This window comes from Nycticebus coucang, chromosome 9, assembly GCF_027406575.1.
Source record: "Nycticebus coucang isolate mNycCou1 chromosome 9, mNycCou1.pri, whole genome shotgun sequence".
In the NCBI taxonomy this organism is placed as follows: Eukaryota; Metazoa; Chordata; class Mammalia; order Primates; family Lorisidae; genus Nycticebus; species Nycticebus coucang.
In genome coordinates this window covers 74669564-74957921 of record NC_069788.1, presented here as the reverse complement: position 1 = coordinate 74957921, position 288358 = coordinate 74669564, and the positions used below count along the sequence as shown (strand labels likewise).

The 288358-nt window shown below is 40.1% G+C and overlaps 2 protein-coding genes and 1 pseudogene across 3 annotated transcripts; 1 reads left to right on the top strand and 2 right to left on the bottom strand.

Moving 5' to 3' along the window:
- Positions 1-28733: 28733 nt before the first annotated feature.
- LOC128594318 (60S ribosomal protein L21-like) lies at positions 28734-29343 on the bottom strand. The gene has a single exon (XM_053603004.1). The coding sequence runs from the start codon at positions 29332-29334 to the stop codon at positions 28852-28854; it is 483 nt and encodes a 160-aa protein (XP_053458979.1). The 5' UTR covers positions 29335-29343; the 3' UTR covers positions 28734-28851.
- A 25100-nt stretch (positions 29344-54443) lies between these two features.
- CDYL (chromodomain Y like) lies at positions 54444-265791 on the top strand. Of its 2 annotated transcripts, none has more exons than XM_053602681.1 (7): positions 54444-54858; positions 180597-181263; positions 246621-246811; positions 248141-248313; positions 254071-254281; positions 263151-263294; positions 264160-265791. In XM_053602681.1, exons 1-7 carry the CDS (start codon positions 54835-54837, stop codon positions 264316-264318), a joined length of 1569 nt encoding a protein of 522 aa, XP_053458656.1. In that variant the 5' UTR covers positions 54444-54834; the 3' UTR covers positions 264319-265791. The 2 variants fall into 2 exon arrangements, with proteins under 2 accessions (XP_053458656.1, XP_053458655.1); XM_053602680.1 differs by having other exon boundaries at positions 246555-246811.
- On the bottom strand, positions 121213-129301 carry LOC128594139 (dnaJ homolog subfamily B member 6-like; annotated as a pseudogene).
- Positions 265792-288358: the final 22567 nt, after the last annotated feature.

Sequence of the window (288358 nt, the reverse complement as noted above, 5' to 3'; positions counted from 1 at the left end):
GAAAACTATAATAATTAGTTTGATGTAACCATTCCAAATTGTATAAAAAATATCAGCACATCATACCCTACAAAAGCATAAATGTATTCATTATCTATGTGTATATGACTTAATAAAAGGAAAAAAATAAATAACCCCCCCCCAAAAAAATAAAAATAAATAAAATGAACTACACTTAATACATTTAATACATTTGGGTCAACATCTTACATATATTCTTCATAGTAGCTTATATTTGGAAAATAATATTAACAACAGCCATTTCCATGAATAACATTGTCTTAGTCCATGGAAAATGTGAAGATAATACCAAAGGGTATATCTTGAGGTACCCGAGGTGAATAATTAAATTCTAACTTAGCCACAACCAACACTATCAATTTGTTTTAAATAACTTGTCCAACTCTTAGAAGAGAAAATAATTTGTCTAACAGAAGTAGATCAAGAAAGTTGATATTAAATGGCAGAAGTAAAGAGATAAACATTTGAAATTATTGCTTCCTGGAGTGGATAGTTAAAAGCTCTCCCACTGGAAGATAATATCTTGAATTGAAAAGCATTCAGATCATGATAGATTTCCAACCTAATTAAATTCCCTTCTCCTAGATTGCCTATTTACTAAAGCAGTATGACATCTGTCAATATTGTCATTTAGAGTCAGATGCAGTGGTTCACATCTGAAATCCTAGCACTTTGGGAGGCCAAAGTCGGAGAATCATTTGAGGCCAGGAGTTTGAGACCAGCCTGAGCAAGAGAAAGACCCCATCTCTACTAAAAAAGAAGAGAAATTAGCTGGGTGTTGTGGTGTCTGCCGGTAATCCTAGCAGGTGAGGTAGGAGGATGGCTTGAGCCTCGTAGTTTGAGGATGCAGTCAGCTAGGATGACACCACTGCATTCTAGGTGGGGCAACAGAGTGAGACTCGGTCTCGAAAAATAAAAATAAAAAATACTGTCATTTAATAAAATTAAAAATATTGTCAAATAAAAATAAAAAGTATTGTCATTTAATAAACATATTTCTAATAAAAATAAACTTTATTCCAACTATTACCCCAATGTAAACAGAGATTTCTCCTCAAAATGTTAGCTTTGTTTGGGATTGCTGCTTTTCCTTTCCAATAGATCTGCCTCTTAGGAATTAAAATACATGTACTCACAAATGGAGTTAGTAACACAAGCCGGTGAAGTATACTCTTCATAATATGTAAATATCTTCTGGTGTTGTCAGGATAACAGTATGCAGGAAGAACAGGAAGACTAGAAACTATCATTTCAAATTCCTAAAAGCACCTTTTCAATTAGGAACCATATTCAAGCAGCCCCATTTTTCCCTGAGATGCACTTTGCCACTCCTGTCATTCAAAACTTCCCAATAAGCACTTAAACATCACTGCTTGCTGTCTTGCTTGTTCCTTGGGTGACTTTTAAACAGCCACAACACAGCAATGCATGCTCTGCCTTCTTTACAGCAATTTACCTTCAGAGTTTCAGACCCAGATTTTATCAGAAGTGGGAAATATTCTATTATTGTTTAATAAAACAACTTTAGCTTAAGTGCGATCATAGAAATCTTTTGGAAGGGAAAGTTATCTTCTTCAAGCGCTAATTAACAATTTAAAAAGAGAATACATGCTACAGTGACCAATTCATTATGGTTTATCCAGGATTGTCACAATTTTAAAACTAAAGTCCAGGGGCCAGGGAGCCCCTAGCTCCCACAGACCCAAACTGAGAGAACTGGTCACCCTTGCATAAGCAATCTAGTTTTTTGGGGGGGGGGGTTGTTTTGTTTTTTTTAGATAGAGTCTCATTATGTCACCCTGGGTAGAGTACCGTAGCATCACAACAACCTCACAACAACCTCCAACTTCTTGGGCTTAAGTGATTCTCTTGCCTCAGCCTCCCAAGTAGCTGGGACTACAGGCACCCGCCACAACGCCCGGCTACTTTTTGGTTGCAGTTGTCATTGTTATTTTAGCTGTCCCAGGCTAGGTTCAAACCCACCAGCCTCAGTGTATGTGGCTGGCACCATAACCACTGTGTTACAGGCGCTAAGCCACATAAACAATCCTCGAATGAAAATGTCAGAACAATCACACCACTCCATTTAATTGACTTAAACAAGCCTTTACTGAATGCCTACTGTAAGGTCAGTCCTTTGTATCCACAGGTTTCATCTGCATTGATTCAACCAACTGGGGATCTAAAACATTTTGGGGGAAAAGAACAATAAAAGCCTGGCCCAAGTGCAAGAGATGTTTATAACTAGTTGATCATGACCAGTTACAGAGGCCTTTGTACCTTCTCCATTTCCACTGCTTCACCTGAATAGCCTGGAAACACACACACACACACACACACACACACACACAATAAAAATAACAATACAACAATAAAAATAATACAAATTTTAAAACAGTACAATATAATGACTATTTACATATCATTTGCATTGTATCAAGTATTATAAGTAATCCAGAGAAGATTAAAGTACTCAGGAGGATGTAGTTATATACAAATACTACTCCATTTTACAACTAGGAATTAAACATTCACAGAGGTATGAACACTGGGGCAATTTAAGGAGAGTTTTTATTTATTTATTTATTTTTATTTTTTGGAGACGGAGTCTACACCCTTGGTACAGTGTCATGGCGTCATAGCTCACAGCAACCTCAAACTCTTGGGCTCAAGCTCTTCTCTTGCCTCAGCCTCCTGAGTAGCTGGGACTACAGGCGCCTGCCACAGTGCCCAGCTATTTTTAGAGATGAGGTCTCACTCTGGTCAGGCTGCTCTAAAACCTGTGAGCTCAGGCAATCCACCCACTTTGGCCTCCCAAGTGTTAGGATTATAGGCATGAGCCACCCTGCCCTGACAGAGGAGAGTTTTTAAAAGAGGCTATTTATGGGTGTATGAGCATAGATAGGAAAACCAGAGTGGAGAAGTACCCTGGCCTCCCAGCAGTGGGGAGCTCTAGTACCTGAGGAGCCAGGGGAGGCTGCCTGACCCAATTCACACAATCCATCAGGAGGGAAGCCACTCCCATTCACACCGTGCAGACCTGCGCTGGTGTTTCCTGGTCCAGTGCAAGGGGAAGGCAGAGGAAGGAAGCCCTCATCTATAAGCACCCCATGCCACAGAGCAGGTCAGACAGTAGGTATGGAGGTACCCCAAGAAGGTGTAAATCTGGCCCCTGCTCTTAGCAACTTAAAATCCAAGGGAAGCCAGGCTTTCTGTCTCACACCTGTAATCCCAGCACTTTGGAAGCCTAAGGCAGGAGGATCACTTGGGGCTAGGAGTTTGACACTGTCCAGAGCAGAAGGATCAGCTGAGCCCAGGAGTTTGAGGTTGCAGTGAACTATGATGACATCACTGCAATCTGGCCCAGGCAACAGAGAGAGACCTTGTCTCAAAAAAAAAAAAAAATTATTTTGAATCCATTACTCTGAGATTCCATTCCTTACAAAATAAAGGAAATAAATGGACAGCTCATTGATTGTTATAAGGCTTAAATAATAACAATTTCAAAAAACTACCTGACACTAAGTGGGCTGTAAAGTCACCCTCTCTGCGCTTTCAAACTCTTTACCTTACCCTAAATGTATATATTCATTTAGATACATAGTTTTACTCATTTCGTGTTTATTAACTTTATATTTCAGTAACTTAAGCAAGGTATGATACATTCCATCAAATGTCCTAGAACCTCCAAATGTGTCCACTCATCTCTACTTCCTTGACATGGAGGAGCCATTTGCAAACACGTGGGATGAAATGAGACAAATACAGCGTTCCTTTAAACCAGGGTTTCCAGACAATGAATTTTCTGTTTCAATCCATCGATGTAATCCAAATCATTAAGTAATGAGGTTCATCCATAAGAGACATGCATTCAGGTGAGGGAGAAGGGTTGGAATCCTGCGTATTTGCAGAGCGGAAACTACAGGCCCCTCTTCTACACTATAAAAAGAACATCTTGTCCATACGTGGAGCAGACTTGCAATCCACAGTCCTCCATAGGCTCAAGCCCATCTGTCTGTCATAAGAAATATGCATTAGCACAGAACAAGGAAGAAAACTACCAGATCGTCCCTTTTTTGCACAATCCTAACCAAGCATTATTTGCTTTTTTAAAGCCTCATGCTTCTTTTCTCCCTCCTCTCCCCAATCCAGTTTTACTCCCTGCCTGCTTATTCACTCCCTCCCCTCAAAAAAATAAATTTCACAAGTGCCTCCATCTGATACTGTGTCTAACATAAGCCCTGAATAGAGGCAGATTCTCTTACTTGAATTTTCGCTGGCAAACTGCTTCCAGCTGCCCTCTAGGGTGGGATGCCACCACAATAAAATACCGTACAGTGTTTATGGAGGGTTCCAGCTGCCACCTGGGGGCTCAGTATACTCAAGGAATGGTATTTAGCCAGGCTGGTGGTGAAACAGTGACAAATGGCATGTTGACTTTTTTCATGTGCCTGTGGTTTAGGACCAGTGGGTTTTTAGTCTTGCTGGCTCTTTTTTTTGTTTGTTTTTGGGCATTACTGGCCCTTTTACACATTTAAAGTCTGTGACTGCCTCTCCTCTGAGGGGTTATGGCAGTAAGCGTCCAGCTAGTGACAGAAGTCACTTGTTAGTTAGATGGTTCACACTTGATATTTCATACTTACTCCATGCTTCAGAATTTGCTTTTTTTTTTTCTTAAAGGACTCTTTCTTCAACTAATTAACAGTTTTTCTTCTTTAGAGAGTTATCACTCCATTCACATGAAATGACCCTGACTGTTACTTCTTTTATCTCTGGTCACACCCAGTAAAATTTGGCTTGTTTGCCTATGATTAGCCACAGACTGATTCCCGTCTGAGCCAAATATCCCTGCTGGCTTTTCTGGTCAGGTGGACTTTGCCTTGGGTTCAGCCCCTGGGGCCACTGCCTGTCACCTTCACATTCTCGGAGTCTCCCCTTCCCTGGTCTTGCATGTGTCTCTGAGCCTCAGCTTCCTCCTCTTCACTTCCCTCTTCTTGCACAGACTTCCTCCTCCATCGTGTTTGGTTCTAGAACATTTCCTATTATTACTGCTTCAAGGTCCTAAGCAGACTATTGGATCAACTGAGAATTGGAAAAGATGATGAGAACTGGAGCTGAGAAGCCAATTAATTAAACTGTTCAAAGGTACCCAGAAGGACATTTCCTTTCCACTCCTGATGGGGAGTTTTGGACTCTAGCTTATTAAAGGGAAAGGATCCCAGCTACTTGGGAGGCTGAGGCAGGCCAATCTCTTGAGCCCAGGCATTCGAGACCAGCCTGTGCAACATAGTGTGAACCCCCATCTCCAAAAATAATAATAATAATAATGTGGGAGAGAGGAAGTCAGTTTTACCAATGACTTGTCAAGGACGTCTAACAAGCCTATGGACAGAAGGCTTCAGTGACCAGGGTAGCTTCCTGCTTCTGGCTGTAGAGCCATCTGAGAGTATTGTCCCTCCAAAAGATATCATGGGTTCAGGACCCCTTCTGTATGCATCTCTATCATGCCCACTCAAGGACTGAAGGTCAGGTGGTCATTTGAAGTGGAACAGTGATTTTTTTCCATCTAAAGCAAATGCTTGGGGCACATCTTTAGCCAACTCAACAGTTTGCACAGTTTCATATTATTCTCCTAATTTTATACAAACTCATTAGTACCCAGTCACAGCCTGCTCTCAGCTCTGGTTCCCGAGTGCAGTAACAGTGGCCCATGTTCCCAAAGCTCTTCCTTCCTCCCAGGCCAGAGTCTCCCACTTAGGGTCAAACCAATTCCAATTAACTTTATTTAATGTACCTACTCAGTCCAGGATGGTATCATGCTCATAAACTCATAAATTACAACACGGAGTTAGCAGGACAACAGCAGAGTGGTAGAAAATTTCCTCTTCTTTAAACACACAAACCCACAAACCCACCTCTGTAGCTTTTCTGTCTCTACCTCTAAAATTCCCAAAGCCAGACTCTCTCACCCTGGCACATAGCCTAGATCACAGGTCCAAAAGAGGTCCTATTAGCCTGCTTTGCTTTTGCTCAGGCTTTCTTCAAGCCTTGTTGGAATCTACTTTCTCTGAAACCTCACTTTGTGTCACACACACACACAAGAATCAAGTCTGCTGGGGGTATAAAACTCACACCCATATTTCTAGGCCCCGTTATCTTTTCAGACCTCTGGCACATCTAAACACCAGCCTGACTAAGATCATGCCCAGGTTATTCAGTTTCAGAAGAGGGACTATTGTCACATCTAGACATGGATCTAACGAGTCTTCTCACATGTCCACATGTAGAAGGCCAATTCCTTAATTAGAAATCCATCATCTCCAAAAAAAAAAAAAAATGACCATTAAGATTAAAAGGTAGGGAGAGCAGTGCATGTAACCTGAAACATCCCCAAATGCAAATGCTTTTCTATTCTGAAAGCATCAGGTGATTTTTCTACCAGCAAATATATTTTTCTGATGATGCTTTGATTGAGATATTACTAGAACAAGTGTCTACAACCACTGTTCATCTGGGAAATGACAAAGGTGAATTCCAGGCCACACAGTGAAACCAGCCAGAGCTTAAAAACCATTGCGGAAGGTAACAGAACTGATTGTGGAGACTTCATGCTGCGTTTTTCTAAGATTATGTAACTAAATACTAGAATTTACATGCGTCCAAATGAGGGAAGGAAAGGCTTCGGGAGACAAAGCTTAATGACTCCAGTGCTGCACCAAATGTCTTCTTGCTTAGCAAGTCCATTTTAAAGTCTTGTTCATGAGCTGACCTAGATTCCACTACAGAGGCAAAGAGTGAAGAAAGAAAACATGTATGGATGACATGTCCCCATAGGCACTCTGCTGTGATTGGCAGTCACATCAGCCAATCTGGATTTTCAGTGGGTCTGTCTGCTCTGTGTTCAGGGATGGGGGAGGAAACAGGAAATGGCACAGGCCTCTGACCTCAAGGAGTCTAAAGTCCAAACAGAGCTGGAACTCTCAACACCTTCATCCATAGCAGCCTGCTGGGAGAGTACAGAGGAAAAGTGATCAGCCGAGCCAGACTATAGGCAGTCTCCAGGTTGCAAGCAAGATAGGTTCTGTATTTCTGTTCTTAAGTTGAATGTGTATGTAAAATTTGTATGTAAATCGGTACATTTACCTATTACCTATTATAGCCTCTGTTCATAAGTATGAGGAGTACGTGGGGGGATGTGTGTAACTCAGAGACTGCCTATACTCTCAGAAGCATGGCTCCACAGAGGCAGGGACATTTGAATTCTATGCTGAACAATAAAAAAATACAATAGACTAAGAATGCAAGGAAAGTTAGTCTAGCCACAGAGCATGTAAGAACAAAGAGCTGCAGCACGTACACTCGGCAGAGCAGAGCAGAGGGAAGGCTTTGCAGCTGGGCCTTGAGGACAAGTCAAGGACATGTCACTGGAGTTGAGGCTAGAAATACAATTCAATGCCAGGTCATCCAGGACTGTGAATGTCCGGAGTTTAGTCGTTATCCTGAAGATGGTGAAACTGCTGACTGTTTTTCAGGAGAATGACCTTCTGAAGATGGGTGGGGTTTTGTCTGGGCTCCCAGTGACTTCAGTATCATAGAAGGATAGGAATAGAAAAGAGCTGAAAGTGAGACCAGTTAGGAAACCCGCCCCAGGCAAAATCAATTAAGAACTTAGCTCCTCCTCTCTGCATCCCCTCTACAGGGCCCTCCTTCCCCCTCCAGTTCTTGAAACTACACAGATGTGTTGGATTCCCTCCCTAACCTGACATAGATTTTTTTGCTGGTAAAGCCAAACATCCCGTTCCCACCCCATTCTGGTTGTCTTCCGCTGTCCACACTCTGCCTCACCATTCCTCTTAAATTTTATTATTATTTTTATTATTTTTTCTTTTTTGAAATGGAGTCTCACTCTTGCCCCAGGCTAAAGCAGCCTGGCATCATAAGTCACATCAACCTCAAACGCTTGGACTCAAGCCATCCTCTTGTCTCAGCCTCCCAAGTAGCTGGGACTACTGGCGCCCACCAGAAAGCCTGGCTAGTTTTCTTTTTTTCTAGAGACAGGGTCTCACTTTTCCTCAGGCTGGTTTTGAATGCTTGAGCTCAAGCAATCCACCCACCTCAGCCTCCCAGAGTGCTAGGATTACAGGCGTGAGCCACCGTGCCTGGCTCCCCTCTTAATTTTTAGCTCCTACTTGGCAAATCTATGGGAAGGATATTTCCCAAAAAGCTTAAATGTGGTTATTTGGATTAATGAGATTGCCAATATCATTGTTATTTTCTTCTTCATTGTTTATTTTCAATGTTTAAGCATGAAACAAGTACAGGTTTGCTCATTTCATAAGGATGTTCACCGTTCTGGGTGCTGTTCTGGCTGGAGTGTGAATAGCATTCTGTTGCTGGTATCTTCTTTGTCTTTTTCAAAACCACTTAACACTTTCAGCTTATATAAATCTTGCAGTTAACTAAAGCCTCCAGGTCTTTTTCACATGAAGTGTTCACATAAGTCATGGATCTGCCATCCTATTTTCATCTTTATGTGTAGTTAAGAGATAAATCCTTCTTACAGTAACAAAGGGCGGCAGTGTATTAAAGCACCTAAGTAATTATCATGCCTTCTAAAGGGGATTGTCTGCTCTGATTCAAATGTTGAGAATTCCAGGGACTGAGTCAGGTGCCCTGCTCCCTCTCCCTACCATCCTTCCATCATGAACCCACAAAATATTTTTTGTAATATTATCTCCTGCAAAATTTAAGGAAAATTCAAGGTAGTAGTAACCTATAGAAGAAGGGAGAAGATGGGTGGGGTTTTGTCTTGCTATATTGCCCAGGCTGGTCTCGAACTCCTGGCCTCAAGCAATCCTCCCATCTCAGCCTCCCAAAGTGCTGGGATTATAGGTGTGAGCCACTGTACCCAGCCTGATGATAATGTTTCATTGCATTCGGGTGTCAATTACATATGATTGTTCTATTCTATTCTATTTCATTTCATTATTTTTGATACGGAGTCTTGCTCTGTTGCCCTGGCTAGAGTATCATAGCTCACTGCAACCTCAAACTCCTGGGCTCAAGGGATCTTCTTGCCTCAGCCTCCTGAGTAGCTGGGACTATAGGCGTACACCGCAACACCAGCTAATTTTCTACTTTTTTTGGAAATGGGATATTGCTTTTGTTCAGGCTGGTCTCAAACTCCTGACCTTAAGAAACTCTCTCCTCAGCCTCCCAGAGTGCTAGGATTACAGGCATAGCCACTGAGACCAGGTAGAGGTAATGGACATTAAATATGCAAAATAAAAGAAAGGAAAAAGAGATTTATGAAAGAAAAGGAAAATGAAAACAAAAAAGAACGAAAGAAAAAAGATAGAGGTCAGGAAGACGGCAGAAACACTAGAGCTGGAAGGAGGCTTGGGAGGTGGTGGAGAGTACCCATAGCACTCAGAGCGAAGGGGAGACAGGTGGACATGATGGAAAGCTGCCTTGGGTTCTCTAAGAAACATCAGCAGATCCATCCTACCCCGTCGGCAATCAGCCCCAGTCACTAAGGAAGTAAGTCGGTCTCCTACTGTTGCTCAGACTGTGTGCCCCAAGGCCCAGAGACCAAATCTGATATTAAGGTCCTGCTAATGCCTTTCCACCAGGCTTTCTCTCCCACTTCTCGGTACAGATCCTCTCTACCCTTCAGTGTCCCCAGGTGACTGTTCTTTCTCCTCCTTCCCAGGGCCTGAGCAGTAGCCAGCCTAACGATGATCAAGCAGAGCTGGGAAAGCTTCAAGAAAAATGGCAAAATTTTTACACCAAAATCTTCCAGGTAGGCACGGAGAGACAACCCAGGGCTTTCCTGGCCGCATTGGCAATCCTAACTGCAGGGTAAAAACGATGGCCTCTCCTCCCCCACAGTATATCAAAATCATTCTAGTTGGATTAAAAAGTTACATATTTTTTTTAAAATGAAACCATAAAATTATGCGATTCAGACAAGTGAAAAAGTGAATCATATATTTTTTTTTTAGAGACAGAGTCTCACTTTGTCACCCTCAGTAGAGTGCCATGGCATCACAGCTCACAGCAACCTCCAGCTTTTGGGCTTAGGCTATTCTCTTGCCTCAGCCTCCCGAGTAGCTGGGACTACAGGTGCCTGCCACAACCCCTGGCTATTTTTTTGTTGCAGTTTGGCTGGGGCTGGGTTTGAACCCACCACCCTCGGTATATGGGGCCAGCGCCCTACTCACTGAGCCACAGCACTGCCCTGAATAGTATTTTTTTTTAAAAGACAGAAAATAAATGGATAAACAATGCAGGAAACCAATAGAATTGTTTGCTATAAACCATAAAATGGCTTTACATTTTTTTCAGCTCTGGGTACCAAAATCTCCAAGTTTTGGTTTCCTTCTTTACTTCTTGGGCCGAACAGATGGCTCTTTAGTCAGTCAGTTTTAAGAACAGCTTCATTCTAGTCATTAAGATTTCATCTCAGGGATTAAAATGTTCAGTAAGCTAAGGTGAAGATTAATCTCATATCCATTCAAAATTTCCCCCTTCCTCCATCTCAGGCCCAAGAGACCCCTATTTTGAAAGAAAGGCTATTGGTTCCTATTGCATTTTGTCTCTCCCCTCTCTGGACTTGAGGGGAAGGAGAGTTGGGATTAGGGAAAAGGCACTTTTACTTAAGTCATGCAGCTGCAGTACCACCCTGGCAGCTAAACCCTCTGAGGGTGTCCACCTGTGCAGGTTCTTTAGGAGAGCTTTGAGGGTCTCCCCACTGCACTGCTGTCTGATGCGCTCTGGGACATCTCATTTCAGAGTTCCACTCTCAGGTTCTCACCCAGCTATGTCCATCACAGCCTAGGGGTGCAGGGCAGGGAGCTCCACACCAACGAGCTACCTTGGGTGGGGCACCAGCAGCACAGCCTCCGCCACCTTCTGCTCACTCAGTTGGCTCACAGCCCATCCTACGTGCCTGCTCTCTCTTCATCCAGCTGGGATGAGCTGCTCCAACAAGACTCTTGCATTCCGAATTCTCTAGATGAAAAGTGGAGACCAATTTCTATGTTGATGCAAACCCCAAAGTTCTTGGGGAGGCCGGGGAGAACAGGTCTAGCTCTCTCAGGAACTTTCTCTCTGTTCTGTGCCAGTGGCAGCAAGATGGACCTACAGACTCCTACTCCTTAGCAGGCAGTGAGCAAAAGGAAGCTCAGCAACCTCCCCATTTAAAGGTAGGTCATTGTTTCCGCTAGTGACAAGTGTAGAGTCCCTCATTTGGTGCGAAAGGTCAATAGGAGAAACACCCACACCACGTTCTACCTCAAGATCTTTCCTGTGCTGGGATCCCTTTGACGGTCTGGTGAAGCTTATGGACCCCTTCTTAGTTGTAATAATGTTTTCAAAGTTTATAAAATAAAAAATTGAGGATTACAAAAGAAACTAATTATATTGAAACATAGTTATGAAAATCAATTTTAAAATCTACACTGTAATAATAATGTTTTTACAAATCTCTTTATCGGGATATAATTGACATACAAAAAGCTGTACACATGTAATGTATACAACTTAATGACCTTGGAGATAAGTGCACCCCCTTGAAACCATTGGGACAATCATTGTCATTAACACATCTATCAATGCCTCCCGAAGTTTCCTCCCACCCTTTTTAATTTTTATTTATTTTTAATGTTGGGTACATATGATTAGGTTATATTATTTGTTGTAAAGTCAAGTCCAAAGTCTACATTATAGTTGAATCCCTCACCCAGGATGTGTGCCATATACTCCTACATTATACCAGATAAGAGAGAACTTAATCAAGCCCCTTCTTAAATTTTACTGTGTTTTTCTCTCATGTGGACTTGTAGTTGTTGATCTACTACTTTCAGATCAGTACTAAGTACATTGGATACTTGCTCTTCCATTCTTGAGACACTTTGCTTAGGAGAATGTTCTCCAAATCCATCTAAATAAATTATTCATATAGACAAAGTTTCAATAGAGACTTCGAGGGGTCCATAAGCTTCATTGCACTGTCAACCATCATTGTTCACAGCAACCTCAAACTCCTGAACTCAAGCCATCCTCCTGCCTCAGCCTCCCAAGTAGCTGGGACTACAGGGGCCCACCACAACGCCCCTATTTTTAGTAGAGACCAGGTCTTGCTCTTATTCAGACTGCTCTTGAATTCCTGAGCTCAAGTGACGTTCCCAGAATGCTAGAATTACAGGCATGAGCCCCTGTACTCAGGCACCACCTTCCTTATTTGTATGTTTATCTATTTATTTTATTTGTGTACATAATGAGAGCACTTAACATTTAAGCTCTACCCTCTTAGCAAGTTTTTTTTATTCATTATAGCATAACTTTTATATTTCAAATGGGCAAAAAATTAGTATCCTTTACAGCATCTTATATTGCCTTCGAGTGGCAGCTTCCTTTCCAGTACTTGGGGGTCTACAACTCTTATCAAGAAAATTTACTGCTGTGGAAAGTGAAGACTACTTAAATTGAATCAGGGGGAGGGGAAATGGAAGGGCCTGTGGTTTTTCATTTTGATTCATTGCTGTAATCCTGTCCTTTAGGCAGCGGAGGGAGTTTCATATTTTCTTTAGGCATCATTAAGTCACTGAAGCTCTCACAGGACAATTTTGATACTATATGAATTCTGCCATTTTGCTAGCACTGATATGACTCTTGGGTTCACCACTCCATTAGAACTGTTAACTCCATTCATATTAATTTTTGTCACAAATCTTACAAAGGGGGGTGCTGCTGGGTAGTTAGGTACACATTCTATTTTAAGGTCATAATTTGTTTTTCATAAATTGTTCTTGGAGGCCCCATTATCATCTCTGTCTATCTTGTAAGTGTCATATCTTTATGATCTGCTAGACTCCAATTCTGTTCTTTGTCATCTGTTAGATCCCAGCTCACTATGCCATCTCCTACTCCTTTTCTTTTCTTTTCTTTTTCTTTTTTTTTTTTTTTTGACAGAGTAGAGAAGTGCTGTGGTATCATAGCTCACAGCAACCTCCAACTCCTGGGCTCAAGCCATCCTTTTGCCTCACTTTTTCTGTTTTTAGCAGAGATGAGGGGTCTAATTTCTGCTCAGGCTAGTCTCAAATTCATGAGCTCAAGCAATCCACCTGCCTCAGCCTCCCAGAGTGCTAGGATTACAGGTATGAGCCACCATGCCTGGGCCATCTCCTACTCCTTTCTAGCCTTTTCAAGTGCTTCCAAAAGTCAGAAATTTTGAGATACTTTAACCCTCAAGCCTATGGTGGCTGCCATTTTGTATTGCTGCTGTTCAAAGGTTGGCCCCTTCTTCACCTCCCACCCACTCCTGGCCCTCTAAATAATTCAGTTTTTTTTTTGTTTTGGGGTTTTTTTTGAGAAAGAGTCTCACTATGTCACCCTCAGTAGAGTGCTGGGGCATCACAGCACACAGCAACCTCAAACTCTTGGGCTCAAGTGATTCTCTTGCCTCAGCCTCCTAAGTAGCTGGGACTACAGGCACCTGCCACAACGCCCAGCTATTTTTTGGTTGTAGTTGTCATTGTTGTTTAGTAGGCCCGGGCCAGGTTTGAACCTGCCAGTCCCATTGTATGTGGCTGGTGCTCTAGCCGCTTGAGCTACAGGGGCTGAGCCTAAATAATTCTGTGTTTTTGTATTTTTATTTTTTTAGAGATGGGTTTTTCTATGTTTCTTAGGCTATTCTTGAACTCCTGGCCTCAATTGATCCTTATGCCTCAACCTCCTGAAGTGCTGGGATTACAGGTGTGAGCCACCATGCCGAGCCTCAGCAAATTTTTAAGCATGCAGTAGAGTATTTGTAACCATAGGCACTGTGGTCTATGGTAGATCTCTAGAACTTACTCATCTTGTCTAAGTGAAACTTAGTAGCCTTTGATCAACACCTCCTGGTTTCCCATTCCTCCAGCCACTAACAACCACCATTCCGCTCTCCACTTCTATGTGTTTGACTATTTCAGATTCCTCATATATGTGAGATTTCACTTAGATGATGCTTTATTAACACAATATATAATGGAGGATAATGAAAACAAGGATGGAATATTTTTCCCATCCATATTCATGAAAACCCTCTGAATTCTATCCACAACCATCAGGCAAGCCACTGAGGACAGATTAAGAACAACACCTGCCCTGGACTAAATCCTCCCACAGCCTTTCTGGCCTCTACTTATATAGGTCAGAAGGGTGCAGAAGAAATGGCTGTAGGGCCAGTATGGTAGCCTGTTGGTGAAGTTGCTAGCAACTCCCTTAGAAGTAGAGAGAAATTAAAGCTAATAGTTCTCAGCTTTGGGACAAGCAGCTCTGAGACAAGAGAACAAGTCCACTAAATGACCTGATGTTTTGAATTCTATTCATGTGTGAAGTTCATAACAATATTCTGAAATTGATGCCCAAGAAACTGTTAACAGCGGTTACCTCTGGAGAGTAGAAATGGAGGTTGGGAAGAAGGGAGGAGAATGTATTTTCATGTTAAATTCTTGTACTATCTAAAAACACTTTTAATAAAAAAATTCTTGGGCGGCGCCTGTGGCTCAGCTGGTAGGGCGCCAGTCCCATATGCCAGAGGTGGCGGGTTCAAACCCAGCCCCGGCCAAAAAAAAAACACACACACACAAAAAAAAAAATTCTTGCTTATATTACGAAAAGCAACTTTCCAAGAAAACTTTCTGAAGGTAATTATATGTGATTTTAACTGATCTGAAGCAAGTAAAGGCATTTTAAGCATAAAAATAATAGAAAAAAATAATCGGAGAAATTGATAGGTTTGATTACATGTACACATGAAAGTCAAAGCATAATAATGTCACAGATAAAACTAAGAGAAAAATAACAAACTTGAAGAAATATTTGTAACAAAAATTACAGAAAAGGAGCCAATAGCCTTATTTTTTTTATATCAGAATTCTTTTTTTTTATTTTTTATTTTTTATTTTTTTATTTTTTTATTATTAAATCATAGCTGTGTACATTAATGCGATCATGGGGCACCATACACTGGTTTTATAGACCTTTTGACACATTTTCATCACACTGGTTAACATAGCCTTCCTGGCATTTTCTTAGTTATTGTGTAAAGACATTTATATTCTACATTTACTAAGTTTCACATGTACCCTTGTAAGATGCACCGCAGGTGTAATCCCACCAATCACCCAATAGCCTTATTTTATGAAGCAATCTTGTAAATCAATAAGAAAAGAAGTTACATGCTACAAATAGCTATTTTAGACTCTTCAGTACCCTTCTTTCTGCCCTAATTTCAACATATTCACCTCCAGGGAAAAACTAAGCAGCAAACAAAAAAGAAAGGGGACCCTAAATATACAAGGTGGCCATAAAGTTCGTGAACAATTTTAAATTGCACACTATTTAAAATTGCACAGGAACTTTATGGCCGCCCTGTATATTGATCGGATCCCCAGAATCAGTAATGGCTATACTTCCTCCCTTCTGTGGTACAAGTTCAGTTTTTGGATACTGGCCACTGACGCTTCAAGCCAGGTGTGGCTTGGAAGATTCTTGACCAAAGTGAACCTGAACTTCTACACTGGAATGAAAGAAAATGAGTTAACCTCAGATTCTCCATTCTAGAATGCACCTAGAGATAGGTGATACCTTCACAAAAAGAAGCAAAAAAAATTTCTTGAGAAGTAAACTATGTGCATGTTTGTACCTGGTCTTCTGGAATAGCATTGTGCTATATGGGAAACAGCATGGGCTTTGGATACCAAACAAACTTGGATTTAAGTCTTAGCTCTGCTGCTTATCTGTAAATAATACTTAGTGTTGCTCTAGGTATTTAAGCATATTTACATTAATGGTGTCATACTGTATGAAACTATTCACAGCAATTTTTAACTCAACCTTATTTTTTTTAATAATTCTTTGATGTTGCTATATATGTCTGGCTAATTGGTTTTAACTTGTATATATTGTTCTATTGTAATTTATTAATCCTTCTATAGACATTTGAGTTGGTTCTAGTTAATCACTAGTATAAATCAACACTACAGTAAACTGTCTCTTTGCACATATATACAAGGGTTTCTTCAGAAGTAGAATTGTTGGATTAGAGGTTGTGCCTGCTTTTTATTTTACTGGATAATGCCAAATTGTTCTCCAAAGTGACCGAATGATTGATTGAATTGAACTAGTAGTGTGTGAGAATCCTTGTTCCCCATAATCCTCTGCAATAGACTATAGGGTTATTTCAGAATTTTTAAGTTTTTCTAATCTTATGGGAGTGAAATGTTGTATGGGAGTAAAATGTGGATGTACTTTCATTTCCATGTTTCTGGTGAAGTTATACATCTTTTGTATTTGTTGACAAGTAGTTTTTTCTGTGAATTATTATACAGTCTAACCCTGGCTATTTCCAAAGCTAAAGGAAGCACAACCTAGGTATTTCTCTTCAACCTCCCAGGAATTAGTTCAGCGGGCCTGTGGACCACACCTCAAATGCATACCATTAAATCACTTGCTACGTATTCTTGAAGTTCGATTGGCCAAATCATGTACACAGAGAGTATCAATCATGATAACATTCAGAAAAATCCAAAATATAGTGGCTTATATAAGATTAAACTTTCTCATTTAAAAGAAACACAGAGATAGGCAATCCAGGGGTTGATAGTTCCACCACACCATCATGCTTCTTTGCATTCTCTGTGGCCCTCATTCTCATAGTCCAAGATGGCAGCCAAAGTTCCACCAGAACATCCACATTTCCATATTCAAGTCAGCAGGGCAGAGAAGGGAGAAGGACAAGCCTATTCCTTTTTAAAGATACCTCCAACAAAGTCCTTTCAACACTACTGCTTTTATCTCATTGGCCAGAAATGAATTATCTGGTCAAATGGAAAAGAAAGCAGGGAAATAATAAATTTCTAGCTGGATAGCAATAACACTGGCTGAAAATCAGGATTTCTTTATTAAAAGAGAAGAGTGGATTTTGGAAGGCAGCTAGTAGTTTCCACTATAATCTGTTCCTATGGCTCCCCAAATACCCATGAATACTATTCTTCCCCTATACAGACCTATGTATTTTCCTCTGCAAAGGAGACAACCCCAAAGACTCATGCAGTTAGGACATCCGCTCAAAGTCCAGGGTCTCTAAGGGATGTGCAGTCTTCACTATCACATCCAGATGTGGTTCCTAATCATCTGGTATTTGTAAACCAAACATTGCTATCTGCATTTACATGTAATATAACTGCTGGAGAAGGAGCAGAATAACCATAACAAAAACTCACATTACAAAAGGGGCAAAGAAATTATGGCAGGTATTGATCCATACCAGTGATCAAATCCTGCCAGATCCAATTGGCAAAGGTACCCTTTACTGACAGTGGAAGGCATTCCCTGGTTGGCCTTTCTGAGAGCTGCTGCCTTGGAGGAACTCTCTTGCCCGTTGTCCCCCAAACTCTAGCTTTGCCCTCTGAGAAGTTCTTCCTTATCCATTTCCCTCCATGGCGACATCAGAACCATGGGCATCGGAAGATATGATCATCTTGGAACTACATGGTTTCCACAGCCAATTTTCTGCTTATGCAGATGCAGATTCCCAGGGTTTCTTTTGAAAGATGCAGAATCAGAAGTTTCTGCAGGCCAAGCTTGAGGCTTCTGTCCAGGAGTAGTAATCTTTCATCCAAACTCTTTACTTCCAGTCAGTTCCAAGTGTGAGTTACTATAGCCTAACTCTGCTCAGGAACACTCCTTAAGCATGAAAGCATTGTTCTTTTATTTACAACACTTAAAAGTTCTCCCCATTCCTTGGCCTGGCTGCCTTGGAGCTGGGTTGAAACAAAGAAAGAAAAAAAATGTGTGGGATGAAAACATCCTTAATTTGATCTTTGCAGCTGAATTTTTTTCCATCGTGTGGCAGTGGATACCTAGAAGGGACCTGGGGCAGCATTCTTGTCACCTGCCAAGGTTGAATGGACTTCATCCCTGCGAGACTCCCAATTACAGGATTCATAGTTGGTTTAGATCGCAGACAGAGGCTATCCTTTACAAAGCTGTTTCTTTACATCTATGTTGGCAGGTGGGCCAGCTCCAGATGAGTTCATGTCTTTATCATGGTACTTAGCTAAAAGCCACAGATGCAACCAATACAAACCAAAACTTTATATCTCCAACCTTTTTCCATAGCTAAGCCCTCTGTTTGCATGTTGTTTGCTTTATATGACACAGGAAGTGATAATTTGATCAAATGTTTTGCTACAGCATAACAAGCATCAGTAATTTTTCAACCAATGATATCCACCCCATCACTGCTCCACACCTGACCTTCCCCACTAAGCCAATGACACAATTGGATTTTATTACTTACATTGTTCAACTGCTGGATGTCAAATTTCATATTGATTAGCATAAGGTTTAATCTGCATAAAACAGAAAAATGCAAAATAATAGTTGTTTAAACATAGAACAAGATGACTTGTCACAGACGTGACTTGTCGATGTGTAGCGTAACATGACACGAATCACATATTTACTGTAACAGCTCCTACTAATCACTTGTACCTGATAGTTTATGACTTAGATAAAATGTCCCATAAGTGAGTGCGATATTAGCTCTTTTTTCCTATATAGCTTAACAGACTTTTCTCACATTGGAACAGAGTTTAAGATAATATTTCTCATAAGGATAGATCCAAATATTTTAGGATAATGTTGACTAATTTCTGACCTAGAAGTCCACACAGACTTGTGACAGAAGGGTGGGGAGCTTAATCACTGTCAAGCAGGACAAAGGTCAGATGAGAGTCAGAAATGACAGCCTTGAGGGAATCCACCTGTTTGGACCCATCAGTACAAAATCTGACAATAAAATTGCTAAGTCATGAGAGACAAAGAGAAAGAAACATATATATTGAAATAAAAAAGGAGTCTACAGTCCTATTACCATTAATTATATAAAAACCATCATTTTTTATGGTCATTATATGTCAGGAAATGTACTAAATTCTTTACGTACCTTAACTAATCTCCAAAAATGTAATGAGGTAGATTCTACTATGACTATTTTACAGACAAAGAAAATGAGGCTTAAAGTGGTTAAACAATTTACTCAAGGTCACTCAAGGTAAAAATGGCAGAGCCAAGACTTGAACTTGAGTCTCTCAGAACCAGAGCTAATCTCTAAACCACCTACATTGTTCATAATGGCCAATTGGGGGGTGGGGGGGGTTGCCCTTTTTTTCAGCACTAGACAACCATCCATTACTTGTATCATCAGTCTGGTTTCATGATAAGGAAACTTTCCCCAACTATACATTTATAATTGGTATTTTTAAGAAGCTATATACTATGGTTTTTATAAGCAGAAAGCAGGGGAAAGGAAGAAGTTAGCACTTAGGAAAATGGGAAATTAGACTTTCATTCTTCTCTGAGAAAATCCCTTCTTCCCTTCCTCCTTCTTTCTTTTATCAAATACCGAATGTCTGCTGGATGCCAGGGATAGAAAATGGACTGGAAATGTCACCAAGGTCAAAGCCCAGCTCAGCACTCACAGGACAAGGCACGCAGTGCTAGTGAGACTCAGTCAGCTCAGATGCTGTGTCCACCTTTATGAGGCTTGTCGCACCCAGTCTCATGGGGAAATTGTCAGCGATGCCCAAGCAGAGACTTAGAAGGATAAATAGAAGCTGGCCAAGCATGGGAGAGCAGAAAGGCAATCCCAGCAAAGGAGGCAGCGTGTGCAAAAACCTAGAGCAAGAGAAAGTGTGTTCTCAGGGAACTGTTGGGTATAAGTAGAATTTGGGAGCCACTGGTAGGGATGTGACAAAAGTCAGCCTGAAGGCCCTTGCAAGCCGCTCTAACTAATATGGACTCAATCTTAAGGAGAAGGAATGCTAGACACAAGTGTAATGCATTAAATTTGCACCTTAGAAAGTTCATTCCAGCTGCAGGGTGGAGGATGATTTGAAGGCAAGGCAGTCTTGAAGTGGTGATGGCCAGAACGAAGACACAAGAACAAGAGATTAGAATGCTACCAAGGAGGTGAAGCCACTAGAGCTTGGTGTGTGAGCTTAAGCATGATGGGAGAAAGGCAGAGGGGGTAGAGTCAAGTCCAGCCCCAACTTTCTGGCTTGGGAAATCAGGTGGGTGAGTGGGACCAGAAATGGGGAGGAGAGGAGCAGGTTTGGGAACAGGTAAATATCAAATAGAGGTCATAAGAGTCCAGAGTTCATGGGAGAGATCTGGCCCCATGAAGAAGGTGTGTTGGCATACAGAATCCTTGGAGCCAGAGGGAAGATAAGATTTTCCCAGAAGAGTGTGGTTGTCCTCCTTTCCTACCCTGCACACGGTATGCACTGGCCAGGTCTTCCCACAGGGCTGGCCCCTCACCCTGTCTACTCCTTGGGTTCTTGCCCCATGCTTAGGAGAGTCTAACCCAAATTAGTTACAGGGTCTTTCTCTCAGCTACACTGGTAAATGATTTAATGTGAAAATTAGCAGGCATTAATGGATTATTACCCACAAAATTTCTGTATTTTAATTGAGGAGAATCTATAGGATTTGACTCCGCAGAGACCCCAGAGGTTCTACCCTCCTTTGTGTATTTATTTATTTATGTTGACCAGGTTGTTATTACTGGGGTGACCACCCTTGTGTGATAAATTTTATTTCTTCAACCATGTATTTTTCCCAAAATCAAGTACTTATTTTTTGTTTTCTTTTGAATACATAGGCATAAATTGCCTTCCCACATCCTAATTCTTTTTATTTTAGAGAATGTGTGCAAACATTTAGTACATGTATTTATCTACAGGAATGGACAGCTCAGATTGTGGCTACTTTAGCACAGGACACAGACAAAAGAGTATTAAAATATGTGTTTCTTTCTCATCAAGGCCCCTGAGTCAGGGACACCTGGCAGTGGGTGGCAGAGAGGAAACAACTGTGAGGTCAAATGCCAACACTCGGGGAAGCTTTCCTACGGGAATGGTTAGGGGGCTCCATCGTGTTCCCACAGCAGCATGGAATTGTCATACAGCATTGTAATCCTTTTGCTTAAAAGTCTGTCTGTCCTTCTGTACTGTAAGTTCCAAGAAGAGAAATGTCATATTTTATCCATCTTGTCACTCCCTGCCCCTATGCCTTAACACAGCACTGTATACAGCAGGTGCTTGAGAAACATCTATTGAGCAAACGAATGAATGAATGAATCTGCAGAGACAGAGGCCATTCACAGGACATGTCAGCTTCTTACTACCCTGAGTCACACAGGCAGATTTTGCAGGGGATACAAGGTTCCTACCATACCATCTTCCACCTGGAAAAAAAGCATAAAGAATATGTATTAATAACACAAGCCATGTGGCAAGTGTCTAATTGGCGGAGCAAGTGAAAGAATTCCGAGGGAACAAAAATAGAAATTGATCACAAGAACTGGAATGGGAGCACAATGGGAGTATGCTGGCACTGGGGGATGCCAGGAAGTCAGGGAAGCCAAAGCATGGACAGACATGGCGCAGGTGGGTGGGGCTGGGGGTGTGACCAGGAAAGGAAGAAGGATGTGGTTGAGTGGAGAGACTGATGGCAAAGACATGAAAAACAAATTTTAATAAAGAAGAGAAGAAACCTTGGCAAACTAAAACTGAAGATGGAAGACAGGAAAGGTAAAAAAGGAAAATGTGCAAAAAGCCAAGAAGTCTCTTGGCTTATGATTACCCATTCCTGAAGGCTTCTACAATTTTGTTCCCTCTGCTATTCAAAGATTTCCTAAAATTATTCTCTTCCTAGAAGTCTTTAGCAGCAGAGGAGAAAACATCTTTAGTCCTATAATAGGACTATGAGACTAGGAATCGTAGCTATCATCCAGCTCCTTCATTTTACGCATGAGGAAACTGAGGGGCCAGAGGATGGAAGTAACTTCCCAGCACGCACACTGTTAGATCATTTTGGAGCCTGAGCCAAAATCACAGTGTATTTCCAGAACAGTGTTCATTCCGATAGATTTTTGTTTCCTGTTCCCATTTCCCCAAACAGATGACAGTCTCAGAAACTAAAAAAAAAAAGAAAGAAAAAGCAAAAAGGCTATTTTTTTAAAGTAAGTCAATAAACATTTTTACATGAAGGAATAAGCAATAAGCCTGGGAGGCAGGGGCTATCCTTTGAGTGCTTCCTAACTTCTAGGACCCATCCCAGAGCTGGGCCCAAACTCTTTTTCAATCGTTTGGATGGATGGATAGACGTGCTCTTCTAGGGCTGCCACGAATACTCAGTTATTGAGTAGATTTACATTTTCTGGCTTTAAGAGGTATCTGGACCCAACTCGTATCAGCATATGGGCAATGATCCCAAGTTGTTTTAAAGAATGCTCTGTAAATATTCACCTAATGAGTAAATGAGATTAGTGATGATCTCAAATAAATTATAATCTCACTAGAAATCTGAGACACAGAGTTAAATAGAAGTAATTATCAATACAGGAAACAACGTGTTAAATGCCAGATGACTACACACCTAGTCATAGTCAGGCCATAAACAGAATGATTTTATAACTTGTTTTCTAATTGGGTTCCCTTTGAGAGTTAATGGAGCTCTTATTAATACATCAAGACAATAGAAATCAAGTGGGCCAAATGGTCAAGATAGTGAGTTCAAATGAGTGGGCAGATTTTTCCATGTGCAAGGATACCTCTGACCCAGGCTCCGTGGCTCATGCCTCTAATCTCAGCACTTTGAGAGGCCAAGGCAGGAGGGTTATCTGAGGCCAGGAGTTTAAGACCAGACAGAGCAACATAGCAAGAACCTATCTCTACAACAATTGAAAGAAAAAAAAAATTACACAAGTGTGGTGGCACCTGCCTGTAGTTCCAGTTATTCAGAAGGCTGAGGCAGGAAGATCACTTGAGCCCAAGAATGTGAGGTTGCCCTGAGCTATGGTGACAACACTGCATGCCAGCCTGGGGAACAGATAGACCCTATCTCTAGAGTAAAAAAATAATAATAACCAAATAAGGATGAAAAGTGTGAGTAAATGATAAAGGCTAGAAAAAGAATTAAAGGGAGATTCTGTACATGCTGTAAGTTTGTAGACAGGGGTTATCTCATAAAAAAAATAATCAGGGGCGGCGCCTGTGGCTCAGTTGGTAGGGCGCCGGCCCCATATACCGAGGGTGGCGGGTTCAAACCCCGCCCCGGTCAAACTGCAACCAAAAGATAGCTGGGCATTGTGGCGGGCACCTGTAGTCCCAGCTAATCGGGAGGCTGAGGCAAGAGAATCGCTTAAGCCCAGGAGTTGGAGGTTGCTGTGAGCTGTGTGAGGCCACGGCACTCTACCGAGGGCCATAAAGTGAGACTCTGTCTCTACAAAAAAAAAAAAAAAAATTAAAAAAAATAATAATCAGACATGTCTTTCTAGAGTTTTCAATTCCAGATATTTGGCTTTGAGTAAAATGCCCTTTTTCATGGTTTAATTCAGGTAGCCCATAACTTATTTTTAAACACTAGAAATGATGCTAACAAGGGTGGGTTTACAGACTTGCTACACAAAGTGTAGTCCATGGGCCAGCAGAGTCAGCATCGCCTGGGTATGTGTTGAGAACATAGATTGTCAGGCTCCACCCAACACATGGAGTCTCACATGAAAGTTGGAGAAGCATTGGTCTATACCACATTAATTCTTTCAAAAGTACAAAATGTATTTAAACATATAAATACACTTTTCCTATGTTGCTTCTGTCCCCCTTAATAAAATGTATTCTGGCTGGGTGCCGTGGCTCAAGCCCATAATCCTAGCACTCTGGGAGGCAGAGGTGGGTGGATTGCCTGAGCTCACAGGTTGGAGACCAGCCTGAGCCAGAGCAAGACCCCATCTCTAAAAATAGCTGGGCAGTGTGGCGGGCACCTGTAGTCCCAGCTACTCAGGAGGCTGAGGCAAGAGAATCGCTTGAGCCCAAGAGTCTGAGGTTGCTGCGAGCTATGGCGCCACCGCACTCTACCAAGGGTGACAAAGTGAGACTCTGTCTCAAAAAAAGGAAAGATGTATTCAGAATATTCTTCCTTTTGCTTTTAATCCATTTAAGTGTCTAGAACTTTAATGATGATAATGAGGAGGACTGCTATTTACAAAGAGAACAGTAAAAATGGAATGAATACCCTATATTCCCACAAATGTGCTTTCCATTCAAAGATAACATGGGAAACAAACTCGGATTCACATAAGAAGCTGCTCCATTCTGGCATAGACCAGCTTTTAACTCTTGCCAACCAATTTTGTGTTGAAAACTTCTCCCAGGAGGAGAAGAGAGAGAGAAAGAGAAGGAGAAACCATATTTAGCAACACAAACTACTCCAGGAAATCTTCACTTTCATCCATTGTTTACAAGGGATCAAAAGGCTTTATCTTTCACAAGTTGAAGGAATATTAACATGCACTGGGGTCCTTGTGCATCTTCCCTGCCACTGCTTTGCTGGCTTAGGGCCCGGCGTGGATTTGGTAGTATTGGGCAAGGCCACAGCTGCACGTCTGCCTGCATTGCATCTCTATTTTTGCAGGCATTAAATAGCTTCTCCAGTCTCCAACATGTGTTGCTACACATGTGACCCAATGGATCAATCCCCGAAGTGACCCAATGAAGCAGCAATAATGAGTCTGGGGCAATTAGCACGGGCACAGCAGGTCTTCCTGGAAGATTCTTGCCCACTTTAATATTTGCAGCCTATGGGGGTTGAGCGCTCCAGAGAATCTCCAAAAAGGATAGAAAGCGGGATCGGCTTCTGGGCAGCTCTTCTCCTTCCTTCCCAAGATGAATGCTGTGAAGGGCAATGAGATTGTTGTCAGTGCCTCCAAATAAAAGTCTTCATGGCTCTTTAAAGCTCTAAGTCATTGTCATAGTCTCTTTTGCCTGCTGCCTTGACAACTTTAAAAATTTACATTTCTGAACCTATACTTTTAACAGGGTTCATCGCAACTTCAGGAAAGGAGAATTAAAATGAGGGAAGATTTAAGCACAGGGTCTGGGCGTAAATAAGTATAATATTTATGAAGCACCTCCCTGGGGCTCCCCCAAAATAAAAACCCTGCCTCCTAGGGTTTTATATTCTAAAAAAGGACAGGTGAGCACTAAAACAATCAAGTTCATTATCCTGAGAGGCCAGGCTGGGAAAATAGTTCCTAATGAAAATTGTGGACCTTAGCCCTCAAAGAGATTTTAGAAACCCACGCTTCCTTTTTTAGCCACGGTCTATAAAATGAGGTTTTTACCTGCCCTCTCTCATCACCTGGCAGGAAGGACCAAGTCAGGCAAAATGAGAGTCTGTATTGGAAAACTCTTTCGCAGCTACAAACAAAAAATATATATATGTAAAATGATCTTCATTATTATTTTAAATTGAGAAAATAGGCTCAAAGGAATCAAGTGGTGACTAGACAGGAGCTCCCTGTGAGGTGCTTGCCCCCTGGCATGCTGAACTGGAGTAGGCAGTTTTCCTAAAAGAACTTTGTCCCTCTGCTTGGGCTGTGTCCCCACCCTGACAGAATACCTGTACTCTCAAGGGCTCTCATTAGACAATATAAGTTTGAACTCCCTGCTATACAATCCCTTAGCAAAATACTGACTCTTGAGAAATAATGTTTGTGGAGAGTTGCCTGAAGGTTATGCAAATTCTCCATTCTGCTGGATATCCTAAAATTTACCTTTGGATCAAACCTAATTGTCAGAGTATTGTGTAAATGGATCACAGGTATTTGCCTCCTTGTAGAACTGACTTGATTAAACAGTGCCTACATGAAGGGGTGCTATCAGACTCAATTATAAGAAATGTGTTACTATACTTAATACACGAATTTTATTGATAGCCCAATGTGATTGATTGCCAAATTCCTTTTTAGGAGGATCCACAGGAGAAATTTCCCTGGATTTGTAGCTTCAGGAGAACCTTGGCTTCTACTAAACAGCTTTTTACTTTAGGAATAATAGCTTTTTTTTTTTTTTTGAAACAGAGTCTCACTCTGTTGCCCCAGAGCAAGACTCTTGGCATCATAGCTTACAGCAACCTCAAACTCTTAGACTCAAGCAATCCTTCTTGCCTCAGCCTCCAAAGTAACTAGGACTACAGGCACCCACCATAATGCCTGGCTAGTTTTTCTAATTTTAGTAGCGACAGGGGTATTGCTCAGGCTGGTCTTGAACTCCTGAGCTCAAGCAATCTACCCACCTAGGCCTCCCAGAGGGTTAGGATTATAAACGGGAGCCACTGTGCCTGGCCTAGGAATAATAGCATTAACCTCATGACTGGGAGTCCTTATAAATTCTTTGCTCCAGCCACTAGGAAACAGAGCTGAATATGGTCAGCACATGAATTATTCAAACTCTTGAGCTCAAGGGATTCTCTTGCCTCAGCCTCCCAAGTAGCTGGGACTACAGGAGCCCCACACAACACCCAGCTATTTTTTATTGCTGTTGTTGTTGCTCGTTTGTTTCGCAGATCCAGGCCAGGGTTCGAATCCACCAGCCCTGGTGTATGTGGCTGGCACCCTAACCAATGAGCTATGAACACCAAGCCCTGTTTTATATTTTAATTGCTTATCTTTTGTAAGTCAACTTTAAAAAAAACGGGTTCAAACCCAGCCCCGGCCAAACTGCAACCAAAAAATAGCCGGGCGTTGTGGCGGGCGCCTGTAGTCCCAGCTGCTAGGGAGGCTGAGGCAGGAGAATCGCTGAAGCCCAAGAGCTAGAGGTTGCTGTGAGTCCTGTGACATCATGGCACTCTACTGAAGGCGGTAAAGTGAGACTCTGTCTCTACAAAAAAAAATAATAATAATAATTAATTGTGGTAACGTGATACATTTCAATTGAACTGAGTCCCTGACGTGATTTGCCAGTGAAACCTCAAATTAAAGTCTTTAAGCTGAGTACTTCTGGCATCTGGGCCTTGGGGATGATGCTCAGTTCTGCTAATGAATGTAAACCAATCACATTTCTAAGTATATGAGGTTGGCATGTTTTTATTTCAGAAGACATATTTAGCTCCATAAGACCTCTTAAACTTATGGCCAGACATTGAGGGCAGATAAGGTATTTGATCTTTGACATTTAGTTCTTAGAGTCATCAACATGCAAAAGAGTAAAATCTCAGTTTTACTGTATCATTGGATTTTGTGACAATTTGGGCAAACAATGGTTGAAGTTGACTTTTTGCTCTCTGAGTATATTAAACAAATGAGAAGTATAAATTGTAAGAGAAAATATTCTAATATTAAAGAGCTATTTCCCACCAAATGTTATTCCTATTTGCATATTATAATGCCATTAGAGGCGGTGCCCGTAGCTCAGTGGGTAGGGCATGAGTCACATACACCGAAGTTGGCGGGTTCAAGCCCAGCCCCGAGGCTGCTAAACAACAATGACAACTGTAACCAAAAAATAGCTGGGCGTTGTGGCGGGTGCCTGTAGTCCCAGCTCCTTGGGAGGCTGAGGCAAGAGAATCACTTAAGCCCAAGAGTTTGAGGTTGCTGTGAGCTGTGACGCCACAGCACTCTACCAAGGGCAACATAGTGAGATTCTGTCTCAAAAAAAAAAAAAAGAAAGTAAGAAATTTAAAATGCCATTAGATAATCTTCATAATCTAGTACTGCTCTGTCTGGTGCTTTAAAATGCCTATTACAAACCCTTCCTATGTGTTAAATTAAAATTTGATTACTCTAATATCTAAGGAAGTCTCTCTTTGAATGTGATAAATTTGTACACTTAGAAAATATCCTATAAGTTAAAGCATTTGCTAATATGTAGTAGGGTCTTGAGAAGCACTCCAAATTCTTGAAATCATTCTGAAATGTAAGTAATATATGGTCTTAAATATATTATATATTAATATCTATTAATATAAAGGGTCTTGAAAATCATTCCACATTCCTGAAATCATTCTGAAATGTAAGTAATATATGCCCTTTCTTCAATATTTGGAAATGTCTGCTTACTTCCTTCTTGAAATCACCACTCTTGAATTCCGTTAACATTGCATTCTCGTTCATTTCATTCCCTCTCTGATAAAACCTTCTTTTTCTTCCTCCTCCTCCTCTCTCACCCTCCTCCTTCATCTCTTCTTCCTCTTCCTCCTCCTTGCAAGGTAGCAACTTATTAAGCCTTTGTCTTGTAGAACATTTCCTCTTCTTCCTTACATCCCCTAACTGTGGGGATTCTCCAAGTTCAGCACTTCTTCCTTCTTGCTAGATAGGATAACTTTAATGCTTCTTTAAAAAAGCATCAACTATTACTCTTGACAGATGACTCTCCCGTCCCAAATATTCATGAGTTCCAACTTCTTATCTCAGATTGTCTAAGGAACATTTCTACTGATACCTCCAATTAATTGTGTCAGCTAGTAATAATTACTGTTTTAACTTTATTTCTTAGTGGTATCATTAGACTTAGTTATAACAAGAAAAATCTGTTTTATTGATTGTATGCTATGTGCTACAAAAGGCATTTTTTTTTTTAGGACACATTAAAATTTGCTTTAATACTTCTTTGGGGGGGGAACCCACACTTGTAGTGAATGAACAAGAAACATTTTTATGCTATTATTCGTATCTACCATGCCATGAATTCACAGGGGAAGAGGTTCCAGCAGCTCGGGGAGGCACCTTGCCATTTAATGTGACAAAGTGTTGATTGACTTTTGAATTCGTGGGAAATAGGTCCCAGCACCTTGTATCGCTGTTACATGGGGACTATTGGTTATCCTGTGTGCCCCTGCTGTACACATATTATGCCATGAGCTCATGGGGAATAAATAGGTTCTTGCTCCTAAAAACATGGGTCCACTAGTACTCCTGTGTGCTATGTTATATGCTTATTATGCCATGAATTCATAGGGAATGGGTTCCAGGAGCTCAGGCTCCTTTCCATTAGTTCTCACAAAGTGGGCTTCTCGGGGTGGCGCAGGCTGGCGCTTCAGTTGAACCCAGGTAACTTTCTCTTTGGCTTCCTTCTTTTTCTGATCATTTTCCTTCACACTTTTCAGGAAGCTATCTTGGCTCTTAGAGTGCTTAATATGCTCAATACCAACATTAATCCTCTTCGCGAGGATCTTGCCCTTAACTTGTTTGTTTACAACAATGCCAACAGCATGCTGGGTAACATTGTAAACTCTTCCAGTTTTGCCATGGTAACATTTGTGTGGCATGCCTTTTTGAACAGTACCCATTCCCTTGATGTCTACAATATCACCTTTCTTGTAGATTCGCATATATGTGGCCAAAGGAACAACTCCAGGTTTTCTGAAAGGCCTAGAGAACATGTATCGGGTGCCTCTCCTCTTTCCCTTTGTGTTTGTCATTCTGGTGAATTACTGGAAGATGGCGTCTCCAGCCAAAAAGCTACAAAAGGCATTTTTAAAACAAATTTCATTTAATCCTCCTAACCATCTTATAGGTGGGTTTTACCAACTTCACTTTACCTACTATGAAATTGTAATTAAGAGAGGTAAAGAAAATTGCCCTGGTCTCACAGTGAGTAGATGGCAAAAATAAAATTTGTACTCAAGTCTTTCATATTAAGCTGCCTCCCAAAAGTTATATCTAAAATTAAAGTATTTTTATTTTCTCCATAACAAACTCTTTCTTCGTGTATGTCTATTTTTGCCTATGGTGCCATAAATCTCCTTAATATAGAAGATTAAAATTTTGGATATTTCTTTAATTTTTCCCTTCTGCTCATTACCCTTACTATCAAATCTATTACCATGTCCTGTAACACTGCTTCTTCCTCGCTTTCCTTTCTTACTTCCACTAGTTCACATACTTACTCATTGATATCTGCAATAAACTTCCGTCCTCTCTTTCTGCCGTTAGCTCCTGTGCACACTCTGCTTCCTTGAACCTTCAGGAGCAGCAGTTGCCCTGACCAAAAGCCTATAGCTGATCACAGTGTTTTAAGGTCCTTGGCTTAACGGTCTCTGCTTTCCACAATTTGACCCCATTATTTATTTGTTTATTTATTTAACTTATTTTTCTGAGACAAGGTCTTACTCTGTCAACCAAGCTGGAGTGATGTGGCATCATCATAACTCACAGCAAATCCTGGGTTCCAGTGATCCTCCTGCCTCAGCCTCCTGAGTAGCTGAGACTACAGGCATGTACCACCACACCTGGCTGATTTTTCTACTTTTTTTGTAGAGATAAAATCACACTGTTACTCTGGCCTCAAGCAATCCTCTCGCTTCAGCCTTTCGGAATTCTAGGACTATAGATGTGAGCCACCATGTTAGGTAGCTCCCTGGATCTGAGCAGGGTGGATGATGGATGTGGGTAGGCTGCTTTGGACTGTTCTGGGTAAGGCTGACCCGAGCTATTATGGGTATGAGGTTGATTAAGACTTTGCGAGTGGGTTGTTATTAAGACTTTGCAAGTGGATTGTTTTCAAGACCACACATATGGGTTGTTTTGAGGAGAAAGTTAAGACCTTTGGAGACTTCTAAGAAGCAGCTGATACTCCAAGTTGTCCATAAAACCCAGAGGCTGCACTTTCCACAGTGCCTGCAGTCACCAGGATAAGGCCTGGCCTGCTGTGCAGGTTGTTAATAAGTACTGTCTTTTTCTTATGAAAACCTTACTTGTTTTCTTCAATTATTTTGGTGACTCCCTTGAGCCGCCCTACCACTCTAACAACCACACCCAACCCTGCTTATCTCTTTATGTGCCATATAGCCCAGCACATACTTAACTCTCATTTTCTGCTCTCATCACACTCCCTGGAATAGGCATTTTACTTTCTGCCTTTGAAACTTTTGCATAACAAGTCTTTCCTCTTTTGAAATAAATATCCTTTTCCTACCTTTCTCTGTTAAAATGTCCAACTCAAGTGTTTGATTGGCTCTGTGATTTTCACCTCCTTTTAAAGTTCACCTACTATATTTATTATTATCATTTACCACAGTTTACATTGCCTTGTTTGTAATTCAAATTCTGGTATCTGTGTGTGTGTGTGTGTGTGTGTGTATCTTGCTTCTTTAGTCAGATTTTAAATACCTGGAGGGTTAAGGATAGATTTCAAATATTTTCAACATCCATCAGATGTTTGGAATGAGTTTTCATGTAAATTATTCTATAAACAGTTTAATATTCAAAGAAAGCAAATTACTTTGATAGAGGCAACAGGGTATAATGAGAAGAACATGGGTTATGGAATTAAGAATATCTGAATTCCAGTGCAGTTAGCTGTGTGAATTCAATTTCAAATTTTTAATAACATGGGGGTACTTTTGTCACCTTAGAGCTTGTTGTGATGTTCACAGCTTATTGTGAGAGCATTTAGGCAATCTCTGGCATCCATGTGTACTGAAAAATAAAATCATTATGGTTATTTGATAACTGAAGAATGTCATTGTCTTTCTAAACTTTGTGCGGGCATAAATGATAATAGGCTTGAGCCACCATTGTATCCATAACTGATTAATGTGAATAAATGTGTAAAATATTTCTATTTTTAAAGAGTTTGTAGCATATGTCTATGTTTAGGAACATAAATTTAGTGTCTAAATGGTTCTCATCTAAATCAAGGATTCCCAAACACAGGTTCCATAAGAAAATAAGAAAAACAACATTATAATGATTTTTGGTGAAACTAAATAATAAAATTTAAAGGATTGTTATGTATTTTGCAATTATGATTCTCCTATTTTTTGTGGGGGTTAAAATTACTTTGCTTTATGAAGTAATGTTGATCATAGATGGTAGAGAATCATGGTTATGATTTTTGTTGTTGCTTTAGACTTTTTTAAATAAAACAAAGTTGGCCAACTGATGTTGATTTCCACAGTGATTTTGTGGTATGGGTCCATTGCCCCAAGGGCTTGGAAACCCTAATCTAACCCAAACTCTTTGTTTCAAAGTAGAGAATTATTTGATTTACAGAAGTTAAGTTATTGGGCAGCGCCTGTGGCTCAGTGAGAGTAGGGCTCTGGCCCCATATACCAAGGGTGGCAGGTTTAAACCCAGCCCTGGCTGAACTGCAACAACAACAACAACAAAAAAAAAAAACAGAAGTTAAGTTATTTGTCCAACATCACATAACTCACTACTGCAGACTCAAAGAATTCAACTCTATTAACTCTCAATACAGAATATGCCTCATTCTTTAAGTAAAAAACTATCTTTTCTATAAATGAAAAGAAGGATTTATTTTCTATATGAAGAAAAGGAATTGTACAAATTTTATTCATTAATAATAAAACCTATTAATATCCTCCCAAAGGATAGCTTATCACTAACTGGAAGAAATTAGATTATCAACTATACCTCTTTAAAGTATTTTTTTTTTTTTAATAAATTTTCTTTAGTCAGCTGGGCATGGTGGCTCACATCTGTAATTTTAGCACTCTGGGAGGCCAAGCAGGTAGATTGCTTTATCTCAGAAGTTCGAAACCAGCCTGAGCAAGAATAAAACCCCATCTCTACTAAAAATAGAAAAATTAGTCAGTCATGATGGCTGGTGCCTGTAGTCCCAGCTACTTGGGAGGCTGAGGCAAGAGGATTGCTTAAGCCCAGGAGTTTGAGTTTGTTGTGAGCTATGATGTCACTGCACTCTACTCAGGGCGTCAGAGTGAGACTCTGTTTCAAAACAAAACAAAAAAAGTTTAGTTTCATTTTTTTCTATTTATTTTCAAATAAAATAGAATTTTTTATTAAAACATGTCTTTGTGAGCATAAAAAACTCTGGAAAATAAAGAAATTAGAGAAGGAAGAAAAACTCTATAAATCCAGAGAATATCACTGTTGATACTTAAGTGTAGTTCCCGCTGGATATTTTTGTATAGTTGAAATTTTACTACATATGCCTTTGTATTTTCTGATTCTTCTTAAATATTTATTTTAATTTTTAAACATAAATAATGCCGGGCCGGGTGCAGGGGCTCACACCTATAATCATAGCACTCTGGGAGGCCAAGGTGGGTAGACTGCCTGAGTTCGGGAGTTCAAGACCATCCTGAGCAAGAGAGAGACCACTGTCTCTTAAAAATAACCGGGAGTTGTGATGGGCAATTGTAGTCCTAGTAGTCCCAGCTACTCAGGAGGCTGAGGCAAGAGAAGAGCTTGAGCCCAGGAGTTTGGGGTTGCTGTGAGCTATGACGTGACGGCACTCTACCCAGGGTGACAAAGTGAGACTCTGTCTCAATAAATAAATAAATAAAACATTCTCACATTTTATTTATTTATTTATTTTGACACAGAGTCTCAAGCTGTCGCCCTGAGTAGAGTGCATCACAGCTCACAGCAACCTCAAAGTCTTGGGCTTAAGCAATTCTCTTGCCTCAGCCTCCCAAGTAGCTGGGACTACAGGGAGTAGTCCAGTAGTCCCAGCCCTGGGGAAACTATAGCCAGTAGTTTACAGCCAGTAGCCAGTAGTCCCACAACGCCTGGCAATTTTTCTGTTGTACTTGCCATCGTTGTTTAGCAGGCCCAGGCTGGATTCAAACCTGCCAGCTCTGGTGTATGTGGCTGGCTCCCTAGCCACTGAGCTGCAGGTGCTGAGCCCATTCACACATTTTAAAGTCAGAAAGAACAAGCAGTTATCGAATGAAGAGGCTCCTTCTGATCTTATGCTTCAGCCACCTACTTTTCATCCGTTATCAAAATTAATATTTCTAGTTGTTAACGTTTCTCATATGTGTATCCTTCCAGAGATATTGTATACATTGTGTTCAGGTTCTTTAACTTAATATTTAAAAATATGCATTTCCTCCCATCTTATTTTAAATCTTAGAAACAGCATTTTTAAGAGCCAGATAATATTTTACTGTGTAGATACACCATAGTTTACTTAGTCATGTTTACATATTAGAAATTGAAGTTATTTCCAATTTTTGACTTTTAGCAACTTTGCAGAGCCTAGTGTTTAACCCCATGAACCCTGCCAACCCATACCAATTTAACCTCTCCCCGAATTCCCCAGTGATTTGTGCTTTACTTTGCTTACTCATCATTTGCTGTTAATCTAAGAATGTCTCTTTTCAACAATATTCAATATCAGCAACTGATAAGTGAACTATTTTACTGGACTCTCAGGATAAAGCTACCCTTAACGAATATGAAATATAGGAATATAGGAAAAGATGATTAAACTGGTTTTTTAGGTTCTCTGGCCCATTGATTATTTTATTTTAGAAATTGTAGGACTTTTACAATAACTTCCCTTGAAGACTTTAGTTTTTATTCCTATTCCCAAAGGCAAGACTATTGTTTCTTTCTTTATTTCTTTCTTTCTTCCTTTCCTTTCCTTTCCTTTCCTTTCCTTTCCTTTCCTTTCCTTTCCTTTCCTTTCCTTTCCTTTCCTTTCCTTTCCTTTCCTTTTCTTTCTTTCTTTCTTTTTCGAGACAGAGTCTCACTTTCTTGCCCTCCATAGAGAGCCAAGGCATCATAGCTCACAGCAACCTCAGACTCCTGGTCTCAAGCATTTCTCTTGTCTCAGCCTCCCGAGTAGCTGGGACTACTGGGGTCTGCTACAACACCTGGCTACTTTTAGAGACAGGGTTTCACTCTTGCTCAGGCTGGTCTCAAACTCCTGAGCTCAGGCCATCCACCTGCCTCAGCCTGCCAGAGTGCTACGTTTACAGGCATGAGCCACCATGCCAGCCTCTTTTGCTTTTCTTTCTTTTTTTATTTTTCATAATTTTTGTCCTGAGGATGTTCTATTGTTTCTCATGCTGAAGCTAGTCAGTCAACCTGGAGTTGAAACTTTCTTTTATCCCTTGAACTGAACTCAGCTGGATACAGTGACATCCTCATATACTTAAGAAAGAACATCCTTCTGCTCAGCGTTCCATTAAACATTTATTAAAGAAATACACCAGTCCAGAGGAGATGGCATTTTGACTTCATCATCATTGCTGACTGCTTATAGGGAGCTCATAGGTTCAAAGTACTATTGTCTAAAGACTCCCTTCAGAGCTCCCTCTACACCAGAGAGTAGTGATGCATTCAAACATTACACAAGGACAAAGACATAGAAAACAGCAAAGCAATACCAAAAAAAAAAAAAGAGATGATCCAAGTAGAAAACATGCCCAAGAATAAATGTTTATGCTACTTTCAGAGGACTGTGCAGTGTTGATGGGCTTAGAGCTAAATGCTAAAGACATTGGTTCTTTATGGATTGACCAGAAAAAAAAAAATTGCCTTGCTTAAAGGAATATTTGTGGAGTTGGCAATGAGTAGAGAAAGGCAAGAGTCTGAACAAAGTAGAGGAGTGGCTATGTATTTCTGGCCCAGAAGAAGGTATATGTGAAAATGAGAAAGTGAGTGAGAAATCTGGATCTGAGCTATAAGGAAATTGGTATAAAGGGCCCAAAAAGAAGGCTGACAAGAAAGGAAAATACTTAGTTGAAAGATTTATAGTAAAGAAAGAGAAATATGAGCTTAATGTAGATGAAGCTGTCAGAGATAAGCCTAACGTCCAAAAAAACAGATAAATCAGTAAGGCTCCACTTCATGTTTTTTTCTGGGAGTCTCTCCCAACCAACCCAGCTCCCAAACCCTATCCCAACCCCAATAAATAAAAGGTATCATTCTCGCCCTATTCCTTGATATGGAAATTTATCATGTTCTGGATTTAATGTAAAGTGTTATGTAACCACAGGATCCAACCCTCCCCTTCTGACCATATTTCCATTTATGTAATAATATTAAGCTAAGACTCTTTTATAGAAACGTTTAAGATAACTGTGGCAAAATTGCTTTTTGCTTTCAATCATTTTATACATTTCTTAAAAACTGTGTCTACAACCTGACCGCTAATTTGAAACAAGCTCAAGGGGCAAATGAAGACCTAGATTGAGCAGCTTCCAGATGTATTTAATTTAAATAGATCCTTTTAAAGCTGTATCTTGAGATAATTCAATGTAGAAATTTAAGGTACCATGAGAGGATCAATTGCAGAAATATTTTAGGTACAGATGTACTTTCCCCATGATTGTTAAAGGTGACTCCTTATGTGATGGCATTTGAGTGCCCTGAGACCACTTACTCTAGCTAGCAAAATAAATAATATTTGTAGTGTATGTGTGACCTTGGTCCCATTATTTAGTCATTCTCAGCCTATTTCTTCTCTGGAAAATGGAAATAATAGTGCCTGCTTTATAGAATTGTTATAAAGGTTAAATCGGGTTTTCAATAATAGCAGCCTAAATAAGTCAGACTAACCCTCCTGCTGCGTACAACTAAAACACCTGGGGAGAAAAAACATTTTTAAGACTCATGCCTGTAATCCTAGCATACTGGAAGGCTGAGGTAAGAGGATCTCTTGGGCTCAGGAATTGGAAACCAGACTGAGCAAGACTGAGACCCTGTCTATATTAAAAATTGAAAAATCAGGCAGGTGGTATGGCAGGTGCCTATATTCCCAGCTAGTCAGCAGACTGAGGCAGGAGAATTACAGTGACTGAGCTAGGCTGATGCCATGGTACTCCATCCTGGGACAAGAGAGTGAGACTCGGTCTCAAAAAAAAAAAAAAAAAAATCTGATTCAAGGTACTACAGTTAAATTTGGTTAAGGAAAATACTGAGCTGGGGTGGGGAAACTTCAAGGACCATGGAGATTTGACTGGAGTTTTCATACGCTTTTCCATTGAGAGCAAGACCAACAGGTTGAGAGACTGAAAGACTGAATTGTGGTTTTGAAAGCCACAAAGGACTAATGCGACAGGGATTAGTGTTCAGAGCCCTTAAAGGGATGGGAGTCTTGTTAATGAACTTGGCCTCACACTGGATTTAAATTTTTGACCTTAGGGAAAAGGATAATTCAAACGTACCTGCTTGTAGAGACTACAGATTTTGAATTATTTCGATCTATGAAATTGGTTTTTGGTGGTCTTTGAGTGTTTGAGCATGTAGGTGGCTGGCAGAAGCAAACATAAATCCTCTTTGGAGATGAATAACATCTTCTCAGACTTCAAACATTTCTACAATTTTGCAAATACAATACCTGGAAAATAATAAAAGTAACCAGATACACAATGAGTAAAATAACATTAGTTATAATCACTAGAAACAGCAGACAATAGAAATAGACCCACAGAGGCTATAGATATTAGAGTAAGAGACACTGATTTCAAAGCAACCATATTATTAAGGTCAAGGAAATAAAAAAGAAAAAGTCAAACAATATTGAGAGTTTCAACCAAGACAGCAACAGCAAAACTCTATGGCCATGTGGTGGCTTACACCTATAATCCTAGCACTCTAAGAGGCCGAGGCAGGTGCATTACCTGAACTCAAGACTTGAAGACCAACCTGACCAAGAACAGGGTCCCATCTCTACTAAAATCTCTACTAAAAATAGAAAAACTAGCCAGGCACTGTGGTGGGCACCTATAATCCCAGCTACTCAGGAGGCTGAGGCAAGAGGATTGCTTGAGCCCAAGAGTTAGAGGTTGTTGTGGGCTATAATACCACAGCCCTCTACCCAGGGTGACAGAGTGAGACTCTGTCTCAAAAACAAAACAAAACCTCCAAAACAAATCAAATGTATATTCTGGATTAAAGAGCACAATGAGAAAAAGGTCTAAGAGCAGATCAGACAGAATTGAAGAGAGAATTAGTTACTGAAAAATAGTTCAGAAGAAAGTACCCAGAATGAAGTGGAAAAACAAAAAGATAGAAAAATCAGAAAAGATGATGAAACATATAGGACATCAGCAAAAAGTTCTAATATATGTTTCTGGAGACTTCAGAAGACAAGAAAAGACTGCAGTATACTGTAGCAATAACAAGAGATAGTGGCTGATATAATTTCTCAAATTGGTAAAAGACTGCAATCCACAGACTCAATAAGTCCTATGAACTAAAGCAGGATAAAAACACAAACACCTAGACACCTGATACTACTGATAACCAAAGACAAAAAGAAAAGATTAAAAACAGGAAAAGAGGAAAGACAGATTACCTTCAAAGGAGCAAAAATATAGCATATTTTTCAGAAAATAGAAGACAATAAAATACAGAAGTACCAAAAAATGTATACACAATTTAAGAAAGGAAAAAGACCATATTAAAATTGTAACACTCAAGTCACATTTGTCTTCTGCAAACAAAAGAGATGCAAGATATGATATGTAAGCTAACAAATGTTATCAGTATTTGTTGATTACAACTTTATTTTATTGAATTTTTTTTTAGACAGGGTCTCACTCTGTCACCCTGGGTAGAGTGCCATGTCATCAAAGCTCACAGCAACCTCAAATTCTTGGGCTCAAGAGATCCTCTTGCCACAGACTCCCAAGTTGCTAGGACTACAGGCACCTTCCCCAATACCTGGCTAGTTTTTCTTTTTTTAAGAGCAATGGGGTGTCACTCTTGCTCAGGCTGGTCTTAAACTCCTAAGTTCAAGTAATCCACCTGCCTCAGCCTCCCAAAGTGGTAGGATTACATGTGTGAACCACCATGCCTGGAGAATATTATAATTTTAATACAGTTTTTCTTTCTTAAAATGTGTATACATTTTTTGTCACCCTTTGCATATTAAAAGTACCAAAAGAAAAAAAAAGTACCAAGAGAAAATAAGAAAATTGCCAACGTGCAATTCTATACCAAGAGGTATCACCTTCATAAAAAGGTGATACCTCTAAGACAAACAAAATGAGAGAATTCATCATCAACAACCTATACTACAGCAAATATTAGTTCTTCAAGCAGAAGGAAAATAATTCCAGATTTGAAGATACAGTAAAAAATAAAGAACAATATAATGGATTAAACATGTGTATGAATCTAAATAAATATTGTCTGCATAAACTAATAATTATAATCATTTTAGGCATTTAAATGGAGAATTGAAATATAAAAACAATAATAAGGATGGTATATGGAATACATGATGCTGGGAAATTGGTCAGTAGGTCCTGGAATAAATGGTGCAAACTGTTCTAAGATTCTCATGTTGTCCAGAAAAAAAAAGTATTGATATTACACTTAGTTAACAGAAAGTCATACTCAATTTCTAGTGTCACACTTATATATATTGTGAAAGAACATATGCCTTTCAAAGTAATAAGGAGAAAAAAATAGAATATATATATATATATTTTTTTTTTTTTTTTTTTGTAGAGACAGAGTCTCACTTTATGGCCCTCGGTAGAGAGCCGTGGCATCACACAGCTCACAGCAACCTCCAACTCCTGGGCTTAAGCAATTCTCTTGCCTCAGCTTCCCGAGCAGCTGGGACTACAGGCGCCCGCCACAACGCCCGGCTATTTTTTGGTTGCAGTTTGGCCGGGGCCGGGTTTGAACCCACCACCCTCGGTATATGGGGCCGGCGCCCTACCGACTGAGCCACAGGCGCCGCCCAATAGAATATATTTTTTAAAGTTCTTGACCAGGCCAGGCATAGTGACTCACACCTATAATCCTAGCACCCTGGGAGACTGAGGTAGGAGGCTCAATTGAGGATTAATAGGAGTTTGAGACCACTCTGAGCAGGAGTGAGACCTTGCCTCTATTAAAAAAGAAATAATTAATAAAAAATAGAAAAATTGGCTGGGCATGGTGATGCACACCTCTAGTCCTAGCTACTTGGGAGGCTCAGGTAGGAGGATTGCTTGATCCCAAGAGTCTGCGGTTGCTATGAGCTATGATGATGCCATGGCACTCTATCCAGGGCAACAGAGTGAGACTCTGTTTCCAAAAAGTAACAACAAAAAAGTTCTTGGCTGGGCACCTGTAGCTCAGTGGTTAGGGCACTGGCCACATACACCAGGGCTGGTACGTTCAAACCCTGCCGATGGCCTGCCAAACAACAATGACAACTGCAACAACAAAAAAAATAGCTGGGCATTGTGGTGGGCACCTGTAGTCCCAGCTACTTGGGAGGCTGCAGCAAGAGAATCACTTAAGCCCAAGAGTTTGAGGTTTCTGTGGGCTGTGATGCCACGGCACTCTACTGAGAATGACATAGTGAGACTCTATCTCAAATAAAAAAAAAGTTCTTGATCATCCATGTAAAGCTAGAGGCCAAAAAATAAAAAATAAGTAAAAGTTCTTGACCAATCTGAGACAAATCAAAGAAGGTAGGATAAATTGCAAACACTTAATAATATGGTAGAATAAAAAATACACATATCAGCAATTACCTAAAATATCAATGTACTAAATGCCCCAATTAAGAAGATAAAAAATATCATACTGAATTAAAAAATAAAATTGCTAATTGTAAGAGACATATATAAAACTTAAGGACCCAGAAGGGTTAAAAGTACACATTTGGAGAAAGATTTATCAATCACACAAACACAAATCAAAAGAAATTTGTAGTTATCTTAACATCAAAGTATATTTAAAGTAAAAATCATTACTGGTGTCTGTATAATGATGAAATGATTACTTCACCAGGTTTATATAACAGTTTCAAACTTGCATGTACTTAATAACATAGCTTAAAAATATATAAAGCAAAACCAAAATAAACTGAAAAAACATAGATAAATTCCCAATCATATTGAGAGATTTTAACATACCCGAACCAGTAACTGATAGAAGATTTAAACAACACAAACAGTAAAATTGAATGTGTGTGTGGGTATACGTGCATGTATGGAGAGAAAGGGAGAAAAAGAGAGAAAACAATGCACAGAACAACTGAAAAAAATACGTAGTCTTTTGAAGTACCATATAAAATATTTGTAAAACTTGAGGATATTTATGACATTGTCTTAACAAATTTCAAAGGCTTGAAATTCTACAAGATTATATTCTTTGACCATAATGTCAGTAAGCCAGAAAACAAAATGACTAGAAAATCCCTATATTTTGAAGTTAAGAGATAAACTTCTAGTAAATCATGGCTCAAAGAAGAATCCATAATGGAGCTAAGCACATTTTTTAACTGAACAGTAATGAAAATTAAAAAAAAAAAAAAAGATATGTGGGTTAAATGCATACATTTCAAAAGAAGAAAAAGTGAAGGTCAATGAACAAAGTCTTCTTAAGAAATTAGAAGGCCAGGTGCAGTAGCTCATGCCTGTAATCCCAGCACTCTGGGAGGCTGAGGTGGGATTGCTTGAGGTCAGGAGTTGAAGACCAGCCTGAGCAACAGTGAGACACTGTCTCAAAAAATTAAAAAATCAGCCAGGTGTTGTGGCAATCATCTGTAGTCCCAGCTACTTGGGAGGCTGAGGTGAAAGTATTGCTTGAGCCCAGAAGTTTGAGGTTGTTGTTAGCCAGATCAAGGCCATGACACTCTATCCCTGTTGCCATGGCACTTTAAAAAAAAAACAAAGAGGGCAGTGCCCGTAGTTCAGTGGGTATGGTGCCAGCTACAGACACTGAGCCTGGCGTGTTCAAACCCAGCCTAGGCCTGCTAAACAACAATGACAACTTCAACAAAAAAATAGCTGGGCATTGTGGTGGGTGCCTGTAGTCCCAGCTACTTAGGAGGGTGAGGCAAGAGAATTGCTTAAGCCCAAGAGTTTGAGGTTGCTGTGAGCTATGATGCCACAGCACTCTACCCAGGGCAACAGCTTGAGTCTCTGCCTCAAAAATAAATAAATAAATAAATAAGAAAAGCAGTAACAAAACTCACAAAACAAGGGAAATCACAATGGTGGAAGTATAATAAAATAAAATAGGCACCTAATGCAAAGAATCAGGAATGTCTAATGTTGCTATTTCCAAAAAACTAATAAACTAATACATTCCTGGCAAAACTGATAAAGTAATCATACATACCTTTAAAGATGAAGAATTATACATACTTTCAAGTGTCATACCTTGATTGCCTGGCTAATCATACATACTTTTAAGAATGAAATGCCGCATACTTTCAAAAATAAATCATATACACTTTAAAGAAAATACTATATATTTTCAAGTATGAAAAATGGGACATTACTACAGACCCTACAAATATAAAATTTTTGAATGATTTTATATTATTAAATTGGAAAATTTAGATGAAATGGACAAAATGACCCAGAAAAAATAGAATTCCTAAATATACCTTTATTAAAGAATGTGGGCCAGGCATAGTAGGTCATGCCTGTGATCTTAGCACTTTGGGAGGTCAAGGCAGGAGGATCACTTGAGACCAAGAATTCGATACCAGCCTGAGCTTAACATCGAGACCCTGTGTCTACAAATAACAGAAAAATTAGCCAGACGTGGTGGTGTGAAACTATAGTCCCAGCTACTCAGGAGGCAGAGGCAGGAAGATCACTTGAGTCTGGGACTTTGAGGTTACAGTGAGCTGTGACTGCACTCCAGCTCAGGCAACAAAGCAAAACCCTGTCTCAAAATAGGAAAAAGAATGCTTCAGGACCAGCTGGCTTTTCAAGCAAATGCATACAGCTATTTAAGGAAGAAATAATGGTTTTCATATACACAAACTAAAAATTGAAAAAGAAGAAATACATGACAACTTCTTTTATGAGATCTATATAACCTTGATATTAAAACCTGATGAGAAAGGAAAATTTTGGGCCAACCTTGCTCATGAACATAAATTCAAAATCCTAAACACATTATTAGCATACCAGATCAAGCAATTTATTAAAAAGATAATGCATTGAAGCAGAGGTACACATGTAAAAAATGATAGTGCATCAAAATTTTATTTGGTTTGGTCCAGAAAAAGAAAGTGGGTTTAAAATTTAAAATAATATATCCACATGTTTACAAAACAAAGAAATAGAATCATGTGATCATTTTAGTATATGACAGAATTCCATATCCTTTCATGATTTAATAAAAAATGTTTAGGACAGTGGTTCTCAACCTTCCTAATGCTGCAGCCCTTTAATACTGTTCCTCATGTTGTGGTGACCCCCATCCATAAAATTATTTTTGTTGCTATTTCATAACTGTAATTTTGCTACTGTTTATGAATTGTAATGTAAATATCTAATATGCAGGATGTATTTAGGAGACACCTATGAAAGAGTCATTTGACCTCCAACGGGGTCACGACCCACAGGTTGAGAACTGCTGGTTTAGGAAATTCTGGCAAGAATGTAGGTGTCTTAATTTGATTAAAGTTGTCTACAAAATTCCTTCAGCAAAAGAAAAAAGGCAAAGAAAAAGAACAATATTCTTCATGGTAAAAGTTTTCCTTTTATAATAATACATACTTTCATAACAATATAAGATGTTCACTTTATTCAGTGCTGCATTGGAGGTCCAAGATGCAGTATCCATCATTTGAAAGGCAGGCACAGAAAATTTATTTTGAAATAATTTGATATCTAAACAAAACAAAACAAAAAAATACATTAGATTTAATGCAATAGTGTAATAATTCCAAAATTGCTCTGTTCCAACCTCATATTCTTCACAAAACCAAGGTTTTAAAAATACGGATCAGATTATTAAGAGACCCAGAACATTGTCATGACCTATCAGACCAGCCTCTTTATCCCATCCTCAAAGGTGTCAGACTCCTTCCACATTTAGGGTACTGCACAAGCTTTTCCTCCAGCCTGGGAACATCTCCACTACCCTCTTATCCTAACTCATCCTTCGGATTTTGGCTCACTAGTTAAGGGATGACCTAATCAAAAACTAAAGAAGCCCTAGCAATGATAAACACACTTGCTATTCAGATCTTGCTTTTTAATATGATTTATTTAAGTAAAAGGAACCAGGGCTCCTTAGAAAAATGGCTGATTCTAGGACTGGAGCAGAAAATACACAAGATGAGTTTAGAGTATCTTATAAGGATCTGCTCAAAAATACACACTCCCTAATGGTAAGGAGTATGTCACAGGGTCATAAGAGTCACTGAAAGGGATTTCAATGGCCAAAGTTGAAACAATCGGCAATAAGACATAAAGAACATTGTACGGATTATAACCTACATTAAAAAATAAAAATTTATGAGTCTATATTGATATACATACATGATTAATAAATTAATAAGTAGGAGAGAAGAGACAAATCTCCTGTACAGAAAAATTCCAAATACATTTTGATACTTTGCTGTCAAGGAGAAACGTAGGTACTCACTCCTAAGTGTGGGCTGCCCATACAGACTCAATTCCAAAGCGTACAGTATGGAAAGAGGTGGGGCAGACGGTATAGGTGAGTAAATTTGCAGTGCAGAAACCTGACAAAGCACTGTCTTAGTCAGGTGATCAAGGTCAACATCAACACTGATAAGTTGTAAGTATATATATGTTTGATATGATTTAATGAAAACAGCACTTTACCTCTGTGGTCTTCCTTCCCCAAACAGAAAACCCCAGTTTAATCATGAGACAAACATCAGACAAATTCCAGTTGAAGATATTCTGCTAACATTCAACAAAATAACTGATCCAGTACTCTTCAAAACTGTCAAGGTCCCCAAAACAAGTCTAAGAAACTGCCATAGCTAAGAGAGCCTAGGGGGACAGGAGAACTAGATATGACATTGTATCCTGGAAGGGACCCTGGTACAGGAAAAGAAAATTAGGTAAAAATTAAGGAAATCTGAATAAAGTATGCATCTTAGTTAATAAGAATGTATCAATGTTGTACTAATGTAATGTACCAGACTAATAAAAGATTTTTTTTTTTTTGAGACAGAGTCTCATTCTGTCACCCTAGGTAGAGTGCTTTAGCGTTATAGTTCACATTATAGTTCACAGCAACCTCAAACTCCTAGGCTCAAGCCATCCTCTTGCCTCAGCCTCCCAAGTAGCTACAGGTGCCTACCACAATGCCCGGCTAGTTTTTCTATTTTTAGAGAGACAGGGTTTTGCTCTTGCTCAGGCTGGTCTCTAACTCATTAGCTCAGGTGATCCACCAGCCTGAGCCTCCCATAGTGCTAGGATTACAGGCCACTAATAAAGGATGTTAATAATAGGGAAAACCAGGTGCAGAGTGTACAGGAACTCTGTGCACTATCTTTGTAATTTTTCTGTAAATTGAAATCTGTTAAAATAGGAAAAAAAATTATGAAAAACATCAATATGTCTTACATTCTGAACAGAATATGGTGTACTTCCTACCTCTTATAAATTATTTAATCATCTGCCAAGTATTGGCCTGAATATGGAAATATTCTTAAGCTAGGGACTGAGTATACAGGTCATTGTTGTATAATTCTTTATACCTTTTAAAATATCTAATATTTTGTTTTTTATAATGCTAAAACTATAAAGCAATTCTATGGATGTCAAAATGATGATTTGTCCCTTCATGGCTACTTAAATGCCTTTTTTTTTTTTTTTTGAGGTATCAAATTATTTGAAAATAATTATTCAATGATTGTACTTTGCTGATGCCCAAGCATGTCCAGTGTGGCCAGGGGTTGTTGTGTACTGTCTTTGGAGAAGCAGCAAATGAGACTCATCTCATTTGGTCTGGGGTTATGGGCTCTTGCCATTTTCCTTGATTGGTAATTAAGACTTTTTTTCCTTGACAATTTAATGTTTGGTCATCCCAACAGAATTGTTAGCTTGCCTGGAGCAGGAATGATTAGCAAAGGACCTGGCACATAGTAAGTGGTCAATAAATATTTATTGAATGAATGAATGACCATGATTCAAAGCACAGGACCTACAGTTAACTAGACCCCAGTATGAATTGTAGTTTCCCCACTCACTAGGAATGGGGTCAATAATAGTACCTATTCCAAAAGGTGTTTTGTGGATGAATGTGCTTAGTTAGGGTTCTTTGTAAATGTTAGCTATGATTTTTATTAGGTGCTTGTTGAATTAAAGAGCTTAATATTTGCAAAGTGCTTAGAATAGTACTTCTTGCTTGTGTTTATTTTTTTTAATGTTGCTGTTGACCAAATTAAACTTTATTCATTTTGTTCAATCTGTTAGGGATATTCTTTTATATTTCTTTGTGGGGGGGGAAGGCATAAAATATGTACTATAAATTTTGATTAGCTCCAAATAGAACATTCTAGGGGCAGACATGGTGGCTCACACCAGTAATCTTAGCATTCTGGGAGGCTGAAGTAGGTGGATTGCTTGAGTTCAGGAGTTCAAGAGCATCCTGAGCAAGTCTCTACTGAAAAAAAAAAAAAATAGCCAGGCATCATGTTGGGCATCTGTAGACCCAGCTACTCAGGAAACTGAGGCAAGAGTTTGTGGTTGCTGTGAGCTATCATGCCAGGGCACTCTACCCAAGGCAATAGAGTGAGCCTCTGTTTCAAAAAAAAAAAAAACACAAAACATCATTGTAGGATATGTCTGTCATTCAGAAAGGAACCTAGTCTGAACACTTTTGTAGTATTTATGGAGAAATAATGTGTACAAAATAGGGATCATTAGATCATTTAAGAAAATGGTTTCAGAACACTTCGGCAATATCTTTGTTACCTTGGTAGAGTGCAGTGGCATCATCACAGCTCACAGCAACCCCAAACTCGTGGGCTGAGCCTCCTGCCTCAGCCTTCTCAGTAGCTGCCATCATATCTGGGTAATTTTTTCTATTTTGGGGCTGGCCTTGAACTCCTGATCTCAGTTCTCAATTTAGCCTCTGGCCTTGGCCTTCCAGAGTGTTAGAATTATAGGCATAAGCCACACACCCAATCTAGCAATATCATTTGTATGTAATAACAATACAACTTTGTAGGAGTTTGTTACCCTTTCTCTTAAATATTGGCTTTCAACATTTTTGACATAGTTCAAAATGTAATAGATATATTTTACATCATAATTTAGTACACTATAATATACGTATATGTATACGCACATTCATGCATATATATACATGCATACATATTTGTGTATGTGTATAATGGAAACAAATTTTTACTATGCAATGGTCATCCTTAGTACAGTGATGGGTGCACTGTGATACTTCTCCAAGTTCATTTCATTCTATTCATTCCATTCTCATTTTAAAAATGCTAGTCAAGGTCTACTAAAATGATTTAATGATTCATTAATGGTTTGAAATATGTAGCTTGATAAAATATACATACACACATATAAATATACTGCTCTAAACCAGTATTTCTCAAATGTTAGCATGCATCAGAATAAAATGTATTTGTTAAACTACTCATTCCAGTAGGTGGGTAGGTAGAGAATTTGCACTTTTTTTCTTTTTCATTTTTATTGTTGGGAATTCATTGAGGGTACAAGAAACCAGGTTACACTGATTGCATTTGTTAGGTAAAGTCCCTCTTACAATTGTGTCTTGCCCCCAAAAGGTGTGTCACACACCAAGATCCCACCCCCTCCCTCCTTCCCTCTCTGTCCTCTTCCTTGCCCCCACCACTCCCTCCTTCTTTCTCTCTCTGCTCTCCCCTTCCCCCACCCCCACTGTGTCATTAATGGTCACTAATTGTCCTCATATCAAAATTGAATACATAGGATTCATGCTTCTCTATTCTTATGATGCTTTACTAAGAATAATGTGTTCCACTTCCATCCAGATTAATACAAAGGAAAGTCTCCATGTTTTTAATGGCTGAATAGTATTCCATGGTGTACATATATCGCAGCTTATTTTATTTTATTTTATTTTTTTCTGGGACTACAGGCACCCGCCACTACACCCGACTATTTTTTTTGGTTGCAGCCATCATTGTTGTTTGGTGGGCCCAGGTTGGATTCGAACCCGCCAGCTCAGGTGTATATGGCTGGCGCCTTAGCCACTTCAACCACAAGTGCTGAGCCATACCACAGCTTATTAATCCATTCCTGGGTTGGTGGGTATTTAGGCTGTTTCCACATTTTGGAGATTGTAAATTGAGCTGCAATAAACAGTTTAGTGCAAGTATCCTTATGATAAATGGATTTTTTTCCTTCTGGGTAGGTGCCCAGTAATGGATTGCAGGATCAAATGGGAGGTCTAGCTTGAGTTCTAGCTTGAGGGTTCTCCATACTTCCTTCCAAAAAGGTTGTATTAGTTTGCAGTCCCACAGCAGTGTAAAAGTGTTCCCTTCTCTCCACATTCACACCAGCATCTGCAGTTTTGAGACTTTGTGATGTGGGACATTCTCGCTGGGGTTAGATGGTATCTCAGGGTGGTTTTGATTTGCATTTCTCTAATACTTAGGGATGATGAGCATTTTTTCATATGTTTGCTAGCCATTCATCCATCTACTTTAGAGAAGGTTCTATTCAAGTCTCTTGCCCATTGATAAATGGGAGTGTTGGCTTTTTATTTTATTTTGGCCGGGGCTAGGTTTGAACCTGCCACCTCCGGCATATGGGACCGGTGCCCTACTCCTTGAGCCACAGGTGCCGCCCCCGAGTGTTGGCTTTTTAAATGCGGATTAATTTGAGTTCTCTACAGATCCTAGTTATCAAGCTTGTGTCTGATTCAAAATATGCAAATATCCTTTCCCATTGTATAGGTTGTTTATTTGCTTTGGTTGTTGTCTCCTTAGCTGTACAGAAGCTTTTCAGTTTAATTAAGTCCCATTTGTTTATTTTTGTTGTTGTTGCAATTGCCATGGCAGTCTTCTTCATGAAGTCTTTCCCCAGGCCATTATCTTCCAGTGTTTTTCCTATGCTTTCTTTGAGAATTTTTATTGTTTTATGCCTTAAATTTAAGTCCTTTATCCATCTTGAATCAATTTTTGTGAGTGGAGAAAGGTGTGGGTCCAGTTTCAGTCTTTTACATGTGGATATCCAGTTCTCTCAGTACCATTTATTAAATAGGGAGTCTTTCCCCCAAAGTATGATCTTGTTTGGTTTATCGAAGATTAGGTGGCTGTAAGATGTTAGTTTCATTTCCTGGTTTTCTATTTGATTCCAAATGTCTATGTCTCTATTTTTGTGCCAGTACCATGCTGTCTTGACCACTATGGCCTTGCACTACAGCCTAAAATCTGGTATGCCGATGCCCCTGGCTTTGTTTTTATTAAGCCTTAGCTATATGGGTTTTTTTCTGGTTCCATACAAAACGCAGAATCATTTTTTCCAAGTCTTGAAAGTACGATGTTGGTATTTTCATAGGGGTGGCCTTGAATTGGTAGATTGCTTTGGGAAGTATAGATATTTTAATGATGTTGATTCTTCCCAGCCATGAACATAGTATGTTCTTCCTTTTGTTAATATCCTCTGCTATTTCCTTTTTTAGGGTTTCATAATTTTCTTTGTAGAGGTCCTTCACCTCTTTTGTTAGGTATATTCCTAGGTATTTCATTTTCTTTGAAGCTATGGTAAAGGGAGTTGTTGCACATTTTTTTTTCTTGTTTGAGATAGTCTCACTTTGTTGCCCTCCGAAGAATGCTACAACATCACAGCAACCTCAAACTCTTGGGCTCAAGCCATCCTCTTGCGTCAGCCTCCTGAATAGCTGGGACTATAGGTGCTCACCACAATGCCTGGCTAGTTTTCTATTTTTAGTAGAGATGGGGTCTGGCTCTTGCTCAGGCTAGTGAATTCAAGAAACCCACTTGCCTTGATCTCCCAGAGTGCTAGGATTACAGCCATGAGCCACAGTGCCCAGCCTGAGAATTTGCACTTCTAAGTTCCAAAGAGGTGCCATTGCTATTGATCTTGGTACTATACTTTGAGACCCTCTACACTATACAATAGTAGAGACTGAAAAACATAAAGCCCCACCAAATGCTTCCACATGTTTGTGTGGCCCCCACTTTACTTTTGAACTCACTTACTTTTTCCTTTAGATTCACCACCCAAATGCACTGGTCATGGGTTAATTCTGGGTACCCCTGATTTTGGTGGGCCTGGTGTTCCTATTTTCTTTATCAGCCAAAATGTCCACACTCATCTCCTGCCTAGTGGTTCTCTCTCTCTTTCTCTCTCAAAGGCAAAAAGGTAAAGAGGTTACTAACATGGTCTTGCTTGAGTGACAAATATAATTAATCATCACAATAATTCAAAGAAATGTTATACAGTACTTGCTGTTTTTTCAAGGATCCAAAATGAGTTAGTCGTGGGAGTATTTGCAGCTATTTACTCTTCATGACTTTTGGTCTTTTCTCTTTTTAAAGGGTAGGGTAATGTACGAAGTTATCAATTTAAAAAGAACTTCCTATCCCTTGATCAACTACTTCAATTGAAAGAAAGTTCAACAAATATGTAACATAAGGATTCTCTTGGTAGGACCACCACCATCTAAACAGAAAAAGGAACCACAGGTAAACACTAAATCTAGTTGAGAAAGAAAATGACCCTTAATTGCAAATTGATGTGCTTTGGGCAGTGGTAGTACCTCAGTCTAAGAGGAAATTGGGGAAACAAAATGGTATGAGGTCTCAGAATTGACATCCCTAGGGCAAAGAGATTAAATAAATAGTGGTATCTGGCCAGGAAGTGGTAGTGTGGCAGCCGGTCACTGGTTTCCATCTAAAAGAGAGAAATGATTCCTAAATGAAAACAAGAAGGCGACAGGGAGAAGCCACCAGCTGAAATGGGAAAACTGTCTATTTGTCCAGGGAAGGAAGTAGGGACTGAAACTAGGAATCAGATGTTACTGGTTGGCCACAAAAGAAGAGGGTACTGGTATCCAATTTAAGCTTCCAAGGGAGGAAAAACTGGATGGCTCCAGTTTCAGACAAGGACCCTAGCATCTGAATTCATCTTGTAGTTGATTCTCTATGTTCTCATCTTTTGCTTCTTAGGTTTAAAATGTTCTTTCTTTCTTTGGAGTAGGTGATTGAGACCGGAATTCCATCAAGCCTTATGGGTGGGTACTCCATAACAAGGATGATATTTAATTTCCCTTTAGCTATAGTGCATATAAACAACAAACTTAGGTCATTTCTTCATAAAAACACAAATTTTGCATTTTAAACGAGGTTGCTGAGATAGATTATGCTTTGAGAGTACAAACCACTTGAAGGGGAATGGTTATCAGCAGCTTTTCACAGCCACCAGTGTTAAAATGCTTTTGCCTCCTAGAGTTGTAGTAACTAGATTTTGGCTTCTTTTGTTTTTCAGTCCCATCCCCCATCTCCTCTTGGGAGCCTTGGGATTCAAATGTAGATGAAATGCAGATTATTGGGAGAAAAGGAAGTTGTGATACGTTGGCTGTGGAGCAGGAAAAAGGCAGGACCTTAAATTTAAGATTTTAGTCATTGTTCTCCTGAGATGGAAAATGGCTGGTATTCCAGATCTGAAGAGTCTGTTGGGTAGTACTGGTTGTTGATTATTAGTTGTTTGGGCATACAGGATTCCGAAAAGGAGTAAATTGGATTATGTTCACCTCCACCAACTGGCTCTGCTCAGGTAAGAGTTGAAGTTTATTGCTGGTAGGCATGAATTTTCATCACTCATGTACATCGTCTTTCTTGTTGACCACTTATATAATCTTTCAAGATTTATATATATATTGTGCTGTATGTATTTTTGGCGCGATCTTCCTGATGTGTGTTTAGGGGATGTGTTTCACTTTTATTCTCAATCCACCGAGAAAGTACTTTCACAGCACCCAAACACGTGGTCATGGAAACTACTGCAAAACTTCACTATTTCATAAAAGGTGGAATAAATTCAAAGCTATTAAATGATCTTGGACATATTTACTTCTGCTTCGAGCACTGATAAAATGTTTATATGAAAAAAAGTGAGGGAAGAAAGCAAGTTTGCTCTAAAGTAAGGCAAATTGAACTAATGTAAGCAAAATAGCATTCAATAAACCAGTGCGTGCTTTAGATGGAGGGTGGATCAAAAGAACAAAACAAACAATTAAAAAGTTGCTCAACCTCTCAGTCACTAGTTGTGTACCTTAGTACCGATCTCTTGTGCGGGAGACAGCCAACTAATTGTTGGAGAGAGAAGTAGCTGGAACTGATTTTTGGAGAATGGCTTACTCCTCTTACTTTGTTACATAGGCTACCTGTGGTTATTCTTTTAATGTTGACCAGCAGCATAAATAATCCAGATCATCAGGATTAAAGGTCTGTATAAACTGACATTTTTTAGTTACTTTTTTAGGCTGTTATTCTTTCCCCTTTTGTTTTCACAGTGGGAAGAATCGTCTTACTCTACGATTACAAATGAGTTTGTGTGTTTATGTGTATGCATATCTCTGGTGTTCTAGCTCAATATCTTAATACAATGGTTTGTGGATGTTTTTCTACTCTTCTTTCTTCCTCTGTCCCTCCGGCAACAGTGGTAGTACTGGAGGCTTATTAGAGACAATATATTTTACATTACCGCACCACTAAGCACATAGCAGAACTCTTTGTAAATGCTTAACAAGTTCTGTTACCAAGGTGGTGATGATTAAGGTGATGGTCCTGGGCAAAAGAAGAAATGTTTGTATTTGTATTGGGCTATCAGTGTATATAGGTTTATATATGATATGTCTCTTTTCATTTTCTACTGTAAGATCCCCTTTTCCTAGTTTATTTTGCTTGTGTGATTTTTAACCATCACCTGTAAGTATTTGAGCACTGGCAGCAGTAGTGTGAGCTAAATTGCTTTGAGACTTTGCAAATGTATGAAGTCCTGGTCCTTGCCTTCAAGGAACTTACAACACATGTTGAAGAACTGGTATGCTTGGAGAGTAACCAAACGTACCATGTCAAGTAATGGAAATGTTAAGTGAGAGGAAAGAGGCGGTATTTAGAGGAGGAAATGGGAATTGGCTAGAACCGTCAGGGAAAGAGGCAGAGCTTGAGGCGCCTTGACTGGTAGATGAGGTGGAGGCTTTAATTTTTGATTCTTGTCCAGGCACCGGATAATGGGAATTGGATATGTAGGTATCTGGCTTTCGTGTGGACAGTGAAATTCCAGCTCATTGAGTAACACCATTATTTTTATGTAGAGAAGAGTGCTGGGGGCCAGAGACTCAATTCTGAACATGAGGTCTTATTGAAGATCTCAGTTTTAAGATTACAGTTTGGCGACGAGGGTAGGGGCAAGAGTGGACAAACATTAAGATACCCAGATAAGAGCTGCAATGGAGGACCCGTAGTGTTTCGGGAGTCCCTGGAGAGGGAGGAACTAATATTGCCTTAGAAGTCGTGAATGCTATGCTTTCGAGGTGACGCCGGAGCTGGGAGTTTTAGGTTCCAAAGACGGGATTGCAGATAGTAGCACCCGCATGAAGAGAAAGGCGATTCGACTCAGCGATTCAAGGGCCAGCTTTGTGCTTGTTCCTGGGCATGGGGAGGGCAGGAAACTCAGCGGGGTCTGTGCAAAGCCCCGTAGTTGTTAAAATGCTGTCTGGGCACAAACGAATAGGCTTTTAGGAAGAAAAGTGGAGGGAGGAGTCTGGCGGCTGGGAGATGGGTTAGCAACCAAGGTTAGCTAGAGCAGCAAGCAATGGGGTGACCGGAGAGGATGCATTGGGAGAGACGTAGGAAGTGGTGAAGGCTTCCACTTGTAGGGCCTGGGGAAGAATGTGAAAAAATAGCTCTGCAGTGCTCCGTGAAGTTCCACTGTGTGCGGCAGGAAGGTTTGGAGTTGCCAGCTCTATGGGGGAGTTGGGCCAAGATACCCCTTCTTTCCCCACCGATGGGGAAACGTCCAGCCCCCCGGCAGGTGTACCCTGGCGGCTAGCCGTGAGGGCTGGGCCCACTTTGCCCATCTCTATAAAGTGGAGGAAGGGCCAGCCCATCGCTGCTGTGGGCAGTCCACACCGTTCCCTCCAGAACCACCATTGACAGCTTCGTTCCTTTAGAACCCAGACCTCCGGGGAGTCCAGATTCCGGTCCCTCCCAGCTCTGCTTCGGGGGAGGTGGACGCTCCAAGAGAAACCCAGAGGCCGGGCGTGGGGGAAGCTGCGGGCAGAGCGAAGGCAGCCGCGCCCTCGCACCGCCCTCCGCCGCGCCCGACTCCCGCCCCCGGCTCCCACCCCCGGCCTGCCACGGAACGAGCGTACCCGCCCGAGCACGCCGGGCCACACCGCGGGGCTCAAGGTCCGGGCTCCGGGTCTTGACGGCGGCCGCAGGGGAGTCGGGCACGTGGTAGGGAAGAGGGGGGTTCCACCTGGCCAAGCCGCCGGCCCTCTGCGGGCTGGCCCGGGCCAGGACTGGCGGACCGTAGTGGGCACACAGAGGCGGCCGCTCTGCGCTCTCTAGGAGCTAAGCGCACGTTATGCGCCAGCACGGCCGCTACCGTCGGGGCACTGGGCTCCAGACGTGGGTAGGCTCCCCGGCACTGTTCCCTGTCCAATTTCGGGCCCTCAGATGCCTGCCTCAGTGGGTGCCGCCGCCCTCCAACTAGCTCCTCGAGGCTTAGGTCCCTCCGGTCCCGAGTAGGGGCCGCGAGCGCCCACGTCTAAGCGGGCTGGTGGGCGGTGCCCTGGCGTGGCCCGACCCCGCAAGCGAGACTTGGGGAAGTCGAAGCCCCGCCCACGTCCCGTAGGCCCCACCCACATCCCGGCCGGCTCCACCCCTTCCTGCCGGCTAGCTCCCGGCCGTCTGCCGGCGCGCCCGCTTGGCCAAGAGTGGAGCCCGCTGCTCCCCTCGGCCGCCCCGCCCCGCCGCCTCCCGGTCCCTCCCGCGCGGGCGGCCCGAAAACCCGGAGCGCGGGAGCGCGGCTCCGCCGGGCCGGGCGGCCGCACTGGGCATGCTCAGTAGCCGGGGCAGGTTTTTTGGTCGCAAGTAGGAAGCTTTTTGCACTACACCGGAGAGGGGGAGCCGCGGATCCAGCCGCGCCGCCCGCAACGCCGCCGCGCCCGCCCCAGCCCGCCCGGCCCCGCGGCGGGGCACGATGAGCCCGAGCCCGAGCCGGCCCGCCGGGGAGTGAGCGCGGGGCGCCGAGGGCGCGTTGCGCAGCTGCTCCTGCGCACAACCCCGCCGCCGCCGCCGCTGGCCCGCACTGGCCACGGAGTGCGAGAGGCTCGTCGGCTCTCAGCGCCCGGCGCCGGCAGTGGGAGCAGGAAGCGCAGGCCACGCAGGGACCCAACTGAAACAAAGTATCGGCCGCCCGGCGCCGGCGCCCGCCCCGACCCTGCCCCTCCCGCCCGCAACTCCGCCGCCCACCATGGCTTCCGAGGAGCTGTATGAGGTACCTCCCCTCCCCCCCGGACCCTCGGGCCGCCCCCCGTTCTCCGCCCGCCGCTTGCCGCCCCTCCCGGCCCCAGCCGCGTCCAGCCCGACGGCCCGGCTCTGCCGCCGGCGCCCGCCGCGTCCCCTCCCCCGCCGCGGCTGTAGTTTGCTGGACGGGAAATGTGTACGAGGGGAGCCCTTGCCTCGCTGCTCCGAGGGGCCCGCGGGCAGAGGTGGTGCTCCAAGTTGTCGGGCGGGTGGGGGGGGGTCCCGGCCGTGGGGAAGTAGCGCTTACACGAGTGACTTGTTCAGACTGAGCTCAAAGTGTTCTTGGCGTGGGTAGTGGGAGCGAAACCCCCGTTACCACTTCGCGGGGACTGTGGGCGGTGCGGGGGGAGATGTTTTTCCTGACCATTTAATAAAGCGTTTGGAGAGGGTTTTGCCTGTGATGGGGTGGAAGGGGAGACGAGAGGACCCGTGCGACTGCTGTTAGCCAAAGCGATGTGAAATATCGCACTGAAAATGCTAAGCGTTGACCACGCTTTAATTAGGTTAGCATTGTGGCCAGAGCCAGGAAATTTAAATTTAACGCTGATACACCGTCATTCATTTGCGCGGCAGCGTTGCAAATAAGAAAGTAAGTGTACAGCGAGAACTATAAGTTATGGGCGTTGGGCTTGCCAGCTTCAACTTCAAGTTTGAGAGTTATCAATTTGGATCTTTAGGCATATTTTCTAAATCTTCATGTAACTTCTTGACATAAAAGTAGACTTCTGGGAGTAGAGAAGTTTGGAAAGCTTTCTGCTCTTTTAAAGAAATGATTCTGCTGTTTTACATATATTTATAAATACATTTTCATAAGGGACTTAAAACTCGTGGATACTCTTCTAGACTCACCTTTACGATGTGTTTAGAGACCTGGGTGCTTAGGGACCCAAGTAAGCGTCTATGACAATGGTCCCAGATGATTCTTTGGAGTTTTCTTCTCTCTTCTGGGTGTATTATCGCTGTAGAATGGACCTTTGTTGCCAACAATGATAGTATTCTAGCAAGTTTTCGTTGCTTTTTAAAAGTGTTTGCAAAAGTTCTCAGGAAGAGGCTGCCTTGTGTAGAACTAATGGCAAGGTTGTAGCTTCTTCTTACATTGTATGTGGTCATTGTACCTTAGCTGGCACTAAAATCATTCCATTCTTTTCAACCTTTTTACACATTAGCTGTGCCCTACTGTATTCAAGATACTATCTTAGGTCATTCTATGATATAAAAGGAAAAAAAAAAAGCTGTCCCTGTATCTCAAGGAGCTTCCCTTCTTGGAAGAAAAGTGTTATGTGTAGGAAGCCCCAGAAGTAGAGGATAGGGTGCGTGAAGGCTTCCGGGTTAAGTCATATAGTGGGAAAGTACATAGCATGAGAGTATTGAGGGATTTTCATTTCTGCATTAGATCATTCTTAAATAACTTATTCTTAAGTATTCTCTCTTGCATTTGTTTTTATAATTATAAATGCATAATCAGTTCCATCAGTGTTTGGATGAGAGTAGCACCTTATACATGAGTTGTATCCTATGTGTATAAAAGTGATTCTGAAGACAACACCTTTACCATTAGTGAGTTATGAATTATTTAATAAATTTAGTTCTTTGTTTACTGCATATTTTCAGGATTTCCACTAGCTGTTTTCCTGGCATAAGTCATTTATAAGTAATATTTTGTACCAAGTGTATGTTCATTTAGCTTGTTTATTGAATGCCCCTGCGATGTGGAGGTTCCATAGGGAGATGTGGGGTTATGAGAATGGTGTATGCTCTGTCAAAGAGCTTCTACTGGGGAGGAAATAAGTACATTGCAAATAAATGATAATATCTGCACAGTTTAACTTTTTTTTTTTTGGCGACAGAGTCTCTGTTGCCCTGAGTAGAGTGCTATGGCACCATCATAGCTCACAGCAACCTCAAACTCTTGGGCTCAAGTCATCCTCTTGCCTCAGCCTCCCAAGGAGTTGGGACTACAGGCACTGATGCCTGGCTAGTTTTTTTCTATTTTTAGTAGAGACAGGGATCTTGATCTCGCTCAGGTAGGTTTCCAACTCCTGAGCTTAAGCAATCCACCTACCTCAGCCTCCCAGAATGCTAGGAATACAGGTGTGAGCCACTGCACACAAACTGTTCAATGGTGGATTTTATTCTACTTAATTTTGAAAAAGTATAGTTGAGGTAATAAGTGTAAATATGTGTGGTAAATATGTAGTGGTCAGTATCTTTCAGGGCAAGTTTTCTAACATCTTTACTTGGAACACTGATTGTATTAATGATTAAGGGTTGATATTCGAAAGTTTTGCCTAACAGTTGAAAGTCTGGATTTGGAGTCAGACAACCTCATTGTCGAATTCCAACTTTGTCACCTTAGTCTTGAAAGCTCAGTTTTCTCATCTGTGAAATTAAGATAATGCTTCCCTCAAGAGAGCTGGGAGGAAGCTCTGTGGGAAGTTTAAATGAGAAAATATGTAAAGAATACCCTACAATTCCCATAGCAAACATTTAGTAAGTGATTAGATTATTATTATTGCATTATAACCTAAAATGTTTCCTTGAGGCCTGGTTTGTTTTGAAGATATAAAGTTGTATTTTCATCAAGGAAGTATTTGTGGGACAGAAATGATACCCACTTGTAAATGAACACTACCATTTAACAAGGCTGAGCACAGCACTAAAGTACTTTGGTGCTCAGGTCTAGGCCTTGTTTTGTCCAGTTCTTCCTAACTTGAAATAAAACTTTCATGTTTGGCCTCAGGCTTCACAAATCTAGAGGGATGTATTGACAAGTAAATACAGAGTCTTGCTTCTTTGAGTTAACTCGGTATCTAGTAAGAGGCCAGGTCTGCAGTAGCTATGTGAACTTGGGTGAGTTACCTAATTGTTAAGCCTTTGTTTTCTTGCCTAAAAGGAAATATGTCCAACACTTAGCCTGGAATCTGGAATATGGTCATAGGTCCTTAGTAAATGCTTAAATGGCTGTTGAGACTATGTTTTGTGAGTAATAAATAAGGGAACAGGTCCTGGAAAAGATGGGTTGGAACATCAGGCTTCCAAAATTTGAAGAGCTATTAGTTGAAAGATAATTTTATTCCCTACAATTTTCTAGCAAGCTAGGATTCTGGAAAACGGATATTTTATTCAGCGTAGATTAGAACTTCATAGCTTTCACAAGAAGACCAATGTTCCTTTACATCACACTTTTTATATAAAGGGTAAGAGAGTAGTAAATATTTTAGACATTGCAGATCGCACAGTCTTTGTCGCGACTACTCATTCCTGTTGTTGTACGAAAGCAGCTATAGACAATACTTGTATGAATGAGTGCCATGTTCCAGTAAAACTGTTTATGGACAGTAAAATTAGAACTTCATATTATTTTTATGGGTCATGAAAATTCTTGTTTTTGTTTTTTTCCAGTCACTTTAAATATTTAAGAACTGTTCCTAACTTGCGGGTTCCACAAACATCGGTAGGGGGCTGCTTTTGGCATGCAGGTCGTAGTTCACTAACTTCTGCTTTAGGTAATCAACTGTCACAGTCTGTTTAGGAACCACAGTTTACACTAGGATTGGGGGAAGGTGCAGGTTAGAGGGTGGTGTGGTGAAGGGCCTTCTAACTTAAATCCCTAGACTTAGAGCTAGAAGCTACTTGCATGTAAATCTATGTGACTTGGTAAGTAACTGTCTGTCCTGAACTTTTTCCTCAGTGAAATGGGGATGGTGATAACTAAAGAATTGGGAGGCTTAAATTTCATTAGCATGTAAAAGCAATTTGTAGTTGATAAGTCTGCCCAGGTGTTAAGTGATTACATTATTTTGCAAAACATCTTTATTTTCTTCCATTCTTAAAGAGAAAAAGAAAAAAAAAACCACTCAGTTCTGAAACCTTGAAACCAAACCTGTTTTCCTTCTTTGAGACTTGAAATTTCAAAGTATCCTGTAAAGTGATTATATCACTAAAGAAAACTTTAAGGTCAGGAGGACCTTAATATATCTAGCAGTCAAGTAACCACTTTGTTCATGTGAGACCATATAAGGAATGTACACTTAAAATGGAAGACGCGTTCTCTTTATCTGTGTGTCTTAGTAAGTCCTTTTTTCCTCAGTGGATGTGGAGTTTTCCACTCAAGAACTACTGTTGTAGCTAATTTAAATTTCAGTAGGTTCTCAGTGATGTAGTCCTGCCCTAATGAGAAGCTATTTATCCAACACATGCATGTTTTAGTTAATCAAAAATGAAAGTAAGCTTTTAAGAATGAAATTTTAAGAATAAAAATACTGTAAAGTTGATTGATTTGGAAAGATGATAAGGATTTCGGGGAAAGGTAAGTCTTTGACTCTTCTTCGTTTAGATTAAGACTGCTGCTTTCTCCTATTCATCCCAAGGATTTTGGTCCAAAAGCATGGTTATAAATAAAATTTGAATCAAATGAAAGTCACAAAGGCCAGGTAATCCTCTGTGGATGTTTGTCCCTAAAAAAGTTGTGATCACTGGGCGGCGCCTGTGGCTCAGTGAATAGGGCACTGGCCCCATATACCCAGGGTGATGGTGAGTTCAAACCTGGCCCTGCCCAAACTGCAACTGCAACAACAAAAGTGATCACCAAAGAAAGAAAAGGAAAAAGTGAACTTTTGTCTTCTGGAATTGATTGTGGGGCAGTGAGGTCAAATGTATATGTATGGTATGTATGTGTATTTTGAAAATAGACTTTCATCCTGTGAAGTGCTAAGAATATTATTTATTTGCCCAAATAATAGTGTGGAGATATCTCATGTGCTATTCCATTTAATTTACTTGCAATTCTTGTGTGCCAGAATAAGTGTTTTTTCATTCTTGCTGTGGTTTCTAAGAAGCATAGACTTTTTTCTCATGCTCTGTAATGATTTTATTTATTTATTTTGAGACAGTCTCACTATGTCACCCTCAGTAGACTGCTGTGGCATCACAGCTCACAGCAACCTCAAACTCTTGGGCTTAAGCGATTCTCTTGCCTCAGCCTCCCAAGTAGCTGGGAGTATAGGTCCCTGCCAAACGCCCGGTTATTTTTTGGTTATAGTTGTGCTGAGCCGCTGAACTCTTGGGCTTAAGCGATTCTCTTGCCTCAGTCTCCCAGGTAGCTGGGACTACAGGCCCCCGCCACAATGCCTGGCTATTTTTTGGTTGTAGTTGTGCTGAGCCTCTGAACTTTTGGGCTTAAGCGATTCTCTTGCCTCAGCCTCCCAAGTAGCTGGGACTATAGGCCCCCACCACAACGCCCGGCTGTTTTTTTGTTTGTAGTTGTGCTGAGCATAATTTTACCGTGTATAGACAACGCTTTCTTTGTAATGTTCTGGCTCACAGTTCAAATATGAACAAAACCAACCCTCAAATGGATTATTTTTTTGGAAATAAGGAGTGATAGTTTTTATATCATGTATGCTTGCAAGTGGAACGTCTTGGGATCCTTTTACAGTACAGATTCTTGGATGAAAACCATGAGACTATAATTTTTCAATGTTTGTATAGAGGCAGGAATCTTATGTTTTAAGAAGCTTCCTTCCTTTTGGAATGTGGGGAGATTGAGGAGCCTTTGGAAACATGCTGCTTTGTTTCAGACCCTAAGGCTACCATCCATGGAGGTCAGGAGGTAGGGGCGATGTTCCTAGCAGAACTGGGGCACTGGGTGGACTGGACTGGTCCTTTCCGCAGGCTCCTTGAGCATTGCCAGGTATTGACTGAGTCATTTCAGGAAGGGAGTATTAATCACACAGGTAGATAGCTAAGGGTGTTGTAATTTTTGTTTTCTGTTGTCTTTGCTTGGTATGTGTGTCCACTGGAGTGTTAAGTGCTTTAAAGTGTGGGATCATTTTCTGGTCATTATTTTTCACAGTTCAGAATACTGCAATAGTTATATAATTGCTAAATGATTATAATAGAAGAGTGAATTATAGGAATGACTCTCCATTCCTCGTCCTTTACCTTAAGGTTTCCCCTTTACCCAACATCATGCTTCTGCTGTTTCTTTCACACTCATCTGCTTACTTGGTATCAACTCTAAGATGGAGAGAACTTCTGACTTAACTGTTACCTGCACAAGCTTAATTCTCTTCAGCTTTTTTTTTAGAGGCAGAGTCTCATTTTGTCACCCTTGGTAGAGTACTGTGATGTCACAGCTCACAGCACAGCAACCTCCAACTCTTGGGCTTAGGCAATTCTCTTGCCTCAGCCTCTTGAGTCTCTGGGACTACAGGCGCCCACCATAATGCCCAACTATTTTTTTGTTGCAGTTTGGCGGGGGCTGGGTTTGAACCCGCCACCCTCCGTATATGGGGCCGGCACCATATACTCAGCCACAGGCACCACCCTCTTCAGCTTTTTAAGCTGGAAAAGGCCTATTGCATTTGTACAAATACATATTAACTATTTTTTTCTGTAGGAGAAGATCAACCTCTTTCATTTGACTCACAGAGGGATCTAGCACCCAAACAAGTATTAAAACTTCTCTTGAGACCTTTGAACTAAGACTTGACTTTGCTACCTGCCCTTCCTAAATCACCTTGCCATTATTTTTGTCAAACTTACTTGTGCCGTGGCCTATAGTAAAATGGTACTAAAATGTCACTGATTAGGTTTGGAAGCTGTATGCTATTTTCAATCTGTAAGGGGGACTATTCTTGAAGTTACACATACACAAAGTCTAAAGGTAGTCAGCAAGTAAGGGCCCTTCTGACAGTGCAAGGACTTTGGAATTCTTGGATCTTGATCCGCCCCAGAACTCACATTCTACTTCTAGTGTTTTATTATTGGCCATGAAAAACCCTCACAAAAAAGTACCTTATTTCCTGTAATGTTTAGATTTACCTATATCTTTATGAATTTCTTTAATCATCAGTCTTCTATCTCTAAACTTCCTTTGGGGAATGTTTTCTCAACCATGTCCTTTAGAGATTTCTATAGTAAAGCACTATGGGTTGAAAAGTTTCAAGTTTTCATCTGGAAATATATTTTGCCTTCATTTTTGAAAAACAGAATCATACTTCACATAGCTTTTTAAAGACACTGTTCACTTGTCTTCTGCCTTCTGAATTCTTGAGAAGGTGGTTGTCAGTGTACATGTAGTTCCTTTCTAGGAGATTTGTCTTTTGTCTCTGGTTGCTTTTCATGTCGTGTCTTTGACTTTGGTGTTCTCTACTTCTATTACAGTGTATTTTCTGCGACATTCTTTTTATCAGTAAGCTTGGTATATGTTGTGGTGCTTTTGTGATTTGTGCCTCATCAGTTCTAAAATTTTCTTGGCCAGTTTATTCTCAAATACTCTTCTGGAATTCCAAAATAGGCATGTTTTAGATCTTCTCATTCTTTCCTCTTCGTCCCTTACCTTTTTATTTCCATCTCCTTTATTTTCTTTTTGTGTGTTGCATGTTTTTGTGTATTAGCTGTTTCCTTGGGTATAACCTGTAGTTCACTAATGAGTTGTGTTTAATCTGTGATTTAATTCATCCATTGAGTTTTTAAGTCCCAAAGTTACTTTTTTATTCCCCCCACCTCCCCTTAAATATTCTAGGGCATTTTCTCCATCAAAACTGCCGCTCACTCTCTTAGTCTTTGGTGCTTATTCACTTTTATGATTGAGTTATTCATTGTGGTTGGGTTGGTAGGAGTTAACTGAGGCACTCGGGATATTTTCCTTGTTTCCTGCAAGCTCAGTGAAGAATGAAGAGTTATATCTTATTGACCATCTAGTTGTTTTATAGTGGAAGGGCCTTTTGGAACCTTGCTTGCCCTTTTTCCCAGAACCTGTAGAAACCTTACTGATTTTGGTTTTGTGATTATCTTGAGCAAGGATCAAGGGTTTGAGCCCTCTTGATATTTACCTAATGATGTTGAAAATGCAAATAAAATAGGTATCAAGTGGACTGTTTATGAAAATAGATAAAATAGCTGCAGCAAAATTCCTTCCAAAGCAAAATGTTCAACACCTTCGTTCTACCTACTTCAACATACAGTCATACACAGTATAGTGATATCTCAGTAATGGACTGGAGATATATATGACAGATGTCCTATGATAATACTGCATTTATTTAGATATGTTTAGATACAGGAATACTAACCAGTGTGATACAGTTGTCCACAGTATTCAGTACAGTAACATGCTGTACAGATTGTAGGCTAGAGCAAAAGGCCTATCATATAGTCCACTTGTGTACTATAAGGCTGTACTATCTAGGTTTGTGGAAGTACACTCTGATATTCGCTTAAGAGTGAAATCACCCAGCAACACATTTCTCAAAAGGCATCCCCATCATCAAGGAACATGTGACTGTATAAACTTGCCTTCTCTAACTTTTCTTTCCCTGAGTTTGGCCTGCTCAACTCTGTGCTAGTGTGGCCAGACCTTTTGGCTTGCCTTGTCCACACACACAGCCCATCCCTTCCTCTTCACCTGTGAGTTGCCATTTTTCTAGGCAGCGGTGGATCCTCCAGCTTGGGTAGATCCTCCACCTTGCTGGCCTCAGTGCAGTCCTCATTTAGAACCTCACAGAGTTCTCTATCAGCAGGAGTCCCCTTCAGATTCCGTGTGACCAATTTACCTTTTGTTTTGCACTACAGGGATGAATTTGTACCTACTTGTACATTACTTTCTCTGGGCATGGAATAACATTGTGTGTACTTTTCTTTTGGAATGGTTGGTTGGCCCCATGTCTGTCTGTGTATTGTAGTGCCCATGAAGACATGAGTGTGGTAGACAGCAGTACCTGACTTTAGCTTAGCTAGAGTATGAATATTATGGTGACTGGAGTTAGGTTGTTTGAGATTAATATTTATATGTGAAAATAGTACACTTAGGTATCTTGTTTTAAAAAAACTTTCTTTACATGATATTTTGAAGAGAAAATAGAACTGTACAAGTAATTTTGGGGGGATCATATTCCTAGAAAGAGTATTTAAAATGTTAGTATTAAAATGAGTTTTGTGTTCAGCTCATTGATAAAAAAAGGTGTGTATATGTAGGAGATGCCATCTAGCAATAGTGTTCTCTAGTTGGAGAAATTAGCTTCTGTATAATTAGAAAATGTCTTTTTGTCCTATTTCCATTTGTAATGGGCCTCTGCTGTGAAGTTTTGTAGCGGTTGGTAGTTTCTTGCATTTGTTGATAAAACCAAACAATGTTGATTGCACATTGTGAGTATTCATTGGTTCAAATGAACCTGATTTTCATCAGTAGTTTACTGTTTAGGATTTCAAAGCATCACAAAGATGCATGAAGAAACATTTCTTACTGTGGCATGTAACTGATGTGGACACCTCACCTGTTAAGCATATCTGAGAACCAGGACCAAAAGTCTTCTTACCTAGGACGGCATCACCCCCCCGACATGCACACTGGGCAGCTCTGGGTCTCTCTTGGAGCCCACTGACCTTATTTTACGCATAATATGCTTAGACTTAACTTGGTTTCCTTAGCATGTTGGTCAGGAAGAAGGATCTGCCAGAGGCATATGAGTTAATATTATCTTTGTTCATGAAGTTAGCCAGAGAGAGTAGCTGGTGGTGGTGCACCAGGTTCTGGAATAACAGAGGCTTGTGACAACCTGGAGTCCCTCAAAGCACGTGAAGGGCATGCTTATGAAAAGGCATATATTAGGGCCAGGCGCAGTGGGTCGTGCCTGTAATGTCAGCACTCTGGGAGGCCGAGGCGGGTGGATTGCCTGAGTTAGGAGTTCGAGACCAGCCTGAGCAAGAGTGAGACCCCCCCATCTCTAAAAATAGCTAGTTGTTGTGGTAGGTGCCTGTAATCCCAGCTACTTAGGAGGCTGAGGCAAGGGAATCGCTTGATCCCAAGAGTCTGAGGTTGCTGTGAGCTATAATGTCCCAGCACTCTACTGGGGGTGATAAAGTAAGACTCTGTCTTAAAAAGAAAGAAAGAAAAGAAAAAAGAAAAGGTATATATTTACAAAGGCTGTCACAAAACTAAGTTTACTTTTATGGTTGGTACACTTTTCCACAATTTCCACTCAAGTCCTTCTAACTGCAGAGAATGAGCAGGTATTCTCATCAGGAGATGGAGACGGGATCAGGGAGGAACGGTCTCCACAAGCTTGACATGTTTTTGAAATCTCATGTTATCCTAAAACCTGTGTGATGTTGACTATATACTCCATATAATTTTCTGGATTTAATAAATATTTTGAGGTTTTTTTCCCCCATCTTTCTTGAAAAAGATTGAAGGGCTCAAGTGATGGTACCTGCCTCCTGAGAAAGGGTGTACCACTATGTCTAGCTAGCTGTATTGTATGTTTTACAAATACTTACCAGTTAACTCTTCTCCATCCATGTTGAGGGAGGTTGGTGTTTCAGGAAGATGAGCTGTGGGTTAGTGGCTTCATGTGACCCTTGATCTCCTGCTACTCTGGTGTCAGAACACTTAACTGTGTTGTCTTCCATAATGATAGTGGGTAAAGGAAGTTTTAGCTGATTTGATGAGATATAGATAAGAAAGTTTGAATTACGCAGTCAAAAAAAATGATTTTTTAAAAAGCTTGTTTTAGAAACTTTTTTCCCAGTGAAGTTTAAAAATTGTTTTTGTCTAAAATAATTTTAACTGCTACATGTTCAAGAGAAGGTGCACTAGCTGGTTTTTTTTTTTTGTGGTTTTTTGGCCAGGGCTGGGTTTGAACCCGCCACCTCCGGCATATGGGACCGGCACCCTACTCCTTGAGCCACAGGCGCCGCCCATGCACTAGCTGTTTTTAATCTCAAATCTGCCTGCCGATTCTCTCTGTACAGTAGACCCTCCATAGTTGACCACCTCCCTACCTTGACCACCTCCTTAAGTTGACCTAGTTTTCATAGACCAGTCATGCACCACATGTATTTATCAGTGTAGTAGGCCTAATTCCTTACGTTGACCATCTTCATGTGTTGACCAATTTGTTACAGGCCCTTGGGTGGTCAACTTACAGAGGTTGTGCTGTACTTAAGAGTGATGGTGCTGTTGCTTGGAGTGGGTCGTGGAGTGTTTGTAGAGCCCATGTCAGAATGGGGGTCTGTCTGCTTTGAAACTCCTCCCTATTTGTGGGCTAGACCAAAGTCCCCTTGGAAAACTTGTCTTCACCCTTCATCCCTTCTCCCCCTCCGAGTTCACTGATCCCGTGTCCAACTCTGGTACCTTCAACCTGATCATCCCTCTGCCACATCCCCTTTGAATGGAAGCGTCATTCCTCCTGTCCTGGCCTTTGACCTTGGCTTCTTTACTGTTAGTAGCCTTTCAAAGCTCTGGCCTGGGAAGTAGGATAGTGGCTTCCTACTTTTGCTTACCTAGCTTTTTATCCGTGCAGTGAAGAAGGAAATTCCCCACCTGTCTTACACCTCAGGGGTGGAGTGGAGCCCCTGTTCTGCAGCAGGACCAGCTCCTGAACTGTCTCAGTTCTCTGCCTGCCCTCTGTGTGCAGATAAGCTTTTGAGCTTAAAGCAAGAGGTAATCATTTTGTTGTCACTTGTAAGGATGGAGAGAAGTAGGGATGTGTTCGCATGTGTGTTTGAGGGGTGCCAAATAGACTATGATTTGCTGTGCACATATGAGTAAAATTTCTTCCAGAACTATTTGGCACACAATCCTTCAGCACCACTACTTTCTGCTCGCAAATGAGCTTTTTGAGAATTCTTGATTAAATTAATAGATACCTATTTAAATGTGTATTCCTTAGGGAGATAATCCTTCTTCCTAAGTAGCCTCAGGTTTGGGCTGCTTGAAAATGATGAGATTGCAGTGATGACGTAGATTAAGTATAAATGATCGTGAAAACAAGACTGTTGAAGTGTATAGTATAGGTACACCCTAGCAGGAAGAAGTTCAGTGCCGAGACCAAACACGTTCAGCTTGCCCAGGAACCTGGTCAGAATCAACAGAGAAGAGACCATGGTCCTAAGCTGGACAGCTTTACAGAAGCACCACCCCTCAATGTTGGTGGAAGGTGGCTGGGGAGGGAAGACCAAAATCATGAAGCGCGGGAGGGGAAGGCTGTCTAAAATGCAATCTCTTATATCTCTAAAAGGAATGTAAAAATCTCAGGGTCCTTGTCTTGGGGCTCTACTTGGCCGAATTCTGTGGCAGAGGAGAGAGGAGTGTGTCTTGGGATTTGGTGAGCTATTTAGAAGGCTTTTTCAGTAGTGGAGCAGGTCTCTTTTCCTTTGAAGGAAAGTGCTTCCCTTAGAGTTTGAAAAGAAACTTTGGAGCAGTTAAGAACATTAACGTGCACTACGTCTCTGGAAAACCTGGAATGTCCTGCCAAGTCCCTAAACCTTCACTGTGCCGGGTGACTGGGGTGGGAACTGAACACAGGGTGGAAATCCTACTATCTGCGCCTCACCTCCATTCAGCACTCAGTAGTGGGGAATTAATACCTAAGCGTGACCTGCATTTCCCTGGAGTCTATGGTCTGCCGGCCTCATGGCCAGCACCTTCATACCCCGTGAGGACCCCACTGACTTGGTGTCTGCCCTGCTTTCCCGGGACAAGGGATGTTGCCACTTTCTCAATTGCACCCCATGAGTTGTCCTCCTTTGGGCTGTCCCTGTGGTGAAGCGGTGTGAGTTAGGGCCCCTGTTCTGTGGTTGTGTGGGGCCGCCCCCAGTGGGAGTAGAGGCCCATGTGCTGCTGCTCTGGGTTTTTGTCCCAGGAATGCCAGGTGGTACTGAAACATCCCAGGCCTCTCCTGCTTTCCATTTGTACTTCTCTCACTAGTGGCATCTGGGGGCAAGGGGAAGACGCCAGCCATACTCCCAGTGGGCCCCCCTCCACAGTCTGTCCCCAGGGCTGGCAGCCTCCCTCCGGGTACCTCTCCCAATCCCAGGGTCAGGAACTCCAGGGACTCAAACCAAAGCACCTAGTACCTAAGGTCAAGGTGGCACTGGGGGCTCTGTGGAGTGCTTCCTGAGCGTTTGAGGGGCAGTGTTGTGTCAGAAGTTCCTATCAGTGAGAATTAAGTCATTACCTGAGCTCTTGGTTCAGAGTCATTTCCAAATCCTGTTGTTCTGCTGTTTTCTCTGGCTCACTTGTCCTGTCCCTGGGTCAGTGTGGAGTGTGTTCGTCTTTCCTGCCTCTTCTTTGTGCCTGCCCCACTGCACCCATCATGCAGTGTGGAACCGCTTCATCCAGAAAAGTTCAGTGTTTTTCTTTGTAAGGGAAAAAAATCAAGTGAACAATAAAATCCTTCTGTATTTCTAAAACATACCAACTTTGAACCAGACTAAACTGCTCTTGGTGCCCCTCACCCCAAATACATTGTTTGTCCTTCGTGGAAGGGGTTTCTCACTCCTGCTGTCCATGACCATCAGTTTAGGACCTGTCATCCAGGGTTTTTAGTCAAGACATTGATCATGATATGAAAGCAATAAACAGGAAAATTTACTTTTCTCCCTAGTTATCTATTTTGGATATACACTGTATTAGCAAGAAGCTGTTTAAGTAGTATTTGAAAGCTTTCTTGAAGAGAATTTCTAAATAACAATACTGATGAAGCCTTTTAAATATGAAGATTGTGTAAGTTTTTTGAAATCTTTTTACTTAACACTTTTTTTTTTTTTTGTAGAGACAGGGTCCCACTTTATGACCCTCAGTAGAGTGCCGTGGCCTCATACGGCTCACAGCAACCTCCAACTCCTGGGCTTAAGCGAGTCTCTTGCCTCAGCCTCCCGAGTAGCTGGGACTACAGGCGCCCGCCACAACGCCCGGCTATTTTTTGGTTGCAGTTTGGCCAGGGCTGGGTTTGAACCTGTCACCCGCCCTACCGACTGAGCCACAGGTGCCGCCCTACTTAACACATTTTTTTTTTTTTTTGTAGAGACAGAGTCACTTTATCGCCCTCGGTAGAGTGCCATGGCATCACACAGCTCACAGCAACCTCCAACTCCTGGGCTGAAGCGATTCTCTTGCCTCAGCCTCCCGAGTAGCTGGGACTACAGGCGCCCGCCACAACGCCCAGCTATTTTTTGGTTGCAGTTCAGCCGGGGCAGGGTTTGAACCCGCCACCCTCGGTATATGGGGCCGGCACCTTACCAACTGATCCATAGGCGCCGCCCACTTAACACATTTTTAACGAGCAGTTAACAATAAGGTGACTTCATGCTATATGTAAGTGACCTTTTGCATTCTAAATGAAAGCCTGTCAGAGTTCAGGAGCTGTTACTGCTGTGGTTTAGGGTTTACTTTTTTTTTTCTTTTTTGCGACGGTCTTGCTCTGTCACCTAGGTTAGAGTGCAGTGGTGTCATCGCTGGCTTCAACCTCAGACCCCTAGGCTCAACCAATTCTCTTGCCTCAGCCTCCCAAGTAGCTGGAACTACAGACTTGTGCTACCATGCCTAGCTAAGTTTTTTTTCTTTCTTTCTTTTTATTTTTTTTGTGACTATGAGGTCTGGCTGTGTTGCTTAAAGTGATCTCAAACTCCTGGCCACAGGGGATCGTCCCACCTCAGCCTCCCAAAGTGCTATGCATAAGCCCCTGTACTGGGCCTATGACTTACTTTAAGGTGATGTTAGAGATGTTTTTCTCTGAGACATATACTGATATGTATCCTTAACAAGAATAATAAAAAACACCTCATTTTTCTTCATATAAGGACTAGAGTTATGAGAGTTTCTTAAAGTCATTGTAGTGTAAGCTGTCAGATGATGGTAATTAAAAAATACCCAAATCTGCCCTTTTTTTTTCTTCAGTGTTTGCCCGCTTGGGATCATTAAGCAGGACATAGAACAGATAGGACTAGACCTAACGCAGTTTATTGGAGCAGAATAGGATGGCTCAACTCATTACCTATAATTTCAAAGGCAGCCAGTAGGTTTCCTGTGCACAGCACCTGGGTACAACTATTGCATGGACCTCAAAACAAGTAACTAATTATAGGGTAAAAAATTAATAAGCTTTGTGCAAGATTAAGCAAATTTGAAAAGTGAATGAATTTAATGTATCATCAAGATCATCAATCTTTGTCATCAAAGATACCTGTTATGAAGCACAAAATACTGAGGAAAACAGAGAAGATCAGTGGTTGGATTTGTCCAAAGGGAAAGTTTTGTCCAGTGAACATCAGCAAGTGCTCACTTTGGAAGAGAATTGGAAAATTTCCACAAAGGATGAGTACAAACGATGATTTGACGTCTGTTAATGAGGTTTTTATTTTTTAAAAATAGTGCAAAGTCCTATTTGGAGACTACATTAAGGGAGCAGATTGGTACAGTGCAAATATGGAGGGACTCCTGCAGAAAGCACTATCACGAAGAATCAAGAAAGCACCAATGCCAAAGAAATCATTCTGTGATCTTTGTCATCAGTAACATCGTGCATTGTAAAACTTACTCCATAGGGTCAAAAAGATTTAGTGTGTGCAAATTAAGAAGATCTGAGAATCAGTGAGATGCAGAGGGAACAAACCTGGGGCCTAATGATGATTTTTTTTTTTTTAATTTAGATGCTTCATTTTGTGTGTGAGAAACTGCTTTTGATTTAAAACACATCATCAGCCTCACTAGACTTGTGGTTCTGAATTATTGTGGTTCATCCTGAAATCTATTTCTGTTTTAGGCAGCGAAGACATAGTACCATGGAGAATATTCAAAAAACTGTCAGAGGGCAGTCCTGAAACAGTAGAAAGTTCTGAGAAAATTTCTTAGCCTCTTTGAGCTAAGAGTTTGGCCTTCTAAGGTCCTCAACTTGAAGTGGCTGACATTCATTTGGCAGGCAGACCTTTTGAATTCTAGAGTTCACACAGTCTCATCACCTTAGTATGGTTTGGATGTAAAGGCTTATGTATGTTTATTGAGCAAAGAAGATGGAGGTCAAAGAAAGAAAAAAAAATCCTATGTGGTCGTCTGTCAGGAACCACAGAGGACCTTCCTGCCAGACATCTCTGTATAGATATAGGCAGGACAGTGGAGGTATATAGGTGACTATTTCATAAAAACAGAATTATAAACATGCTGTTTTAGCAGAAGACAGAAGTAAACCTGAAGGAACTGTAGAATTTTATATGAAAACCTTTCTTTATCATTGGCTCACTTTTCTTTTGCTTTTTCTTACTCGTTTCTTGGAGATCTTTCTATGTAATGGATGCTAATCTTTGTTATGTAAGTTGAAAATACCTTCTGATTTATGGTTTTGGTCTTCATTTTAAGCATTTTTAAGTCAATAATGTAGTTACATGTTTCACTTCCCAAAGCAATGGAATTCGGTGTTTTAATGAAGTCAATTTTTTTTCTCATTTTGTTTCTTGTTTAAGAATACTTGCCCCAAGATTATTGTCTTCTGTATTTTCATGTAAATATTTTGCTTTTTACAATATGAACTTTTATCTACCTACAGTTTATCTTTATGTGTAACCTAAGATTGGGGTCTAATTTATTTTTTAAATGTGAATAATCTGTTCTATTTACATATTAAACAGAACATTTTTCCCCCGACTTACTTGCCACCTCTGTATAGATGTTTTCATTCATGTAGGGATTAGTTTCTTCTTTTAAATTGGTATTAAGTGCTTGTTCCTAATTTATATCACACGGTCTCAATAGCAGGGCTTTATAAGTCTTAAAAACTTGCTCACCATGTATCTTTATGGTTTTTGTTTTTTAGACAAGAGTCTCACTGTGTCACTCTGGGTAGAGTGCCGTGGCGTCATAACTCACAGCCACCTCAAACTCTTGGGCTTAAGTGATTCTCTTGCCTCAGCCTCCCAAGTAGCTGGGATACAGGTGCCTGCCACAACGCCTGGCTATTTTTTTTCTTGTTGTCACTGTTGTCTAGCTGGCCCGGGCTGGGTTCTAACCCGCTGGCCCCAGTGTATATGGCTGGTGCCCTAACCACTGAGTAACAGGCGCCGAGTCATGTATCTTCATGTTGTGTTTTTCCTTTTCCTCTGAAAAATTTCTCAGCTCTTCTTGGTGGTGTGCTCTCCCATCTATACACTAGGATCATCTTGTTGAATTGCATGAGAAACCCTGTTGGGTTGGGGATGCGGTTGCATTGTAGTCATGTTAATCTGTGGCACTGGAGGCGCAGCGGTGGGCATAATCTGTAAAGCTCCTGCAAGAGGAACTTGTTTGGGTGGTGGCAGCAATCGTATTGCAGTTCTAGTGGCTTTGGGTGGTGATGCTATTTATTTATTTATTTATTTGAGACAGAGTCTCACCTTTCACCCTCTGTAGAATGCATGGTGTCATAGTCCACAGCAACCTCAAATTCTTGGCCTTAAGCGATTATCTTGCCACAGTCTCCCAAGTAGCTGGTATTACAGGTGCCTGCCACAATGCCTGGCTATTTTTTTTTTTTTTTTGCAGTTTTTGGCGGGGGCTGAGTTTGAACTCGCCACCTCTGGTATATGGGGCCAGCACTCTACTCCTTTGAGCCCCAGGTGCTGCCCCTGGCTATTTTTTCTTTTTATTGTTGCAATTGTCATTGTTGTTTTAGGGCCTGGGTTCAAACCGTCTAGCCTTGTGCGTGTGGTTGGCGTCCTACCCACTGAGCTACGAGCACCACCCTGAAATTAAAAATTTTTAAAGGTCGTGTTTGCTACTGTCTGGATATCTGAAGAGAAACAGATTAGGAGGTTAGCAGATAATCCAGGCAAAAGATGATGGTGGTTTAAAACCTGGCTGGTAGTATTAGGAGGTAGTGATTCCTCTCAGGTATATTTTGAAGGTAGAGCTGAGCAAGATTTACTTATGGATTGGATATTGAATGTGAGGGAATGGAAAGGAATGCAAAGAATTCAGGGTTTTTAGCCTTGAGTAGCTAGAATGAATTTGCCATTTATTGACATTGGAGGTACTGCTTAGGGAGTGTTGAGCAGATGGAGTTAACAGGAAGGGGAGAGTGTGCACACTGGGAGAGTGGCTAGAATGCTTTCCCTGCGATGGAGAAGAGGGAATGGCTCTAAGAGCACGGGGGATGTGATCCCTTACTCAGGTGTGTCTTTTATGTTAAAAACATTTTGAAAGTTTTGAGTAGCCTTTCTTAGATTTATTCCTCGAAGCAACCTCCAACTCTTGGCTTAAGTTATTCTCTTGCCTCAGCCTCCCAAGTAGCTGGGACTACAGGCTCCTGCCACAACGCCTGGCTATTTTTTGTTGCACTTGTCATTGTTGTTTAGCTGGCCCTGTCTGGGCTTGAACCTGCCAGCTTCAGTGTATGTGGCTGGCACCATAACCACTGTGCTGTGGGCGCTGAACTTATACTTTCCTTTTTTTAATAGATATTTTCTCTGATTTATTTAAAGAATCAGGTTTGGCTCTATTTATTCTTTTCGTTATATCTTTGTCTTTTATTTTATTATTTCTTTCTGCCTTTGGGTTTATTTGGTTCTTTTCCTGGTGAACTGATTTGAACAGTTAGCTCTCACGTTATTTTTTTCATAATATTCTTTAATGGAAGCTATACGGTTAAGCTGTAAGTGTAACTTTTGCTGCGTTTTATAACTTTGATTCCATTTTTTTAGTCCTACGTATTTTTTCTAAATAAAACAAATTTTTTTCTTTCTGTTTTATTAGGTTATTTATTCATATGTCTTAAAAAGCCAAAATGTATAAAAAATGACAAACATAGGATTTTTGTTTTTGAGAACATTTAGATTTCTAAAATGAATTTTTTCTTTAGAATTACGGAATTCACAATTCTGATTGCGTTGCATTGTGGTGAGAGACTACTCTTTCCAAATCTTTGAAATTTCATGGAGATTTTCTTTTCTGATCTTGTGAAAGCTTTATTTTGCGTTTAGACTGTTCAGTATTTGTTTTGTCCAAGGTTTAAATATATACGTATATCAAACTTATTTTTTTTATCTAATATTGACTATCCTTTTCTTCTTGCTTGATCTTTTCATTAACTGACATAGGTGAATTAATTTTCTGACATTATAGATTTGTCAATAAATGTTTTGTGTATTTTAAGCCTAGGCCTTAGATGTGTACAAATCCCTGATTGTTCCTTTTATTAAGGTGTACTATTCCCCCCATTAAAATGTTTAATGCATTTTCCTTTAAAATTTTTATGTTGCTGTATAGCTAGTTCTGGATAATATTTGCTAGTCACATCTTTTCCCATCCCTTTTTGTTTCAAAGAGTCTTGCTTAGAACTTTTCTCTTGAGACAGAGTCTCACTATGTCGCCCTTGGTAGAGTGCTTTGGCGTCACAGCTCACAGCAACCTCAAACTTTTGGGCTTAAGTGAGTCTCTTGTCTCAGCCTCCCAAGTAGCTGGAACTGCAGGTGCCTGCCACAACGCCTGGCGGTTTTTCTGTTGTAGTTGTCATTGTTGTTTGGCAGGCCAGGCTGGGTTCAAACCTGCCAGCCCCAGTGTATGTGGCCCGCATCCTACCCTGAGCTACAGGTAGGGAGCCCAGTGTAGTAACTTTTGTGGAAGTGTATTGTGTTTAATTGTGTTATGGTTACTGAAATATTTGGAATTTTTTAGTGTTTGTTGTGTATTATTCTTTGCTTATTTTTTTTCTTTTTAGATTTTTCTATATAGATCTGCTGTTCCTTTGCTGTTTAGAAGATGCAAATTCTGAGTCTGATCTTGTGATTGCCATTGGTTTTTTTGAATTCTGCTTATCTGTTATTCCAAATAATCAAATTAGTTGGTAATTTCTCCTGGAATAGAACAAGGGCATAGCATCCTTTACCTTTTGAATGTATGTTCTCTCTGATCTTATATGCACAACCAGAATTTTTTTATTCTTTTCATTGTTAAAAAAGTGGGATATGTACATTATGTAGTAAGTTAAATTTATCTTCCTTGAAAACACAGTAAGAAATTTATTATTAACTCTTTATTGAAATCTCTAACCTCTATAAACAAACAAAAAAGAAATCTCCAACCACACCTGCCCCACTACATTAAGGTAAATCTAGCATTTATGTATCTTTAAAATACACCAATTTTTTAAAAAAAACAGGTTTAAAAAATTTCCTAACATTACATTTGTATGCTTATTGTTTTTTTTTTTTTACTCCTTCTCTTCTGTGGGCTGGTTTTTCTTCTTAAATTACATTTTTTTTCCTCTTTCACATATCATAAAATTCCTCCTTTTAAAGTAGACAGGTCATTGGTTTTTAGTGTGTTCACAAAATTACACATCCATCACCACTATCTAATTCAGAACATTTTCATCCAAGTTCATTAATTATCAATCCCCATCCTTATTCTCTACCCCTGGCAATGGCTTTTTGTCTCTGAGTTTCTTTATCGTGAACATTTCTTGTAAAATGTGGCATTATATGTCTCGCTTCTTTCACTTAGCATAGTGTTTCCAAAGTTCATCCGTGCTATAGATTATTTTGGTAATTCATTCCTTTATATGGGTGAATAATAACTCCATGTTTTGGTATACTGTATCCATTCATTACTTGGTAGATATTTGAGTTCTTTCTACTTTTTGTTTATAATGAATAACGCTGCTATGAACATTCATGTGGAAATTTTTGTGTGGACACGTTTTCCGTTGCCTTGAATATATACTCAGGTGTAGACATCATTTAATGATTACAGTATTTTAGGGAGGATAGTAAATTCTTGGTATTTGTATGTCTAAAGATAATTTTACTATGGTCACTATTAATGGCTTTTTAGCTGGGTATAAATTTATTGATTCACAATATTACTCTTAACACCTGATGAAAAAAATCTCTGTCCCTCTTGTATAAGTCATTGACTTTCTGATAGTTTCTGATTTCTTACCATATAGAGTTCTGTACTTTTATTATGTTACAGTGGGCCTGAGAATGGATATGATACACTTTTGGTATGAGTAATCTGAGGATGTTAACATCTTTTAATGTATGTTAATGCCTTGGGGAATTGTGTTCGTGTTCATAATGTATATGGGTTTATAATTTTCTCTTGTTTCATGTCAGTCAGCTGGCCTCATGAAAGGAGTTAGGAATCATTTTTTCCTTTTACTTTCTGAAATTGGATGTGTTAGATTGATTTTGATTCTTCCATGAATTTATCAGTGAATCCAACAATGAAACTGAAGTTTTTCTCTGTGATAAGCTTTTATGAAATCACTGCCTTTAATAGACATGAACTATGAAGACTTTGTATTTCTTCCTAAGTAAGTTTTGGTCTAAGTTACGTCTTTAAAGAATTTTATTTTTAATTTCCTTTGTGATTTCTTTTTTGATCTATGGATTATTTAGTTAGGTTAATTAAGTTATTTGAGGTTTTTCTGAATGTTTTATTGTTGATTTTTATTTTATTTATTTATTTTTTTTTGTAGAGACAGAGTATCACTTTATGGCCCTCAGTAGAGTGCCGTGGCTTCACACAGCTCACAGCAACCTCCAACTCCTGGGCTTAAGCGATTCTCTTGCCTCAGCCTCCGGAGTAGCTGGGACTACAGGCGCCCACCACAACACCTGGCTGTTTTTTGGTTGCAGTTTGGCTGGAGCCGGGTTTGAACCCGCCACCCGTGGTATATGAGGCCGGCGCCTTACTGACTGAGCCACAGGCGCTGCCCATATTGTTGATTTTTAATTCCATTGCAGTCAGAGAACATTTTCTAAGATTTCAGTCTTCTGGAATCTATTCTGAGTTCTTTTATGGCCCAGTATATGGTCTGCTTGCTGAATGTTCTCTGTGTACTTAAAAGGATTTTATAATTCTTCCGTGTTCATGGAGCATTTCATAAATATCAGCTAAATTAAGGTTGATAAAGCCACATAGATCTCCCATATCTGGACTGGATTTTATTTTATTTTATTTTTTTGGTCCCGGTTTTGTCAATTACTGAAAAGTGCTCAGAATCTTAAAGTATGATAGTGCATTTGTTTCTCCCTTTGTTTTTGTTTCACATATTTTGAAGCTTTGTCATTAGATGTCATTAGCTTTGTATTATGATCTTTCTAATATTGGTATATCTTCTTTTAAAATGACTTTTAAAAATCATTGTGAATGTCTTTTTTTGTTTCTGATAACACTTGTGTTTTATTTGTTCTGTTGTAAGGAGAAGCTTTATCGCACCCCTCTGCACAGTTGTTCTCCTGCAGTCACTTTCCTCAGAAACCTCTGGTTTGGGAGGGGGTGGTGGTGGGGGCAGCGGTGACATCTGCTTCGCTGCCATCAGAAGTGTGTCTGCTGGTGGTGCCATCTCCGAAGAGGTGCTCCAGGGGTTCATGGCTACAGCCACACTCTTGGCCAGCAGTTCCTGTTGCCTTATATATGATATTTGTGGTAAGCATTGCCAGCCCTTAGGATGGGTTTGGCAGTTTGGCCACTTTCAGCCAGCGACAGCTCTGTTGCTGAGGAGATGACTTTCTTGGAGCAAGAAGGCAGGTTCACACTGGCCTGCTTGGTCCCGGCGCTGTGGGAGAGAACGGTGGCGTAGTCCCCTGGGCCTGAGCCTGCGAGCTGGTCCGCTGGCCCCTGGCAGGCCTTGTGATCCGGATCATGCGATCTGCGCTCACGTTGCCAGTGTGGAGCTCTGCTTTCCCGCCGCAGGACACGGAGTGGTCTGTGTGACTGCCCTCCGTGGCAGAGAACAGCTCTGTCTGCTGCTTAAACCTGTAAGGATCCCAGACAACCACCTTGGTGGCCTAGGTCGTGGATCAATTCCTTTGTCTTACCCTTGGTGTAGCTGACCTGTTGAGGAAGCCCCTGGTGCATGCAGCCCCCTTGGGGCGCTTCCACTACGTGGGAATGCCGCTGCTGCCCCGCCTCTGCCCTTCCTGTGTTCCTGGTGCACGCAACACTCAGTGTTGTAAGTTTGGGGCGTCCTACGATCAGCACCCAGGCAGGCCCTTCCGACTCCCTGTATACCACCTTCTCTATGGGCCCCCACCCTGAGCCCTCTGTACAGCCTAGGCGGTAGCTTGTGTCCTCGGGGGAGTGTCTGTCCAGGGTGGCAGCAGCAGTTGTGTGGGGTGGTGGAGGGTGAGTCCCCGGTGCTGTGGATGGTGCCAAGGAACGACCTACCTACTTTTTATCCAGCCTGTTAATGTGTGTGAGAGAGACAAGACTCACTCTGTTGCCCATGCAAGAGCTGTGGCCTCATTCCTAGCTCACTATAACCTCAAACTCCTGCGCTGAGGCAATCCTCTGGCTCAGCCTGTTACTTTCAGTTTGTTTTTGTCTTTAAGTATACTTAAAGTGCTTCTCTAGGACAGGTACAGTGGTTTACACCTATAATTGTTACACTTTGGAAGATTTATGCAGGAGGATTGCAGATTGCTTGAGGTCAGGAGTTTGAGACCAGCCTGGGCAACATAGGGAGGCCCCATCTCTACAACCACCACCATCCCCCTCAACCCCCCAACATCAATGGGGCACAATGGTATGGGACTGTAGTACCAGCTACTTGAGAAGCTGAGGTGGGAGTATCCGTTGAGCCAGATTTCAAAGTTACAGTGAACTGTGATCACGTCACTACACTTCAGCCTCAGCAACAGAGTGAGATCCTATCTCCATTAAAAATAAAAACCCAGCCCCGGCCAAAAAAAAAAAAAAAAATAAAGTGCTTCTTTCAAAACTAGAATATAGTTGATTTTTGCTTTCTTTTTTTAAATCAAGTCTGACAGTCTCTGCTTTTTAACTGAAATGTTTAGTCCCTTTACATTTAAAGTAATTATTAATATGGTTGCATTTAGGTCTATCATTTGTACTTTTCTTGAGGGAGGGAGTTTTTATTCCTCCTTTTTTCATGTTTTTGATGTGTTAAATCAGATTTCTTATTCTATTTTAATTTTTCTGTTGTTTTCTTGCTATATCTCTACTTTTCCTTTTGCAGCTGTTCTAAAGGGTTGTAGTACGAAATTGAAGGAAAATATGTCATCAGTGAGTGAGGTCTTAGCTTTATCCCATCTGCTTAGCATTAATATTGAGTTGCTTTTGGTGAAATACAGAAGTTTTTTAACAGTATATTTTTATTCCCCCTCCCCATCCTTAGTATTGTTGGTATATGTGTTACATTTATATATTTTATAAACCCATTGTAGTTTTAAGATTTTTGCTTTAAGCTGCCCTTCTTTATAGAAACTGAGATAAGAAATTACCATTTCTGGCTCTTTTCATTTCTTCCAGTAGATCCAAGTTGCCATCTATTACAATTTCCATTTGGACTACAGAACTTCTTTAGCATTGCTTATAGTACAGATCTGCTGGTGACAAATACCTTAATTTGGAAATGCCCTTATTTTGCATTTTATTTATTTATTTATTTATTTGAGACAGTCTTACTTTGTTACCCTCGCTAGAGTGCAGTGGCGTCATTGTAGCTTACTCAAGCACCTGGGCTCAAGTGATCTTCTTGCTTCAGTTTCCTGAGTAGCTGGGACTACAGATGCATGTCACGATGCCAGGTTAATTTTTCCATTTTTAGTAAAGCCAAGTCTTGCTCTGGAGTCTGGTCTGGAACTCCTGAGCTCCCAGTGTGCTAGGATTACAGGCATGAGCCACCATGCCCTGGCCATTTTACCTTTATTTTTAACAGATGCTTGTACTAGATACTAAAATTCCTGGGTGGCAGGTTTCCCCCCCCATTTTTAGCGATTTGAATATTATAATCCCAGTGTCTTCAGACTTCCATAGTTTAAATCTGTTTTTTCCTATCATTTGTCATTATTTTCCTATTTATGACATATCATTTTTCTCCGGTTGATTTCAAGATGTTTATCATTGGTTTTCAATAACCTGACCAAGATAAATCTAAGAGTACTTTGTGTTATTTTGTTTGAGATTTGTTGAGCTTTTGAGGAATTTTTCAGATGTTATGTCTTCAGATGTTTTTTCTGCTTTCTTTTCTCTTGCAATTCCAGTTAGTATGCTGTTTCTTGTTGTCGCCCATATCTTATGAATTCTACTTATTTTTCATCCATCTCTTTCTCTTCCCGTTCTTCATATTATTCTTTATTCAGGTTCATTGCAGATGGCGGAAGTGTCAATCTGTTGCTTAGCCAGTCTATCGAGTTTATTTTAGTAAATGTTTTGTTCAGATTTAGAATTTTTATTTTTCTACTTTAATTTTTCTCTGTTGAGATTGCCTTATCTGTTCACTCATTGACACCATATTTTCCTTCAATTTTTTGGGCATGTTTTTCAAATTCTTTGAAACACAGTTGATTTGCAGTCTGTTAAATCTAACATCCAGACTCACTTGGAATTGGTTTCTATTGCATAAGAGACACACTTTATGTTTCTTGTCTAGCTGAACACTAGACATATGCTGTAGTGACTTTGAACTCCTGTATGTTCTTCTGAGGATTATTGGGTTTTTATTGTAGCAGGCAGTTAAATTGCTTGGAGTTAAACTACAAACTTTGTTTTTCCTGTGATACGTAGCTGCTTATATGCCTGCTCTGTTATTATGTCTTTTCACTGATACTTTTTTAGTCTGGCACCCTGTGTACATCCCCTGTGGCTGCAAAATTTGAAAGTCAGCTAGGGATCTAGGTAGAGATAGATTTAATCTCCCTGTGGTTGTTTCTTCTGGGAATTCCCCTAGTTTTTGGCTGCTTTCCTGGCTTTGAGCTCTATACTTCTGACATTTCAAGCTCTGTGCTACCCTCACTGAGCATGGTTGGGAAAGAGCATCAAATTCACAGATTTGGCTCTATGTTACTCTTTTAAAAAGAAATTCCTTTTTGATTTCCAACTACTATTTCATCGTGCAGCTTGGGGTTTCCTCAGTACATAGGTAGTATATAGTTGGGTTGTCAGCTGGGATTTCAGCATTTTATGATCTCAACTTGGGTGTCACTCCTACAGTTCTGATACTGTCAGATTGCTTTACATTTCTAGCTGTTTCCCCAACTCTGAACTCTGATACATGGCTGTGAGGGTTGGGCAGAGCCCTAAGCCAAGAAGCACAAACAACAATTTTACCCCTTGTGATTGTACTTTTTGAGATTTAACTCTTTAGCTGCCTTACTATAGTTTTTTTTTAAAGTTCATTTATCATAAATGTTATCCGTGACTATTCACGTGACCTCTTCATTCTTCCTGCCATTACAGGAAGTTGATGTTTTTAGTTTTGAGTATACAGCTTATCTGTTTCATGAGTATATCTTTCTCTTGTGCATTCATTACTTTTAGGGTCATTATTCTGTTGTTTCCTTGAGATAGGTGTGTGTATGAGATTCACACCTTTTTTTGTGGTAGTCTGTGCACTTTTCACAAAGAGAGGTGAGAAGAGGTTTTCTGAAGACACAGCTCCAGAGTTCCCTCTTCTGTCATCTCATTAAGTGTTTGGAAATGTGGCCCGAGACCTTTGGATTTCACCTGGATCTTCTCTTTTCACTGCTCCTGCTGTCTTCTCCTGCTCCATTCTGCTTCTGTTCCCAGCCCTTGTCCTTAGTAGAAGGGCACTCTTGCTGGCTAGTTTCAAGAGCTCTCAGCCCCTTCAGAGTTGACTGTGACTCCTTGCTCCTACCTACAAACAGCAGTGTGCAGAAACTTTCCTCCTGTTTCTGCTGTTCTTCTCAGGTTGGCTTACTGTGTCCCCAGTACGTATCTGTCGATAGTGTTGGATTCTTTTCCTTCCATCTCTTGGATGCTCTGTTCCTTCCTCTGTTTCTTCCTGCACAGGTCTTGATAATTCTGAGTCTTGTAGCTTTTGCTGATTTGTCCCTTCTTGGCACTATTTCGTAGGTCATGGAATACCTAGTTTTCTTTGGCTGTTACCTGAGGATTTACAGATTAATGAGGGAATCAGAGATTTATGCACCTCTTCTGCTATCCCCATTCTCCTGTAGTTCTTGTCTTGAGGTGGAACAGGTTTTATCCCACTTAGAAGGCTGGAAAATGGGTGAAAATTTTCACAGGATTCTCTCACCACGTCTCCTGTACAACCGAGACTGATGACAGTAGACATGTGTCCTGTGCTCTCTGTTCCCTGCTCACCTTTTTACTTGAGAATACAGCCTGGGACTTTACCTGTCTTGTGATCTGACTTCTCCTTTGCTTCACAGGGCCTGCGGCACTTTTTTCCCTGACATCTGAATCACCAGACATAACCATGTGCCCTTGGAGTATTACCTGGCTTCAGATTTTGCTTACCTTTCTTGATTTTTTTGATTTTCATCTTTATATTCCTAAAGATTTCCCTTCTTGCTATTTGTGAACGATGTAATTTTCAAAGTATTTAAAAAATATTTTACCCAACTGTGTGTGTGTGTTTATTGTACCAGAAGGAATTTGGGGGATATCATATCCACCATATTGGTAGACATGAAATTTTCTCTATCACCTGCCTATTTCACTATGTAGACATAGTAACCTTTTTTTTTTAATGAGCTAACCATTTTTTTTTAATGATCTTGCTGTGTTGCCCAGGCTAGACTCACACTCCTGGTGTGAGTTCAAGGTTCTAGATGCAAATGAAAATTCTTTTTCTTTTTCTTGAAACTTCTCTGTTGTCTCATAGCTCAGTGTGCTTTCTTTGTTCTCTTAAACTTTTTTTGATTTTTGAAATACCTTTTTCTGTACATGTTTAGACTTTGTTGTCTTCAGAAACCGGTATAAGGTCCATAATTTTTGTGAAACTTGGTGTTTCAGTCACTTACAAACTAACCAGTGTTGATAGAAGGGAGAGAAGTGTGTAACACTCCTGTTCTGAGGCCTGGGAAAGCCCAGGCCATCCCCACCTTTCATTGGTCCATAGATGCTTGCAGCAAGAAATGTTCTTGACAATAGTAATCTTGCCTGGTCAGTTTGCCTCCAGTTTTACACATGAGGATACGGGGACTGAGACCAAGAGAAGGGAACTATTAAGTTGTTGACGGAAATGGAAGACTCGGCGTAGGAACTTAACTCATATGTTCCTCACCGTGGGGCATTAGTCACCTCTTTTCAGAGCTGAAGAGAGTCAGACTTTGGTAAAGTGTTGAAATAGAATTGCAGTTCAGATCTCAAAAGTAAAGACCTTTGTCGCCCATGTTGTATCTTCTAGTCAGTGGTCTGAGAGCCATAGATGGTCTGTTCCTCTGGGGCCTGCTGCCCTGCCTTTTCTCCATACCAGTGGGAAATGATGGCTCAGACAGCTTGTTTCACTGGATCATTCTCGCCCAACTGCTGTAAATCACAAAGCAGCTCTCTCTCTCTCATGCATCTGGGCCATGGCATTGTCTCGCACTTGACAAACATGCAAACTGCTGCTAAAAGGAAAAAGATGCCTACGTTCTCCTCCATTCTGTGGCTAGTGGTAAAAATTTCTACTTTTTTTTTTTTTTTTATTGTTGGGGATTCATTGAGGGTACAATAAGCAAATTTCTACTTCTTTGAAAAAAATGTCTTTCAGTGACAAATTAAGCCCCCCAAAAGATAAATTAGGTCTGATAACTAGATCTTCCTTTTAGTCCATCTCTTAAATGAAAACAAAATTAGGAAATTCTTTTGAACTATCGGCCTGCTTGTTATACACATATCTGTCCCATTTCTAAGCTTTTATCTGTGTGTTCCAGGTTACATTGTTTTCAGTATGATAAAGAGGGAGAAGTTGTAGCAGCTCATACTTTAGAAAGGTGTTAACTAAAATAAAGGTTTGAATCAAATTTCTAAACTAGACAAAAAACATCCTAGACAGGAAGGCACTTTTGAATAGGAATACTGTATATAAACCAATGTTGATTTCAAGACACTGAAAACAATATGCTAATAGGTTAGTGAATTATCCTTTTTTTTCTAACTTAGTAAATTTTGCTTTACTTTTTAGGAACTTTTAGAACCGAATAAATGTGTCAACTCATATTAATCTAGAAAGCTGAGCTGTGAACATATATTCTCCTCCCATAGAATACATAGTATATGGTTGGTTAAAGGAGAAAGAAATACTAGCGCTTGTATCGGGCAAGGTACAATCAGGAGTCAGAAGCCGCACTGGTAACTTGAATGGGGGAGATTTCACATAAAGAGTTGTTGAGTATTGAAATGTGGCTAAAAGGGGTGTATTAGTCAAGGTTCTCCCAAGAATTAGAACCAAATATAAGCATAGAAAGCTTTATTGGTTCACATGGTTGTGGAGGCTGAGAAACCCCATGATGGCCATCCACAGTCTGTGCAGAGCCAGGAAAGTGGAGATGTTTCAGTCTAGGCCTAAAGGCCTGAGAATCAGGAGCGCTGATGTCTGAGGGCAGGAGATAAGATGTGCCAGCTCAAGAAGAGAAAAGGGAATTCACTCTTCCTCTGCATTTCTGTTTTATTCGGACCCTCAGCAGATTAGGTGACAGTCACAAACATGGGTGAGGGTGACCTTTACTTACTCCACGGGTTCCCGTGCTGGTCTCTTCCAGAAACATCCTCACAGACACATAAAGTATGTTTTACCAGCTTGCCGTCTGGTCATCCCTTAGGTTAGTCAAGGTGACATGTTAAAATTAACCCCCACAAAGGGATAGAAGAAGACCCAAGCATTCAGAGTGGCGAATGCAGAAAGCAGCTGATGAAAAGGGCCTACGCACTTAGGACTTAAGAGAAGGCCAGCCTGCCCCCCACAGAAATTCGCCTCTGAGGAGCAGGTGTATGTGCTGCCAGTATTGGACAAAATGGCTAGTCCTGAAAGGCCGCTGAGGTGAAAGGTAGGGGCTGTGCATGCTGACCCTGCCGGCTGTACCACATGGAAAACCACATACACTCTGGAGAAGAAAGGAGACACCTCTTTGCAGTGTCCCTTCAGCACCCTCTGTTGGCAAAGCCTGGCATGAACTCAGTGGCCAGCGAGAGTGCCTGCCGTGTCCATCCTCACAGAGATGAGGAGAGATGTTGGGATCTGAGACACTGTAGAGTCTTTACTCCCAGACTTAAACTGATGGCTGTAGAGTCTTTACTCCCAGACTTAAACTGATTGTGGCTTTACTCTACCAAAGTATCTTCATGGCTCTCCACATTAAAAAAAAAAAAAATTGTTTCAACTTTATTTTGGAGTAATTTTAGACTTACAAAAACGTTGCAAAAGTGATAGAGTTCTTAAATACCCCTTTCTCAACTTCCTGATTTTTAACACCTTCTATAACTGCAGCGAAGTTGTCAAAACCAGGAAATTCTTCAGGTCATGCCCTGCAGACTTTAGTCAGATTTCACCAGTTTTCCTATTAAAGCATTTTTTCTGTTCCAGGATCCAGCATTGCATTAAGTTGTCCTGACTCTTTATCCTCCTCTGTCAGGCAGTTCCTCCTTCATCTTTCCTTTGATGGTCTTAACATTTTTTTAATTTATTTTGTAGACTGTCCCTGAATCTAGGTTTTTTTTTTCTTTATTGGGTTAGTACTTCCAAGCCAGAGTTCCATAGCAATGTTGTGTCTTCTGTGTTAGTCTGCTTGGGCAGCCAAAACAAAATATACAGACCGAGTGGATTCAACGACAGAAATTTATTTTCTTACAGTTCTGGAGGCTGCAAGTCCAACCCAGATCAAGGTGTTGGCAGGGTTGGTGTCTTCTGAGAACTTTCTTTCCCCCAGAGGGCTTGCAGATGGCTCTGTCCTCATGTGACTTTGGTCCATGCATGCCCCCTGGTGTCTTTGCGTCTCCAAAGTTTCTTCTAAAGCAGACGCCACTCACATTTTATTAGGGCTCACCCACAAGTTCTCATCTTAATGTAATCACCTCTTTAAAGACCCTGTCTCCAAATACAGTCATATTCTGAGGTTATGAGTGTTAGGGGTTCAACATATGAATTTGGTGGTGGGGACACTATTTAGGTGTGTCATGTCGGGAGGAGGTCTATATGATACCTTCTTATTGTTGACATTAACCATAATGCTGTCCTTGTCAAAGTATTGTTTTCCAAAGTTGCTTTTATCCACCCACCTCCTTTAGGGTGGTTACTTTGTTTGTAATACAGTTAGGTTCATTTGTTATTGCTTATGTTCTATTCCCCTCACTCCCTACCCCCCATGCACATATTCTGGTTGATTGTAATTGTGTATTTTTGGATATGTGGAACAATAGGGTGTACACAGAAAAGCCTCTCTCTTCCCTGCCTCCCATTAACTTCCTGCCATGCTGGCCACCTCTTTCCCCCACCCTCTGTGAGTGACCAGTCTCTTTAGTTTCTGGTTTGTCTTGCATATATATCTTATACAAATCTGTAGGTATATGTGTATTTTATCTTTTTTCTTGTAAGCTTACTAAGTAGCATGGCATAAGATACTCTTTGTACTGTGCTTTTTTTCACTTAGCAGTATATCTTGGAAATAATTCCAAATCAGCTCTTAGAAATCACCCTTGTTTTTAAAAATAGCGGCTCCATTGTGTGGCTGTGCCACAGTTTATTCAACTACTCTCCTATGTATGGCATTTAGAATGTTTCCATTAGTTGATAACCTTATCTCCCTTTAGTTTTTACCCTTGGGGGCTGTCTTCAGGATAATTTCCTAGGAGTGGGATTGCTGAGTCAAAAGGTAAGTGGGTATGTAACTTTGTTAGCTGTTGCCAAATTCTCCTGAAGAAGGGTAGACCCAGTTTGCATTCTCATCAGAGCATGAGAGTGCCTTTTGTCCAATCCACCTACAGAATGGATTCTCTTCACTTTTCCTTAATCTAATGGGTAAGACATTTTATCTCAGTATTTTTAACTTGGAATTTCTCTAATAGTTACAAAATTTTTTCCTATGTTTGATATGTATTTTTAAAAATATGAGTATGAATTGCCTGTGTCTGTAATTTTCTTGTTTTTTTTTTTCAAAAATAATTTAATTAATGATCTTTAAAAATTTTCACAGCACACCTAATATCCATTTTCTTGTTTTCTACTGGATTTTGGTTCCATATCCTCGATTTTTCTGAGTGCTTATATGATAAAGTTATTAGCCCTTGGTGATATTTATTGTATATTTTTTTCTCAGTTGACTTTTGCCTTTGATAATGGCGTGTTTATTTTTGCCTTAAGGACTCCCTCTCGCCTATAGGGTGATGCCTAATACATAGTTCTCCAAATGTGCAATTGCCTGCTCTTTGCTGTTCCTTGTTTGCAGTGTACATCCTAACTCCTGCTCAGCAAGATTCAGCTCAGGAGTCGGTTCCCAAATGATTTCTCATCTAGAATGAGTGTAAAGAAGGAAATTATATTCTGTCTTCTTAGAGGGTGCTGCTTTTAAAAGTTGGTTGACCCTTATAGTACCCTGTGATTATGTGACTGGTACCAGTTAACTGAGAGTCTCAGATTTCATCAGTTGCCATGTCTGTGTGGAGTGATTCACCATTGGACTGTTGTTTGAGGCTTTTTTCCCAATTGCTATATTATGAATCTGTGAATCCATTTCCACCAAAATACTTTTTGTCCCAGTGTTGTCTTGAGGGGCAGCTTAGTCTGTTCAGGCTGCTGGAACGATATACCGGTAACTGCGTAGGTGACTTACAGCCTCCCTTACCCCAGGAAAATTATGACCTTTTATTTTTTGTTTTGTTTTAATTCTTTCTTTATAAAAATTATGTAGCTATCCTTTTACTCTCCTTTTTAGACTCCATCAGCCAGTGAATTATATTTTTTAAAAACTGCATATTAATATGAGGGTGCATATGATTAGATTACTAATCTTGCATTTGCAAGGTGAAGACCAAGTTGTAGTTATTTCTTTCACCCAGGAAGTGTCTTTCAGTGGTCAATTTACAGTCCTTATTCTTTATAACATTATTGTAATTATTGTAGTTTCATGTTTTCGTATCAGGTTGCTCAATTGTTTCCTTTGCCGTAATTCTTCAAAATTATATTGGCTTTTAAAGAAATTTTACATTCCTCTATAGGAAATTTAAAATCAGCCTGTCAAATTCTATGAAAAATTCTAGTGGGGTTTTCATGTCAGGAGATTATATTGGATTTCTAGATTAATTTGGGCAGAGAATAGGCATTCCTGAGTGTTGAACCTTCTCACATCTGTTCCTGAAAATGGTATTCTTCTCACTTTATTTTGGTCTTGAGCCTTTGAGTAAAGCTTTAGTTGGATGTATGGTATGTATACATGTATTTATATGTGTGTTGTGTATTGCACCTCTGTCTGTTTTCCTGTTAGATTTATTCTTAGATCGTTTAGCTATTATGAATGGGATTTCTAATTGATTGCAGTGTATAGGAAAATTACTGGGTTTTCGTATGTTTATCTTATACCTGAGTAGTTTTAGTTATCTATTAAATGTGTAGGATTTTTGAGCAGGCCGTTGTATGCCTTCTAATTAATTATAGTTTAGCACTTCTTTTTTCCTTGGCGCTATACATCCATTTCAGTTTTTCATCTAGTATAGGCTGGGAGCTCGTGGTAGATAATAACATTGCTGTTGTCATCTGCACTTACAGGGAGTGCTATTATCTAATGTTTCACCATTAAAGCACGAGGGTTCCCCAAAATGTCTTTATATAGATATTCTTCTGTCCACATTTTCTGGTGAAGAGGTCTTTGTCCAGTTTTAAAAATCATGAGTGGGTTTTAATTTGGTGGTGTGCTTTTGCAGTATCCATTAATACTCTTGGTGTTTCTCCTATACCTCACGATCATAGTGATAGATTTTCTAGGACTGAATTATCTTGTTATTCCGGGGCACAATCTATTTGGTCACCATTTATCCTTTTGCTGCTAATGATTCATTTTGCTAAATGATTTGTTTAGGAACTTTAAAATCTCTGCTGTAGGTGAGATTGACCCATACATTTATATGTGTGTGTGTGTGTGTGTGTGCACGCGCGCGCGCTGTTCTGGTTTTGTTTTATCTAGTTGTGATTAGAATTTGATTATTCATTTCTTGATGTTTTCAAAGCATTTGCCTGGAGTTTCTGCCTCGTCCTTTTAAGTAGAATGTTGGTGCCATTTGTTAAGTATTTTTTTATTTCTAGTAACAGTGAACTGTTGGTGCTTCTGGGTAGGTAGCATTCCAATTATTTTCATTTCCACATTTAGTTAAAATTATTTTTAGCAAACTTTTGGGAACAAAACATTTTTTTTAAATGTTGGAGTAAGTTTTCTTAAACTTTGTATAAACAGCTATTTTTATATTTAGTAACATTATTTTAGAATTGAATACATGGTGGGGGGGGAAGTACCTTTAAATAATCGACTTGACATTAAAAGTAAAACTAAATAGAGATTTACTGTCCCATGGAGCACATTACAAAGTTAACCTACGTGATCAAAGGAACATAACTTAGAATGGAAGAAGTTCTACTTCATTTCACAGTGAGGATTTAATATTATAAAAGCAGAGTTGACAGGCAAATTTAGGATTGAGATTAGATGTGTTATGTAGGATTCATGGCAGTTTATTGTGGAGTTAAGGTGGAATTCATTCAGAGAAGTGGGAGAGGATGAATAGAACCAGTCAGAATTATGGTGAAGTGGTAACATATCTCTCAGCTCTATGTTTCATAGGCATTCTCATTTTTCCTTTTTTGTGACTTCCAGATTTTCTCCTTTTCAATTCCACAGTCAGATTTTTAAGCTTGTCAGTAGGAACTTAAGTTTCGACTGTACATTCCTACATGCTAGTAATAACAAATAATTACAGATGGAAAAGGAGGTCTGTTTTTTCACGCTTCCTCCATCCTAACCTTCCAGAGCATGTATATGTGTTTGTGTATGTATACAGTATGTATCACATAGATTGTAAAATGTACACTAGAAGTTCATATAAATATAGCTGTATGTCCTTTTCTTTAGAATTTAGGAATATCTTGTGTGTTGTTACATAGTCACCTAGCACATATCAACTGACCCTACTTACGAGCCTCATGGTTTTTATTCCTTACTGTGTTTATATTGTATTTTAGCCATTTCTCTGTTGACTTTTTAGATTATTTACTGGCTAAAAAAATACATTAAAAAATTGTCTGTTTCATCAGATTGCCTTCCAAATAGTCCTGTTGGTTCACACTCACAATTGTCTTCCTGTATGTGTTATCAATACTAATTATCATCAATCTTTAATTTTTGCTATCTGATGGACTGATCAGTGTCAGTGCTCAAGTTGAAAGACGATGTGATCTTCTCCTAGTCCCCCGATGAGTAAGTGAGGAGTTTGCTCAGACTCATTTCACATTTACTGGGTAATAATGGCTTCTTGCCCTTTTTCTTCCCTGGACAGAAATTGGTGATTAGTTTAATAGTGAGCTTTAACATTTTCCCACTTTTGTCATTTAATTTTTCCCCTCTTCCAAAGAATGCTTGTGTTAATGTTCTTCTCCATTAGTTGCTATTCTTCACATTACATATAAAAAAGTCCTGACTTGGTGCCTGTGGCTTGGTGCTCAGCTGCTAGGACGCCAGCCCCATACACCGGAGCTGGCAGGTTCGAACCCAGCCTGGGTCTGCCAAACAAGGACAGCTATAACCAAAAGATAGCCAGGTGTTGTGGCGGGCGCCTGTCGTCCCAGCTACTTGGGAGGCTGAGGCAAGAGAAACGCTTAAGCCCCAGAGTTGGAGGTTGCTGTGAGCTATGACGCCATGGCACTCTACCCAGGGTGGCAAAGTGAAACTCTGTCTCAAAAAAGAAAAAAAAAAGTCCTTTGTCACAGTGTTTTCTCCTTACTTAACTGCCTGACTTAACTTCAGAAAATGTTTGGGTGCATATCCGTTGCATTCTAGAATGTTTTTCTTTTGCTAAAACAACTCTTTATGATACCTGGTTTGTGTGTCTTAGTTTAAAGTCCTTTTCTATATCAACATTATAAACATCTTTCTGTATTTTGTTTGATATTTTCTTTTAGATTGTCCTATTAGAGAATGTTATATAGTATTCTTTGCTTTTGGGTACATAGAAATTCAGCTTTAAGCTTTTTCCATATGAAGTAGTCAGTTATCTGAATACTTTATTGAATTTATGGTTTAAAAATACTACTAATTAGCATATATTAAATTTCTATATATTTCTGAAGCTTCCACTCAGCTTCATTCAACACTTGAGCTGTTCTGCAGAGTTTTATTTACTCTCACTATAGTTTTGATAATCTGGCAAAGTCTCTCTCACCCATTTTCTTTTTGGTCAAAATTCTCTTAGCTGTTTTTGTGTATGTAGGTTGATATTAAGAGTTTTATTTTGGATTTTGTATGTAGTAAAACGGTTGTGTTTTATATTCTACAAAGATAAAAACACATTCCTACAGAAATTAGTGCTACCAAGATTTATTTTGCATAGGCTGGGTATTGTTTTAAGCACTTTGCAAATATTGCTACAGAAGAAGCAATCAGACTTTTCTTAGAACAAAAAATTAGTCTGATTGCATGACTGTAATGGGGGAACAGTAACAGGTAACAACCACATTTTAGTTGAGATGGTATAGATTGCGTTAGCGTAGATTTGAGGGTCCCCGCCTCACTCCGCTTCATGCACATCCTGTTTCTCATATACCGGTATTGAACAAGGTTGACAGTATGGATTTGTGTCCTGCTTTTTACAAATCACAAGCATTTCCCCATATCATTGAAACCCTTTTATAAATGTAACTTACATTCTGCCTGTCATATTCTTTCAAAATCTACCTGATTCTACAGGCTTTTTTTTTTTTTTTTTTTTTCATTTTTCAATTGTGACATACAGGAAAAAGTATGTCGCCTGTGAGTTATGGAGCATCATGATAACCAGCCAACTTCAGCTCGCGCCTTTCTAGTACTCAGTGTGTCGAACCGTATGCTCTTTCTTTATAGGTCTCCAATTATATAGCTACACAGTTCTCAGTAATACTGTGACCTACCATCTGATTGCTCTTTTCCTTTTAGGAGAGAATTTTAAAAAATACAGTGAAATTACTAGATCAGAAGCCGTGAACATTTGAGGCTTTTCTGAGAGCCACCTGTTCACTCATACCAGCAGTACCTCAGCAGGCCATGAGCACTCCCTAACCAACACTGGGTATTATACAGCAAATGGAATAAAATACTTAACTCATTTGATAGAAATGTGTTATCTTTTAATTTGCATTTCTTAGATCACTAGAAGCTAACTTTTGTTGTTGTTGTTTGTTTCTTTTTTGAGACAAGATTGTCTCACTTTGTCACTGTTGGTAGAGTGCCATGGCCTTAAAACTCACAGCAACCTCAAACTCTTGGGCGCAAGAGATCCTTTTGTCCCAGCCTCCCATGTAGCTAGGACTACAAGTGCCTGCCACAACACCTGGGTGTTTTGTTTTTTTCTTTTCTTTTTTTTGCAGGTTTTGGCTGGGGCCGGGTTTGAACCTGCCACCTCTGGTATTTGGGGCCTGTGCCCTACTCCTTTGAGCCACAAGTGCCGCCCCACCTGGCTGTTTTTTAGAGATGGGATCTCATTCGTGCTCAGGCTGGTCTTGAACTCCTGGGTTCAGGCGATCCATCCACCTTGGCCTCCCTTAGTGCTAGGATTACAGGCATGAGCCACCATGCCATGCCCAGGCTATCTGGTTTTGAAATTTTTGTTGGCCCTTCTATAGTTAGAGTTCTAAAAATCACTTGTATTAACTTCCTTTTTTTTTTTGAGTCAGAGTTTCACATTGTCGCACTGGGTAGAGTGCTGTGACATGATAGCTCACAGCCATCTCAAACTCCTGGGATCATGTGTCTTCTTGCCTCAGCTTCCCAAGTCACCATGCCCAGCTAATTTTTCCATTTTTAGTAGAGACAGAATCTCACTCTTGCTCAGGCTGGTCTAGAACTCTTGAGCTCAAGCAATCCACCTACTTCAGCCTCCCAAAGTGCTAGGGGTTATAGGTATGAGCCACTGCGCCCAGACTGTATTAACTCTTTATGTTAAAGAACCCTGTATGGCAGATATATTTCTCAATTTATTTTCTTATTACTTCTGTGCTTTTTATTTATCTGTTCTACTTCTTTGTGTTTTCTTTGCCATAACCCTAATATCTGTGTTTTATCTTTATGTTTATAATTTGAACTGAAACAGTTCATCCCCAAGTATAAAGTTAGTGTTTTTATCATTTTAAACCTTGGAGTTTATAATTTACCTACTTGATATTAATTTTGTCTAGTATTGCATCTTCAGGGTCTCAATCTCATAGTCAGTAATTCCAGTATTAAATATGACTTACCATGCCTGTTATCAAAAGTTTAAACTTCTTTGTATACTAGGATCTGTTTTGGGCTGATTTGCTGAGTCAGAATTAGATGAATTTATCTCTACATTTCCATTTCTTGGAACAAAACATTCCTTCAAACTTTGAAACTTTGAAAGAACATCTTTTTCATATTAAAAATGTTTATTTAAATACAGAAATTCTTGTTTTATGCTGCTGCTAAAGTTATATTTTCTCAGCCTTTACATCCTTAAGGAAGATAGTAGCTAACTATTAAAATTTAGAATAGAAAATTAAGGAAAGAGAGTGAATAGTATAAATGATATTGATAAACATTTCCGGGACATATTATTTGTTTCTAGGGAAGGAAAAGATTTCTGAAGCCTTTCTAAGGCACATTTGATACTGTCCTCATTGTTATGCTGTCTGATTTGTGTATGGTAGACAGATGAACTAGTATGCATTCTTTGCCCTTAGTCGATTGTGTGGCTGTGGGGGTATTCTAATTTCTTTCTCCAATGCAAGTCTAAGGTTAGAGATGTGTTCATTAGATGTATAGAATTTATTGACCTTGGGCCATCATTTGTCTTCCTTGTGCAGTGGACTTGTCTCTTTGGGGTGGGGTGGGGGCTGTTTTTCTGCTCATACTTTGCTTTGGGGGCTTTAGTACCAATTTAATTTTCCTTCTTCAAGGGGGAGGCACAGTTATATTTTGTAGTAAAAATGTAAATGAAGAAGGTGTTGAAAGCTAACTGTTAACATCATTGCTTACCATTGAAATCGTGGGTTTAAAAATTATGTTAAATTGAGTGTAATTATCAGGCCACTGGAGACAGCCCCTGAGGGCTTTTTTTTTTTTTTTTTTAAGTTGTTTTTTCTTTTTCTAGGAATGGATCCTCTTTAAGACCACAGGTCTGTTGCGAAAGTTAACAGAGGTGCTGTGTAACTGCCACACTCTCTGTAGGTCCTTATAAAGTAGGAGTGCTTTCCCAACACCCCCTACCGCCATGAATGTTGGGTATTTGTGTATTATCTATAAATCCAAATCTTTTTATACCTTAGTAATGAAAGTGCTACCTGGCTTTCTTTTTTGTGTTTGTTTTCTTTTTAGGTTTTCTGTTTTGTGTATGTGAGAAGCTCTTCGGGATTTTTTTTGAATAAGGATGTTATTGTGTGCATTCGATTTAATGTTTTTTTTTTTTTTTTTTTTGTAGAGACAGAGTCTCACTTTATGGCCCTCGGTAGAGTGCCGTGGCCTCACACAGCTCGCAGCAACCTCCAACTCCTGGGCTTAAGCGATTCTCTTGCCTCAGCCTCCCGAGTAGCTGGGACTACAGGCGCCCTCCACAACGCCCGGCTATTTTTTTTTTTTTTTTTTTTGGTTGCACTTTGGCCAGGGCCGGGTTTGAACCCGCCACCCTCGGTATATGGGGCCGGCACCTTACCGACTGAGCCACAGGCGCCGCCCTCGATTTAATGTTTTATATAAATCTCACTTGTCTTTTGAGATAGTGATGTTTTGTTCATAGTCTGTTAATAGAAGGATTCTTTCCTGTGTGTGTTCATCAGTGGGTCTTGAGCTTCCTTTGCTAAAATGCTGCCCAGCTTAGACAGTGTCAGTGGTTAAGCTGAAAGACAACAGGTGGGTGAAGGAGTTTCCCAGACTCATAAATTTGACATGTTTTCTGGGTAGTGGTGGCTTCTTGCCCTTTCTTCTTCCTAGTCTTTTGACAGCTTTCCTGTATTGGGAACTTGTTATTTGGGGGGCCCAGCTCATCACTTTACAGGTATCATCTTGACAACATGTTGAGGTTGAAGGTATCTGCAGGTTCTGTTCAAGAACTCCGGGGTCAGAGAGGTTTCTAGTGATGTCCTTTTCTTCCTTGATCTTTGCTTATTCCTCCTCCTGCTCATAGTTGGGTATCAGGTGTTTATAGCAGTGGTTTTTCAAGAGGGGAGGTAGATCAAATTGCCCCCAGGGGACATGTGGCAATATCTGGAGACCTTTCTTTTGATTGTTAGAACCAGTTTGGGTGGGGGATGTGCTCCTAGCCTCTTGTGGGTGTAGAGGTCAGAGACTCTTCTAAATGTCCTACAGTGCACAGGATGGAAGCCGCAGCAAAGAACTTTGCCCCAAATGCCAGTGGTGTTGAAGTTGAGAAATGTATCAGGTGTTAGTGGTAGAGTAGAGATGATCTAGTGGTGACTTCATTCAGCAGAGCAGGAGGCATTAAGGAAGGCTGAGTAGGCAGGGAGCCAGAGTAGTAGTAGGGATTGGAGACTGATCCCTGATCCATTTCCCTCTTACATTCTCTGTGGTGATTGGTCCTGTGGCCATGTAGAGAGCTATTAGAACCAGAGATACCTATAGAGAGCTAGATTTTCCCTAAGAGTGCATAAAACGCTTTGGACAGGTATGTAACAAGTTTTATTTTCAGCAATTGTAGCATTTCTCTTTTGTTTTGCAATCCTAAATATACCTTGATTATTTGAAAAATACCCAATTTACTCTTTGTAAGATCAAACAAAAGATGTTAAAGATAAAGTTTCCCCACTGTTGGCTGTATAGCTGGGCTTTTTTCCCCTCCTTACAGTACCCCTACTATAGGTTAGGCCCACTGGGCATTTAGTTAGCAACTCAACATTCTGAACTCAGTTTGTACCATGGGAAAGAAGGATAGGCTCCTCTGGTGGTTGTATTCTAGCTGTTATCTTATCTCTTTCTGGCATGTTAGGCTTTTCTGGGTCTTGAGGTTTGACACCTTCAGGAGGTGTCCTATTGAGGGAGTCAAGAGAATTGGACGCTCACCAGAGTCCTCTCTTAAGTCGTGTGCTCTTCCTCATCAGATTTTATTTAAGAAAAGGCTGTGTAGATGGAAGCTTTCAGGAGCTTTATAAAGGGAAACAAGATCAAATTGAATTAACTCCCTGGTGAGTACACTGGGAAGTGATTGGAAATCATGTCCATAAGATGACTGAGATACTTTATTGTAGGAATGGAAACAATTCCTGGAAACACCTGTGAAAGTAATAGAACAGGTAGTTAAGATATAGTGACAGGCCTCGGATATGCTGAAACACTGGAATAATGACACTTCTTGAAATCTGTTAAAAAAAAAAAAAATTCAAAAGGCCTTGCCTAACATCCCGAATGTGACACCCACAATCAGAACTGCGTTGGTTCTTTCCACAGAATAGGTGTTTGGTATTAATAGTGTTGAGAGCAGCTTCTTGCCCAACATGGCCTTTGATTGTATTCATTTTGCTAATGATGTAATGTAGAATCTCACTGTGTCACCGTTAATCTCTTTCTTGCCTTTTAGTCTTAGTGTGTCTAGTACCTTTGTGGTCCACGTGAAAGTTCAGGTGTACAAATTGTAAATGAGAGGGGAGGCAATTATCATCATGTGGGAATTCAAGGAGGAATATCCAAGTCACTTTGGGTTTCCATGTGCTCTTAGTATTTACGGTTTACAGAATTTAAAGTGTACTCCTATGGGATTGTGGACAGGTTAGAATATGCATCTGTTTTGTCCATTTGAAGTAATCACAATCATATCATAATTCCCCAAATTTTATTCTTGGTTGTGGTCACAGTAACATGTGTACTACCTATACAATGTGCTACTTTTCTCTTCCCATAAGTCAACTTTTTAATTTTTGTTTTAAAAATAACTTTATCACTACCAAAAATGGAATATCATTCAGCTGAAATAGAAATATAAAAAGCATATACAAAGCTACAATGTTAATTTTGGAAACAGTGTCAATATTATTTATTGACTACTTAATAGTTTTGTGTTAACCAGCCTGAGAGTCAATTCACATGTGTACCATTGGAAAGTACAAAAAATATTTAATAATTTTCTTTATTTTGGTTGAATACTAAGAAGTTCTAATATAGGCAATGAGAGTGACTCTGGTTTGGAGGAAACACCCAGAAGACTTTCTTCTAGAACGTATCTGACTGTGTCAGATTATGAGGGTAGTATTCAGACAGTGGGATAGGCAGCCCCTTAGCCACTCATTGCTGCCATCTGGTATGGAAAATGAAACCCTTATTTCATATCTTTCGAGTTCTCTTCATAATGTGCAAAATGTTTTTTGTTTGTCTTTCAGATTAATTTTGTCTTGTTATGTAGGCAACAAAAAGAGCTTTACATAATGGTTATCCAAATATTAACCCCAAAACTCTACTTTTGTGCTCACAAAGGAATTCTCCTTTAGCATGTGGAATACCACCTTGTACGGATAAAGTCAGGTAGGTGCACTAAATGGGCAAATACTTTTGCAGAATATGCTGATTCTTGAGGCCTGCCCAGTCATACCTGTTCCGTGATACGGGACATTTCTGCCTGTCGTGATATATTGATAATACTTTGGAAGGCAGAGGGAAGAAATGCAGGATTGATTCAGCAGCTTTTCTTAATACATTAACATTTTGAGTTTTCTTCTGTATGTAAGCAGGGAGTAGATTTCATTTGTTAACAGTAGCAATTCATTTTACCTCTAAGACTCCTTTTAATCACTTAATCTTAACCATTGATGGTCTCAACAGAAAGGACAGATATTCAGAGAACAGTCCCGATTCCATTTCCCTATTTTGTATACCCGTATATAGTATATGCAGTGAAATACCACCAAATTTTAGGAATGACTTTTGGTCTATCACTGGTAAGAGAGCATTGATGCACATGGAAATTCCTTGTTCAGGAATCTTGGTTGGTATTTAGGCATACTGTTCGTGTTATCTACAGTTCTTTTTTCTTGTGGCAAAATATATGTAATGTAAAATTTGCCTTACAACTATTTTAAGTGTACAGATCAGTGACATTAATTATAATGTTTTACCACTTTATCTTCAGAACTTTGTAGTCACCCCAGATAGAAACTTTGCAACCATTACAGGATAACGCCTCATTCTTTTCCTCTAGTGCCTAGAAACTTGCTGTTCTACTTTCTGTCTCAATGAATTTGCCTATTCTAGATATTTGATATAAGTGCAAAGTCATGTAATATTTGTCCTTTTGTGTCTAGGTTCTTTTATTTAGCATGTTTTCAAGGATCATACATGTAGCATGTATCAGAACCTTATTTCTTCTTATGACTGAATAATATTCTGTCATAGGGATATACCACATTTTACTTATCTAGTCATCTTAGTGGACACGGGCTGTTTCCATATTTTGGCTGTTGTGGATATGTTGCAGTGAACGTTGATGTACAAGTATATGTTTGAGTTCCTGTTTTCAATTATTTTGGACAAAAGTCTAGAAGTGGATCATATGGGTCATTGTTGATCATGTTACTGTAATTCTCTATATAATTTTTTGAGGAACTGCCAAACTGTTTTACACAGTTCACCATTTTATACATGTACACGCGTATTTCCACCAGTATGACTCATCAGCCAGCACTTATTTTCTGTTTTTGAATTACAGGCATCCTAATAACTTTAAAGTGGCATTTCATTGTGGTTTTGATTTTCATTTTCATAATGAGTGATGATTTTGAGTATCTTCTAATATGCTTATTCTCTGTTATTCTTTGGGGAAATGTCTAGTTCTTTATCCCTTTTCCATTGGGCTATTTGTTGTTGAGTTCTTTGCCTATTCTGGTTATTAAACGCTTACCAGATGTATGATTTGCAAGTATTTTCTATTCTGTATGTTGTCTTTTCACTTCCTTGATAGTGTCCTTTGCTTCACACAGGGTTTTTTTTCCCCCCACTTTACCTTTTTTTGTTGTTTTATCTATGCTTCTGGTGCCATCTAAGAACCTATTGTGAATTCCAATGTCATGAAGATTTACTCCTATGTTTTCTTCTTGGTTATATGATTTTAACTCTTTTATGAAGATTGAACTATTTTGAGTTGAATTTTATGTATGGTATGAAGTAGGGCTCCAATTTCATTGTTTTACTTGTGGAGATTCAGTTGTCCCAGCACCATTTGTTGAAGAGATGGTTCTTTACTGTTTGGAATGAACTTCGGCACTCTTGTCAAGTATCGGTTGGCTATAGATGGATATAGGTTTGTATCTGGAGTCTCAATTCTGTTCTGTTGATACATGTGTCTGCTCTTATGCCAGTACCACAGTCTTTTGATAACTTGTTTTGTAGTCATAACTTGTTTTGAAATTAGGAAGGATGAGTCTTCTCAGTTTGTTCTTTTTTAAGTTTTTGACTCAGACCTTTTGTTGTTAATTTGAGGACAGGCATTTCTATTTCTGCAAAAAAAAGCTGTTGGAATTTTGATAGGGATTGTGTTGAATCTGTAGATCACTTTGGTTAGAATTCATTGGCGGTAGATACTAGGTTAATATGAAATGTCCAATTGCCTTAAATGGTGAGTTTGATGGTTGATATCTCTGACATTTCACTTTGACACTTCTTGTTTTATTTTTATTATGAAGGTACATCCTTAGTCTTTCAAACATGTGTTTTGGCTTGTGATGATCTTTCATTGTTTTTATTTTTAGGGCAATTTTTACGAATCCATGGATAAGTTAAACATTTTTGTTATTTTCAAATAAGAGTTCTGTCGTGGAACCAGTGCAGCACAGACAGCTTGAAATATCAACGAAGTGTTTGGGAAGGGTATACTTGATGGGTGCACAGTACATCAAAGAAAATGAGCCATGCAGGCCTAAGACCAAGGTCAATAATGATGAGCTGAAAGCTGTAGTGGAAGTGAATCCTTCTCAACTTAATGCATGAATTAAGTAAGGTTTGCTGTTACCAGTCTAACAATATTGGGCCATTTGAAACATACTGGCAAGGTAAAGAAGCTAGATAGGTAGGTTCTATATGAATTAAATAAGCGTCAGAGGAGAAATTGTCTTGAAGTTTGCCTCTCTTTGCTGTCATGACATGAAGGCAAATATTTCTATGCCATATTGTTATGTGTGATGAAAAATGGATTCTTTTGACAATCACAAGTGCTTTGCACAATAGCTGGATAAAAATGAAGTGCCACAACATAGTCCAAAACTGAATATTTATCTGTAAAAGTTAATGGTGTCTGTCTGGTGGTCCAGCATTGGTCTTATCCACTACAGTTTCATGAAACCTGATCAGCCAATTACAGTGATGTCTACTGCATCTAATAATAAGATGGGATTATGAGGGTGCTTATGATTAAGCCGAGACTGGTCAGTAGTGATAGGCAAATCCTCTTGCAAGACAATGCTCCATTACTTGTCACACAAACAACTCTGCTCAAACTATAAAAGCTGGACTTAGAAACTCTGTTATCTTGGAGTTTCACCAGACCAGACCTTGCATCAACTACCACTTCTTCCATGCTTTGGACCACTTTTTTTGCAAGGAAAAGTAATCACTTCTCAACAAGCTGTGGAAAATGCCTTTTGTGATTTCATGGCCTTGGCTCTCCAGGCTTCTTTGCCGCTGGCATAAACAAGCTACCATTAAGATGACAAAGCTGGGCAGCACCTGTGGTTAAGTGACTAGGGCGCAGGCCCCATATACTGAGGGTGCCGGGTTCAAACTCGGCCCCAGCCAAACTGCAACAACAAAAAAAGCCAGGCATTGTGGTGGATGCCTATAATCCCAGCTACCTGGGAGGCTGAGGCAAGAGAATCACCTAAACCCAGGATTTGGAGGTTGCTGTGAGCTGTGACTCTACAGCACTCTACTAAGGGTGACAGCGTGAGACTTTGTCTCTTAAAAAAAAAGACAAAACTGGGGCGGCGCCTGTGGCTTAAGGAGTAGGGCGCCAGTCCCATATGCCGGAGGTGGCGGGTTCAAACCTAGCCCCGGCCAAAAAAAACAAACAAACAAACAAAAAAAGTAAATAAAAAAAAAAAAAAAGTCAAAACTGTGTTAATAGTTTAGGTGCACACTTTAATTGTACTGCTTCTTGTTTGAGATACATAAACTAAAACTTTTGATTCAAAATCGGATATTTCATATTTGATGACCTAGTGGAAACACACTGGTTTTTGTGTGTTGATCTTTTATCCTGCAACTTTGCTAAATTTGTTCATTAGCTCTAGTAGCATTTCTGTGGATTCTTTGGTATTTTCTCTATGTAGGGTCCCGTAATTAGTGAATGAATAGTGATAGTTTTACTTTTTCCTTTCCGATTTGAATGCCTTTTATTTCTTGTCTAATTGCTCTGGCTATAATTTCCATTACAATATTGAACAGTAGTGGTGAAAGCAATCGTCCTTATTTTGTTCCTGGAAGCCTCAGTCTTTCACCATTGAGTATTTTAGCTGTGGATTTTTCATAAAGGCCCTTTATCACATTGAGGAAGTTTTCTTCTATTTCTAGTTTCTTTTTTTCCTTTTTTTTTTTTTTTTTTTTTTTTATGAGAGGGTGTTGGATTTTATCACTGCCTTTTCTGCACTGACTGACATCATGTATTTCTTTCATTCTGTTAATATGGTGAATTACATTGGTTGATATTCTTACATTGTGTTCTTGGGATAAATCCCATTTGGTCATAGTGTATACTCCTTTTAATGTCCTGTTGGGTTTGCTTTGCTAATATTCCTTATTCACAAATCCATGTATGTGATTTTTGCCTACTTGCTAACATTTATTTGTAACCCAAAGATGAATATGGCAGCACATTTATGATCATTTATACACGTATGTAGAGTGGCAGAAAATGTTGAGTCATCCAACACATTCCTTCCCAGCTGAGAAACACACTGCTTTGCTTTAGTTCTCAGATAAAGATCAGCAGAGCAGAGGTTGGAAGTGGTAGGGGACTGTGGGTTAGAAGCCAGTTGATGGGGTTTGAAGCTCAACTCTGGCACCTGTTGATGGGAGTAGCCTTACGTGATCCAGTTAACACTTCCGAGTCTTGTTTTTCTTTTGTAAAATTAATAGCATCTACCAGGATTGGTTGTTTCTTGGATTTCAGATTATAATCTGTGTGGGATCTCTGTGTGTGTTTACTGTATGAGCAATGATTTAGTATTCATTCACTGTTTATGGCACGTTTATAAAATATAACTACTGTGAATATTGAAAATTGGTTATTTTGTTGAGGATTTTTTCATGTATATTCATAAGGGATATTGCTGTCTACTTTATTTTTTTTCTTGTGACATCTTTATCTGTCTTGGAGAATAAGAAATGTTCCCTCTTCTATTTTTTGAAAGAGCATGCAAGGATATCATTCTACTTCTCCTTTTAATGTTTGGCAGATTTCACCAGTGAAACCAATTGCTTCCTGACTTTTCTTTGCTGGGAGGTTTTGATGACTGATTCAATCTCTTTATTTGTTAGAGGTTTGTTGTGATTTTTCTATTTCTTCTTGAGCATTTTGGGTAATTTGTATGTTTCTAGGACTTTGCCCACTTCATAAGTTGTCCACTTTGTTCACATACAGTTGTTCCTGGTATTCCTTTAAAATCATTTTCATTTCTGTAATGTGATAGTAATGTCTTCATTTCTTTTAGTTATTTGTGTCTTTATTTATTTTTTTTTTTTTTGTCAGTTCAGCTAATGCTTTGTCAGGCTTTGTCAAGCTTTTCAAAAAACAATCAATTCTTGGTTTTATTGATTCCCCCCCACATTCTCAATTTTCTTTTTTACCACTCCAATCTTTATTATTTTCTTCTTTTTGAGTGCCTTTGCATATAGTTTGCACTTTTTCTAGTTCCTCAAGTTAGAAAGTTAGCCTACTAATTCAACATCTTTCTTCTTTTTAAATATAAACTTCCCTATGAGGACTGCCTGTACTGTATCTCATACTTTATGTTGTGATTTTGTTTTCATTTGTTTCTTAACTGTCTTCTTCTTTGTCTTGTGAAATCTTTTTTGATCCACTGCCTGTTGAAGAGTGTGTTTTAATTTCCACATTTTGTGGATTTTCCAGTTTTCCTTTTGTCACTGATTTCTAGCTTCATTCCAGAAGATACTTTGTATGATGTCAGTCTAAATTCGAGATTTATTTTGGGATCTAATATAATTTGTCCTGGAAGATGACCCAGGTACATTTAAGAAGAAGGTGTATTCTGTGGTTAGTTCGAATGTTCTGTATGTCTACTTGGTTTATAGTGTTGTTCAAGTTCTAGGTTTCCGTATTGATCTTCTTTCTAAGAGTTCTACCCTTTATTGAAAGTGGTATGTTGAAGTCTCCAGTGAAGATTGTAAAACTGTCCATTTCTCTTGAGTTTTGTCAGTGTTTGTTTCATGTATTTTGGAGCGTGGTTGTTTGATGCATGTTTATCACTGTTCTATCTTCTTAATGAATTGGATTTTGTATTACTAGCCTTTGTCTCTTGTAACAGTTTTTAACTTAGTCTATTTTATCTGATATCTTGATCACTATTTATATGTAGTATCTTTTTTCAGACTTTCACTTTCCAAAGCGAGTTTTTTATAGGTAGCATATAGTTGAATCATGTCCCACCATCCTCTGCTTTGTTGAAAAAGTTTCATTTACATTTAAAGGAATTATTGTTAAGGAGACACTTCTTCCATTGTGTTGTTTTCTACTTTATGCTTCTTTTGTCCTTCATTTCTTTAATTACTACCTTATGTGACTAATCTTCTTTCTTTTGTGGTAGATTGTTTTGATTTTCTTCTCATTTTCTTTTGTGTATATAGTTTTTAGATATTTTCTTTATGGTTATCATTAGAATTATATTTAACATTATTAATTTATAACAGTGTAGTTTGAATTGATATTAACTTCAGTAGCTTACTAATGGCCATCTCTATACAGTTTCATCTGTTCCCTTAATGTCAGAAATTACATCTTTACACATTGTAATATAGATTTATTATTCCTTATGCATTTTTCTTTTAAGTTGTGTATGATGTAGGAAGTGGATTTAAAACCCCCAAATAAAATAATACTGGCTTTTATGTTTACTTATATGTTACCATTACCAGAGAGTTTTGTTTTTCTTCATCTTCAAGTTACTATCTTGCATGTTTTCACTTGAAGGATGCCCTTAGCATTTCTTGGAGGGCAGGTCTAGTGTTCATGAGCTGATTCAACTTTAACTGTGAATGTCCTAACTTTCTCCCTGTATTTTGAAAATTAGTTTGCTGGGTATAGAACTTTTGGTTGACAGGTTTTGTTTTCTTTCAGCACATTAAATGTCATTCTGTTGCTTTCTAGACTTCGTAATTTCTGATGAGAAATCAGTTGTTAGTCTTATTAAGGATACCTTGTATGTGTTGAGCCACCTCTTACTTTCGGGATTCTCTTTTAAGTTTTGCATCTAGATCTTTTTAAGTTTATTCTGTTTGGAGTCCTCAAATTTAGGAAGTTTGGGCTATTATTTCTTCAGATAGTTATTTTTGTCTCTCTTTTTCTTCTCCTTCTGGGTATCCCATAATTTGTTAGTAAGTATGATGATGTCCGAATAGTCCCTTAGTCTCTGTTCACTTTTTATTTTTTTAACTTTCTATTCTTCAGACTCAATAATTCTAATTGTTCTAATAAGTTTGTTGATTTATTTTTCTGCATTTTCAAATCTGTTGAGCCCCTCTAGTGGATTTTTCATTTTACTTATTCTGCTTTTCTGCTCTAGAATGTTTGGTTGGTTCCTTTATAAAAATTTCTATTTCTTTATTTTTTTTATGGATAATTCTCCTGTTTTCCTATAATCTTTTGTGTATGTTTTCCTTTAGCTTTTGGAGTGTATTTAAGATGTATGTCTTAAAATCTTTTGTCTAGTAAGTCTAATGTCTGGGCTTCCTCATGGCTGTTTCTATTAAATGGACTTTAAATGGACTGTATTTTCCTGATATATATAAAAAATCAGGGGCGGCACCTGTGGCTCAAAAGAGTAGGGTGCCAGTCCCACATATCGGAGGTGGCAGATTCAAATCCGGCCCTGGCCAAAAACTGCAAAGAAAAAAAGAAAAAAAAAAAACAGGAATCCTGATTAGTAACATGTAATAATCAGGATTTCTAATTACACACACACACACACACAGACACACACACACACACACACGGTGGACATAAAGTTCATGTACAGTTTAAATTTACTAATTGCACATGAACTTTATGTCTACCCTGTATATATACAAAATTGTAGCTTTTTCTGCTATTGTTGAAAACTGGGCATTTGAATATTACAATATGGTAATCCTGGAAATCAGATATCATCCATTCCTTTTGTTTTGCTAGGGTATTTTGATTGTTGACGGCTATAGTAGTCTGTTACATAGTGACATTTCCACACTATTTTTTAAAGACTATATTCCTTGTTGTGTTGGTCACTGAGTCTCTTCTGTAATTTATTTTATACGAGAGTTTTGACAGAGATTTTCTTCAATGCCTGGAGCTAGGCAGAAAAAAAATAAAAAACAACCTGTCCCAGTTTCTACATATTGACTGTGTGACAGGGCTGTCCTTTTACTCTTAGCCAGGCTGGCACTGCCCTGGGCATCAGCCTGAGATGAAAGCTGAGGGTCTTCTCAGGTATTTTTCTGAGCATGTGCCTTGCCCTGGCATGTGCATGGCTTTTTGTCTTACCCCTTATATCTGTATGATATTTAATGTCATGATTGTCCAGTGAAACTCTCCCCCAGCTTTTCCTTTCTGCCTTTTGTATCTCTTAACCTTGATCTTTTACCTCAGGCGTGTTTGTGTTAGTTTACCTTGTAGTGTTTTTGAATGCTATCTCCACTCTTGGACTGAGGGCCCAAGTTTAGGTGTCATGCCATTGTACTGTAGGTAGCCCCCAATTAGGTTAGGACGTACACAGTAATTTGTGAATCAGGAGTGCTTTGCTCCCTTCAGAAGCAGGAAGCAGGGACTCCCACTGGGAATGCAGGCTGCCAGACCAGGGAGAGAGAGTAGGGCAGGAACAAGTAAAAATACCACAAAGCTTTCCTGCCATTTTGAAATTGCTGCCCTTTTGATTGAGTGTTCACTTGTTTGCAGTAATCTTGCAACTTGTTTCCAGAGTTTTGACAATGTTAGTTCTGTCACTGCTGTTTTTCGCCGTTTGTCAGGAGGAACAAGAAGTCAGAGCTTCCCTACTCTGCCAGTTGCCTGTTCCTATCTATACTTCTAAGTGGTTGTGGTAGAAGGTCAGTGAAGACATTAAATATTCAAGCTATGCATAAGCACTGTCCCTACAACTCAGGGTCCACATAGGGGGATTATCACCACACTATCCTTTCTAACAGTTGGTACCAACTTACAGTTTTTATAATATGCATTGATAAATAATGTTAATAAATCTAAATGTTTATCTCGTGCCACCTAAAAGTTTTGCACACTACCAGGGGAACATATTTGTATATCATGGATTGGGAAATACTTACTTATTATAAATACAGATTTCAGCTGGCCTTGACAATTTTGCCTCACCATTCCATGCTGTTTTCTAGATCTGGCTGCTTGTAAGATATGTTGTAACAGCCACATTTACTTACAGACACTCCACAAGTCATGAGTGGTTCTGAAGCTTTTTTTTTTAAGTTGGTGTTTTTGATCTGGGTATTTTAAGTCAATGGTATTCATAATGCTTAGGTATCCAAGTCAAGCACAAATGGCTATCTGCAACTGCATAAAGTAGAAAAAGTTCCATAGGACCAAAAGTGGGTTTTAATTATTTATTTTATACCTGTGCTTTCAGACATGTGCTTAACTCCCTAGAGGAGTTAAGATTTTATACCAGTGTGATAAATTCTCTGATCCTTCAGTTTCCTTTTATAATTAAGTTTTTCCCTTCCCTTATAGGTCCTGGGAATTGGGCATTCTATTCCCCTTCCAGTAATACCACTTACCATTGTGTGTCACTGGGGCATGTGGCTTTGCCATCTCTCCTCTCCTGTTTCTACAGTCAGCACTTAGTCCTTCTGAAGCCTGCTTCTTAAAATATATTTTTTTAAGACTGTTAGCAATAGGGGAAAAATGAGAGTCTATTATAAAACCCCATTTCTATGTAAACTAACGTGCAACAGGGAAAAAAAAATAACTTGCACATAAGTGTTATGCAGTGGAAAGAAGGCAGCAAAGAACTATAATCATTAAGTTCATGAACTAGTCATCTTGCACTTACATTGGCAGCACCATACAAACAACTCAGTAAAATTTCATAACCTTGGTATCCCAGTGTCTCACAGCTGTGTTTGCGTCAACACATAGCAATGTCTTGCTAAATGTTCATTATTGCATGTTTTTGTGTGCTGTCCCGAGAATGTTAGAGCTTGAATTAGAGCAACAAACAAACCTTAAATTTCTTGTTAAACTTGGCAAAAGTGGAAGTGAAATCAGGGGCATATTAGTCCAAGTTTATGGGGATAATGCCATGAAGAAAATGGCAGTGCACAAATAGATTAAACATTATTTAAGGGATGAAAAAGCATCACTGATGAAGAGAGGTTGAGGCAGCCAGTAACTAGCAGAACTGATAAAAACAGATGCAAAAATGAATTGTGCATCAAAATCATCTGGCTGACTTTGAATAGCATAATTGAACAAGTAGATATCCATAAAGAAACAGGAAAATCTTAACTGAAAATTTTGGCTCTTACATTATGATGATGTACCTGTTCATACAGCAGTCATAGTTTTTAGCCAGTAAACAATAACTGTATCGAAACATCCTCCCTGTACTAATCTGGCCCCCAGTGATTTTTTTTCTTCACCTACAGATAAAGGAAATACTGAAAAGACATTTTGATGACATTTAGGTCATCAAGGGTAATACATATGATAACAACTCTGATGGCCATTCCAGAGGAAGAGTTCCAAAATTGCTTTGAAGGGTATTGTCAGTGCACATTTTTTGAAAGGGAGTTCTTCAAGGGTGACTGTAGTGATATTCAGTAATGAGGTATATGTAGCACTTTTACTAGGATGAATTCGTGAATTTAATTGTCAGACCTTGTATACTGGGTGAATTTGGAGACTAGTTTGGCACTTGTTCTGAGACACAGAGAAAATGACACTGAACATGAGGAAGGAGAAAAGAAACTAGCAGAAAGGACGTGAGTACATTTCTGTTTCTGGTGCCTTGCTAGAGATGATCCTATGACTTAGAGACACTGTCCTGGATATACTGAGGGAACTGGGGATAAGGAAGGTTAGTGGAACAGGATGGGGTTTGTCCCATGTGGGTGTTTGCAGGATGGAGTGGTGGGTATGGGTTTGGTGTGTTTGTTCCTATATCTGCCTGGTAGAAGTCTTGCCCACAAGAATAAGGGCGGGAATGAGTTCTCCCTTGTTCACCTATGTATCCTCAGAATCTTGCACAATGCCTTGTACATAGTAGACACTCTAGATAAGGTGGGCCAGCCATTCTTGGAGGCACAGACCCAAGTTAAGTGGATGTCATGTGTTCAGGGATATGAGTTGGCAGTTGGTTTTATTTTACCAATCTGACTCTGCACATGTTCCTCACATGATAATAACTAGAGTGACCATATAATTTATTCAGATAGAAGCATATGAGAATAGAGGACTAAAAATTTTTATATAACCTTTTGAAATACTGTTTTTTGACCAGGAGTTTTGCTTTATTTATTTATATAAAATAGTTCTGTTCAAAGAATTTTGTAAAAAATATTCTAAAGAAGTAAACTTGTATGCATTAAAATAAATTGATCGTCTGAGCATTGCAAAAATTAGGTATTCATGGTTCATTTGCATGGATCTATTGTAGTGCCATGCTACTGACGGCACTCTGAAGAACGTTTTTTGCCCAAGGTGGTTTTCTTTCTGAAATTATAAAGTTTGCCTACACACTTCTTTAAAGTTCTTTTTTTCAGTTAATTCTTTTGAGAGTGTTGACATTTGAATTTGTTCTTCTCTGTAAGCCATCATGGTTTTCTACTGAAAAAATGCTTTTGGTGCTAAGGTAGCTTGCAAGTTTGGAGCAACTCATGCTGAAGGAAGAATATTTTGTCTCTTTGAAATAATTTTGAAGTATTTCAGCTCAGATGTTTTTGTAAGAACGTCTTTTTTAACCTCTATTCAACAAATAATTTTATAAGACAAGAAATTATCAAAGAAATAACCTTCATTTTTTTGAATGTTGTTGCTAAATTTAGATCTATAAAATTTCAGCTTTATCCAATTAAAAATAGAAGCTATATGAAATGATTCTTTGTACAATTTGGGACATTCCAAAGTATACTTAATGAATTTCAAAATTATTGTACATTTTTAAGCTCTAAATATTCCTTTTTTTTTCAGTTTGTTGTTTGATTTTATAGGGATTAATTTCCCTATATGCTTACTTTGCAGGCTTTGATTTTAATAATTGCAGCTTGCCAAAAGCTTTGAAAGTTTGATTTAAAAAAAAAAATTGTTTGTTGAACAAAGTTTTGATCAAAATTTCCAGTAGATTTTGAAAAAATGCACCCAAATTTAAAGGTCTCACCATGAGAAGGTTCCAAATCACTTTGGGATACTTGAATTGCTTTTCAAGGTAGTTTCTTAAAGGCTTAGACAGGTGAGCAGCAAAAAGAATGCATAGTGCCATGCTGAAGTAGTAACTTTGGTTTGATTTGTTCTCCATTACTGTCTACTGTCTAACGAAAATCTGTATTTGCATTAAAATCACAAAATCAATAATGTTCTTCATTAAACTTTTAGAGTATTATTTACAGTATCAGGTGTTTATCCTACTCAGGCAGGATTCAGCAAAACTTCTATAGGCCAGATAGTAAGTATTTTTTGCTTTGTAGGCTAGATGAATCTGTTCTAACTCAGTTTTGCCATTGTAGTCTTAAATTAGCTGTTGATAATATGTAAATGAATGAGCATGACTGTACCAATCAAACTTTATTTATGGACATAAAAATGGGACTTTTATATAATTTTCATATATCACAAATTATTATTCCTCTTTTCATCTTTTTCTAACCACTGAAAGCTATAAAAAAACATTCTTGCAGGCCATGCCAAAGCAGGTGGCAAGGTGTATTTAACTTATAGATCAGGAATTGGATGAGAACAATGGAATCAGTAAAGGAATTGATTTTCTGTTTGAAAACTGGCACGATGTAAGTCCCTGTAAAGTCTTCCCACAGCTTAAAAGGCAGTATTTAATGGCTGTTGTATATGTACAAGACAATACCTAGGTGAAAAATGGGCACAATTAATTCAAATAGTCATTTGATTTAAATGGAAAATCATGCTTTAGAAAGAAATGTAGATGATGTAATTGTGTAAATGTAGATTCTGTGGCTGTACTTGATAATTACCTAGCTGTCTTTGGCCACTGTCTTCTTTTAGAAAAAATAAAACTTTTAAAGTGGATATTGGTATTTGTTCAGATGTATTCTAGTTTTCATGGGTCCACTGGTAGGGGCCTACCTCCCACCCCCATGGTGCATGGCAGATGTGGGCTAATGTTCACATTACACATTGATCATTGACTTTCTTGATAAATGGAAATTTAATACTTATTAAATCTGCATTTTAATTTTTTAGTTCATTGCTACTAAAATGGCTTACTGCAAAATAAAACAATAAAATAGTGGTGGGCTTATACTGTAAATGAGTAGCAGACTATGTAATTGTTTACTATATATTTTGTGACAAAAGTCAGCGAATTGTAGCATACTTTATTTTAGCGAATGTGCTGTGTGCTTGAGAGGAAGCTGTTAGTTACCTTGGACCTGGAAAGGGTCCAGAAAATAAGCTGTTTATTGCTGGTTAACCTTCAGATTTAATGACATGGTAAAGTGGAAACTCTGTTCACTGCACATGTATCTTGCATATTACTAGATGAGGTTGTGGCAGAAGCAAGATGCACAAAATAGAGGTGGATCCCAAACTGACTGACTTTCATGTGATGATAAAAAATGTTTGCATAATACTTGGTGAAAAACAAGCAAATAAAGACAAAACCAGATTGGACACTAGTCAGCAGATGGAAGCCAATAAAATCGTGGCAGACTGGGATGTGTGATTATCCTATTTAAATTCATAAAATTAAGCTTTCTTATAATTTGGGTAATTCTTTTCTTTCCCAATTTGATCAGCAAAGTACCCTCTTACTGGGTTTCTGCAGCAGTCTCTAATCTCCACTTAATCTCTCCATTCCACCATGCTACATTGGCACAATCCTGCTATGTGAACTAATAAGACCCAGTCAGTCTTACAATTAAGTCTGTCTCCTGCTTAAGACCCAGGATGGACTATCACGAATGCTCCCTATGGCCCTTTGTCTGTCGTGTGCACCAGAGTCAGCTGTGTGTGAGGGTGAGTTGAAACAGCACCAGCACCTGGGAAGTTACAGCCCTATCTCCTTTACTTTACCACCTACCATTTCCCCTCCAGGCTCATGGTCCACCTAGCTGCTATAGGTCCCTGGTGCCCTGTAAAGTGGACTTGGTCTTTTCCGCACATTTTTCCATCAGCTAAGAGGGCTGTTATCCTATATCTTTTGGTGGAAATTACAGTTATTGCTCTTTGATTCTGCTTCTATCTAGACTGAGCATCTTGTGATAGCAGAGTCTAGGTCTTAGATCATTTATGTACTCTTAATCTGCCAACCGAAACTCAGGGTGACTTGCAGATTGATGTTTGAATTTTATAAAATGTAAGGTTAATCCATTGTTTCTTCTGTCATTAACTGAAAGTTCGGGGATTTAAAGTAGGATTTGTGTAGTCACTTCACTTTAGCTCATTGTATATATCGAGTTCTACCTTTGAAACTTCATTTTTCTCTAGGATCAGTGTGGTAATTTTAAATTTCAAGCTTTAAAAACTGCTTTAGTATTAAACAGAAAACACCCTCTGAACATCAACAGCTTTTGTATTTTGAATTAAAATAGCAACTTATTTCTCTACAACTAGGATAGGGGCTCAACAACTTAAGATTGTAGATACTAGAAGCCTCCCGCTGTCTGGGGACATGGAGTTAGAAACTATTGGCAGGAGTTCTCTCGTTGAATCTCCCTGTCAGGACTATTGTAAGATAGTTTAGAAAAAACGATCAGTTCTTCCTCTCACCTTTAATATGTCCCACATTTGAAATTAAGAACTGGTGGACGTCTGGTTAATAACCATTGTTGAAAGTGGAAAAATCTGTTACTTGTTAAGTCTTTTGCTTATAGACATTGATGCTTAATCAAATGTTACCATAGTTACCTATAATTCTATGAAATTAGGTCAACTTTCTCCTGAAAAATGTGAGCTATATAAGGCAGGGGTTATTTTGGGGGGTGGAGACCTGACTATACACGAGCTCTAGACCAGTGTCTGATAAATAGTAGTGTCTGACAGTATTTGTTGAATGAACAAACAAGTGAATTTACAGCAAAACTGCTTTGGTACTTTTTTTTCCTATGGCAATTTTTTTTTTGCAGTTTTTGGCAGGGGCTGGCTTGAGCTATGCCACCTCTGGCATATGGGGCCAGTGCCCTACTCCTTTGAGCAACAGGCGCTGCCCCCTATGGCAAATTTTTATGCAAATTGGAGAGTTCTGTCACGATTTTTTAAAAGTAGTCATAATTACCTATGATATCCAAACAATTGATTTGGAAACAGTTGCTGGTATGTGAAACTTCCTATTATGGTGTTGAAAATGTTCTCTTTTTTGACAAATGCATAAATGAGCAGGCGTGTGAGAATAGCACAGTTTTTTGTTTAGAATGACAACAATGAAAATCTTCCAGACAGGAAAGAATCTGTGTTGCCTCACCGCCAACCTGAAAGTTCAATTCAAGGAAAAGGCAAATATTCTGATCAGGAGAGGAAGTCTTCTAGAGAGTATTAGCCCAGTATATTTTTAGTTGTGTGGCTATTTGTAGCTGCCTAATGGCTTGTGTTTTTAGCATTTATTTGGCTTTTAGGGTATGCTAAGCCTTGAGGGTCTTTGACCTCAGTGACACAGAGCTCCTGTTGGTCGCCCGGAGGCCTCTCTGTGAAGCCTGGTGGGACACCTGCTGGCCAGTTTAGCCATTTTCCATTGTGAAAGTGATAGAGGCCAGAAGTAGAGGTTGTTGTATTTATAGGATTTCTGAAGCTTATCTCTTGTTTACTTTGTTTATAATACTCGAGAGATTTTCTTAAACATTCCTCTTTGTGTAACAACAAAGATTAAAAAGATAGTACTTGAATATATTAGGCCCTATACTAGTCTACCTGTTCTGTTGAGCTGATACTTTTTTTATTGAGCAAATTTTAACTATGTTTAGCTTAGAAGAGTGGTCTTATTTAAGAGAAATCTGATTAGTGAGGGACATGTAGATGAGACTCATTTGGTCTTAGTCTATTCTCTCACCTTTAAATTTCCAAAGGCAGGAATTAATGTTTCTTCAAATGAACACATGTAAAGCACCATTTTAGGAAAAGTGAGATAAGGAAAAAACATCTTGAAAGGGGGCTTCCTGATGATATTGAAGCCTGTTAAAAATGTGGAGTGAAAAGCCAATTATGACAACAGATAATACTGACATGGGCAAAATGAGTCTTCACGTGTAAGTCCTTTTTGAGGTTAACAAAATTATGAACAGAAAATGACAAACCCCATTTTCGGTGCTGACCAGAGTGGTATCTATGCAGATGTTCTCTTCAGAGATTCCAAACAGTCTTAAGGGTTCTGCATGACATGTTATTAATTTATTTGGGGAAGTTATTTTAATAGGTGTTTTTATTTTCTGTCTTTGATGCTTTTGTGCATGAACTTCACTATTCAAAGAATATTGTTAATTTGGTTTTTTTTAATTATTATTATTTTTGAGACAGAGTCTCACTATATTACCCTCAGAAGAGTGCTGTGATGTCACAGCTCACAGCAATCTCAGACTCTTGGGCTTAAGCGATTCTTTTGCCTCAGCCTCCTGAGTAGCTGGGACTACAGGTGCCCACCACAACACCCGGCTATTTTTTTGTTGCAGTTGTCATGGTTGTTTAGCAGGTCCAGGCTGGTTCAAACCCTCCAGCCTTGGTGTATGTGACTGGTGCCCTAACCACTGTGTTATGGGCCCTGAGCCTATTTTTTAAATTTTTAACATAAAATTTCTTTCTTTTTTGTTTTAATCAAGCTGTCACCCTGGGTAGAGTGCCATGGCATTACAGCTCACAGCAACCTCCAACTCCTGGGTTGAAGTGATTCTCCTGCCTCCGCCTCCCAAGTAGCTGGGATTACGGGTACCCACCACAACACCTGGCTATTTTTTGGTTGCAGCCATCATTGTTGTTTGGCGGGCCCAGGCTGGATTTGAACCCACCAGCTCAGGTGTATGTGGCTGGCGCCTTAGCCTCTTGAGCCACAGGCACCGAGCCCATAAAATTTCTCCAAACTATAAAATTGATCATGCCAGGATAAAAGGTCTTCCTTCCTAATTTAAGTTTGTTAGATACTTCTTACTTATTTTGCACCTGTTATCCCTTAAAACAAGTTCAAGGGACACAGCAGGAAACAAACCAGATGAACTCCTGCCCTCATGAAACTCACATGTAGATCACAAACAGGATACAGAGGAAAAATTGAGTGTATTAGATAGTGAGATGGTGTGAAGTGCGCAAGAGAAAATAGGCAGGGAACAGGGCCAGGACTGGGGGTATGGGGATGGAGGGGTAGGTGGGTTAGCTAGGTGACTTCTGGGCAGTCATTTAACTCTGGAACCTGTTTTCTTCTGAATAAATTGGTAAAACCAATAACACGTTCAACCTATTTCATAAGGGGTTGTGTGAGTAAGAGGAATATTGGCAAAAAGTGCACGTAAGAATAACTGTTAGCTTTTGGTTATTAGCTTATTGAATCTTCACAGTAATGCTCCAGTCTGTACCAGTATCAATGCATTCCTTCATTGATTCAGCAAATAGTTATTGTCTATTGCTAGGCACTAGGGATTAGGTAGGTTTTAGACAGGCAAAAATCTCTGCCTTCATTTTAGTTGAGCTATAGTTGTAGAGATGTAGTTTTTGTACCTTTTGCTATTGGCTGTAGATTATATTTTAAAAAGTTCAGTTTGTTAATTAACTGAAAAAGTTTATGTTTTGGTAAAAAAAAATTTATATTTTAGTAAACCTTGTGATAGAAAAGTCAATGTGGTTTTATTTTCCTGTTGTTTACTCTTGGGACCATTTGAAATAGTAATTTTATTCATTCTGTTAGTATCTTCATCTTAAAAGTATTTGCGGAGTTCCTTATAAGAATTCTGCTACATCTCTGAAATTTATAATGACACTCAGTAAGAACACCGAATATAATAAATTTTGTGATTATAGTGTAGATCAAGATGTAGAAGTGAAATATGCCATGTGATAATTGAAATCATTTAGTTAGATCGTGAAAGCTATACACTAGAATTTAGCTTTGGTGATGAAATACTGACTCATGAATGAGCTAAATCGTTCTCCATTTGGAGAGTGGAGAGGGAGAAATCAAAATAATTTGGATACCTAAACATTTTTAGGAGTTAAAATATTTGAAAATTATAATTTGCATAATTTAGCTAATACAGAGTTTTTTTTTAAATTGAACTAATAAGCAGAAATTCCAGGCATACTGTGTAATTTCTAGAAAAACCTTTTGATTATTGGGGGAATATAATTGGCACCCAAGGCAGTGTGTCAATGACTAGTTAAAACTGACTAGGATTTGTGCTTTAATCTTACGACTCTAAAGATTGGAGCGACCAGCACTGATTGACTCAAAATCCTAACATTCAGTTTTGAAGTGATAACTTGGTGGGTTATGATGACAGCAATTAGATGAGTGGACATAGTTCTTACAGATTAACCTTATTATTGTTCCCTTTCAAAGCCAGGGGACTTCTTATTCATTAGGAAATAGTAATCTATGCCCACTGCTTTCAAGCTCTGCTGCTAGTTCTGTAACCTTAGCCAAAATTACCTTTAGTTTTCTCATCTATAAAATGGATATAACAGAGTGGTGAGAATTAAATGAGTTGCTCTGTTAAAAACTTAACCCAGTGCCTGGCACATAAACATATTAGGTGCTTGGTTATTATTACCTGTCATTACTGATTAAGCTGAAGGATCTTCATAGATGCATGAACACTTAACTATATTGGAGAGTCTCTGCTTGAAGATGTTTAACTCTGCCTATAGGTTAGGAGTGAGCTTTTGATGTCCTCACTGTGGCAGGCGACATCTGTGATAGCTGCTGTCTTGTGTGTGTAGGAAGCCGGGGTCTGGGGGAATTTGCCTGCTCCTTCCCCCTTTGGAGAGGGAATTTTCAAGTGGGCAGGATGGAGCTGGGAAGAAATCCTTGTTTAACTCTCTGTGTTTGCAGATAATGCATTGCATCCACCTACCCCGGGATACAAATTCTTATATCAAGAATCACTGATACTGGGTACGCACAGATTCAGACTTTTCTCATGCTTATGTCAGTAGGTGCATGTAGTGGTCATTCTTCATATTTAAACATGAGAGAGTAACAAACGAATTTGCGGAATGAACTGGGGCAAGGAGTGCCAAACCTTCCAGTCTGAAGTTGAAGTGAGATGAGGTTCAAATGGCACTAATTGAAAGCAGTGTGGCCTATGTCAGTCCCCTACTTGGATTTATTTATTTTTACATTGACTTTTCAAAGCAACCAGGCCAGTTTCCTGTTGAGTTTCTTACGTTCTGGATCCATCTGATTGTCTCCTGAGAGTGTGTGTAATTTATTTCCCTGTCGCTTGCACTTCTTGTAGGGTGACGCCTTTCCCTTTACTCCTAGCAGGCAGAAGTTCCTTTCCCATTAATGTTTCAGCATATGGATTTAGCATCCACTGATCTTGCTAAATCTTCAGCGAGTGTTGTGATGTGATGATTTTCTAGTTCTGTCATTCCTTCAAATTATTTTGTAAATAAAAGTTTTTTCTCATCAACTGAGGCAAATTGTAGTTTGTCTTAAAAACTAGGTTAATTTTTTTTAACCAATTTTCAAAGTTTAGATTTGGTCTAAAAATTACCTTCATTGATGATAGTAAAGATTTAAGAAAAAAAATGTAACATACATATACATATATTGTGAGACAAGAGTCTCACTCTGTCGCACAGGCTAGAGTGCTATGGCGTCAGCCTCGCTCACAGCAATCTTAAACTCCAGGGCTCAAGGAATCCTCCTGTCTCAGCCTTTTAAGGAGTAGGCACCTGCCACGACACTCAGCTCATTTTTCTGTTTTTAGGACAGTCAGGGCCTCCTCCTTGCTTGGGCTGGTCTTGAACTCCTTAGTTCTCCCACCGAGGCCTCCCAGAGTACTAGGATTATAGGTGCGAGCCACCGTGCCTGGTTTTAAAATCTTTTGTGTGTATGTATATCATTGTGGGCTTATGATTTTCATTCAGTATGTTCATTTTATTTATTTATTTGTTCTGTTGTCATCTGCCCGTACTCCCTTGCTGGTCTTTGAGGTCTTTGCTTTTTGACACAGTAAGATGGCCCAGGTTCACCTTGTCCTTCCCCGTGTGGTTGTTGATGCTTATAGATATCTTTCTGAACACGTATATGTATGTCAGCTACTAGTTTGTACTTAACAGTCCTGAGGAAGGGAGCTTGATTTTCCCCTCTGAGGACACCAGAGTTGAGAGAGCTTGACCAAGGGTAACAGAACTTCCCCAGTGTTCAGAGGCTGCCTTCATCAGAATCTAAGCCTCCTACTCCAGGACCTCCGTTCCTAATCACAGTCAGTCTTACAGATTTCTCCCTCCCACGCCCCCCTCCTTTTTCTAGTACCAAGGATAGCTCTTAAAGTATCTCTTGAATCTGTTCTCTTAGCTTCGTTGCCTTCTTGCTTCAGGTGCTGGTTCTTCTTCCAGATTATCACCCCGTCTTTGACTTCTGCCTCTGCCCTTCTAGTGTCTACACCCCTGCCAGGGAACTCTTTCTTTTTTAAAAGAAAGGCAGGTTGGGCATGAGGGCTCATGCCTGTAATCCTAACACTCTGAGAGACCGAGGTGGATGGATTGCCTGAGCTCAGGAGTTCAAGACCAGCCTGAAACAGATCGAGACTTCATCTCTAAAAATAGCTGGGTGTCACCTGTAGTTCCAGCTACTTGGGAGGCTGAGGCAAAAGAATCACTTGAGACCAAGGTTGCTGTGAGCTATGATACCACGGTACTCTACCAAGGGTGACAAAGTGAGACTCTGTACCCACCCCCCCCCCAAAAAAGACAGCCGATCCCTTTATGTACAGGACATTTTCAGGTTCCAGACTCCTGTGTGACTCACTGGCCCTGCACACTGTCCTGAGTTCACCCCTGTGTCACCCTGCCTCACGTGCCATCCATCACCTGTGTGTGCAGAATGGTACAGAGTGGCTCCAACCCACCTCATGCTTCCTCTTGGGCCTTTGCAAACCCCATTTCTTCTTCCTGGAATCATCCTCCAGAGGATATATAACTTTTAAAAATTATATTTTTGCAAAACTCAGCACAGATGGGCTGCTCCTAGGGACATGTTGTCTTGATTTTCTTTGCAGAGGCGAGCCCCCACTCCCAGAGCGACCTCTCAAAATGTGCATATTCTGTGCATGTGTTCTGAGGGTCAGTTCGTCATGCATGCACAGTCTCCTCCAGCAGAAGGCAAATCTCTCTCACCCATCTAGGTAGCCCATTTCTTCCAGTCGGAAGATAAGGTTTTACTTGTTAGCCCTCGAGATGCATTTGAATAGCTTGGTGTCTGGCTCTCCTCAGAGGAATTATCACTTGGACTCTCATTTACTCTAAGTGATGCTGTCTTGCAGGTGTGGCTCAGGTCAGCTTCAAGATGATTTTTCTCATCCCAGTTTTCTAAAAACTCAGTTTCACATTCAAATCCAGTTTCACATTCAAGTTTATACTTAGTTGTGTATTTAATCCACCAGATAACAAAGTTTGAACTTGACGTTTCTTCTCAGCATAAAGAACTGTCCAATCATTGGGCTCCCAGTGAGTCATTTTGGTTGATGGAGTGATGCTGGCCTTCACTCAGCCAGGAGCTCCTTGTGTAAACCCTCCTTTTAGAAATGTTTAAAAAGAGGCCAAAGATGCCAAGTCTTATGGTAAGTGTTTTCAAATGCAGAAATGCTAAGCCACCTAAAATAAGTGCCATAACATGATGTGAATAGAAAAGTGGCTTTAAGACTAACAGGTGAAAGCACCTCCTATTGAGGGTGAATTACCTAACAGGTAAGTTCAGAACTATCAGTGGCAACACAAGAGAGGCTCAGTTCCAGGAGGCTATCAACCCCCTCGGGGTGGAATAATAACAAAAACTTCCTCCTCAGAGGTGCAGTAGGGGGTGTACCTGAAGCACTCCACACTGATTGTGGTTTGGCCTGTACTCTTTTGGCCACTTGCCTTAAATGTGTAAAGTGTTAACTACGATTAATGGAAGAGAAGTCTAATGAGGCCCTGATAATCATCAGCTAAGACTCATGTTGAAAGTCATGACTAAGGTCAAATTCTACCAAATCTGGTTACAGTTATAAAATATTTGGATAGGTTGAACATGAGCTTATTTATCAGGGACTGGAATTCTAGACATAGTCCGTACCCAGACAAGGTTGCTTTAGGATAAAATGAAAGAATATAAATATGTCATGGCTAATAAGCTTAGGATTTTAAGTTGACTACATAGACAAATTAAAATATGGTTTATATAAATTAGTAGATCTGTAATGGATTCTCAAGAGAACCAATGAAAGCCCAACATCTAACTTTTTCAACTAAAGTGAGAATTGACCCTTTTCTCTATTTATATCCTTTTATCAGTTGAACCTATTTAAGCCATGGATCCCTTGTGAAATCTCCTAAACAGCCATGGACTCTCCACCTACAAAGTTGTGCATGTGCGCCCAGAATTTTTCACATAGTTCTTTTATCTTTTTTTCCCTTGAGAGAAGGACCAGGGAAATTACAAACCCTTCTGAAAGTTATTTGTGGTCGCTTTATGTCAAAATGCTTTCTTGACCACAACCCACAGTAGAAAGTATATTTTATTTACATCACAACCTATATGTACGTATCTAAACTGAAAAATTTCATAGAACACTAATCTTCTATGTGCAACACACTCGCTTCTAGTTCATTTTATGAAGGGTCATCATTTACTGATTTTATACAATAATGGGTCTATACCTGCCGTTAGAAAAACGTAGTCTCAGCGTGCACAGTGGCCAGGTGTTAGAATCCTTGCCTTGTCCTAGTCAAGGCGACTTGCAGTGTCCCATGTTGGAACATAGCAACAAAGGGACAATGAGCGTAAGAACTAAGGAGAGGTTGGGTCTAGCTAAATGCTTGCTTTAGGCAGTTAGAAAAAAGAATTACAATTTAATTTCTGGCAGATTGAAAGTGTTGAGATCTGGCCCCTATGGTTCGTATAGATTAAGGGATCTCACACACTCTGCACATGCGCCTCCTTTGGGGTCATGGCACAGATGTAAAGAGCATCAGGGTACAGCAGTAAACAGGCCAGAAGTTCCAGCCTTCTGGAGGAGGCAGGCAGCAAACAAGATGGTAAAATAGTAGTATGTCAGATGTGATAAATGCCCAGGAGAAAAAATAAAGCTGGGGGTGGCATGAAGTCTTGGGATGAGAAGTTTCAGATTTGGGGTAGGATAGCTAGAGTGTTAGCCTTGCTGAGAAAGTGACTTTTGAGTAAAGGCCTGGATGAAGTGAGAAGAGTTGGCCAGAGAGGCAGTTGAGGAAGGGACTGTGGGCAAAGGCAGCAGGAGGGACAAAGGCCCTCCTGTGTTGGGAGTAAGCCCATTGGTGTTGGGGGCCGAGGTGGGGGGGTTGAAGGGACAGAGGGGTAGCCTGGGGCTGGCATTGCCACAAGAGTGTGCTCTACATGATCTGACATGTTGATTTTATATCCTGAGACATTGTAGTATTTCTTTTTTTTTCAGGAAAGAATGCATCAAAGACAGTCACATTTTTTTTCAAAGCAAATGACAAAGACCCAGTATACCAGCTTTATTTTTTAAACCTAAGCTTAATGTTACATATTTAAACTGTCAAAACTTACTAAGATGCCAGCATTCATGCACAGCTAGAAAACATCCTTAATTTATAGTAAACCAGAAGTGTGTTACCATTAATGTGTTAATATCTTTCACTACTAACTCCTGAAAAAAACTGAAATTATTTCTGTAGAAGGTTTATCCTACAGTGTTAACTTCACGGCAGGCTGCCGCTACGTGGCTCACGTTTCAGACACAATGGAAAAGCAGGTCCAAATTGGTGTTAGTGCACACTCTCGTCTACCACTACTGAGGAGTCGGGGCTCACCTGGAGTGAGTTTAATAATAAAGCAAAGTGCTTACAGAGATTTACAACAATTTTAAAAGTAAATGGTCCTAATATGTGGTCCCAACAATAAACTCAAAAGTCTATGACAAATAATGGCTCTGATGAGTGGTTTATAAATACTCAGATTAGGTACAGTGATACTCAAAGTCGAGTTCGTTTGAAATCTTCAAAAAAAAGTTCCTGTTAATCCTCAAATGGTGCTTCTTACAGTTAACATTTCTGTTAAATGAGTGCATTGAGTCACTTGTTATCCAATCTCAGCTGCTCCTTACCATTTATTGTCAGAGACTTGAGCTGGCCATCTTCCTCAACTTCTACTCTTTATTTCTTTTTCTTTTCTTCTTGTTCTTTGAATCTTCTTTTTATTAAATCATAGCTGTGTACATTAATGGAATCATGAGATACAATGTGCTGGTTTTATATACAATTTGAAATATTTTCATCAAACTGGTTAACATAGCCTTCACAGCATTCTCTTAGTTATTGTGTTAAGATGTTTATATTCTACACTTAGTAAATTTCACATGTACCCTTGTAAGATGCACCATAGGTGTGGTCCCACGATTACCCTCCCTCCACCCATTCTTCCCCTCCCCTCCACTTCCTCTCTCTTTTCCCTTTCTTCTTGGGCTATAATTGGGTTATAGCTTTCATATTAAAGCTAGAAATTGGTTTCATAGTAGGGCTGAGTACATTGGATACTTTTTCTTCCATTCTTGAGATACTTTGCTAAGAAGAATATGTTCCAGCTTCATCCATGCAAACATGAAAGAGATAAAGTCTCCATCTTTCTCTAAGGCTGCATAGTATTCCATGGTGTACATATACCACAATTTATTAATCCATTTGTGTGTCGATGGGCACTTGGGCTTCTTCCATGACTTAGCAATTATGAACTGGTCTGCAGTAAACATTCTGGTACAAATATCTTTGTTATAATGTGATTTTTGGTCTTCTGGATATATACCTAGTAGAGGAACTGTAGGATCGAATGGTAGGTCTATTTTTAGATCCCTAAGTGTTCTCCAAACATCTTTCCAAAAGGAACGTATTAGTTTGCATTCCCACCAGCAGTGTAGAAGTGTTCCCTTTTCTCTACATCCATGCCAACATCTCTGGTTTTGGGATTTAGTGATGTGGGCTAATCTTACTGGGGTTAGGTGATATCTCAAAGCAGTTTTGATTTGCATTTCTCTGATGATTAAGGATGATGAGAATTGTTTCATATGTCTGTAGGCTATGCACCTGTCTTCTTCAGAGAAGTTTCTCTTCAAGTCCCTTGCCCAGCCTGCGATGGGATCCCTTGTTCTTTTCTTGCTAATACATTTGAGTTCTCCTTGGATTCTGGTTGTTAAACCTTTGTCGGAGACATAACCTGCAAATATCTTCTCCATTCTGAGGGCTGTCTGCTTGCTTTACTTACTGTGTTCTTGGCTGTGCAGAAGCTTTTTAATTTGATCAAGTCCCAGTAGTGTATTTTTGGTGTTGCATCAATTGCCCTGGGGGTCCTCCTCATGAAATATTTGCCCAGGTCAATTTCTTCAAGTGTTTCCCCTGCATTTTCTTCTAGTATTATTATAGTTTCATGTCTTAAGTTTAAATCTTTAATCCACTGAGAGTCTATCTTAGTTAATGGTGAAAGATGTGGATCCAGTTTCAGTCTTCTGTAGATTGCCAGCCAGTTCACCCAGCAACATTTGTTAAATAGGGAATCTTTTCCCCACTGAATTTCAATTGGCTTGTCAAAGATCAAATAATGGTAAGTAGCTGGGTTCATCTCTTGGTTCTCTATTTCTGTTCCATACAACTACCTCTCTGTTTTTGTGCCAGTACCATGCTGTTTTGATCACTATCAATTTATAATATAGTCTGAGGTCTGGTAACGTGTTTCCTCCTGCTTCGTTTTTATTTCTGAGCAATGTCGTGGCTATTTGAGGTTTTTTCTGATTCCATATAAAACAAAGTATCATTTTTTTGAGATCTTTAAATTATGACAGTGGAGCTTTAATAGAGATTTAATTAAAATTGTATGTTGCTTTGGGTAGTATGGACATTTTAACAATGTTGATTCTTCCCAGCCATGAGCATGGTATGTTTTTCAATTTGTTAACATCTTCAGCTATTTCTTTTCTTAGAGTTTCATAGTTCTCTTTATATAGATCTTTCACATCCTTTGTTAGGTAAACTCCCCAATATTTCATCTTCTTTGTCACTACTGTGAATGGAATAGAGTCCTTGACTGTGTTTTCGGCTTGACTGTTGTTGGTATATCTGAAGGCTATAGATTTATGAGTTTTGATTTTGTAATCTGAGATGCTGTTGTATTCCTTGATCACTTCTGAGAGTTTTGTAGTAGAATCCCTGGTGTTTTCCAGATATACAATCATATCATCTGGGAAGAGGGAAAGTTTGATCTCTGTTGACCCTAAATGGATACCCTTGATCACCTTTTTCTTGACTAATTGTGATGGCTGAGACTTCCATTACAATGTTAAAAAGCAATGGAGACAATGGGCAGCCTTGCCTGGTTCCTGATCTGAGTGGAAATGATTTCGATTTAACGCCATTCAATACGATATTGGCTGTGGGTTTGCTGTAGATGGCATCTATCAGTTTAAGAAATGTCCTTTCTATACCAATTTTCTTAAGTGTTCTGATCATGAAAGGATGGTAGATATTATCAAAAGCTTTTTCTGCATCAATTGAGAGAATCATACGGTCTTTGTTTTTTAATTTGTTTATGTGCTGTTTATAATTTTGTTTATATTGTTTTTGTTTCTCTTGGCTTAGCCTCCTAAATAGCTATCACTACTGGGACCCACCACAATACCCAGTTGTTATTAGAGATGGGGTCTCACTCTAGCTCAGGCTGGTCTCAAACTTGTAAGCTCAGGCAATCTGCCCACCTTTTATTTGTTTTTTTATTTGTTTATGTTCAATAAACAAATTGAACAGCCTTGAGATCCTGGGATATAACCCACTTGGTCATGGTCTATAATTTGTTTGATATGTTGCTGGATTCTGTTTGCTAGGATCTTGTTGAATATTTTTGCATCAATTTTCATTAGTGATATTGGTCTGTAATTTTCTTTTCTTGTTGGGTCTTTTCCTGGTTTGGGGATCAAGGTGATGTTTGCTTCATAGAATGTGTTGTGTTGTATTCCTTCTTTTTCTATATTTTGGAAAAGGTTGAGTAATATAGGTACTTAGTTCCACTTTAAAGGTTTGGTAGAATTCTGATGTGAAGCCATCTGGTCCCGGGCTTCTCTTTTTAGGGAGATTTTATATAGTTGATGCTATTTGAGAACTTGATACAGGCCTGTTCAACATTTCCACTTTATTCTGGCTAAGTTTACTAGGAAGGTGGCATTACTTCCAAGTATTGGTCTATTTTCTTCAGATTTTTGTATTTCTGAAAATAGAGTTTCTTGTAATATTCAATATGGATGTTTTGAATTTCTGAGGGGTCTGTTGTTATTTTGTCTTTACCATTTCTGATTGATGAAATTAGAGATTTTACTCTTGTTTTCCTGGTTTGGTTAGTCAAAGGTTTCTCTATTTTATTGACCTTCTCAAAAAATCAACTTTTTGATTTATTGATCTGTTGTATAATCCTTTTGTTTTCAATTTCATTTTAATTCTGCTCTAATTTTGATTATTTCTGTTCTTTTGTGGGTTTGGGATTGGAATGTTTTTCCTTTTCCAGTTGCTTCAGATGTCCCATTAAGTTGTTAACATCTTCTCTTTCCATTCTCTTGAGGAAGGCTTGCAATGCTATAAATTTTCCTCTCAGGACTGTCTTTGCGGTATCCCAGAGGTTCTGATAATTCGTGTCTTCATTGGCGTTTTGTTCCAAACATTTGGTAATTTCCTTCTTAATCTCGTCTATGACCCAGCTATCATTCAGCATAAGGTCATTTAGCTTCCATGTATTGTATGAGTATGCAGATTCCTGTTGTTAGTGAGTTCAACTTTTGTTCCATCATAGTCCAAAAAGATGCAAGGAATAATTTCTATTTTTTAAAATTTGCTGAGGTTAGACTTGTGACCTAAGTTATGATCAATTTTGGAGTATGTTCCATGGACTGATGAGAAGAATATGTATTCAGTTTTGTTAGGATGAAATGTTCTGTAGATGTCTGTTAAATCTAATTGTTGAATGGTTAAGTTTAAGTCTAAAATCTCTTTGCTTAGCTTCTTATTGGAGGATCTGTCCACCACTGCCAAAAGAGTGTTAAAATCTCCAACTATTATGGTGCTGGAAGAAATCAAGTTGCTCAGGTCTGTTAGAGTCTCTTTACATAAATTGAGGCACATTCTGGTTGGGTGCATAAATGTTAATAGTTGAAATTTCCTTATGTTGAGTGTTACCCTTAACAAATATTTTGTGACTATCCTTGTCTTTCCTTAAAAGTATCTGCAAATAAAATTGCAACACCTGCTTTTTTCTGATTTCCATTTGCCAATATAAATGACCATCCCTTCACCCTGAGTATGTATTTATCATTTAAGGTAACATGAGATTCTTGTATGCAGCAGATATCTGGCCTGAGTTTTCGTATCCAGTCAGCCAACCCGTGCCTCTTGAGAGGACAATTTAAGCCATTCACATTAATTGTAAATATTGACAAGCCTGGTAGAATTTTGGGTATCGAGCTTTTCAAGAGTCCAGTGGACATTTTTATTCCTTTCACCATTGTGGAAATTTGAATTTGATCAGAAGTTTCTGAGTCAGTTTACTTTTGTGGTGGAGGATTGCGCTGGTCATTATGGAGGATAGGTCTGAGAATATCCTGGAGAGCTGGGTTAGTTATGGCAAATTTCTTCAACATATGAATGTCATTAAAGTATTTAATTTCTCTATCATAAATGAAACTTAGTTTAGCTGGATACAGGATCCTGGGTTGAAAGTTATTTTGTTTTAGGAGATCAAAAACAAAAGTAGACCACCACCCTCTTCTAGCTTGAAAGGTTTCAGCAGAGAGATCTGCCGTCATTTTAATATTCTTCCCTTGTAGGTTATGGTTTTCTTACATCTGGCTGCTTTCAGAATTTGCTTTTTCATATTGACTTTGGCAAAGTTAATTATAATGTACCTAGGAGATGTCTTATTTGGGTTGAGTTGTGCTGGGGTTCTGAAACTGCTATCTGAATTTTAGTATCTCTTGGCATGTCTCGAAAGTTCTCCTTCATTATCTCATGAAATAGAGCATCTGTGCCTTTTGGAGCAACTTTATTGCCTTCAGAAATTCCTATAAGGCGAATATTAGTTTTCTTTGAATTATCCCAGAGCTATCTGAGAGAATGATTCGTTTTTGCTCTCCATTTCTCTTCCTCTTTGAGCATTTTAGGAGCATTCAAAAGCTTTGTCTTCAATGTCAGAAATACTTTCTGCTGCTTGCTCTATTCTGTTACTGATGGATTCTACTATATTTCTCAGATCAGATCAGAGGGTTGCAAGTTCTTGTCTCAATGTATCAAAATCTTTGGTGATTTTGTCTTTGAATTAATTGAATTTTTGAGACAACTTTTAAAATGCTCCTTGAATTTCTAATTCCAACTTTACCTCCATTCTATTAATCTTATTTGCAATCCAAATTCTGAGTTCGAATTGTGACATCTCAGCCATTTGTTTATGAATGGGATCTTCTGGTGTGTCTGCCTTGTCATTCCTTGGGGGAGTTGATCTTCTCTGGTTATTCATGTTATTGGAGTTTTTCTTCTGATAACGCCCCATGATTATTTTATACTGTTTGGCTAGATGACCAGATAAGGTGACGTTGGATTAGGGGCTCCTGGAGTAGTGATTAACCAACTCTTTGTCCAAGAGCTGGGATTGGTGTCTGTACCTTTTCCTCTCGAATTTTGCAAAGGACTCATACAGTACTATGGCCTCAGACAGTGGGGATTTGCTTGGTGTGGTGGGGTAAGTGGCTCCTGTCTTGTTTTCAGCTATTCTCTGTCCTACCCTAGTGAATCAGTTACTCTGGGTTGAATTCTCAGCTGTGGAGAAATACCAGCAATTGTGTCACCCTGCCCTCCATGGGCAACCACTGGAAAAATCAAACCTTCCCACAACCACCCACCCAGGGTACCACTTCGGATAGTCCTCAGGTGATTGGCCCAGTTCAAGAGATCCAAATTAATTGTCCCAGTCAGCACCTAGTCTTAGGTGGGAGAGTCTAAAAGGTCACTGGCAACCAGATAGCAGGGGTCTGCTGGCAGCTTGAGTGTGACTCACTTCGGTACTCCGTGGACTGAGAGGGCCTCATCCAGGCCTCCACTCTGCCACCAGCTGGCAGGGGGAGCTGAGGCCTGACAACCCCAGGTGCTTAATGGAGGCTGGGGCAGTTCACTCAATTCCAGTTCCCAGTTCCTCCCCTGATAGATGTTGCTGACACTTAATTTTTGCAGAATTTACATTTCTGTCCCAGCTATATTCCCCTGTGGACCAGGTGCTGTTTGAGTTCACATAAACTGTGACTCAGCCCCAGTCTGTGCGGCTGCCCGGAACTGGCATCTCTGTCTCAGCCACAGTCTGTGTTGGTGCAGCACAGTTAGAGCTCACATTCACCTCTCATTTCCAGCCTCTCTCCAGCTGCGTTTGTCTCAGCTGTGATCCCCTGGGGGCTGGGTGCTTCTTAGGCTCAGTAAAACAGTCCTTCTGACTCAGTCCCACCCTCAGAGTATGGTTTCTCTGCGCTAGTATTCTAGTCTCTGTCCTTGCTCCCCGCCCAGGCAGGTACCACCTCAGGCATACCCTTTACTCACGGGGCCTGCATTTCCCTCCCAGATCTTTTCTGCCAATGTCTGCCACTGGAGAAGATGCCCAGCTTCCTCTGGTTGCCCAGAGAGGCAGGGACCGTCTCTCCAAAATATCCCCGGGGTGTGAGCCCTTTTGTTTCCACCGCTGCTGCTGCTGCTGCTGCTGCTCTGTGCTGCGGGGCACCGCCTCTCCCTCTTTCATATGATTCCCTCAGTTCACCATCTTCTTCTTACTCCCATGCTGCAGAATCAGCACAGACCAGCAACAGCCCATGCCCTGTCCACACCTCTCGAGAAAATACCCCAAAATCTGGACTCCATGGGGGACAGGCTTCCAGATCTTGGGGTAAGAGTGGAGGGGGGTGCTGGAAGTTCAGAATTGCAGGTACGGAATATATACAGTTTTATACAGTTTTATGCCTTGTGGGAGAGTGCCCTGGCACACTGGTAGGTCCTCTCTGGGGAAGGATTTCTGGTTTTTTAGAGAGTCTCTCCCGTGGTATAAAATGGGAGGATATCTGAACTCTGCTCTCTTGTTTGTAGAAAGTATGTTCTAATGGGGGAGGAGACTGCTGTCTGCATAGCCATGGATTTTGTACATATTGTTTGTTTCCTTGGGGTCACAGCTCTCCTCAGAAGGTTTGATGTGTGTTCTTCAAACGTCTCTCTGCCTCAGCTCCATACCATCAGCTTACTTGCTAAACTTCTGTCCTTTAAGTCTCCTGGACGGGAGCCTCTGTGGAAAGTCTCCAGTCAGCTATCTTGCCTCTGCCCTCGTCCTACTCTTTCTTGACCATTCTCCATAATTCTCTTTGTAGTGATCTTTCTGCTTTTAACTATTTTTGTAGAAGTCGATATAGACTTGAAGTTGCCCACCCCACTACCACCAAATGATGTAAAAGAGAATGAAGTGTGCCCCCCGTCATCTAGTGACCTGAATGAAGAAAACCCTCTAGGAAATCCCACAGAAAATCCTTCATTAAAAAGAAGAAAATCTAGGGCGTTGTCTGTGGCTCAAAGGAGTAGGGCACTGGCCCCATATGCTGGAGGTGGCAGGTTCAAACCTAGCCCCGGCCAAAAACTGGAAGAAAAAAAAAAAAAGAAGAAGAAAATCTACTTCCGAAAGGTGGAAATCCATTGCAGGCAGAGAAAAATGACCTTGTTGCTCAGTTTCTGCTTCCTCAGCAACCCCTCTGATTCCCAATAAAGTCCTCAAATGGGTCTTCAAAGAAGTCAAGTGAAAATAGGTCCCTTCCACCAAAACATTCCCTGAAGACATCCTCTGGGTTACAGAATGTGAAGCCAGACTCAAATGGATTGTCCCAGTGACTTCCTTCTCCTCCACTATTTAATCCTTCTTTGCCATATTTATCATAGATGTCCTGCTTTTTAGGATCTGACACCACCTCATACGCCTCAGTTACTTGTTTGAATTTTCTCTCTGCTGCTTCTTTATTCTCAGGGTTTTTATCTGGGTGCCACTTTAGTGCCAGTTTTTGGTAAGTTTAATATCCTTGGCTGAGGCATATCTCTGCACGCCTAGAACTTCATAGTCATCCACCATGTTTTCAATGATTTTTGGAACAGATCTGAGGACACGGATGGTGAGGGTGGGAAGGACGGAGGTGGCAGCAGCCCGAGGTTACTCGAGGCTCTGGCATGGCTGTGCTGGTGGTGGCAGATGGTGCTTTATTGCTGTATTTCTTTCTTTTTTTTTTTTTTTTTAGAGACAGAGTCTCACTTTATCGCCTTTGGTAGAGTGCTGTGGCATCACAGCTCACAGCAACCTCCAACTCCTGGGCTTAGGCAGTTCTCTTGCCTCAGCCTCCTGAGTAGCTGGGACTACAGGCCCCTGCCATAATGCCAAGCTATTTTTTGTTGCAGTTTGGCTTGGGTCGGGTTCAAACCCGCCACCCTCAGTATATGGGGCCTGGCTCCCTACCCACTGAGCCACAGGCACCGCCCCTATTTCTTTATTTCTTGATCCCTTCCAAGAGTCTTAGGGTTGATTCTTTGGGGTTCTCTAAGTATAAGATCATATAGTCAGCAAAGAGTGAGAGTTTGCAACTCATTTGGATGACCTGTATTTCCTTCTCTTGCCTGATTGTATGGGCTAGAACTTCCAGCACTATGTTGAATAGTAGTGGCAATAGAGGACAACCTTGTCTGGTTTTAGTTCTAAGTGGAAAAAGCTTTCATTCAGTAGAATATTAGCTGTGGGTTTGTCATAGATGGCATCAATCAGATTCAGAAATGTGCCACCTATGCCTATATTTTTAAGTGTTCTAATTAGAAAAAGATGCTGAATTTTATTGACTGCTTTTTCTGCATCTATTTAGAGGATCATATGTTCTTTGTTTTTGCTTCTGTTGATGTGGTGAATTATGTTTATGGACTTGCTTATGTTAAACCAGCCTTGTATCCCTGGAATGAAACCTACTTGATCATGATGAATGATTTTATTTTTTAATTGTAACTGTAATCAGATAGGATTTTGTTAAGAATTTTTGAATCTATATTCATAAATGAGATTGGTCTGAAATTCTCATTTTTATTTGGATCTTTTCCTGGTTTTGGTATCAGGGTGATGTTTGCTTCATAGAATGTGTTGGGGAAGATTCCTTCCTCTCAGTTTTTTGGAATAATTTCTACAGTTGGGTATAAACTCTTCTTTGAAGGTTTGATGGAATTCTGGTGTGAATCTGTCTAGACCAGGGCTTTTTTTGGTTGGGAGATTTTATATTGTTTCTTCAATCTCAGTTCTTGAAATTGTTTTGTTCAAGAGACCTATTTCTTCTTGATTAAGTTTAGGGAGAGGGTGTGATTTCAGATATTGATCCATTTCCTCCATATTGTCAAATTTCTGGGCATAGAATTTCTTGTAGTACTCAGAGATGATCTCTTGTATCTCTGTGGTATCTGTTGTTATTTCCTCCTTATTTTTTCTGATTGAGGTTATTAGAGATTTTCCTTTAATGTTTCTAGTTAATCTGGCCAGAAGAAGAAAGTTAATATCAATTTTATTTATTTATTTTTAAAAAAACCTAATTTTTGTTTCGTTAATTTTCTGAATGATTCTTTTGTTTCAATTTCATTCATCTCTGATTTAATTTTTGTTATTTCTTTTCTTCTGCTAGAAAGGTTTGGGATTAGATTGTTCTTTTTCCAATTCCATATGGTGATTCATGAATTTGTTGATGCACCTGTTTTTCAAATGTAGGCATCTAATGTGATAAATTTCCCTCTTAAAACTGCTTTTGCTGTATCCCACGGGTTTGGGTAACTTGTGTCTTAATTGTTATCTTTGAGGAATTTAACGATGTCCTCTTTTATCTCTTCCTGAACTCAAGTATCATTGAGCATCGGTTGTTTAATTTTCAAGTCTTTGCGTTGGGATGAACATTTTTGTTGCAGTTGAGTTCCACCTTTATTGCCTTATGGTCTGAGAAGCTACAAGGTATAATTTCTATTTTAATTTTGCTGAGGTTTGATCTGTTTCCTAGGATGTGGTCTATTTTTGAGTGCATACCATGGGGTGACAAGAAAATGTATATTCCTTAGCTTTGGGATGGTGTGTTTTGTATATGTCTATTAACCCCATTTGTTCTAGGATCACATTTAAGTCCTTTGAATCTTTGTTTAGTTTCTGTTTGGAGGATCTGTCTAGTTCTGTCAGATGGGTATTAAAGGCCCTGACTATTATGGTGCTATGGGACATCATATTGCTCAGACCCATCAAGGTCTGTTTCACAAATCTGGGAGCATTTATGTTTGGTGCATAAATATTTAAAATCAAAATGTCTTCTTATTAAATTGTTCCTTCGACTAGTATAAAGTGTCCATCTTTGTCTTTCTTAATTTTAGTTGCTTTAAATCTATTTGTATCTGAAAATAAGATTGCAACCCCTCCTTTCTTTTGATTTCCATTTGCTTGAAATACTGTTTTCCTTCTGTTAACCCTGAGTCCTGATTTGTCCTTTAAAGCTAGGTGTGTCTCTGGAGACTGCATGTGGATGGCTTGTGCTTTTTTATGTGATCAGCCAACCTGTGCCTCTTCAGTGGTGAATTCAGTCCATTGATATTTATTGAGAGAATTGATAAGTGTGGTCGAGTTCTATTCATTTTATTTTGTGAAAGTCCGTTGTGTAGTTTTATCCTTTGGGCCATTGTGGAAGCTATGTTTTGACCTTTAGCTTCTGGATGTTTACTTTGCTTGTAGTCCCTTGTGGTGGTCAGTGTTGAGAATAGTTCTAAGTATTTCCTGTGGAGCTGGTTTCATTGTGGTGAATGTCCTCAGTGCTTGTATATCCTCAAAAGATTTGATTTCTCCATCAATTTTGAAGCTTAGTTTAGCAGGATACAGAATTCTGGGCTGGATTTTTTTTTTTTTTTTAAAGAATCTTGAAGGTGAATGACTGTTTTTCTGGCTTAGAAGGTTTCCCTTGAAAAGTCTGCTGTCATCCTAATGGCTGTGGCTCTGTAGGTCATTTGGTGTTTACTCCTGGCTGCCTGCAGAATTTTTTCCTTTCATCTTGACTTTTGACACGTTCATTACAATGTGTCTTGGAGAGGCTCTGTTTGAGTTGAGATGACCTGAGATTCTATATCCATCTGAAAGGAGTGTGTCAGGGTCTTTAGTAAAGCTTCGGAAGTTTTCATTTATGATAGTCTCCAGTAGGGCTTCCATTCTTTTGGGACAATCTTCTTCCCCTTCAGGAATCCCTATTATTCGTATGTTTGAATGCTTCATGGATTCTTGTAGTTCTCTAAGCACCTGTTCTGCTATCTCTCTCTTCTTTTCTGTCTCTTCAAGTACCTGAGTTAAGTCGAAAATTTTATCCTCTAGCTCTGAGGTTCTTTCTTCTCCATGATCTAACCTAGTTTTGATACTTTCTGCTACATCTTTACATTCCCTGATTGTCTCCTTCATTTCTATAAGCTCCACCATATCCTTTCTATATTCTACATATCTCTCGTCCAACTTTTGGTTCTGTCTTTCCATTTTCTTGTACATTCCTTTTATTGTCTTTATCATGCATGTTTTAAATTCCCTTTCTTTCAAGTCCATTAATTCTTTATAGGTGGTGTCTTCTGCAGTAGCTGCCTCGTGGTCCCTTGGAGGAGTTCCTCTGCTTTTTCATGTTGCCCCAATTTTTCTGTTGGTTTCTCCTCATGTGTTCTTTTTTTTTTTTTTTTTTTTTTAATTTTTTTATTAAATCATAAGTGTATACAATGATATGATTATGGGGCATCATACACTCACTTCATAAACCATTTGACACATTTTTATCCCAGTGGTTAACATAGCCTTTCCGGCGTTATCTCAGTTACTGTGCCAAAACATTTATATTCTACATTTACCAAGTTTCGCAAATACCCCTGTAATATGCACCACAGGTGTGATCCCACCGATTCCCCTCCCTCTACCCACCCCCCCCTTTCCCACTTCCCCCTATTGTTAAGTTGTAGTTGGGTTATAGCTTTCATGTGAGAGTCCCAAATTAGTTTCATAGTAGGGCTGTGTACATTGGATATTTTTTCTTCCATTCTTGGGATACTTTACTAAGAAGAATATGTTCCAGCTCCATCCATGTAAACATGAAAGAGGTAAAGTCTCCATCTTTCTTTAAGGCTGCATAGTATTCCATGGTATACATATACCACAATTTATTAATCCATTCGTGGATCGATGGGCACTTCGGCTTTTTCCATGACTTAGCAATTATGAATTGGGCTGCAATAAACATTCTGGTACAAATATCTTTGTTATGTTGTGATTTTTGGTCTTCTGGGTATATGCCCAGCAGAGGAATTACAGGATTGAATGGCAGATCTATTTTTAGATCTCTGAGTGTTCTCCATATATCCCTCCAAAAGGAATGTATTAATTTGCATTCCCACCAGCAGTGCAGAAGTGTTCCCTTTTCTCCGCATCCACGCCAACATCTCTGGTCTTGAGATTTTGTGATATAGGCTAGTCTCATTGGAGTTAGATGATATCTCAAAGTAGTTTTGATTTGCATTTCTCTGATGATTAAAGATGATGAGCATTTTTTCATATGTCTGAAGGCCGTGCGCCTGTCTTCTTCAGAGAAGTTTCTCTTCAAATCCCTTGCCCAGCCTGCGATGGGATCCCTTGTTTTTTTCTTGCTGATGCGTTTGAGTTCTCTGTGGATTCTGGTTATTAAACCTTTGTCAGAGTTATACCCTGCAAATATCTTCTCCCATTCTGAGGGCTGTCTGCTTGCTCTGCTTACTGTGTTCTTAGCTGTGCAGAAGCTTTTTAGTTTGATCAAGTCCCAGTAGTGTATTTTTGAAGCTGCTTCAATTGCCCGGGGGGTTCTCCTCATGAAATACTCACCCAGACCAATTTCTTCAAGGGTTTTCCCTGCATTCTCCTCTAGTATTTTTATAGTTTCATGTCTTAAGTTTAAATCTTTAATCCAATGAGAGTCTATCTTAGTTAATGGTGAAAGGTGTGGGTCTAATTTCAGTCTTCTGCAGGTTGCCAGCCAGTTCACCCAGCACCATTTGTTAAATAGGGAATCTTTTCCCCACTGAATGTTTTTAATTGGCTTGTCAAAAATCAAATAGCGGTAAGTAGCTGGATTCATCTCTTGGTTCTCTATTCTATTCCAGATATCTACTTCTCTGTTTTTGTGCCAATACCATGCTGTTTTGATCACTATCGATTTGTAGTAAAGTCTGAGGTCTGGTAGTGTGATTCCTCCTGTTTTGTTTTTATTTCTGAGTAATGTCTTGGCTATTCGAGGTTTTTTCTGATTCCATATAAAACGAAGTAATGTTTTTTCAAGATCTTTAAAATATGACAGTGGAGCTTTAATAGGGAGTGCGTTGAAAGTATATATTGCTTTGGGTAGTATGGACATTTTGATAATGTTGATTCTTCCTAGCCATGAGCATGGTATGTTTTTCCATTTGTTAACATTTTCAGCTATTTCTTTTCTTAGAGTTTCATAGTTCTCTTTATAGAGATCTTTCACGTCTTTTGTTAGGTAAATTCCCAAATATTTCATCTTCTTTGGCACTACTGTGAATGGGATAGAGTCCTTAACTGCTTTTTCAATTTGACTGTTGTTGGTGTATATAAAGGCTACCGATTTATGAATGTTGATTTTGTAACCTGAGACGCTGCTGTATTCCTTGATCACTTCTAGGAGTTTTGTAGTAGAGTCCCTAGTGTTTTCCAGATACACAATCATATCATCTGCGAAGAGCGAGAGTTTGATCTCTTCTGACCCTATATGGATACCCTTGATCGCCTTTTCTTCCCTAATTGCGGTGGCTAAAACTTCCATTACAATGTTGAAAAGCAATGGAGACAATGGGCAGCCTTGTCTGGTTCCTGATCTGAGTGGAAATGATTCCAATTTAACTCCATTCAATATGATATTGGCTGTGGGTTTGCTGTAGATAGCCTCTATCAGTTTAAGAAAAGTCCCTTCTAGACCAATTTTCTTGAGTGTTCTGATCATGAAGGGATGCTGGATATTATCAAAAGCTTTTTCTGCATCAATTGAGAGAATCATATGGTCTTTGTTTTTTAATTTGTTTATGTGCTGAATTACATTTATAGATTTACGTATATTGAACCAGCCTTGAGACCCTGGGATAAAACCAACTTGGTCATGATGTATAATTTGTTTGATGTGTTGCTGGATTCTGTTTGTTAGGATCTTGTTGAATATTTTTGCATCTATATTCATTAGTGATATTGGTCTATAATTTTCTTTTCTTGTTGGGTCTTTTCCTGGTTTGGGGATCAGGGTGATATTTGCTTCATAGAACGTGTTGGGTAGTCTTCCTTCTTTTTCTACATTTTGGAACAGGTTGAGTAATATAGGTACTAATTCCTCTTTAAAGGTTTGGTAGAATTCTGACGTGAAACCATCTGGTCCCGGGCTTTTCTTTTTAGGGAGGTTTTGTATAGTTGATGCTATTTCTGAACTTGATATGGGTCTGTTCAACATTTCCACTTGATTCTGGTTAAGTCTTGGAAGGTGGCGTGCTTCCAAGTATCGGTCTATTTCCTTCAGATTTTCATATTTCTGAGAATAAAGTTTCTTGTAATATTCATTAAGGATTTTTTGGATTTCTGATGAGTCTGTGGTTATTTTGTCTTTGTTGTTTCTGATTGATGATATTAGAGATTTTACTCTTTTTTTCCTGATTAGGTTGGCCAGAGGTTTATCTATTTTATTGACCTTTTCAAAAAACCAGCTTTTTGATTTATTGATCTGTTGTATTATTCTTTTGTTTTCAATTTCATTTAATTCTGCTCTAATTTTGGTTATTTCTTTTCTTCTACTGGGTTTGGGGTTGGAATGTTCTTCCTTTTCCAGTTGCGTGAGATGTCCCATTAAGTTGTTAACTTCCTCTCTTTCCGTTCTCTTGAGGAAGGCTTGCAGTGCTATAAATTTCCCTCTTAGAACTGCCTTTGCGGTGTCCCAGAGGTTCTGATAGCTTGTGTCTTCATTGTCATTTTGTTCCAAAAAATTGGTGATTTCTTTCTTAATCTCATCTCTGACCCAGCTATCATTCAGCATAAGGTTATTTAACTTCCATGTTTTTGTATGGGTATGCAGATTCCTGTTGTTACTCAATTCAAGTTTTATTCCATGATGGTCCGAGAAGATGCACGGAATAATTTCTATTCCTTTAAATTTACTGAGGTTAGACTTGTGACCTAAAATGTGATCAATTTTGGAGTAAGTTCCGTGGGCTGATGAGAAGTATGTGTATTCAGTTTTGTTGGGATGAAATGTTCTGTAGATGTCTGCTAAATCTAAATATTGGATGGTTAGGTTTAAATCTAAGATTTCTTTGCTCAGCTTCTTTCTGGAGGATCGATCCAACACTGCCAAGGGAGTGTTGAAATCTCCAACGATTATGGAGCTGGAGGAAATCAAGTTACTCATGTCTGTTAGAGTTTCTCTTATAAATTGAGGTGCATTCTGGTTGGGTGCATAGATATTAATAATTGAGATCTCGGCATATTGAGTATTACCCTTAACAAATATGAAGTGACCATTCTTGTCCTTCCTTACTTTTGATGGTTTAAAGCCTACCGTATCTGCAAATAAAATTGCAACACCTGCTTTTTTCTGATTACCATTTGCCTGAAATATGGATGACCATCCTTTCACCCTGAGTCTGTATTTGTCTTTTAAGTTGAGATGTGACTCTTGTATGCAACAAATATCTGGCTTAAGTTTTTGTATCCAGTCAGCTAACCTATGCCTCTTTAGAGGACAGTTTAAGCCATTCACATTGATGGAGAGTAAGGATAAGTCTGGTGGAATTTTGGGTATCGAGTTTTTCAAAGGTCCAATGGACATTTTTAATCCTTTCGCCAGTGTGGAAGTTGGAGTTTGATCCGAAGTTTCTGAGTGAGTTTACTTTTGTGGTATAGGATTGGGTTGGTCATTGTGGAGGATAGGTCTGAGAACATCCTGAAGAGCTGGTTTACTTATGGCAAATTTTTTCAACATATGAATGTCATTGAAGTATTTAATTTCTCCATCGTAGATGAAACTCAGTTTAGCTGGATACAAGATCCTGGGTTGAAAGTTTTTTTGCTTTAGGAGATTAAAAGTTGATGACCAGCCTCTTCTTGCTTGAAAAGTTTCAGCAGAGAGATCTGCAGTTATTCTAATATTCTTACCTTTGTACGTTATAGTTTTCTTTCGCCGGGCTGCTTTGAGAATCTTCTCTTTCATGTTAACTTTAGTGAAGCTAATTATGATATGTCTGGGAGATGGCTTTTTGGGGTTGAATCGTGCTGGGGTTCTGAAGCTGTCTGCTATCTGAATTTCAGATTCTCTAGGCATGTCTGGAAAATTTTCTTTCATAATTTCATGTAGAAGGGCCTCTGTGCCCTTGGCTGCCACATCATCAGCCTCCGAAATTCCTATAACCCTTATGTTATGTTTTTTCGAATTATCTGAGAGCTCTCTGAGTGAGTGATCCGTTTTTGCTCTCCATTTCTCTTCCTCTTTGAGAGATTGGGAGCGTTCGAAGACTTTATCTTCAATGTCAGAAATCCTTTCTTCTGCTTGCTCCATTCTGTTACTGAGGGATTCTACTGTATTTTTCATATCTTTGAGGGCTGTAAGTTCTTGTTTCAGTGTGTCTAAGTCTTTGGTGGTTTTGTCTTTAAATTCGTTAAATTCTTGAGACAGTTTTTGAATTTCTCCTCGAATTCCTAATTCCATTTTATTAATCTTGTCTGCAAACCAAATTCTGAATTCGACTTCTGACATCTCAGCCAGTTGTTTATGAATGGGATCTTCAATCACATCTGCCGTATCTTTTCTTGGGGGGGTTGATCTATTCTGGTTATTCATGTTACCAGAGTTTTTCCGCTGATTCCGCCCCATGGTTTACTCCCTTTGGTTTTTCCCCTGGGGTTTTATCGAGGGCCCGTACAGTGTTGTGGCCTGAGAAACTGGGGCCCTGTCTGGTGTGGTGGAGCAAAGTGGTTCTGTCTTGTTTTCAGCTGGTTTCTGTTCTATCCTATTGCAACTTCTACTCTGGCTTGAAGTCTCAGTTGTGTGGAAAAATCAGCAATTAAGTCACCCCGCCTGCCCACCTCTGGCCCCAGTTGGAAAAGGAGAATCAAACCTTCCTACAATCGCACACCCAGGGCACCACCTGAAAAGTCCTCAGTCTATTAGCCCAGTTCAAAAGGTCCGAATCAACTGTCTCAATCGGCACTTGTCTCAGGTGGAAGGGTTCAAGAGGTCTCTGGGAACTGGATCACAGGGGCCTGGTGACTCCTCTGAGACAGCTCACTCCAGTGCAGCGTGGAGTCAGGAGGAGCCACCCCGCAAACAGAGCAGTCTGGGAAGGTTAACGTCTCCTTCCCCACTTTGCCCCTCCGTCGGACCCAGTCACTGGTATCTCTGCAGATGGCTAACCCAGTTGCCTGCAGTGAACAGACACTCCAGGGGTTTGCACCTGCCTGAATCGCGAGGAAGTCTGCCAGGCCCCCGCAGACTGCCGCTATCTAGCAGGAGGAGATGGGGCCTGACATCTTTGAGTGTTTGATGCAGGTGATGGGAAGGAGGTGTTCACTCAGGCTTAGCCCCGTCCCTGATGGATGCTGCTAACAGAACAGAACAGAACAGACAACTTTGTGAGGTTCTGTCTCTGTTCCTGTCGTCGCCTACAGGAGACGGGCTGTTTTGAGTTCAAACGTCTTTGCTGCTGGAGAATTGCGTCTGAACACCTCTCTGGGTCGGCCCCGCCCTGGAGGCTTCTGGGTTTGTGAGTCGTGACACAGGTGGCCTCCTCTGGTTGCCCAGGGAGACAGGGGGTGTGGCCTCAGAATATCCAGAAGTGAGCGTTCTGCCGTTAAAGAAAAAACGGCTATTGATCTACCTCCAGGGAACTGCTGCTCTGGTGTGGGCACTCAGGCGACCCTTTTCTCCTCTGTCCCGCGCCCCAGAGTCAGCACTGAGCGGCCGCAGTTTGTGCTGGGTCCACACCCCTTAAGAGATCCCCCAAGAATCAGAACTCTTGGGGGATGGGCGCCCAGACCCGGATTGGGAGTGGGGCGGGGGGAAGCTAGAGTTTCATTCAGTTTCACGCAATACTACGGTCCGGGGAGGGCTCCTGCACTGCACCGCAGGGAAGTGCCGCCAAGGCTTGATTTCCCCTCAGCGGAGTGCCCTCTCCTCGCTCACGTATCCCAGAGTCAGCGCTGACCTGACGCAGCTCCGGCACTGTGCACTCCCCTCGAGAAATCACCCAAGGAGCCGAACTCCTGGGGATAGGCCCTCAGACCCCGAGTGAGAGTAGGGGTTCTCAGCTCTCAGCGGGGAGGCCAGAGTCTGATTCAGTCTTGGGCCCCGTATGCCCGGGGAGGGTTGGTGCACTGCACCGCAGGGAAGTGCCGCGAGGCGTGACTCCCCCTCAGCCCGGTGCCCTCTCCTCACTCGGCGCGCCTCAGAGTCAATGCTGACCAGACGCAACTCGGGGACTGTCCACTCCCCTTGAGAAATCACCCAAGGATCCGAAGTCCTGGGGGACAGGCCTCCAGACCTCAGTGGGCGGGAGGGGAGCGCCGGGGATTCAGGGTTGCCGGCAAAGGATTCCCAAAGTTTTATTCAGCCCTATGTCCGGCAGGAGAACGCCACGGCACCCCAGTAGGGGAGGTAGGTCCAGTTTTTAGAAGGTCTCTCCCGTGGAGTGTAGTGGGAGGGGCTTTAATTTCTGCCCACTTGTTCAATTGTGGGGCTACAGAGCCGGTCTCATGGGGGAGGGGGACTCCCGTCCGCTTGGTGGTGGATTTTGTACCTTTTGTTTGCGTCCTTGTGATCACAACTTGCCTCAGCGGTGTTGATGTGCATTCTTCAGCCTTCTCTCTTGGTGAGGCTCAAGTCCACCAGGATACTTACTAAATTCCTGTCCCTTAACTCTCCTTCTGGACGGGAGCCTTTGTTGAAAGCTGGCTTCAGTCCGCCATCTTGTCTCTCCTCCCTTTGTGTTTCCTCCTCATGTGTTCTTGTTCACCTCTTTGTCTTCCTTTCTCCTTCTCACTGCCTCCTTTGTTTCAAACAGAAGTTCTTTTGTTGATGACAGTATGTTGCAATATGTGGCTGGGACATATATATATTTTTTTTCTTAGGAGACAGCACAGCCGGCAACCTCTATGGTTCTTATTAAAAACTTAGTTGCCTTCGGTGATCGCTTGATTGTTTCCTCACCTTTCAAACCCTGCCAGGTTGGGATCTTATAGCTCACAAGAATCCTTGAAGGGCAGGTCTCACAGTGCCCCCTGACTCCATTTCCCATGGGGTATGGGAGACCCTTAGCCTGTCCCAAGAGCGGGACAGGAGTTCTGATCCCGGCAGGTGGAATTAAGACAGTGGTGCTTTAGGCCCCTGCTAAGACCTTTTCATTACCTTCCTACAGTGACAGCCCCTGGCTTCTGAGACCTTCTCAGTACTACTGCCTTGCCAGCCACCAAACCAATGGCAAATCTACTCCAACTGGCATTCAAATCTGGTTGCTGTATACTGTTTGAGTCTGCCCACTCTTTAAAGCTTTCCATTCAATGGGCAGCTTCTCCCAACAACTGAAAACTCCAGAAAGGCTTCCTCCCATCAGGGACCTCTAGGGCTGGGGAGCAGCCAATCCTAGCCGGTTACAATCACTTGTCAAATTCATCAGAATTCCACCCTCCAGGTCATACTCTGTATCTAGCTTACCACCTCTTCACTGTGCTCCCTGTGTAAAGACTTTATTCTGGGTAAAGTTCCCATACCAGGTAATGCTGGGTTCTCTCTTTTCCCCAGTCATTCTAGGAGAGCTCAGCAGAAGGATACCTGTGTCTTTGTTTTTAATATGAAGCTGAATTCCTGGCAGGTCCTTTCTAAGCCAACCAGAGGAGTCTGCTGAGTTGAGGGAAAAATCAACTTACAAGAACGGTGCCTTTCTCTTGATTTGACTCATAAATCTTTCTGGCCATTTGCTCTTCAGAAAGCCCTTTTAAATTAAGGCTTGTCTTGAGTCTTCCATCATTTACAGAGAATTATCCGGTGTTTGCTGCATCCCCTTGCACTGTCTCTGAAGAAATCCTCAGCTTTTGTTCATACTTAACTTCTCATCATGTCTGTTTTTAAGGAAGACCACCTTTTGCTGAACTATCATTATTCAGAGATGTGTGTTTCCAAGTTGGATTGTATCCATTCAATTTACAGATTTTTCTCCTCACAAGTCAGCTCACCCTAGGACTGGTTCGTATGTACTGCACTCATTCAGGCTCTGCACTTCATTTCCTCATTTTCCTTTACTTCAAAATTGTGCTTGTTTTTGAATGCAAGAATTTCAGCCTACTCCATTCACTTTCTTTCATTTCCTGTTATCTCAGAGTATGCTTCTTGTCCAGAGTGAGGCTTTTATTTCTCTTTCCCTCAAATAAAATTAGATTTCTTTGTGTTTAAAAATATATATGGAAAAATTCAAGCAGTAAAGAGGATGAGGAAACTCAAGTGTAAAATTCAAGAGTCTGTGCTAAAGCAGCTTACTTTATTTATCATCTTCCGGATTATCTTTTTATTCATATGTAATAATGGCTAACATGAATGTGATCTTACTAGATACCAGGTGTACACACTTAAGTTACTTTACACAGCAAAGGGTCAGTACTACTATTATCCAGCTACCTAGATGAGCAAACTGGAGCTTAGAGAACCTAAGTAATCTGCCCCAAGCCACATTGCCCCAGGCTGGTGGGTATGAGCTCCAGGCCTGGCCAACCTCTGTGTACAATATACGCCCCACAGACATACTACCTTTGGTGGTGTATATATACATATTGTGTATATTTTCTGGTAACCTGGCTTTTGTTTTTTAAATTCAAAGATATGTCAGCAATCTGTCAGTATCTGTGCACAGATTCAAATTTTAAGACCATTGGCACAAATGTAGGGAGAATAGACTTTTGAATTAGACTGCCTGGGTTTGAATCTTGGCTCTTCCAATGACTACTTCCTTGAGAACATTACTTTACCTCTTTTTGTCTCAGTTCCTCCTCTGTGAAAAGGGAAGACAAATATGATTAATCTCTTAGAGTTTTGTAAGAATTAAATGAGTTAATAGCTATAAAGAGCTTAAAACAGTGGTTGCTCAATAAACACTGGTCAAATATTGATTGACCTTTGCACACTCTGAGCTTCTTCATGACCAATTCATTTATTAGAGAATGTACTTTTAGAGTAATGCTAGAGTCAGAGTCATTTGCATGTATCTTACTGATTAATTCTTTAAATGTTGTTCATGCTAAGGTTTTTTGTTGATTCGGTTTAGTGCCCAGAGCTTTCCTTAGTGATTTCTATTTTGTGATATTATTAGCAAGTCACAGAATAGAAGATGTATTCTGTTAAACCTATCCTTGGATTGCAACAATAGAGAGGGAAATTTTATTTCCAGTATTTGTCTTGATTCTGTGAGCTGTATGCTTCGACTTGTAGTCTTTTCTGGTAAAGATCACCACAGCTGCTTGCTGTCATGCAGTGCCCTGGTGCCTGGGTGCATCACCTAACATACCACACTTCCTTTCCCCTTCTTACCTTGAGTCAGTTACCCTGGCTTTACAGACATTAAGAGACAGGCCACTGGCAGAGCCGTTAGTGGTCTCCACAGAGGTCTATACACACATTCCCTCTGGACAGAAAGCTTAAGGTTGGCTGTGTTGTCTGTGATAATTACATAAAAGGGCATTTTTGTTAACAGATTTTGCCATTAGATAATTAAGATTATTTTGATTACCATCTGTTGTATCCATGTGCCTTTTAGGGGACCCTCTGCCTTATTTAGAAGATAACTGTGTGTGTTTTAGATGTCCCGATTTACACAGCTCTCTTTAAAGTTTAGGTTAGGTGTTTGATGAGTCCAGGGGTACCTGTCCAGTAGCACCACCTGTCTCCTTGCTGTATTTCCCCTCAGCATCTCACACGGACTGGAGGTAAATGGAGCTCCAGAGGACTGTCTCATGGCTAGACTGGTGGGGTGATTGTTGTAGACACAAACACAATTTACAGGGATCTTAGGAACCAGTTTATACTTCTTGTCTTTTTCTTTTGAACTATGACTATAGTGTTTTGTTATATGTATGTAACACATGTGCCACCACTTTTTGCCAACAATATTTTCCTCCTTCCCTTCTAATTTCTGTGTCATAGTGTAACACACAGGTGTTATATTGCTGGTGAGTCTCTAGTCAAGAAGCTCATTTCTAGTAGTGAAAATAGTATAGAGAGTAAGATTAACTCATTAGCAGAAGTTACTTATTTCTATAAAATATAGACGACCTAAAACATAGAACAATTAAAATATAAATGTCAGTGAAAAATGTAATGCTGTGAGCAAAGTATTAGGGAAGCATATCTGTGTTCTTTGTGGTTGTATCTCTTCATGGCTTATACAGTGATGCCTAGACTGCGGTCCTCTGGGATAGTCAGTCAGGCCTGTAAGTCATTAAGGTACACATGGGGTTGGCTCAGTGGCAGTGGGAAGCGGCCCTAGGACTCACTGTAGTTAGTGCAGCACCCATCCCTATGTGCCTTTTGTGGTCAACTGAGTAACAGGAACTGAAGATGTTGCTCAGGCCATGGCCATTAGTGAGCTTTTATTTCCCTGCATCCAGTTCCAAGATGTCAGTAAACCGTGGTCTTTCTTTCTCAAGAAGTGAGAGGAAGAGACTTACTTGCAGGCTAGGAAATGAAGACCTACATCTTAAGACAGGGTCCATGCCCTTTAAAATGTAATGTCTAAGACAGTGTTTTCATTTGTAGAGCTATTGCTATATTATGTTGAAAATAATTCTATAGGCTTACTCTTTTTTTTTTCTTTTTCTTTTTTTTTTTTTTTTGAGACTGAGTCTCATTGTGTCGCCCTCAGTAGTGATTCTCTTGCCTCAGCCTCCCAAGTAGCTGTGACTATGGGTGCCCGTCACAACGCCTGGCTATTTTGTTGTCGTTGTTTGGCAGGCCTGGGCCGGGTTCAATGCGCCCTAGCCACTGAGCTACAGGCGCCACCCAGGATTGCTTTTTAAAGGGAATAGATAGAAAAGGTGTGCTTCTTGATGCCCTTAGAAACTGTCATGAGTCGAATCTTTTGCCGTTATGCTGTGCTGTGTCTGTCTCTTTAACTGTGCTCAGTACAGAGCAACTCCCAGCCTGTTGTAGTTCCCCTTGCAATTTACTTCTCCATTCAGTGACCCTTTAGAAGTGTGTCTCTGGTTAAGTTGTAAAGACCCGTGACAATTTCTGTAAAACCCAGCGTCCAACACAAAGTGTACACTCCTATTAAATCACTTATTAATTTATAAGTCTTCCTTACAAATTTATAATCTTGGCCATAAACAAGAAAGTTAGGTTGTTTTTCCTCCCATCCCTAACCACACTCCTCAGGAACCAGAAATAAAAAGAACAGTCAGCGTGCTAGATAGACTGAATTGCTGTGCAGGTCTCTTCCCATGTGAGTGTTAAAACAACATTGTTGAAGCAATGAACAACCAACATGCTCTAGGACCAAAGTAAAAAGTCTTCAGTCCCTGTGATTACCCACCTTCCCTGATAGAGTCTGTAGCTATTAGCTTTAAAAGAAGTGCTTCTTTGAAACAAAGAAATGAAAAGTGCTGCTGTTTCATTGGAGGTGTTTTTGCCCTTTTTTGAGGGTATGGGCTGTGTTTTCTCTGACCCTGGGTTAAGCCTATAAATTAGGCTTTTAGCTCATGCACCAGACACCAAGCCCTGTCTGGTGACAACTTACCTGGACAATATGTTCTTTTATAGAGAGAATCATTTTTCCTTAAGCCATATAAACTTAAAACCTTGTAGTAAATAATAAATATTATGATATTTTTTAAAACAATATTCAACTAACCTGTGAAAGAATTAAAACATGAGTTAACAAAGATCTGAAAGTTTTCTACCTTTGGAGGAAGTTTAGTTAATAAATTTGAATGCCTATTTTAGTTATCACTGTGCTAGGTCTACAAAGTTTCCACATAACATACTTCAGGACAGTTTTTTATTTGCTTACCCTTAGTCTGTAATTCCTAGACTATTTCCTTATGTATAGCTTCAGAGGGAAATTCTATGGCAGTAATGTTTGAGCTTGTCTGTGGCAACTCTTTGCAGTTTAATTTGGTGCTAAAGGCCTGGCAGTCCTTCCCAGCTAGTCAGTGTCTACTGATTTGAGCAAGAAATATATTTTCAGGTGGACTACTTTATTAAGAACATCTCTTCCCCATGTCATGGCAAAAATAGAAAAAGTAGAGTCTGTAATTTCTTGTCATTTTGGAATAAAAAGGGTTGTTTTACACTCAGGAAAAATGATCCAAAGGAAACAATAGCTAGCTAGGTATTACTCAGTTTGCATTTAGTGGCTTTCTGTAAGTGATCCTCGCTTCGATGCAACTGATTCTCATTACAATGTGGTACTTCCCATGAGATGAATGGAAGTTGTTCCTAGAAAGTCATTTTGTTCTGTAAATATATCTAAATTAATCAAGAAAGCCAATGTCCATTTATAAGTTTAAAAAAAAAATTTTTTTTTTTTTTGCAGTTTTTGGCCGGGGCTGGGTTTGAACTTGCCACCCCATTTACAAGTTTTTATAGGTATATAAGATACATATTTAAGGGCGGCGCCTGTGGCTCAAAGGAGTAGGGCGCCAGCCCCATATACCAGAGGTGGTGGGTTCAAACCCAGCCCCAGCCAAAAACTGGGGAGGTGGGGGGATGAAAAGAAAAAGATACATATTTATGATACATGTTTAATGGAGAGGCTGATTCCATTGATTGAGTTTTAATGCCCGCTTTAGAATAAGCCCATTCATCTTCTTGCCTCATGTGAGGCCCTAGATCTTGTCTGCAGCATGAGAAGTTCCAACCTAAGTAAAATATATGTTTTTGAGGAGAAAAGGAAGGGCCTGATAAGAAAATATAGGAGAAGATAATGACCAGGAAGTTACCATTATTGATAAAAGAAAAAATTCCTTAATTTGAAGCACACTAAAACACTAATAGACTTCAGACTTAGATATATTATTAGAAACTACAGGATAGCAAAGGTAAAGTGGATCTCAAAAACACCGAGGGATAAAGATCACCTATGAAGGACACATAGTGACACTGACTGCAGATTTCTATGGCAGTCTTAGAACAAGAAGGTGAAGCTGAGAACTTAGTTGCCAACCTAGAATACTTTACTAATGTAGAATGTCATTCAAAAACCAAAATGAAATGGACACTTTCAAACAAGCGCTGAAAATTTTACCCCTGGAAAATTCTTGCTAAAAAGATCATCAAAGGATATTCTTCGAAAAGAAGGAAAATTGAACTTAGGTGTGATGTGTAAAGGATGATTGGTAAACTGTCACAACCCTTACAGTACTGGTCTCGGTTGCCGCAGGAGGGAACCAGGTGTGACACGGATTAGAAGTACAAGCTTGCAGGAGGAGGGCTAACCTTAGTTGCAGGGTAGCCCCAAACCCCCTTTGCAAAGGCTATTTATTAAGGTTATACACAACAGCTGTGGAGAGTTAAGGTAATGACATAGGAGGGCTGCATGCCTAAGGATTGCCACCTGCTCTCCTCATGTGTTCTTTCCCCACAACCCTTATGAAGAACTACTAAGCATTGATGTTTTTACACATGCTTACTTGTGAGTGACCAATCTTACCTCATTCTGAAACACTGAGTTACTTGGGGGATTGCCCCTAAGTCACAAAACGTCTCTAGGCTCGCCAGGAGACGGTCCTGTTCTCAGCATTTCCTTTTAATGTGATAAGAATCAGTAACTGTCCTTTGCAAGCATGGTGTCCATTCCTCTACAGTAAATAAAGACATTAGAAATGGCAGGTACATTTAAACATTACACAATTTGTTGTATAAAATAGTAAAGTTGATAAAATTTTCCCTAATTTTATCAACTAAAATTTATAACAAGAAGAAGTAGATGATGAGAAGTAATGTTTTCTGTTATCTTTTTATTATTTAGGAAGGGGGAAATAATTTTAGGTTTTAATAAACAGATAAGCATGCTAAAGCTTTAAGGGTAACTACTAAAAAAATGCAAATTATAGGAAGGCATGGGGGAAAACTATAGAAACAGTAAGAGTAAACAGGATGAAATGGTGAAAATAAATACAGATAAAATACATTCATAATCACAATAGATAAAAAATGATTTTGTGTCAGATAAAAATAAGAGATTATCAGATTGGGTTAAAATACAATTTTAAGGCAAAAAGAAGACAAAGGTAGTCATAATATAGTGATGGAAAGAACACTCCTCCATTAAGATAAAGAAATCTTATGTTTGCCTTTAGTAGCATAGCTTTAAAATAGGTAAGGCAAAACTGACATAATTTCAGGTCTACTACAGTCGATGACAATTGTTGAATGACTTCTCTGTAAGTAATTGTGATGGATCACAGAGAAATTACAAAGATAAAATGATTTGAATAGCTATAGTTTTGTTTGAGCTAGTGTTCATAAAGAACCCTTCTTTTAGTAAGTAGATTAAATTCTTTGAAAATACAAAAGATATTCAAAATTTGTCAACACATAACACTAAGCCACAGAGAAAATATCAATAAATGCCAGAGTTATACTGTGTTCTCTGATGATAACTCATGGAATTAAAAACCAACTTTTTAATGTCATGTATTTTAGAAATTTGAATTCAAAATAACTTGCAGGTCAATAAGAAATCATAATGGAATTAAGAGAACATCTAGAAAAGTGGTTGTCAAAAGTTTTAGAATAAGCAATCAAATAAGAAAAATCAGAAGAGCATAAAAGAACTGGATGATAAAGAATAGAAAAAAACCCCAAAACAAGAAATGCAGTTGAGATGATACAAAAGTTCAAAAGTTCTTTAAAAACATAAAAATGTGAGTTTGTCAAAGATGAGAAAGAAGATGAAAATAACATTAGGAATGAAAAGGAGCTTCCAACTACAGGTACAAGTATTTTTAAAAAGTGAGACTATGAACAACTGTGTGCCAACAAGTGCAAGATGTTATAGGAAGTCCTCAGTATCATTAATAGGTTTTTGGAAACTGGAAGTTGAAGCAAAACGATGTATAGCAAGTCCTCAAGTCCTCAAATACTGTCAGCAAAACGATGTACAGCAAGTCCTCAAGTCCTCAAATAGTGTCGTTTCCTTTGGTATCTATTTGTTATAACATTGATGGAAAGAAACAAATTGGTTTCATTATATATTGTTTTCCTTAAAGTCAATTTCCAAGAACTTACTGATGATAATAAGTGAGGGCTTTCCGTAAAATACTTAGAATACAAGCTCTTTACTAGAAATATCCAGATTTACCTAGATTGGCTCAGGAACAATAGGAAACCATCAAACAAACTACTCATTTAACAGTCTAATGCGGATGTCCAAACTTTTAAAAAGTTTTGCAGCCACACATCGAAAAAGAGTTGTCTTGGGCCACACATTAAATACACACACACAAGTGAAAGCTGGTGAGCAAAATAAAGTCCGTGTATAATTTTTACAATATCTAATCCCATAGATAAGCAAAACAGTCCTCAAGTAATCTGCATGTTGCCCATTGATCCTGGGTTGGACACTCCTAGTCCCCTCCCACTCTGTCCCATTCCCTCAGCCCAGACCTAAAGAGTTCATGATGTGCCAAAAGTTCAAAGGAATTATTATTGAAATTTTATGTCAGTATTTCCAGAGAAAAGAAATAGAGGGACTAGATTGGTATTCTAATTTGTTTGTTTGTTTTCATTTTCAAGTTATTGTGAAAAGTTTCAAATTCATATTACAAATAGGATAGTATAATGAGTCTCCTGAACCTTTTTTTCATCAGTAACCTAGCATTAATAATTAGAATATTTTGTCATTTATGTTTCATCTCTTAGTTCTCAGCAAAACTATTTTTTGTTAGTTTTATTTGTTGTTTTTCAGATCTCTTAAAGCAAATCCACGCCTTGCTGAACTTGTTTATGAATTTACATAGGTATTTTTTTCCTGCACACTGTATCACACCATCTGTGAACTTAGTTTTACTTCTTTCCAATCTATATGTGTTCTACCTTTTTGTGCTATCTAGAACCTATAGTACAATGGAATACGAATGCTAAGAGTGAATATCCTTGCTTCATTTCTGGGGTTTTGGAACTTTTTCTGGGATGATCATCAAAGCTGTCATTGTGCAAGGTCTGACAGTTAAGTTCATGAACTCATACTAGAAAACGTGCTTTGAAATGTGGATATTAGGCACTTGCCTTGGTGCATAGCTTCCCAAGGGGAGTACTTCAAAGGTGATGATAGTGATATTAGCAATGAGGTGTGTAGCACTTTTTCTAGAATGAGTTTGTGAACTTAATTGTCTAACTTTTGTATATACAGATTTTCTGTTTCTTCTGTTGTCAGTTATAATATATATTGTCTTAGGAATTTTCCCATTTTTGTCTAAATTTCCTAATTTGTTGGTATTGAATTGTTTGGAGTATATAGTGCATCTTTATAATTCTTCAATTTGTGATAGGTAGTTAGTGATGTCTCATTTTATTTCTTGTACTGGTAATTTTTGCATTATTCTCTTTTTTTGGTCCGTCGACCTAAGGGTACATCAGTTTTGTTGATCTTCTCAAAGAATTATCTTTTGGTTTTATGTATTTTTCTGTTGTTGCTGCTGTTGACTAGATTTCCTTCCATCTGGTTGCTTTGGACTTAATTTGCTTTTCTGTTTCTTATTTTTTGAAGTTGAAAACTTAGATTATTGGCTTTTTATGACATAGGTGTTTAAAGCTATAAAATTTCCTCTAAGCACTATTTCGGCTGCATCCCATAAATTTTCATGTGTTGCTTTCATTTTCGTTCAGTTGTAACACTTTCTAATTTCCCTTGGATGTTTCTTTGTGGCTCATGGTTTTTTTGTTTGTTTGTTTGTTTGTTTTTTTAAGGACTATATTATTTAATTTCTAAATTTTCGAGAGTTCCCCAAATTATTGATTTCTAATTTAACACACTTTTCTCTTGTTCTTAATTTTCGATAGTTTGACTATTGTGTATCTAGGTAAGGATCTTTTTGTCTGGAATTCTATTTATAGAGACTTATTTTATGGCCCACTGGTCTATTGTGGTAAATGCTCTGAATGCACTTGAATGTGTATTTTGTTGTTAGATAAGAGTTTTTGATAAATGTGAGATAGGGCCAGTTGATTACAGTGTTCAATTTTCTGTATCATTGCTAACTTTCTGTTTGGTTATTCATTGTGGGATATTAGAATATCCCACTATAAATATAGAATTGTCTGTTTCTCCTTTAATTTTTACCAGTTTTTGCTTCATGTATTTTGAAGCTGTTTTAGGTGTGTACTATATTCATACTTTTTTAGTGAAATGTTGACTCTTTTGATTTTATGTTCCTCTTTTTCTATAGTAATATTTAATATTTCTTGGCTAAAGTACTTTGTTGTTTGTTTTGTTTTTTTGAGGCAGAGTCTTGCTTTCTCTCTTGCTCAGGCTGGTCTCAAACTTCTGACCTCAAATGATTCTCTCTCCTGCCTTGAATGCTAGGATTATGGGTGTGAACCACTGTACCTGGCCTGTTTGGGTTTTCTTGACCAAGCTGGAGTATAGTGGCAAGATCATAGCTCACTGCAGCCCCTTCTTCCTAGGCTCAAGCAGTCCCCCACCTCAGCTTCCCCAGTAGCTGGGATTACAGGGATATGCCACTTCAGCCAGCTAATTTTTTAATTTTTGTAGAGATGAGGTATTGCTATTTTGCCCAAGCTGGTCTCAAACTCCCAGCCTTAAGCTATCCTCCCACGTTGGCCTCCCAGGGAGCTGAGATTACAGGCATGACCCATTGTCAGTTTTTTGTCTGTTATGGCTACCATTTACATAGTGTATTTTTTCTATCCTTTTACTTTTAACTTTTTTGTCTATGAATCTAAAGTGTGTCTCTTGCAGACAGCATATGGTTGCTTTTTAAAATTGCCAGATAATTTCTGCTTTTTGTTAGGAGTGGTTGGTTCTCTCATATTTAATATGAAATTCATTTATGTTTCACATGTACTTTATACACATAGACTGAAGATAATTTTAGACAATAATTTTTTTGAGACAAGGTCTCACTCTGTCACCCTGGCTAGAGTGCGGTGGTGTCATCATAGCTCACTGCAACCTCAAACTCCTGGGCTCAAGGGATCCTCCTGCTTCAGCCTCCCAAGTAGCTGGGACCATAGGTGTGCACCACCATGCCCGGCCAATTTTTCTATTTTTTTTGTAGAGACAAAGTCTTGCCCTTGCTTAGGCTGGTCTCAAGCACCTGACTTCAAGCGATTCTCCCACCTTGGCCTTTCTGTGTGCTAAGATTACAGGTGTGAGCCATGGTGCCTGGCCTACCGTAATTTTAAATAATTTTGTACATGAAACAAAAGTTTTAACTGTGACCAGTCATGTGAGGTCAGGTGTGGAATTTTCTTTCCGTGGAGTCATACTGGCTCAAAAAGTTTTGGATTTTGGAGCATTTTGGATCTAATTTTCAGATGTGGGATGTGAAATCTGTATTAGATCCAACTTAGCAAGAGCAAGATGCCTAATGTGTTGTAGGGCTTCAATTGATATTGATGAAATGAAGGATTGAGTATGGTTAACAAAACTGGACTTTAGAATTATACCTGCTTTGGGGCCTCCAACCAGACTGCAGGGTCTTAGCATTAGAAGCTCTTACTTAGCAAATTTCCAAGCTAGTTTGTTAGACTTTGAGTCTGCAGATAGTGGCTGCCAGTTCCACTATTTTTTCTCTAGCTTTTGGGTATTTTATGTAAAAATTCTATTTGGCTGTGTTCCTTCACCCCTACACAGTCTCCTCAGATGATCTTTGGAAAAATATATAAAGGACTACTTTCCCACAAAGTCCCTCAGCACCCTTGGTCTGGGTCACACCCATCTCTGATGTTCGTGTCACAGCTGAAGGAACCTGAATCCCATTGTTCTTCTGCACTGGCCCTTGGTATTCCTCATTGGCTTTGTGATAGTTGTGCTGTTAAGAACCTGCATTGTGATGTTGGAGGATGTTCTGGCCTCCATAGCATCATCAGAGATCTTTGAGCAGGAGTTGAGATTTTGGTTTCTGGCCAACACAAATATATTCTGGTTCCTAAACACTTTGTTTGCGATTGGTCTGTGTGTGTGTGTGCAAGTTTATCTATCTATGTGTAGTTTGAATAGTCTTTTGTGGGCTATAGAAAGAATATTCCTCTGGTAAGTATTCTCAGTCTTGTTAGCTGTAGACTTTGTTTTGGAATACAAAGGTGCCCTCTTCTGAGTCATCAGTGAAATCTGTTGTAAGCGTTACTTTCACCAAGGGCCTACTATGTTAATTTAATTCAAATTTGCCATGTCTTGGCATTTGCTTTTTTTTGTGGAACATTAGATTTAAAAATCAATACTTAGGCAAGGTTGTTATAATTTAAGATACATGGAGGCTTGCCTATATCACTGTAGTTTCTAACTTTGCTGTTTTGTTAAGAAAATAGACAGAAAATTCCCAGCCTCAGAAATCCTGTTTTATCTATTTCGAGTTCCTGAACAGTTTCAGCTTTGTCTCTATCCATTTAGTAAAGCCAAACAGTAAAGCATAGTAGCAATGATTCAGATTCAGAACAGGAATTTCTTTATGATTTCTTCAAGCTTTCCATTTAGCCTTTTTGGTTTTCAAGGAGAAATAACAAATGCTTTATTCTCTTTTGAGGTATCTGAAGAATAATACAGTTGTTTTGAAAAATGTTTTTATAGTTTTTCTCAGTTGTAGCAGCTGTGTGGGGAAAGTTCTGATTCACCCTGTTTCTACAGTATACGTAGATAGATGTAATTCAGTTTGTGATTTATTTGTCAAGTATATAAGAGGCAAGTGGTTTTAGTTGTACCAGACACCACTCTACACTTACTCAGAACAAAACACCAGACGTAGGACTTGCTGGTAAAATTCCTGCATGGCTTAACCTTTTAAAAAATAAAGTCCACTTTTATTTGTGTAAGCCATCTAAAAAAAGAATGAGTGGTATGATAATGAATATTATGACTTTTATCAAAAGGGATTCATTTGATCGTTATGCGTATGAAATTCGTCATCTCATATTGGGAGGGTGAGAGGATAACAGTATTTATTGCAGTCTCCATAGACTTTTTCATGTACGCACTGAGTCATTTAGTTGTTGTAGTGTCTGTGAAGAAGGGACAATGGGGATAATGATGGTACTGATCTGTGCATTTTTCATGGGGTAGAGGGAAATGCACCTTTGCTAATAACCTAAATGTTATAGCATTTCTCCTTCATTTTAGTTAGAAAGTTTACTTGTTAGCGCTTTGGAAACATGACTATTGAAAATTCCTATGCCTTAATTCTACTAAGCTGCTTTAAGAATAAATGCACGTAATAATATAGCATTCTATCATTATTGAAGGAACTCAAAGATGAAATTTAGTGTATGGTGGTGGTGTGTTTTACTGTGAACAAGGCTCCGAGAGCCTGGTTTTAAAGCTCGGGGCCAGGGACATTCCAGAGGGGACACAGCCACATGCCCAGCAGCCACATACATTCCACCTCCTGTCATCTGTTCGCTGTTTCCACTCCCCTCTTTTACTGGTTTGTACACGTGCACCTGTCTTTTGAGCACTCATTCAATTATTTCCTTAGTTTTATTCCTTAGCTAATATACTAAATAATGGAGTAAGATTATTTTAAACCCATTTGATGCTCATTGTTCAGTTGCCCTCTGTGAGATTCTCCCTTCATACGCTCTCAGTAGTTAAGGAAGAAGTTTCTTCACACCCGCCAAAGCCTTACACCCAGAAAATGGTACCTTCCTCACGTGTTTGTTGGAGGTTGTGTTTTCTTTAATGAATTACTTACTCAGAATTTTTGTGCACTCTTGTGTTGGCCATACTGGTTTGAAAGTTATTCAGTAAAATTAATAGCCTCTTTTATTCGTAGCTTGTCAGCTTTATTTTATGCTTTTTTTTTTTTTAAAAACATGCATGCACATGTTTTAAATGTTTCTGGTTAGCCTTGGCTTTATGGTTGGCAAGGCCTTGCCCTTGCACAGCAAGTACCTGGTGAATGTGCTCCTCGTGAGAAGCTGTGAGGAGCCCATAGATCTCTGAAAGCCCAGCAGTGGTTTTAGATGTTTCTGGCCAGAAGCCTCTCTTCAGTCCATGACTGATTCCAGACTTAAGACCACCTAGGTTCCTTTCTGCTGAATTTGTTGGATGAGTATGGTTTGCATACAGTAAATGCATAGATCTTAATGTACAGTAGGATGAGTTTTGGCAAATGTATACACCTGTGTGACCACTGTCATGATAGATAAGAATGTCTCCATCATCTCATAAAGATTTTTTTTTTTTTTTCCGTAGAGACAGAGTCTCACTTTATGGCCCTCGGTAGAGTGCCATGGCATCACACAGCTCACAGCAATCTCCAACTCCTGGGCTTAAGCGATTCTCTTGCCTCAACTTCCTGAGTAGCTGGGACTATAGGCGCCCTCCACAACACCCGGCTATTTTTTGGCTGCAGTTCAGCTGGGGCCGGGCTTGAACCCACCACCCTCGGTATATGGGGCCTGCGCCGCCCTTCATAAAGTTTTTTTATTCTACCACATCCCCCAACCCCTGAACAACCACTGTTCTAATTTCTCTTTCCACACATGGGTTTTACCTTTTCTAAAGTTGATAAAAGATGTGTTTGTCTGCATCTCATTTCAATTTGCATGGTGACTTAGATTCATCTGCGTCATTGGATAACTGTCAGCATTCTATTGTGTGAATATTTCTGTTTATTCACTTTGCTGTTGATGGGTACCTGGGATGGGTGTTGATGGACAATAGGAACTTACCTTCTGCCAACAGCAGAAGGTACCCAGGTACCTGGGGTGCTATTGATGGGTACCTGGGTACCTTCTGCTGCTGGCTGTTATGAATAAAGCTGCTGGGAACATTCTTACACAGATCTCTTATGGATATATGTTCTTAATTCCCTCAGATAAAATACCTAGCAGTAGAATTCCTGGGGCAGATTTTTTTTAAGGAATTGCCGCACTGTCTTCCAAAGGGGTTGTGCCATTTTTACTCTCTCTGTCAGTGTCTGAAAGTTCCTATTGTCCGGAATCCTTAGCAACATTTACTGTTGTCTTTTTGTTTTTTGTTTTTTTTGTTAGTATTTTTTATTAAATCATAACTTTGTACATTGATGCATTTATGGGATTCAGTGGACTGCTTTGATATACAGTGTGAAATGCTTGGATTGAACTAAGTAACACATCCATCACAGTTATACTGATTGCTTAATAATTTTGAAATGTACCATTGCATTGTGTACATTAGGTGAGGTACCCCAAAATACCCCCCCCTCCTTCCATAGCCCCCCTCCTTTCCCTTCTACTTTCTGGACTATAGTTATGTTTTGCCATTCATATGAGTGTATAGGTGATTATATATTGATTTCATAGTAGTATTGAGTAATTGGATACTTTTTTCCCCCTTTCTCGAGATACTTTACTAAGAATAATATGTTCCAGCTCCATCTGGGTAAACATAAGCCATCTTTTTTATGGCTGCATAGTATTCCATGGTGTACATATACCACAATTTATTAATCAATTCATGGGTCGATGGGCACTTGGGCTGTTTCCATGTCTTGGCTATTATGACTTGGGCTGCAGTAAACACTCTGGTGCAAATGCCTTTGTTGTAAAATAATTTTTGATCATCTGGGTATATACCTAGTAGAGGATAATTTGTGTCTTCATTATCATTTTGTTCTAAAAATTTGGTGATTTCCTTCTTAATCTTGTTTTTGACCCAGCTATCATTTAGCCTAAGATTATTTAGTTTCCATGACTTTGTTTGAGTATGAAGATTCCTGTTGCTGTTGAGTTCAACTTTTATTCCATGGTGTCATGTTGGGTGTTTCCCTTGACAAATATGTAGTGACCATCCTTATCTTTCTTTATCTTTGTTGATTTAAAGCCAATCGTATCTGCAACTAAAATTGCAACCCCTTCTTTTTTCTGGTTTTCATTTGCCTGTATTATAGAAGTCCATCTCTTCACCCTGAGTCTATTTTTATCCTTTAAGGTAAGATGAGATTCTTTTATACAGCAGATATCTGATCTGAGTTTATGTATCCAGTCAGCCAGCTTGCACTACTTTAGAGGACAATTTAAACCAGAAGTCCTCAAACTTTTTAAACAGGGGGCTGGTTCACTATTCGTCAGATTTTTGGAGGGCCTGACTATAGTTAAAAAAAACAACAAAAAACTATGAACAAATTCTTATGCACACTGCACATATCTTATTTTGAAGTAAAAAAACAAAACGGGAACAAATACAATCACACCACCTCATGTGGCCTGCAGGCCATAGTTGGAGGACCCCTGATTTAAACCATTCACATAAATTGAGATAATTGATAATCCTGGTTGTGTTTTGGGTATCATGATTTTCGGCTGTCCAGTGCACATTTTTAATCCCTTCACCACTGTGGAAATTGGGTTTTGTTCAAAAATTTCTGGGTGAGTTTATGTTGGAGGTAGAGCATTGCACTGGTCATCATGAAGGATGGGTCTGAGAATATCCTGGAGAGCTTTTTTAGTTATGGCAAATTTCTTCAACATGTGTATGACATTAAAGTATTTGATTTCACCATCACAGATGAAACTCAGTTTAGCTAGATACAGGATCCCGGGCTGAAAGTTGTTTTGTTTTAGGAAATTGAAGGTCAATGACCATCCTCTTCTGGCTTGAAATGTTTCGGCTGCGAGATCTGCAGTCATTCTGATATTTCTCCCTTTTTAGGTGATGCTTTTCTTATATCTGGCTGCTTGAAGAATTTTCTCCTTGGTCTTGATTTTGGCAAAGTTAATCACAGTGTGTCTGGGAGATGCTTTATTTGGATTGAGTCTTGCTGGGGTTCTGAAACTATCTGCTATCTGAAGCCCTGTATCTCTTGCAATGCTTGGGAAATTCTCCTCCAAAATCTCTTGGAGTAGAGCATCTGTACCTTAAGGATCATCTTCTTCTCCTTTGGGAATTCCTATAAGACGAATGTTTGATATTTTGGAATGATCCCACAACTTTCTCAGGGAATGATCAGTTTTTGTTCTCCATTTGTCTGCCTCTTTGAGCTTTTGGGAACGTTCAAAAGCTTTGTCTTCAGTTTCAGAGATCCTTTCTTCTGCCTCAGAATATGGACGGCAAATAAGATAAATAGCTGAATAAATAGCTGAGATCCCTCAGCTTTATTACTGAGGGATTCTACTGTATTTAGAAGCTCCTCAACTAACTTTTTTGTTTCCTTGTGCTCTGCTATCTCTTTTCTCATTATGTCCATATCTTTGGTGATTTGGGCTTTGAATTCATTAATTTCTTGAGGCAACTTTTTTTTTTATTAAATCATAGCTGTGTACATTAATGCAATCATGGGGTACAATGTGCTCAAACTAGTTAACATTGCCTTCACAGCATTTTCTTATTATTGTGTTAAGACATTTGTACTACACTTAGTAAATTTCACAAGTACCCTTGTAAGATGCACCATAGGTGTGGTCCCACCAATTACCCTCCCTCCACCCATTCTTCCTCATTCCCTTCCTTCCCTTCCCTCTCTCCTTTCCCCTTCTTCTTGGGCTGTAATTGGGTTGCAGCTTTCATATGAAAGCTATAAATTGGTTCATAGTAGGGCTGAGTACATTGGATACTTTTTCTTCTATTCTTGAGATACTTTGCTGAGAAGAATATGTTCCAGCTCCATCCATGTAAACATGTAAGAGGTACAGTCTCTTTCTTTAAGGCTGCAAAATATTCAATGGTGTACATATACCAGAATTTATTAATCCATTCATAGGTCGATGGGCACTTGGGCTTCTTCCATGAATTTCTTGAGACAGAACTACTCTTTGGAATTCAATTTCTATCTTTTCTTCCATGCTATTTATCTTATTTGCAATCCATATTCTGAATTCAATTTCTGACTTTGCAGCCATTTGTCTATGCATAACATCTTCAGTTGTATCTCCTTTGTCATGTCATGAGGGGTTGATCTACTCTGGTTATTCATGTTGCCAGAGTTCTGTTGGGTCTGCACCATGTTTATTTTCCACCATTTGGTTATTAGAACTGGTAGGGTGAGATCGAATTGGGGTTCCCAGGTAGTAGAGATAGCCCCTTAGCAAAGTGCTAGGCTTTGTAATTGTGGTTTATCTCCTACAACAGTGGTTCTCAACCTATGGGTCACAACCCCTTTGGGGGTCGAATGACCTTTTCACAGCGATGCCTAAATACATCCTGCATATCAGATGTTTACATTATGATTCGTAACAGTAGCAAAATTACAGTTATGAAGTGGCAACAAAAATAATTTTATGGTTGTGGGTCACCACAACATGAGGAACTGTATTAAAGGGTCACAGCATTAGGAATGTTGAGAACCACTTTCCTACAACCTTACAAAGGCCCCTTTCAGAGTTTTGGCCGGAGACTCTGAGGAGGTAGCTCTGTAGGTAGCTCGGTTTTGATATCAGCCAACATCTACCCTATCCTAAGAAGCCACAGTATTAGGTTTAAATCTTGACTATGAAGAGATACAAACAGCTGTGGTGCCTAGCCCCCACTCTTCAGTTCTTTTCCGCTACAGAACTTTGAAGGTCAACCTCAGAATGTCCCCGAGTGGACAGCCCCAGACGTGGGTTCCAATTAAATTGTCTCAGGCATTGCAAACCCTGCTCAACAGAGAGGGATGTAAGGGTCTTCAACAACCCAATTGGAGCCAGGGATCCATGCCCCTGACCACCAGACTCAGTTCACACTGTAGTCTGCTTCTCTGCTCACAGGCCCAGCTGGAGGGGCCCCTGCCCACGGGTCTCAGTCCACACACCGCAAGCCTCTGCTTGCCAGACCAGTTGGAGTCAGGGGACCACGCCCCCCACCTGCCAGTCTTAGACCACTGCCTGGCAAACCTGTCTTCACAGGCTTTTGGAGTCAGGGCACCACACCCCGTCCACAGATCTCAGTCCTCACACAGTAAGCCTCTGCTCGCCAGCCCCACTGGAGATGGGACCATGCCCTTGCCCTCAGGTCTCAAGTCCACTCCTGGCAAGCCTCTGCTCGCAGGCCCAGCAGGGGGTGGGGACCAGCCCAGCCTGCTGAACTCAGTCCACACGGGGCAACCACTCTCCCGGAGGTTCTGCGCCCCTTCCTGCCAGACACAGCCCGAACTGAGGTCAACACCACCACTGACTGGAAGTCATAACCAGGGGACTGCTCCTCTTCTGAGTTTCTCTTTCTTCCCACACCCTCTTTCTTTCCTGTCTGTCACAGATTCCATCCTGATGGTTGGTGGTCCACACTGTGCCCAGATCTCTCAGGAAAAGACCAAACACTCTGCACTCTGCAGGGCGCAGAACTTCAGACCACCATGTGATGGGGAAAGGGTGGGTTAGGAGTTTGGACTTGTGGGGAAAAATATCTGTTCAATTTAATGCCTGGAGGGGTGGTGTCTAGGTTCATAAGTGGGACCTCCCTGGAGAAAGAGACATAGTGTTTAGCAGCTCTCCCCAGTGAGGTACAATGAGAGGTCTTTTGTTCCCTGCTCACTTGCAGATAGCCTGCAGGGGGCCTCCTGCTTGTGGGAGGGGTCTCCCATCCTCTAGTTGATAGGCTTTGTACCTGTAATTTGTTTTTTTGAATGCTCTTCCTTGGAATTACAGCTTGCTGAACTTCTTTCATGGCTCAACTCCCCACCTTTGGCTTTCTAGAGTCCAATTCCATCCAGGTTTTCTCCCTCTGGTTAGGAACCTCTGCCGAGGGTTGCTACCTGTCAGCCATCTTCCCAGAATTCCCTCACTATTGTCTTTTTGATTTTAGCCATTTAGATAAGTATTGAATTTAAGGTACTGTGTAACATGAAGAACTTTTGTCTTCCGTTTTAAGATTGTTTTGGCTATTCTGGGTTTTGTAGGTTCTTTGGTATGCAAATTTTAGAGTTAATTTGTCACATTTTGATCAAAAAGCTTTTGGGGACTTGTGATTGGGATTGTGCTACAGTTGTACACCAATTTGGGGGAAATCGACAAGTAATAGAGACTGCCAATTTATAGTATGTTTCTCAATTTATAGATATTTAAAAATTTCCTAGCCATGTTTTGTTTCTTTCAGTGTATCATTTTTGTTAAGTTTATTCCTAATTTTTTTATTGTATTGTAAATGAGAATCTTAAAATTTTTCTTTCTAATTGTTTACTACTAGTATATGAAAATTCACTTGATTTTTTTTTAATTTTGACATCAAATCCTATGACATTACTAAACTCACTTTTTTATAAATTTCATTTTCTGAGATTTTTAAATATACAGCTAGGTTGAAAGAATGTTGCCATAAACGTACATGTACCTAATACATAGAATCTTACTTTACTGTTTGTCCAACTCTCTATCTATTAATACATCTTATTTTTATTTGTCAACAGATTTCAAAGTGAATGAAGGTATTAGTACACTTCTAAAAAACTTCAACATGCATTTCATTAACTACAATTCCATATCTGTTCATAGTTTTTTCTTTTGATGTAAAATTTTCTAACAATGCAAGGCACAGATCTTAAACATTGAAACTAATTGCTGAAATTAACAAATTTGGTTGCCTGTGTAACCTGAAAGTGCTAGAAAGCTATCAGTGACCCTAGAAAGGTCATTTATACACCTTCCTACTGATCTCCTTACCCACCTTTGTTGTTTCTCTATACATTTGTTTTTTTGTTTGTTCTAGAATTTTCATTTAAACTAGAATCATGCAAATATGTATTCTTTTGAGAATACATACCACAGTCTGCTAGATCACCTGTTGTTGGAAAATTGGACGGTTTTTAGTTTGGGGCAATTATGAACAGAGTTTCTATAAATATTATTGTTATAAATATTTTTGCTGACATGTTTTCATTCCTCTTGGGTAAGTAATTAGGATCAGAATTACTGAGTCATAGAGTGGGTGTTTGTTTAGTTTTATAAAGTGCTGGCAGACCTTTTGCCAAGTGGCTGCACCTATTAAAATACAACCAATAATGTATGAATGTTTCAGTTGCTAAAAATAGGTGTTTTTAAAATATAATTAACAAGTAAAATGCTCATCACTTTTTAATGTGCTTACTGGCCATTCATACATCTTTTGGAAAGTATATGCTTAAATCTTTTACTGACTTTTTATTTGGTGTTTTTATTATTTAATTCTAGAAATCTTGGTTACCAGAGGTTATTGAGATGGAATGAATGTATTTTGCATGTGAGAAGGACATGAATTCTGGGGAGCCAGGGACAGAATATGTGGTCTGAAGGTTTAGATCCCTCTTACCCCAAATTCTTATGTTGAAACTTAATCTCCAGTGCAGTGGTGCTGGGCGTTATGGGACATGTGGGAGGAAGTTAGGTCATGAGGGCTTTGCCAGAGGCTTAGTGCCTTTATAAAAGAGGCCCAAGAGAGCTTGTGTGTCCTTTCCACCATGCAGAAAGTATAGAAGATGCCATATATGAGGAATGGGCACTCACCACATATTGAATCACCTGGCAACCTCCATCTTGGATTTCCCAGTCTCCACAAGTGTGAGGCACAAATTTCTGTTGTTTGTAAGTTACAGAGTCTAAGGTATTCTGTTATAGCAGCCCAAATAAACTAAGGCAGAAGTCAGTACAGTACTGAGAGTGGGTATTTCGTTGGACAGTACCTCCCAGTCCATGGCTTGTTGAAATTAAATATTTTTCAACGTTGTTTTTGATGAGAAGTCTTTGATGAAGTCTGGTTTATCAGTATTCTTCCCAACATCATTATTGCTTTTCATGACCTAAGAAACCTTTGCCTTCTCCCAAGTCACAAAGATGATGTTCTGTGTTTCAATCTAAAAGCTTTATGGCTTTAACTTTTACATTTAGGCACATAAAACATCTAGATTTCACTTTGGTGTATGATGTGATTAAGGTTTTATGGTTTACTTTTTAATATATGGACATCCAGTATTCCAGTACTATTTATTAAAAAGACTCAACCAAATGGATTGTTTGGGGACCTTCGTAACCCCAAATCAGTCATGTGGCCAAATAAATGGTGGCTATTTCTGGGCACTCTCTCTTATTTTATTGATCTCTTTGTAGATCCTTACCCACAAGTATTACCGTGTCTTTGAATCACTTGCTTTTTGATAGTAAGTCTTGAAGTAAGGCTATATGAGTCCTCTAATCAGTTCTTTTTCAAGATTGCTTTGGGGTGTTTTTCAAGTTCCTTGCTTTTCCATGTAAATGTTGAAATCATCTTGTCAGTTTCCACATAAAAGCTTGCTAGGATTATTGGAAATGGGTTATGTTAATAGATGCATTCAGAAAATTTGTATCTTAATATTTGCTCTTTTAATTCATGAACATGGTATACCTCTACATTCATTTAGGTCTTTAATTTCTTTCGGCGGTGTTCTATTACATCTATTGAAATATCATATGGCCATGTGGCTTTCCTGTTTTATTATTTATTTTTAAGAGTTAGAGTCTTGCTCTCTCACTCCAGCTGGAGTCCAATGGCTTGAAAACAGTTCACTGCAGTCTTGAATTACTGGCTTCAAGCCATCCTCCTGCCTTAGTCCCCTAAATAGGCAGGACTGGTATATAGCCACCCGCACCTGGCTTTTTAATTTTTTTGTAGTGATGGGATCTTGCCATCTAGTCCAGTCTGGTCTCAAACTCCTGGCTTCAAGTAGTCCTCCTGCCTCAGCCCCCTAAAGTGCTGGTAGTACAAGTATGAGCCACTGCACCCAGCTGGCTTTCCTCTTCCCTTCTTATGGTGGATTATATTGATCTTTGTATTAAACTAACCTTACGTTTCTGGGATAAACTACATTTGATCATGATATGCTCTTTTATATCTTTGAGTTTAATATTTTAATATGGATGTTTATATATGTTCATGAGGTTTATTGATGCATAATTTGTTTTTATCTAATTTGTTTCAGGTTTATGTTGGTTTTATAAAACAAAGTAGGAAATATTGGCACTTTTTAAAATGATTTGTAAAGTTAGTTGTTTTTTTTTTTTCCTTTAAATGTTTGATAGAATTCACCAGTGAGGAAGTAATTTTGGGTTTGGAGTATGTCATGGAGGAGTGGAGAAACTGTTCACACACACACTCACTCTCTATCTCTCACTTTTTCTTCATCCTGAGGTCAGTTTTGATAATTGTATTTTTCAAGGAATATGTCCACTTTGTCTAAGTCAAATTTATTAGCATAGTGTTCATAGTATTTCTGTTATTTTAATATCTATAGGACCTATAGTGTTATCTTTTTTCATATCAGTGTGGATAGTGTATGTTTTCTCTTATTTTATGACCATTCTGACTAGGGATATATGAAGTTTAATAATAATTCAAAGAATTATCTTTTGACTTTTTAATTGCTATTTTTATTGCTGTTTTAATTTATCTCAAATTATTTCCTCCTTTTTACTACTTTGAGTCAAGTTTATTTTTCTAGCTTTTAATAGAAACTTAGGTGATTGATTCTTTTTTTTTTTAAGGCAGCGGTTCTCAATCTGTGGGTTGTGACCCACAGGAACTTTATTAAACGGTTGCGGCATTAGAAAGGTTGAGAACCACTGTCCTAAGGTAAGCACTTAAAGCCATACATTTCTCTCTAAACATTATTTTTATCTGGATCCCATAAATACTTTGTTTTGTTTTATTTTTAGAAAAAGTGATTTCTTCTTTGACTTATAGTTTCTTCAGAAAAATTTACTAATTCTGGATTTCTAGACGTGGCATTGTTATTGGTGTGTAATTCCCCTATTGTCGGAGTATATAATGTGTAAGATACTCAACATTTAAAATTTTTATAGAGGTTTATTTTATGGCTTAACAAGTGGTCTAACATTATGAATATTACAGATACATTTATGTATTCTGTGGTTGATGGATATAATAATATTTTGTAAACATCAATTAGGTTGAGGTGAATAAAAGTGCTATTAAAATCTTTTTTGATCTTCTAACAATTACTGAAAGAAGGATGTTAAAATTTTCAACTGAGATTATGGAATACTCCCTCTTCTCCTTTAGTTTTGTCAGTTTTTCTTCATGTATCTTTGAAGCTCTTTTATTAGACAAATATGTGTTCAGGATTGTTTATTTTATTATTATTTAGTATTTTTATCATTATTTTATTTCTGACCTATTTGTGTATTTACTGTTGCAACATTTATAGATAGCGTATACTTGGGTCCTGGTTTTTATAAATCCCTTTTGACTATTTCCAACTGGGTAGGAGTTTGGCTGCTTCCCTTGAGGGAAGAGGGGGTGGGCCTTCTTAAGACATGGTCACACTGGGTTGCCTTGTGGCCTTGCTCCTCTAGCTTGCTCAGTCCCCCACTGCAGGTTCATCAGAAGATGATAGTAAAAGGCTCTGTGATTTTAGTAGCAGATCCTGCTGCTCTTGAGGTGGATCTTCACTCACCACTCCTTCACCCGAGATGGAGCTGCTGGTTCTGTGGTCCACGGTTCTCTTTAAATGCTTTGCTGAGTTCACTGATGGCTTCATTAAACTGAAAGCCACTGGTTTCTACTTAGCTGCTGCTCTTCGGCCTCATCACCAACTCTTCAGAACTGAACGTGGTTAGAATCCAAGGCAGTTCTCATGGCTCCCCTTGTCAGATGTGTATGGATGCGTGGGCTTTTGTCTAGCTTTGGTCTGCCTCTAAGAAAACTACAGATGGGTAGATTAAAGACTTTGCTCTTTTGGGCTACTGAGCTGTTCTGGAATCACTTGTGTAGATTGTAGATGCCTGACATCTACAAGGCCCTGTTCTCTGAGGAGTTCAGCTGGAATCAAACTACTGTATCGGAGCCTGCACCACCTAGACTGTCACCCGTACGGCAACACATCCATCATCCTACACACGGCCCAAAGTGAAGGACTTCATGTCTCAGTCTTGAGACCAGCACTGAGAGTCAAGACTGCCAGAAGTTCCTTTTGCTTCCTGCCAAAAGTTTACTCAGTTGCCTTCTGGTGTGGGATCCATACCACATGGGCATTCGTCCCTACCTGTCTCCAGGCAGCTTGATTGTGTTGGGCTTGGACCCTTTCTCAGTGCTACCAGGGGTGGCTCCCCACTGCTGACAGTTTTTGCTGCAATTTTAGTCTGCCCAGACAACTCTGGCCACACCTTGGCAGCCCCTGAAGGTAATCGGTGTCGTGTTTTCAGTTTCAGTCTAAGGGGCACCTTTATACAAATGCCGTCCAGTAATAGACTGATGGTTAAGGTTGCCCTTCTATGTTCCCTGACATTGACAAGAATATGGTATTAGGAATGTTGGACTACTCTTCCCCAAAATCCATTCAGAAAGTGTTCTGACTCTGCCTTCTACCTCCTCCTAGTGAGGCAGTTGGTCATTGAATGCATCTGGACTGCTTCATGAATCATAATTAGGACAAAATTTGTGGGGAGTTATATACACCTGTTTGAGAAAAATTCTGGATTCCACCCTGACCATTCTGCATACTCATCCCCTACCCTCAACCCCAGGCTATTCTTGTTGCCTCTGGGTGATATCCTGGCCAGGTGATATCCTGCCTCTGGGGGCCTGGGGAATTCCAAGTTAATTCTGCTGCAACCACCTGGATTCTCTCATTGAACTGACAAGGCCCTGGCCTACATCCTAAGAATAATGACCACCTAGTTTGGTACTGCTGCTCACTAAGTCCACATTGACTAAAGTGGAGGACTTATTAGATCTATGTAAGCTACGTGAAATCGACCTCAACCCTCTTACACCTGGTCCTTCCTTACAAAAGGGCAGGATGTGAATAGGATATCGTTAGTAAACAGGTGAAGATAGCTGATGGAGTAGAAACACCAATTTTGTACTGGTGGAAGGAGAGCCACAGTGCTGGTAGCTAGGGAAGGAGAGGATTGCACCTTGGGAGGTACTGAGACGGGCAACTTTAATGATCCTTGTCCTTCAGAACAACCCTTAGAGACTTTCTTAAGAATGAGAAAACCCTGGTGTGGTTCTCCCAAATTTTTGAATGTACCTTTTGCTGTCCCTGGCCAGACTGCTCTGACAATGATTTGATGCATTTCTCTGGCCCATACTGGAGAAATGTGGTTAGGGTCAGTGTTGCAGGTTGGCTCATCCTGGTGCTTAGAATCCTTTTAATCCTTAGTACCTCTATAATTAAATGTCATATGAGACACACTGAAGGGACTTGGTTCCAGCTCCTATTGGTCAGATCAATCAGTGGCTGATGGAATGGGTACTTACTTAGAGAGAAATTTGCCAAAAGCCAGAATAGTGTAGAGACGTGGGCTGACTTTGTGGGGGAGACAGTTTACCAGGAATCTCTTGCATTTCTCTGTGTTTTTAGAAAAGAGACACTGAGTGCATTTTTTTCTGGACTACTTTCAATACTGTTAATGTAGCAGACAGCCTTGAAGATAAAGATAGTGTCTCCCTATAGGGGAGACTATAGGGTAGGTTTGCTTATGTCTTTGTATGATAGAGACGAGGCAGGCATGCTAACAACCCCTTATGAAGAAGCTGGTTTCCTAGGCCCAGGATTCCTGTCCTGTAAGGCAGCATACTATTTGAGTAGGTGTCAGCTGACCCTTTCTGTATGTCCTGTAGAAACTGGTGCTCAGGTAACTGGGGCAAACAAGTGCTGATAGTCTCACAAATACTATTGTTCTGAGAAATAAAGTATTGTAGTCGCCCATTATCTTTTGCTTTCTGTGGTTTCAGTACCCATAGTCAACTATAATCCAAAAATACTAAATAGAAAATTCCAGATATAGACAACTCGTCGGTTTTAAATTGCATGCCAGTTCTGGGTAGTGTGATAAAGTCTTGGGCCATCCCACTCCATCCCTTCTAGGATGTGATTCATCTATTTAGTCTTTTGTTTACTTAGTAACCATGTAGATGATCAGATAAATAGTACTTAACAGAGGTCAGTACTGTGCAGTTTCAGATGCACCAAGTCTTAGAATGTATCCCCTCACCCCCTCATGGATAAGGGAGGACTACTGTGCTTTTTCTCTGATGAGGACTCTTTATCTTCTGCCAGCATCCATGAAAATATCAAAAGCTAATTTGGTAGTTTGTAAGTGTGTAAAGTGTGTAAAATGTCAGGCCTTCCATAATTCTTGACGTAGGTCTTCTGCAAAAAATAATTTTGGCTTTTGCTTATCTGAAAATGTCTTTATTTTATCTCTGCCTTTCTTTAAACAGTTTTTTTGAGATTAATTCACATACCAAGCAATGCACGCATTTAAATTGTAGAATTCAATGGCTATTTGTATATATGGTTTTGTATCCTTCACCTAAAAATTTAAAAATGGCAATTTTAGAACATTTTCAATAAGAAACCTCAGTATCCTCAAAAAGAAACCCAGTGTCCATTAGAATCACATGATATGTCCCTTTTCGTGCCTGGTTTCTTTTCTGTGGCATAATGCTTTCAAGGTTCATCCATGTTGTAGCATGTATTAGGACTTCATTCCTTTTTATGACTGAATAATTCTCTGTAGTATAACTAAATTTTGTTTATCCATTCATCAATTAATGGACATCTGGGTTGTTCCTACTTTTTGGCTTCATTAATAATGCTGCTATGAATATTCGTGTGCAAGTTTTGGTGGGGATTAGTGTTCTTTCTTGTAGCTATCTAACCTATGACTGGAATTGCTGGGTCATATGTTAACTCCTTTATAACTGCTGGGGGAGCAAGTAGGCCGTTTTCCAAAGTGGGTGCACTCTGACATCCCCACAGCAGTGTATGAAGGTTTCTATTCCTTCATATCCCCACCAGTACTTCCATTTTTTATTATAGTCATTCTGCTGGCTGTGTAGTACTCTGTCACGGCAGTTGTGATATGCATCCCCCTGATGGCTAGTGATGTTGGACATCATTTCTTATGCTTATTGGTCATTTATGTGTCTTCTTTGGAGAAATGAATATTCTGATCTGTGCCATTGTTAAATTAGGTTATTTCATTATTATTGAACTATAAGATTTTATATTTTAATATATCCCTTATAAAAATTCTTCCCATTCTGTGGGTTGGTTTTGACTTTCTTGGTACTATTCTTTGAAGCACAAAAAGGTTTAATTTTGATGTATTTTATTAGTTTTTTCTTGTTGTTTGTTGTCATCATGCTTTTGGTGTCATGTCCAAGAAACCGTTGCCTAATTCAAAGTCATAGCAATTTACACCTTATGTTTTTCTAAGAATTTTATAGTTTTAACTCCTGCTTAATGGCCTTTGATCTACTTAAGTTAAAATTTTTATATGATATGAGGTAAGGGTCAAACTTGCCTCCTTAGCGTATGGATATCCAGTTGTTCCAGCATCATTTGCTATTAAAAAGACTATTTTTTCCCCATTGAATGAATGACCTTGGCACCTTTGTCCAAAATCATTTGACCATATATATAAGAGGGTTTATTTCTAGCAGCTCTGTCTATTCATTGGTCTATATGTCTGTCTTTTTGCCAGGTCCATACTGTATTAATTACTGTAGCTTTGTATTAAGTTTCAAAATCACTTAAGTATAAATTCAACTTAATTCCCTTTTTCTTTGTTTTTATGATTTCTTGGCTATTCTGAGACCTTGCAGTTCCATATGAATTTTGAGATTAGCATGCTTATTTTGACACCAAAAAAGAAAGCTTGAATTTTTAGTAGGGATTACATTGAATCTTTAAATCAATTTGAGAAGTTTTGTGATATTAACAATATTTAGTCTCCTGATCCATGAACATGGAATGTCTTTCCATTTAATTAGATATTTAATTATTTTAACAATGTTTTGGTGGTTTTTAACTTATTAAGTATTACACTTCTTTTGTTGAATTTATTCCTAAGTATTTTATTCTTTTTGATGCTACTATAAGTGAAACTTTTCTTGATTTTACATTTGGCTGGATCATTACTACTATATTAGAAATACAATGGAGTATTGTATTGAAAAACATGATTTTTGTATATTGATCTTGCAGCTTGCGATCTTGCTTATTCTAGTAGTTTTTTTTTTTTTTTTTTTTTTTATTGTTGGGGATTCATTGAGGGTACAATAAGCCAGGTTACACTGATTGCAATTGTTAGGTAAAGTCCCTCTTGCAATCATGTCTTGCCCCCATAAAGTATGACACACACCAAGGCCCCACCCCCCTCCCTCCGTCCCTCTTTCTGCTTTCCCCCCGCATAACCTTAATTGTCATTAATTATTCTAATAGTTTTTAATTAACTACTTAAGATTTTTTTTTATATGGAAGATCATGTTGTATATAACTGGGGATAATCTTATTTCTTTTCCATTCTGGATGCCTTTTTATTTCTTATCTAATCCATAGCTAAAACACCAATACAGTGTTGCATGGAAGTGACAAGAACAGACACCTTTGTCTTTTTTACTTCCTTCTTCATCTCCCTCCTTCTCCCTTCTTTTTCTCCCTCCCTCTTCTTTTCCCTTCTCCCTCCTCCTCCTTTTTCTTTTTTTTTTTTTTAGACTGAGTCTTGCTTTGTCACTGTGATAAAGCACAGTAGTGTTTTCATAGTTCATTGCAACCTCAGACTCTTGGACTCAAGGGATCCTCCCACCATGCTAGGCTAATTTTTCTATTTTTGGTAGAGACAGTGTCTCATTCTTGCTCCGTCTGGTCTTGAACTCCTGAGCTCAAGCAATCCTCCCACGTCAGCCTCCCAGAGTGCTAGGATTATAGGTGTGAGCTACTATGCTCAGCCCTTGTCTTGTTTTTTTGATCTTAGGGAGAAAGCTTTCAGTCTTTCATTATTGAGTATGATGTTATTATGTATGTTTTTCATAGATGCCTTTTATCAAGTTGAGGAACTTTCTGCTATTCTCAGTTTATTGGGTCATTTTTTAAAAATAAAATCATGAATAGATGTTTAATTTCTCAAGTACTTTTTCTACTATTGTTGATATATGTAATTTTTGCCCTTTATTTTATTGATGTAATATATTAACATTATTTTCCTGATGTTAAGCCAACCTTGTATTTCTGGAATAAATCCTTCAAGGTCATTTTTATATACTGTAGGATTTGATTTGCCACTGTTTTGTTGAGGATTTTGGGGTATATGTTTGTTCATAAGAAATATAGGTCGATAGCTTTCTTTTCTTGTTGTATCTTGTTTTGGTATCAGAATAATGCTTGCCTCATAGAATGAGTTATGAAGTGTTCTCTCTTCTAATTTTTGGAAGCCTTAATGAAGACCTGGTATTAATTATTTATAAATTTGGTAAAATTTGTCAGTGAATATTTAATCCTGTGTTTTTCTTTTAGGTTGCTTTTTGGTTTTTGTTTCTTTAAATTACCAAGTCAGTTCTTTCTATTTGTTGTACACGTACAATTTTTTTGATTCAGTTTGAGTAGTTTGAGTCTTACTAAGAAGACATATGACTGGCTAATAAACAAATACATTTGAAAAATGCTTATCATCCCTAATCAGAGAAATATAAGTCAAAACCACCTTGAGATACCACCTAACCCCAGAATAACCTACATCACAGAGTCTTTAAGCTATGGATGCTGGTGTGAGTGTAGAGGGAAAAGAACACTTTTTACACTGCTGGTGGGATTGCAAACTGGTACATCCTTTTTGAAAAGAAATATGGAGAATCCTTAAAGAGCTAAAAGTAGACTTTTTACTTGATTCTGCAATCCCATTACTAGGTATCCACCCAGAAGGGAGGAAAAAAACATTGTGTCATAAAGACATTTATACTCAAACATTTATAGCAGCTCAATTCACAATCCCGAAGATATGGAAACAACCCTGGCACCCTTCAACCTGTGAATAAATTAATAAACTATGGCATATATATATACCATGGAATATCACTCAACCATAAAAAAAGTGGAGGCTTTACATCTTTTGTATTTACCTGGACGGAGTTGAAGAATATTCGCTTTACTAAAGTATCTCAAGAATGGAAAAGCAAGCACCCCATGTGCTCAGTACTTATTTCAGACTAGTAGACAAATAACTACCACCCCACACAAAAGAAAAACACAATTAAATTCAAGAAGTGGGGAGGAAAGGGCGCTTAGGAAGCTCCCATCTATCAACTACAGTTGGAGTGGAATATGGCACAGCTCCTAGGTAAAGAACTCAACTACAACTCCATGTTACCTAACACAATGTAACCTAACCATATGTACCCGTTATTAACCTAAAAAAAAAAAAAAAATCACTTCATTCTGGCTAAGTCTAGGAGGGGGGCATGTTTCCAAGTGTTCATCTATTTCCTTCAGATTTTCATACTTCTGAGAGTTTCTTGTAATATTCATTAAAGATTTGTTGAATTTCTGAGGAGTCTGTTGTTATTTGGCCTTTATCATTTCTGATTGATGAAATTAGGGATTTTACTCTTCCACTTCTGGTTAGGTTAGCCAAAGGTTTACCTATTTATTGACCTTTTCAAAAAACCAGCTCTTTGGTTGATCTGTTGTATGATTCTTTTGTTTTCAGTTTCATTTAGTTCTACTCTAATCTTAGTTATTTCTTTTCTTCTGCTGGATTAGGGTTGGAATGTTATTCCTTTTCCAGTTGCTTGAGATGTCCCATTAAGTTGTTGACTTCCTTTTTTTCCATTCTCTTGAGGAAGGCTTGCAACGCTATAAATTTTCCTCTTAGGACTCTCTTTGCGGTATCCCAGAGGTTCTGATAGTTCATGTTTTCATTATCATTTTGTTCCAAAAGTTTGGTAATTTCCTTCTTAATCTCATCTATGACCCAGCTATCAATCAGCATGAAGTTATTTAGTTTCCATGTTTTTGTATGCGTATGCAGATTCCTGTTGTTACTGAGTTCAACTTTCATTCCATGATGGTCTGAGAAAATACAAAGGAATGATTTCTATTCTTTTAAATTTGCTGAGGTTAGACTTGTGATCTAAGATGTGATCAATTTTGGAGGATGATCCATGGACTCATAAGAAGAATGTGTATTCAGTTTTGTTAGGATGAGTTGTTCTGTAGATCTCTGTTAGATGAAAATGTTGAATGGTTTAGTTAAGTCTAAAATTTCTTTGCTTAGCATTTTTTTGGAGTGTCTGTCCAACACTGCCAAAGGCATATTAAAATTTCTGACAATTATGGTGCTGGAGGAAATCAAGTTGCTCATGTATGTTAGAGTCTCTTATAAATTGAGGCACATTCTGGTTGGGTGCATAAATGTTGATAATTAAAATCTCATCATGTTGAGTGTTGCCCTTAACAAATATGAAGTGACCATCCTTATCTTTTCTTACTTTTGTTGATTTAAAGCCTGTTGTATCTGTGAATAAAATTGCAACACCTGCTTTTTCTGATTTCCATTTGCCTGAATTATAGATGACCATCCCTTCACCCCTGAGTCTATGTTTATGTTTTAAGGTAAGGTGAGATTCTTGAATGCAGCAGATGTCTTGCCTGAGTTTTGTTTTGTTTTTTGTTTTTTGTTCTTTTTTCTTTTTCCTGCAATTTTTGTCCAGGGTTGGGCCTGAACCCGCCACCTCTGGCATAGGGGGCCGGTGTCCCACCCCTTTGAGCCACAGGCACCGCCCTGGCCTGAGTTTTTGTATCCAATCAGCCAACCTGTGCCTCTAGAAGGCAATTTAAACCATGCACATTAATTGTAAATATTGATAATAAGCCTGGTAGAATTTGGGGTATCAAGTTTTTCGAGCGTACAGTGGACATTTTTAATCCTTTCACCACTGTGGAAGTTGGAATTTGATCAAAAGTTTCTGAGTGAGTTTACTTTGGTGGATGATTGTGCTGTTTATTATGGAGAATAGGTCTGAGAATATCCTGGAGAGCTGGTTTAGTTATGGCAAATATCTTCACCATGTGAATGTCATTAAAGTATTTAATTTCTCCATCATAGATGAAACTCAGTTTAGCTGGATACAGGATCCTGGGTTGAAAGTTATTTTGTTTAAGGAGATTAAAGGTCAGTGACCACCCTCTTCTAGCTTGACAGGTTTCAGCAGAGAGATCTGCAGTCATTCTAATGTTCTTCCCCTTGTAGCTTATGGTTTTCTTACGTCTCTATTTTCTTTTCATTTCAGGAGGCTGGTTAAACTTTTTTAAGTGCAGTTTTTGGTTCATATCAAAACTGAGTGGAAAGTTTAGATATTTCCTATATACCCCCTAGTTTCTCGCCCATATGTCAACGTATAGCCTCCCCTATAATCAACATCCCACACTAAATGTGTACATTTATTGCAACTGGTGCACCTACATTGACATGTCATTATCACCCATGGTTTATGTTATGTTCACTCTTGGTGTTGTATATTATGTAGGTTTTAAAAAATATATAATGACATGTATATTGTCCCCCATTGTGTGACGATATGGACAGCTATTGTCCATAGTTGGAATCATGCATTGTAGCCTTTTTTGTTTTCATTTTTGAAAGACAGATTTGCCAGAGGGAAAATTATTAATTAACAGCTTTTTTTTTTTTAAATTTTAGCAACCATGTCATCCCACTGCTGCCTGCCTCCATTATTTCTCATGAAAAGTTAGCTGTTAGTGTTGATGAAATGTTGTTTGTACATAAGAAACTTTTTTCTTTTAACATTTTAACTGTAATGTGTCTATTTGTAGCTCTCTTTGCATTTATCCTATTAGAAGTTTGTAGAGTTTCTTAGATATATAGGTTATTGTTTTCTAATAGATATGGGAAGTTTTCAGTCATGACTTTTGTGGGGGGCGAGATTTTTTTTTCTGTTCCTTTCTCTTCCATTACACATATATTGGTGTACTTAATTGCATCTTGCATTTCTCTGTGGTTCTATATCATTTTCAAGAGTATCCTTAGGCTTAAAATTCCTCACTCTGTCTCAGAGTCAGTAACTTTGGGAATGTTTCTCTTTTTTTATGGACTACATTTCCCCTGGGCAAAATTCTCGGAACTGTTATTCTAGGTGCTAGGCAATGTGGTAGGTAGCCTTTGGTCTTCTCAGCTTGCCTCTGCCAACATGAAACCTTTCCCCTAAGAGTGAATCTAGAGTCCCAGTGCAGTGTTTTTTGGGGTTTTTTGTTGTTGTTGTTTGTTTTTGTTTGTTTGTTTTAGACAGAGTCTATCACTCTGTTGCCCCATGCTAGAGTGCTATGACAACGTAGCTCACAGTAATCTCATACTCCTGAGTTCAAGTGATCTTGTTGCCTTAGCCTCCCAAGTAGCTACAGGCTCCTGCCACAGCACCTGACTGGTTTTTCTATTTTTAGTAAAGACAGGGTGTCACTCTTGCTCAGGCTGGTCTCAAGCTCCTGAGCTCAAGTGATCCACCTGCTTTAGCCTCCCAGAGTGCTACGATTATAGGCATGAACCACTGTGCCCAGCCAGTCCCAGTATTCTTGATCTGCTGCCCCTGGAGTAGAGTCTCTTTATGGGTGGGGGCTGAATTTCACCATTTTTCTTCGGCTCTTGTGGAGATGCAGTGAGCTTTGTTTGGGAACTGAAAGGAGAGGGAGAACAAGCACCCACCTAAAGCGCTAAGCTAGGGAGAGGAAGGAGGTGAGTTATGGCTCAAAAGTTACAAACTTTGTTCTTGCCAAACATTAGATTTTCTTGAATAAATATTTCATCATTTGCTGTATGCCCTTAAGACAGTTTACAGAGATTTTAATTTTCACTTTCATGGTTTTCACCAACCTTGCTTGTTTGGTTGGGAATATGTCTGCAGAGCTCCTTGTGCTGCCGTACAGAAATAGCACTCTACCTTTGTTCTTGAGACATTTTTCTTCCAGATACAGAATTCTGAGTTGAGAAGGGTTTTTCCTCCCTCAGTGCTTTAATTTAAAAATGTATTTCTTCCCTCCACCCTTCCTCCCACTCTCTTCCCCTCCCTTGCCCCCTTCCCCATATTCTTGCACTGACATTGGGTTATAGCCTTCGAATGAAAATTATAAATTAGTTTCATATTAGGGCTGAGTACATTGGGTACTTTTTCTTCCATTCTTTGGATACCTTGCTAAGAAGAATATTTTCCAGCTCCATCCATGTAAACATGAACGAGGGAGGGTGATTGGTGGGTCCACACCTAGGTTGCATCTTGGAAGGGTGCAGGTGAAGTTTACTAAGTGTAGAGTATAAGGGTTTGAACACAATAATTAAAATGCCATGAAGGCTGTGTTAACCAGTTCAGTGAAAATATTTCAGACTGTATATGGAACCAGCACATTGTATGTACCTCATGATTGCATTATTGTACACAGCTATGATTTAATAAAAAAATAATAATAATAATAAATAAAAAAAAATGTATTTCTTTGGGCTCAGCACCCATAGCTCAGTGAGTAGGGCACTGGCCACTACTGGTGGGTTCAAGTCCAGCCCGGGCTTGCTAAACTACAATGACAACTACAACCCCAAAATAGCCAGTGTTGTGGGCACCTGTAGTCGCAGCTACTCAGGAGGCTAGGCAGGAGAAACATTTAAGCCCAAGAGTTTGAGGTTGCTGTGAGCTGTAACGCAACGGCACTCTACTGAGGGCAACATAAGTGAGACAATGTCTCCAAAAAAAAAAAAAAAAAATTGTATTTCCTTGTCTGCTAGCCTCCTTTACAACAATGTGTGTAATGTGCTCTTTCCTTTTATTTCCTAGCCACCAACTGGTTTATGTTTTCCTGCTCTTTGTCTTTTAAGCTTACTTCTAATATTCATTCGTATGATTTATGCTAAACACTTACTTGCCTTCTGAGAATCTGAAATTTTGGTATGCATCGACCAGGGAATGCCTACGTACCAGCCCATAAAAATATCCGTGACACTGAGCTTCTAGCGAACTTCCCTAACAGACATCATTTCACACCTGTTGTCACAACTTGGTGCTGAAGGAATGAATCATGTCTCATGTGACTCCCTGGTTTCCCTTGGACTTCACCCCATATGCCTCTTTTCTTTTCTGATTTTGCCTAGTGTCCTTCCACTATAATAAATCATAACCGTAAGTGGGACAATGTCCTGGATCCTGTGAGTCGTTCTAGTGAGTTGTGGAACCTGGGGGTGGGTCTTGGAAACTCTCAGCACACCAGGTGTTGCTTTCCACTGTCCTGGTGTCATTCAGCAGTGTGTCTAGGATTTGAAGAGGTTGTTCGTTTGTTTTGGGTACCTTCCTGTCTGCGATCTTTCTACACTTCTAATCCCTCTGTCAACGTCCAACTTTTAGTTTATCCTCTGACACCTGAAGCTTGTAAAACTAATACACTTTCTGCCTGAGTTATATCAGTCCTGTGTGTCAGGCTTGGGAATACTCTTGGCAGAAGCTAGTGCAGTTCCCTGTTTCAAGGGTCTGATTCCCTTTGGTTTCTACCTGCTTTTGATTTCTTTTTTGGTATCTTCAAATACTCTTTTTATTATTCGTGCATTTCTGTCAATGGAACCATCTGTTTTTAAAATCATTAAGAACTATTCTTAGAAATTAAGATAACTTTTCTTGTTCTGAATACTTAATGTTACCTTCCTTGTCTGGGAAGCTGTTGTATTTTAAAGGTCACCAGAATTATTTGCTGTAAGCTGAATTTTTATTTATTCTTTTTCTCTTTAGTGGTGCTTTCTTGTTTCAAATCATCCAGCCATTGGTGTGAGACCTAGACCTGAAAAAGTTATCAGCATTGCTATGGTTTCAAATCTATCCTGGCAGCCTACTCAGTATTCTGGGAGAAATCAAAGCAAGTAGTGGCACCAGCACTGCTGCCGACTGACATAGATATTAATAATGACACAGTGTGCTAAACTTTGCCTACGGGGATTATTTTGAAACTTTGGTCTATTTACATGCCTTGACCCTATTTGTGTTTTAACTATGATAGCAGAGTTATTACTCTTTTCTTTCTTCCTATCCTAAGCTCTTGAACCAGTTTGAGTTTCTCCATGGATTTTTGTTCATGTGTTAGTCTTTCTTCCATCCTTTTCATTCTGTCTTCTGCAACCCTGAGCACATTTCAACACATTGTTGGGCCAAGGGGTGTGGAGTGTATTTCAAGACAGGTAGAACAAGCATGTAGGTTAGGAATTTGAAATGATCTTTTTGGATTAATTTTATTGTTTTGCAAATGACCAGGGAACTTTGTAATGTTAAGGAAAGTCATATTTTATTGAGTTGTTACAAGGAAATTTTAACCAAAAGAAGTGGTTGGCTTACTATGTAAAAATAAACAAGGCTATTATGATCTGGATTTGCCAGTTAAAATTTTACTCCATGTGTGATTATGGGTAATGTTATTATAAAAAACAAAGTGCCTTGGTGATTTGGATGAGATTTTTTTTTCATGCCCTTCTTTATTTTTTTTCTTGGTTTTTAAAAATCTTGGTTGAACTTATCTGCAGTTCTGTACTTCCCATCATCTATAAAGAGTTTATTTTGATGAAATTCTGTAACTGTTGACATAAGGATACTTGCCGATTGCTGAAGTCCATTGACAGATTTTAGAAACAGTTTTGTGGTGGTCTGAGGGCAGGGGCTGAAAGGAAAGGTGTATTTATGTGTTTGTCTTATGGTAAAGGTTGTCCTTCCTCGCCACTATAAAAGTGCTCAGGAAGTAATTTTAGGCTTACTGTTCTAATATGTATTTAACAATTTGTTGATGCCTTTTTGTGGGAGATTACTGTATGATAGCCACAAGACTAATCAGTGGGACTTTTTACTTTTCAGAGGGTGAGGGACATTTGTCCTTGAGCATTTGGCATCTGGTGGTGTGTGTTGGACTAAACCTACCATCTTATGTCTAGTAGTTGGTGTGACTCTTCCAGATCTCTCACTTCAGAGTCATGTTTGTCAGACATGTGTCTCATCAGCTTGCAGCCCATTTCCATCCCAAGAATGAGCAGAGCAGCAAGCCTGCGCCCAGACGTCTTATCGCTCTTGCACATTCGGATGCAGAGGCAGCAAACTGTGGCCTCCTGTGGTTAGCCTGAAGAATCATTTTCATATTTTTAAATAGTTGGAAAAAAAATCATAATTCCATGATTCATGAATCATTTTAAAATTCAAATTTTAGTGTTCATAATGGAAGTTTTTAGGTTCGTTTAATGCCACCTCATTCGTTAAGGGTTGTCTGTGGCTGCTTTCTTGCTGTAGCAACAGGGTTGAATGGTTGGGGGATACTAAATGGCCCATAAGCCTAAAACGTGTACTCTTGGCACTTTGTGAAAAGTTTTCCAGCTCCTGGTCTAATGTGTCTTCTTTCAATGTCTAAAAATGTCTGGCCACTGAGCGTATATAAATACTCCACACACTCACCCACCAGAGCTGCTGAGCTAGCACTGCCATTCCACTTCTTAGTGTTGGAGGGGGTCCTCAAGAGGTGTTGGCCCTTGGGGGTGGGGAGCACTAGTGCACAGTGAAGGAAGGAGAGGACACCTGTTACAGCTTTAAGGAAATGGAAGAAAGCAAAGAGGGGTGCAGTGGTTTTAGTATACTGCACACTGCTGGAATTGAAACTGATGTGAAGGGAGGAAGGGCATTAAACATAGCTTTCCCATAAGACAGACATAATCTCTTTACCCCTTGCATTTAAAACTTTTATATTTCCTGCCATGAAATTGATTTGTGTGGAATTTTCCAGAAATATGTCTTTTACTTACACTGAAATACACCCTCATGTACAACTATTCACAAGTGAAGGAGCAGGGCCTTTTAAGCTTTTCTTGCTATGATATGGACTGTGTGTATTCACATACGCTGATCTGACATTAATTTTGACTATGGAGATCTGTTAGATGTGAAATCTGCCTTATTTGATTTTTGCATGAAAGCAGTAATGTGCATTTAATTTTAGACTGTTCTACAGTTAAAGACTTGAAATTTTCTCTATCTCGGAAGATACTTTTAGAAAGTTTTTTGACAGATGGGAAGTCACAGGGGTGAGGTGTTCTCCCCTTCCCTGCAGTTATCTGTAGTTGGACTCATTAGCCTCCGTTGGTATTTGGCATGGGATGGTTGAGATGGTTGGAGATGTTTGAGAACTAGGTACACTGTTATGTCATCTGACCTAACCTGTAACCGTGCCAGAAAGGAACTGATGTTCTTAATAATTGACGGGTTTAGATCTTTGTGTTCTTTATTAAAGAGCTGCTGTGTGGCTGTTGGCCTTCGCCTACAAGGTGTGGGGTCATATGCTGCTACCAGGTAGCAGGCCGATAGCTTTTATATTAACTGCAGATGTAACAACAGAGTCTAGGCATTTCTCCAGTAATATATGGGTATTACGGCAGATATTTTCTTGTCCACATTGAGTCACAGATCTCCCTTCCATTTACACTTAGGGTGTTAAGGTTGTAGAATTTGTCACAGTGACAATAATATGCTTACAAGGTGAGGTGAATTGGCAGATTTAATAAGAATGTATTGATCATCAAATTCAAAGATCTAACAGCACCTTTCTTTAAAGGTGTTAGTGTAAAATTAATTAAAACCAGGATTTGAAGACAAATAACCTGACCAGTCAAGACCATTTTATTGTAATAAAATATTATGTTCTCTGTTGACCTTTTTAGTTTTGAGCACTTCAGAATAAAACTTGGGAGACAGATCATGTGTTTTCTCCAGTGAACCAGTTCCATACCACAGAATGTTCTCAGTCTCTCAGAGCTTGTTGCTGGTCACCACAGCCAAGCTATTGCTTGGGGGTCTCCTGCTGATGACCTGAGGATGACCGGTCACAATGCTGGGGATGATTAGCCCTACTCCAGTCATGTTTGTGAAAACCAGCTCAGGTTGTCAGGCTTCAGTGTAGAATAACAAAAGAGCCCCCTTGAGCCACAAAAATGTAAGTGACCTAAGGTACAGCCACACATTCTTAGCATACAGTTTTAGCATTTTTTTTGACTTAATTTCAAGGAAATTGTTCAAATCCCAATGATTCTATTACTGTTTTGTTGTCAGATGACTGGGGTTGGGGAGGAAAAGATCCATTTTTATTATCTATCATGGTATTTTATTATTTTTGAGGCAGTCCCTGGATTACGAATGAGATAAGTTCTGTAGGTCTGTTCTGAAGTTGAATTTGTTCGTAAGTTGCCACAGATACATTTACCTGCGATAGCCTCCGTTCCGAAGTGCTCGTTGTGCATTAGTCAGATGTTCGTAACTCGGGGACTTAACTGTGATAGCCTCCGTTCATAACTGTGAGTTGTAAGTCTGTAACTCAGAGACTGCCTGTACACTTGTACCTTTTCCAAATAATATTTCATTTTTTAAAAAATAAAATCTTTTTTCTTTTCTTTTATAAACAGGTTGAAAGGATTGTTGACAAAAGGAAAAACAAAAAAGGGAAGACAGAGTACCTGGTTCGGTGGAAAGGCTATGATAGTGAGGACGACACGTGGGAGCCGGAGCAGCACCTGGTGAACTGTGAGGAGTATATTCACGATTTTAACAGGCGCCACATCGAAAAGCAGAAAGAAAGCACGTTAACCAGAACAAACAGGACCTCTCCAAACAATGCTAGGAAACAGATCTCCAGATCCACTAACAGCAACTTTTCTAAAACCTCTTCTAAGGCACTAGTGATTGGCAAAGACCATGAGTCTAAAAACAACCAGTTGTTTGCTGCCAGCCAGAAGTTCAGGAAAAACACAGCTCCATCTCTCTCGAGCCGGAAAAATATGGACCTAGCAAAGTCAGGTATCAAGATACTTGTGCCTAAGAGCCCCATTAAGAACAGGACCTCAGTGGACGGCTTTCAGAATGAGAGCCCCGAGAAATTGGACCCCGTCGAGCAGGGTCAAGAAGACACAGTGGCACCCGAGGTAACAGCAGAGAAACCTGTCGGAGCTCTTTTGGGCCCTGGTGCGGAGCGGGCCAGGATGGGCAGCAGGCCCCGGATACACCCACTAGTGCCTCAGGTGCCGGGCCCTGTAACTGCAGCCATGGCTACCGGCTTAGCCGTGAACGGGAAAGGTGAGTATCTGGGCGAGCTGCCCAGGAGGCAGCATCTCTCTCCTTGACCATGGGCTACCACTCAGCATCCTTGGTGATGATCCGGGGGGTGGAGGGGGTGGGTCCTGCTTTAGAGAGCAGGCCTCAAGCTAATGTGAGTCTGGGGAATTCTCACAGGCGTTTCCTGGAGCCTTTGAGAGACTTCACCAGTTTCTCCATCTCCACTTGAAGCCTTTGGCATTTCTCTCTTAAATTGGCACTAGCTGTCTCTATTTAATTCACCACCCACAACGCCGCCTCCACATTGACTTCTTTTAACAATGCAGGTTACGGTTGGTAATTTCTGTATAGCATCTTTCTGCAGCTGTCTGTCCACCTTTCTTCATCATCGACCCTGAGTCTCAGGTTAAGCATCTACCTGAATTTTCTAAATATGACCAACATTGATTTACAAGTCCTGGTCCTATTTTGTTCATTCGAGTAACCAGAAATGCCTTTCAGTGAGAGTATTGTTACCCTAGTGGGGCCTTCAGGAGCTTGGCTTGTTTGTCTGTGATGACAGCTTGTTCAGACAACCGTCACTCCTCTTGCCAGGGTAGGAACTCACACACGTGTGTCATTTTCTGCTTTCCTCTCACACCTGCTCTTGCTCCTGGCTTCTGCAGCTGTCTTGGGTGTGCCATGACCTGCTGGTTTCCCAAGACAGCGTATCCGGGAACCCGCATAGAGAGCTGCCTTCTCACTCGGCACACCTCGCTGGCCAGCAGTGCTGACAGAATTCTGTTGGTTAATTCTCTCCTCTCTTGAGGCTTAGGCGACTTCTGACCTCCCATAGCTTTCTGATAGGTCTCCCTGCTTCCATTTTCTATAATTCTTGGATGGGGGTAAGATGCCCCCACTGCCTGGGTAGCCGGTATGCCCTGCGTGTCTGTGACTGGCCCTTCCCCACTCTCCAGCTTCCTCTCCCTGTGTTGGTACCAGGCCGCACGCCTGCCCTCCTTGTCCGCCTCGTGGACTGCTGGCCCTTTTCTCTTCATGCTGTCTGTGTTGCAGTCTTGTAATGGCCTCTTTGCTTGTGTGTGTCTCGGTCAACCCAAACTCAGTACAACAGTAGTAAACAAAATAAAATGGCGTTGGTTTGTTTAAGGAGCTGTTTTCCTTTGAAAAGAAGTGTTCACCTAAGACATTATTTTAGCTGTCTTGCTGTGGCGCGTTCAAGTTTTCATCTTGACTTACTCCCATATATAGCAATGAAGCAGGATAAAAACTGAAATTGCCGCCTTATCATTGTTTCTCAGATACACGCTGGACCCAAACGCCACCTCTTCCTGCTCCAGTGTGTGCCTTCACCTGAAACGTCAAACTGGTTTTCAGATTTGACTTTCCATATTGTTGGCCTGCTCACGATACAGTTTTTTTCTTACTCAGTTGTACCTGAAGGATGATAGAGGTTCAGAGGTGGAAGGGACTTTATAAATCATCTAATAGCATCCTCTGTTTTATAGGTAGGGAAATCCAGAGAGAAGGTGATGTCGTAGAAAGAACTGAGGCCAAAAAGGGAATCACAGCATATGTCTCAATTCCTTTCCAATGTTCTTTCCATCATTGCTTGCTGCCTCCACTAGACGGGTAAACATCTTTACTGTCTTTACTGATGGCTTTGGGCCACGCACTGTGCTGGGCTCTGGTGCTACAAACAAAGGCTGGGGCAGAGGCAGGCAGTCCGTGGCTCGCAGGCCCTGAGCCTGCCCCCGCTTGGTTCTGTATGGTCTTCAGGCTTAGAATGTTTTTTGTATTTTCTAATGCTTTGAAAAAAATCAAGAGAATAATTACTATTAATGTGTGAAAATGTGAGAAATTAAGATTTCTCTGTCCTGGGCGGCACCTGTGGCTCAGTGGGTAGGGTGCCAGCCCCATATACTGAGGGTGTTGGGTTCAAATGTGACCCGGGTTAGCTAAAACAGCAGTGGCAACTGCAACAGAAAATAGCCGGATGTTGTGGCGGGCACCTGTAGTCCCAACTACTAGGGAGGCTGAGGCAAGAGAATCACTTAAGCCCAAGAGTTGGAGGTGCTGTGAGCTGTGATGCCACAGTGCTCTACTGAGAGTGTCAGAGTGAGACTGTGTCACACACACACAGTTTAATCGGGACAAAGCTACATTCATTCATTTACTTACTGTCTGTGGCTGCTTTTCAGCTACTGGGCAGAGTTGAGTCATTATGACAAGATAGCCCACAAAGGCAAAAAAATCAGCTTGCCTGGCTGTTGACAGAAGTTTTCTGATATCTGCTCATAGGAAACCATAGTCCTGGGTTTTGTCGTTATTGCTGCTGTTGTTAATTGAGGGAACCTAAAAGTCCTCAGACCACCTTTTGTTATCCACAAAAGTTGTGTGTATGTACATTTTTAAGGGGGAACCCCTGATTGTCAAAATGTTGCTCCATTGAGGTTAAGCACCCCAGTCCTTTGCTGGGAACCCACAAGTCCAGCTTTGGTCACCACTTTCAACCTGGTCTTTCTCCTGTTATCTCGTGTGCTAGATCTTCCAGGGTGACCTATAGCAGCCCTCTTCCATTTCCACCTTCTGTTTTACCATAGAAACACTGCTCAACAAAAGCCTTCTTTCCTTTCTATTCTATTGAAATAAGGATTTGGTGACTTCCTTTTCTGAAAACATCTATAAGCATGGCTTTGGATTAAAACAAAAAGGATGTATAAGCAGAGAGTCCTTAAATTATCTTACCTCGTTTTGTGAAGTTGTATAGATTGGGGTGGGAGTGACACTGTACTTCCAGTGCCCTTACCGTCATTGTTCTCCACAGCCACTGTGATCTGTTGACCCTTTGGTTTGCTTCTGCCTGCGTGTTAGTCAAATACAGCCCTAAGTCCTCTGTACCGCTGAGAATATAGTCTCTACTCAGAGGAATAGAAGCCACTCAGGAATGTTTTTTAGGACAGTGGTGAGTGACATCCCCTAAGGCCTTGATCTAAATCAGGCTGCAGATTAACAAGGTAAGGACAGGTAGGCACCTCCTCCCACTGAGGCCTCTGTTGGAGGATCCTTTCTGGAGGAGGAAAAGTGATGGCAGAGGCAGATGGTGTCTGGGCCACCTGCAGGCGCAGGATTGCTGCCCTGGTCTCTGTGAGGAGAGAGGCTTTTGTTCCCTTCACTAGAATGTAAGCTCCAAGAAGGGCTTTTGTTTTGTCAGGACTAAACCTTACTGTACCCAGAATGGTTCCTGCTGCATGGTAGGTGCTCTGCAGATATTTGTGGCTGGAATGATTGCAGTAGAATGGGAGCGCATTGAAGAAAAGGCTTGCAGGAGTCCTTTGTGGTCTCTGTATGGCTCAGAGTAAACAGGAGGAGAGAGCAGGAGAGAAGAAATGCTGCCAGCCTGTGGGCCAAAAGCAAAGACATTCTGGAAAGACACTCTTTTGCCCTGGGAAGTACATCTTTCCTGAATAAAGAGAAGTAACATTGAAGCTCTGTTAGATTGTCGTTCCACACTCAACATTTTTAAAGCAGTTGTTTTTACTTTCTTGATTAATTTTAGAGCTCACTATGAAAACTGATGTTTTTTTCCCCCTGAAACTAATTGATGCAGATACTGGTGGAGTCTTTGGGAAATGAACTATCTCCTATTCAAAACATTAATCGTGTGTATTGTTAGGGATATTTTTGCAGCTGAAGACAACAGGTACTTGAATATCTGTTATTCCAGAGAGTCAGTGTTTTCTGGAGTATTTAGAGTGGCCATATGTGTGTTTGTTTTTTAATTTTAAGTGTGAAACAAAAGTTTAAAAGATGAATATATTGCTTCACTCAGAAATGTGAGAAATTTTAAAGATTAAGTGATGCAGCCGTCTTCTTTCTACTCTTTACCATGTTAATGATGATTTCTTGCTCTTTTTAATTACCTGGTGAATTAATCCTATAAAAGAAGTAATTGCTTTTAAATATTGGATTATCATGACTTTATTCTTTCATGAAGTCTTGTGTATAATTCATCTAGTATATAATTCCCTAAGTATAAAATTTAAGAAAATGGTATTAGCAAACTTTTAAAATATCAAGGTAAACCTTCTCAGTGTTATCATGTAAGGTTGGCATCTTTATTTTAAGTCATGAGCCAACAGATTTATTTGGTAGGAAAATGACTTAGGAGATATTTTAGCATACCTTCCATCCCATGAATATTTCAACCACAGGAAGCTCCCTGGAGAAAGCACCCAGGCCAACTTGGCTCCAGTCTCCCTTTTCTCTGATTATCTCAGAAGCTTAAGCTCCAAGTCTGCAACTCCTCTCTAGAAAGCAACTCCCTGTGGCCCTTTAAGGCCTTTTGAAATTTAGTCACTAAAATTGGAACTTACCCCCAGGGAAGGTTAAGAAGTTGGGAGACCAGTGCCTACAGGCAGTAGCCACTCAATACAGCCACAACAGGTAACATCCACCAGAGGAGAGGTGACTTTTGAAGCCAGGTTAGAGCAAACAAGCAGTTTTTTTAAGTGTGTATACAGCTTTGATCAAAAAAGATTTCAATTCGAAACTAACAAACACTTGTTGGCCCCTCCTGTATGACAGGCTCTGTGCTAGAGTCTTCCATGGTGTGATCCCGCCTGTCCCTCACAAGAATAACCCACTTATACATAGAAAGGTTCCAGAAGGTAAAAATCAAACCAGAGGGAAGCAGACTTCTGAGGCAATCAAATGTGACCTCACCCCCTTCCTGGACAGTGGTAGCTATCTTTAGGCAGTGACATGATTGCTCAGCAGCAGATGTGTTCCTGGTTCCTTGTGACCTCACACCTGCATGTGGTTAAGAATTCCAGTGCTGAGTTCTAGACACCACGCCAGGGAGAAGGTGCTCTAGACCAGCAGATCAGTCTGTTAGTAGAAAAAGTTGGTTGCCCCCAGAAACCTTTAACAATATACAAACTGTCCTAATTTGAATGACCAAGAAAAAACCCCGTATAGACTATTATTATTTTTTAAATGTGCAGTTATTTGCCCGTCATTGATATGGAACCTTTTAAAAGGGACTTGCATTTGCCACTTATTTAAGGATCCAAACCCTTTTCTTTCAGCATGGGTCCATTGGTTGAAGTCCTCTTTTGTGGGAAGCACACCCATAATGCATCACTTACTATGTCCAGTTTGCAAAACAGAGTAAGAACTTAGATAGCTGTAAATCTGAGGGCATAGTCTTAGCCTTTTTGATTTTCCTCATTTTCTCATACCTGGTCTGGCAGCAGATTTTAATCTAGACAAAGGGGGCTCAACCTTTTGGCCCCTCTGCATCACGTTGGAAGAACAGTTGTCTGGGGCCACACATCAAATATACAAACACTAATGAAAACTGACGAAAAACAAAAAAGGACAGTTAAGCAAAAATGTCCTCACGTAATCTGCATGTGGCCCATGGGCCATAGGTTGGACACCCCTGAGACCTTTCCAGATCAGTTGGTGTGGTTTTCTTTGACATAACAGCATCCTTTCCTTTTGTAATTGTATCTCCTGCTTTATGTAAAAATAAATTAAATGTAACAATTTCATCTAGCCTGAGAAGTGTAGGACAGGGAAAAATGTTTCCTGTATCCCCTTATCTTTGTAGTTGAGGCCTAGGAGTCATACTGACAAAAGACACATTAACAGTAGAAAAAGGCACATACACTTAATTGGTGTTTTCAGTTTTCTGTGCAGAGGAGGGAGGCTCCACAGAAAAGAGGAACCCCCAAAGAAGTGGATAGGCTGGACAACTTATATACTATTTTAACAAGGAATGATGAATTGTAGAGAAGTGACTAGATAAACGAAAGACGGGGGTGTCTAGGGACTAGTAAAATATTGGGAGGTAAATCTATGGGGAAACTAATGAAAGATAAAGGTTATTTTATTTTAGTTTGTTTATGCAGTCTTATCAAGGCCCCATCTCTCTGATACTGAGTTTTCCTCTTCCTGGTCCACAAAGGGAAGATACCTTTACAAATGGAAATCTGTGCCCTACTTTTAGGCAGAAAATGGGGAAGGCAGAGAGTTCTGGCTGCATCTGTTGCTTCTCAGCTGCTTTCAGCTCAGAATAGTTCAGATACCAAGTGGCTTATTTGGGGCCTGCATATTCTGACTACCATCAGAAGTTTAGGGAATAATCCCAGCCAGCTCTTGACTAGCATGTATCCCGACAGGAGGAGCCAGGTGTGGGCTATATGCACTGCCCCATCTGGCCACTATCCACTCTCTGCAGAGGGAACTGCAGTTTCTCGGGGTGTTTCCATCCTATTGTACTTCTGGTGTTTCCTGGTATTTTCAAGGTTGGTTAGGACTCTGGTGTTTGCCCATTGAGCCAACTTCAGAGTCTCCTCCTAGCCTAGAAGCTGACTCAGGACATGATGACTGTTGAGTTTTCTCTCTCTCTCTTTTTCATTTCTTTTTTTTTTGAGACAGAGTCTCACTTTATCACCCTTAGAAACAGTGCACTGTACCAGTGCACTTGGTACAGTGCGTGGCATCAGAGCTCACAGAAACCTCAAACTCCTGGGCTTAATCAATTCTCTTGCCTCAGCCTTCCAGGTAGCTGGAACTACAGGCACCTGCCACAATACCCAGTTATTTTTAGAGCGAAAGTCTTGTTCTGGCTCAGGCTGGTCTTGAACTGGTGAGCTCAGGCAATCTACCCGCTTCAGCGCCCCAAGTACTGGGATTATAGGAATGAGTGAGTTTTCTCTTTTAATTTCCACTTTCCTTTCGTATTTTTCCCTGTCCCAGCTTTTTGGAGTATGGTGCCCAGACCAGCAGCTTTGGGGAGCATGTTAGAAATGCAGATTCTTGGGCCCCACTTCAACTCTCTGAATTGTAACTTTAGGTTGGAGCCCAGTAATCTGGCAAATCTTCTGGTAGTTTATTGTCCTATACTACGCATTACAAGTTTGTGGTTTTATAGAGCAAGTTAGGAAATTAAAAAATATATACTACTAAATTCTTCTGTTTACAGAAGAATCTATTTTATTTATTTTTTTTATTCTTTGTTTTTTAGAGACAGGGTCTTGCTCTGTGGCCTGAGCTAAAGTGCAGTGGCCTGATCACAGAGGCATGACCAGGCATGAACAGCTCACAGCAACCTCAAATTCCTAGGCATGAGCAGTCCTTTCACCTGAATCTCCCAAGTAGCTGGGACTATAGGTGCACAAGGCCATACTTAGCTGACTTTTTTTTCCTTTTCTTTTATACAGACAGGGTCTCACTATGTTGCCCAGTGTGGTCTAGAACTCCTGGCCTCAAGCAAGCCTCCTACCTCAGCTTCCCAAAGTGCTAAGGTTACAGGCATCACTATTACCAGCCAAGAGTCTATTTTAGACTTTTGTAGTTGTGTATATATATATATATATATATATATATATATATATATATATATATATATATATATATATATAGTTCCTGTTCTATTTTGAGATTGTTTAGCTTTAGCATATCTTGATTTAAAATTGTCTTTAGGCTTTTGTAATTTGTTTTTTAATAAACCTTATAAAATAAGGCTCGGCGCCCATAGCTCAGCAGTTAGGGTGCTGGCCACATACACGGGGGCTGGTGGGTTCAAACCCAGCCCAGGCCTTCTAAACAATGACAACTACAACAACCACCACCACCACCACAACAAAAAAAATAGCCAGGCGTTGTGGCGGGCACCTGTAGTCCCAGCTATTTGGGAGGCTGAGATAAGAGAATCGCTTGGGCCAACGAGTTTGAGGTTGCTGTGAGCTGTGATGCCACAGTACTCTACTGAGGGTAACAAAGTAAAACTCTGTCTCCAACAAAAAACACCAACAACCTTATAAAATGACTAAAATATCTAATTGTTTTCATGTTGTCCTCTCTGACAAACACTCCACCTCTTCTTTCCACTCTCCAGAGATAGGCACCATTAACAGTTTTTTTTTTTTTCTTTTAGAAATTATGGGCGGCGCCTGTGGCTCAGTGGGTAGGGCACTGGCCATATTCACTGAGGCTCGTGTGTTCAAACCCAGCCCGGGCCAGCTAAAGCAACAATGACAGTTGCAACAACAGCAACAAAAAAGTAGCTGGGCATTGTGGCGGGGGCCTGTAGTCCCCGCTACCTGGGAGGCTAAGGCAAGAGAACTGCTTAAGCCCAGGAGTTTGAGATTGCTGTGAGCTGTGATGGCATGGCACTCTACCAAGGGCAACAGCTTGAGACTCTATCTCAAAAAAGAAAAAAAATTGTGTAAATATATCTAGCAGGTACATCTTTTAAATACATCAATATAATCATACTTGTTAGGCTCTAACAAGGTGACTGGTTTTGATTTTTAAATTTTTTAAATTTTGATACATCTTGGATATTTTTCAAATTCACACAAATAGCTCTGCTTCATTCTTGTGGAAGATTTATGTTTGTTTACTGTGTGCGTGGATCACGCATGATATTAGGGGTTCTGTGTCAGTGTTCCTCAGCAGGGGATGCTCTAGCATTTGGGCCTGGGCACGTCCCCATTTGGCATTCTTGGCCCTGCCTGCCCTGAAGATGCTAGGAATGGCCTCAGGCCATTGTGGTGAGTCATAGTGTCCTTTGATCCCACAAACCCACACCTCCCATCCCACAGGGGCTGGGTACATCTGTTAGGTGAGAACCACAGCTACAGACATGGAGAGTTTTCCCCCATAAATGAATGTTAACAACTCCAGAAATGTTAATATACATCCTGTTTTAAACGATTAATAAACACCTAATTTAGAAACATTTTGAGCAAAATATGAAAGTTCACTGTTACCTCCCTTTATCGGAATACCAGGTTCCCCAGAGAGCATTTATAATGTAATATGAATCATTTCTGTGTCTTTATCTGTGTCTTTTCCCATCTATTTATACTTTCTTATATGAGCCAGTGCTACATAAATTGTTGTAGAATTTGCCTTCTTCCTTTAACATCATGTCTTGGAGAACTTTCTGTTTAAGACTCAACTCATTTTTTTTGAAAGTTTTAAACTTTTTATTAATGTGATTTCATAGTTAGGAAGAAGTTACAAGACTAACACAAGAAACACCCACCCATATGCTGCTCTTTACTTGGATTCATCGGTTGTTTACATTTACATTTGCTTCATTTACTTTCTCTTCCAGCCCCCCCCCCCATATACTTACACGCTTACATACACACAGAGGTTTTTTTCCAGAAGAATTTGAGTTAGTTGGCAACTTGCTATTGTAAACGATAGCAAAATGCAAGGCCTTTAATTGATTTAAGATTTTGAAAGATGTTACCAAATTGCCCTCTAAAAAAGCTGTGAAGATTGTGAGTGCCCATTTCCTTTTTGGTGGTGGTGGGGGACAGTTTTGCTCTGTCACCCAGGCTAGAGTGCAGTGACATCATTATAGCTCACTGCAGCCTCAAACTCCTGGTCTCAAGCAATCCTCCTGCTTCAGCCTCCCAAGTAGCTGGGACTACTGGCCTACACCATCATGCCAAGCTAATTTTTTCTGTGTTTTAGTACACAGTGGATCTCATTCTTCATCAGGCCAGTCTCAAACTCCCATCTCAGCCTCCCCGACTGCTAGGATTACAGATGTGTCACTATTATTGGCCCATTATTCTTAATTAACATTTTAATCCACTTTTCAAAATCTGCCAGATGAGAAGGTAGAAAGTTTTAAGTTTTTGTTGTTTTAATTTTACACTTGATCTTAACCAAAAGGCTGAGAAGTGAGTCATGTTTTAATTTTAAAACAAGAAAACTGTTTTCACAGATTACTTGAATGTTTTCATTTATTCTGTTAATTCCCTTTATATATGTCTTGGCTATTTTCCTTCTGGGTAATGTAACTTGATCAAAATGTGAAGATGTCATGAATGTTGTGGTGTGCATAATTCTAAAGGGAGCATCTCACAAAGGGTTGGTGACTTAATGGTCCTCTGGCTCACATATGGGCTCATTTTTCCATAGTAGGGTTTTGATTGGGTTAGGACTGTCTTGTGCCTGCCTTAAGGGATTAGAAAAATCTCAAATTTTCATTAACTTTATGATTCCTGCCCACTTTTGAATACATGAAAATAGATTTCATTAACTTGGAGTTTCATAAAGTTTACTTGAAAAGAAATTTGGGATCTTCAAGTCAGATGTAATAAAAGGGGTATTCCTAACTATAGTTCTAAGAACAGAAGGGGGGGAATCACATTTCAGGTTAAATTCTGGGTTGGTTTTTTGTTTTGTTTTTTTAATACTTGCTTTTGTTGCTGCACGTGTGAGTGGGAGCTGAACACCTGTTACAAGTCCACTCCTAATTTTGGTATTCGCATTTTTATTGTTTTTTTATAGATCAGGGTGCTGGTCTTCTAGAATATATCTCTAATGGCATCCGGTATCTAAGGTTGAGCATCTTTGTATATACTGGGTACAGGCTATCTAATCTCACTTCCAAGCCTGCTGTGCTTTTGCCTTTGTTCTGTATTAAGTTCTTCCAACATTCTTCTTTCTCTTTCAGAGAATCCTTATTTTATAAATGAAACTAGTCATGATGACAGTGATTAGCAGATTTAGCAGGAAAACGGGGTCCACCTTAGACCCTCATTTAGCTCTTCCTACTGTATAACATAATGACCAGTGATTTTTTTTTTTTATAAGCATAATTCACACTACTGATCAGTACTACAATAGAACCTGTCTAAGTCGACTACTCAAGGGACTTAAAAAACTGGTCAACATATATACGTGATCAATATAAGGAACTATGCATGTTGTACTGAAATGTACATGTGGAGGATGTCTGGTCTATGAAAGTTAGGTCAACTTAGGGAGATTGTCACTATGGAGGTTCTGCTGTATATTAGTCAAGACTTTTGCTCTGTCTCAAGTGAAACTAAACTTCACATTGGCTTAAACAAGCAAACAAAAATGGGGCCTGATGCAATGGCTCACACTTGTAATCCTAGCACTCTGGAGGCCAGGCCAGGAGGATTGCTTGAGCTTAGGAGGTCAACACCAGCCTGAGCAAGAGTGAGACCTTGTCTCTATTAAAAATAGAAAGAAATTAGCCAGACATAGTGGCTTGTACTTGTAGTTTCAGCTACTGGGGAGGCAGAATCAGAGGCAGGAGGACTGCCTGAGTGTAAGAGTTGAAGGTTGCAGTGAGAGGTGATGACGCCACTGTACTCTAGCCTGTATCTAAGTCTGTCTTTAAAAAAAAGAGCAAAGAAAAGAAAATGGCATAGCTGCATCCCTGACAAACAGGAGAACTTCTTGAGAGTAAGAATCAAGACATTTCATCTTAGTTTTTCTACAACCAGGCACATGGTAAGTGGCCACTGGATGCATTGAGTAAATGAAAACATGTTCTTCTTTGATGGCTCATCTTAGATGTCTTTTCAGAGTTACCATATTAATGAAAACTAATACTATATTGTTTTATCAGAGCAAAATAAAGTTGAAGCATTCATTAAGCATCAGCATACAACACTGAAAAGAACACAGTGGTCTAACTGAAATGCACACGGCTGCTGGCGGGGAAGAAGGCTCCTGTTCACTCTCCCATGAGCCTCTGGTTCTGGTGGGCCCTGAGCTCCCCCCACTTCTGCCTCTTTGAAGGCTTTGGCCCCTACAGCTGGAATCTCAGAACTTGATTCTTTTTTCCTCAGCTTCAGCACATTTGGTGGCTCCTGATTAACTTCTCGTCTGTGGCTTGTAAGTTCCTGAAACAGTTTTTCTTCTGGTTTTAAGGCATTTTTCAAAACCTTGCTTTTAGTTTCTGATTCAGTATGTTGACAGCCAGTTTTTCACAGGGAGTTCTGGACACTCCCTGCCTCTTAATGTAAATTGAACATTTACCAGGTCCCAGGCTCCAGGCAAGATACAGAGAAGTCAGAGCCTAGTATCACCAAGCCCCTGACTTTTAGGTGATCATAGCCTGACAGGATGGATATAGAAGAGAGAGCTCTTGTAGGGGTTCATTCGAGGAGCACTGTAGTTAGGAGAGCCATGCCATGCCTACCCCAGTCCAGAGGCCAGGCAGTCCAAGTGTTGGGAGTTAAGCCTTGTGCTGTGGACAAGAGCTGAATACCAGACTGTTGTTAAAGGGATTATAGCAGACCTGGTACAGACCTTATACTTCTTTGTGGAATGGTGCCATGTAATGAGATAAATGTTCACTATATAAAAATAATTACCCCGAAGTAGTAAATATCCATCTCCCCCAATGATAAGGGTCTGGTGTAATTGCCTCCCAATTTAGGAGGCAATATAAATAGGATCTGCAGAGGTATTCAAAATAGGAAATACTAAGAAAACATTTTAGGCAATACCTCCGAAGTATTTGTTACTTGTGGTTATTTTCTTAACTATGTATTTGCTATTAAAAGCAAGTGGGCTTGTTATTCTTCCATTCACCATTCCACCTCCTTGCCCCCCTTTTGGGAGGGTGACAGTTTATAATCAGGTTTATTTATGACATCTTGTCTACCCGCCCTACTCCATTATTGAACAGATGTTTTTGTGCTTAAATTTTTTTTTAATGGAAACATATTAAGTTCTCAAAAACACCTTAAAATTCTACCCAGTTACTTCAGTCATACTCATCTCTAATTTCTGTCTGCAGTTTAAGTTCTTATTTATGTCTGTGTGGCAAGGGGAGGGAGGATGTTGCCAGGAGAAAAAGATGTAAATGACTTTTTGTCTCATTGCACAACTACAAGTTGCACGTAGGACCCTGTTAGCTACTTAGACTGTCTCCCCCTCTCCTTCCACCCACCACTGAGAAACTGTCACAAAGTCTGTGCACCAAAATGGAGGTGTTCTCTGCAGCCCCGTGCCCTCAGTTCCTTACTGTGAGCCCATTCCCAGCAGCAGCACCGTTAGGAGGGTGACTACCGCCCAGTGCTGCTCCCCTAGTGTGGTCTTCAGAAGTTAAGGAAGTCCAAGGTGGCTAAGCAGATAGCAGACCCAGTGGCTTTTGGTTACCAAAGCAATTGTGTATCACTGTCTTACTGAACTTGGGTTTATATGATTAACATGCAGGCCACCATGAATGAGTCTGTGTGTGGTTTTCCACCCCCCTCAGAACCTGGTAAGACTGTTAAATATGAAGCCCACTCAGAAGTCCTTGGTGGTCTAAGCAATGTGTTCATTGGTCTTTGCCAGAGTCGGTCTGAGCCTGTGGACGTGACGTGCTGGTGGGTGCTGGCTTTTTCCCTCATGACACAAGCCTGGACTGTCTCCTCAGCTGTCAAAAACGTCCTTCTGCCAAGGAGGACCATATTTCAGTCCTTAAATGAAGTAGTGTGCTTAATATGGGGGGGGGGCATATTTAGAGGTAATCGGTGGAAAGGATGAACTGCTGGCTTTGAAGTAATAAAAGAGAAAGTCATAAAATTTATTTTTGAGAATTACAAAGAAGCCATTGACTTGGTCTGGGTCGGAGGTGAAGCCCACCTGTGGCAGCTGGATCCCCCTCCCTTTCCCAGGGCGCTTCCTACAGGTGGAAGCCTCACGGTTCAGATCTTCTGCCTCAGGTTCCACCGGAGCTTTTCTGCTGCCATCCGGGATCACTGCAGGAATTCCTTGTGTCTCTAAAGCGCTTGAAGCCCTGAAAAACACGAACTTAGTCCTAGTAAAGTCTTTACATCTGCTAGTAAGATGACATGGCCTGTGAGGAGTGTCTACAATTTTGATTAAGTATCATATTGGTAAGGGGGGAAGGGTTTTGTACTTCATCTGCTAAGGGAAACTCTGCCTCTCCCAAGCAAGGGTGGGAATGTAACTCACATTATTACCTGAAGCTCTTAACCTGGATGGGGATTGTTTTTCGTTTTGCTGATGTTTTAAATTATTCCATGTTCACATTATAATTTCTTCTTTGGATGACACTTTCAGCAAGGTCTGGTAGCTATTTCCCATTCTTGGCATTACCTCTAATGGTGCAGTGACACATGGGTTTCCTGTGAAAGCATAATGTGAACGTTATCGAGGTGTTACGTGCAGAAGATGACGTTGGTTAATTATGGTGTTGTCAGCATTCTGATTGTGCTCTGCTAGAATGGCCATCTCTTTGTGTCTCTCTTGTGATGGTACAGAAGGGACACGGCCACACAGCTCAGAGAAGCCTGGAACATCTGATGTCTTCTATAGAGTGTCACTTTCGATACAGTTTCCACATTCTGTGATTTGAACCAGTATTTTGTGGACATTAAAGGGAAAGTAGGAAACAATTTCTCCCTTTCCTATCATAAATTTTCAACTTCCCAAATAAACCCTACTTGATGGGTCTGGAGTTCTAAGATCATGGCAAGCTACTTCTGACAGCTTCTAAAATGTCAAAGCTTTATAACAACCAAGAAGAGGGTGGTGTAAAAATAGTCATAATCTGAACTGTGCTTTGGTCTGATTTTATTTGGGGGAAAGAGTTTTGCCCTAATAAATGGAAAGCACTCCACTTGCCATTTTCTGGTAAAGTTTCCTCAGTAAGTGGCTAAATGGATTTTTTTTCCATTATATTAATCACTGTCTATAGACATTCACCATTGAAGGGACTGTATAGCTTACAGTCTAAGTTGCATATTCTCCAGTTTTCACAAGGGGTTTTCTGATGAGCATTTAATGAGCAGTTACACACTGGGTTTTCTTGATTATATAGTAGATGTAATACCATGACAGCCTGGGATGGCACCTCACCCCAGTCTTCAGTGCTACACACATCACTGTTTAATGTTAGAAACTGTGGCTACTCCAAGCTCAAGTGAGCTGGGGTCAGGGGGTGTGCCTCAAAAGCTGGATTACTGCCAGGGCAGGATGTCACTGAAGTGTCCTAATACAGAACACAGGGACATGGGTGGAAAACAGACCATGCCACTGTAATTTTAGCTCACAGTTCCTGGATTTACAGGCAAGTCGAAAGAAATGCCGGCTGAGTTTTGTTCTATTACAGTTTTTAAGTAGTCTTGGATGCTCAAAACTGATCTCAAAACTGGATTTTGAAATGACTGTGTGACTTCCTATATTGCATTTATGAAACTTAGCAAGTTGTGGCTTTCAGGTTTTTGCTTTGTGTTTTGAGTCTGTTATGCTGAGGTCAGCTTTCTGTCTTGGCTTTGGAGTAGCTTTTGTTCTCATCTATAACGTGATGTGTTCTGTTAAGATGCTCTCTCTGGACCCTTTTCAGCATATCTGGAATGTCTTTGTTAAGGTGAACAGTGGTGTGACTTTCCTTGAGCAGTGTGTTTCCCACAACCCCACTTGGTGTCTGTAAGTAGAGAGATACCTACAGACCCCTCCTTGCTGTCAGGGGTGTCATGGGCTTCATTCTTCAATGGCCATGGTGTTTCGACCCCTGAAAAGCCCTTGAGAAAATACTGGCACCCCAGTTGGAGAAACACTGTGTTACAAGTTACTGTGTTTTCTGTCCTGGCTTTGCATTATAAATAGCTGGGCCCCCTTGCAGAGATGGATATGTCTCCTCAGTGATGGTCCTAGAGCTGGTGGGTGATCCTTGGCGGCACCCCAATTAACTTGATGGGTAAAAGAAGGCCAGAGCAGGGTATCCAGTCCTGTGGATGATCAGCTGGCTAACAGCCAAGATTGAAAAAGTGGTGTGTTCGTGGACCCTAATATGAGAAACACTGATCCAGACTGAAGCAAGATGTTTGTTTTAGAAACTTGCTTTCAAAGGTATTTGATTTCACTCTAGTTTTCTTAGCCTTTTAGCTTTGTCAGAATCCCCCCAGGGCATCTCATACCCTTGGCCCTCCAAGGTTCTAGGGTCTGTTAAGCATAAAAGCTTCTACTACATTTAAATACTACTTACAAGATCATGCCTAACCTGTTTGCTTACAACTGTCTTTATCTCATTTTTCCCCTCCATCCTATGGAAATGAAACTTCTAATTCTGATCTGGGCATCCATTAGCCCATATAAGGTCTTTTGCCATTTCATTTCATTTCATTTCATTCCAGAACCTCTCACCATTGCTACCACCTTGTCTAAGCAGTTGACATCTTTACTTCTTTTTTTTTTTTCGATCTATTTTCACTTAGCTTTACTGTCCTGCTTAAGGCTCTTTCTTAACTTTCTAATATACTTGGGATGAAATTCAGACTTCTTACTGTGGTCTGCAGAGCCCTCCTGGGCTAGTCCTGCATTGCTTACTCTGCTTCCGGTGCACTGGCATCCTTCTCTTTCTGGAATTGGCCAATTTCTCTTCTCCCTCATGGTTGTGCACAGCTACTCCTGTTTCAGGGTTTTTTTAACCTGGTTAACTACTTATCTTCCTGGCATCAGTCCAGATGGCACTTCTTGGGAGAAGCCTTCCTTGATTACCTTCAGCCCTTTCCCCACCATCTAGAATAGACCATTCTGTTCTACAACTTCATAGCTCTTATCCATGGTTCTAGCTCCATGCTTAGTTTATTACCTAAGCTGCAGGAGGTTAGGCACCGTATATGTTTATTCAGCCTCACATACTCAGCACCTGAAACAAGGCCAGGCAGTGATTACCTGATCAGGTTTGTTAAATGGTGATTCTCATAGAGGGCAGACTCCATGGCTTTAATTCTCTGTTCCTGGCCAGAAGAGGCACTCATAAATGAAAGAGTGCTCTGCATTTAAGCACCATTTACTGTTATACTTCCTGCTTCCTTCCATCGGACGATTTGTTCAGCACACTGCATACTGTGTGCCAAGTATCATAAGATCTGCCTGGTAACACTCGTGTGACTGTGTGACTGACTAGTCTGTCCTCTGCAATACAGTGCTTTGGGGATGGGAGAAGCCTGTTGTACAAGAGCTATAACATAAGGCGGCATATAAAAGCCCCTGAGCAACTAAAGGGACTGTGTTCCAAAGGTTCAAGGAGAACATGTCTGGTTGAGATCTACAGAAATTTTACGAAGAGGGAAAAAGTGTCTCTGTGGGCCTGCATGGATTAATTGGGTTTTGTTAAGAGGCAGTGTCGGCAGAGATGGTCTGGAGAGAAGACAGGGGTGGAGTTGCAAAGGGGATAGTGGAGTACTTCTGGTGATTGGTAGAGCTTACTTGAAAAAGGATGTAAGGCACTTTACAGTTTGGAGGTACAATGTTTTGGTGTTTTTTTTCCCAAGTGATGATATCTAGGCAAATTGAAACTAACATATAAGAAAGCCCAAAAATATGGTTAATCCAGAAAATGTGTGCTGTGACTTTGGAGTTAGCAAGTAGGCCATACATTTGGCTTTAAGCTGCCTAGTAGCATATTCTAAGAGTGAACTGATGGGCAGGTGCACACAGATCACTCACACATACACACAGAGTACTTCCTCAGTAAAAGCAGAACTATGCACCGTGATAAGACCTGAAGGAAGATTCTGCCCTGGATCATCATTGAGAAAAGTTCTGCGTGGTTTACTGAACAAAACATATCCATACCACCTCTTCACAATAAATATCACGTCCTTGGGGCTGTTTCTTAAAGGAGAATTCATGTCCTAGAGCACAATGGTTAATTTTAAACCTGTAGGTGTTAAAGGACACCTAGTATCAAGTAATAATTTCAAAAAGTAAATACATGACTTACAAATGCAAAACAAATAACATGTTAAATATTCATTTCACTCAATAAAGGAATCAAAAGAAAGGTAAAGTTGATTCAAAGAAAATTCCACAGGCTACTATGTGTAGGCAGTGAGGCAATGCTGGAAGAGTTGCCAGGACCAGGACAAAACCAGGTAATGTCTTACTTGGTGATAGAACTAACTTTGATGTTGACTTTTCTCCTGAACAGGTATCACTTGACAATCTAAGTAATTCTATTAGTTTATATCACTTTCAGTTTTAACATCTACCCTACGGAGTATAGAATATTCTACCCAGTGCTAAATATTAAGTCATATGAAGGTACACAGCCCTGAGGATTGAGATCATCCTTGATAGGCGCGTCTCACGTGTGCTCCAGCATGACATTGAAACAATACCTAGTCATCCTTTCACCGTTTCCAGGTTGGGGATTTTTTCCCCCTGACTATTAGGAAAATGTTGACTTTGGTTTTAATGAATTTGATCTGACCTGTTCCTTCTGGGAGTAAATGGCTAGCCTGGCTGCTTCTCATTGTGCACACAACCCAGGTCATCTGCTTTCTTCACTGCTGCTTGTGAGAGGAGTAGCTTCTACCTCGTCAAAGGGAGGCACCAAGGTGCTACCAAAGGAACATCTTGTATTGAATACCTAAAGCCATCGTATGCACTGAAGAAACATCTTGTTTGAATGCCATTGGCATTGTTCAGAGTCAAAAAGTTAAAATTGTTGATGAACAGGAGCAGAGGGTTGAGTGTTGGCAGGGTAAGGAAGTGGAAGTGGAAATGTGACATGAGCTAACTGACATTTGACATTTGGTTGCTTTCTTAGTCCAATTTCTGATGCTTGTAATAGAATGCCTGAAACTGGGTAATTTATAAAGAAAAGGAATTTGTTCCTTACAGTTAATGGAAGCTGAGAAGGCCTTCTTGCTGGTAGGGCCTCTGTAGAGTCTTGAGGCAGCCCAGACATCACATGATGAGGGGCTGAGTGTCCTGGTTCAGGTCTCTCTTCCTCGTCTTACAAAGCACCAGTCCCGTACTCCATGAATGAATGGATTAATCTACTCACGAGGACCCAGTCACCTCTTAGAGACTCCACCCCTTGGTACTGCCACATTGGGCATTAAGTTTGAGTTTGAAAGGGGAAAAATCTTGAAACTATGTTAATTGCTGACTTCCCTAAGGACAGACTCACAGTTGAAGTAGACAAGCAGAAGTCCTCAGAGGCTTTCACCAAGTCCCAGTGACAGCAGTGGCTTGGAGATAGAGACTAGTATCAGTCAAGCCATCTTAAAAGTAAGATTTGTTTCCGCAGCATCAAAACTGATTTGGCAAAGACGTTATCATGTCTTCAGAGTTTTCTTCCTAGTACTAGAAATCTCTCTGAGTAAAGGAAAAGAAAAATAAATCTCTTGAATTTGGCTAATTTCATTGACATTCTTCCTTATAATTTAATTAAAAAATTCTTTTTCTTCTTTTTAAGTTTCAGGTCAATGTGAGGGTATAACCAACCAAATCCCAATATTTAAATTTGTTAGGTAGAGTTCCTCTTTTGTCCCAGTTTTGTCCTAGTTTTGTCCCACACCCAAAAGGTGTGCCATACACCCTACATTGTGCCCACAATGGGGGGGCACATCAGTCCCTTCTCCCTTCTCCCCTTTCTCATTCCCCATCCCCCCAACTTGAATTGAAATGAGTTTTTCTCCTATGTGGGCATGAATTAGATCATCTACTGGCTTCTTATTAGTTTTGAGTACATTGAATATTTGCTTTTCCATTCTTGTGATACTTTTCTGAGAAGAATGTGTTTCAACTCCATCCAGGTTAATACAAAAGATTAAAAAAATTTTTTTTTTATTTCAAAAGTGCTAAGTTCAGGACAACTGTTGAAAGCAATAAGCATTGGAGTGACTAAGAACCACCACAACTAACAACTTAGAGAATAGTGTCTTGTAGCAATTTAAAACTCTTAATTTATAAAGTGATTATAAGACTGGAGAAGTGTTGGTAGTTCTTAACAGAGAACAGAAAGTCTGGTCCCTCAACCAGCAAAGAAATTTACATTGAAAAAAATACTCCTGGGCTTTAAAATATTTCCAATAGACAGTAATCTCCTTCCAGTCTTCCAGGGAATTCTCTTTCTACTTACTAGGAAGATTACATTGGACATGAGGACCATCTAGTCTAGGGATCCACACACCTTTTCTGTAAAGAGCCAGGTAGTAAATATTTCAGGCTTTCATGCCACAGAGTCTCAACTCTACCATTGAAGCATGACAACATGTAAACAATGTAAGCAAATGAGTGTGGCTGTGTTCCAATAAAACTATTTACAAAAACAGGAGCCAGACCACAAACAGCCAGGGCTCTGGTCAAGCCTATTGGTGGGCCACCCAAGTTCTCACCCATCTTTCAAATATATAACTTGATATCAAAAAACTAGGGCACTCACCTTCAATAATCTTGAAAATATCCCAAAGCCCCCTTCTGTATTCTCAAATGAGCTCTGACCTCTGGTCAAGCCTATTGGCGCGGGCCACCCAAGTTCTCACCCATCTTTCAAATATATAACTTGATATCAGAAAACTAGGGCACTCACCTTCAACAATCTTGAAAATATCTCAAAGCCCCCTTCTGTATTCTCAAAAGCCTTTCATCTATATAAACAGGATGTGTTTTTTTGTGTGTGTTCCAGTGGCTTTAAACATTTTTATGATATTAAAATTAAATGGTTCCATTAGCTTTTTTTCCCTTCCTTTTTGTTTTAAATGTTATTAACAGGGAGCACATGTAAGAAAGTGCACAGCCCAGTAATTACCACAGAGGGGATAACCCATGTTAGTGACCACCCAAACCAAGCCATAGGATATTGCTAATTTCCAGAAGCATCTCCTGACCTCTCCCAAGCCCTGCCTCTTCCCAAAAGTATCCCCCCTCCTGACATCCAACATCACAGATCAGTGCCTGGTTTTTAATTTAACCTAAATGAAACTGTATTATAGTGTCATTTCGTGCTTGACTTTTTTCGTTCTGTATGTAGTGTGGTATTCATGTTGATTCCTGTGGAGTAGTTTATTTATGCCGATTGTTATATGGCATTTTGTTGTATGAATATTCCACAATTTATTGAGCCATTCTAATGGCTGTTGGACTTAGGATTGTTTTTGTTATTTTAGCTGTTACAGCCTGTGCTGCTGTGAACATCTCTGCCCATCCTTGGGAGTACAAGGGCATGAATTTCTTTAGTGTGTATGCCTAAGAATGGAGATCATTGGTATGAGTATGGTCAGCTTTGATAAATTCTGCTAAACCAGTTTCCACTGTTCACAGCTATATGTGAGAATCTCCTTGGCACTGCATTGTTGCTGAAACTTGCGTTGTGGATTTTTGAAATTTTAGCCTATCTGATTGATGGCTGTGTGATGGTCTTTCATTATAGTTTTACTTTGCATTTGGATATCCACTTTCTGGATTAACATATTCAAATATCTTTCCCCAATTTCTTTGGAGTTAATCTGCCTCCTCCTTACTAATTTGTGGAAGTTAACTGCATATTCTGAAGATGAACTCTGCATATTATATACCCAGTCCTTGATACAATCCCTTTTTTAAGAGTGTTACAAATATCTTTTCCCAGCCTTGGCTTGAATTTTTACTCTAAAGATCTTTTAATGAATAAAAGCTCTTTTTTTTTTTTTTGAGACAGTGTCACTCTGTTGCCCTTGGTAGAGTGCCATGGGTTTGTAGCTCACAGCAACCTCAAACTCCTGGGCTTGAGCCTCCCCACTGGGGAAGACTACAGGTGTATGCCACCATGCCCATCTAGTTTTTCTGTTTGTAATGGAGACAGTGTGTCACTCTTGTTCAGACTGGTTTCAGCCTGAGCTCTAACAATCCACCCACGCCAGCCTCCCAGAGGGCTAGAATTATAGGTGTGAGCCATAGTGCCTGGCCAGGAGTTGTTAATTCTTAATTTTAAAGTACTCTAATTTATCAATCTTTTCTTTTTCATGCTGTTTAAAAAAATCATTGTCTAGTCCCCAAATATGAAGTTATTCTCTTCTGTTATCTCTGGAAGCTTTCACACGTAGAGTTATGATTCACCTGGGAGGGGGATGTGAGGATGGTATGCAAGTTGACGTTCAGTTTTACACCACCTTCACCGCTGCTGTACTGCCACCTTAGGCATAAACCCCGGGACTGTCTGTCCATGGGTCGTCTGTTCTGGATGCTTTTCTGGTCTGTTAACTCCTCTCATGTCAATTCCACATTGTCTTAATGATTGCATGTCTGAGTCTTGATAGGTGTCACACAAAAAGGCTTCCCATTTGTTTTCCTTCAGGAGTATCTTGGCTATTCTTGACCCTTTGTGTATACATCGGTCAACACGAAAGTTTTGAGATAAATAAATATCAAGAAATTTTAAACCTGTGTGGACAGAAACAAATGAAGCCCTCTCGGCAACACTGATAAGCCGAGCAAGTCAAAACTTGGTGTGGGTGAATCAGAAAGGACACTGTCAGCTATATTTTTTGGAAGTGAAATAATAGAGCATAACACTGTGTCTCAAAACTTTCATAGTGCGTACTTAGATGCTGTCAAGTCAGCTTATCAGTTTCCACTTGGGGGTGGGGAGACTGACTAGAATTTTGATAGGAACTACGTTCATTCTTAGGGACAGTTGGCACCTTTACAATTAATGAATGTATTATATCTTTTTTGGGTAGGCATCCTTCCCTTTCTCTGCTTTCCCCTTCCCCCACCCCCACCATGACCTTAATTGTCATTAATTGTCCTCATATCAAAATTGAGTACATAAGATTCATGCTTCTCCATTCTTGTGATGCTTTACTAAGAATAATGTCTTCCACTTCCATCCAGGTTAATACGAAGGATGTAAAGTCTTCATTTTTTTTTTAATAGCTGAATAGTATTCCATGGTGTACATATACCACAGCTTGTTAATCCATTCCTGGGTTGGTGGGCATTTAGGCTGTTTCCATATTTTGGCGATTGTAAATTGAGCTGCAATAAACAGTCTAGTACAAGTGTCCTTATGATAAAAGGAATTTTTTCCTTCTGGGTAGATGCCCAGTAATGGGATTGCAGGATCAAATGGGAGGTCGAGCTTGAGTGCTTTGAGGTTTCTCCATACTTCCTTCCAAAAAGGTTATACTACTTTGCGGTCCCACCAGCAGTGTAAAAGTGTTCCCTTCTCTCCACATCCACGCCAGCATCTGCAGTTTTGAGATTTTGTGATGTGGGCCAATCTCGCTGGGGTTAGATGGTATCTCAGGGTGGTTTTGATTTGCATTTCTCTAATAGATAGGGATGATGAACATTTTTTCTTATGTTTGTTAGCCATTCGTCTATCTTATTTAGAGAAGGTTCTATTCATGTCTCTTGCCCATTGATATATGGGATTGTTGGCTTTTTTCATGTGGATTAATTTGAGTTCTCTATATATCCTAGTTATCAAACTTTTGTCTGATTCAAAATATGCAAATATCCTTTCCCATTGTGTAGGTTGTCTGTTTGGCTTTGGTTGTTGTCTCCTTAGCTGTAGACTTGTATGCATTCTTAGGAGAAAAAATTTCTAGTCTTTGACCAGTAAGTGTGAGGAGTTAAAAATTCCTTTCTATTTCAACCCTTTATTAGGTAAAGGATATTTGTTGAGTACTTTTATCGTGAAAGGTTAAGATATTATCAAATGCTTTTTCTTTTAAGATGATTATGCAGTTTGGAGTTTCTATTCTTGTGGTTTAATTGATTTACTTTTTTGTATTGAACCAACCTTACATTCGTGAGTTAAACCCAATTGGTCATGGTTTATCCTGGTTTTTTCATGTTGTTGGATTCAATATGGTAGTATTTGTTAAGGCTTTTTGAAACTTAATTCATAAGTCATGTTGCTTTGTAGTTCTCTGTTCTTTATTTCTGTTATCAAGGTAATACTGGCTCATACAATGAGTGTGGAATTCTTTTTCCTCTGTTTCTTAAAGACCAAAACCTATTCTTCTTTAAATGTTTAGTAAACTTCAGCAGTGAAAAGTCCTAGGCTTTTCTTTGTGAGAAGTTCTTTGATTACTGATATAATTTCTTTTTTTTCCTATTTTTTTTTTTTTATTGTTGGGGATTCGTTGATGGTACAAAAAACCAGGTTACACTAATTGCATTTGATAAGTAAAGTCCCTCTTGTAATCGTGTCTTGCCCCCAAAAGGTGTGGCACACACCAAGACCCCATCCCCCTCCCTTCTTCCCTCTCTCTGCTCCTCCTTTCCTCACTCCTCCCTCCTTCTTTCTCTCTCTGCTCTCCCCTTCCCCCACCCCCACAGTGACCTTAATTGTGGTTCATTGTCCTCATATCAAAATTGAGTACATAGGATTCATGCTTCTCCATTCTTGTGATGATTTACTAAGAAGAATGTCTTCCACTTCCATCCAGGTTAATACAAAGGCTGTAAAGTCTCCATTTTTTTAATGGCTGGATAGTATTCCATGGTGTACATTTACCACAGATTGTTAATCCATTCCTGGGTTGGTGGGCATTTAGGCTGTTTCCACATTTTGGCGATTATAAATTGAGCTGTGATAAACAGTCTAGTGCAGGTGTCCTCAAACTGCGGCCCACGGGCCACATGAAGCGGTGTGAATTCTATTTGTTCCCGTTTTGTTTTTTACTTCAAAATAAGATATGTGCAGTGTGCATAGGAATTTGTTCATGGTTTTTTTTTTTTTTTATTAAACCATAGCTGTGTACATTAGTATGATTGTGGGGCACCATACACTTGGTTCATAGATCGTTTGACACATTTTCATCACATTAGTTAACATAGCTTTTGTAGCATTTTCTTAGTTATTTTCTTGCTAAGACCTTTACATTCCACATTTACTAGGATTCACATATACCCTTGTAAGATGCACCACAGGTGTAATCCCATTAATCCCCCTCCTTCCCCCTCCCTCCCCCCTCCCTCCCCTCCCTTTCCCCTTTCTCCCTATTCTTAGGTTGTAACTGGGTTATAGCTTTCATGTGAAGGTCCTACATTAGTTTCATAATAAGGGTGAGTACATTGGGTACTTTTTCTTCCATTCTTGAGACACTTTACTAAGAAAAATATGTTCCAGCTCCATCCATGTAAACATGAAAGAGGTAAAGTCTCCATCTTTTTTAAGGCTGCATAATATTCCATGGTGTACATATACCACAATTTATTAATCCATTCGTGGATCGATGGGCACTTGGGCTTTTTCCATGACTTAGCAATTATGAATAGGGCTGCAATAAATATTCTGATACAAATATCTTTGTTATGGTGTGATTTTTGGTCTTCTGGGTATATGCCCAGTAGGGGGATTACAGGATTGAATGGCAGATCTATTTTTAGATCTCTAAGTGTTCTCCATACCTCTTTCCAAAAGGAATGTACTAATTTACATTCCCACCAGCAGTGCAAAAGTGTTCCCTTTTCTCCACATCCACGCCAACATCTCTGGTCTTGGGATTTTGTGATAATCAATAGTGGTCAAAACAGCATGGTACTGGCACAAAAACAGAGAAGTAGATGTCTGGAACAGAATAGAGAACCAAGAGATGAATCCAGCTACTTACCGTTATTTAATCTTTGACAAGCCAATTAAAAACATTCAGTGGGGAAAAGATTCCCTATTTAACAAATGGTGCTGGGTGAACTGGCTGGCAACCTGTAGGAGACTGAAACTGGACCCACACCTTTCACCATTAACTAAGACAGACTCTCACTGGATCAAAGATTTAAACTTAAGACATGAAACTATAAAGATACTAGAGGAGAGTGCAGGGAAAACCCTTGAAGAAATTGGTCTGGGCGAGTATTTTATGAGGAGGACCCCCTGGGCAATTGAAGCAGCTTCAAAAATACACTACTGGGACTTGATCAAACTAAAAGGCTTCTGCACAGCCAAGAACACAGTAAGTAAAGCAAGCAAACAGCCCTCAGAATGGGAGAAGATATTTGCAGGTTATGTCTCCGACAAAGGTTTAATAACCAGAATCTACAGAGAACTCAAACGCATTAGCAAGAAAAGAACAAGGGATCCCATCGCAGGCTGGGCAAGGGACTTGAAGAGAAACTTCTCTGAAGAAGACAGGTGCACGGCCTTCAGACATATGAAAAAATGCTCATCATCTTTAATCATCAGAGAAATGCAAATCAAAACTACTTTGAGATATCATATAACTCCAGTGAGACTAGCCTGTTCGTAGTTTTCTTTTTAAACTATAGTCCGGCCCTCCAACGGTCTGAGGGACAGTGAATTGGCCCCCTGTTGAAAACGTTTGAGGACGCCTGGTCTAGTGCAAGTATCCTTATGATAAAAGGATTTTTTTCCTTCTGGGTAGATGCCCAGTAATGGGATTGCAAGATCAAATGGGAGGTCTAGCTTGAGTGCTTTGAGCCTTCCAGAAAGGTTGTATTAGTTTGCAGTCCCACCAGCAGTGTAAAAGTGTTCCCTCTCTCCACATCCACGCCAGCATCTGCAGTTTTGAGATTTTGTGATGTGGGCCATTCTCACTGGGGTTAGATGTTATCTGAGGGTGGTTTTGATTTGCATTTCTCTAATAATTAGGGATGGTGAGCATTTTTTCATATGTTTATTAGCCATTCATCTGTCTTTAGAGAAGATTCTATTCATGTCTCTTGCCCATTGATATATAGGATTGTTGGCTTTTTCATGTGGATTAATTTAATGAGTTCTCTATAGATCCTAGTTATCAAGCTTTTGTCTGATTTAAAATATGCAAATATCCTTTCCCATTATGTAGGTTGTCTATGTGCTTTGGTTGTCTCCTTGTACAGAAGCTTTTCAGTTTAATGAAGTCCCATTTGGTTATTTTTGTTGTTGTTGCTATTGCCACAGTAGTCTTCTTCATGAAGTCTTTCCCCAGGCCGATATCTTCTAGTGTTTTTTCCTATGCTTTCTTTGAGGATTTTTATTGTTTCATGCCTTAAATTTAAGTCCTTTATCCATATTGAATAAATTTTTATGAGTGAAGAAAGGTGTAGCTCCAGTTTCAGTCTTTTACTTGTGGATATCCAGTTCTCCCAGCACCCTTTATTGATAGGGAGTCTTTCCCCCAAGGTATGTTCTTGTTTGGTTTATTGAAGATTAGGTGGTTGTAAGATGTTTGTTTCATTTCCTGGTTTTCTATTTGATTCCAAATGTCTGTGTCTCTATTTTTGTGCTAGTACCTGCTGTCTTGACCACTATGGCTTTGTATTATAGCCTGAAATCTCGTATGCTGATGCCCCCAGCTTTATTTTTATTACTAAGAACTGCCTTAGCTATACGGGTTTTTTTCTGGTTCCATACAAAACACAGAATCATTTTTTCCAAGTCTTGAAAGTACAATGTTGTTATTTTAATAGGGATGGCATGGACTCGGTAGATTGCTTTTTGGAAATATAGACATTTTAACAATGTTGATTCTTCCCAGCCATGAGCATGGTATGTTCTTCCATTTGTTAATATCCTCTGCTATTTCCTTTGTTAGGATTTCATAATTTTCTTTATAGAGGTCCTTCACCTCTTTTGTTAGGTATATTCCTAAGTGTTTCGTTTTCTTTGAAGCTATGGTGAAGGGACTTGTGTCCTTAATTAGCCTCTCATCTTGGTTACTGACTTGTGGACATTGATTTTATATCCTGAGACATTACTGTATTTTTTTGATGACTTCCAGGAGTCTTGTGGTTAAGTCTGTGGGGTTCTCAAAGTATAAGATCATATCGTCAGCAAAGAGGGAGAGTTTGACCTCCTCTGCTACCATTCGGATGCTCTTTATTTCCTTGTCTTGCCTAATTGTATTGGCTAGAACTTCCAGCACTATGTTGAATAGTAATGGTGACAGAGGACAACTTTGTCTGGTTCTAGTTCTAAGAGGAAAAGCTTTCAGTTTTACTCCATTCAGTTAAATGTTAGCTATGGGTTTGTCATAGATAGTTTCGATCAGTGTCAGAAATGTGCCACCTATGCCTATACTCTTTAGTGTTCTAATTAGAAAAGGATGCTTGGTTTTATTGAATGCTTTTTCTGCATCTATTGAGAGGATCATACGGTCTTTGTTAATATGGTAGATAACGTTTATGGACTTGCATATGTTAAACTAGCCTTGCATTCCTGGGATGAAACCTCCTTGATCATGATGTATGACTTTCTTGATGATAAGCTGTAATCTATTGGCTAGGATTTTGTTGAGAATTTTTGCATCTATATTCATGAGTGAAATTGGTCTGAAATGCTCCTTTTTAGTGGTGTCTTTTCCTGCTTTTTGGTGCCACGGTGATGTTTGCTTTGTAGAACATGTTGGGGAAGGTTCCTTCCTCCTCAGGTTTTTGGAATAATTTCTGCAGTACAAGAATAAGCTCTTCCTTGAAGGTTGGATAGAATTCTGGTGTGAAGCCATCCAGACCAGGACATTTTTTTGTTGGAAGATTTTTTATTGTTTCTTTAATCGTAGTGCTTGAAATTGGTCTGTTCAGCAGCTCTATTTCTTCCTGGCTAGGTCTAGGGAGAGGGTGTGATTCCAAATATTGATCCATTTCCTTCACATTGTCAAATTTCTGGACATAGAGTTTCTGGTAGTATTCAGAGATGATCTCTTGTATCTCTGTGGCATCAGTTGTTGTTTCTCCTTTATCATTTCTAATTCAGGTTACTAGAGATTTTACTTTTCTATTTCTAGTTAGTCTGGCCAAAAGTTTATCTGTTTTATTTATTTTTTCAAAAAACCAACTCCTTGTTTCATTGATTTTTCTGAATGATTCTTTTGTTTTCAATTTCATTGATCTCTGATTTAATTTTGGATATTTCTTTTCTTCTCCTGGGTTTACTTAGATTGTTCTTTTTTTTCCAATTCCATAAGATGGCTTGTAAGTTTGCTGATGCACTCTCTTTCTGTTTTTCTAAGGTAGGCATCTAAAGCAATAAATATTCCTCTCAAAACTGCTTTTGCAGTATCCCACAGGTTTTGCTAGCTTATATCTTCATTGTTGTTATGCTCAAGAAAGTTAATGATTTCCTGTTTTATTTCTTCCTGTACCCAACTGTCATTCAACAGAAGGTTGTTTAATTTCTATGCCTTTGTGTGGGGTTGAACGTTTTTTGTTGGAGTTGAGTTCCACCTTTAGTGCCTTGTGGTCTGAGAAGATACAAGGTAAAATTTCAATTCTTATGAGTCTGTTAAGGTTTGTTTTGTGTCCTAGGATATGATCAATTTTGGAGAATGTTCCATGCGGCGATAAGAAGAATGTATGTTCTTTATCTTTGGATTAAAGTGTTCTATATGCGTCTATCAAGCACAGTTGTTCTAGGGCCTCTTTTAATTCCCTTTTATCTTTGTTTTATTTGTGTTTGGAGGATCTGTCCAGCTCTCTAAGAGGAGTATTAAACTTCTCTGTTGTTATAGGATATCATCTTGCTCAGACTGAGTAAGGTCTCTTTCAAGAATCTGGGAACATTTAAGTTGGTTGCATAAATATTTAGAATTGAAACGTCTTCTTGTTGTATTTTTCCCTTGACCAATATAATGTGACCATCCTTGTCTTTTTTGACTTTAGTTGCTTTAAATCTTCATGTATCTGAAAATAAGATTACAACTCCTCTTTTCTTCTGAATTCCGTTTGCCTGAAAAATTGTCTTCCAACCCTTAACTCGGAGTTTTAATTTGTCTTTTGAAGCTAGGTATGTTTCCTGCAGATAGCAAATGGATGGCTTGTGTTTTTTAATCCAGTCAGCCAATCTATGCCTCTTCAGTGAGGAATTCAAGCCATTAACATTTGAGATAACTTATAAGTGTGGTAGTGTTCTATTCATCTTATTTCGTGAGAGTCCATTGCTTAGTTTTATCTTTTGCATCATTGTGGAAATTAGGTTCTGTCCTTTAATTTCTGAGTTCTTACTTTGCTGTTGATCCATTGTGATGGTCAGTGCGTAGAATAGGTTGAAGTATTTCCCGTAGAGCTGGTCTTATTGTGGCGAATTTCCTCAATGTTTGTATATCAGTAAATGATTTTATTTCTCTGTCAATTTTAAAGCTTAGCTATCCTTTCCTCATTGCACTTAAAACTAATTCAATAACTGGCTTCCTTGAAAGATTGTTTCATGAAAGTATAGACCATATTGATCTCTTCCACTATTTTTTACTAGTTCCTAACAGACTTCTTGTGGTATAATAAATTATTTACTGTGTATTTTTGAATAGGTGAATGAATAAATTGATGGATAAATGAATCTAATGTATGATTACTTGTGTGGTTGCTTTACCAGCATTTCTTCTTGATTTCTTCTTGTGGAGTTGAGTTACTCTTTAGTGTCTTTTTGCTTCAGAACAAAGGACTCCCTTTAGTTTTTATTGTAGAGCAGATCATCACAATGAATTCTCTCAGTTTTTGTACATCTGGGAAAGTCTTTTCATTATTGAAGGATAGTATGTTAGGTTTCTCCAGAGAAACAGAATCAAGTTGGATAGATGGATGGAGAGAGAGAGGGGAAGAGAGAGGATTCATTAGGGAAATTAGCTTATAGAGGCTGAGAAATCCCACTTTAGGCTGCCTGCATGCTGGAGAACCAGGGAAGCCAGTAGCATGGCTCAGTCCAAGTCTGAGGGCCTGAGAATTGGGGATAGAGTAGGGGTTGCTGGTGCAAGTCCCAGTGTCCAAAAGCCAGAGAACCTGGAGTTCTGTTGTCCTAGCAAGGGTAGGACGAGAGAGAGAGAATTTATCTTTCTTTGGCCTTTTTCTTTCTTGTCTGAGTTCCCAGCCAATTGGATGGTGCCCATCCACATCAGGTGAGGGCAGGTCTTCCTTACTCATTCTACTGATTCAAATGCCAGACTTCTTTGGAAATACCCTCACAGACATGCTCAGAAGTGATGCTTTATCAGCTATCTAGGTATCCCTTAATGCAGTCAAGTTGACACCTAAAATTAACCATCCCAGATAGTAGATACTACTCTAGAATGTAGAACTCTTGATTGACAGTCCTTTTTTTTTTTTTTTAGCACTTTAAATATATCATCGCACAACCTTTTATCATCCATGGTTTCACTTTCTTTGAGAAATCTGGTATTAATCTTATCAAGGAGTCTTGAACATAATGAGTCACGTTTCTCTTTCTGCTTTCAAGGTTCCATCTTGTGTTTGCTTCTGACAGTTTGATTGTGATGTGTCTAGATGGGGATCTCTTTGATTTTATTTTGCTTAGAGTTCTTTGACCCTCTTGGGTAGGTAGATTAATGGTTTTTTTCATTGAATTTTGAAAGTTTTAGGGTCATTATTTCTTCAAATATTGTTTTTATTCCTTTCTTTGGTACTTTTGACATGGTTTCCTTTAGTTCTTGAACATATTTAAGACAGGTAAGTTAAAATGTTCATCTGTTAAGTTCATCTGAGCTTCCTCAGTGACACTTACTATTGACTTCCTTTTTTCCCCTGTGTATGAATCATACCTTCTTGTTTCCTGGCATGTCTTGTAATTTTTTTAGAAAAATGTTTAACTGAACATTTTAAATTCTGGGGCAACTAATGGGGCAGATTCTCTCCCTCCCCAGAGTTTATTGTTTCTGCAGACTTTTGTTGTTTCCATGTTTAGAGACTTTTCTGAACTAATTCTATAAAGACTGTTCTTTGCCACTAAAGTCTCTGTTCAATTACCTTATTAGTCTAACAATGATTAAACAGCAATTTCCTCAAACACCTAGGGCTCTGTTGCCCCCGCTGCAGTGCAGCGTTGTGATCACAGCTCAGACTCCTGGGACCAAGTGCTCCTGCTGCCTAAGCCGTCTGAGCAACTTGGACTGCGTGGGTTGCATGCCCATCTCCATCTAATTTTTTTGTGTGTGAGGAGGATAGAGATAGGGTCTTGCTGTTGCCTAGACTGGTCTCAAACTCCTGGCCCTAGTCTCTCAAAGTGCTGGGATTGTAGATAGGAGCCACCACACCCACTCTGTCCTCATTTTCCTAATGTCTTATCTATGTAAGTTCTGTAAAGATATCTACCTTTGTTATTCTTCATATACTTTTATTTCTCCTCCTTTTTTTCCCTTTTTATCAATCTTTTTCAAGGGGTTATCAATTTTATTAGATTTTTCAAAGAAACCTTTTGTCTTTGTTGATCTTACTGGGTTTTGTTTAATTAGTTTCTGCTCTCATTATTTCCTCCATTTTATTTTCTATGGATTTATTTACTGGTTTTCTGACTAATTGATGGGTTTACATTTTTGGTTTTTAGACTTCTTCTTAAAATAAATGCATTTAAGGCTCTCAGTTTCCCACTTGGCAAAACTTTGGTTACATCCCACATGTTTTGATACTCACGTGTTATTTGATTTTTCTAAATGTTCTAATTTCCATTATCATTTTCCCTGTAGTTTATATGGAATAAATAAATGTTATCTAAACATTTGGGCATCTTACATAGTCCGTGATTGTTAGGTTCAGTGTTATTTATACATAAAATCAGTTAGGATAAGTACAAATCTTTATATCCTTGTGATAGCAGTGATTTCTGTCTCAGGCCTTCTTTGGGGGGAGGGATGGTCTGAAAAAGTTTTTGCCTTTGTTTTTGAAATATTTACTGGTATAGAATCCTCTGTTGATAGTTGTTTTCATTCGGTATTTTAAAGATGCCACTTCATCTTCTAGATTTTATCTTCTTGTTTCTGACAATAAATCCGTAATTAGTCCTTGTTCCTCTCTATGTAATATGTGTTTTTCCTCTAAATACCCTTGAGTACTTTCTCTTTGGTTTTCAGAAATTTGGAAAATATTTATGTAGGAATGGATATTTATTATTTTAAAATGCTGCTTAGAATCTCTGTTTCTTGGATCTGTGATTAGAGGGTTTGCGGGCGTTGCTACTGTTTTGTTTTTATTTTTAATTCTGTCAGCCTATCTTTGGCTTAACTGAACCTTTCCTTAGCATTGTAGAGTCTTCCTTAGCATTGTATGGGTCTGTTGAAAGAATTTTTCATCTCGGATACTTGGTGTATGTTTATTTTTTTTATGCTGGCTCTTTCTCATAGTTTCTGTGTCTTTGATAGGGGGAGGGGGTTTACCATTTCTTTGTGCAAATTGTCCACTTTTTCCAGTATTGTTGCAGGAAGACGAGGTCCAATGGAGAGAAAGAGCACCCAAACACCATGTTTATAAGAGGATTGGCTTTATTTTTCAGCCAGGAACTTATGACATAGAAGAATTCCAAATGGCCATGCTCCCTGACAGTCAGAAAGTTCCAACCCATGGGTACCCTTCTCTTTGGCCAGTTTGAATCAAGCAGGAGATGCTATTCCAGCCCCTGCAGAACTTGGAAATTTCCAAGTTCCAGGAAGTTAAGTTTACAAATTCCCCAAAGCTGAGTCACCATAGAGAGGACCCACAGGTGTATCCTTGTGGTCTCCTTGAGAGAACCTGTTCTCCTAGACTTCACCCTTCTCAGGTATCCTCTCTCAGTATAACATCTGTCATGGTTATTTTAATGTGCCTGTAGGATAGGACCATTCATTACCTTGGTCATCTTAGAGTTCTGTTCTAACTTCTGATTCTGTGGATTGCTTTGTTTCTCAACCGTGAACTTTATTTTTTCCTTAATCTTTGTGGTTTCCTACTTTTTGTTTGAACGCTGGACAGACTTGTTATACAGAGCAGAGGAGACAAAGAACATAATATTTATGCCTAGAAATGGGCACGGCTCTTCTCAGGCACTAGTGTGGAAGATGAGTTCTTCTAGTCAAGAGTTGAGCTCTTTAGGGGTTATGATTTTGCTGTGATTACCTTCAGTACACCAAAGAGTGTAAATGCCTCTAAAGATGTTTTTGTGCTTGGGCCAGGGCTTGGAGTTGCTGGAAGGTTCTCAGTGTTTGTGATCTGTGATTAGCTTACGGCCGTCCCAGTGTGCTTCACACACCTCTCTCTAGGCCCATGCCCGCCACCTTGCTAGGCCGGGGTGGGAGCGATCTGTATTGTTCTGATCTCAGGCTCTGTGCCTCAGCCTTGAGGGTGAACCTTTCTCAGGATTCTTCCCCGTATAAGGAATAAAAGCAGTTTGGGGGTGTTTTTTTTTTCCCCCCACACTGTCCTTCTCTTGGCACTAATGGGTCAGCAGGGTTTGTGGCCCTTCCCCCAGAAGCCAGAGAGTGGGGCTTCATGCCTTCCCCATGAGGGTACCAGGTCCCCTCCCCTCCTCCCCTGTGCCTGCAGCTCTGAGAGAGGTTGTCTCTGGTCTCCTGCCTGCCCCCAGACTTCCTCATGAGGGAGCTGCTGTAGTGTCATGCTCTAGTCAGCTATAAGCAGTTCTGTAGAATTTTAGCCAATTCCTTCTTACCTTTGTGTACCCCTCTCCTGTTCTGTCGCAGCTGAGAAGGTCCACATGAGCTTTCCTTGGAGGAGCTTGTCTTTCTTCAGACTTCTCAGCTCTCCTATGAGTCAAAAAATGTTGCGTTTGGTATCATAGTTTATCCAGCTCTTTAGCCCACTTTTTAGCTATGAATAGGTTTCCTCTTCCCTGTTCTTTATTCTGAGTTATTGATCAGTTTTCCACATTTGACTTTCTTGGTAATAGAAGATGGGGTTTGCAGAATGGGTTTGTGACTGAAGCAGGTTGTGGTGTGGATTCTTAGAGCAGATGGCATCATCTTTGATGAGCAGGAGTTAGATCTGGTTTGGTGTTTGCACCCCAGCTTCGTGGCCTATGTTATTTCTCTTACGATGTCAGCTCATGCCCAAGCAGAGAAGTATATTGGTAGATCAGTAAGAGCCTGGCACAGTACCACATTATCCTCATGTGCTGGAAGAGGATGAAGAGTGGGTTGTCCTCACAGCTGGGAGACTGAGAAACAGATCTCCAGGTTGGAGTGGGTCAGGGCAGTGACAGCCAGCTCTGACTCAGGAAGTCTGGCTTTAGCCTTCACCCTTATTCACTGAGCCCTGCGTGTCATTTGCGTGTGAGAACACACTTCACTGTTCTGTGTACCGTGCTTGGTCCTGTAGCTCACAAATCATTCTCTGTGTTATGAGGCATAGTTAAAGAGTCCCCTTTAATTATAGCAAACACCCTTCTGTTCGGACACACTGCAGACAGTGTCCTTTTGATCAAATTCCAATGGAAATCCATGATTATTTTTTCCTTCAGGATAAATTTCTAGATTGGGATTTCTCAAAAGTCTATTGTTTATTTTGTTTAATATTTTTGATACAAGTTGTCAAACCATCCCCCAAAACATTCTACCACTCCATTGTTTAACCAGTGTACACATTTTGTATGGCTCTGGTGTTGGGGGCTTGTTGTTTTGTGTGTTTGGTAAACTTGGGTGTTGTTTCTTTTGACATTAGAATGATTAATTGATTGCTCCAAACCTTCAAGTTTGGTACCTTTTTGGTACAAACTGTGTACTTCTAGACTGATCTTAGGAGATGTTTCTGCATACCAAGTTTTTAAACTCCGATGATGTTCTGTACATAAAATCTATGAATATATTTTCCTTCAAAGAGTTGTGAAATGAAAAATTCTTGACTGAAAGGACTAAAAAGGAAGACAGTGTATGTCCAAATACCAAGAACCAGTTCTTAAAAAGTTCAGGTGGGTTAAATAAAGACTGTATTCGCTTAGTGTGAAAATCAATTGAAAGGCCAACAGAGGAGCACCAACAGTGTTGCCAGCTCCAGGGGGCAGTTTGTGTCCCCCAGTCCTGCATTTTCCCTTTTAAGGATTCTAATGTTTGCCTTTATATCTGGGTAATTCATTCCAGGTAAGCCGCTGAGCCTGTGAGGACAGAGGCATCTATCTGTTCCTGATAGCAGTCTGTTTCTTGCTAAAATAACATCACATATTTTCATTTTCTTATGGTGCTTCATAAATTCACAAAGTCTGGCGGTCGCTGTCTACTGGGCAGGCCTTCCAAGTGAAGGTCAGGGCTTCCTGTCCAAAGGGTTGACCCTGATGCTAACAGGAGCCCAGAGGGCGCCCTGCCTACCGCAGTGCCTCTGCCATGATTAGTTTTGTTTTTGAGGTTCCAAGCAAGGTTTTTGTGAAGGAAGAAAAAACAGCTCCATGTACAGAAGTGCTAGGCAAACAATTGCTTCTCCATTTCGGGGTTCTGTTGAGTTTGTAAGCTGCCCTGTCACGTTGAGACCTTTGCTTTTGTTGTCATTTGTCCGTCTTTCTGGTTTGGGGTAGCCGAGTGTATTGGCTTCTTGTTTCATTTACAGAACCTCAGGAGAAATTTCACTTGGGTCTTAGAAGTACCAGATTGTCTCCTTAAGTCATAGGTCTGTTTTTAATTTTAGAATCTTCTTTTTGATGGTGTTTCTAGCCTTGCTCTGGCCTCTAGAAATGACAGAACTAAGCATGTCGCCTGCTTTTAGGAGCTAACTACAGGACTGACTTCTGTCTATGGTGACAACACCTCTAGCTTTGTGTTATTAGAAATTAGTTGTTAGTTTTCCGTAGGCTTTGCCTTGGTATAATAGTTTTAGAGGGCACTTCTGCCCTTCATGGTCTAGAACAGGGGTCCTCAGACTGCGGCCCGTGGGCCACATGAGGCAGTGTGATTGTGTTTGTTCCCATTTTGTTTTTTTACCTCAAATTAAGATATGTGCAGTGTGCATAGGAATTTGTTCATAGTTTTTTTTTTTTTTTTTTTTTTACTATAGTCTGGCCCTCCAACGGTCTGAGGGACAGTGAATTGGCCCCCTGTTTAAAAAGTTTGAGGACGCCTGGCTAGGACATGCAATAATATAAAACTAGTCAAAACTATTGCACATGTGGGTGGCACCTGCGGCTCAAAGGAGTAGGGCGCGGCCCCATATACCGGAGGTGGCAGTTTCAAACCCAGCCCCGGCCAAAAACTGCCCAAAAAAAAAAAAAAAAAAAACTATTGCACGTGTTATTTTAGTTAAACTATTTCTGATTTAGAGATGAGATGAAGGGTGGAAGGAAGAAGTTAATCATGCAGTCCTGTGGTATACTATGTTGTTTGAAATGGCAGCACTTGGAAGAGGCTAAAAGTACAGATGATAAATTTTCATTCTTAGCCTGTTGGTATTGGCATTGCAGGTAGAGGCTAAATAAATTGCATGCTGCTGTATCAGCAGCACCTTGATCCTCTCTTTAGGTAGTGATATGCTTCCACATTAAGTGTTTGAAGTTTTGCCCTGTGTAAATTGTCTTTGCACTAAAAACTTGGGTATTTTAGACTAAAATATACTAGATGCAATAACCATAGACTACAAATTAATTTTCTTTGGAGTTGAAGTTTGCTTATACCTCCTCTACACATATCTAACCAAAGTAGTGTCTTTCTTTAATTTCTAGGATTTGAAATTAAAGGTCATGCACTGTTAATGAAATAGGGAAATTAGATTGTAATTGATTAGTTATCTAACGAAAGCTGGTTCTGAAAATCACGGTACACATTGAAGAGAAATGTTAGGAGAATTTGATCTTCTGTCAAATAAAGTAGAATCACTTTTGCAGGAAATAAAATATAGATGTGATCAATAATAATATACCACTGCAAGAGAGTTATACTGTGTAGATAGCTATTGTTATCATTCTTATAGTTTCATTTGTCTTCTTTTTTGTAGTTAATTCTTCTTTACTACCTGCACTAAAGGAAAGGTCTGATTTTCTGGCACTTTACGTTGACATTGTAGCATACAGATTATTGTAGAGGTTTTTTTTTCTTCTTTTCCAATATTTGGCTTACTTTCAACGCTATTAATGAGGAAATAAAGTAAGTTTAAAGTATCACCTGTCTTGTTGAATTTACTTTAGGAATTTATTCTGATATGCTGAGGCAGGTGGGATTTATATTGCTTGGTAATTTTTCATTTTTTGTTGTAGTTTGTCAAAAGTAAAACTTGACTTAATAGCTTGAATTTGCATCTATAATTAAAAATTGATCATGCTTGAATAAAGTTTTCCATTAATTTCTTCAAATAATACAGTTCACTTTTGTGTTCTTAAGTTTGATTTTAAAATGTTGGCTGTAGAGATAGCTTTGAAACTGTTTATTGCTGCATATGATTTGAAGAACTGAGTTAAAATGAGCACTAGATTTCCCTTTGGGCTGCTAAAGACTTCATTGCTTTTCTAGATTTAGGGGTCCAAATCCCCTTAGGGATTAATGCTGTCCGAGGAGGTTGGCACAATGCAAAATGAAGATTAAAATTGTCTGAGAGTTTTTTTACACATCATGACCTATAGAATAAAGACTTTAGTGCCTCAGAAACTTAAAATATAGGCAAGGATGTTTGGTCATCTTTGGTTGAACCCTGAACTTGATTGTAGAATTTTGTCATATTGTATATGTTGCTATTGCTAATTGGAGTATTTTGTCCTAGAAGATTTCTGTTCTTCAAATTCTTTCCTTCCCCCTACTATCAAACAGTCATTCAGTAAATTCTGAGTATATTAAAGAGCCAGGCTTGTGCACAGAACAAAAAGCATGAGGTTGATGAAGCCTGGACCCTCACCCTTGGGGGGGTATTGCCTGTGTGCACATTAAAACGTCAAGGCTGCCAGGAGACAGTGATTCCAGGCTACAGAAAGAGAAACAAGGAATGTTTTATGAAGGTTTTAATCTCTAAGATAGCCTCAAAATTGGCTACTGATTTGTGTGTGGCTTATCTTTGATTGTATGAATTGTTTTCCTCTATCTGAAATGCTTGACACCAGAAGTGTTTCAGATTTCAGATTTTTTTCAGATTTTGGAATGTTGGCATTATACTTAACTGTTGAGCATCTCAAATTCAAAATCTGAAATGGTTCAATGAGCATTTCTTTGAACATCATATTGGTGTTCAGAGAGTCTCACACTTGGGAGAATTTCAAATTTCAGATATTCAGATTAGAGATGCTCAACCGGTAGTAACTTACCTCTCTTCAGCATGTAAAGGATTTTGCATCCTTGTATGCCCTGCTTCTCCATCCCAGGAAAACTAAAATGAAGAAATTTAACAAGGAAATGGAAGTAATCACAGCTCATAATTTGAATATTTTCTATGAGTTTCTGATAACTAATTAAACACATTATTTATGAAAGTATCAAATATAACTTCAAAAAAACATAGAATTACCATATGATTCAGCAATTCTATTCCTACGTATTAATAAATAAAAAAATTTGAAAGCGCTGGAGAAGCAAGATGGCGGCCGAGTAACAGCTTCCTTGCATCTGGGCACCGTGAGTCTGGGGAGATAGGACTCCAGGCATCTCTGGCTCGTGGGATCTGCCTATCATCACCCCTGTGAGGATACAGGGAGTCAGCGAGAGACTTCTGGACCCCAAAGGAGGACTAAAACAGTGGGAAAACGGCACAAGAACTTAAAAGAGCTAGAGGAAGTGAAAGGAAAACTAGGGCAAGGAAACAGATAAAAGAAATCACTCATGAGGAAGAATCAGCAGAAAACTCCAGGCAACATGAAGAACCAGTCCAGAACAACCCCGCCAGGGACAATGAGGTAGCTACTGCAGACGATTCCACCTATAAAGAAATGTTAGGAATGACAAAACGGGAATTTAGAATACACATGTTGAAAACAATGAAAGAAATGATGGAAACAATGAAGGAAACTGCTAATAAAGTGGAAAATAACCAAAAGGAAATCTAAAAACAGAATCAAATCAGAGATGAACGATATGAAGAATATAAAAAGGATATAGCAGAGCTGAAGGAACTGAAACAGTCAATTAGGGAACTTAAAGATGCAATGGAAAGTATCAGCAACAGGTTAGACCATGCAAAAGAAAGAATTTCAGAGGTAGAAGACAAAGTTCTTGAGATAACTCACATAGTTAAAAGAGGCAGAAAAGAAGAGAGAGAAAGCAGAACATTCACTGTCAGAATTATGGTACTTTATGAAGCATTCCAACATACGAGTTATAGGAATCCCAGAAGGGGAAGAAGAATGCCCCAGAGGAATGGAAGCCATACTAGAGAATATTATAAAAGAAAATTTCCCAAATATCACCAAAGATTCTGACACACTGCTTTCAGAGGGCTATCGGACCCCAGGTCGCCTCAACTCTAACCGAGCTTCTCCAAGACACATTGTGATGAACCTGTCCAAAGTCAAGACAAAAGAAAAGATTCTGCAAGCTGCCAGGAGTAAGCACCAGTTGACCTACAGGGGCAAATCCATCAGAGTGACCGCAGATTTCTCTAATGAAACTTTTCAAGCAATAAGACAATGGTCATCTACCTTTAATCTCCCTAAACAGAAAAATTTCCAGCCCAGAATTCTGTACCCTGCTAAGCTAAGCTTCAAAATTGATGGAGAAATCAAATCATTTACGGATATATAGACATTGAGGAAATTCGCCACAACAAGACCAGCTCTACAGGAAATACTTCAACCTGTTCTGCACACTGACCACCACAATGGATCAGCAGCAAAGTAAGAACTCAGAAGTTAAAGGACAGAACCTAACCTCCACACTGATGCAAAAGATAAAACTAAACAATGGACTCCCACAAAATAAGACGAATAGAATACTACCACACTTATCAATTATCTCAATAAATGTTAATGGCTTGAATTCCTCACAGAAGAGACATACATTGGCTGACTGGATTAAAAAACACAAGCCGTCCATTTGCTGTCTGCAAGAAACACACCTGGCTTCAAAAGACAAATTAAAGCTTCGAGTCAAGGGTTGGAAGACAATTTTTCAGGCAAATGGAACTCAGAAGAAAAGAGGAGTTGCAATCTTATTTTCAGATACATGTGGATTTAAAGCAACTAAAGTCAAAAAAGACAAAGATGGTCACTTTATATTGGTCAAGGGAAAAATACAACCAGAAGACGTTTCAATTCTAAATATTTATGCACCCAATTTAAATGCTCCCAGATTCTTGAAAGAGACCTTACTCAGTCTGAGCAATATGATATCTGATAATACCATAATAATAGGGGACTTTAACACTCCTCTTACAGACCTGGACAGATCCTCTAAACAGAAATTAAACAAAAATATAAGAGATTTAAATGAGACGCTAGAACAACTGTGCTTGATAGACGCATATAGAAGATTCCACCCCAAAGATAAAGAATATACATTCTTCTCATCACCCCATGGAACATTCTCCAAAATTGATCATATCCTGAGACACAAAACAAATATCAACAGAATCAAAAGAATTGAAATTTTACCTTGTATCTTCTCAGACAATAAGGCACTAAAGGTGGAACTCAACTCTAACAAAAATGCTCGACCCCACACAAAGGCATGGAAATTAAACAATTTTCTGTTGAATAACAGATGGGTGCAGGAAGAAATAAAACAGGAAATCATTAACTTCCTTGAGCATAAGAACAATGAAGACACAAGCTACCAAAACCTGTGGGATACTGCAAAAGCAGTTTTGAGAGGAAAATTCATCGCTTTAGATTCCTACATTCGAAAAACAGAAAGAGAGCACATCAACAATCTCACAAGAGATCTTATGGAATTGGAAAAAGAAGAACAATCTAAGCCTAAACTCAGTAGAAGAAAAGAAATATCCAAAATCAAATCAGAGATCAATGAAATTGAAAACAAAAGAATCATTCAGAAAATTAATGAAACAAGGAGTTGGTTTTTTGAAAAAATAACTAAAATAGATAAACCATTGGCCAGACTAACAAGAAACAGAAAAGTAAAATCTCTAGTAACCTCAATCAGAAGTGATAAAGGGGAAATAACAGCTGATCCCACAGAGATACAAGAGATCATCTCTGAATACTACCAGAAACTCTATGCCCGGAAATTTGACAGTGTGAAGGAAATGGATAAATATTTGGAATCACACCCTCTCCCTAGACTTAGCCAGGAAGAAATAGAGCTCCTGAACAGACCAATTTCAAGCACTGAGATTAAAGAAACAATCAAAAATCTTCCAACCAAAAAATGCCCTGGTCCAGATGGCTTCACACCAGAATTCTGTCAAACCTTCAAGGAAGAGCTTATTCCTGTACTGCAGAAATTATTCCAGAAAATTGAGGAAGAAGGAATCTTCCCCAACACATTCTATGAAGCAAACATCACCCTGATACCAAAACCAGGAAAAGACCCAAACAAAAAGGAGAATTTCAGACCAATCTCACTGAATATAGAGGCAAAGAATATAGATGCAAAAATTCTCAATAAAATCCTAGCCAATAGATTACAGTTTATCATCAAAAAAGTCATGCATCATGATCAAGTAGGCTTCATCCCAGGGATGCAAGGCTGGTTTAACATACGCAAGTCCATAAACGTTATCCACCATATTAACAGAGGCAAAAATAAAGATCACATGATCCTCTCAATAGATGCAGAAAAAGCATTTGATAAAATCCAGCATCCTTTTCTAATTAGAACACTGTAGAGTATAGGCATAGGTGGCACATTTCTAAAACTGATTGAAGCTATCTATGACAAACCCACAGCCAATATTTTACTGAATGGAGTAAAACTGAAAGCTTTTCCTCTTAGAACTGGAACCAGACAAGGTTGTCCTCTGTCACCTTTACTATTCAACGTAGTGCTGGAAGTTCTAGCCAATACAATTAGGCAAGACAAGGAAATAAAGGGAATCCAAATGGGAGCAGAGGAGGTCAAACTCTCCCTCTTTGCTGACGACATGATCTTATACTTAGAGAACCCCGAAGACTCAACCACAAGACTCCTAGAAGTCATCAAAAAATACAATAATGTTCCAGGATATAAAATCAATGTCCACAAGTCAGTAGCCTTTGTATACACCAATAACAGTCAAGATGAGAAGCTAATTAAGGACACAACTCCCTTCACCATAGTTTCAAAGAAAATGAAATACCTAGGAATATACCTAACGAAGGAGGTGAAGGACCTCTATAAAGAAAACTATGAACTCCTCAGAAAGGAAATAGCAGAGGGTATTAACAAATGGAAGAATATACCATGCTCATGGATGGGAAGAATCAACATTGTTAAAATATTTATACTTCCCAAAGCAATCTACCTATTCAAGGCCATTCCTATCAAAATCCCAACATCATACTTTCAAGATTTGGAAAAATTGATCCTGCATTTTGTATGGAACCGGAAAAAACCCCGTATAGCTAAGGCAGTTCTTAGTAACAAAAATAAAGCTGGGGGTATCAGCATACCAGATTTTAGTCTGTACTACAAAGCCGTAGTGGTCAAGACAGCATGGTACTGCCACAAAAACAGAGATATAGACACTTGGAATCGAATCGAAAACCAAGAAATGAAACTAACATCCTACAACCACCTAATCTTCAATAAACCAAACAAGAACATACCTTGGGGGAAAGACTCCTTATTCAATAAATGGTGTTGGGAGAACTGGATGTCTACATGTAAAAGACTGAAACTGGACCCACACCTTTTCCCACTCACAAAAATTGATTCAAGATGGATAAAGGACTTAAATTTAAGGCATGAAACAATAAAAATCCTCAAAGAAAGCATAGGAAAAACACTGGAGATATTGGCCTGGGGAAAGACTTGTGAAGAAGACTGCCATCGCAATTGCAACAACAACAAAAATAAACAAATGGGACTTCATTAAACTGAAAAGCTTCTGTATAGCTAAGGAGACAATAACCAAAGCAAAGAGACAACCTACACAATTGGAAAGGATATTTGCATATTTTCAATCAGACAAAAGCTTGATAACTAGGATCTTTAGAGAACTCAAATTAGTCCACATGAAAAAAGCCAACAATCCCATATATCAATGGGCAAGAGACATGAATAGAACCTTCTCTAAAGATGACAGACGAATGGCTAACAAACACATGAAAAAATGTTCATCATCTCTATATATTAGAGAAATGCAAATCAAAACAACCCTGAGATATCATCTAACCCCAGTGAGAATGGCCCACATCACAGAATCTCAAAACTGCAGATGCTGGCGTGGATGTGGAGAGAAGGGAACACTTTTACACTGCTGGTGGGACTGCAAACTAGTACAGCCTTTCTGGAAGGAAGTATGGAGAAACCTCAAAGCACTCATGCTGGACCTCCCGTTCGATCCTGCAATCCCATTACTGGGCATCTACCCAGAAGGAAAAAAATCCTTTTATCATAAGGACACTTGTACTAGACTATTTATTGCAGCTCAATTTACAATCGCCAAAATGTGGAAACAGCCTAAATGCCCACCAACCCAGGAATGGATTAACAAGCTGTGATATATGTATACCATGGAATTCTATTAAGCTATTAAAAAAAATGGAGACTTTACATCCTTCGTATTAACCTGGATGGAAGTGGAAGACATTATTCTTAGTAAAGCATCACAAGAATGGAGAAGCTTGAATCCTATGTACTCAATTTTGATATGAGGACAATTAATGACAATTAAGGTTATGGGTGGGGGAGAGGAAAAGCAGAAAGAGGGACGGAGGGAGGGGGGTGGGGCCTTGGTGTGTGTCACACTTTATGGGGGCAAGACATGATTGCAAGAGGGACTTTACCTAACAATTGCAATCAGTGTAACCTGGCTTATTGTACCCTCAGTGAATCCCCAACAATTAAAAATAAATAAATAAATAAATAAATAAATAAATAAATAAATAAAAATTAGGAGAAAGAAGGATATAAATTTGGACAAAAAAAAATAAAAAAGAACAGCCAGGCCTTTGTCAAATATGTATTTTTTGCAAATAAATCTCTCTGTGGCTTGCCTATTATTTCCTTCATGATGACTTTTGATGAGTGAGAAATTTTAATTTTGATTAAAATTAATTTTTGCTATATAAAAAAAAAATTTGAAAGCAGAGTCTCTACGAGATATATTTGTATGCCAGTATTAACAGCATTTTTATTGATAGCCAAAAGGTGTTAATCACCCAAGTATCCATTCACAGAGGAATGGATTAAATAAAATGTGGAGGGAAGTTCTGAGGCATTGTACAATGTGGGTAAAACTTGAGGACATTATGCTTAGTGAAGTCAGCCAGTCACAGAAGGGCAAACACAGTGTGATTCCATTTATATGAGCTATCTAGGGAGTCAAATTCATGGATAACCAAAATGAGAATGGTGGTTACCAGTGGCTGGGGAAGGGAGGATGGTGGTGGCAGGGGTGGGCGGGTGTTATCGTTTGGTGGCTACCGAGTTACAGTTTGGGAAGAGAAAAAGTTCTGGAGAAATGTCAATCTACTTAATGCCACTGAATGCAGTTTGCAACACACGTATGAGTGAGAACATGCAATACTTACCTTTCTGTGCCTGAAAATGTTCCTGGCTTTTGTGAAGTGGTTTCTTGTAAGTACTTCAAAACTCCCTGCTGGTTTCCAGATCCCTAGCAGACTTGGCCCCCTTTTATTTCATAGTTATTTATCTATGTTGCTAGTCTTATTCCCATCTCCTGACCTGAAATTTTTCTTTCGGGTTACTCTGAATGTCCTCTTTCAGACCCCCAATATGCTGCATCAGTAACAGGTACCAGGCACATAGATTCTGGAGCAGTGACCACAGTCTTGGGGTGGACCAGAACCACTAGTCAGGGGCCTGGGCCCCACCCCACCAGCCACCATGATGGTGGCTGTAAATGTGGCCCAAGGAATACCTTCTTTTCCCTTTTATTTTTTATTTTACTTGACACATAATAACCACATATTCATGGGGTACAATATAATAATTTGATACATACATACAATGTATAATGATCAAATCGGGGTAGTTAGGAAATACATCACCTCAGACGTGTCATTTCTTTGTTTTGGGAACATTTGAAAACATACAATAAATTACTGTTAATTGCAGTCATCCTGCAATGCTGTGAGCCCTAGAACTTGGTCCTCCTGTCTAGCTATAATTTTGTATTCCTTAAGCACCCTTTGGCTCTCCTCCTCTTCCCTATTCTGTTCTCTGCTTCTGTGAGCATAACTTTTGTAGCTCCCACATATGAGTGAGAACATGTAATATTTATCTTTCTCTGCCTACCTTATTTCACTTAATATCTTTCAGGCTTTCTTTATTACTGTGAATGACAAGATTTTGTTCTTTCTTAAGGCTGAGTCATATTCTGTTGTATATATACACCACATTTTCTTTATTCATTCATCCATTGATGGACGCTTAGGTTGATTCCATATCTTGGCTACTATGTATAATGCTGCAGTGAACATGGGGGACCAGATGTCTCTTCAACACTGATTTCATTTTCTCTGGGTATGTATACAGTAGTGGGATTGCTGGATCATATGGTAGTTCTTTTCTTAGTTTTTTAAGGAAACTGCATGCCATTTTCCATAATGACTGCACTAATTTATATTCCTAACAACATTGCATAAGTGTTCCCCATTCTCCAAGGAACACTTTGGAATTTGGAAAAAGCTCCCCAGTGATGTTCCCTAGGCCTGTGGACTGTCAGGTGTTTACATGCTCATTTCACAATTTTTCATTCATCTGTCAACTCAGTTTATTTGTAGCATCCCCAATTTATTTAGCAGTTTCAAGAAATTATTCTAGGCCAGGCACCGGGGCTCACACCTATAATCCTAACACTCTGGGAGGCCGAGGCAGGTGGATTGCCTGAGCTCACAGGTTTGAGACCATCCTGAGCCAGAGCAAGATATGTCTCTAAAAATAGCTGGGTGTTATGGCAGGCACCTGTAGTCCCAGCTACTTGGGAGGCTGAGGCAAGAGAATTGTTTGAACCCAAGAGTTTGAGGGTGTTGTGAGCTGTGACACCACAGCACTCTACCAAGAGCGACAGAGTGAGACTCTGTCTCCCCCTGACAAAGAAGAAATTATCATATATCCTCCTTCATTCTGTGGTTTTCTTTTGCTCTTTAAAGAGTACCATTGCCAAAGGGGCAGGAGAGAAGATCTGAGACCACCAGAGGCCCATGACCCCCAGGGTTATAGCCATAGAGTCAGGAGTCCTGCTCTCCCCTCTGTACCACCTGCAAGGAGGAGGATGAGGGCTACACAGGTGAAGAAGCAGGGTCAGTGAGCACTTGAGTCTCAGTTTCATTCACTTATTACTGTACCCTAAGTGTCCAGTGCTGACTCAGGGCCAGGTAGAGAGGTACGCTCCCCTCAAGGCCCAGATGAGTCGGGGTCACCTCTTCTGGAGGCCAACCTGGGAACACAGCTGGAGCTTTCTCCCAAGGAGAGCACAGCGTGGGGAGCCTCAGTGGCACTGGAACAACATTCCAGGGCTCCTGCAGTGGGACCTGAAGTGAGAGGCACATCATGGCACTGCTATGCCAGTCTCTAGTTTCTCCTAGTCTACTCTGTTTTTTATTGTTTGTTTGTTTGTTTGTATGTTTGTTTTTTTAAGGCAGAGTCTCACTTTGTTGTCCCTTAGTAGAGTGCCATGGCGTCACAGCTCTCAGCAACCTTAAACTCTTAGGCTCAAGTGATTCTCTTCCCTCAGCCTCCCAAGTAGCTGGGACTACAGGTGCCTGCCACAACAGCTGACTAATTTTAGAGACAGAGTCTCACTTTTGCTCAGCTGGTCTTGAACCTGTGAGCCGCATGTATGCTCATCTTGTATGTTCTGTTTTAAATAAATAAATACCACTTGGTAAACATGGAACGGATTTTATATCCCACAGCTTAAAAGGTGCCTTTGTGTAGTGTAGGGCAGTTACTATCCAGGGAACAAGAACATAGTACTTGGCTCGGTGCCATAGCACAGTGGTTACAGCGCAAACCATATGCACCAAGGCTGGTGGGTTCGAAACCCAGCCTGGGCCAGCTAAACAATGACAACTGCAACAAAAAATAGCCAGGGTTTGTGGCGGGTGCCTGTAGTCCCAGCTACTTGGGAGGCTCAGGCAAGAGAATCACTTGGGCCCGAGAGTTTGAGGTTGCTGTGATCTGTGATGCCACCGCACTCTACCAAGAGCAACATAGTGAGACTCTGTCTCAAGAAAAAAAGGCTGTCGTACTCACCCATTCGTGCACCTTCAGACAAAGAGCCCCAGGGTTGATGATCAGACTAAGTGTGGGATAGCCATGCTGAAATGAAAAGTGGGGTAGAAAAGGACCTTCTAATCCTGATGGCATGGAAAAGGACTGCTGCAGCAGCCTGCCCAGGAAGGAAACTGCTCAGGCATTTGTTTTTTTGCAGTAACAGTGGTGGTTTTGCCAGACCTGACAAATGGCTGGTCTGACAGAACTTTGTTGCCGTTTCTTGCAGACGTAAGGGAGGAAACTTGGTCCTGGTCACCGAGGACAGTCTGGCCTCCTCTCCCATTCATGGTAGGGGAAGGGCTCTGTGTGTGTCCAGAGGCAATAGTGCCTGATGTGTGGAGCACACAGTTTATGGGAGGGGGTCATTGTGCCTGTGGCCAACCTTTAGGAGTATGCAGCAGATGTGTTTTTGTGGCAGATTTGGACAGGCTTATTCTTAAAAAAAGGGTTTTATTTCAGTTTAATGATAATAAATTTGTATGAAAGGTCCTAGTATCTAAGGAGCTGTTTTATTGAGTTTCCTAATATAATGCTCAAAAATAAAGTACTGCCAAGCCCAGCATTCAGGAGCTACAGTGGTGGTGCAAAAATAGGCTTCCCTTGGTCTCTGAATGCCAAGTCCAGAGATGCAAGTGTTCATCCAACCTGAAATTAGAGAGCTTCTGTGATCGGGCAATACCAAGGGGCCACCAGCAATGTTCTGAGTTGAGGGTCCAAGTTGGGGCAGATTCTACAGATTGTACCCTGCTTATGCTCCTTCTGCAGGGTGATGGGCAAGGACAGGATTCCACTAATGGGTTTTGTTTTTGTTTTTGTTGTTAAATCATATCTGTGTACATTAGTGCAATCAAGGGGTAAAATGTGCTGGTTTCATATACAGTCTGAAATATTCTCATCAAACTGTTCAACGTAGCCTTCATGGCATTTTCTTAGTTATTGTATGTAGGCATTTGTATTCTGCATTTAGTAAGGTTCACCTGTACCCATTCTAAGATGCACCATAGGTGTGCCCCATCCATTACCTTCCCTCCACCATAACCTCCCCCCTCCCTTCCCCTTCCTTGGCCCTTTCCTCATAGTCTTGTGCTATAGTTGGGTTATAGCCTTCATGTGAAAGCTATAATTTAGCTTCATAGTAGAGCTGGGTACATTGGATACTTTTTCTTCCACTCCTGAGATATTTTGCTAAGAAGAATATGTTCCAGCTCCAGCCATGTAAACATGAAAGAGGTAAAGTCTCCATCTTTCTTTAAGGCTGCATACTATTCCATGGTATACATGTACCACAATTTGCTAGTCCATTCGTGGGTCCATGGGCACTTGGGCTTCTTCCATGACTTAGCAATTATGAATTGGGCTGCAATAAAAATTCTGGTACAGATGTCTTTGTTATATTGTGATTTTTGGTCTTCTGGGTATAAACCTAGTAAAGGAATTATAGGATCGAATGCCAGGTGTATTTTTAGGTCTCTTAAGTATTCTCCAAACATCCTTCCAGAAGGAACGTATTAGTGGGCATTCCCACCAGCAGTGTAGAAGTGTGCCCTTTTCTCTACATCCACGCCAACATCTCTGGTTTTGGGATTTTGTTAAGTGGGCTACTCTTACTGGGGTTAGGTGATATCTCAAAGTAGTTTTGATTTGCATTTCTCTGATGATTAAGGATGATGAGCTTTTTTTCATGTGTTTGTAGATCGTGCGTCTGTCTTCTGTAGAGAAGTTTCTCTTCAAGTCCCTTGCCCACCACGAGATGGGGTCACGTGTTCTTTTCTTGTTAATACGTTTGAGTTCTCTGTGGTTTCTGGTTATTAGACCTTTATCAGAGGTATAACCTGCAAATATTTTCTCCCATTCTGAGGGCTGTCTGCTTGCTTTACTTACTATGTTCTTGGCTGTGCAGAAGCTTTTTACTTTGATCAGGTCCCAGTAGTGTATTTTTGATACGGCTTCAATTGCCTGGGGAGGAGTCCTCATAAAATATTCACCCAGGCCAATTCCTTCAAGAGTTTTCCCTGCACTTTCTTCAAGTATTTTTATAGTTTCATGTCCTAAGTTTAAATCTTTTATCCATTGAGAGTCTTATCTTAGTTAATAGCGAAAGGTGTGGGTCCAGTTTCAATCTTCTACAGGTTGCCAGCTAGTTCACCCAGCACAATTTGTTTAATAGGTAATCTTTTCTCCACTAAATGTTTTTAATTGGCTTGTCAAAGATCAAATAACGGTAAGTAACTGGATTCATCTCTTGGTGCTCTATTCTGTTCCAGACATCTACTTCTCTGTTTTTGTGCCAGTACCATGCTGTTTTGATCACTGTTGATTTATAGTACAATCTCAGGTCTGGTAGCATGATTCCTCCTGCTTTGTTTTTATTGCTGAGTAATGTTTTGGCTATTCGAGGTATTTTCTGATTCCATGTAAAATGAAGTATTATTTTTTTTTACATCTTTAAAATATGACAATGGAACTTTAATAGGAATTGCATTAAAATTTATAAATTGCTTTGGGTACTATAGACATTTTAACGATGTTGATTCTCTCCAGCCATGAGCATGGTATGTTTCTCCATTTGTTAACATCTTCAGCTATTTCTTTTCTTAAAGTTTCATAGTTCGCTTTGTAGCGATCTTTCACGTCCTTTGTTTGGTATACTCCCAAATATTTCATCTTCTTTGGCACTACTGTGAAAGGAATAGAGTCCTTGACTGTTCTGTTCGGCTTGGTTATTGTTGGTATATATAAAGGCTAGAGATTTATGGGTGTTGATTTTGTAGCCTGAGACATTGCTGTATTCCTTGATCACTTCTAAAAGTTTTGTAGTAGAATCCCTAGGGTTTTCCAGATATACAATCATGTCATCTGTGAAGAGTGAAAGTTTGATCTCTTATGACCCTATGTGGATACCCTTGCTCGCCTTTTCTTCCCTAATTGCAATGGCTAAAACTTCCATTACAATGTTAAAGAGCAATGGAGACAATGGGGCAACCTTGCCTGGTTCCTGATGTAAGTGGAAATAACGTCAATATAACTCCATTCAATACGATATTGGCTGTGGGTTTGCTGTAGATGGCCTCTATTAGTTTAAGAAATGTCCCTTCTATACCAATTTTTTCAAGTGTTCTGATCATAAAGGGATGCTGGATATTATCAAAAGCTTTTTCTGCATCAATTGAAAGAATCATATGGTCCTTATTTTTTAGTTTGTGTATGTGCCGAATTACATTTATAGATTTACGTATATTGAACCAGCCTTGAGACCCTGGGATAAATCCCACTTGGTCGTGGTGTATAATTTTTTTGATGTGTTGTTGGATTCTGTTTGTTAGGATCTTATTGAGTATTTTAGCATCAATATTCATTAGTGATATTGGTCTATAATTTTCTTTTCTTGTTGGGTCTTTTCATGGTTTGGGGATCAAGGTGATGTTTGCTTTGTACAATGTCTTGGGTAATATTCCTTCTTTTTCTATATTTTGGAAGAGGTTTAGTAATATAGGTACTAGTTCTTCTTTAAAGGTTTGGTAGAATTATGACGTAAAACCATCTGGTCCTGGGCTTTTCTTTTTAGGGAGATTTTGTATGGTTGATGCTATTTCAGAACTTGATATAGGCCTGTTCAACTTTTCCACTTCATTCTGGCTAAGTCTTAGTAGGTGGCGTACTTCCAGGTATTGGTCGATTTCTTTCAGATTTTCATATTTCTGAGAGTAGAGTTTCTTGTAGTATTCATTTAGGATTTTTTGAATTTCTGAGGGGTCTGTTATTTTTCATCATTACCATTTCTGATTAATGAAATTAGAGATTTTACACTTTTTTTTCCTGGTTAGGTTGGCCCAAGGTTCGTCTATTTTATTGACCTTTTCAAAAACCAACTTTTGGATTTATTGATCTGTTGTATAATTCTTTTGTTTTCAATTTCATTTAATTCTGCTCTGATTTTGGTTATTTCTTTTCTTCTGCTTGGTTTGGGATTAGAGTGTTCTTCCGTCTCCAGTTGCCTGAGATGTCCCATTAAGTTATTAACTTCCTCTCTTTCCGTTTTCTTGCGGAAGGCTTGCAGTGCTATAAATTTCCCTTTTAGCACTGCCTTTGCAGTATCGCAGAGGTTCTGATAATTTGTGTCTTCATTGTTGTTTTGTTCCAAAAATTTGATTTCCTTCTTAATCTCATCCATAACCTATCTATCCTTCAGCGTAAGGTTGTTTAGCTTCCATGTTTTTGTATGGGTATACAGGTTGTTGTTGTTATTGAGTTCAACTTTTATTCCATGATGTTCTGAGAGGATGCAAGGAATAATTTCTATATTTTTAAATTTGCTGAGGTTAGATTTGTGGCCTAGGATGTGGTCGATTTTGGAGTATGTTCCGTGGCCTGATGAGAAGAATGTGTATTCAGTTTTGTTGGGATGAAATGTTCTGTAGCTGTCTGTTAAGTCCAGATGTTGAATTGCTGAGTTTAAATCTAAAATTTCTTTGCTTAGCCTCTTTTTGGAGGATCTATCCAGCACTGCTAAAGGGGTGTTAAATCTCCAACTACTATGGAACTGGAGGAAATCAAGTTGCTCTTGCCTGTTAGTTTCTCTTATAATTTGAGGTGCTTTCTGGTTGGGTGCATACATATTAATAATTGAGATCTCATCATATTGAGTATTACATTTAACAAATATGAAGTGTCCATCCTTATACTTCCTTATTTTGGTTGGTTTAAAGCCTATTTCGTCTGCAATAGGTTTGCAATGCCTACTTTTTTCTGCTTTCCATTTGCCTGGAGTATAGATGACCATCCCTTCACCTTGAGTCTATATTTGTCTTTTAATGTAAGATCAGATTCTTGTATGCAGCACATATCTGGCTTGAGTTTTTGTGTCCAGTCAGCCAACCTGTGCCTCTTTACAGGACGGTTTAAACCATCACATTAATTGAGAATATTGATAAGCCTTTCGAGAGTCCGGTGAACATTTTTCATCCTTTTGCGACTGTGGAAGTTGGAATTTGATCAAAATTTTCTGGTTGGGTTTAGTTTTGTGGTGGAGGATTACATTGGTCTTTATGGAGGATAGGTCTGAGAATGTCCTGGAGAGCTGGTTTAGTTATGGCAAATTTCTTCAACATGTGAATGTCATTAAAGTATTTAATTTCTCCATCATAAATGAATCTCAGTTTAGCTGGGTACAGGATCCTGGGTTGAAAGTTATTTTGTTTTAGGAGATTAAAAGTCGATGACCATCCTCTTCCAGCTTGAAAGGTTTCAGCAGAGAGATCCGCAGTTATTCTAATATTCTTCCCCTTGTAGGTGATGGTTTTCTTTCATCTGGCTGCTTTCAGAATTTTCTCCTTTATATTAACTTTAGTGAAATTGATTATGATGTGTCTGGGGGATGTCTTATTCGGGTTGAGTCGTGCTGGAGTTCTGAAACTGTCTGCTATCTGAATTTCAGCATCTCCTGGTATGTCTGGAAAGTTTTTATTCATAATCTCATGGAGAAGAGACTCTGTGCCTTTTGAAACCAGTTCGTCACTTTCGGGGATCCCTATAATACAAATATTCTTTTTCTTCAAATTATCCCAGAGCTCTCTCAGAGAGTGATCTGTTTTTGTCCTCCATTTCTCTTCCTCTTTGAAAGTTTGGGAGTGTTTGAAAGCTTTCTGTTCCGTGTCAGAAATCCTTTCTTCTGCTTTCTCCATTCTGTTACTGAGGGATTCTACTGTGTTTCTCAGATCTTTCAGGGCTGCAACTTCTTGTCTCAATGTGTCAAAATCTTTGATCATTTGGTCTTTGAATTCGTTGAATTCTTGAGATATCTTTTGGGTTACTGCTTGGAATTCTCATTCCATCTTATTTGCTTTCCAGATTCTGAATTCAATTTCTGACATCTCAGCTATTTGTTTATGCTTCCACTGTGTCTGCCACATTGATCCTTGGGGGAGTTGATCTACTCTGATTGTTCATATTGCCAGAGTTTTTCTGTTGATTTCGCCTCATATCGTTTTTCACCGTTGCCTCTAGCCGTCCTCAGAGTTGGGGAGGTGTCTCTCCAAGATTAGACCCCAGTGAGATCACTCTATTTTTGCTGGATCTTTGTAGGGAGTAATGCTGTGTAGTTCCTCTTGAGCTGCCCCAGCTAGGGAGTGGTTGTGGAAGCAGCTCTGGCATGTGACACATCCGGATTCAGCAACAGGGCGGGAGGTGTTATGTACAGTTCTGGGAGTGCCTGGGCCCAGTGACTTTGACACAGAGAGCCCAAGGCTCCAGCAGTCTCTGGCCAGGAGAAGGGTTCTGCGCAGAGGCAGAGAGGGCTCTAGAGGTCATGTGCCTACCACTGTCCCTGGCCAGCCGAGCAGGCCATTGTGAAGGCAGGGAGGGTACAGGAGGGAGGACATGGAGTTGTGCAGCTCCCTCAGTTCCTGGTCAGGGCATGCAGAGGCCCTGCGGGCGTGGGTCGAGGGTCAGGGTCGTGGTGCAGTTCTTAAGCCAAGCCCAGGAATTTGAGGTTGCTATGAGCTATGACGCCACGGCACTCCACCCAGGGCAACAGCCCCAGGCTCCAGTGTGCTGAAAGTGGTCTCACTCTGCCCCTAAGGGTTAAGGCTGAAGGCAGCTCAGTCCCCACCTTTAGGCTGCTCAATCACTACGTTACTAGCTCCTGCTCAATCCTTGCTCTGGGACCCTGAAGGTGGATCTTGCCGGGGCAGTTCTCTCACAGTGGCTCCTTGCGGCCCACAACCGAATACTATTAGCTCCATCCAGCTCAGCATCTCATTCTGGGGCCCTAGACAATGCCCAAAGTTCTCTGCACTCCTGCTCAAGCTCTCCCCAAGGCAGTTCAACTGTGTGCCAAGTCCAAAAACACCGAAACAGTTCACAGGTAAGGCCTTTCTGGTTTGCAGTCTCACTTGCTTGTACTTAACGGTTACCGGCAGGATTAGGTCAAGCGAACACACACAACCACTTGCCAGTTTTCCACTGTTTTTTGTCCTCCTCTTGGAGTCCAGAAGTCCCTTGCTGACTCCCTGTATCCTCAAAGGGATGATTATAGGCAGATCCCACCAGCCAGAGATGCCTGGCATCCTATCTCACCGTGCCCAATTGCAGGGAATCTGTTACTCAGCCACCATCTTGCTCCACCCTGTCCGCTAATTGTTTTGAAGAGAGATTTTTCTGGCCAGTACTTGGCCTGAAGGTTAGGGAGGAACTCCCTCAGTCAATCCCCTAGGTTTCAGGGGTGGCGTGCAGGGTTGCATGTGAACAAGATACTCTTAAGGACAGATTTGTGAGCAAAGACAAAGATTTGAGAATGAAATGGTTTTATTTTTTAGGGCCAGTTCCAAAACATGGCTGTGAATCAATTCTTTCTTGAATTAAGCAAAACAGGACTTTGCTATTGAGTAGTGGAAAGGAAACTTAAAGAGCTAATTCTGCTGTAATGTGGCATATGTATTCTCAAAAGTAACCACACTATACAAAATCTTGCAATAAAATCTACAGGGCTTATGGGAGAAATGCAGTTAGGGGCACAACATTAAAACACTTTCTCATTGAAACCAGATAATGAGATAAGAACCAAATAGAAGCAGTAGCACCCTTTCACATGTTAAATGGTAAAGAAACATAAATACCAATACTACAGTAGATGTGGTACTTTACCTTGAAGAAGACCAGCTTGCAGAAGTGGGCGTTGGAAGGGTTGGGTTGCAGCTCGTGGGTTATTGTGAAGCTGTGGAAGGAGCACTATCTGAAATCACAAGGAAAGCTCTAAACCTGGTGTGAATGGGCTGTTTGAGCTGGGTGCAGGTGTGTGCTTTGGGTATTCTTCCCTGACAAGTACTGTTAGACATTCACTGACTTTCTCCAGACAATTGCCTGTAAATATATGTGAAATTCACAATTCCCTGAAATTGTTCCCAATACATCATTTGTGCTGGAACAAAACATGGGGTACTGATGGTATATTAATGTCTTTCTTGAAGATGACAAAGTGTGAGCATCTTTAACCATAAGCTCAGAGATCCCTGTGGATAGAGGACTGTAACTGAAGAAGCTGGAGCAGAGAGACTTGTAATTATTTGTAATGGATTCCTATAACACATTAAGGAGGAAAAGGGATACCAGTGTTTAAAGCCGACCTTTACTTCCATGTTCATAGTAACATTTTTTCCCTTAATGAATTAAGTTTGTACATTATATAATCTTGAGTAAAACTGTAGGATTGTGTATAGTTAAATAGGATGAGGTTTAATAGAATATTAAATATAGAATTATTATAGTTATTATAGTTATGTAACTATAAATATTATAGTTCTTAATATAGTTATTAATAGAATAACTATTTTGAAATGGTGAACTTTATAGACACAGTAGTCCTCTCTAACTTCAGACTAAAGAAAATAATAGCCATCAATATGTGAGATAGTTAAAAACAGTTTTTGAACTCTTTTTTTCTGCCTTCATAACATTAAAACTTATTCTTTATTGAACAGTTTTAAACTAAAATTTAGTCAGAGAAATAGCAATAAATCTTTACCTAGTGAAATAATCTCTCACATACTTTCATCTGAATTTGGACACTATTACATGATTCAAATGATTTCCTGATTTTTTTTTTTTTTTTTTTTGTAGACACAGTCTCAACTTTGTCCCTCTGGGTAGAGTGCCATGGCATCATACTTCACTGATTTCCTACTTATGAATGATGTACTACAGAAATTACAAAATACCAAGAATGTAAAAATTACCCTAGGAATTACTACCTAGGGATATTGCCCTGGAATATTGCACCATCATTTATAAGTGAAATATGTTTATAATTTCCCCTTTGTAATAATATATTCTCTCCAGTTTTAATATCAAGTGTACCCAGATCAAGTAGAATAATTTTGAAGTATTTCTTCTTTTTCTATTGTCTATAAGATTTGGCATGATCTGTTTTTTTGAAATTATCTTTTACTTTTATTTATAAATATTAGTTACCTATTTTTTGAGACTTAAAAAAAAATAAGAAGTTAACTAATGACTCCATACTGAATCTCAGAGTCAAAGCATTCTGTAATAGACATACACTTATTTGACAATGCGAATGTTACTTTCTTTGTATTATTATTATTATTGCTTAATATTTCAATGCAGCAATTCTCTGATTTCTTTTCTGAATGTATTTATGTTCATTCATTCTTTACGAGGTTTTTGTTTCTAGTCTTTATCTTAAACATTGTTATTGTTTTTAAATTTTAACCCTCTTTAATTTTGTGAAGGCAAAAATGGAAACCTAATAAGCACATGTATATGTAAAAATTAAAAAAAATACCCTAATATCTCTGTCACCAAGAAAGAGCCATTATTAACATTTCTTTAGTTTACATTCCTACAAACAACTCCCAGGGAAACGTTGTTTTATCTATCCACATACCCTTTTAGTTATCTTTTGTTTCATTTCTTTCACATATTATTTTAATTTTGGTGGGGGTGGTGTAAGAACACAGACTTGGGAGTCAGATCTGCAGACACCACACACCTTTCCAGTGTGCCGTATGGATTTAAATTAGGTTGTTTGTGCTAAGAGCTCAGTGTATATCGGATGTAATGAAATGGTAGTTGCTGTTATGTACTAATTTATGGCCATGTGTGTTTTTGAAATCTCCATAAACATACAGCTATATGATACTGTCGGGTACGTGTATGTCATAATTAATTTAACTATTTCCTTACTATTTGGACACTAAATTAGAGCTCTTAACAGTTTTTCCATTTTAAAGTTAAAGCTATTTGAGTACTGTTTGTATGTAAAAACATGCCCTCATGATTTCTTTCCTTTTTTAGTATTAGAATTGTAAGGCCAAAGGTTGATTGGCACATCTTACAAATTGCTTTCTATGTATGTGTATGCAATTTATGTATATGTGCTCTATCTAGCCCCGACTTAATTACCATATTTTAAAAGTTTTCATAATCTGAAGGTAGAAAAAATTGTGAGGTCAATTTTTCATGTTTTAGTATTTTTATTCTGTCATTTGAATTTTCTGTGCACATCCTTTGTGGGTGTATATTCCTGTTTTATTCTTTTCATTTAAATCAATTTACACAAAGCCAGGTGCAGCGGCTCACCCCTGTCATCCAGCATTTTGGGAGGCCGAGGTGGGAGCATTCATTGAAGACCAAGAGTTCAAGGCTGCAGTGACCATGCCATTGCATTCCAGCCTGGACAGCAAAATGAGACCCTATCTCAAAAACAAATTTAAAAATCAATTTATGTTACTTCTTTAGGGATAAAAAGTATTAGCCTTTCATTTGTGTTTTCAATTTTTATTATGTAAAAATTCTGTATTTGAATTTTCCTTTAATGTCTATCCTTTTTGTTTTTCTTCCCCAAAGAAACTATATACATACATATATATATTCCTCCTCTATGTTCTGTTATGCTTTTTATTAAAATAAGAGGGGTTTTTTTGGTAAAGAAAACTTTCTATTTTTCTCATCATTTATGTGGTTCATACCAGCTTACGTTGATTTGCAGTGCATGTGTCCTCATCACAGGAGCTATTTTAGACTATTAGCTCATCCTTTTCCCCTGTACTAACGTATGCTCTTTGTTTGTATTTATTATACATAACTAAAGGTATATTTCACTCATTATTCTTTTTGAAAGTTTTGTAGCCCATTTTCTTGCTGAGTCTTAAACACTGAGATTTGGATAGAAAGTCTACTAGAATTACGTTTTGTAGTGTTTGATGTGCTCCACAATCATGGCATTTTCTTCCAATTTTTATCTTTTTTATATTCCTTAGTAAAACTTGATGTTTTCTACTTACTCATTCTGTGTATTTCTTGAATATTAAGTTTATTCCTAATTTTAGTTATTGCAGATGAGTTATTGTTTAGTGTGTTTTTATGATTCTTCCCTTTGCCCTGAGATATTTCCCAATATCTTTAAATGCCCTTTGGCGTAAACTTTCAACTATTAATAAAGTAGAATTGCGTTGCCATGAGTAATAAGTAAAATTGATGTATGATTTTGTTTTGTATCAGCTATTCCAAGATCTGACATCAGAGTTATTTTTGCAAAATGAATTGGATAATTGTCTTTTCTCTGTGCTCTGAATCTGTGTATTTGTACGGTCAGCTGTTCCCTAACCTGCCTGGCCTAGAAATAGTTTTAAGAGGTAATTCTTTAATAACCTTATTTTCATTTTTCTTTGGTTACTTTTCTCTTTTTGTTTCTGTTGCATCAGAGATCAGTCTTGACAATCTCTTTTTCTAGAGAGTAGTTTTGAAGATATTTCGACATACTTGCATAGCGTATACAAAGCAATTTTTTATTCATATTTGTTAGGTTGGTGTAACAGCAGGAGCATTTTCTATGACCAGGCCAACCAGCTACTAATTTCTACCTTTAGTCAGTTACACTTACTATACAGTGTATGCAGGTTCGTTTCCATCCATTTATCAGTCTGATGCTATTCACTCTTTTGTGTATACACAAGTTTATAGCTGATACCTTCAGCTACCTGGAGAACCTCCTTTAACATTTCTTTCATGCAGGTCTGCTGGTGACTCTCAGCTTTTGTCTGGAAATGTTTTTGTTTCTCATCTGTTTGTGAAGGACATTCATGTAGTGTACATGCTCTGTGCATAGGCTGACTTTTTTTTACTTGCTCTTCAGAGCTTTCATTCCATTTTCTTCTGTCTTGTATACTTGCTGAAACAAGTATGCAGTTTTTCTTCTGTTTTATCTGTAATCCTTTTTTCTCCAGGTTTTCAGTAATAGGCCTACTTTGGTTTTTTTTTTTTGTGTGTGTGTGTGTGTTTATCCTGACTGGTATTTGTTAACCCTGTTGAGTCTGTAGACTTCTGGTTTTTATCAAATATGGAAAACTTTCAGCCATTATTTCTACAGACTTTTTACTTACACACACATACACCACATATCCACCTCCTAAGATGGAAATACATGTCAGTGTCTCTCTGTACTGAATTTTTATGCAGTATATTGCTATATCTTCAAGTCTTTTGATCTTTTCTTTTGTAGTATCTGATCTGTTAACATATCCGATAAAATCTTTGTTTCTGATCTCTCATTTTGCTTTATGTTCATGTTGTCATTTAAATCTGTGAGCATGTTGAGGTGATTTATAAGTTTTTTAAATGTTACCTGGCAATCATGTCTCATTTTTAGTTCTTTTTTTTTTTAATTTCAGAATATTACAGGGGTATACACGTTTGCTTTTGTATGGGTTAAGTCAAAGTTCCAAGTGTGTCCTTCACACAGAAAGTGTACGATGTACCCTTTAGCTGTGTTTACCCATCCCTTTTTTCCCTTTCCCACTCACTTGAATTCCATTGAGTTTTGCTTTTTTGCACATAACTGGTTGATCAATTAGTTCTCATTAAGAATTGAGTATATGTGGTGTTTGTTTTTCCATTCTTGAGGTATTTCACTTAAAGAATAGTCTCCAACTCCATCCATGTTGTTACAAAAGATACTAAGTTACCATTTTTTTTATGGCCCAGGAGCGCTCCATGGTATGCAGATGCCACATTTTATTGATCCATTCATGTATTGATGGGCACTTGGGTTGTTTCTACATCTTTGTGATTGTGAATTGTGCTGCTATACACATTCAAGTATCTTTGTGATAAAATGGACTTTTTTTTCCATTGGGTAAATATCTAGTAGTGGGATTGCTGGATCAAATGGTAGGTCTACTTTTAATTCTTTGAGATACTTCCATACTACTTTCCACAGGGATACTATTTTGCAGTCCCACCAACAGTGTTCCTTTCTCTCTGCATCCTTGCCAGTATCCATTGCTTTGGGACTTTCTGATGTGCACCATTCTCCCTGGAGTTATACGATATCTCAGTGTGGTTTTGATTTGCATTTCCGCAATGCTCAGTACTTTTTTATGTGTTTTTTGTTGTTGTTTTTTTTGCCATTAGTCTGTCTTGATTTGAAAAGTTTCTGTTCGTGTCTTTTGCCCACTTTTTAAGGAGGTTGTTTGAGCTTTTAGTGTTGATTTGCTTGAGTTCTTTGTAGAGTCTGGTTATTAGCCCTTGATCAGATGGACAGCATGCAAATAATTTTCTCCCATTCTATAGGTTGTCTATTTGTTCTTTTGATTATGTTCTTGTCTGCAGAAACTTTAGCTCTCTTTCTATAAACTGATTTAATCTTGGTCATCAATCCTATTTCCTGCTTTGCTAGTCTAGGAATTTTTGTTTAGTTGCTGAACATTGTAACTTTTACACTTTGGGGTTCTGGATTTTGTTTTATGCTTTTTTTTAAGTGTTAGATTTGTTCTGCAGGAAATTACTACTTGCGTATCATTTTGATCCAGTCAAGGTTTATTTTTAAGCCTTGTTAGTGCAAGTCTAAGTATCCTTCATTCTAGAGCTAGATTAATTCTACTATTATATGCCTATTCTGAGGTCTCTACTGAATGGCCCTTATATTGGATGAGGTCTCTCCACTCTGGCTGTGAGGACTCTCAGTCTGGTGTGAACTCTGGGAATTGGTCATTTTATAGGTCTTCAGTGATTGTCCTTACCTCAAACTTGTTCCCTATCCAGCCAGCCTTGTGGAATTTCTCCCTGTACATGCACAAGGTGTCATTCAGCAAAGAATCAAGGGGGTCCCTAGGAAGTTCTGGGACTTTCTGTATATCTCCTTTCTTTTCCATACCCTACCCCCACAAATTATAGCTGCCCAGACCTCCCAAGTCTTATGATCTAACTCAGCATTTTTGCTGACTGCGGGTGGCCCCTTAGGCTCACTTCCTACATTTTGGGAACGTGGTCCTGCACTATCTATTGTCCATTGCCTGAAAAGAGTTGTTTCCTGTGTTTTGTTCAGTTTCCGGCGACAGGTGAAGAAGTATAGACACTGTTCCTCTCTCAAGGTCACAAGTCATTTTTAGAGAAATTTGTACTTTCTGAAGCATTTGTAATATATAGAGAGAGATGTTTGAGGGTATCCTTTTGTGCTCTTTAGCATATTAAAATAAAACCAGCCCTAAAATGGATTTCTTTCCTAGTCAGATTTTATGTTAATAAATCCTAGGAAAGCATTGGTAGTCTCTGGATCCAAGTCCTTTAAGAACTGTCAGTTCACAGAGGCAACGTTTTGCTCCTTCCTTTTCGTGATGTTGGTCTAGTGAGTCAGACGAAATTTCCACACAGTTTGTATTGTGGGGGAATATTTTCCTCTGAATCTCAGTGTTCACCTTTTGTTTTGTCGTTAGCAGTTGCTTCTGCTCTAAAGTATAGAGCTTACCTGGCTTGGCTTCAGGTAATTAGCTGCGTGATGTTAGACAGGCCACTTCTCATCTCTAATGGGACTAATTGGACTTTAAAGTCCCTTTCATTCACTTATTCAGTACACATTTACGATTATGGTACATATTGAGGGCCCATTAGTCAATGAGACAAGCAGAGACCCTGCAATTACAGAGCTTTGAGGGATGACTAAAGAAAACAAACCAGGGTAATGTGCAGCCATGATGGGCTCCCATAGGTGAGGTGATCCAAGAAGGATTGTCTAAGGAGCTAACATATGGGCTGCCATCCAGATAAGCAGAAGAAACTGGCCATTTCAGTTCTAGGACACAGGCATTCTAAGCACTGGGAAGAACACATGCAAAGGTCCGGAGGTGGCCACAAATCTGCGTGGTATGGACACCATTGTCTTGAGTGAGAGGCAGGGTGGTCAGCACCAGGTTCAGTGTTTGCAGTTTGTGACTCCAAGGCTCTGGCCTGCCGGCACACTTAACATACCTAAACTAAAGCGCAGGTTATGAATAAGGTAGGTTCTCTAGATTTGTTCTTAAGATGAGTTTGCATGTTTGCATTGGAATAGGTACAGTTACTTATCACCTGTAATAGCTTCCATTCATCCATTCGTAAGTATGAGTCATACATCAGTCAGATGTTTGTAACTCAGGGACTTACTGTAATAGCCTCTGTTCGTAAGTGGAAGTTGTATATAAGTCAGATGTTTGTAACTTGGGGACTGCTTATATTAGATGACACATGCTCTCCACAGGTGGATAACAGGGGCCCCAGGAATCACACTGGAGTGGGCACAGGAGTTGAGAATATAAACAAAGATTGCAGAGTCTGAAACCAGCAGGGACCTCAGTGGCACCAGTGAGCCAGCACGGTTGTAACAGGAGCTGGAGGCCAGATTCAGTAGTCTCGGTCACTGTAAGCCGAAACAAATCCATTTTTAAACTTGCAGAACCGCAAAGAGCTCCATAGGAACTACCTACAGGAATATTTTCACTAAGAATATAAATATTGAGCTTTTTCTGAAGGTCACATCCATCCCTTGTCACATCATCCCACCACCTGTCCTGGAGCCTCCTCACTTGCCTCTGCACAGAATTATTGCTGGTATGATCTTATTAGGCAGAGAAATCATTAGTGTCTTCTCACCTGTGGTTGTATCTCTGTTCCTTACGTTTCTTTTTAAGAACATTTTAACAGATTCTTGATTTGAACATACGTTTTTATTATTTATGAATTTTTATATGTTTTATTGTATCCTATAGTCTGGCTTTGGCCCTCAGTGCTATAGCAAATCAGCCTGCCTATGTTTATTAATGGCTTCTGGTCTCCCCTCCACTTCTGCGGCAAATGCCTCTGTTGACACACCCTCATGGCCCTGGCTTTCTCTCCTTCCTCCTCCTTGCTGCCTCCTGGCCCACCCCTGCTGGCCACAGATGGCTTACTTACTCACTCTTCCCTTTGGACCTCTTACCTATCAGCTCAACCATCATTTCTGGGCCCTGGGCTCTGCATCTTCACCTGATGAAGCCAAGTGTCCCTCCCCTCCCACAGCTACCTGGAGCTCCCCTGTGGGTACCCTTCCCTCACCCACGGTCAGATTCAGAATCCTCAGGATCCTCTTCTCTGTGCTCAGAAGTCATCTGGCCATATTAACTAGCTCTGAATTTAAGAGGGTTGAGAACAAATAGGCAAAGGGAGTAGTATAGACAGGTGAGGCTATGCCAGGCAGGGCGTGGGGGTAGAGTTGAAGAGGAAGAGCAGGTCACAGAGGGTTTCTGAGGGTAGAAGAGATCAGGGAATGTTTTAAAGCACGGAGCAGGGAAGGTTCTGGTAGGTGAGAAGATGAAGGTTAAAAGAATGAGAAGGGATCTTTCCCAGGTTCTCAGAAGGATTTAGCAACACGAGGTTGGACTGGTAACATCTTTTTTTTTTTTTTTTTTTTTTTTTGCAGTTTTTGGCTGGGGCCGGGCTTGAACCCGCCACCTCCAGTATATGGAGCCAGCACCCAACTCCTTGAGCCACAGGCACTCCTTCAGTTAGAAGTACTCCAGTGTGTAGGCCAGGGTGATGCGTTACGGCAGTGTTTGTCCTATCAACAGATCATTGAATATTAGTGTTTTTTCCAGTGTGGCCTGCAGAAATGCATTACAGTGTATCCATACAGTGGGCTGCTGTACAGTCTTAAAAAAGAGTAAGAAGGGGAAGCCTAAGATATTAGCAAAGGAATAAAAACAAGATATAACACTGTTATGCCTTATCTACATATAAGAAAGATGTAATGAACATAATTAGCTGTTACAGCACACTCAGTCTACTGTACTCTCATTTGTGTTTTTTAAAGGAGGGGGTGAAGGAGAAATGTATTCTTTCTTTCTTGTACACACCTGATGAGACTCTGTAGGAATACCTGAGAAACCAGCCCTGTGGCTGATGGGGATGGAGGTGCCTGTCCTGGGCAAATAGGAAGAGTTGGGGAGCCTTTCCTCATTTTTCTTTTCATATTTTTAGATTCTTGAATCATATGCATTATTATAACCGCCATAAAATTTTCAAAAAATGTGGCTGCTCTAAAATGTCCCTTCATGAGTCTTTTCTGATGGCTTTGGCTTATTCTCTTGTCACTTTGGAGGAATTATTTCTGGTTTGTAATTCTTCAGTCTTCCTCTCAGAGAACTTCTACCATTGCTAATGTTATTGGTGAAATCTGGTACCATTTTCTTACATTTGTTCTCCTTTTCCCTATCCAAAGGCTCTGTACATTCATGGCCACGTTAGATGATACTTAGGCAGTTCATTTAGATAAGAGGATAATTATTTGCCTTAATATTTGAATTCTTAGCTTAATACATCTTAGTTAACTGCAGTAAAGTAATTAAGTGGAGCCCTTTGACTTTGTTATAATAAAAAATATACATAAAGTCTAAGAGAACTTTAGATTGTGACATAGGTGGAGCATTGGCAGGACGTTTGTGTGGTGGGAGGGAGGGGTGCTATCTGTGGCTACTTACAGCACTGTTTCCAAAAGTAGTGGAACTGGGACTAGTAGATGGACCTTCCAGTAATCACCTCCCAGGGCAGCTTCAGAAAGAGCCCTGGGCATCTGGTGTGTACCCCAGTGGGGCAGTGGCCTGCAGTAGTGGCTGACCTGCGAGGACAGGTCGATCTTGCATGTTCAGAAAAAGAAGTTTTGACTAAAATGCAGATGACCTCAACTCAAGTAAGATATTTCTTTTTTTTTCCTTTTTAGTGTCTCCAACATGGAATAGGTACTCTCTGTCCTTCTTTAATGCTGTTGTTCGAAAATCTCAAATTTTGTAGTTTCAGTTAGTACCTGTCCATCTTCATTTTTTAGGCAAGATAAGTCCTTGTCAGACTTCGAAGGAAAACAAATGACTTTAAATGTCATCTTTCTAAACATTCTAATTTTTAATGCCCTTGTGTTAATTCCTTAAATCCTGGGTTTGTAATGAGCATTTTGCCTAATTCAGAGTCGACACTGGAGAGTGAATTGGTGGTAGGACAGCACAGACCACTGTGGTTTCAAACTCTCGGCAGGTACATCTCCATTCATGGACGCATTAACAGCCAATGGAACAACCAACATACAGACATCTGTTACAGGAGTGACAGCCGGGAAAAGGAAATTTATTGACGACAGAAGAGACCAGCCTTTTGACAAGCGTTTGCGTTTCAGTGTGAGGCAAACAGAGAGTGCCTACAGATACAGAGATATTGTCGTCAGGAAACAGGATGGCTTCACCCACATCTTGTTATCCACAAAGTCGTCGGAGAATAACTCTCTGAATCCAGAGGTGAGAGACACTCCTTGGGCTGGTTTGTGCGGCCACTTCTCCACGCTCGCATCTTCCGGGGCCTGCTTTGCTTATTGCCACTCCTTGTGCTCTCTCTAGTTTCCCTCTGGGCCATCTCCTGATGCCCTCCAGAATGTAGGGAGCAGAGGGGAAGTTGGGCACTTTGTCCCTCATCACTTCTGACCATGGTGAAGTCAGGACAGCAAGCGTGTGTACGTCCCCACTCTCCAGGTGGTGGCTGTGCCTCTGTCCTCATTCACCTCCCAGGCCGGGAGCTCTTCATCTAGGGGACACGGGGGATCAGGGAGCCCACAGCCTCCCTGAAGTCACATGGAAGTGTGTGTGCACGCTTTGCTTTCGCGTTCATCAGTCTTAAAGGGTTCTTTGTTCAGACAGAATTTAAAAGCCCTGAGTCCCAGTCCCTTCAGAATGTTTGTCATCATTCCTGCTCTTAAAATATTCTTCAGCATTGTAGCAGAACCTGCCACTGCAGGATTTGGTTGCTGAGCTCTCAAGGACTGAGGGGGACTGGTGGTTGCAAAGATTTGAAGACTATAAAGTATCTAAAACTGGGAGTATTGGAACTTGCCCCCTATACTGTACCAAAATGTTAAGTTCTAGTATTTGTGTGTTTTCTACTGTGAGCAGCTAAGTCAAGTTTTTTCAAATAAGGAAACCAAAGTATAGAAAAGTCTGTGCGTCTGGCAAGGGTCACGTAACAAACCAGTTCAAAGCTGGTCCTTGGTACATTTTTAGACGGCAGAGTCCCTTTGTTGGTTATTTTAAAATGCTGCTTAGAGATTGTTTTAAATGATTTTGTGCCCTTCTAAAATTGCCCTCCATGCTAACATGCTTGTACTTAGTAATGCACTTATGCAGCAAACTATTTAGGCTGCTGCCCCAAGTGTGGTAGGCTGTTTTTTCTTTAGTTTTGTTTTTTTAAACAAATTTTAAAAAGAAAACAGAAGTAATTTCTTTTAGCTGGTTTGAATATGCCACCTGCTGTCCAAACTGGAGAAATGCCCAAATCTACTGAGAGTCTCAGTGACTCTAGAAATATTAAGGTAGCATAGATTCACATCTCCTTCTAATTATGCTCTGTTTATAATTAGCTATCTAGCTATATTTATACTGTCCTCAGCATCCCAGTCTCTGGTTACAGAAAATAAGAAATTTGAAAATTAATTAAAATCATGGTACGTGTAGGGAAGGAACTCTTATCAGGCTATGAATGCCTTTTTCATAGATCCAGATTATCCAGTAATAAAATGCTTTTATGATTCTGTACCCAAAATGCTCTTTGTCACTTTAACATCTGGTGACTTTCAGGTAATGAAGGAAATCCAGAGTGCTCTGACCACCGCAGCGGCTGACGACAGCAAGCTGGTTCTGCTCAGCGCAGTTGGCAGTGTTTTTTGTTGCGGTCTTGACTTTATTTATTTCATACGTCGTTTAACAGATGACAGAAAACGAGAAAGCACTAAAATGGCGGAAGCCATAAGGTATGTACAAATGGTGTGTTTTAAGTGTTGGTTTGGGTGTTTTATATTTGGTGTCTCGATCCTGTTAGAACATGCCCAGACAAGCCTAGAGAATAACATGTACCTCTTCCACTGAGAGACACTAGTAGCAAAATTAATTAAATCGTGTCTTTTCTATGGACCTGGCATACATTACTACTTGCCTTGGGCAAAAAACTGACTTCAAGGCTGGTTTAAACCCAGCAAGTGTTCAAGGAATGCTCTCGTGGTAGAGTGTGTAATAACGCATAGCCAGTCAGCCTCCATTATTTGTGCTATGAGCGTGTTCTGTCCTCAACCCTTAAATAAAGATGTATTCTCTTCCAAATAATGACTGCCATTTGCTTGACTCTAAAATAAATCGTCTAGGCTTTATGACAAGCTAGTTCCATAACATTATATGGAAAGATTTTTTTAGTACAAGCAGTGCACATTCTTGTTCAAGTTCATCCTAGGTTATAACTAGATAGCAAATTAGGTAATATGGAATAAAAATTAGAAGTTCACCTTTTCTCTCACTACTGCCAAGGAATCTGCTGTTCATTTACATGGTTTCCCCAACCTTTTCCTAAACATTTTGGCCTTTATTTTTAGTTTTGTCTTTTTTTTTTTTTTTTTTTTTTGAATTTTTTTTCTTATTATGTTGCCTGGTCTGGAGTGCAGTGGATGTTCACAGGCACAGTCATGGCACCCACATTGCAGGCTCAAACTTATGGGCTCAAGACTGACAAGTAAAAAGTGTACACTTGTGTACAACACGGTGTTTTGAAATACATACACATTGTAGCGTGTCGAAATCAGGTTTATTAACATATTACCTCACATATTATTTTCTTTGTGGTGAGAACATTTAAAATCTATTTTCTTAGCAGTTTTTGAGTTTATAATGCATTGTTCTTAACCGTAGTCACCATGATATACAACAGATGTCTTGATCTAAACATTTTCAAATGCCTATTTCATATACACACAAATAATACAGATTTATGGTTAGTTCTAGTAAATGAATAATTTGCTTTATCACTTTGCAACTTGCTTTTTTCATGTAACAGTATAATTTTGAGAAATTTCGGTTTCCTTGGTTCTTGGATTTTCCACAGGTATATAATAGTATAAAAACCTTTCCCTAGAACCACCTAACTCTGCCATAAGCATATCCCATCATTTACCAAGCTAATCAGTATATTGTATAGTTAAACCATGTCTCATTTTTCAGAGATGAATTTTATTTAAAGTGAATGAATCCCAAGTACCAACCAGAGACTATTGTACCTCACTACCACCTTCCTAAGTGACCCCCCAAAACCCTTTGTGTTCGCCCTTTTAGTTAAAGAAGGATGAAAAAGAGAAGGCATACTTACAAAATGGCAGTGAAGTAGTCCAAAACACCCCTGGGAGTGTTGGACTTCTTTTGATTGCTACTGGGCTCCTGCTGGCTAAGAACCCAGCACTGCCTTGGGGCACTGGGCTTTATGGTTCCCTAAGCCATTCTAGAGGTGCCTGGCAGGATTGGTGGAAGCGCTTGTTTCTTTTTGGTGAGTCTGGGTTGGGCCTCTCTCTTGACAGCTTATCCCACAGAGGCTCCAGGGGACATTGCCCGGGCAGCCTGTCAGAGGAGTCCTAGAGCACATACCTGGGCTTTTTATAACATATTTGATCATTTTCATTGTTAATATATTTTCTTATATACACATGTTTTTAAGAGGTTCTGAACGTTACTATTTTTTAGGCAATATTTGGGGTTTTTCCAGAAGTAGTTTGAAATTTTATAATCTGATCTTAAGTACTATTTCTAGTCTCTGAAAATAATTTCAAATATGTGGTCCCCTAGATGGGACCCCATCTTGTTACTTGATTGAACTATCTGATGGATGTGCATATTTCCTTGCCAGATTGTCAGCACCTCTAAGACAGCTGGTAGACACTCTTCAGTATTAGGCCATCCATGCAGGATGAATCACGTGAATTTAATTTTTGTGTCTTAAATACAAACCATTATGCCTCATGTGATCACTTTGTATTTTTCCCATGAGATCACACTGAATCTACGCATGATACTATGCTTTGGGTATCTGCTGTCTCTGCTGTAATAAGAACATGGGATTTGTCAGCCCTGCCTTCTAAGGCTCGGTTCCATGTTTTCCTGTAGACAGTGCCCTGAGCCCCCACATAAGTCTTGTCGGTGCCTCACCCTAGCGCACCTCACTTTTTCTTTCAATATTGGATTACCCTGGATAGTGGATCCACCTTGTGGTGTTGGGATTAGTAAAGGCAGAGGAGGGAGAGAAAAGATGCTGAAGTATAGATCTCATTTGTTGAAGGTTCAAGTAACTTTAAAAGTTTATTTTCATCAGCTCCCCACTCCCCACAAAAAGCTGACTTGATATTCTAGTAAAGAGCCAAATCCTGCTTTAGGGAAACCTGTTTGTTTCTTCTTTATATAACTATATTCTTGTCAATGTGAATTTTTCTCAATATACTCTGGCAGGATCAGAAAAATAATTAGTTACACCAGATTCACTTAACCTTTCCTCTTACTCATTTGCATTTAAATTAATTTTTATATGGATAAAATTGCCTTATGCACAAAATCTCTTCCTATGTATATTTTTTGTTTTTCTTGTGTCTTGAATTCCTTAAAACTTTGAAGCAAAAGGATTTCATTGCAGAAAGTTTCCAAAAGAAAAGTGGGGAAAAGATGATGATGGTAAACATTAGGTTGTCAGGTATCTAGAGCAGCTAATTTGTGATCAGGATTGGTGATGATAACCAGTTTGCATATTAATTGTAATGAAAATATTTAGCACATTAGTGATTAAAAACAATTTGTATGAATCAGTTTACACCATTAAGTTTTGAAGTCTACAGGGACCAGTAGCTGCCACTTGATGTCTGAAGGACAAGAAACCTCCTGTCCCCCAGAAGCAGGTGTCTTCTCCCCAAAAGTAGGACCAGAGACGAGTGGCATCCCAGAGCCTGGCCTCTGGCAAATGAAGGGAGCAGTCATCTGACTAAAGGCAGCCAACTGGCTACTCAAATGTCAGATCCTTGTTACTTCACTTTCCCCAAATAGTTCCAAAAGATGGTCATCTTATGTGAGTTTCTAACTATTTGATGACAGTGAATTAGTAAACATTCTTCTAAGGGAGAATTTTGTTTAATTATAATTTTAAACTAGTTTAAAATTTGTGGCAAATACCACTTTACTTTGCTGCCATACCCAGCACAGATTTGAACTCAGTTCACAAATGATTCCCAGGAAACAAATTCAAATGCATTATCTGCATTGTACATATTTCAATGTTCATGTATTTTGATTTTAAGTTTAAAAATTACTTTCTCTTGAAATCCAGCAAAAGGAGGGCCCGAGGCTCGGTACATTGGGGCACCAGCCATTCACCAAAGCTGGCAGGTTTGAACCCGGCCCAGGCCTGCTAAACAACAATGACAACTGCAACAAAAAAAAATAGCCAGGCGTTGTGGTGGGCGCCTGTAGTCCTAGCTACTTGGGAGGCTGAGGCAAGAGAATCACTTAACCCCAAGAGTTTGAGGTTGCTATGAGCTGTGACGCCATAGCACTCTACTGAGGGCGACAAAGTGAGACTGTCTCAAAAAAAAAAAAAAAAAGGCAGGGCCTAAAGGCAGTTCCTGCCTCCCCACCTCTGACAGCTTGTGGCTTAATTCGCAGTTACCCCAGTTAAGTCTCTGTGGCCCTGGGAAGTTTCTATAAGATGGCAAAGCATTTCTTTGAAGGTTTTTTTCTGTTATGTTTTTTAAAACAAAACACATTTCTGTGCAGCTGTGTTCATTTTTGGCATCTCAGGGTTCACCTTTCAAAGTGACAAGTTCCTGTCTTAAAAAGGGAGGTGGTCTTTGCTCCAGAGTATGCTGATTCATTCATACCCTTCCCAGAGAGAATGTGGTTTCAGGGGAAGTCTTTGGCGTTATCAATCTAGGCAAAATCAATTTCAGTTCCAAAAAATTTCTCCGGCCTGTTGACATCTAAGTTTTAATTTTTTTTCAGTTAATTGTAGAAGCTGTTTTTTTCTTCTCTTTTATATAATACAAACATAATGGAAGAGGGGCAATGCTGTATGACGTAATTAATCCCTTTTACTGTTTTTCTATAGCATTATTATTGCCCTGATTTTGATCAGCCTTTTCCTGTTAATCTGTCATCCTGGTCCAGGGTTTCCAAATATCAAGCCTGAAGCAATCTCTCCTTTGCCCCTGTTCACAGGAGGCAGGTGAGAACCAGAGAGATGTATTAAGGGAACATCTGCTCCATATTGTGGAGACAGTTGAGCTTTGCCTTTGCCATCAGTAACTGAGCCTAGGAAATATACTTCCACTTTGTGTCATTGACCCCAGATCCTCCAAAGGCAGCACAAGGGAAGCTTCATGTCGTCTGCCTCTTTGTACCATTAAACCTCACTGTAATCTTTCTCACAATGCCTCAGACTCTGTCATTTAGAAAGACAGTGTAGCTCATATATTTGAATAAATTAATTCTTGCTTAATTCAGAGATCCTGCAAACCTTGGAGGCCTTGTCTAGCCAGGCTGAGGACAGCCTAGCTGGCTTGAGAGCTGCTACACTGTTGGCCCCTGTCCTCCCTACTGTTCACATGTGCACACACACCTTCCCTCCTCCCCAGCCTGCCCCCTCCCAGGAAATCTTGGCCTCATCCTGTCAGTATCAAGAGAACTGAGATGCTGAGTCCTGGTTTTCAGAGAAGAACTGAACAGGTAGCTCTGGTTATTAAACTGCTGAGTGGTCGAACATCTAAATTGTTATTCTCAGTACTAAAGATGAGGATCAGGTTTAGAACCCAGCAAGTGGAAATCTCTATCCTGTAATTTTGATCTAGAACTCAGACAGCCTTAAAGGAATTTACCTTGTGTTTATTGTGGTGTGTTCATCTTTTTCTTCACATAAAGTCATAAAAACAAGCAAAGCAACTTCTGAACATAAAATCAGCTTCCAGTGTGGGGGAGAAGATGCACATTCCCAGTGTGATATGGTGCGAGCCTACCCTAAATTGAAAAGCAGCTTATGCTTTTCCAGCTTGAATCCTAAAACAAATCCAAAGATAGCATAGGCTGCTTTAATAAAACCTGACATCCTCCCCAAAGGCTGCCCCAGTCCTCTTCTGGCTGTCCTCTGAGCTCCTGCTGCTGGTGGACAGGCAGGTGCCAGCCTGAGAGAGTCTTGTCTCTGTACCCCCAGGCCATTATCTACTTCCACATAAACTCAGCAAGAGACTATTGTTACAAATATTCAACAGGCTGTCTGAAACCACAGACAAGGCCAAATCCCAGGATTTTTGATCCCTGATTCCAGATGCCTGTGCTGAGTTTTCCCTGGGACAGCCTCTTGATTGGTTATTTAAAGCCCAGAATGTTTATTGGGCTCCTCTTCAAGGGAAGGCAGGTAGAGAAGCAAGGTGTGTTGGTCACAGAACCCAAGAGCCACCTGCAAATGCAAGAGCAGCCTGTGGCCCGCGTGTTACCACAGTGTAGCCATCTCCCGTGTGGGGTCCCAGCTATGACCAAGCCTTTAGAACTCAACAGTAAGGAAGCCCAGTGTCCACAACTGCTGCATGAAGACCTTAAACAAATCTCAACTTCTAATGATTTCAGTAGAGTTTACATCTTGGTAAATTGAATTCCACAGTAGACTTTTCCTTTGCTCAAATATGCAATGTTTTGAGTAATTCCCCATTTATTTTTCATTTTAGAAACTTCGTGAATACTTTCATTCAGTTTAAGAAGCCCATTATTGTAGCAGTAAATGGCCCGGCCATTGGACTAGGAGCATCCATATTGCCTCTTTGTGATGTGGTTTGGGCTAACGAAAAGGCTTGGTTTCAAACACCCTATACTACCTTCGGACAGAGTCCAGATGGCTGTTCTACCGTTATGTTTCCCAAGATTATGGGAGGAGCATCTGTGAGTACCTTTTAAAAAAAAAAAAAAATTCTAGAAATTGAAGAAATCTAGTTTGGTTATTGTTTTTCTAAAGATATTCAACGTGTCATTCTGTGGGGACTTTCCATCTTGTAATTTGGATTTTGGTTCGTAGAACATTACTGACATTCTTTCGCATCATTCCCTGGCGAAGGACTTCATTCACTAAGGAGCCTACAGCTTTCTGTAATTAACACTGATGTCCAGTGTTAGTGACTACCCAGTTTGTAATCCAAAAAACAGAGGTTGTACTTGTAAAAGAAAACAATTTTAAGAAGGAACAAAGTTGCATAGGGTTTTAACTATGGTAGTTTATGTCTGTATTGTAGCTTGTGGTTCATCAAGCAGTTACGCGCATCTCATCCCTTAGCCCTTAAAGTAGGACAGGAGGTGGTGTCTGGTCATGTTCTCCAGAGCAAACCCTGAGATGAGTTTGGCACAGAGGTAAATTATCAGAGGGTCAGCACCTACGGCAGGCCAGGGAGGAAGCAGGACTAGACCGAGGCAAAGGTCAACAGAGCTTCAGCCACCCCATAAGGAGCTCTGAAGCACTAGGGTGGCTGTTCCTTTCACATCCCTTGTCCTTGGGTGTGTGATGCACAGAGAGTGTTGTGTCCAGGAACACAGGCTGCTCTGTGCAGCTGAAGGGGTCCCTGGAGGAGCTAGCAGCAGGTGCAGCACAACTCCACGCAGCATAAGCCACCCCTGGGCCCCTCGGATCTACCCCTTCACGCAAATGTGGGGGCAGCTCCTCCAGATCCAGGAGCTTTCTTCCAGGGGGGGACTTAGAGGAGAGACATTAGACAATCAGAATTGTTCCAGTTAAGAAGCACCAGCATGGTAAAATTAATGGGTTAATGATGAGACAACGGCTATTTGCATCCTCATAATCTGCAGTGGGGAAGCCTAGCAGGCACCACCTTCTTGAGTGTCAGAGTACGCCAGAAATAAGACCCGTCGCCCCAGTACAACCATGAGGCACTGAGGTTGACATGGCATTCAGAATGGTGCAGGGCTCCTGCTAAATGGGCATCACCTCAGCCTCATCCTGAGAAAATGTCAGGTAAGCGCAGACTGTGGGACAGTCTGCCTTCTAAGCAGTGCTCCAAAGTGTCACAGTTGGAGAAGACCTGGAACAACTGTGGGACCATCACAGCCTGGAGGAGACCAAGGGGACCGGACAGCTCAAGCAGCTTAGGTTCTGGGTGGTTATGGGCTAGAGAAAGCTGGCAGAGTTCACATTGGGGTCACAGTTAAGCTATAATAAGATGTTATCAGTGTAACGTGTTAACCTAGGGAAAGCTTGGTGGAGGGTTTAACTCTCTATACTACTTTTGTCATATTTACATACATGGCAGCTGAAAATAGAAAGTCTCAAAAAGAAATGTAAAAGAGGAGGAGGAAGGGCAACAGACCAGACGGCGGCCCCTCCGCCACACTTAGTCTCAGAGCCTCCCCTCTTCCCTCTCGCCCGTGGCTCCCACCTCTGCTGGCCTCAGTGGCTACCCTCGTGTTATAATGCTTGTCCTGAGGGTTCTGAGACTGGTCACCAGTCCTGCTGAGGCCAAAGTCGCTGCACCTGTCCACTACTGCTGGAGCTGGGCAAAGGAGGACCAAGAGGCACCTACTTCCACCTGGTTTCCCAGGCCCACGTGGCCTTCCCGTTGGGGCACCTCATAAAAGTCTTCAGGGTACTGCGTATACTACAAATAGGAAGGTGATGCCCATTCCACGGAGCACACCTCCACACTGGTGCTTCTCGGGCCACGCCAACTCTCCACCAGGCTGTCACAGGACCCGATGGTCCTGAGCCCCCTTCCACATGTTCTTCGCTGTGAGGATGGTCTTCTGGTCAGGCGCAGCCCCTCATGGCACCCCGTGCCAGAGGACTAGACCCTCCATAGCCTCAGAGAGTGAGGCTGAGGACTATTAGGCAAAACAGGTGAGCCCAGACCCAGAGGAAGTGTCTGTACCTGTTGGAACAGTCAACTTGACACTGAGTGCTAACAAGAGGGTCTCGGGAACGAAGCCCCATGCTGGCAGCTCAGCTGGACTTTCAGTGATGACAGTGGCCACATCAGCCTTGATGGCATTGCAGTCTTTGCTTCTGACCTATGTTCCTCGCAATGCAAGCTACTTGGTTCATTTGTCCCTTCTGCTGGCATGAGTGGCCATCAGCCAGACGTCCAGCATCACCTGTCTCACATAGTTGTTCAGTTCTCCTTCCGTGGGGGAGGCTCTCTGGTGGACAGAGTGCCTGATAAGGCAATTTCTGCACGTTTCCCACAGACACCCATCTCAGACCTCTTTGTCCCCAGTCCTCCAGGCCCCTGACCAGCCCTCCAGGCCACCTACCACTGCCAGGGCACAGTGTTTTTGGAAACTGATCCTCTTCCTCTACATCAGGTAGATGACCAGGTGCCTCCTGCTGGCACTGGCCTGTCAGCTTCACCCAGCTGGGCCCCCACTTTTCTCCATGCTTCTAGGAGCTGTCCCAGGAAGAAAGTGACACCACGTGCTGGGGAACCTGCCAGAGAGTTAAATCAGTATCTCAGGAAAGCTCATAAATCAGTGAACCCTCCTGTCCAGCTCTGTGGTTTGATCCCAGATCAGGTGCTTTTACAGTTCAGGCCCACAGGGCTTCTTGCAACTCCCACCTGCACATTCTGGCTGGATGTGTAGCTCCTTTGGAGAAGGAGGCAAGTTACAGGTCTGATGCTGGGAGAAGGGACAAGGAAGCAGTATTATCTTGCAGAGAGAAACTTTGCTGGTCTTTAAGGGGGCAGTACTTACTTTTAGTAGGGATGGGTGGGCCGTTTTGTTCGGCTCAGAGGAGCTGGGAGAGGCTGGGCTTCACAGCTTGAGCATTCATCCAGAGGTTCCCATACCGAACTTTAGGCTGCCCTGCTCCTCCCGCCATTGCAGCCTCACAGACTTCTCAAGATGGATGATTAAGCTTGTCCACAGCTTGACTGGTAAGCCCTGGGCGGGGGCTCAGCTTTCTCTGCTTTCTTGCTGCCCCTCTGCTTGCTTCACTGGGGACAACAAGTTCCCGCTCTGTCACCTGTGAGAGTGCTAGCTCATGGGCAGCCACCTGTCCTGGGTACCGTGGGGGCTTCACCTGGCCATGAGGTGGGGAGCCGCACAGCTCCAAAATCCCCTCCTTCCCTCTTTCTCTTCATTCCCACAAGGTGGTTTTTCTGGAAGCTGAGGTAGATTCGGGGAAGTAGGACCAGGTTTGTTAGGTGTCAGCATCCTTGGAAGGGCAAAGAATAAGCAGGATTGGGCAAAGGGTGACAGGACCCGTGGGGGCTCTGGAGCCTGTGTGGCCTCCCAACAGTTTGGTACCCCTCTACACCCGGCATGGGACACAACAGCCCTGGGAAAGGCCTGTCTGTGGGGAGCCCTTGAGGTGCAAGGCTGGCCAGGGCTCTGAATGGCACATCTGTGGTACTCTCTATTTTACAGATGGCGCAGAGACATGGGGGGACACGTCCAAGTCTTTTATGCTTTTCACTGTGCTGCACACACTTGACACTATCTGATTCCCACAGTAAAGAGTCATTATCAGTGAAATTAATTTGAGTGAAAGCTATAAACTAGATTGTTTCTCCCCCATTCTGTTGCCTGTCCTGGCGGTAAAAACTCCACCATCATCGGTGGTGTCATGGGAGGCATGTTCTGAGTTACTTCCTCAGAGGAGATTGGAGCCTGGGGGTTCTGTCCTCTCCCATTGTATGCACTACCTAGTGATGGGCAGATCTGGGGAAAGTAGTAAACAAACTTGACCTTCATGCACATTTTGAAAGTGAACCCTTAAGGCCAGCTGCTGATCAGGGGTGGAGGTCGCATGTTCAGGGAGCTCCGTGAAGGCCTAAAGTCACAGAAGGACCATGGTCTGTTGTGTTTCTCATTACTAGGCAGGTCCTGGCAGGTCTTTAGTGCCTGTTTCCCCTTGGACTCTTAATACTGCCATAGGAGCAGCTGTCCTTGAAACGGTCCTGGGGCAGTTTCCATCCACCCTGAGGCGTGCCTGGACACGTTTTTGTTTGTTACAACTGAGGAGATGCCTGTTGGCAGAGGCCAGGTGCTGCACCCCAGAGCAGTTGGCCCAGACTGCGTCTCTGCACAGGTGAGAAACTCTGCTCTGCAGGGAGGGCAAAGAGCTTACTCTTCATGCAATGTAAATCCTACACGTTCTGCAGAGTTCTGACAAGAGCTCTGTACAGAAAGTGAACAAACAACATTGTTATTTATTGTGACATCTCTTGTCAGAGTGGCTATGGGAATGTTTTCCTTTGCTGAGCTTTTGGTGTATTTGAGCTTTCGGCAGGCTGAAGCAAGACTGGAACAAGTGTAGTTTCCCCACTTGGTGTGTATAAAACTGCCAGATGGATAAGCTAAGAGGATTGTGTTACCAGGATAAAAAGAACATGCAGGTGAAACAAGTGGTACAGGCCCTCCTTCCCTCATGGTATGTGCTGCGCCACACTGCCGGCTATGTAAGTGACCTAGCGGTCTCTGTGCTCTGTGCAGTTCCACTCTCGTGGTGCCCAGTACACACACACAGAGTGCCTGCTATGTGCCAGACGCCATGCAAAGTCGCGGGGACAGCTTAAGGACCACTACTGTGAACCTGTAGGCTCAGGAAGTGTTTGAGGCACTGTGATTGACACCCAAAGGAACTTCAGCTGGTGAGCACAGAGGATGGCATAGTCTGGCACCTTGCATTTCTGGGGAGCCTCTTTGGGTGCAGGGCTGGAGAAGCACCCAGTGAATGGCCAGTTCCTTACCCTGAGTTCACCCATGAGAGCTGCCTCCCAGGGAGTTTAGAGACTGTCCGAAGGGGGTAAATGGCAAAGTCTACACCATGGCTGCTCCCATAAGGAAACCATACCAGTTTCCTCACCACACCTCTTACTATAATCTTTCTGAGCAAACTAAAAAACATCTCTATTTTACTTTGCTCTGGTATTTCTTGATTGCCCAAATGGTTACACAATAACTTTTTAAGACCAGCACAGTAGCTCACACCTGTAATCCTAACACTCTAGAGGCCAAGGCAGGTGGATTGCTTGTGCTCAGGAGTTCAAGACCAGCCTGACCAAGAGCAAGACCTCATCTCTACTAAAAATAGAAACACTGGTTGGGCATTGTGGTGCACACCTATGGTCCCAGCTACACAGGAGGCTGAGGCAAGAGGATCTCTTGAGCCCAAGAGTTTGAGGTTGCTGTGAGGTGTGATACCATGGGATTCTACCAAGGGCGACAAAGTGAGACTGTCTTAAAAACAAACAAACAAACAAACAAACAAAAAAAAAAACATAACTTTTTAAAAAAATAGTTGTGTAGTTTTGCCCACATCAGATGTTGTAGACTGTCCACAGTTAGTCCCTGTGCAGTCCGCCATCTCCGGACAAAATGGCGGCTGATAAAGTTCTTAATGACCACATTGTTGTGAACCCATTATTTCCATACATCTTCGAAAGCTCTTGGACTACTGAAAACTGCATGTATGAGAGCGTGCTCACTCAGACTGAGTATACTTAATCCTGCTAATCCTACCAAGGGAATTTTTTTCTTGGGTGTTTTGTTTTGGTGACCATGGTTTAGATCAGTTCTCTGCCTGTGTGTATGTGAAAAAGCATTAATGACCATGAATCAGTCTTGTGCTTCATACCTTGGACGAGGCAGGAATGCCGTTAGTTGTCCTGCACATCCAACCCTCTGACAGAGAGAAAACTGAAAGTAGGGAAGGACAGACTAGCAACAAGCCAGGGCAGAGCCAGCGAGCTTCTGAGGAGGCTCCTGACTAGACAGAAGAGCTGTTCCTGATCAGCTGGTGTTGGCCTGTGAGGATCAAAAAAGGGGAGTGAAAGGGAGCCAGGGAAGAGAGCAGTGGTGGGCTGTGTGTTGACTTTAGTTGGCAGAAAGTAACATTCCAAGAAGTGATAGGACACAGGCTGGAGAAGAAGGCGCTGGCTCTTCAAGGCTCAGCCATCCAGGTGGGGCACTGGGGCAGGGAGGTCATTTGCATCTGCTGCCCAAGCTAAGGCCTTGTGGGTCAGGTCAGTCTTGAGAACGTACTTCCTGCTTTATGACTTTGGTTGTGGTGGTGTCATTGCATCAAAACCTCTGTTCTGTCATCCTCTCTCACTACCCGTGAATCTGTCTACCTTAGAGGAACTACCTTAACAGCTAACAGGTTATCCGTTGTTTATTTGTGGACCTTCTTTTCACTGAGAAGGGGCTCAGTCCAAAGGTTTGGTAGAACATCTCTAAGTTCTTAAAATACTCATGACTTTGTCTAAGACTTAGCACAAATAACAGACTCCATGTTGGGAGACAGTTAAGAACCTTGCCAGCTTTTCTTGTGAGGGGTCCGTTCCCAGCCCTATTTTCCAGTCTCTCCCTATGTTGGAAGGGCAGTGAATCAGCCAAAAGTTTGCTTTGCCAACTCTTTTTCTGTGCTGTTCCAAACTGAGCTTCTCTCCCACCATAAATGCTGTCAACATGTCGAGCATGTCAATGGGAACTGTGCAGGCACTGTCAGCTGACAGTTGTATTAAGTCCGGGGTGTTTTCTTAAGATTTTGCCTCTTTTAGAAGAGGGAGTCACTAGACCAGGTGCAGTGGCTCACACCTGTAATGCTACCACTCTGGGAGGCCAAGGTGGCAGATCCCTTGAGCTCAGAAGTTTGAGACCAGCCTGAGCAAAAGTGAAACCCCCATCTCTAAAAATAGCTGAGCATTGTGGAGTGCACCTGTAGTCCCAGCTATGTGGGAGGCTGAGGCAAGAGGATCTCTTGAGGACCTCCAAGAGTTAGAGATTGCTGTGAGCTATGACACCACGGCACCCTTCCAGGGCAACAAAAACTCTGTCTCAAAAAAAATAAGGAAGTGAGCTCCCAAAAGTGTGTTCTACCCAAGCCCCCAATGCTAGAAGTCAAGTCTTCTTTAAGACCATAAGGGTTAGGAACGTTAACTAGGCAAGGTGCACTCCAGACTCCAGACGGGAGAAGTGGGCACAGCCGGCTAGAGCGGAAGTTCCTTGTCAGACGCGGGTCCCCTTCTCCCCTTATCTCGGCATCTATGAGCCTGTCATGTAAATGATGTCAAATCCATACACATGTGTATGAGACCTTCAAAGTGAACTAGAATCCAGGACAAAGTTAAAATCAATTTCATATATGTGTACTTTTCTTTATTTTTAAGAGACAGAGTCTCACTTTGTTGCCCTCAGTAGAGTGCAGTGGCATCACCACTCACAGCAACCTCCAGCTCTTGGGCTTAGGCGATTCTCTTGCCTCAGCCTCCCAAGTAGCTGGGACTATAGGCCCCTGCCACAGCGCCTGGTATTTTTTTGTTGCAGTTTGGCTGGGGCCAGGTTCAAAGTCACCACCCTCAGTATCATATATATGTACATTTTTTATTTTATTTTATTTTTGCAGTCTTTTATTTTTACTTTTTTTTATTATTATTAAATCATAGCTGTGTACATTAATGCGATCATGGGGCACCATACACTGTTTTATAGATCGTTTGACATATTTTCATCACACTGGTTAACATAGCCTTCCTGGCATTTTCATAGTTATTGTTAAGACATTTATATTCTACATTTACTAAGTTTCACATGTACCCTTGTAAGATGCACCGCAGGTATAATCCCACCCTCCCCCCTCTATCCCCTCCCTCTCCCGTTTTCCCATATTCTTAGGTTATAACTGGGTTATAGCTTTCATATGAAAGTCATAAATTAGTTTCATAGTAGGGCTGAGTACAGATACATTCCTTTTGGAAAGGTGTTTGGAGAACACTTAGAGATCTAAAAATAGATCTGCCATTCAATCCTATAATCCTCTACTAGGTATATACCCAGAAGACCAAAAATCACATTATAACAAAGATATTTGTACCAGAATGTTTATTGCAGCCCAATTCATAATTGCTAAGTCATAGAAAAAGCCCAAGTGCCCATTGATCCACGAATGGATTAATAAATTGAAATATTATGCAGCCTTAAAGAAAGATGGAGACTTTACCTCTTTCATGTTTACATGGATGGAGCTGGGGCATATTCTTCTTAGTAAAGTATCTCAAGAATGGAAGAAAAGTATATGTACATTTTTTAAACAAAAACACTGGCTTTCTCTGTTAAATCATGTGAAGTAATTGATTATAATTACTCTTAAGCTGATTACAGTAATTTTGGACTCATCTGAGTCCTGAGTTTTTTCTTCTTTGAGTATCCCAGTGATGCAGAGTGGCCTCCCAGGTATGTTCTAACAGACACAGTCTCAGCCATGAGGATGTTCTTTCTGAATTTTGACAATAAGTCACTGCTTGTGCCTCCCAAGGATTTTGAAATAGTACTGGGCATGGTTCAGATTCTTATAATTACAATATACCTACCCTGGCTTTTACCTTATTTCCCCAAGGCGTGTTGTGTATTAGATGAGTTTGCACGTGAGAAGGGCAGGAAGGCAGGGGGAGGACAGGAGGTTATGCTGGTAACTCTACAGATGAGCCGCACATAAATCGTCTCTGGCTTAGATTTCTTTGTTCAGTCCCTGTGATTCTGCATTAGGTCATCAAATAAGCCTTTCACATTCTATTTTTAGAAAATCACCAGCCTTGTGTGCTACTTTCCCACCTGCACAGTTGATTGCACCTTGCATGGGGCCTGCTGCTGGTGGCCCTGGAGGGGGTGCACATTGTCCCTGCTGGGGCTGGCATTTTCAAGCACCTATCTGGGGTTCACGTTTTTGAGGGGTGAGTTGTTGGGCTGGGTCTTCTCCCTGCCTCCCCTGGCATTTCACGTCAATCACATCTGCTCTTCTTCCTTGCAGGCAAATGAAATGTTGCTCAGCGGGCGGAAGCTGACTGCACAGGAGGCGTGCGGCAAGGGCCTTGTCTCGCAAGTGTTCTGGCCCGGGACCTTCACCCAGGAAGTCATGGTTCGAATTAAGGAGCTTGCCTCATGTAATCCGATTGTACGTCTGATCAGTTCTGTTACACACTGCTTTTTTTTAAAAATTGAACCTCTTCCTCCAGAGAACTTCCCAATTTGACATTTCTGAGTTTTCCACAATAGTCCTAGCAGAGCCACCTTCACGTAAAACTGTCAGAAGCTGCACTTGATGCCTATGCCCGGCTGCATTGCCTGTCCTCCCTTTTCAGATGCCCGGGAATGGACTTCAGCCTGCAATTTAGTGACTTCAAATATCCTGTTACAAATATCAACAACCACCAACATTGATATAATTCTTTACTATTTCCAGAGCCTTTTCATATAATCACATAATTGAGTCCCCACTCACAGTTCATCCAAGTTTTTGTTCAATAAGTATGATAAATAATAATTTTCTAACAGAAATTCATTTAGCAAATTACAGGGTGAAATGTTTAATATTAGCTGACACAACTGCTATGTAAACTGTTTGAGTCATATGAACAACCGTCATTAAAATTAAATTTTGTTTAGACAATCCCCTTAATGGGCATTCTCAGAGTTTTCATTAGGCAGCAGCAGAGTTGGCATCCAGCTTGGGATCCACACCAGCCTGCAGTAAGAGTGCTGAGGCCAAAACTAGTCTCATGCTGAGGGAGGGTCAGTGTGTACACAGCCCCCGCTCTTTTGAAATAGCTTAACAGCCATTTTAAAGTTGAGAATTTACCTATCAGCTAGCATGAAGCAAAATTAGGCCTGATAGGTATCGTGAAAAAAATGTCTGATAACCTTTTTAACAGATCATTGCTGCTCAAATTTGAGAACTGCCTTCGTAAATTTGGAGGAGAAATGGAGCCAGTGTCTGCAAGCATGCACCTTGCTAACTGCCCGGTTGCTATTCCTCACAGGTGCTGGAAGAATCCAAAGCTCTTGTGCGCTGTAACATGAAGATGGAGCTGGAACAGGCCAATGAGAGGGAGTGTGAAGTACTGAAGAAAATCTGGGGCTCTGCGCAGGGGATGGACTCCATGTTAAAGTACTTGCAGAGGAAGATCGATGAGTTTTGATCGCTGGGCTGCCTGCAGATAACCATGGAATTGGCTCCAAGTTGCCCTAGTTCATCCTCATGGCCTGAAATAAGTTCACCCATCACTCATGCTTGGAAACAGGACTGGAAGCATCCAAGTTATTTATTAATCAAGAAGTTTTTAAGTACTGTAACTTTAAAATAAATAACTACAAAGCTTCTTTGTCCAAATGTCATTGTTTTATACTTATATACACACAAGTATAAAAGTATAACGTGAGCACTAGGCTGCTCTGGGAAGCGCTCGTTTTTGTTTTCTTTGGCTAGTACTGTGCAAAAGACAGCTGTATTTCATTGCTTTTGGATGATGGAAAAGTCTGGAGTAATGTTTGTTTTCCTCATTTTTTTCCTCCTAATATACAGAATCAGAATCTAAAGGGGTATTAGCCAGCCTCACTGTCCCTGCCCAAAATAGAGATAAGGAAAGATCTGAGCAGTTGCCTTTGTCTCCAAGAAGGTAAAAATAACTCAGATGGAAAATTCTAAATCAAAAGTAAAACTTTTCTTTTAGAATACGTATTTCTGATGAAAAATTCACTGACAAGCAGACCCCTAAACCATACCTACATATGCCCAGGATTCATGCTGAGATATCAGTTGATTTCCCCTTTTTAAAATATGTCCAGTTCTTACCCAGTTAACATGAAGAAACCACTGTCTCTAGAAGAAAGCTTGTTTTGCAGTATTAGCGAATCACTGACTAGCTTAAGTATGAATATCTAAGTTATAAGTTAGGCCTAGTGGGTTATAGTTTTTCTGACCCTTTTGAAAAATAACTACGTAAGTGCTTCTTGTTGCTGGGTGAGAAATACTACTTTATATACAGTTTTGGTTTTCTATTTGCAGGTATGATTGATGTATTACACCAAAATAAAGTATTTTTATGTTTATAAAGTGTAATTTTTAGGTTCACTTAGAATATATTTTATTTAATAAGTTAAAATTCTTTTGGCACACTATTAAATGCAGAAACTCCTTTCAAAGAAAAAGGAACTACCTTGTATTTGACATTTAATGTTCTTGGTCTCTACTTTCATGTCTATACAATATACTGAGTACAGTATGGTGTCCAAGAGTGCCCTGTGTGAATAGACATGTGCATTCCTTTCAGGAGTGGGTACTGATTCCAGACTACAGATGCCTATTATTAGTTAGGCTTCTGAGCTTGCAATCATATTGAATGTATGAAGAGCGAAATAAAATCAAAACCTTATTTTTGTACAGTTTTGAAGTTTATACTTAGAACTGACCACCTCCCCGGCCACGTGGAGAGCTGTACAGTGTAAAAATGCCTTTACCTTGGATTGATTGGTACAGTATTTTTGCATCTGTGGGACCTACTTTTTTGTTCACTAGTTTGAACTATATATAAACTGTACAATCTGTAAAGTTTTTATAGAATAAATATTCAGCTGTGAAACTGGTTAAATAAAACTAATAATTTCTTAACACATTTGAAATGTTTCTTCAATTCTTTGTGGTTTCTCATGTTTTCTTTCATCTTTTTTATGAAGTACACGTGTGTAAAACATCTGTACGGTTCATGGCCACCTACATGCCTTTCACCTGGGAGGGACCTGGAATATGACTAATTTTCAGAAAGGGAAAAAACATTAAAGTCATACACAACATATCAATAACAAACGATTAATACAAGTCATATTGGACTTAGGCAATTACAAGAGGTGCTCAAGGTATATACATAATATATAATGCATGGATCTCTTATAATGTGTATACATTTTTAATACCAGCACTCTGTTATTAAACCTTTGATCCAAAGTCACATGGGTAAGTAGTGAGGAATAAGACCAGGCTTCTTCTATCCCAGGTCACTGGCAAAGTGGGTTTCTGGGAACTATACCTTGAAGTCTGTTTTCTAAAATTTACAAAACACCAAACTCAGTAAGTTCTCAAGTTAGGGGGTCTGTTTCCATCACTGGGGACTTTGTTTTCTAGGTCTTGTGGGCCACATCCCCTTTTTCTGAAGCAAACCCTCCATCTTTCAACTGAAGTATCAAGCCTAAGAGGAACATTGGGAACACCAAAGGAGTTTCCACGGCCGTGGCCTGTGTTGGTAAGGATGAAGGGACATGTCTGTGTTGCTGAAAGTCTAAAATTTGTTCACCTTTAGAGAAGAGTTTGACAGTAACTGTTAATGACCCAGCAACTCCTTAAGGATTCATGGTAAGGAATGAGTGGTCATAGGAAAACTGACAATAAGGATACATTTGCAATAAAATTTAACTCAAGAGTGTTCCTAACAGTGAAAAGTAGGAAAGAGCATTCATGTCCTTTATGGCTGTGACACAGTAGAATACACATTTATTAAAAAATGTCTATAAAATCTTAGGTTAAAATGACACATTATTGAACAATTTATGTCAAAAACATACACTTTTAAAAGTTGTAAATGATTGTACAGAAGATATTCTCTAACTCATATAGGTCCTCCCCTTACCTCTTGGGGCTCAGCCCTCAAGGTCACAGGTGGGAGTTAACACTGAGAGCAAAGCCCATAGGCTTCAGACCAGGGCTGCCCCTCCTCAGCCATGACAACAGTGATATTGTCACTGCAGCGTGTACCACGCTCTCTTCTAAATACTTCAAGTACATCAGCTCATTCAATTTTTTTGAGAGGATTCATTTTTCAGAGAATAACATAATACGTAATCACTCTATAAAATAGTGCTCTCAAAAAGGCTGGTAGGTAAGCTGGTAGAGTTTGTGATGACCCCAGCAAAAGTAATGAAGACTCAGACCCGACCTCTGAAGAGCTTTAAGGGAATCCCTGCCCACTATGTGAACATGAGCACAGGCAGACAGGGATCCTGGCTGGGGCTGCTTCCACGGGCCCAGGGCCAACCCCCTAGATTAGCTGCCTCTCTAGTTTAACCACATCTGGGGCTCTGGCCCGCTCGTACACCATTTCTGTCATACCAGTGTGAGTAAGTGTCACAACCTCGCCAAAGAAGAAAAGTGTATGCTACAGGAGAATTGGCACCTACCAAATACTGACACACGTCTTAAAGAGGGGAAGCCCTGGGCACAGGGCTCTACCAGCTGGGTCTGTCTCTACCCTCAGAAGCTTGGTTTCATGTCTTTTCCCCAAATCCGTTCACCAAGACCACCTGCTGGCTCTTTGGTACTGACCTCTCTTATAATTAACTTTCCCTAACCCTACCTGTCCTAGAATGCACTCAGCTTCCTGAGACTTCTGATAGACACATAAACCTTTCGAGGATCAGGCACAGTGGTTCACACCTGTAATACTAGCACTTTGGGAAGCAGAGGCAAGCAGATCTCTTGAGTCCAGAGTTTGAAATTAGCCTGGGCAACATAGCAAGACTCCACTTTAAAAAATTAAAATCAGCTAGTTATAGTGATGTGTACCTATAGCTACTTGGGAGACTGAGGCAAGATCTCTTAAGCCCAGGAGTTGAAGGCTGCTGTGATGTATGATAATGTCACTGCACCCCAGCCTGGGCAGCAGAGGGATACCTTGTCTCAAAAATGAAAAAAAAAAAACAATGGCCAGGAAATACTTGAAGAGATGCTCCATATCATTAATCATTAGGGAAATGCACGTCAAAACCACAGACACCACACCACTGGGATGGCTACAATACAGCTAAAAACAAATATTAACAAATGTTAATGAAAACATAGAAAATTGGAATCCTACATGTCCAATGAAAATGTACATAAATTGATACAGCCACTATAAAAGCCTCTTGGCAGTGCCTCGAAAAGTTAAATGTTCTGAGGATACTTTATACTCATACTATGGCCAAAAATATTGAAGACAAGTAAGTACTCAAACACTTATGCCTGCACGTTCCTAGTGTGGAAACAAATATCCACCAACTGATGAACAGATAAACAAGTAAATGCTACGTCCAATGGAATATGACATGGTGTTTGGCAATAAAAAGAAATGAAGTATTGATACGTGCTACATGTGGATGAACTTTATGCTAAGTAAAAGAAGCAGATATGAAAGGGCACATATTGTATGTTTTCATTTGTAGAAAAGATCCAGAATAAGTAAATTTATAGAAAGAGAAAACAGAATAGTGTTTGCCAGGGACTGAGAGTGAGGTTGGGGGCTGGGGTGAAGAATGACTGCTAACAGGTATAGGTAGGTATTTATTTTAGAGAGATGAAAATGTTTTGGAATTAGATAATGGTAATGTGTGCACACACTTTTGACTATACTAAAAAGCATTGAATTGTACGCTTTAAAATGATTAATTTTATAGTATTTGAATTATGTATGTCAACTTTTTTTTCTTTTGCGATAGAATCTCACTCTGATATCCAGGCTAGAGTGCCATAGTGTCAGCCTAGCTCAGTAACCTCAGACTTCTGCCTCAGCCTCCCACGCAGCTAGGTCTACAAGCAGGCACCACCGAGCCTGGTTAATTTTTCTATTCTTTGTAGAGACCAGATCTTGCTCTTGCTCAGGTTAGTCTCAATCTCCTGCCCTAAAGTGATCTTTTAGCCTCAGCCTCCCAAATTGCTAGGATTACAGACACGAGCCATGACGCCCAGCCATGTCTCAACTTTTAAAAAGGATTCCTTTTGGTACTGACTTGTATATTTAACTTTCCCTAACCCTACCTGTCCTAAAATGCACTCAGCTTCCTGAGATTTCAGATACATCAACCTTTCAAGGGTCGGGCATAGTGGTTTACACCTGTAATACTAACACTTCGGAAAGCTGAGGCAAGATGATCTCTGAGTTCAGAAGTTTGAGACCAGCCTGGGTACCATAGCAAGACCCTTTTTTAAAAATTCCTTTTGTTTTTTTTGTGTTTTTTTGCGGTTTTTGGCCAGGGCTGGGTTTGAACCTGCCACCTCTGGCATATGGGGCCAGCGCCCTACTCCTTTGAGCCACAGGATTCCTTTTTAAAATTTGAGACATGGCTGAGAAATGCACATCAAAACCACAATAAGACACCACACCACTGGGATGGCTGTAATAAATTGAGTTATAACAAATATTAACAAATATTAATATTCCTTTAAAAAGTATACAGGGTGGTGCCTGTGGCTCAAAGGAGTAGGGTGCCGGTCCCATATACTGGAGGTGGCGGGTTCAAACCCAGCCCCAGCCAAAAACTACCAAAAAAAAAAAAAAGGAGTATACATATATTCTAAACCAGGCGTCCTCAAACTGCGGCCTGCGGACCACATGAAGCCATGTGAATTATATTTGTTCCCGTTTTGTTTTTTACTTCAAAATAAGATATGTGCAGTGTGCATAAGAATTTGTTCATAGTTTGGTTTTTTTTAAACTATAGTCCGGCCCTCCAACAGTCTGAGGGATAGTGAATTGGCCCCCTGTTTAAAAAGTTTGAGGATGCCTGTTCTAAACCAGTGATTTTCAACCAGTGTGCCATGAGAGGATCTTAGGTATGCTGTGAACATTTTTAAAGATCATTAATTAGAGTGGTGCCTGTGGCTCAAGGAGTAGGGCACTGGCCCCATATATCAGAGGTAGCGGGTTCAAACCTGGCCCTGGCCAAAAAAAAAAAAAAAGCATTAATTAAAAAGAAGACATTTACAAATGAAGTTCAAAGCACAGTAAGTATATTCTTTTTTTATTTTATTTTTTGATCAACGTAATTTAAGTGTGTGCGGAACTTTTATAGTTCAAGTGTGCCATGAGATAAAAAAGTTTAAAAACACTATGTAAGGAGACCACGGAAAAATATTTAACTGATCCAAAATGCGCAGGAAGGGTATGATAAAAGGAACATAGACTAGCAGAACAAATAATAAACTTATAGGTGATATAGTATATTGTAGCTCAAAATATTAATAAATACATTAATGAAAATGGACTAAATTTTTGTATGAAAGGACAAAGATTTTCAGACTGCCTTCAAAATATGTAGACCTACATGGGTACAGAGGGTGCCCAAAACATGTATACACATTTTAAGAAAGGAGAAAACTGCATTAAAATTGTAATAATATGTATATACCAATACAAAAGATGAATACAAGTCACATTGAGCACCTTTTGTAACTGCAGAAGTCAAATGTCACTTGAGAATTATATTTAACACATTTTCATCACATTAGTTAACATAGCTTTTGTAGCATTTTCTTAGTGTCAAACGATCTATGAACCAAGTGTATGGTGCCCCACAATCATACTAATGTACACAGCTATGGTTTAATAAAAATAAATAAATAAATAAATAAAATAATAAAGGGTCAATCTGCCACTATAAAAAAAAAGAGAATTATATTTAATACATTTTTCTCCTTTCTTAAAATGTGTATACATTTTGGGAGCATCCTCTTTGTATTCATATATGTTGTTCACAAAAAAACACCTCTGAAACTGAAAAGTTGAAAAAGGTGGAAAATATATACTGTACCAATAATAACCAAATGAAAACTGTATAGGCTAATACTATACTAATATCAAAATACCCATTAAAGCAAAAATCATGCTAGGAAAAACTTATTTCACAATGACAAAGACTGAGTTCTGCTGAAAGATACAACAGTTTTCACATTGTGTGTACCTGGTAACTTATCCTCAATAAAAGAAAAAAAACGTGGCCGGCCACTGTGGCTCACACCTGTAATCCCAGCATTCTAGAAGCTGAAACAGGTGCATCGCCTGAGCTCAGGAGTTTAAGACCAGCCTGAGCAAGAGCAAGACCTCATCTCTACTAAAAATAGAAACACTAGCTGGGTGTTATGGCAGACATCTGTAGTCCCAGCTACTCAGGAGGCTGAAGAGGATCTCTTGAGCCCGAGTTTGAGGATGCTGTGAGCTAAGATGCCACTGCCCTCTACCCAGGGTGACAAAATGAGACTGGAAAATAAAAAAGTTGTGACCCCAACATCCTAGTCTTCACATCTTTGTGTGTTCCCTTCCCTTTAGTGGGGGCTAAACCTCCTGACTTGTTTTAACAAATAGAACGTGGCAAAAACTATTATGGTGTTACTTCTGAAATTAGGCTATCAAAGACTGTGACTTCCAACTTGCCCACGCTTCTCTCTCCACCTCCTCTGGATTGCTCACTATGGGGAAAGCTAGCTGTCTCACTGTAAAGTACTCTAAGAAGAGGCCCATGAGCCAAGGGACCGAAGGTGACATCCCATCAGCATCTAGCAAGGAACTGAGGCCCATAGTCCAACAACCCACACAGAGCTCTATCCAGCTGGTGCTCACGGGTATGAGCTTGGAAGATGATCCTTCCCCAGTCAGGTTGTGAGATGACTGCAGCCCAGTCAGCTCCTTACCTGCAGCCTTGGGAGAGACCCCTAGCCACACCAGGATTTTTGTTCTAGAAAAGCCGCTAGGTTTGGGGATAATTCACTACGCAAAAGAAGACAACTAATACACCCACCATGGTCAGTCTCACAGCTCACTTTGGTATTTGGTAAAATATACAGCTAAAGATAGAGATAAAAGTATAAATACAGTCATAGACATTGATACATAATTAATTGGGTCTGAAGACAAAATTTTCATTTCAACATCATGTTACAAGTTGCATAAATAGCCTATTCTCCATATTTAAATTCCTCTTCATCGGCTCGGCGTCCGTAGCATAGTGGTTACAGCGCCAACCACGTACACTGAGGGTGGCGGGTTCAAACCCAGCCTGGGCCAGCCAAGTAACTACAACAAAAAAATACCCAGGCTTTGTGGTAGGTGCCTGTAGTTCCAGCTACTTGGGAGGCTGAGGCAAGAGAAACTCTTAAGCCCAAGAGTTTGAAGTTGCTGTAAGCTGTGATGCTACAGCATCAAGAGCAACATAATGAGACTCTCCAAAAAAAAAAAAATCCCCTTCATGTGGGATTGGATACACAAATGACTTTTGCCCCCACAATGGAATTCTGTGCAAGAATTTAAAAGAAATGATAGTGATGATGATAAATATTTCTTACTCTCTTGGGAATTACAATTAGCTCCAATTTCCAGATGAGAAGATTAAGACTTAGAGAGGTTATATAATTTTCCTAAGGTTGCCCTCAGTAAAAGTTGGAACAGGGATTTCACAGCAACCAAACCAGACACAAGAATAGCATTCTGGAAAAAAATAATAAGAAGAAGAACAGTCTTCTGTTCTTGTCATCCCATGGGCTCTGTAGACCACAGGGTCCTGGTGTTCCATGACCTTTGGGGCTTTCTCATTTCTCTGATCATAAGGAAATGTGATGTTTCTTGCCTCTTTTTTTTTATGTTTATTATCTTATGGCAAGTGTGAAACAAAGTTTATTGAGGAAGAGAAAGATAGTTTTATAAAGTAAGAAAGTCTGCAAAGCAAGATACATTTGCCATAGACAGTGAAGGGGCCTCCATTGCCAGAGCAAACGGTGCAAAGTGGCCCATTTCTTGCCTCTTGGATTTTAGAGGCCATTGTGTAGACATCTTATATGTATGTTATTGTGGGTGGACTTACTAGCCAGACTTTCACTGTCAAGCTCCAAAGTGAAATAATGTTAGATATATTTTTAGATAAATGCCTTTTCATATTCACTCTTGTCTCTCACTGTCGTAGACTCCGGAATGAAAGCATTTGGGATATGTGCCATTCTTCATTATTCAAGCTCGGGGCCTGACTCTCACTGTCCCAAGCAGGAGCCATTTGGTGGGTGGTTTGGGTGATTTTGGTGGTGAAGGACAGTTATATAGATGGAGAAGATGCCAAACTTTTGGTTTGATTGTCACTGTCACGAGAGGGTATGATTATGGAAAACTTTTCAAATAAATTGGTGAAGGATTTTATTTTTTAGAAGCTTGCTTACATGATTAATTTTTATAAAATACACTTAACAGTTCCCTGCCCCTGTCTACGGCATAACCCAGCTTCCCAAAGGGGACTTGGCCTGAATATTTGTCAACTATTCCCTCAGAGATATGAGCATCAGTCTTGTTCTTCTTGATTTCTTCCTATTTATTTATTTATTGAGACAGAGTCTTACTTTGTCACCCTCAGTAGAGTGTTGTAGTATCACAGCTCACAGCAACTGCAAACTCTTGGGCTCAAGCGATTTTCTTGCCTCAGCCTCCCACGTAGCTGGAACTACACGTGCCTGACACAATTCCCAGCTACTTTGAGAAACAGAATCTTGTTCTGGCTCAGGCTGGTCTTGAACCTGTGAACTCAGGCAAGCCACCCACCTCAGCCTCCCCGAGTGCTAGGATTACAAATGTGAGCATTGGCTGGTTGCAGTGGCTCACGCCTATAAGCCCAGCACTATGGGAGGGATCATTTATGACCACTCTGGGCAACATAGCAAGAATCCATTTATACAAAAAAAATAGAAAAAAATAGTTGGGCATAGTGGTGCACACCTATAGTCCCAGGTACTTGGGAGGCGAGGCAGGAGGATTACTTGAGACCAAGAATATGAGGCTGTAGAGAGCTAGGATGATGCCACTGCACTCCAGCCTGGGCAACAGAGCAAGACCCTGTCTCTGGAAAAAAAAAAAATGTTCTGACTTCACTGGGTCCTTCTTTAGGGGGGACATTCCCCTGTTGAAGATGTGGCCACTCATGTGCCATGTGAATTTTTTAGACTTCACCGTGAAGTAAACAATCCCTTCCCTAGGCCCTCGGTCACTTAGAGTCCACTGCTGGGCGTTTCTGAGGGAAGGAGTGGGGCCCTTTTCAGCATTCTGCTTTGGGGCTCAGCTTTACTGTTTCTTTCTCTTTTTCTTCTGGAACTGGTGCTTAGGCGGTTAGAACACTATGCTAATAAGGCGCTATCCTGGCAGGGGAACTTGTAGTTCTCCCCACTAAAGACCCTGGCCCTCTGCCAACAACTGTTGATCAGCAGAGGGACCACAAGAGGCAGATTAAATAGACCAGGGCCACCTCGGCCTCCTGAAAGAGGCTGCAGGCATCCTGCGATACTAGGTCAACACTTCAGCTGCCTTCATTTTTGGTAAAAGGAAGATATCTGTTGACTTTTACACCTTGTTGTAAGCATTTGCTAGTAGCATTCTGTTGTGACAGTCACCACTGGTGTTATGTTTTGGGGTTTTATTTACTACAGATATTCTCCAGAGCTTCGAAATCTTGTGCAGTGAGAAAATATTATATAAACATTCTGTTTTGAAAGAAGAAAATGACCTGCAATTCCCCTTCTCTAAAGGTGTGTGATTATCCTTAGAACAACAGTCCTTGGCTTGGTGCCCGTTGCACAGTGGTTAGGGCGCTGGCCACATGCCCCCAGGGCTGGTGGGTCCGAACCCACCAAAGCCTGCTAAACAAACAAACAAACAAAACAAATAGCCCAGCATTGTGCCAGGAGCCTATAGTCCCAGCTACAAGGGAGGCTGAGACAAGAGAATCACTTGAACCCAACAGTTTGAGATTGCTGTGAGCTGTGACGCTACGGCACTCTCAAGGGCGACATAGTGAGACTCTGTCTCAAAAAAAAAAAAAAGAACAAAAGTCCTCAGCCCTGTCGTGGGGGATGTCCAGATGCTATCACTCCCTAAGTGCTTCAACAGCCAATCCCCTGTAGCCCGTCCATTCTCAATTTCCAATTCCCCATGACTGAAGAGGAAGAGATCCTATTCCCTGTGAGGAGAGGATTCCCGGGGTGAACCTTGCTGATTGTGAAGGTCAGGTCAAGGCTCCAATGATCATCTGCCTTGTAATAGTTATGGGGCCAGACAGGTGTGGGCTTGGGGACCTGCCCATCTTTGTGCCTCTGGCTGGTTCTCTCCTCAGCTTGGGCCTTCACAGATCCCTGAATATTGATCCTGGAACTTGAAGTGGTATCAGCTCCAGGGCAGGCCAGCTGAGTGTTGGTGTTGACCTCTCCCTTGTGACGAGGACACTTAGAAGAACCACACTCCTGCAAGAGGGCAGGTTTGGAGAGAGACGCTTGTATTGGGCGATTAAAGTGTGATTTGAACAACTTCGTTGCAAACTGTGTGCCAGAGTGTATGGGTGTTGGGGGATGTTAACAGCTTCATTAAAGGGTAACTGACATACATTAACATTGCACATGTTTCAAGCATACAGTTTTACAAGTTTTGGTGTGTGGATACACCCAGGAAACCATAGCATAATCAAGATAGTGACCACGTCCGGCCCTCACAGGTTTTCTTGTGCTTTGTGCAATCCCTCCCCTCTGCCCCTCCTCCCCTGCCCTATCCCAGGCAACCACTGATCTGCTTTCTATCACAATAAACAGATTTGCAAACTACTTATAATACCAGTTCTGAGCTCAGCAGGCAAATACTTTCCTGTTGTAGGGTGGACCTTTCAATGCAATGTTTAAAATTCTCAGAGACAGAGAGGGAAAGGCTGGTACCAGCCCCTCCTGGGGAGCCAGCCCTAACCACAGCCCCACTTGGTTCATACACTGGAGCCCCTGATGCCTTCTACAGGCTTTGAGGCACCCCCATTACCGTTCTTGGGTAGGCCCCATACAGTCTGAGACTCTTGGCCAGTCCTGACACCAAAACAACAAATGCCAGAAAGACGATGTGTAGACCCAGCGCTGCAACCTCACCTTTCATCCCTGTGATACTGAGCTGATAAGCAAAGTCCATCCCTCTCTCTGCTTTCTGGAGGATTCATCCTGGGGCTTTCTGCTTGTCCTCACACTGGATCTCTCCTCTACCTGCTCCTCTCCCACCTCTGCAGCCGCTGAAGCCCCCACATCAATGCAAACAGACTCTTTTAGATCCTCCCTCTGCTTGCCAGAGCACACCACACCCTCTGCATCCTTGGAGCCCCACATCTGTGGGATGAAGGTAGGGCAGTGGCATCAGGCCCATCCTCTCCAATGTGGGAAGGGCATCCAGATGTCAGGAAGCCATGGACATTGTCCAGCATACGTATCATGTCCCAGCTTGGGCAGATAATGATGAAGATAGCTTTCCCACAAAACAGGAGAGAACATATGTGAAAATGCCTGGTTCATTCTCTAGCACAAAATAGGCATCAGAACACTGGGGCTTGTAGGCAGATATAGATTTTAACAGCACCAAAGGAGGCAGGTGAGGATTTCACCAGGACACAAAAAGACACTAATCCAAAAGGAAAAGATCGATACATTGGGTGATAGTAAAATTAAGAATTTATTTTTATCAATAAGACAATAAAAAGTCAAAGATGGGAAAATATATTTGCAACCTATATCACAGGCAAAGGACCTATATCCAGAATATGTAAAGAACTCCTACAAATTAATAAGAAAAGTGCTGAGAGCTCAATAGAAAAAAAGATGCCAAAGAAATGAACACAGCTCGAGCTGCAAGTGGGTGGTGGCACCTCAGTGTGGATGCACCTAATGCCATTGAACTGCATGCATGAAGTGTTAAAAATAGTAAATTTTATGTTACATGTATGTTATAAAGCAGTTAATTAAATAATTTTAAAAAGACATGAACAGCTACTTCCAGAAGTAAGGAAGGAAAGGGAAGAATGGAGGGAAGAAGGGAAAGAGGGAGGATGCTTCAAATGGCCACAAAGCAAATAAAAAGTGCTTGGCTTTATAAGCCATCACATAAACTAAAACCACAGGAAGAAACCAACGTGCACCTACCAGAATGGTTAAAATTACAAGGGCTGTTAATACCAAGTGTTGGGAGGAATGTGGAATAATTGAAATGCTCACACTCCATTGGTGAGGATGTAAAATAGCACAGCCATTTGTGTAAAGTCTTTAGTAACATCTACTGAAGCCAGCACCTTATCACTCAGAAATCCCTCTCCTAGGCAGAGACCCCAAAGAAATGTGCACATATGTTCACTGATGATGTGTATGAGAATGTTTATAGCAGCACTATTCATAATAGCCCCAAATGTCCATCAACAGGAGAATGGATAAATGCACTGTAATATACTTATAAATGGAATTCCCACAGTAATGAAAGTGGATTAACGACCACTAAGCCCATTTGATGAATCTCATCAGCATAATGTTGAACAAAAGAAGCCAGATACAAAGGAATGCATACTGCATGATTCCATTTAGATGAAGTTCAAAACCAGGCCAGACTAATCATGGTATTAGAAGTCAGTGAGAACCTCAGTGCTTGGGGCTGGGGGTGGGGGTGCTTGTGGGGAGAGTGAATCCAATAATGTTCTCTCTTTCTCTTTCTCTTTCTCTCTCTCTCTGTCTTTTGTTAAAGGGTAGAGTCTCTATCACCCAGGCTGGAGTTCAGTGGTGCAATTGCACTTCACTGCATCCTTCAACTCCTGGTCTCAAGTGATTCTCTAAGTTAGGCCTCCCAAACTACTGGGACTACCTGCATGAATCATTGCACCTAACCTATATTTGATTTCTTGATCTGGGGTCTGTTGTCCTAGATGTGTTCACTTTGTAACAATTCATCAAGTTGTACGCTTGGAGTTGTAGTTTTTCTTTTCTTTTTTTTTTTTTAGAGACAGAGTTTCACTTTGTCACTCTTGGTAGAGTGCTGTGGCATCACAGCTTACAGCAACTTCCAACTCCTGGGCTTAGGCGATTCTCTTGCCTCAGCCTCCCGAGTAGCTGAGACCACAGGCACCCGCCACAACACCCAGCTATTTTTTGTTGCAGTTTGGCCGGGACCAGGTTTGAACCCGCCACCCTTGGTATATGGGCCCAGCACCCTACTCACTGAGCCACGGGCGCCACTGGGGGTTGGTAGTTTTTCTGTATGTTATAACCCTTGTTCAATTAAAAAAAATAATTTATTGGCTGGGCCTAGTGGCTCATGCCTGTAATCTTAGCTATTTGGGAGGCAGAGGTGGGAGGACTGATTGAGTTCAGGAGTCTGAGACCAGCTTGAGCAACATAGACAGACCCTGTCTCTACAAAAAAAAAAAATAGAAATATTAGGCAGGGGTAGTGGTGCCCACACATAGTCCCAGCTAACAACAACAAGAAAAATTTTTTAAATTTAAAATAATTTATTTTTAAAAGTTTCACAACCCAGCATGAAAGATTGGGAATGGTGGGGAATGAGAAAATCAGACACACAAGAGACAAAGGTCACACAAGAGATAAGGATGGGGCAGGAGGGTGTGACACAGCTGATGACTGCAGCCAGCACCTAACCCTGTGATACCTAAACTAGGTTGCTATACTAACAATGTTGCAAATCAGTAGGGACAGTGAGTGGGAATATTTTCATCTTACAAGGTTGAGGGGAAGTAATAGTACATAGGGGAAAGATTAACTTTAGGGAGAGAAGGGTATGTGCTTTTAGTCAAAAGATATACAGAGGCTACGTGACTTCCGGCACAGGGAGCAAGGAGAAAGTACTATAGTTTAGGAAGGGAGGAGAAGCAGTTTGGGGGTCATTCCTTGAATCAACTCCCGGGCTGTGGGAGTCTTGCCACCTCACAATCTGCACTCCAGATAAAAATGCCTACTGATTAAGAAGCATTATATTTTAAAACAAACTCCTAGGCTCAGCATCTGTAGCACAGTGGTTACGGTGCCAGCCACATACACCGAGGGTGGCGGGTTCAATCCCAGACTGGGCCAGCTGAACAACAATGACAACTGCCACAAAAAAATAGCCAGGCGTTGTGGTGGGCCCCTGTAGTCTCAGCTACTTGGGAGCCCAAGACAGGAGAATTGCTTAAGCCCAAGAGTTTGAGGTTGCTGTGAGCTGTAATGCCATGGCACTCTATCAAAGGCAACATAGTGAGACTGTGTCTCAAAAAAATAAAAATAAAATAAAACAAACTCCTAATTATCATTTTCTTTTACTCATTTTGCTCTATATAAAATAATAAAATAGTAATATAAAAAGCAGGAATGCTCTCAGCAGATTGGTTTCCCTGTAGTAACAACATTTACATATGAGCCCCTCAACACTGCTTACATTCTTAGAATTATAAAAAGAACAATGAGCACTATGGATTCTGGAATCGATTGATAAAGAGAAAGTCTCCAAATCAATAAGTTGATTAATGGATAAATTTCAAAATGCCAAGGAGAGAAAGGTGGGAACTGGTTATATTTTCTCTCTCCCTCACTCTTTTTTTTCCAAGTCATACTAGGTAGCTATATTTTCTTTTGAACTTTTACTTTTACTTATGTAATGAAGATCTTCTTTCCACTAAAAAAATTCGCAGATTGAGCAAATAGTAAAGATATTTTTTATGTGTAGGTGGTTTTCTTTCTTAAAGTCAGAACTAATCCCATATGGAGCCATTCTGACTGAGCATACTGCTGGACTTGTGGCAAGAGCTGACACCAGGAGGTTGAATTTTCTTGCTTTCTCCAGGCCACTGTGGAACTGAGCAGAATAGAATAGAACCTTTCTTACCATACTCCTTATGCTAAGCCTTGGGGATCCAAAAGTAAATGATATAGGGCTTTTATTCTCAAGGGCAATGTCTTAGTCTGTTTGGGCTGTTATGGCAAAATACCATAGCCAGGGTGGCTTATAAACAACAGAAGTTAATTTCTTTTTTCTTTTTTTTTTTTTAATTTTTTTGTAGAGACAGAGTCTCATTTTATGGCCCTCGGTAGAGTGCCGTGGCCTCACACAGCTCACAGCAACCTCCAACTCCTGGGCTTAAGCGATTCTCTTGCCTCAGCCTCCCTAGTAGCTGGGACTACAGGCGCCTGCCACAACGCCCGGCTAATTTTTGGTTGCAGTTTGGCCGGGGCTGGGTTTGAACCCGCCACCCTCAGTATATGGGGCCGGCGCCTTACCGACTGAGCCATAGGCGCCGCCCAACAGAAGTTAATTTCTTACAGTTCTGGTAGATGGAAGTCCAAACTCAAGGCACTAGTAGAGTCAACATCCAGTGAGGGTCCACATTCTGGTTTACAGATGGTGCCTTCTTAATGTGTCGTTAAATGTTGGGAACATTAAAGGAGCTCTCTGGAGGTGGCACTAATCCCATTCGTGAGGGCTCCACCCTCATGACCTAATCACCTCCCAAAGGTCCCAATTCCTAATATCATCACTCTGATCATTAGGTTTCAACATGTGAATTTAGAGGGGAGACACAACTATTCAGACTGTAGCAGCTATATAAGATACATGAGCAGGAAATTACCATAGAAGGTCATGATTCAAATGCTGTGAATAATACAACAAATAGACTATGGTGCCAGACATGTTGCTTAACCTCTCTGTGCTTCTGCTTCCTCATCTATGAACTGGGATAAAACAGTATCTCCCACCCTCTGTGCCTCTGTTTCTTCATCATGAACTGGGATAAAACAGTACCTCCCTCACTGTTGCAAGAATAAAATTAGATCAAAAATACAAAGTAGTTAGAAATGTGACCAGCACAATCACTGCTCAGGACACAATTTTGTTATCTGAAGGTAGTGATGATGAGGGCAGCCACAACGTACTGGAAGCATCACTAAGGGCACCCAGCCCAGCCTGGGAATTCAGGGTGCTTTCTTAGAGCAGAGAAAACTTAAGCTGGCTCTTAAGGATCAACAGTTTGAAAGATATGGCTGAGAAGGAGGACACTTTCCAGCCTCAGGCACAACTTGACAAAGTCCTAATGCTGTAGGACAGTATGGTCCTCAAGATGGGACCAGAGTGTGGGGCACAGAATGGCAGAGAGGAAGTCTTGGAAGACCTTGTGTATCATCTTGTGTTCTAGCTCATTGATGAACTAGAATTTCAGTGTCAGAGAACAACTGAAGGAACTTTTTTGAATGCCTTCAAAATAAAATCAGAAGAACTTGGTATTTGGTTAGAATTGAAGAAAAAATGGAGTCAATGATGACTCCCAGGTTTGCAGAAAGAGAATCGATACAACTGAAAATGGGTGAGCAGAAGGAAATCAGGTGTGGTGGACGAGAGCCAGGAGGTCTATTTTGACCCAGCTAAGTTGGAGGTACCTGCAGCATAGTTCAGAGCTAATGTTTAGCAAGCAGTAAGATGTGTCTGCCTAAGATGCAGAGAGTGGAGAGTTGTGAGTGTGTCAGTGGTGCTAGGACAGTGAGACAGATGTCCAAAGATTGTCGCGGTCAAAGAGGAGTTGTCACATCAGAGTAGTTTCCCTCTATGGCTCAAGAACTACTTCCAAGATAAACAATGTAAATAAACTTTATGGAAGTTTGTTCAAACTTCTTTAGTTTAGTAAATAAAATGAGAATAAACTTTAGCCCTTAGAAGAATTTTTGTGGTCATTTAGAAAAAAAAAAAAAAACTCCCAATTTGTTTTCTTCTGTATACTTTCAAATTTGAAAATAACCTAAACTAGTAATCTATAAATTTTAAAGCTAAAAGAACTATTTCTGAAAAAACTAACTGAAATGTTTAGGAGTATATTTGAGAATAGATAAATTTGAGTATAGATAAATTGTATATTTGCATAGTTGTGTGCAATTATTTTTTAAAGAATCCAGAAAAGATAGTGAAATTAGACTTTAGAGAATCATTTTAACAGGAGCATGCCAAGAATGAACTCTGCTCCCCCAATGGTATGCAACTGATAGTACAGAGAGCAAGTATAATACTATTTCAGTGCTTATGAGCTTGAGCTTGAAATTTTAAGTGACACTGCCCTTGGTGGAAATTCAGGCTGTAGTCAGCTGTGTCACTTTCAGCACATTAAGGGATCTCTTTCAGTCTCAGTTTGTTCATCTGTAAAGTTGGGGGGAAATACCATTGTTTCTCCAGAGTGAAGTATTTCACTTGAGCCAACTTATATAATGTCTGATGTACCAATCAACAGTGATTATTAAGCATGCATTCCATCTTTTTAATATTTTAATCATGGTAAACATAACACCAATGTAAACATGAAATTAGGGTACAAGTAAAATAAATTCCTCTTTTTGGTACTTGACTTGAGGATAAAGAAATTAAACATTTTGATTTCCATAAGCCAATGGGAAATGTGTCCAGAAATGTTACTGGTTGATCATTGAAAAGATTGAGAGTCTAGGGAACTGTAATATAATCTCCTTCGTTGGCTCAGAAACTACTTTCAAACTAAACAACATCAATGAGCATCATTGCACTTGATTGACATCCCACTAGTAAATAAAAGGAGAATAAACTTGGGTATGAGAACAATATTTGTCATCATTTTTTCTAGAAATCGCACAGTTTTCTTCTTTGTTGTCTACTTTCAACTTTGTAAATAACTTGACCTAGCAAAGTGTAAATTCTAAAGCTAAAAGCATTATTTCTGAGAGACATGATTGAAAAGTATCAGAGTTCCTACATATGAGTATATAAGTATTGTGCATTTGCACATGCGGGTGCAATTATTTTTGAAATAATCCAGAAAAACATGAAATAGTCATGACAGTATACTTTGAGAAGTCATATTCAACAGGTGCATACCAATGGGGAGTGTTCAGAGACAAGAATTATAGTTGTTTCCTGACCTTGGAGCTTGAGCTTTAGAGTGAAACAGTGCTCGTTTTAAATTCTGGCAGCTATCACTTATGTTGCTTCCAGCATGTAGAGGAATCTCTTTGAGTCTCAGTTTTTTTCATCTGTAAAGTAAGGGAAAAATTTCTACTGTTGGTCTAAAATAAAAAATTACTCATGAGCCAATTTATATAATCTCTGATGTACCAGTAGTGATTATTAAGTATGCACTCCATATATGTGTATATATATATATATATATATTTTTTTTTTTTTTTTTGAGACAAAGCTGCACTATGTTGCCCTTGGTAGAGTGCCATTGTGTCACAGCTCACAGCAACCTCAAACTCTTGGGCTTAAGTGATTCTCTTGCCTCAGCTTCCCATGTAGCCGGGACTACAGGCACCCACCACAATGCTGGGCTATTTTTTTGTTGCAGTTGTTATTATTTTTAGCAGGCGCAGGCTGGGTTTAAACCCACCCAGCCCAGTGTATGTGGCCAGCGCCCTAACCACTGAGATATGGGCACTGAGCCCACTCCATGTTTTTAATATTTTAATCATGGTAAACATAAAATCATTATAAATTTAAAATAATAGTAAAAATAAATTAGATTTCTCTTTTGGAAACTTGACCTGAACATGAAGAAAGTAAACATTTTGATTTCCTACACCAAAGGGAAATTGTGAAGGGAGGAGACAAGATGGTTGACTGAAGCCAGCTTTCCACAGAGGCTCCCGTCCAGTAGGAGAGTTAAAGGACAAAAATTCAGCAAGTAACCTGGTGGATTTGAGCTGCACTAAGAGAGAAGGTTGAAGAACGCATGTCAACCCTGCTGAGGCGAGCTGCAACCACAAGGATACAAACAAAAGGTACAAAATCCATCACCAAGGGAACGGGAGTCCCCTCCCCCATGAGAATGGCTCAGAGTGCCCCACAAACAATCGGGCAGAGTGCAAAGGTCTTCCCACTACACTCCACGGGAGAGACCCTCTAAAAACTGGACCTACCTCCCCTACTAGGGTGCCATGGCATCCTCCTGCCAGGCATAAAACTGTATAAACTGTATATAGTCTCTACCTGGAATTCTGAGCTCCCAGCGCTCCCCTTCACTCACACTGGGGTCTGGAGGCCAGTCCCAGTTGGCGGAGAGGGGACTGCACCAGAGTGGCAGTTCCCTGAGGCACAGTGCGACAGCCGTCTTTTGGTGACAGTGCAGCCAGGTATAAAACTGTGTGGAGCTGTGTGTGTTCTCTGCCCGCAATCCCAGGCTCCCAGCACTCCCCTCTGCTCTCGCTCCAGGGTCTGGAGGCCTGTCCCCCAGGGGTCCAGACTCTTGGGTGGTTGCTCAAGGGGTGTAGACGGTGCTGGGCTGCAGCCAGTCAGTGCAGACTCTGGGGTGCAGGAGCAGAGAGTGGACGGTTGGCCGGAGCAGGGCTACACTGGAGCGGCGGTTGCCTGAGCCATAGAGCTGCAGCCCTCTTTTGCTAGCAATACAGCTCATTACTGAATATCCTGAAGCCACACCCCCTGTCTTCCTGGGCAACCAGAGACTCTGAGTATAGGATTTACCTGAGGCTACTCCAACTTGCAAACCGGGGAAACTCCCAGGGTGGGGCTGACCCAGAGGTCTGCTTTACTAAACCTAAGACGCACCTTGCCCTCAGGGAATCGTCAGCCTACAGACAATACGAGAGCAAAGACAAGCTGATTTGGAACTCAATTCAGCTTCTCTTCTGCAGGGGAACCGCAGAGTTGTTCTGTTCTGTTCTGTCAGTAACATTAATCACGGGTGAGACTGAACCTGAGTGAAAACTCCCCAACCTTCATCAAGTGCCTGAGGTTGTCAGGCCTCACCTCCTCCTGCTAGAGAGAGGCAGAGCGCAGTGGCCTGGCAGACTTCCTTGTGATTCAGGCAGGTGAAAACTCCTGGAGTACCAATTCACTACAGGCAACTGGGTAGGCCAACTGCAGGGCTATCAGTGACTGGGTGTGACAGTGGTGCAAGGTGGGAATGAGGCATCAATCTTCCCACACTGATCTATTGGCTGGGTGTCTCCTCCTGACTCCACGCAGCACTGGAGCGAGCCACACCAGAGTAGTCACCAGACCCCTGTGATCCAGTTCCCAGAGACCTCTTAAACTCTCTCACCTGAGACAGGTGCAGACTGAGACAACTGATTTGGACTTTTTGAACTGAACCAATCGCCTGAGGACAAATCAGGTGGTGCCCTGGGTGCACGGTGGTAGGAAGGTTTGATTTTTCTTTTCCAATTGTTTGCCAGTGGAGGGCAGGGTGACTTAATTGCTGATATTTCTCCACAGCTGAGACTTCAATCCAGAGTATCTGTTTCACTAGGGTGGAACAGAAACCAGCTGAAAATAAGACAGAACCACTTAGCCCCACCACACCAGACAGGGCCCCAGTTTCTCAGGCCACAACACTGTACAGGCCCTTGACAAAGCCCCAGGGGAAAAAAATCAAAGGGAGTAAAACAACCATGGGGCGGAATCAGCGGAAAAACTCTGGTAACATGAATAACCAGAATAGATCAACCCCCCCAAGGAAAGATATGGCAGATGCAATTGAAGATCCCATTCATAAACAACTGGCTGAGATGTCAGAAATCGAATTCAGAATTTGGATTGCAGACAAGATTAACAAAGTGGAATTAGGAATTCGAGGAGAAATTCAAAAGTTGTCTCAAGAATTTAACGAATTTAAAGACAAAACCACCAAAGACTTAGACACACTGAAGCAAGAATTTGCAGCCCTCAAAGATATGAAAAATACAGTAGAATCCCTCAGCAACAGAATGGAGCAAGCAGAAGAAAGGATTTCTGACATCAAAGATAAAGCCTTTGAACGCTCCCAAACTCTCAAAGAGGAAGAGAACTGGAGAGCAAAATGGATCATTCTCTCTGAGAGCTCTGGGATAATTCAAAGAAGGCGAATATCCGAATCATAGGAGTTCCAAAACAGATGAAGTGGCCTGGCTGGGCACAGAGGCCCTTCTGCATGAAATTATGAAAGAGAATTTTCCAGACATGCCTAGAGATTCTGAAATTCAGATAGTGGACAGCTTCAGAACCCCAGCACAACTCAACCCCAATAAGACATCCTCCAGGCATATCATAATTAACTTCACTAAAGTTAATATGAAGGAGAAAATCCTCAAAGCTGCCAGAAAACCATTATCTTCAAAGGGAAGAATATTAGAATGACTTCAGATCTCTCTGCTGAAACTTTTCAAGCCCGAAGAGCGTGGTCATTTTTAATCTCCTAAAGCAAAATAACTTTCAACCCAGGATCTTGTATCCAGCTAAACTGAGTTTCATTTATGATGGAGATATTAAATACTTTAATGACATTCAGATATTGAAGAAATTTGCCATAACCAAACCAGCTCTTCAGGATATTCTCAGACCTATCCTCCATAATGACCAACCCAATCCTATACCACAAAAGTAAACTCACTCAGAAAATTCGGATCAAACTCCAATTTCCACACTAGCAAAAGGATTAAAAATGCCCACTAGACTTCTGAAAAACTCGATACCCAAAACTTCACCAGACTTATCAATATTCTCCATTAATGTGAACGGCTTAAACTGTCCTCTAAAGAGGCATAGGTTAGCTGACTGGATACAAAAACTCAGGCCAGATATTTGATGCATACAAGAGTCAAATCTTAACTTAAAAGACAAATACAGACTCAGGGTGAAAGGATGGTCATCCATATTTCAGGCAAATGGTAATCAGAAAAAAGCAGGTGTTGCAATTTTATTTGCAGATACAATAGGCTTTAAACCAACAAAAGTAAGGAAGGACAAAAATGGTCACTTCATATTTGTTAAGGGTAATACTCAATATGATGAGATCTCAATTATTAATATCCATGCACCCAACCATAATGCACCTCAATTTATAAGAGAAACTCTAACAGACATGAGCAACTTGATTTCCTCCAGCTCTGTAATAGTCGGAGATTTCAACACTCCTTTGGCAGTGTTGTATCGATCCTCCAACAAGAAGCTGAGCAAAGAAATCTTAGATTTAAACCTAACCATCCAACATCTGGATTTAGCAGACATCTACAGAACATTTCATCCCAACAAAACTGAATACACATACTTCTCATCAGCCCATGGAACTTACTCCAAAATCGATCACATCTTAGGTCACAAGTCTAACCTCAGTAAATTTAAAGGAATAGAAATAATTCCTTGCATCTTCTCGGACCACCATGGAATAAAACTTGAGCTGAGTAACAACAGGAATCTGCATACTCATACAAAAACATGGAAGTTAAATAACCTTATGCTGAATGACAGCTGGGTCAGAGATGAGATTAAGAAAGAAATCACCAACTTTTTGGAACAAAACAATGAAGACACGAACTATCAGAACCTCTGGGACACCGCAAAGGCACTTCTAAGAGGGAAATTTATATCACTGCAAGCCTTCCTCAAGAGAACAGAAAGAGAGGAAGTTAACAACTTAATGGACATCTCAAACAACTGGAAAAGGAAGAACATTCCAACCCCAAACCCAGTAGAAGAAAAGAAATAACCAAAATTAGAGCAGAATTAAATGAAATTGAAAACAAAAGAATAATACAACAGCTCAATAAATCAAAAAGCTGGTTTTTTTTAAAAGGTCAATTAAATAGATAAACCTTTGGCCAACCTAATCAGGAAAAAAAAGAGTAAAATCTCTAATCTCATCAATCAGAAACAACAAAGACGAAATAACAACAGACTCCTCAGAAATCCAAAAAATCCTTAATGAATATTACAAGAAACTGTATTCTCAGAAATATGAAAATCTGAAGGAAATTGACCGATACTTGGAAGCACGTCACCTTCCAAGACTTAGCCAGAATCAAGTGGAAATGTTGAACAGGCCCATATCAAGTTCGGAAATAGCATCAATCATACAAAACCTCCCTAACAAGAAAAGCCTGGGACCAGATGGTTTCACATCAGAATTCTACCAAACTTTTAAAGAAGACTTAGTACCTATATTACTCAACCTGTTCCAAAGGTAGAAAAAGAAGGAAGACTACCTAACATGTTCTATGAAGCAAACATCACCCTGATCCCCAAACCAAGAAAAGACCCAACAAGAAAAGAAAATTGTAGACCGATATCACTAATGAATATAGATGCAAAAATATTCAACAAGATCCTAACAAACAGAATCCAGCAACACATCAAATAAATTATACATCATGACCAAGTTGGTTTTATCCCAGGGTCTCAAGGCTGGTTCCATATACGTAAATCTATAAATGTAATCCAGCACATAAACAAATTAAAAAGCAAGGACCATATGATTTTCTCAATCAATGCAGAAAAAGCTTTTGATAATATCCAGCATCCCTTCATGATCAGAACACTTAAGGGACATTTCTTAAACTGATAGAGACCATCTACAGCAAACCCACAGCCAATATCATATTGAATGGAGTTAAATTGGAATCTTTTCCACTCACATCAGGAACCAGACAAGGCTGCCCATTGTCTCCATTGCTTTTTAACATTAATGGAAGTTTTAGCCACTGCAATTAGGGAAGAAAAGGCGATCAAGGGTATCCATATAGGGTCAGAAGAGATCAAACTTTCGCTCTTCACAGATGATATGATTGTGTATCTGGAAAACACTAGGGACTCTACTACAAAACTCTTAGACGTGATCAAGGAATACAGCAGC

What these genes read in the sequence shown, in the direction of transcription:
- LOC128594318 (XM_053603004.1), bottom strand. Translation starts at nt 29,334, where the DNA reads ATGACAAACACAAAGGGAAAGAGGAGAGGCACCCGATACATGTTCTCT.
- CDYL (XM_053602680.1), top strand. Translation starts at nt 54,835, where the DNA reads ATGGCTTCCGAGGAGCTGTATGAG. An exon ending in AAAATGGCGGAAGCCATAAG is followed by an intron (nt 248,314 to 254,070) that starts GTATGTACAAAT and finishes TTTTCATTTTAG; the next exon opens with AAACTTCGTGAATACTTTCA. An exon ending in AGATTATGGGAGGAGCATCT is followed by an intron (nt 254,282 to 263,150) that starts GTGAGTACCTTT and finishes TCTTCCTTGCAG; the next exon opens with GCAAATGAAATGTTGCTCAG.